This window comes from Aptenodytes patagonicus, chromosome 10 (assembly GCF_965638725.1).
Source record: "Aptenodytes patagonicus chromosome 10, bAptPat1.pri.cur, whole genome shotgun sequence".
Lineage (NCBI taxonomy): Eukaryota > Metazoa > Chordata > Aves > Sphenisciformes > Spheniscidae > Aptenodytes > Aptenodytes patagonicus.
The window spans coordinates 24,001,500-24,282,291 of NC_134958.1; the positions used below are offsets into that span (position 1 = coordinate 24,001,500).

The 280,792-nt window shown below is 51.1% G+C and overlaps 8 protein-coding genes across 17 annotated transcripts in view; 4 read left to right on the plus strand and 4 right to left on the minus strand.

The window, feature by feature from the left end:
- The first annotated feature begins 3,171 nt into the window (after window positions 1-3,171).
- SNX1 (sorting nexin 1) lies at window positions 3,172-19,818 on the plus strand. Its single transcript, XM_076348615.1, has 15 exons — window positions 3,172-3,324; window positions 7,905-8,007; window positions 8,931-9,064; window positions 10,377-10,443; window positions 11,648-11,691; window positions 12,717-12,858; window positions 13,399-13,477; window positions 14,222-14,297; window positions 15,341-15,454; window positions 15,600-15,693; window positions 16,308-16,513; window positions 17,972-18,115; window positions 18,494-18,574; window positions 19,040-19,111; window positions 19,412-19,818. The coding sequence occupies exons 1-15, from the start codon at window positions 3,172-3,174 to the stop codon at window positions 19,460-19,462; spliced, it is 1,560 nt and encodes a 519-aa protein (XP_076204730.1). The 3' UTR covers window positions 19,463-19,818.
- Window positions 19,819-20,479: 661 nt separating this feature from the next.
- Window positions 20,480-24,380, plus strand: SNX22 (sorting nexin 22). Of its 2 annotated transcripts, XM_076348622.1 has the most exons (6): window positions 20,480-20,606; window positions 22,991-23,074; window positions 23,232-23,336; window positions 23,428-23,522; window positions 23,736-23,809; window positions 23,945-24,380. In XM_076348622.1, the coding sequence occupies exons 1-6, from the start codon at window positions 20,538-20,540 to the stop codon at window positions 24,052-24,054; spliced, it is 537 nt and encodes a 178-aa protein (XP_076204737.1). In that variant the 5' UTR covers window positions 20,480-20,537; the 3' UTR covers window positions 24,055-24,380. The 2 variants fall into 2 exon arrangements, with proteins under 2 accessions (XP_076204737.1, XP_076204738.1); XM_076348623.1 differs by lacking the exon at window positions 22,991-23,074.
- Window positions 24,381-24,528: 148 nt separating this feature from the next.
- On the minus strand, window positions 24,529-26,823 carry PPIB (peptidylprolyl isomerase B). The gene is made up of 5 exons (XM_076348620.1): window positions 26,668-26,823; window positions 26,266-26,379; window positions 26,032-26,125; window positions 25,145-25,329; window positions 24,529-24,944 (listed from the first exon to the last, which is right to left on the minus strand). The coding sequence occupies exons 1-5, from the start codon at window positions 26,821-26,823 to the stop codon at window positions 24,822-24,824; spliced, it is 672 nt and encodes a 223-aa protein (XP_076204735.1). The 3' UTR covers window positions 24,529-24,821.
- A 5,152-nt stretch (window positions 26,824-31,975) lies between these two features.
- On the minus strand, window positions 31,976-144,711 carry CSNK1G1 (casein kinase 1 gamma 1). 4 transcript variants are annotated; one of them, XM_076348618.1, is made up of 16 exons: window positions 144,671-144,711; window positions 123,187-123,294; window positions 99,829-99,917; window positions 95,051-95,466; window positions 87,359-87,399; window positions 82,393-82,462; window positions 62,004-62,155; window positions 53,859-54,093; window positions 51,615-51,700; window positions 49,396-49,480; window positions 47,076-47,224; window positions 45,418-45,522; window positions 41,420-41,527; window positions 38,188-38,294; window positions 35,800-35,823; window positions 31,976-32,713 (listed from the first exon to the last, which is right to left on the minus strand). In XM_076348618.1, the coding sequence occupies exons 4-16, from the start codon at window positions 95,226-95,228 to the stop codon at window positions 32,659-32,661; spliced, it is 1,395 nt and encodes a 464-aa protein (XP_076204733.1). In that variant the 5' UTR covers window positions 95,229-95,466; window positions 99,829-99,917; window positions 123,187-123,294; window positions 144,671-144,711; the 3' UTR covers window positions 31,976-32,658. The 4 variants fall into 4 exon arrangements, with proteins under 4 accessions (XP_076204733.1, XP_076204732.1, XP_076204731.1 ...); XM_076348617.1 differs by lacking the exon at window positions 99,829-99,917 and adding an exon at window positions 112,118-112,245; XM_076348616.1 differs by lacking the exon at window positions 99,829-99,917.
- A 7,017-nt stretch (window positions 144,712-151,728) lies between these two features.
- Window positions 151,729-154,047, minus strand: PCLAF (PCNA clamp associated factor). The gene is made up of 4 exons (XM_076348750.1): window positions 154,003-154,047; window positions 153,848-153,925; window positions 153,609-153,765; window positions 151,729-151,846 (listed from the first exon to the last, which is right to left on the minus strand). Exons 1-4 carry the CDS (start codon window positions 154,043-154,045, stop codon window positions 151,789-151,791), a joined length of 336 nt encoding a protein of 111 aa, XP_076204865.1. The 5' UTR covers window positions 154,046-154,047; the 3' UTR covers window positions 151,729-151,788.
- Window positions 154,048-156,955: 2,908 nt separating this feature from the next.
- TRIP4 (thyroid hormone receptor interactor 4) lies at window positions 156,956-190,995 on the plus strand. The gene is made up of 13 exons (XM_076348624.1): window positions 156,956-157,067; window positions 157,778-157,944; window positions 158,163-158,299; window positions 161,737-161,970; window positions 162,919-162,997; window positions 164,822-164,951; window positions 165,267-165,482; window positions 166,029-166,155; window positions 166,899-167,086; window positions 168,197-168,321; window positions 169,138-169,229; window positions 185,740-185,842; window positions 190,759-190,995. The coding sequence occupies exons 1-13, from the start codon at window positions 156,982-156,984 to the stop codon at window positions 190,824-190,826; spliced, it is 1,752 nt and encodes a 583-aa protein (XP_076204739.1). The 5' UTR covers window positions 156,956-156,981; the 3' UTR covers window positions 190,827-190,995.
- A 4,141-nt stretch (window positions 190,996-195,136) lies between these two features.
- ZNF609 (zinc finger protein 609) lies at window positions 195,137-268,453 on the plus strand. Of its 6 annotated transcripts, XM_076348626.1 has the most exons (10): window positions 195,137-195,236; window positions 209,987-210,851; window positions 251,304-251,529; window positions 262,321-262,408; window positions 262,806-265,158; window positions 265,487-265,853; window positions 266,027-266,202; window positions 266,807-267,023; window positions 267,228-267,306; window positions 267,499-268,453. In XM_076348626.1, exons 2-9 carry the CDS (start codon window positions 210,105-210,107, stop codon window positions 267,299-267,301), a joined length of 4,248 nt encoding a protein of 1,415 aa, XP_076204741.1. In that variant the 5' UTR covers window positions 195,137-195,236; window positions 209,987-210,104; the 3' UTR covers window positions 267,302-267,306; window positions 267,499-268,453. The 6 variants fall into 6 exon arrangements, with proteins under 6 accessions (XP_076204741.1, XP_076204740.1, XP_076204742.1 ...); XM_076348625.1 differs by having other exon boundaries at window positions 267,228-268,453; XM_076348627.1 differs by having other exon boundaries at window positions 209,990-210,851; window positions 267,228-268,453.
- Window positions 268,454-271,199: 2,746 nt separating this feature from the next.
- OAZ2 (ornithine decarboxylase antizyme 2) overlaps window positions 271,200-280,792 on the minus strand; it is a 14,293-nt gene continuing 4,700 nt past the window's right edge. The window contains 3 exon segments of the mRNA XM_076348631.1: window positions 271,200-272,781; window positions 274,599-274,684; window positions 276,453-276,628. Coding sequence (XP_076204746.1) covers window positions 272,648-272,781; window positions 274,599-274,684; window positions 276,453-276,628 — 396 coding nt within the window. The 3' untranslated portion in view covers window positions 271,200-272,647.

The window sequence follows — 280,792 nt, forward strand, 5'->3', positions numbered from 1 at the left end:
CATCCTCCAGAGGTCAAACTAATGCACATGGAGAATTTGCAGAAAATAAGGATGTGACCGGTATGGCTGAGCGGCTGGGTGGGATTTATCTCCACAGCTTACCAAGACAGCTCGCATCTCAGCTTCTGAAACGCACTTCAGAGGAGCAACTGTGATGCCTGAATACAGCTGTGCAGAGACACATGCCGCAGATGTGATGCAGGACCTAGGGCGGGCTCCTGCCTTTTGTGCTAGAGGCGAGGTGTAGGCTGTCAATCATCTAAAAGGGTGCAAGGTCCAGCTGGAAGGAGCTCCAGATCATTCTGGCAGCTGCTTTTGTCATCCCGATGCCTCTCCTGCTCATCTTGGTTGTCCTACAGCCTCAGTCTTTCCTCTGCCCTCAAAATCAGGTTTGCCAAAAGCAGGTTCAAAGCCTTCTCCACTTGCTCCTCACACTTCATTGTTGGAAAGTTCTTGTTTGGGACAGCTATGTTCATCCCTACGCACCCCTAGCCATCCACGGCTATGTCACTTCAAAAGAGTGACACTGGCAGGTTGTCATTGGGGTGAAACCCGTAGTTTTAACCCACAGAGGCAATCTGGGACAGTACCTGCATGGTGACCCCTGTGTAAGCAAAAGGAGGGACCTTGCCACTACAAACCCTAGAGACAATTTCAGACAGAAGGGAACTAGCAGCTGCTCGCTGATTTGTAGGAAGAGAGGAGGACACCAGCGAGTTCTTCAAGATAAGGATAAGCCATGTTATGTTTTCGGTTTGCAACGGAGCAGAGCGCAGACCTAGCGAGAGCGCTCCTCACCTGAGAGCCAGCGGGGATGGAGGAGGAAAGTGCGACACGGTCGCAATCACGTACAAAACCAAATGTTCCAACGTAGAAGGGTTGGAGGTCTTTACCGGACTTTGCTGCTTCGCTGCAGGAAACAGCTGAGACAAAAGAAGGAAAATCCATCTCTTTTGGTTACTCTCCCACAACCGAGGGACCCACACCACGCAGCAGCCCCCTTGGTGCTTCCTGCCAGGAGAAAGAGACCCTCTTCCTGGGGCACCACCCAGTGAATTAATCCAGCTGAGGGGTGTCCAGCAGCTCAGGGACCCCGTCTGCATTGGGATCTTCTCCCTTAACCCTAAAGCTGATGAAAGTCCAGGGTGTCTCACCTGGCTCTGCTTTACCTACTGCCCTGCCCGGCTCCTCCTCGTACTGTCCCGAAAGAGCCACCAGCCGTGTGAGGTGGTGGTGACCCATCACCACGAGTGAGCAGCTGGACCATGGGGAGTCACTGTCTTAGGGATATGGGACTCATCCTGGGATGTCCTTAGGGTATGGGGCTCATCCTGGGATGTCTTGGCGGGGTATGGGACTCATACTGGGATGCAGGGAAGAGCGTTTTGGGCTTGCACAAGACTTATTACCGGCTGTTTAGGGGAGGAATCAAATGTGGGGAGAGGGAAGGTTCAAGGTGGTTTATAGCAGTGTTGTTGGGGTTCTCTTGGGCTCCTCCCAAAAACCCTTGAGCTGAACAGGCGGCCATCCCAGCCAGGGTGTGGAGGGGACGGCAGCTGTCCCTGGTCGAGGTGTTGAGGGGACTGCAGCCATCTTGGTCAGGGCACTGAGGGGGACCATGGCCACCTCGGTTTGGGTACTCAAGGGAGGGTGGCTGTCATGATAGGAGTGTTGAAGGGACCACAGGCATCTTGGCTGGGGCACGGAGGGTCTGTGGCCATCTTGGTTGGGACATCAAAGGCACCAGGGCGTATGGGTTAGGGCATCGAGGGGTCAATGGCCGTCTCAGCTGGGTCGCCTCAGTGGAGGTGTTATCATTTTACTCTAACTCCTGAAATGCAGAGAAAAGACTATGTTGAGGAAGGAGACATTGCTTTATTCGATAGTGCGCAGAATCGGACACTCGGGGGAAGTTCCCCAAATCGAGTGTAAGGTTAAGCAGAAAACTTAGCATATTTATAGACTCAAGTCTGCATAATTCATTAGTATGGCATATGCATCACATTGACCCTTCTTATCTACTACATTTACATATTGCTAACGTTTGCAAAACTATACTAAGCATGCGCGGGGGTCCTGAGTGGTCGTCGGTGGTTGGTTGGGTAGGTGCCCCCTACTCATTCCGAGGCGTAGTTAACTTCAGGACGCCACTACGGATGTTATTTTTCCAAAGGCTTTGTAAGCATTCTATACATCCTTAATTGCTCAAGTCCTTGTGGTTGTTATTCCAAGATAAGTTCCTGTTACAAAATTCCATCCTTGACCTCGTGAATGCTCCGCACGATAGCTAAAGCTACAACAACTAGAGCATATTTACATAAGGTTATGTTTAAACTACGCTGGTATCAGAGGGGACCATGGCCGTCTTGGTTGGGGCATTGATGGGACCGTGACCATCTTGATTGGGGTGCTGAGGGGACCACGGCCGTCTTGGTTGGGGCATCGAGGGGACCATGACCATCTCCGTTGGGTTGCTGAGGGGACGCGGCCATCTCAGCCGGGGCGCTGAGGGGACCGTGGCCATCTCAGCCGGGGCGCTGAGGGGATGCTGCTGTGCCGGCCGGGCGCTGAGGGGACCGTGGCCATCTCAGCCGGGGGCTGAGGGGATGCTGCTGTGCCGGCCGGGCGCTGAGGGGTCGCGGCCATCTCAGCCGGGGCGCTGAGGGGACGCGGCCGTGCCAGCCGGGGGGCTGAGGGGACCGTGGCCATCTCAGCCGGGGCGCTGAGGGGCCGCGGCCGTGCCGGCCGGGCGCTGAGGGGACGCAGGGTGCCAGCGCGGGGACCGCCCGCCCTTACCGCCCTCCCCACGCAGAGGCCCCGTCCCGCCCCCCTCAGTCGCCTCAGGCCTGGGCTCGCCCACTGCCCCCGAGGGGGGTGGGGGGGAAACGCTCCTCCTCCGCCGGCGCAATGGTACATCCCGGCAGGCCTCGTCCCCCTCCCCCCGCCCCCCGCCCGGCTCGTGGACGTTTCCATGGGGACGCAGAGACGCCTGCCAGCGGAGGAAAACGGTGGCGCTCATTGGCTCCCCCTGGCGGGGGAGGGTGGGGCGGGCGGAGGCACCGCCCAATCCGGAGGCCGCCCGCCCCTCCGGCCCCGCCCCGGCGGGTTAAGGCGGCGGCGGCGGTTTCCGGCGGGGCTGTCGCAGGCGGAAGCGGCGGCGGCAGCGCGGACATGGCGTCGGGCGGCGCCTGCGGCTCCCGCTCCCCCTCCCCCTCCCCCGCCGAGCGCCTCCCCCCGCCTTTCCCCGAGCCCTACGGCGGCGACAGCGACGCGCCGGGGGCGGCCGACAGCGACACGGAGGGCGAGGACATCTTCACCGGCACCGTGAGTGCGGGCCGCGGTGGCGGGGGGCGGGTTGCCCCGGGGGTAGGCCCGGCCCGGGGCGGCTGTGAGGGAAGAGCTGCGGGGCTGGGCCCGGCGGTGCCTGCAGGCGGACCCTTCTCTGAGGGGCGGCCCGGTGCCTGCAGGCAGCGGCGTGGCATCCTCCGGGTTTGGTTAAAAAAGGGGGAAACCCCCAAACCCCTCTAAAATAAAAGGGGAGGGGGGGGTGATGTCCCAGGGTGCTTGTCCCTGCAGGGAGCCCGGTGTCTCCTCCCTCCCCGAGAGCACCTCGAGTGCCTTGGGTGGCTGTGGAGGGGCGAGGTGGGTGCCTGGGGGTCAGGGAGCGGGCCCCGGGGGAGCAGGCAGCTCCCTTGGCCGCAGGACTGCGAAACGGCTCGTGCCGGGCCCGTCTCTGTTTCACCAGGGTTATAACCTGCCAATTCTTGCAGAACCTGAGCATCTCGAAGGAGCCCATCAGTGTGAAGAAGTCCCTGCGTGGCTCGGGCATGGCGCTGGGGGCAGCTGCCTGCTGCTCGATACCCCCCCAGAATCAGGGTCAGAGTAACTCACGAGTGGGCCGCCTTGCCGGTTTGAAACCTGCTGGTGGCCGTCGCCCAGTGTCTCCGCTGCACGGCTTGTGAGGCTTCGCGGGGGAAAGCCTCATCTTCCTTCCCCCACCATCAGCTGTCATCTCTTCGACATCCAGAGGGTGCTGGTGTGGCTGGTGTGGTGTTTGCTGCCTTCAGTTTGGTACTGGGGGGTGAACCCCTCCATGCAGTGGGGGTGAGGTGACAGGAGGCATCTGATGTCCCCCACTCACAGTGAGGAGGGTCACCAACACCTTGGTGACTTTCTTTGCCTCGTACCAGCACAATTGGCTGCAGGAGGGTCTAGGAAGGTTTGGTGGTACTTGTTCAGCAAACCAGGTCACTGTGGTGCTGCACGAATTCCCTGCTGAAGGTGTGAATGGTGAAGGGTTTCAGCGCCTTTTCTTTTTTCTAATAGTCTCCTGTGCATGAATCCCTGGTTGTTGAAGGCTGTTGGCGTTAACTCACGCCAGCTTTGGCCAGCTGCGCTGGTGTCTGCTCCAGACAGTGACCAGCAGACAACAGGGGAGTTAAAACACTGGCTGGTGCTTTCCCAGGGTGGATCCCTTCCCAGCCAGCTGCTGGCCTCAGGTTCTTGGGTTCGGTGTCTACACCGAGCAAGGACCTCTGCTAGAGGGGCTGTAGAAGCTAGCTCCTCCAGCAGGCTGGTTACTTGAACGCTGCAGGTACCAGGGTTGATTTCCTAAGCTCTGCGAGCTGAGGCTGGTCACGTTGTCCCCTGCGAGGGCCGATACCGTGGCCTCTGCCTGCCTCAACCAGGCTTTTTCCAGCCTGCCTGCTCCTGCTGGCAGGGCAGGATGAGTTGGTGTCTCTGGCAGAAAGCTCTCCAGGAACCTTCTCCTGTCAGCAGTTTCCCAGCCCTGATGTTTTCCCTGGGCCGGGCACAGCGAGGCCTCGAGCAGGAGGCCGCGGCTGTGAACGCAGGACCTGCCTGCTGCTGGGGACGGAGCTGGCCTGGCCAAGCTTCTCCTGCTACTGGCACAAAGCTGGAGCTGTCTCTGCCCCACTTCTGATGAAGCTCCTGACCTGGTGCTGCCCTGGTGTCCCTGAGCCATGCTCGCTCAGCAGGAGGCTGTCTTCTGCTGGTGGCTTAGCAGCAGGGAACAAGGCAGAGTTGGGGAGATGTGGGTAGATTCTGCCCTGCTTGAGCTTGTGAGGCTGAAACTCTCACGTTGGTCTGGGCAAACAGAGCAGCAGAGTCGTATATTTTGAAAATAACACGAGGAAAGTGCAACCCTGGCCTTGCAAGAAGATGCTGATACCTCTGGCTGGCACCAGGGCACAGTGATGGTCTTGAACTTCTCAGGACCTTTCTTTGTTGAAGAACTGGAAGATGTAGTAGGTGGCTTGTTGCTTTGTGGTAGAAGCAGCCTACCAAAATGGACAAGTGCCAACTGCCGTGGGCTTTCATGCAAATAAAGCATCCCTTTGCTGAAACTGGAGTCTGTTAAGCTAAAGCAGCTTATCAGGTGCTTAGTGTTGTTGTTGAAGCAACTGTCATAACTAATACTTGGCTCTTCTGTGCGACCCGGTGGCTTTGATCTGTCTGGCTGCCCTTGAGCATTAGCAAAACACTTTCTGTGAAGCAGGGGAGTTGGGCTGGTGAGGCAGATCCACCCGGCTGCCGGCGTTCAGGTGGCTTGACAGCACTTAGCCATAACACAGTAGCCAGCAAAGAAGTGTTTGGGTCAGCCACAAATATAACCGGAGCTGGACCTCATCTGTCTGTTGACAAAGGTTGGATCACTGTGTGATCGCAGTCCTCTCTAGGGATGCCCTCAAGTGCCGGCTCTTCTGACCCAAGGTCCGCTTCCCTGTGGTAGGCATCGGGCTTGCACTGGGGGACCTAGAGAGCTTCTGCCTGCACGCCTGGTGTTTGGGGTGTGCTAAATCAGGCCTCTGAGATGGCGGGTGTTGTGTCATGGGCTGATCTAAAAGAGTTCCGTGGCTCTTCTGTAGTAGCAGATGGAGAAGTAGGAACAGGGTGTGGTACTTTCATAGTCTTAGAAACTAAATTTAAGGCAAACTGAGAACCCAGTCACAGTAGAAAAGTAGATCATCTTCCAGCTCTTAAATGCAGAAAAGGACTCATTAGGGAAACTTCAGAGCCCGCCTTACCTTGTCCATGTAGAGTGGGGTTTTTCTTTACCAGCTTGAAGAGCTCCTGCAGAAGCAGAGGATCAGAATGAGACGTGCTACAAATGTCCCTGACTTAGGTCACTGTGGTGTTAGCAGCCCTCTTGTTGGCTTGGCTGCTGGCTGGAGGAGGTCACTGTGGTGGTAGCACTCTTGTTGGCTTGGCCACCAGCCGGAGGTCTGTCTGGAGGACCCTGTGGGGGTCTGGGTGTGATGTTTGGCGTGGGTCTCTCTGCTCCCCACTCTCCATCACTAGCAAATGTAGCTCCTGCCTATAACTGTTCTGATCCAGGCTGGGAGCAGTCCCAGCTTTCTCCTCCAGGAAAACGACCTAAAATGCAGGAGGACTCGCCATCAAACGACGCTGATGTTCTGTGTACCCAAAGGCTTGGGCCCACCTCAAACAGGGGCTGTGTTAGCACCACTTTACTCCTTCAGGAGCGGTGGGAACCGATGATGTTTCTTTGCTGAAGAAAGCGCCAAGGAGCCTGTCCGTTCGGAGGCGCTGCTAATAGTGCTGCATTTACTGGCTGTCAAAGACCTGTTCTGTTCTCTGCTAAGACATTAAAGAAAAGCGCTTGCTGTCCGATTCTTGCTTAGAATAACTTGTACTTGCTTGTCTGCCTGCAAAATGAGGGATGATTTGTGAGGCCGGTGTCCGTAGCGCTTGCCTGCAGCAGGAATGCAGAAATAGCTCTGCCTTCTGGTGTCCCCAGACCCTTGTCTCCAAGCCTGCTCCCAGTAGCTGGGACGGTCCCCCCCCGGCGAAGCTGTGTGCCCAAGGGGCTGTTTGCTGTGGCAGGATCAGCTGTGTTGTAAGTCCTGGGGCTGGCTTGTCCCGGCCAAGCCGTACGTGGGGAGCACGAACTTTGGGTCGCAAAGCCTGGTGTGCAGGACTTTGCCAGCATCACTTTACAAAACACCGAGAGCCGTGCCCGGCTTTAGTCCAGCCGTGGCAGCCTTGTCTCTGCTGCGAGGGGTGTTGTAGGAGGGGACAATGTGGATCCACGAAGCTGGCTTCCAGCAGTGCCGGGGCAGCGAAGTTCGTGAGCTCCTCTGGCACCCCTTGGAAGTAGAAGTGAGCTGCTGCATTAAAGCATGACCCAGCTGCCTTCACGTGGGCCCTAACCAGCCCTCTGGGGAAGGGCAGCTTGGCTCGTGGTGGTGGTTTAACTGCTAGCACAAGTTAAGCTGCTGACAAAGTTCCCATGATCCCTGGTGTCTTGCCTTTGGGCAAGCAAATCGCCACGAGTCTCTGCCACCAGCGGTGCATCTTGGCTTTCCCAAGGGATCTCCTGTCGACAGTGTGCTTGGCTCGCTACGGTTAAGCGCAGGAGGCTCCCTAGTGCGGCCCACCTGTCTTGATGTGGCGTTAGTGCTGGTGTGCAAGTCACTACCTGGAAATGGTGCATCTGGGTGTGTTTTGGGTGTTGTGAACAGAAGCACTTGCATGTACTCAACTGCCTAGTGCTCCCAACACCTTATAGCTGAAGGACTGGGGCTGTGATGCTTGGCCTGTGGGCTGGCACAACCCAGTGACCTGCTAGCTGCTCCCGTTCTGCTAAAAATCAGGGTGAAAACTGGCTCTGAAGTTTTGTGTGATGCTGTGTGTCCTTAATGGCTCAGATGCCTCGGTATAGCCTTGCTGGCAGAGATCGTAACGCTCAAGGGTGGGTGGAAGGGAAGCAGTCTGTGATGTCCTCTGGCCACTGTGCTCACACAAGATTCATGGTAGTTACCCTGTGTGGCAGCGGCTAGGAAGGTGACCTGTTTGGTCCTCCAGCCTCCATTCCTCAGTGTAAATAACCTCTTGTTTATGTGCTTTTAATTCTCTTTCAGAACAAGCCCACGGCACCAAAAAGGGAATCTCTTCTCCCTGTGAGCAGCACCTCCAAAGAGAATGGGGTTCGCGTAGAGCAAGATGATCAGGACTTATTTGCAGGTGAGTCTGTATCTACTGAGTGTTTGCTGGGGCTTTCCGAACTCTTAAGCCTGGAGTGATCCGCTTTTAAGCGTGACATGCAGGTCATGGATATTTCTGGACTATCACAGGTCCTTATCTCAAACTCGTGTTCCAGTCTGCTCTGGAAGCCCTAAGGTCTGGCGGTGTTTTTGGGAAGGTTGGAGTAGCCTCCTCCAGGTCTCTAGCATAATCATGTGGCAGGATTAAGTGTTTGGAAGCTGAAGATGATTAAAATGGGGTTTGCTTTGGTTTTGTTGCCTTAAACTGGAAGGTGGTGAGTGTCCTCCCAGAATTAAAAGGCTTTTGTTCTTTACGTTCTCCTCCCTCCGTGCAGGTGGAGGAAGCATCTCTAGTCGAGACCTGGCTGTTCCCAAGGAACAGGAAACATAATACCCCTCAGCAGGGGGAAAATGAGGAGGGTCGGACCTTCCCCAGCCCTGGCATGGTGGGACACCTCTGGCAGAGGCATCTGAGAGTCAGTTCTGGAGACGTCTGCTGACAGATGAAAGTTTTGACTTCCTCTGTGTGGAGAAGTGTACTGGGAAGGAGCCTGCCTGGGTAGGCTGGCCTACATGCTGTGTAAAAGTCCAGCTTGGCTTTAGCTGTTCTAGTGTGCAGCTCGTCTAGCACACAGCAAGGAGGTGAAGTCTGGCTCCTAGAATAAGAAGTTCATTGGATTAACTTAATGTTCTCCAGCAGGATTGATCAAATGCTCTTAACAGCAGTGAAGATGCATTAAGTCGTGCTTTTCCCAATGCTTGCAGGTGTCCTCCCTATGGACTTTTTTGCTAATTAAGACTATCGTTACTCCCTAGATCTCATGAACCTCTCTGACAATACTGAAATTACCTTTCCAGAAACCCAAAGTAGAGAGGCTGACCCTTGCAAACTTCTCTTGACAGATGCCACTGTAGAGTTGTCTCTAGACAACACGCAAAACAACCAGAAGAAGGAACTGGCCAAAGCATCCAATCCTGCCCCCTCATTAGAAGTAGCTGCAAGCTCTTCTAGAAACCCTTCAAAGAGCTATGAGGAGGTGAGAATTGCTCTGAGCTTTCCAACTTGCCCTGCTGGTTTCAGACTGTAATTGGCAGGAACCTGTCTGTTTACTTAGTTGTAAACATGCATCTTAAATGGTGCAATTAATGTAATTGCCCTATTGGATTCCCTGGCTTGTATCTTGGGCCGTCAGTCTGGGACTGATACTGCCGAAGTGGGGTCCAGGTCAGCCTGACAGCATTCTTGCCTGTGTGGTGGTGCAGACTGCTTCCAAAGCTGAAATAGCAAGCGGCTCATCTGGTCCTGAGGGTCTGAGCTCTGGCTCGGAGCTCTAGCATGCTGTATTGCCGCAGATGGGGCAAGTGGTGTAGCTGCTCTTGTCCATGTTGTTAAAAGAAACAGTCTCTTGGGTGACATGAGAGCACAGGGTCCTTAAGTGGAACTCGTAGTCTGGTTGCCAAGCCCAGTTAATCAGGTGGTACTTGGCCTAAATCTGTGTTTTCTCCTGTAGAGAGACTGAAACTATTTTGGAGACAAGGAAAGTGCTCCTTTTCTGCCTCAAGCACCCCTGAGCTCATGAGGACGGACTCTGCAGTGCCGTCAGGAGTGGTGTCTCAGGTTGGCTTCAGACTGGCTTAAGTGAAGGAGCAATGCAGAACTAGGCCAGGATGCTGAGCTGGTCAGCAAACCAGTAAGCTGTCACCTTCAGGTTCATAGACCAAAGGTTGTTTGAGGCCAGTCTCAGCTCTGCTTTGCCCAGCCCTTTAGTACCATTCCACTAACGAGGCACTGCCAATGCTCTCTAAGCAAGCCTGAAGCCTCTGTGGTCTGTCAGAGGCAGTACTGCTGGTATAGCCATCCGCTGGCCTTTAGCAAAGCAGGGTTTGATGGAAAGACCTGTTCAAACTCGGTCTGTCGGTTGCTATCCTGGCTCTCCGTCCCCGTGTGCCTACACAGTACAGCTTGCCTTCAGCATAGGTTCGGTATCTTGCACTGTTTCAGATGAGAACCAAAATCATGATGTAAAAGAGCCCAAAGGGACCTATCCTGTGCAGAGCTGAGGCTGGACTCTGCAGTTTCACCTTGGGGCTGAGCAGATTGTACATCGGTCTGTGCAGATAGCAGTGTCGTAAAGACAAATCCAGTTTTGGGATCCTTGGAACATGTAGCCTGGACACAAGTGAGAAACTCGAGGGCTTTATAGAATGGCCTTGGCCAGACTGAAGTGCCAAAGATGCCTTGGCAGTGTGACAAGCTCACCGTAATGTATGGGACTTCATGGTTTGGGGTGGTTTGAAGCCTGGCTTTCTAGTTTTAACTTGCTGTCCTTGTGTGCTTACACCAAACAGCTGGAAGAAGAGGAACAGGAGGACAAATTTGAGCTGACTGTAGGAGTGAGCGACCCAGAGAAAGTTGGTGAGTTAATACCCTGTCCTGCTGCATGGTGAAGCACAGTTAGGCAAGCTAGGCTTGGCAGTAGGACGGAATGCAGCTATCACCTCCACATGCCACAGCTCCAGCTTTCGAGCTGTCTCTGCAAGCGCAAACTTGATCCTGGAGTAACTTCTCCAAGACTTCTTGCAACATCTAGGAGAAAAGAGACTACACAAAGCAAAATGCCTAGGTCGCAAACGAGCAAGGCAGAAGCAGGTTCTGGAAAGCCAGGGACCTCAAAGGCCAGGAGCGGGTTTTCTGGGAGGGTGGAACGTGATGCTTGCAGTAGCAGAGCTTGGTGTCTGGAACTGTGGTGACCAACTTGACTTGACCTCCAGGCAGCACTGTCTTGTGTGCAGGTGGCAGGGGGAGGCAAAACTGCCTTAACCTAAAACTAAGTGTATTATTCCATTCCTTTCCTAGCAGCTGTGCTTGCCAGGGAAGCAGCTCTGGCTTCAAACTGAGAAGCAAGAGGGTTTCTCTGTTGAAAGTGGGGGTCAGAGGAACTTGGCCAGCTATGTGGCAGTCCCTGGGATGCAAAGAACCCCATGTAACATCTCATCCCAGTTGGCAGAGCAGCCTCACATGTGGCAGCTTGTTCTCACTCCGTGGCTCATGATTTCTGGAGCTGGGAGGTGCACTGACTTGTAAATCAGAGGTATACTAGGGGTGGCATCAGACTTCTGAAGGGCATCTGCAGTTAAACTACCAGGTAAACCCTCCCTTTGCCAAACAAGGGGATTTCTGTTTTAGCTGGAGAAAACTGCCTGTGATGTTTCAGAATCCAGCCACATGCAGCCAGGGGCTGTCTGACTTGCATCCTCTGAATAGACTGCTTCATGTGCTGTACAGCCGCCGAATTGTTGCGTGCTGAGCAGATGCGTGGACTCAGCCCAAATGCTGTCAGGGTAACAAGCGCCTGATTGTTGGTTTTGGCTGCCTTAGGAAGTAAAATGAGGGCTAAGCAGTCAGGTCGGGGAAATGCCTGGTGGGCAGGGGTCCAGGGTCCCGCAGTGAGATGCTGCCTGTGGTTCTGTGCAAAGATTTGGGGCTCTGTCAGATCAAAGATCGGAATTGCTGAAGCAGGCAAAGGCCGGAAGATTGCAGGAGCCTTGTGCTTTGCGTTCAGATGATAGCGGAAAGTGCTGATCTTGTGATACTAATGCCTTGTTTTTGTTTTCCGTAGGGGACGGCATGAATGCGTATGTAGCCTACAAAGTGTCAACACAGGTATGTCTAACTCATTGCTCCTGAGATGGGGTGTCATTGTTTTTTCCATGCTTGAAGACAGTTGGACTGGCCTTTCTTAGCCAAGCCAGTGGTGACCGAAATAGACAGGAGGTCTGAATGCCTTGTTACATGGATTCAGGAGTTATAATCCACTCCTACAGATCAAAGGATGAGCCTAGCTGAGAAATAGGTTTTGAACCTGTTTGAAAGGAGGCTGTCTCTCTTTTTTTTTTTTTTTTTTTCAGCCAGTTACCTCTGTGCAGTCCTGGCTGATACTGGTGCTCAGTGTTGGAGTGAGCAGCAGGAATGACATCTGTTAGGGAGAGCCCCAGACACTGGGGCTGTTGCTAATGGTTCTGTGCCGATGGTCACATCAGATTAAGCTGACCTGAAATCAGCTCTCGCTGAAGAGCTGCTGCTGTAGCTAGTTTCATGTCAGGACCTGCTCTCCTGGGCTAGTCACAAGAAATCGAGTCTTCTGCAGCAGCTGCTGCCCTGCTTGGAGCTTTGGGGTGCTGCTCTGAGCTCTGCAAAAAGCTGTTCCTAGCTGTCTGTGCAGCGGCTGCTGGACTACAGGCATCCTGTGGTCTGAAGCTGATGGTGTGTGAAGGGGACTTGTTAGCCTCCACTCCTGCTCTGTAGACACAGTCAAAAGCCACTGATGGCCCCTGTAGTCTTAAGGTGATAAAGTCTGACCTGAGAGTGGTCCCTGTTCCTGTGGGGAGCAGGGATGATGGGATTAGGCAATGGGCAGGGCTTACCAAGCAGCCTGCGGCTGCAGTAACAACTGCTCTGTTATTTAGTGGCATTAATACTACTGCTCGGTCCAAGGAGAACTGTTAGGAGGTAAGTTGCTGAAAACCTGGGCTGAAGCTTGCTCTGTTCATTCCTCATATCTTGCAGAGCTCAAGCTGTCCTACTTCATCCCCAGAAGTGACAGCAGATAGAGCTAGCAAGGCTGTGCGTGCAGGGGCAAGCTTCCCTGGGTGAGTCTGATCCGAGTCTCGTCTCTTCCCTTCCCCCAGACGAGCATGCCAATGTTCAGGAGCAAGCAGTTTTCAGTGAAAAGGAGGTTCAGTGACTTTCTGGGTCTCTATGAGAAGTTGTTGGAGAAGCATGCCCAAAATGGGTTCATCGTTCCTCCACCGCCCGAGAAGAGTCTCATAGGTGAGTGGTGGAGGTGCAGAGCGCTAGAGCTGGTCCTTCTGATGGCGAGCTTTGTGCCCGAAGGACAGGCCTGCCTGCTGCCTCAAAGCCGAGAGAGAAGCTGCAGAGCAGCCATGCGAAGCAGGTGTGGAAAGTAATCTGGGTTCTGTGGCACAGACAAAATTCTGCTGGTTCCATACTTGGAGCTCTGGGCTTAAAGCCTTGTTTGAGTTTGTAGATGCCTCTGTATCTGCTTGACGTAGAGTAAAACCTTATCCTCTCTGCTGTCACTGAATTGCTGTTCAGTTTGAGTCCAGACCTGTAACCCTTCCAGTCTTGCCTGGCATTGCTTTGCCTCTTTTCTGGATGTTGACTTCTGCTAGACGTTAGGTATAAGCAGATTTTAAATTTCCAAGTAGCTCTTGCTGATGCAAGGTCTAATTTCTGTTGTAAAATGCCTTTCCTCTACCGTCACCCTGATAGTCTGTACTTTGTAACAAACCACGCTACCTTGTGTGTTGTTTGAAGCAGCTCATTAATTGCGTCTTCCTTCTGTGCTAGGAATGACCAAAGTGAAAGTTGGGAAGGAAGACTCCTCCTCTGCAGAGTTCCTAGAAAAAAGACGGGCTGCTCTAGAGAGGTACAGACCCCAACAGCTATCCCCTCGTGCCTGAACCAAGCAAGGGACCTCTGAAAGGTCAGACTGGCTGCATTCTCCTCCCTACATGAGAAAAGCCGTCTGCTTCTGGGTTTGCAGCGAACCTGGAGACTGCCGAAGAGCTGCAACTGTAGAGAGTTGCTTTGACTCTGTAAAACAATCTCCTGCTTCAAAAGCCCCTGCTGGTGTTTTGTCTGAATCTGGCCAAACTCCCCTGATGTGGCAGGGAGAGAACTGAGCTGTCTCAGGAGCCCAAAAGTATGGATTTTAAGTAATGGTACAAACAGTGCAGATCAGGTGAGAAACAACTCTGACTTGCGCCCTAACTACACAGCCACAGTTGGCCTTTGCTCTGCCACCTGTGTTGACCGTTGTAGTTAGCACCGGGATGCTGATCCCCCCCACCTCCAGCTTCAGCCTCTGAAAGATACCTTGAACAATGACACTTTTAACAGATGAGGCTGGATCTTGATCGCTTGGCGTATCAGGTAACTTTCTTGCTATAGCAGGTATTAATCCAAGGTCTGGACTTGCAGTCTGGTCTCACTAGAGTCCACAGGGAGGTAGAACTCTGGGTGGGTGGGTGAGAACAGCTTGTTAGGCATGACTTCCAGCTACTGAACTGCCATTTTGGAGTAAATAACAAGTGTGTTGCAGCTCACTGTGATGGCTCAGAGCCAGGTTTGCTACAGTTTGAAGTAACTCTTGGTGCATTCCTCTCCGCAGGTACCTACGGAGAGTGGTCAGCCATCCAACAATGCTGCAGGACCCAGATGTCAGAGAGTTCTTGGAAAAGGAGGAGGTCAGTAGTGTGGAATAACGTAGCTACAAGTACCTTGGAAGTACAGAAGGAAACGGTACACAAGCAGTTAACGAGGCATGATGCTTCAAAGCTCAGCGAGAAGCAGCAGAACCCTGTAAGAGCTCTTAACCAGTGATGACAAGAACAGGACTCTCTTCTGTGTGTCAGGGCTTGTCTAAGCACTGTACACTCATAACAAGCTCTGGCCTAGCTTGCTTACATCATGGTGGAGCACACATTGAGAGCACGGGTAATCTTTGTCTGAAATCCATGACAGGAGTGTAGCCCACTGTTTGGAGGTGAGGGGGGTCTCGTGCTGGCTTGGCCTGATGCTCAAAGGGAGAGCAGATGTTAAGGGAGAGTTGGCTGATGTGGTCCCTGCTTCTCCAAGGAGAGCATGACCATGCCCAGCTGCACACCTGACGTGGAGAAGTCAGAGTCTTAAAGAGGCTGAGCCCTGGGGAAACCCTAGCCTGAGTGATTCCAGCACTAATGCTGTGCTGGAGGGCTCTGATGTAGGAGCAGACATCATGGCAACACCTCACTTTGCTGATGAGCAGATACAGCTCTGTCTGGAAAATAGTTGTGGCTGGTGTAGAATATTTCCCAGCATCAAAGCACTGCTCTGCTCTAGTGTCCCCCAGCAGTGCAAACTGCTGCTGGCTTTTGGAGAGACGCTCCAAAGCACTTCTACGTGCCTGCGTGACCTGTGGCAGCTTGGGCAGCCCTCAGTTCAGGCATTCAAGCGGCATGGCTGGTTCTTGCAGATCTTTGTTACCTTGGCCAAGCAGAACGGGCGGACCCCAGATCCAGTGTAAGGTTTAGGAACTCCTCACTTGTTTGAAAACCACTCCGGTCCCGTTATTTGAAATACTGTACAGGCTATGGCACTGCTTGGTCGGTGTCTGGCTAAGCCTTTGCAGTAGCTGTGAGCAGAAAACCTGCTGTCAAGGGACCCACATGGGAGAACGATGCCACTGTGCTGGCTGCTCTTCAAGCTGCTTTTATCTCCTGGGAAAGCGAACTTTTCTATTTCTTTATAGCTACCAAGAGCAGTAGGCACCCAGACCCTGAGTGGAGCAGGAATACTGAAGATGTTCAACAAAGCTACGGATGCTGTCAGTAAAATGACCATCAAGATGAATGAATCGGACATAGTAAGTATTTGGACACCTCTGGGCTGTCCTCGTCCTCGCTCCAGAGCTGTGTGCTCTCCCCAGCTCAAGCTTTGGGTGCGAGATGCAAGGAAGGCCCCGCAGCGATGCCGTCTGTGAGAATCAGCTCTGGGTTTACCCATTTCAGTGGTTTGAGGAGAAGCTGCAGGAGGTGGAGTGCGAGGACCAGCGGCTACGGAAGCTGCATGCTGTTGTCGAAACGCTAGTGAACCACAGGAAAGGTAACAAGCTTGGTACTGCTTGCTCTGTAGCTTGACCTGTAACAGTTGAGCCTTGCGCGGTGCCTGACTGGAGGTCACCAGCATGCAGGTGTCCTAGGAGGCACTTCTCAGAAGATATGTCAGTGCTTCCTTACTATAAAGGACTCTCAGTCTCTTCGTCATGGGAGACAGAAGTAAAATGGTAATCCCACCTCTTCTGTCCAGCCCTACAAGCTTAGGATGACGGTGTTGAAGTGAACCAGTGTCCTGCAGGATGAAGGCTGCCGTAGCAAACCTGAGCAGAGCTGATCTTATTGCTAATTCCGGGCTGTCCTCTGGCAGGGAGCAAGGATGTTTTTTCTTCCTCTGCATGTTTTGGCTGACTTCTGCAAAGCTGTGCCTGTCCTCCCACTCTGCTGCTTCCCTTCTCCTCCCTGGCTGGAGTTGCCTAGCCCTCCTCCCGCCGTGCTGCAGAAGCTGCCAGCTCTGACCGAGACTGTGCTGGCTCTTCCAGCTGACGTCTCCTGGGGCTACAGAAAAGCAGCTCCTTGGGCTGAGCTCTAGGCTGGGGCTTTACTTGCAGAGCACCCGGTGTAGCGAGGCCCGTTGGTTGACTCTCTTGTTCCGTTCACTAGAGCTAGCGTTGAATACAGCCCAGTTTGCAAAGAGTCTGGCCATGCTGGGGAGCTCGGAGGACAACACGGCCCTGTCCCGGGCGCTGTCCCAGCTGGCTGAGGTGGAAGAGAAGATTGAACAGCTGCACCAGGAACAGGCTAACAATGACTTCTTCCTCCTGGCCGAGCTCCTGGGAGACTACATCCGCCTTCTCTCAGTTGTAAGGGTAAGCACTCCTTTGGGGCAAGCGCTAGGCTATGCCGCTGGTCCTAGCACCAATCTTAGGCTTAGGTGTGCCAGGAGGCAGCTGGTCTTCTAAATTCAAGCACGGGGCATGGTGTGCCTCTGACCTCTCCAGGCAGAGGGCGAACTTGCTGCTTGTCCAGTTGTGTGCGTGTCGAAGCGGTTAGATCAGAAAAGTAGGGTAAGCGAGGTCTGGCTGTGCTGCTGTTCTCTGGAGGGGGATGTGGAGCAAGTTCATGGCTTGTAGGTGGCCTCAGCCCTTCCAGAGGTGGAGGCTGTGTCTGCCGCGGAGTTTGTGAGCAGATAACCCGTGATCTGGGTGTTGCAAATAGATCTGCCAAGTGCCTACTGGGGAAGAGCTTGAGTCTTCAAGTCCATGCAGCCTGCCTGGTGCACTGGCCTTGCTGGAGGCTGAAAGAAACCAGTCCCAAGTGAGCTGCAAGTCTGGCAGGCTGACTCGTTCCTGCCCCAAATTTGTCCTGTCTCTGAGCAGTTGTTTCCGGGGAGGCTACAGAGGCCAGAATACAGCCTATAGTGAGTAGGCACAAGCGTCCTTCGTCTGTCTGTACTGGGAGGTGTGGTGGGTGCTCCAGAGCAGGACCAAGGTCTTTGGTCGTGCTGGAGGTAATAAGACTTATCTGGGATGCTCTGGTGAGGAGCCCTAGTGTTGCCTCAGACTTTACCTGTCTCTTGGCTGCTCTGTCCTTCTGACCAGGCTATCAGACGCTGCTTTCTGCTTTTCTAGCTCTTCCCCACAATCTGGCTGGATGCGTTCAGAAGTCTAATGGGTCTTCCTCGCTTGGGCTGGTGATTTGCAGGCCTGCTAAAATCATCTGGCCGCCTGGCAGATGTCTGCAAGCTGCTGCTGGAGCGTGCTGTGCGGTCAGCAGGAGCTGTGAGCACTTAGCTCTGCAGGAGCTCATGGTGGAGATCCAGAGTGGGACAGGCAAGGGTAGCTCCTCATACTGGCCACTCTTGATGGCAGGACTGAAACGGGCAGGCAGCAGAGCTTGGGGACAGGCTAGATGTCATGCTTGGGATGCTGCCAGTTCAGTAGGTGGCCTCAGGCCTGTCCAGACTTGTGCTGAACCGCGTGCGTAGCTGGGGCTCTTCCGATGACTCTCCTGCCAAACCTTAGAGCAGGTGGACAAATCCTGTGCTGCCAGCCCTGTACAGAGGAAGGTGTCAAAGCTGCTCCTGAAGCATGGGGTGGTTGATGTTGCACCTGGGCTCCTTCGCTAGCAGAGCAAGTCCATGTTCTGGCTCAGCTTTGGTTACACTGAGATGGGTTCAGGACCTGACTGATGAAGCAGCTCTGCTGTTAGCTGATGTCCCCCTTGCCAAAGGTGTCGGTTGTCACTGTCAGCAGAGCTCCTCGCAGCTGCCTGTTGCTACTGGTGTGGTGGCAGAGCAGAGCTCAGTCTCTGCTCCTTCCTTTCAGGGAGCCTTTGACCAGCGCATGAAGACCTGGCAGCGGTGGCAGGATGCCCAGACCATGCTGCAGAAGAAGAGGGAGATGGAGGCCAGGCTGCTCTGGGCCAACAAACCCGACAAGCTGCAGCAGGCCAAAGAGGAGATCTCGGAGGTAGGGGGTGAGGAGTTGCCGGGGTCTCTGCTCAGCTCCTTCCCTCTGTGCTCTGCCGCTGAGCAGTGAGAAGGGGACCCCTTGAGCTGAAGGGACAGGTATCTATTGCCAAGCTTGCATCAAGCCTTGAGCAAGCCCCGCAGGAAGCACAGAAGCTGCAGGAGGGGCTGCTCGCGGTCCCACCTCCGTGGCTTCCTTGGTGAGCTTGCAGCAAGCAGGGGATGCAGCTTGCCGTGGTGGTGAGGACCAGAAATGCCGGGCTTTGCTCTGGTAGCACCTCTCGTGCAAACAGTCGTGGCTACAAAACCGCTTGCGGAAGGGAGCGAGAGCTTCTTCACCTCCCCTCCCCTGGAAACAGCGCGCTTCCTCTCTCTGCAGTGGGAGTCTCGTGTGACACAATACGAAAGGGACTTTGAACGGATTTCTGCTGTCATCCGCAAGGAAGTGATACGGTTTGAGGTATGTTTGGCCCAGCCCTTGGCGTGCAACCTTCCAGCTGGTTGGCCTTGATGTGCCTTGGCTGGGAACACCAGCCTGGGCTAGCCAAGGATCACCTTGGTTCCTGACCCTGCTCCCAGTACAGCGGTTGGCAATATTTGTAAATCCGGACACGTGCGAGCTGGGGTATCCCTGCCCTGGTCAGAGCTGATGTCTTTTGGCTAAGAGGGGGCTTCTACGCAGAGAAGCCTATCCATTAAAATGAGGGTGGGTGGGCAAAGATCCTCTGAGCCGTCAGGCTGTGGCCAGAGGTGAGCTTCATCCTCGGCATCTCATGCTGGTTGCTTCATGTGAGCAGCTGAGATCATCCAACGGAGCCCCAGGAGGAACAGGAAAATCCTGGTGGTTTGTCCTCCCCTGCAAAAGCCCGGAGGGTTTTGGTGGTTCGTTCAGCCTTGTGCTCACTCCTGCACCCATCTCTTGCAGAAAGAGAAATCCAAGGACTTCAGAAACCATGTCACTAAATACCTTGAGACGTTATTAAACTCTCAGCAGCAGGTGAGTAGCCACAGCCCCTGCCATGGTTTTACCTCTCGAAGCTCAGCAGTGCGAGTTCGCACCCCGCTCAAGTGTGAACCCCCACCGTGGGTGCATCCTGCTCCCCACGTGTGGGGGCTGGAACAGGACAAAATATAAGCATTGCATTCCCCTTGATGCCTTTTTTTTTTGGGGGGGGGGGGGCGTACCCTGTGGAGGGGCTTCTGCCCCCTCAGGATGCTTCTCAACTCGCTCTGGGCTTGGACCGCGCTGGCAAAGCACCCGCGGGCTCCTAACCCTCTCCCTTTCTCCTCTCTGCAGCTGGTGAAGTACTGGGAAGCGTTCCTACCCGAAGCCAAGGCCATTTCTTAATGGGACCGAGCAAACGAGCCTGTCTGAACTTTGCCTTTTTTTTTTTATATACACTGTACCTCTTCCTCTTTTACATGTGAACGAACCCTAGTCAAACACTCTGAGCTGGTAGAGGTTTAACCCCCAGACAAGCAGCTTGCAAGCCAGTAACTCTTCTAACTGTATATTTTTCATTTAGTGACATATATTTTCTTACTGAAGAGAAACTAGTTTCCTGCTTTAAGACCAGACCTGCAGCAGGGGGTTAACGATATATGTAAAATGTATATTTTTCAGGCTGGGTTTTAGGGCTCTAATGACTATCTTACTCCTGCAGTGCCATTAAAATTCTGTAATAAAACTTGTATCAGGGCAAACAGGCTCTGTCTGTTCGTGGGCTGGGCTGGGGAGGGGTAACGGCTGCATCCTGTGGATGCTGAGGGAGGTGACGAGCCTCCTGCTGCCTTGTCACTGGGCCGCGGGTGACCTTGGGCACTGCCCCAGCCACCTGTCCTTGCTCCTGATTAAGCTTTGGCTTTCTGCCTTTCTCTGAGCATGAGCCTGGGGCCGCTGTTTTTAGGATCTGAGCTCAGCGGGGCTGTGTAATGGCCCTGCTCTGGGTGGTTTGGGGGGGGACCTGCCCCCCAAGAAGACAGCGTGGAGCCTTTCTCTTTCCTTTCTCCCACGGCCAAGGGGCAGCTCTCGCTCCTTCAAGCCCTCCCAGGCCCCCAGCGGTGGATTTCATCAAAACTGATACCCCTTCTTCTGCCTCAAAAAAAGGAAAAGGCAGCTTGTGCTGACTTCCCACTTTCCTTTCCCCTTGTCCCTGTCGAGCGGGATCCCTGTGGTACCCCCAGGCTCAAAAACACCCCCAAGCGTGCTGCAGTCGGAGCTTGGGGCTGCAGGTCCCTTCCTTGGGGTGCTCTTGGGCTGGCTTTGGGGTCCCCTGTGTCGCCCCCGTGGGTGCCCAGGGGCCGTGGCTGACCCAGGTCCCGGAGCCCTTCCCCGGAGCCTGCGGGAGGTTACGGCGGCGCAAAGCCCCGCGGCCGCCCCCGCTCCCCCCCCCGGCGGCCCCGGGCAGCGGCGGCAGCGGGCGATGATCGCCGTCTCCATCCCCGCGGCGGAGCCCCAGGCGGCGGCGCGCAGCCCCGACAAGGCGCACACGGTGAGGGGCGCCCTCGGGCTACGGAGGGGGGTCTCTGGAGCGGGCGGGGTCCCTCTTGCCGCGGGGGCGGGGGCGGGGGGGGAGGTTTGGCTGTCCCCAGGGGGTCCCCACCTGCCCGGGGAGGATGGATGGGGGTTGTCTCCCTCTGCCCCGGCGGTTGGAATGTCCCCAGGGGGTCCCCACATGCCCCGGGAGCGGAGGTCCCTGCCTGTCCCCAGGGGTCCCTGCCGGGGGGACGGGACAGACCCTCTACCTTTGAAAGGGGGAGGGTGTTTCCTGCTCCGGGGGACCCCTCTGGCACCCGTGGGTAGGGGGTCCCTGTCTGCCCTGTCGTGTCCCTACCTGCCCTGGGGATTGGAGGTCCCCAAGTTCCGCCGGGGGAACCCCACCTGTCCGGGGGGGAGGGGGGGGGGGGGGGGGGTGTCTCCCTCTGGCCCGGGTGTTGGAGGTCCCCAAGTGACCCCGGGGGGTCCTCACCTGCCCCAGTGCTTGGAGGGCTCTGTCTGCCCTGAGTTCCTGCCAGAGGCACCCTCTGCCCTTGAAAGAGGGGGTGTCCCCGTCCCGGGGGTCCCCTCTGGCTCCGGGGGTGGAGGGTCCTGTCTGTCCCCTGGCTCCTGCCTGCCCCAGGGTGCCCCCAGCTCCTCTGGGGGATGAAGGTCCCTGCCTGCCCCGGGGAAGGGGTGGTGGGGTGGTCCCACTTTTCCCAAGGTATTGGAGGTCCCTGCCTGTCCGGAGATGCCCCGACCTCCCCCAGTGGCTGGGGGGCTCTGCCTGCCCCCCCGTCCCAGGGCTCCTGCCTGCTCCCAGGGGTCCCATCTGCCCCAGGGGCTGGAGGTCCCACAGTGCCCCCCAGGAGGTCCCTACATGCTCTGGGAGTGAAGGTCCCTGACTGACCCCCAGGGGATCCCTGCCGGGGGGGGGGGGGCACTCTCTACCCTTGAAGGGGGGTGTGGGGGGGGTGTGGGGGTGTGGGGGTGGGGGGTGTCCCCGGCCTGGGGGATCCCCATTAGCCCTGGGAGTTGGGAGGAGCACCATCAGACCCTGGGGTCCCATCTCCCCCCCCCCTCCCAGCACCCCCCATCTGCCCCAGGGGTGCGTGTCTCCACCTGCACCAGGGGCTGGAAGTTCCTCTCTGCCCAGGGGTGGATGTCCCTGAGTGTCCCCAGTGGGTCCCCACTGTTCGGGGGGGGGGGGACACGGGACGACGACGACACCCTCTACCCATGAAAGGGTGAGGGGGGGGTCCCTAGCCTGGGGGGTCCCCTCTGGGCCCAGGGGGGTAGAGGTCCCTGACTGCCCTGGGCCCCTGCTGGGTGGCCACTCAGTGCCCTTGAAGGGGGGGGATCCCCACATGCCCCAGAGGTTGGAGGTCCCTGACTGTCCCCAGGGGGTCCCACATTCCGGGGGTGGGGGGGGGGGAGGGGGGGGGTTGGCTGCCTCTGCTCCGGGGGGACTGGAGGTCCCCAAGTGCCCTCCAAGGGGTGGAGGTCCCTGCCTCTTGGGGGGGGGGTGGGGGTGTCCATGACTACCCCCCTGCCCCCTCCCTCCCCCCCCCCCCAGGGTGTCCCCACCTGCCCGAGGGGATGGGGGGGTGTCTCCACCTGCACCAGGGTTTGGAGATCTCCAAGTGTCCCCGGGGGGGTCCCCACATGCCCGGGAGTGGAGGTCCCTGCCTGTCCCCCCCCCCCCGGGGATCTCTGCCAGGGGGAACCCTCTACCCTTGAAAGGAGCAGGAGGGGGTGTCCCTGGCCGGGGGGGGGGGGGGGGGGGGGGGGGGGCGGGGACGGGGACGGGATGCGGACAGGGGAGACGGGGACGGGGACGGGACGGGACAGGACGGGACGGGACAGGACGGGGGTCCCCTCTGTCTCCAGAGGGTCAGGGGATCCTTGTCAGCCTCAGCGAGCCCCACCTGCTCCAGAGGTTGGAGGGCTCTGCCTGCCCTCCACAACCTCGGGGTCCCATCTGTCCCAGGGGTCCTGCTGGCTCCCAGGGGTCCCACCTGCCTTGGGGTGGGGGAGATGGGACCCTCTGCCCTGGGGAGTGGAGGTCCCTAACTGTCCCCATGGATCCCTGCTGGGGGGGACGGGGGGGGTGGGGGGGGGGTGGGGGGACGGGGACGGGGACGGGGGGAACACGGGGGACGGGGGACGGGGACGGACGGGACGGACGGGACGGACGGGACGGGGGAATGGGACAGGACAGATGATGACACACAGATGGAAAGACACCCTCTGCCCTCGAAGGGGATGGGGGGGTGGGGTGGGGGTGGGGGTGGGGGGGGGGGGGGGGGGGGGGGGGGGCGAGTTGGAGGGCCCTGCCTGTCCTGGGAGGATGAGGATAAGGATGAGGATGGAGGCCATGGTGGCTGGCCTGCGGTGCAGGTGTTCAGGGTGGAGGTGCTGTGCAATGGCCGGCGGCACACAGTGGCAAAGCGCTACAGCGAGTTCCAGGCGCTGCACAAGCGGGTAAGACCCTCCCCCAGCACTGCCGGTGGGGGGACATGGGTGGGACCACGGTGGCCTCACACCTGCCTGGGGACAGACCAGCTCCCCGGAGCAGTGAGGACCAGCCTCCTCCTCCATGGTCCATGCTACCATGATATCCCCCCATGCTCTACCCTAGATCAAGAAGACCTGCAAGGTCCCCGACTTCCCCCCCCGCCATGTCCCCAACTGGATGCCCAAAGTGCTGGAGCAGCGCCGGCAGGGCCTGGAGCTTTACATCCAGGTAAGGTGCTGGCTGGCGGTGGCTTTTGGGTGTGGGTTGTTGTGTGGTGGGGGTTTTTTTTGGGGTGCTGACCCCCCTGAGTGCACGACAGGGTGTCCTGTACCACAACGAGGAGTTGCCCCAGGACGTGCTGGACTTCCTGAAGGTGCGGCGCTGCCAGCAGGACCCCAAGGCCAGCAGACCCCCGTGAGTAGATGAGCAGTGGACAGTGCTGTCGGGCTCTGCCAGCACCCAGTTTATCCCACACGGTGCTGGGATCGTCCCCCTCACCCGTGTTAAGCACCCCAAGACACGGGGTTGGGGATGATGGGGACAGGCAGGGGGCTGGCACGCAGCCGGGTCACCTGGGGTGAAAGCCGAACTCTTCACCGGGTGCCGATGTCCCCTCTCCCATGGCAGCACCGGCCACCTGCCCTCCCAGCGGCCCGTCGTCGGCTTCTGCACTGACCCCTACGTACAGCCACTGGGCACCGGTAAGAAGCAAGACCGCGGGTGCGGGTCCCCAAAGCCTCCAAGGGAAAAGGCTCTTTTGGGCCCTGAAAATGTATTTTTCCTTTAATGGGGCCTGGGAGAAACCAAGCTGCTCCAGCTCCCCCCTTTCCTCGCAGACCTGTTCCCCAACACCGTCCTCAGCGGGGTGCTGCAGGGCCTCTACATCCCCCCGAGCTGCACCCCTAGCCAGGCAGTGCCCCAAGCCCCCGGCCTGCCGGGCTCCTGAGCACCCACCCAGCACCCAGGGCCGCAGTGGCGAGCGGCCGGGCAGCGGTAAGGATCCCTGTGGTAAAAATAACTCCTCCCCACTGGGATGGGGCAGGAAAACTGGGTGGGAGAAGCCAAGGGGTACGGTGGGAGCTACAGCTGCTCTGCGGGCCAGCGCTGCTCACCCACCACCATCCAAAGTGCCTTCACTGGGAGAGCAGGAGCTCCGCCTTCTGCCCTGACCTTTTGGGGTTGCCAAGGAGCCTTTGGACCCTGAACCGTGCCAGAAAACCCCTCAGCATCCGGGCTTTGGTGCAATAAATCACTTGGGCTTGATTGGCAAAAGATTGCTGTGCTCCGAAATTCTGCAAAGCAAATCCAGGGCCAAGTGCAGCGCCGCTCCCGGCTCGATGAAACGTGAAAGAAGGGGGTTGGAGGGTTGAGGGATGCGTAAGCGATCCACAGCCCTCTGAGAGCAGGAGAGAGGCGACTCTTTAAAAAACACATTGGTCACATTTATTGGTGCATGTGCTTCTTACAAAAGTGATGGGAAGAGGAGCCAGCGCCCCGTCCTGCCTGCTGGCCATCTGGAAGGCGGCAGGGTGAAGGGAGAGGCCGGGCAGCAGGGGCACGGGGCACAGCGGCTCTGCTGCTGCTCACCCGCCCCGGGACCACAGGGAAACACATGGAAGGGGAGCAGGGCAGCCCCAGGCCCGCAGCCCTTCGTGGCCAGGTCCCTTGCAGAGCGCAGGGCCCCGCGCCGTGTCGCGGAGCCGGGAGGGCGGATTACTCTTTGGCGATGGCGAATGGCTTCTCCACCTCGATGGTGCCGCAGTCGGCGATGGCGACATCCTTCAGGGGCTTGTCCCGGCTGTCTGTCTTGGTGTTCTCCACCTTCCTCACCACATCCTGGGGAAAGCAGAGGCGTGAGAGGGGGGCAATGCTGGGCACGGGCAGAGCCAGCTCAGCGCAATCCCCGTCCCAGAAGGCACCTCCCAGCCCATTCTCCACAGTGCTCTGCCCCCAGACAGCTTGTCTAGACAGCATCTGCCCGGTCCCGCTCTCCCCCTGGGAATCGATCACCCCCTTAGCACCCATCACCCCCTTACCATGCCCTCCAGCACTTTGCCGAACACCACGTGTTTGCCGTCCAGCCACGGTGTCTTCACTGTGGTGATGAAGAACTGGGAACCGTTGGTGTCCTTGCCGGCGTTGGCCATGCTCACCCAGCCAGGGCCGTAGTGCTTCAGCTTGAAGTTCTCGTCAGGGAAGCGGTCCCCATAGATACTTTTTCCTAAGGTGGGGAAAAAAAAAGGCCACGTTGCTCTCATGGGAATACGTCAGGGTAGGGGTGATGATGGCGGCTTTCTCCACAGGCTGGGTGGGGTGAACGAGCACATCTAGAGGAGGAACTAATTACCAACACCGCAGGGCTGCAGGGAACCGTGAGCTACCTGCTACCGGAGGGAGCCAAAAGCACCCCACAAGCTGGGCAGGAGGGATCACGCCCCAAGGGACCGGAGCAGGAGGCTGTGCGAGAGCAGACCTGATACGAGCTTACAAGCCCAAATGCTGATATCATCAACTTTACTAATGTTTGCCAAGTGCTGGTGGAAGGTTTGAACTCTGCTGCTACCAGACTAAATGTGTTCCAGCAGCCAGGACGCCTGGCAGAGGCACCAGCTGCTGCAGAGGAAAGTTTTCTTAGTGAGGAGCTCCAGGTCCTGCCGGGGCAGAGGGCACGGTTACACGGGTAACACTCAGGTACCAGCCAGCCAAGCCTCACTGCGCCCATCCCGCCCCAGCACCAAGCTCTGCTTCGAGGCCAGGTCTCTGTGAGTTGTGTGCCCACTCATGCCCACTCGTTCCCGCTGTGGCACCGCGCTCCAGCTCCACACTGCTCCGCAGGGGTAGCCAGGTGGTGGGTTAGGAGCGCAGCCACTGTCTTGCTTCAAGACACTGCGCCTGGATCCTTGGCTGGTGTGGGCCAAATTACCTCCAGTGCCATCTCCACGGGTGAAGTCTCCGCCCTGGATCATGAAGTCCTTGATCACACGGTGGAACTTGCTGCCCTTGAAGCCGAATCCTTTCTGGGAGTGGGGAGGGAGAAAACGGAGTGAGGCAAAGGGACGGACTAGAGCCCCCTCTGTCCAGCTCTGCCCCTGGGCGCCAAGCAGGAGCCTCCCAGGGGGCCGGGTGAGGCCCAGCCAGGCAGCCGCTGGCCCCTCACCTCTCCGGTGGCCAACGCCACAAAGTTCTCCACCGTCTTGGGCACCGTCTTGCCAAAGAGCCCGATGACGATGCGGCCCACATCCTCCTCGCCGATCCGCAGGTCGAAGAACACCTTGGGGGGGGTGGGGTGGTGGTGTAGGTTAGGGGGGCATCAGCGGAGCCAGCCTCACCTTGCTGGCCCAACCGGGGCCGACCCACCCCCCAAGCCTGACTCACCAAGTCCAGCCAGGCCTAACCTCGCTGGGTCAGGGCCCCCCCCACCTCCCCAGCGCCCCCCCCCCCAACCCCAGCCGGGCCCCCCTCACCCCAGGCGCCCCCCACCCCGGGCCTCCTTCACCCCAGGCCTCCCCCGCCCCAGCCGGGCCCGCCCGGGCCTCCCCCGCCGGGCCCCCCCCCCGACCTTGGCGGTGACCTTGGGTCCCTTCTTGCGCTCGTCGGCCCGCGAGGCGGCGGGCAGCAGGAGCAGGAGGGCGGCGCCCAGCGCCGCCGCCGCCACCAGCACCTTCATCCTCCGCCGCTCGCAGCCCGGCCACAGCGCCCGCCGCGCCGCCTGCATCCGGCCCCGCCCGCCGCGCCCCCCCCCCCGCCCCCGCCGCGCAGTGGTACGCGCCGCGCCGCGCCGCGCTCCCCGCCCGCCCGCTCCAGCCGCCCGGGCGCGACCAACGGCCGCGGGGAAGGGGGGGGGGAGGGGGGGAGGCGCCTTCCGGCCGGGCGGGGGCGGCGCCGGCGCGAGCCGCCGGGCGGCTGCCACGTTGCCCCTCGCTCGGCAGCCGCGGCGCGGCCAATCAGGAGCGGGGCGGCGCGCTGATTGGCCGCCGCGGAAGAAGGAGGCGGGGCGGGGGCGGGCGGCTGAGGGGCGGGGCCCCGGGTGTCGCGCCGGCCCATGGGCGCGGCCCGCGTCCTGTGAGGGGCGGGCACGCGCGCCGGCCGTTGGGGCGCTGAGGGGGCGCGCGCCGGCGGCGGGAAGGAGCGGGGAGGCAGCGGGGGCAGCCGAGGTTGGCGTCCTCGGCAGTCAAACGAGCAACCGGCGGCAACCGCCTCCCCCCAGGCAGAGGGGGGGGGACGTTAAACGGACAAAGTAAATGACAACTCGGCGCCCCCAGGGCCCTTCGCCGCTCCGGGCCCGGCAGCGGGAGGACGCGGCCTTGCTCCAAAAGGAGCAAGCGGCTCCTTGCTCCGAAGATGGAGCCTTGTCCTGAGGCACCCCTCGCGAGGGTACAGCGGGGAGAGGGGCTGCTGCGACTTGCCCCCCTCCCCTCTTTCCCGGGCAAGACTGAAGAGCGGGCGGGGCTGCGCGATAAAGCTAAAGAAAGGAGCGAGAGGAGAACAGTCTTCATCAGAGAGGCCCGGATTTCTCTTAAATACCAGATGTGGCCAGGCTGAGAGCGCACGGAAGTGTTTGTGGTATCGCAGGCGCCGATGTCTAGCTTAGCACAGTCCTTCACAAATACTGGAGTTAGTTGAATACGTGGGAATTAACGTTTTTTTTTTTAACGTCTACTCAAATAGATCTTGGTCAGTGTTAATCACCTAGCATACAAACCTTTAAAGGAACTGCCTGGTAGAGATGCACGTTTCCAAGGGCCAGGGAAAGAAAGCTTGAGGTTTGCCTTCCTTCTCGGAGCACAAGTGTCCCAAGACTAATTTCTGGGAATGAGAAATGAAAGTTCATGCTAAAAATACTACGTTTAAGGCTGGGAAACGAAAGGAGAAAAAGCATCCCAACAAAGATCCCAGCGTGAAGCAGTTTCTAAGAGTGGAGTCGCACTGCAGGTGCACTCCCTGCCTAGATACAGTGAAAGCTGCTATGTTTGGCTAATAGGTGGCATCTCCTGTAATGCTTTTCTCTGTACTGAGAATAAATAAGCAGCAGCTATTTGCACGCTGGAAAACCTCGCGATCCTGGCGGTTGATTCCACAGAAGCGGCACAGTGCTTCTCCTTTCTACGCAAGATCCCTGTAAGTGGACAGAGGTGCAGAGGAAGGTGGCACTCGAGGCAGCAACGGTTGGGCCTGTCATTGCCACCTTCCTCTGCAGGCACGGCTGCCAGCACGGCGTGTGCCGAGGAATTCGGCTGGTGGTTACTTTGGCTGGAGCCGAAGCCCCTCAGTGTGCCTTGGCCAGCAGACAGGCGTACGCAGTGCCCTTCCACTTGGGGAAGGCACGCTTGACACCTACAGCAGCAGCTGTAGATGCTATTCCAGAGACACGGGGACCACATGACAGCATGTTTTGGGGTGGTTCACATCTTTGTGTTCCAAGTAATCGATGGTTTAGCCATTCTGCTATCCAGGGTGCTTGAAGCAGTAACGTGCAGGCACAGGGAGAAGAGAAATCGGTGCCACCATGCCTTGGCCAAATTCTGTGGGGCTGAACCTTCCATGGCTGTAAAGCACAAAGCATTGAGAAGGTCCCGTAAGATCCCACACCGTGCATCGTCCCTGCAAAGGAGGGCTCAGAGCCTTCTCACAGGAGAGGAGGGCTACCAAGAGGGAAGTGATCGTGCCCCTGTACTCGGCACTGGTGAGGCCGCACCTTGAATACTGTGTTCAGTTTTGGGCCCTTCACTACAAGAAGGACGTCGAGGTGCTGGAGCGTGTCCAGAGAAGGGCAACGAGGCTGGTGAGGGGTCTGGAGAACAAGTCTTATGAGGAGCGGCTGAGGGAACTGGGGTTGTTTAGCCTGGAGAAAAGGAGGCTGAGGGGAGACCTCATCGCTCTCTACAACTACCTGAAAGGAGGCTGTAGCGAGGTGGGGGTCGGTCTCTTCTCCCAAGTAACAAGTGATAGGATGAGAGGAAACGGCCTCAGGTTGCGCCAGGGGAGGTTTAGATTGGACGTGAGGAAAAATTTCTTTACTGAAAGAGTGGTGAAACATTGGAACAGGCTGCCCAGGGAAGTGGTGGAGTCCCCATCCCTGGGGGTATTTAAAAGACGTGTAGATGAGGCGCTTAGGGACATGGTTTAGTGGGCATGGTGGTGTTGGGTTGACGGTTGGACTCGATGATCTTAGAGGTCTTTTCCAACCTTAATGATTCTATGATTCTAAGAGTGCCCAACAGAAGTAAAGGAAAAGAAAATGCAAGTGATGCTGTCAGGAAGAGGTAATAAATACGTCTATTCATGGAGAACAATGCAGCAGCAGTGCAATGTTTTATTGAAAAAAAAATAATAATCATCTCACTTGATACCTCAGAAGACTGCATCGCAACATTGGTGGGCCACACCGTGGGAGAGCTACATCGGGGAGGCCAGCACAGCGCCGGGTGCCCCCCGCCGCGCGGGCCTGAGAGCCCTCCCCTCGTGCCCCTGGGGTCTCCCAGCTGCTAACGACTTCTGGCGAGGAGAGGAGAGTTTGCCCAGGTAGGCTTAATGCCCTGCTTCCTACCACAGCATGGTTGGCTCAGTCTGGCTTGTGTCTCCTAGTCACCTCTGAGCTCCCTGGGGACAGCGGTTTCCTCAAGCACAGGACTTGCTGTTAACCTGCTTTATTTTCCTTTTTTTTTTTTTTTTTTTTAAAAAAGCCACCCCACATCTTCGCCCTTTTGAAGAGTCCAATGTACGATTATAGTGCAAGAGGGCTTGGTACAAGTGAGCATTACCAGCATGCCGTGGGGGGACAGTCCTCCCCTACAAACACATCATCGTAGGATTAAAAGAACATCGTATCTCCAGAGAGAAGCGGTAGTGGGTCACCGTGAAATAGCTTTCAAACCAACCCACTTAAAAACAAGGTCAGGAAAGTTTCTAAACAATCAAATACATTCACTTTAAAAAAAAACAAAACAAAACAAAAACATTTAAGAACAAAAACTGTTGAGATGGCCCCTTTTCCCCCCCGCCCTCCCTCACCCTGCAAACACTTACATATGCTGCAACTACAAGCTGCTCCTTGACCGGAGGCAGCAAGGAATGACCAAACACGGCAGGAGATGCAGAAGGAATCGAGTTCTGGTGACAGGCACTTAGTGGGGCTTGGGAGGGCAGCAACAGAAGTGTCTCAGGGCCTGGCTCCATCTGCAGCAGGCAGGACTGCTCCCCGGGGAGCACCTGTGCCCCTTTCTCCCCCTCCCAAGACGCCAAACCATGGTTTCCTACAGCAGAGAGGGGGACGCCTGTGCCAGAGACACCGGGCTTCTGGGAGCCACTGGCAGCAGAGGAGTTCGGAAAGAGAAGGGTGGAACGTGGCCACGGTCCCCATCCTCCCTCTGGCAGGAGGGGACGAGAGGGCGAAGCTCCCCGGCACGCGCCTGTGGGAGGCAAGCAGTCCCCTTCCTGCCCTGGCCCACGGTATGGCTCGAGGAAAGCGCTTTGCAGAACAAGAAGGGGGGCGCATGTGTCTCCTGGTGGGCACGCGAGCCAAGAGCTCCGTGCCTCCGAGACACGCTCGTTGGGATAAGGCATGGAGAGGACGCAGCGGAGAATGGCGAAGAAACACTCTACAGGGATCCCAGCAAGGAAGCGAGGCTTTTCCGCCCTGGCACCACACCAGCGTCCGCCTGCTTTAGGGATGCACAAAGAGCAAGCCCAGAAGCTCCCCGCCCAGGATGATCTCCTGCCCTCTAAGCCCGCTTCTGCCCAGCCAGGGGAACTGAACCTCCTGGGAGTGCCGCTCCACGAACTCCAAGCTACGCAGATCATCATTAAAAAAAAAAAAAAGGTAATGAGATCTAGTCTCTCCCTTTCCTCCCTTCATGCTTTCTGGGATTTTTGGGGTGAGCCAGGCCCGAGTTTATGACAAGCGAAGTCCCTCAAGTGAACAGTCCCAGCCTGGTCAGGTGTCACACGTGGAAAGACAAAGTACAAGGAACCTATTCACAACCTCCCCAAAAGCTGCTGAGTTCTCCCACAGCCCTGCCACGTCTACGGTAACACCCGGCCAGCCTCGGCCTCCCCCAGGTTTGAAAACACTGCAGCAGGATGCAAGATTTTTTTTTTTTTTTTTTAACACGTGTGCAAAGCGCCCCAAGCCCTTTGCTAGCTATTGGTTTGGCTCAAAAGTGGTGCATGAGAACCGTGGCTTCTCCTGTGGGGTAGGATGGCGTCCCACATGCCCCAGACCCACGCTCGCAGAGAGGACGTGAAGGCTATTCCAGTCAAACCTATCTGACCACCTGGAGATGAAATCAGTGTTAAGGCAGTGAAGTATTCTCTCCCCTGCCGGGGAAGCTTTGCTCCTGCTAACGTATTCTTGCAGAAGGTACGTGTTCACAACCACCCTACCGGAGGGATTTGAGAAGGCTGCCCGGTTGCCCACACCGAGAAATGCCTACGCTTTGGGAAACGGCTGCCTCCCAGTTACCTTAATCCAGATCTACCTCTTAAGCCAGCGCCAACTCCTCCAGCCCAGCAAAGCTGACGCCACTCCCTCCTGTCAATGCCGGGCTACAGCCTTACGTCTCCCGGCCGGTTGGGTCGGGCACGGTGTAGGAAACCATGGTAGGGACATTCACCGGCAGCTAGAAAGGGTGATTGAAAATTCAAGTATGCTTTCCTCAGCGCATGGCCCAAGGCGGGCGTCGGGAACCCCAGACTGGCACGAGGGTTGTGCGGATGTCGTCGACATCCCCACTTGAGGGCGTTCTTTGCACCCCACCGTCTTCCCAGCTGAATGTCTGTCTGCGCTGGCACCGTGTGGCCACGCAGAGATCCACAGATACAATGTGCATCTGTAAATGCTAAAAATAATAAAAAGTGCAACGACGTCAGCTTCTTTAAAACAATCCACATTGCTCTGTTACCATCAGAGGAGGGAGGTGTCAAGGGAGCCGGAAAAAAAACCTAACTGGAACAGTAGATTGCAAATTTCTCACAGCTTGCACATTACAGTGTAACTGTTCCCAAGGAGCCGAAAAGGGAACCTGTCTCTTACTGCTGCAGCAGTCAGGCCCTTCTCCCACGCAGCTCTCCTGCCCGCACCGCATCCTCCTGCCCTCTCGACAGCCAATCGAGCCTACGGTATTTCTTCGCTTAATTAAGGAGGGAGGAGGATGGAGGAGCAGAGAGTGCAGGGGAGGGAGGGGAGGAAAGTGAGCAGGAACTAAGCACAGTCCTCAGGTTTGCGTGAACGATGCCTTCGCCGTAAACAACGGGAAGGAGGGTCAGCCAGCCAGCCCCCCTCCCAGGGCGACCAAGACCTGAGCCAGCCACAGTCCTGGTCCCAAAAGGAGCTTCAGGCTTGGAGTGAACGAGGGAGACCATTCAGCAGATCCACCCCAGAGTGGTTTGTTTTGGAACGTTTTCTTCTCTTTTTGGTTTAAAATGTCACTTTTTTTTTTTTTTCCTCTCTTCCTCCTATGCCTCCTCCTCCCCCCTAAAGAGAAGCCCCTTCCAGTGAGACAGGGCAGGAGCTGCAGGCGCGGTGGTTCCTGCAAGGCCCAGGAGGCACCGGTCACTTGTGACGCTGAGCCGTCTTCTTCCGTTTCCTCTTAAAGAAGCAGCAGCACCTGGGGCACAAAGGACAAGGCAAGTTAGCCCCGCGCCCGGCACCCCAGGAAGGTCCCCTGCCACCCCGGGCTTCCCTCCACTCAGCCGCATGCAACAGCACCTCCGTGCACCCGGCCCAAGGCCCAGACAGACCTGCCGTCCTGTGGGACGGTTGGCAAGGTCGGCAGATGCTGGTGGATGGTTGACACCGCCACCTGGACTGGTGGACCAGCAAAGGCAAGTAGCCACGTGCTGGGAGGTCCTGCCACCCAAAGGCTGCGCGCGACAGTGGGGCACAGCGCCTGAGTGCCAGGAGCCGGGCTGTCTCCCTCCCGAAGCTCGACTGGGGCAGGAACATAAGGAGCCATCTGGGAAAGCAGTAAACAAGGATCCAGATGCTCCACTCCCTCCGTCCGAACCCCGGAGGAAGCTGACTGGGACGGCGAGCCCTGCCTGGCTGCTCTTCCCAGCTACGATACACACGTTTTTCACCACTGTTCACTAAAAAGACAAGTTCCAAAGAGATCTCGGCTCAGGGACCAGGTTTCTTTACTGAACCTTTCACGATAACCAGAGCTTCCACCTTGGATAAATCATTCAGTGCCGATATGCAGAACCCCTGCTTCTTCCCCCATCCGATGCAAGGGAGGTGCACAGCGCCCGGGGATTAGGGGAAGCAAGAAGGATGGATAGTGGAGGCTGAGGTGGGGAGAAAAACGCCCATCGCAGCTGAACCGTGAAGAGTGGTGGTTTCACTTGTGGGATACACTGAAAGCAGTCGCCCAGGTTTTCTAGTCCTGCTGGCTTCCTACAGAATTACTTGGCGTTTAAGGCATATCTACCTTTCTGTCCTCAGCCCACTGTCGGGAATCCTCTGCACAGAAGAAAGGTGTTTGTTCTATGCAAGTTCTGCTCCTGAGCTACGTGTCTTTCTCCTTCTGCCTTTACAGCCATCTCCAGAGAAGCCCGGGTGATGCTTGAAAGACTACTTTTTCAGGCTGGTGGAAGGGATGCCTGGCTAAGCAGCAAGAGCGGATGTGAGTATGCAAAGACCATTTTTTCCTACAAGCATCTTTTACCAACAGCCAGACAAAAAGCATTCAAAAACACTGTAACAACTTCTCCAAATTATTTTCCATTGGGTCCTTCGTGGCTCTGAAACGTCAGCACTACGATTCTATCCTCTCAGAGCTGGAAGAACAGATTCGTTCTCACTCGCACCCCAGAAGGTGCTTGCCCCTGGATGCATGAGCCTTACTACGAGGTGCAAAAGCGATGGGTGACCACCCCCCCCAACCCCCCCCACCCCGTGAGCCAAGCCTGCCAGCACAGATCGTCTGCTGGGGAGACCGAAATCCCCTACAACACGGAGAGCTCAAACAGCCACAGCAAGAGGAGGGCCACCTCCCACCCCATGTTCCTTTGGCCTGCATGGACTAATGGCCAGGGGAAGTTTAACGTCCACGATTTGTCTTTAGGTTCCTAAACAGGCTCAGTTTGGAGGTGAGCCGAGAGAAAACACAAAGCACTTGTCCTTGCAGGAACACGGGCTTAGAGCGACCTGTGACGACTCCATCACTACCCACCTAGCCTGACGTTTGCGGCGTACAGTCTGAAGCACCACCCAACCCAGGCTCCTGCACATGGCTGGCACTCTCACCCCCCCACCCCAGGACTGGTCTTGCATTTTATTGTCCCGGGCCATCTGCCACCCTCTCCTGCTTTAACCTGTCGCAGTATTTCTCTCCCACAGCAGCCACCTTCCTTCATGACTTGGGCAATGGTGAGTAAGGGGGGGATGTCATGGGGAGAGAGGATGGAAAATGCACGAGTTATGATTTCGCATGCAGTGGGTAAGGGAAGAAGAGGGCTGAGCAGCACTCGTTTCCTTGGGCACCGAACGAAGGGAGCTGACTGATTTCTGGCTGTTTTTCCTTGTGACTGTCTTTTTAGGCTGTTACTCAGAGGTCCAGGGAAGGGTTCAGGAAAGGAAGTCCTGGCAGATCAGACAGGCAGAGGCAAAACACCAAAATAAAAGAATAAGGCAGGCTGACAATTACAGAACATGATCTCTCTGCATGCAGACAATGCCCAAGAGAACAGCCCCAGACTACGACATACAGAGAAGCCAGAGATGCCAGAGGTATTGGAGGCAATGCCTATGGAGAGCAGGGCAGAGGCGGTCAAGTCTCCCATCCAACAAGGACATTCCTCACCGCACACGGGCTTTGTCACCTTGGTCCGTAGTGATTCCCACCCATCAGTCCTCCCTGGGACCTACAAACTCCTCTGAGTCTCCACTTGGTCCTCTGCTTACTGGGTACATGGATTCCCCAAGGGGGGGGGGAGGGAGGGAACACCTCCATGGGACACCTTGAGACTGGGACACTACAGCTGCGGCTTCAAAACCCTGATAAAACTGTACATATGCCTGAGCTGGGCTTGGACCAATGCTAATCCCAACCCCTCCACCCCTTCTTTCCTGGAGAAGCCAGCTCACCTGCACCCTCAGCTGGCAGCTTGCAGGGCTTTTGGAAAGGAGCCATCTCCCACCCACCCTCTCCAAGCAGGGGCTCTAGCTGGGGCTCTGTCACTAATGAGGACTCCATGGCCACGTCTTTCCATCTTCTCTAACGATACAGGCCCTGGCCCGTGCTTCTTCAGAGGAAACTCTCCGAGGAAGCGATCAGCCCCCTTCCCTCGATACCCAGTGCAGGGTTTTCCCTTCGTAACCGTCTGCGTGAGGAATTCCTGCAAGGCGCTCGGCAAGCCTGGTCCCGACTCTGCCCAACTCCATTAGACATCATCTGCTCACAGACGTAACAGTTTGGGGGAGATGGTAAGCCGAATAGAAAAAAATTAAAATCCATCTTTTGCATCCATGAGTTCAGAGATCAGCCGAATTGCTCAGCCTAATGCGGCCGCTCAGACATAGCCCACACCCTCCCCAATATTGCATGTGGTCCTCAGCATGTTCCTCAAATCAAAACAGCTCTGGGTTGGCTTTGACTTTGTGCCTTTTTAGGGTTTGGTCGGTTTGATTTTGCCAACCCCAGTCTAGTCTGGTCCGCTCCCCCTTGCATGTGGACTGGAGAGAGGGACTCACCACAAGTTGAGCATTTTCAGGCAGCTACAGAGAGTGTAGAGAAAAAACACAGAAAGGAAGAAAGAGCAATTAGTTCACAGAGGTGGGATGAAAGCATGTCACTGCAGCCATGCAAACATGCAGTGCAGACTGGCAGACACACACCATGCCTGCCCGCCGCCCGCCCCCAGCCCTCATACCACCTCTGCCCTTGCCATGGCGCCGCTGAGAACTGCCACGTTTTCCAGGGTCTTGAGGCCTCTGACAAACACCCCCTACTTTCCATGAAGGCACTTGGCCCCATGAGGTTCTTATCTGGGGCTGGGATCAGAAAGGGGCTCAGGGCCACCAGGAGAGGAATCTTCTCTCGTCCCCTGCAGATCCAGTGGCAGAAGGGCAGATCATGGATCTACACCTAGGACCAGCCCTTCAGTGAAACCCTCGGCCGGGATCAGGAGCTTATCTCCAGCGTACCCCAAAGCAGAAGCATTCGCACAGCTCCTCTGCCTGCCGGGAGTGCCAGGGAAAGACCTTTCTGCTATTGCATCTCATCTCAAAACACAGAGCTCCAGCTCCTCGTAGCTCTTTCTGGCCCACTTTACTGCAGAGCAGAATCCAAAAGTCCTTTGCCCTCCACATATATCTGAGGGGATTTATGATCACAGATGCAAGGGAAGATGAAGCCAGCCCTCCCTGTGGCAAGAGGAACGAAGCAGACTACACTTGGGAATTACAAGATACCCCAAACTTGCCAGTGCAAAGCAGCCCGTGCTCTGCTTCCCAGCACCTCCAAAACCTATTTGGGACCACACAAACAAGGGCTGGAGGGAGACAGAACAGTTCCACGCATCGCGAGACACGGCTTGGGCAGCACGGCCCTTGCACGCTCCTTTTCACCTGTCTTGACATCTCCCCCGTACACGGGTGTGGGGTCCAGACCCTGGCCTCGCTGAACAAGGAGCTGCAGAAACAGGCTGAAGGTGGTCCCATCTTAAAAGCTGGCTCTTCCTTGCATTGGGTTGTTGCATCGAGAACTGTTAAGGGTGGCAATTTGCCCCATCCTCCCTAGGGGCAACCCCAAGCCACATGCCCGGGGGGGACCCACTTCAGTCTGACCAAGACAGAGCCTGTGACGCCAAACTGGTGGTCTCTGCAGGCCACACTACCCACATCTAAGAGGAGTATTGCCCAATCCGCAAGTTGCGCCTCACAATCTCCCCCACCCTGCCGTACTTGATGAGGAGCCTGCACCAAAACCAAAGCTCACTCCTTTGGCTGGGAGGAGAAAGTGTATCTGTTGCTCGGGCATGTTGCTGCCAGGATCACACCCAGGCCAGCTACCAGCGAGCAAGATCACGCACAAGTGCTTCCCGAGGGACAGAGGAATAGACAGCAGAAGACCTTCAGGACAACCAGCACTGGCTTCAGACTGACGCATATCTAGGGACCTTTTCCATCGACACACCCCTCCTCACGCCTGCCAGTTTTCCTCTTCACCCTCCCACAAGCCATTCCTAACAGAAGTTCCCACAAAGGCTGAGACAAACAACGTGGGTCAAGCGACACCAGTGTCATCCGGTCAAATTGTAACCAGGCAGTTGGGCAACGTCACAGCACCGACCAGTTCAAAGGCAGCCCCGCGTCCTATTTACCCCTCGCACGGGGAGTGTCAGGATTACACTGTGACCTGCTAGGGTCCTGGTCTAGTTCAGAGGCAGTGAGAAGGTCCCATATTGAGGATCATGCAAAAGGTGACATGATGGTGCCAGATGCAGCACGTGTGCAGAGGAGGCCAAAATGGTCAAAGCAGCAACTTTGTACATCGGTTCGCTCTTGACCATAAGCTACAGAGGAGAGGTCAGCTCAGAGGGAGCACGCTCTTCCCCACAAGCAGGAGGGCTGCTTCTGGTTTCTCTCCCTCAGCTTCTGTTGGGCTGGACCAAGAGAATTCACATCCCTGCAAGAGTTACTTTAGGACCATTCTGGATCCTGGCATCCACTTCTTGCAGTCAGAAATAAAGTGTTAACTTTCAGACCAACAATCTCTTCACTGAGCTGTGCTCAAGCTACTCCTACACTCTCAGCACGAGAGTACAGCACGTTCTCCTTTTGGAACAGGGGATGCTCACCGGGATTCCTGAAATCAATTCACGTTATTTTGGTATTTGTGCTACTGTCTATCTTGCAATACATGCTCTGAGTAAGAGTTACATTCTCCAGCTATGACAAGTGTTAAAAAGAAGCAGCAGCAGCACTGAAGGCACCATGCACAAAAGCAGCAATATGCAAGGAAAAGGGCATGGGACACGAGCATCGAGTACTTCACCACGGGTAAATATCCCCACTCGTTTCCCAGGAGGAGGATTAATGACCACACCAGTGGAAAGCCTGTTTGTAAAGGAAACGTACTTAGCTTCCTCCACCACCTCCACCTCCGCCTGCGCTGTTATTGGCGCGTTGGAGTGTGCCCCCGTTGGGTCGTCCACATTCAGCTCTCCGTTGGTCGAGCTAACCACCTGAAACACAAATGAACACCCCGTTAACGAAGGCCCCTTGCATGTGATGCGTCTTCACCCACCGGGACAAGGGATGCTGTGGGAACGGGAAATCTGCAGAATAACTTCCGTTTGTTCCTGTCTCTTTGCACCCTCTTAGCAGGCTGTCAGATTCCTTGGATGCCTTTGAATCATGTACCTGGTTTGGAGAGACCAGCTGGTTCATCCCAAGCAGAACAGCAGACAGGGGACTGTGTCTGTGTTCACTAATTCACACTCCTGTGCCCAACACAGGTCTTGTGTCTTTGGGAAGCTACGCCACTTTGGGAGGCGTAGCCACTAGTGTGAAGACTAATTGACAGCCCTATATACACACACAAACTGTATTATGTTGATTGTTTTCTCCTGACACTTTTACAGGCGAGCGACTCAGTCCTGTTGCCTGCCAGCACCATGGGAAGAAGTCGCTCCAGAGCCACCAGAGTCTCACTCCTTACACAGCCAGTTTCTGGAATTACGTCCTCACCCAAAAGCTATTGATACGGTCTCTCGTCTCTTTTTGCTTCACAGCTGACGTTATGGCTTACTTCAGCATTTCCATTACAGGGATGACCATCCAGATCCCCAGCAGCTCTGCATTTGCCCAGAGAGCACATAATTTGCTGGATAATTCATCATTGCTCTATTGCCACAACCGCCAAAGAAGCCTGTATGGGACTGAAGTTTGGCCGGCCATTCCGCGCTCCATCTGGAAGTTAGGACAGGCTCCTGCGCGTTGCTGTGAACACCTGGAGCTGCTCCTGGGTCCAGAGCTGTAACAATGTGTGGTTCCCCTCCCGCTCCACCTCTTCACCTTTCTACAAGGTAAAAGGAGGTATCTCCCATGGGGGGGGGGTGTCAAGGTACCCAGTATTCCTGGTGGCTCTGGATGACCTAACCACCAGAGGTTAAGGGAAGGAAGCCATTGAAGCAGATGTCCCCTCACTATTAAGTGCATCTATCCATGTTCATTTCGAATACTTAAGTTCTACCAGCAACTGCTGTTTCTGCAGATCAAGTCCCGTGGCCAATCTCTGCCAAGACAGGTCAGGACTCAGCTCACGTGGTTTTCAGAGCTCTCCTCGAGTGACAACCCCTTGGGTTCTCTTCACACCCCCCTTCCCAGACTCATCACACTGTAGGCCCACCCAGGTTCTCCAGACCCTCACACTTCCCACACAACTTTGCAAAACGCTAACACTTAATCGTGCTATTCCCAGTGATCTTCCTACACTTTCTCCAGCTACTTGTTAAATTTAATTTTACAAAAGGCTTTGATTTTCCTCTTTTTTTACATGCCACCACTTCATTTTGATGTGGCAAATTCGACCGTTGCCTTAAAGGAAACGGCCACTTGAAGCTACTGACCTCCCAAGGGTTCAGCATGAGCTGGGGCATCTACTGAGAAACAACTTAAGCATCTTCAGCCCAGCAGCCATGCGCAGCAGCAGATTTCCTGTTCTTGGCTGCAGGTAAGCAGAATTTTAATGCTTATGGTGACACATACAGGCTGGTAAACTGCTCAGGTAGGCAACCCTCCCAGTCGAATTCAGACTAGGACTGCCTTATTGCTGTAGCTACTCTCGCAGAGCACTGTTCGTGGGGAGACACAGCTCATGCTGCCTTTGCGCAAGGAAACTATTCCTCTTACATAAAAAAATATGAATAAAAACACCTACTCTGTACTTACTGAGTGCTGAATTCATAGAATCGCAGAACGGTTTGGGTCGGAAAGGACCTTTACAGAGCATCTAGTCCAACACCCCTGCCATGGGCAGGGACATCTTCCACTAGATCAGGGAAAGCCCCGTCCAACCTGACCTTGAACACTTCTCCAATTTACTGTCTGCTCACGTCTGAGATCAAAGCTATACATACGTTAGTTCCTCCTTATCTTTCAGTTTCTCTGCTGCTCAGTAAAATATCTTTAAATGAAAAAAGGAACGTGGCTAATCAAGCAAAAAAAATCATTGAATCCAACCAAGTATCAGGAATAAGTAAAAATTTCAACTTAATCTGCATTTCACTTAGGGGCACCCTGCACTCCCCGTCTCCTCAGCTCAGCTCTGTCCCACTCCAGGCACTAATTCCCATTTCACCAGAGCCAATTTTCAAAGTGTTGTGTCTGGCACTAGAACCAGCTGTCGCAGGCAAACCTCTGCCAAAGAGTTCACCTCGCCAGCAATATCAGACAGTTCTTCTTTGCTTGAATGACTCTTGCATCTTCTCTCTAGCACATCCAGCCATCTTACTCTGGCAGCAGTGCAAGAAACTCCCTTATCGAGCCTGAGTGACAAGCAGAGGCAGGTAAGGTTTCATAAACAGAAGCGGTCTTTTCAGGAATTTAGAAACTTAGCTGCAGTGCCACCTTTAATGCTGTCTGGCACCGTCACGTGTCCTCTGCTCATCCACCCTCCACAGTGCAATCACCCAGAGATCCAACTTGCAGCCACCATGCTCTTACACTTGTGCTGGTCTGCCACTGGATCCAAAACTAAAATGCAAATGCACTGGGGAGCAAGAGAACAGGGTCACCACTCCCTGCAACTGCAGCGACAGTTGAGCCTGTCTCCCCTCCATCCAGAGGGAGAAGTGGCTGTACAGTCTACTCGCACCAGCCATCCCCTGTGCATTTCTCCAGTCTGACACCCCTAGATTTCCATTAAGCAGGAGGAATTCGACCAGAACCTCACCTATTAAGCCTGAACTGGAACAGCTCAACTATTTTCGTAACATTAATGGGGTTTATATGCAACAACCCTATTTCAGCTGCTTCTTACTACCTAAAAGCATCCCCAAGATGGGGATAGAGGGGTGCTTTATAGACCAGACCTGCTAATATACACTCCTTTCCGTGTTCAATTTGACAAATCTGAGTTCAAAATAGCTCTCCCAGGAAAAGGTTCGTTGGAGCGGTAACAGCAACGATGTTGGCCATCACAGCTTGGGTTCCACAAAACCATGGTTTGAGCGTTACATACAGGACAGGACCAAATCGGCCTGTGAAATTGCTCTCTGACCACAGTGTTACCGCAATTTGAGGAGAATTCAGAGGATTTCACACAAATTCTTGCATCAAGGCCGTACACATCAGGAGGAAGAGGTACCTGTACTGATCCTCCGTGCCGATCTGCAGCCAAATGAGATGTCAAGTACGAGGTATTCGTCTGCCGGCTTGGCTGGATCTCCCACTCCCCTCGGCGATCTGATGATGCCTGCTCACAAGTTCAGAAGCACAAGAGAAACAGAAGAGAGGGCAAAAGGTGAATGAGGGGAAAAAATAAAAGGGTGTTTGTTAGTGAGTTAGTTTCTTTGCAAAAAGCAAGGCATTTAAACTTTTAGCTGGGCTAAAATTTCTCTTTACCAAGTGCACCTCATATTTTACTTCAGCGGCGTCTGCAGTAATCCACTGCAGGAGGATTTCTTCTCCTCTAGCTGCTAAACAAAGAGAAAGCTCAGATCTATTCAGGAAGTTATTTCTTTACACGGCTTCATTTCCATGGGTTTCAGCATAGAAATAAACACACTGACAGTATATTTAACTACGTCTGTCAGGTCACACACACCAGAGCACTTGGCATGGCAGCAAGATTGGATACACAAGCTCGACCTCCCTAAAATACATCTTTTTTTAACTCAAATTTGCAACATAAAACAAAGCCACATTTATTTCACCAAAAGCCAGTTCCACACACTGATTCACCTGTACAGTGCAGAAGGAAACATCCACCACACCTGCTTGACTGGAGAGAGGGTTGGTGGTTTTTTGGTTTTCTGCAGAAAAGTAGATAAGAAACTTTCGCTAACAGTTTCTTCTTCATCCCCAACAGATGCAAACTTTAGGCAATTAAATTAGAATTTTATTTGCTTTATTAGAAGAACCACTTTGCACTTGCATGTGAAGCTCCTCACAGGTCACCCAGCTTTGATGACAACACATCCAGCATTCACCTAAGACCGAGGAGGATCTCGGTGCACCTAAACCCAACCGACCAGCTGGAGGAATGCTTCACCAGGAAGTGTAGGACGAACAGGTAGACCTGAGTTGGCCTCAGGCCAACAGCAGAGGACGTAGTCAAGCCTGAAGTGACTGATGGGACACATTTAAAAGGTGTCTCCCTGGACGCCGTATAAAAAATTTAAGCAAATGTTTCAAAGCTGAAGCACAAATTTGAAAGAAGAGAGGGCAGAGCAGTAGAGTCCCCCCAGCGCACACGCAGCTGGCAGGTGGGATGCTGAACAGAGACCCCATGGACCTGGCTAGGAAACAAGAGGTTCAAGCGAATAAACACCAGGTTGTCAGCAGTGAAGCTGAAGGAGCTAACCAAAGAGAGGTGCGAAGGCCCTGCCTTTCCCCAGCACTACTTTGCGTTACTCCCTGCAGCCACGGATGATGAGCCCAAGCCCTGGTCTGAACAAGAGAGAAGCCACAGGGCTCAGTGCCACTGTAAAAAAAAGAAAAGAAAAAAAGAAAAAAGAAAAAAAAAGACCGCAAGCAGCTCCACACAGGAGAAAGACTCCAGAAACCTTTGAATAAACTTCAACACTAACTAGTAAATTGCCACTCAACTAGAACAGGAGCACATGCAAAGGGAAGCAGAATAAAAAAAGAAGTCTCCTGGCATTTTATAAAATATTCGCTATCGTTCCCTTTGCACGTGACCTCTGACTCCCTCCCGGAGCAATCCACAGTGCTGCTCCTCCTTCCAAGCAGGCACCAAATCCAGTTCATAGGTACTATTTCCCTAGAGGTGGCCTTGTCCAGGCTTATCCTATTAAATCTTCTTATTACATGTTCTTCCCGTCAGCCTGAGATGCTGCTTACGCTTTTTGTACTTCGTGACATTCAAAGGAGAAGCACTTCCCTTGGAATATTTTTTTAATGGCTGCAAGTCACAAGATTATGAACAACTGGAGAATTTAAATGCAGGTTTTAAAAGCCAGCAGAAGACAGATCTTGAGTGCTGCTTCTTCCAAAGCACTACGCCATCAGGTCGCTTGGCTAGCCCAGGTGATGAAGTAGTACCATGCTACGTCAACGTTAGGAGAAGCACCCTTCTGCCTAGGAGCCTGGAAGCAGCTTCTAGGAAAGGCTTTAGCAGCCGCAAGAGCCAGATTTTTATCTTTTAGCTCTACAGCCAAGTACGTGATAAACTGGTTCTGAAGTAGGCTTGAGCTGAGCCAAGCCACCCAAAATGCAACCCAAGCAGTGACACCGAGGAAGTGATGCCCGTGAAATTTGAGAGCATCACATTCCCATTAACACTCATCACCTTCCTACCAGCTACCAAACTGCAAGACAAGACTGGCGCCTAAAGACAGAGGGGGCAGGGCTCACCCATGTTTGAGAGATAGTAAGTATCTGCACTTCCTAGAGGAAAAGGCTACAAAAAGGAGATCACTCTCTCATCAGCATTTTTACTGGGAAACCAAGTATTATAAAAGAGAATCTGCAGTTATTATACCTGTGAACAAAAATAAGGCAGTTAGATTGGAGATCAAGGCAGTCACTTGACCCAAACCCATGCCTCCAATTCACTGCTGTAGATGTTTATTTTTTCTACTTTTTCCTTTAGAGAAATCATTTGCTCAACACTTAAAAGGAACATCCCTTGGAAGAGAGTTGTTTGTGTTTTGGCAAGAAGAAACTGATTTTCCCTGCATATCGGGAATATTAAATAATTCAGCATCCTAAGTAATGGTTAGGTTAAAAAAAATGACAAAAGCTGCCATGCAATACAGCATCAAGACTATTTGATAGGCTCAGAAGAACAAGGACTGAAGGCTGCCTGCATAATATTTTGGGAATAGGACAGATTTCTTTGGGCTACGTACTATAATTTGTGAACTAACATGCTTGAAAATGAAGCCAGGCGTCATTGTCTGTTAAAGGAAACAAGATGCCTCGTACGTACATAGTGTTGTCAAAGCAGACAACTAGAGGCTGCCGCCCAAAAAAGGGGGGTTAATGCATTAATCAGGCAATATATTAAAGCAGATTATTTTACTAGTACTCACAAACCAGTCCACACTAATCAACATGCATAAATAACAGTACTGCACACGTGCTTCAAACAATCCAGCTTCCTACAAGCAACACTTCTAATGAGGGGTATTCATCCTGATTGTAGCTGATGGCTTGAGATGTATTCTAGTCTACATTAGCAGCTCTACCATTCAGAGCCCAGCTGCATGGAACAAGGAAAGCTGAGCCCAGGCAGGTTATTACATCTCACACTTGATTCTGCACCCACAAACCCCAGCTCACGCGAGCTGAGTGGGAGCAGAGCCGGCAGACAAGGAGCTAGAACGGCACACAGCGGTTAGAGGAGCAGAGCAAGCCCAGAACCACTCACTGGGAAGCAAGAGCACCAACAGCTCTAGCTAGGAGCCGGCAGTTGGAGATCTACTGAACTTCTGATCAGTTCTGTTAATACAGAAAATCCAAACTCTCAACAAAATACTACAACTAGAAAGGAAAAAAATGGGGAAATTCAAATTCAAAAACTGGCAGTTCATCCGGACCATGATGCCCAGCCTCCCCAAGGGACCCTACCCTGGCAGTCCTTTATGCTCTGCAACACTCATGCCGTGAACTGGACACCCTGAGAAGGTTCTTTTGCATGTACATGGGACACACACATCCTTATCGCAGCCGCATGGTCCATGGGAAGAGGGCACCTGGGAGTAGGCTGCCATCACCACAACTGTTGGTCTACTCCATGGTCCACATGCTCTGAGTAAAAGGACCCAAAAGAACGTTGTTGGCCAGGTAGGTCAGGTAGTCTGACCAGGCTGGATAGTTGACTTAAACAGCTTACCCACAAACTACAGAAAAATGACCCATTCCAAATTATACTCCACTTGGTTCATGATCCCGAGGAATTCCACTGGCCGATACAGTATTTCAGCAACCTGTTGCTTTGACAAAATTCTGCTCAAATTGCAATCTCTAAATTAAGCAGGAATTGTGCTTGCCATGACCAAGGCAAGAATCAGCCCCAGCCACCTCTAATGGCATATGGCTTCTGCTTCTCTGGTCCAAGAGGAATTTGGAGAGGTGCCAAACAACGCGGCACTGCCAAAGCAGTTGTGAGCAACGCACCTGATTGCGAAGGGCCTGCTGCGATGGTCGATCCCTATGGACGTGGCTGTCTCTTGTTACTGCGGACGTCCCAGAGTCTACGTGAACGGATCCCACTGGGGTAGGCTGGAAAACAAGGTGTTCATTAGGATGAAGCCAATGCTGAAGATGCTGCGCTCTCTCTCAACACATGCATGCACAAACCTAACTTGTCAGGCTGGCTCCCATCGGGTAGAAGCAGGAAAACATCAAAACACTGCCCAAAGGTACTGACAATAACCAAGGAAAATTACAGCCAGGGCTATAAAATCCCCATGATTTGATGGACATGTGATTTGATGCTGGACACCAGCACCAAACGTCTTGTATAAAAATTAATTAAAAAGATATAGTTAGGTATCTGTATCGGTGTCAGATCACACCTAATGTGTCTCACATAGGATTATTACAACTGAAAATATACAGACTTGTTTTCCTCATCTCATCATCTTGCCACTTTCAAAAATCAGGCTTGCATAGAAACAGGACGTGTTAAAATTAAAGCTTCATCTGCTCTATTCTCACCAAAGTCATAATCCCTGCTCACAACATCAAAATCTCCATAGCAACCACTGCAGTTGTCAGCAATAGCATGCTTGTCTTACAAGGTGCTTTTTATCAATTGCCTTTGTAATTAAACAAAAATGAGAAAAAAATCATGATTCACAAAGGAAATGATTTCTTATGAAGATGAACTGTTTTGGGCACAGTAAACATTGGTAATGCTAAATATAGTTGGGACGGTAAATCACCGGCAATGGTACCAAGTTTAGCACTGAAGGCATTCGATCTGGCACCAGTGACAATTAATTTACAGACGCCTTTGCCATTGCTGGTGTGTGGTGACTGGCCATTAGCAAGAAGGCTATCAGCAGACCGACACAAAACACAACCGACAGGCAGCCAGCGGAAGAGCTTTAGACTTTTCTATCAGATTTCCCCATGACACATCTTTCAGCCAAGGTCTTCTTGAGTACAAATGGCTTTTGACAACAAAAGCGACGCAACAAGATCACGATTATGGTCCATCTCATGTCCTGGAACTGCTAAATAGAGCTTGGTTACTCCCACATTTCCTTGCCATGTGCTATAAAGAGCTGGTTCAGCCTCTGGAGCAGGGTAAGCCCCAAGATCTTTTGAGCTCAGAACTGGTTTGCTGTTACTATTCACTGAGCATCCGTCAGAGCCCTGCCTAGATCACCCGTATCTCTTGATGAGAACTCGACCATTATAGAGGTCTTCCACCATTCAGTGCTGAGGCAGCAAGTATGCTCTCCTGCTTTAAGATGGATGTCTTTAGATATTGATCTCAAATCCTGTGCTAGACTAGAGGAAATTAAGTCTAGTCATGTTTATTGCCACAAATGGGAAAATCAGGTTTGAATGCCCCACCAGGGCAAGCCCAAAGAGGTGGGAAGGGGCCTTCTGCCCCTTAGGGAAACTTCAAGGCACTGCTAGAACCCCCTGAACACAACGTCAGGACATCTCACTACGTTGAGCCCATGTTAGCTAGAGAACAGAAGTGAAAGATTTGATCCTAAGCTCACTGGCATTAATTGGGGTTATCGGGAACAAAGAGCCAGGTGGTGGGGAAGCAGCACCTGGGAGGCAAGGCACTGCATTTTGCAGGGACAACTTACAATTGGCCTGCCGACCCAGTCATAGGCGTAGTCAAAGGTGTAGCCTTTCTTTTCAAACAGCTCTGTGAAGATGGTTCGTAAATAATCGTAGTCTGGTCTCTCAAAGAAGTCTAATCGCCGAACATAACGGAGGTATGTGGCCATCTCCTCTGTTGGAAAAGGGGAAAAAAGCAGCAGCATCAGTTCTGCTCACATATGAGCTCCATCACTTACAAGCCTCTCAGAGCCACCACACGCACTGGAAATACGCTTTTCAATTAACTCCAACGAGGCTTTCCCATGGCACTAGGCTCAAAGTTGGTGCTTAAAGTTGGGCTGAGGGCCAGATCACCAGTGACACGAGTTGTCCAAGCTCCGCTAAGTTCAGCTGAGCCATGCGGATTGACAGAAGCTGAGGATATCCAACAAGTCTTCACCCTCAGTGACCTACTCAACAGTCTTTTATTGCTAGATGAATCTCACTCAGCTTTCCAGAGCCCTCCTGCCCTGCCCAAAGTCTAATAATAGTCGGCTTTTATTCTGAATCTTCTGAATGAGTTGTTATAAACCAAGGTCTGCGTTTTAGCATTGAGCATCACGCTGTGAGAGAATTGTCTGGGCTGCCGGTGTTACCTCTGGCTTTTCCTATAAAAGTAGTGGTTTTTAGTAATAGCCCACAATGCAAATCAATCCAAACACTTCTCAAGCAAAGATGGAAGTCCCACCTCTGCTCCAGAGAGCTCCTGCTCCACCTCAAATCTGAGTTCCACAGCTAGTTTTATTCTATATGTTTGTATAAAACCAAACACTAAAACACACTGTACAATAAATGCCAACTCACTGAACCTGCCAACAGGATGCTCACATGTATGCCTGCTCACACAGACGTTTAAAATAGCCACAACGATTTCATCTGGGGAAGGAAAGCAGGAGATGTTGGTGGGCACCCCGTGGCACCCCTGAGTTCCAGCAACAACTAGGGTCTGGCTGCCCAACGTCATTGCATCAGTCATAGCCTTGAATATTCAAAACAAGACTTTGAAGGGGAGGCTCCAACGTTAATTTACCTGGCGCACACAGAACACTGGTGTTAAGCTAATTAATTGCTTTCCTGCATCTGGGTTGTACTTTGCATGCACAGAGAACTGAGCCCTGGTAACCCATGACCTGCCCCTTCCCAGCTCTCCCTTGGCTCACGCCTAAGCCAAGGTAGGACGTTTGAGCAGAGCTCAGTACGAGGCACAAGTCTGTGCACTGCAGTACAACTGATACACCAGCATGGTTTTTGCCTTTAGCTAACAAAAATAAGAACAGCATTGCTTATTGATACTTAACTCTGTGGCTTGCAGCTGGCATGTCACATGGAGGTAAAAGAGGAAAAAAAGGAGAAGAAAGGTAATCCCCTCTTCCTTCTAGTATCTCTGAAAGGTGGAGGACCAACAGGTTTCAGGTGAGCAAGAAATAGAAATAAATTCTCTCATCTCCCTTCAACCCAGACCTGCAGATGTGACTGAGCTCTGAGGAAGGAGCATTGGGGAAGAAGATGAGAACAGCCAACCTGAAGCTGTTTTGCTTGGAACTGGGTGGATTTTGGATGCAAATACGTCTGGGGAATTAGCATGACTCGAGTGAACAACGATCCCCTTCCAGGCTTGCTGCTCCTCATACTGGGAAAGAGCCATGTGACACAACGGCTCCGACAGGAATGGGGCTGATCGTGGGAACCTGGGTACTCTCCCTGGTGTCAGGATCTCAAAAAACACCAAAAAAAAAAACCCCACTCTGTGAAGGCCACAGGGTACCTGGGGGGGATTTTAACATTGTACTCTGCTTTCCAAGCTCCAAGGTGGACTTTTAACTGGAGAAAAAGCGTTGGGCTTGGCTAGAAGCACATCTTTAGTAATACTCTCCTTAAAACCACTGTCAGAAGGTGGAATTCAAGGACAGACACATCATCCCATCTTCTAAGCTGGCCACCTACAATTTTAACACCTGCAAAACCTTCCAATTGGAAAAGAATTAACACAGTAGATCCAACATGGTCACTTGAGAAAGGGAAAATAACGTGGCCCTCTTTTGGAAGGAAGCCAAGAAGCAAAGCAGGAACACGTGGCACTTGAGCATTGTCCAGCCCCCTTGATGAGAAGAGTTATGCTCATTTTAAGTCACAGCCACAAGCCCTCAGGCCCCGCTAATTTATAGCGGCAGCTCCAGTTGTCTGCCAGCTTGAGAAACAACATAATGGATACACATCATCCAAATACTTTCTGCCAGAGGAGCTCATATTTAACAAGGTATGTCCACCTCCAACTGCACTCAAATGGTCCCATCAGGGCTTTACCTGGAAAGTTCTCACAGAGAACTTCAACCGGAGTGTTTCTCTTTGTGTCCCCAATCTTCTGATACCTCTCTTTTAAGGTGTCAGCCTGTAGCGCACAAAGACAAAACAGTTGTGGAGAAAGAGTTCAACCATGTGATAAACGACATGCTGTATGGGAAGAAAAACAAGGTATTTAATACCAATTCTGGGTGGTAGCAGATGTTACTTGTAACTGAACTGCATCCTAGACTACACTAGTAGGAATACTGTCTTACCCTGTTGTAATTCTCACTATACATTTTACGTGCTATCGGCAAAGAATATCCAGGGACACGTTCAAAACATCTTCAGTACTTGTAAGGAAGGACACTTGTTAGTGCCTTAGGCTAATTTCCTGCCAGCCCAGTCCTGAGGACTGCATAGGGAAGCTTTCATGGGACAAGAAAATAAAGCTGCATGTACTATGATTGCACATAAGTCCTAGGCTTAGAGCCATTGGCAACCTCAACACCTTCATAAACAACTGCAGAAGCAGATAAATTGCAATGGCAATTTGGGCACATCAGGTTTTTACTGTGTATAACAGAATGCCACCACACAGATAACTAGTTTACATCAGTCACACTTCTCCCAAATCCCATGCTACTCCCACACTACCTCTCCTTTCACCCCCAAAGTGTCTATCACTTAGACAGCACTGATTAAACAGCTGGTCATCAAGAAAATGAAACAATTTTGAGTGAGATTTCCCACCTAAATCCCTCTTGAAGCAGAGAACTCTGCTCCAGTTGTCACCCTAAGAACACATTTTATTGCTTCCATTTCAAAATATGCCAGTTAGACCTGCCAGCAGCATAATTAGCACCGTAAGCTGTTCTCTCAAGACTTTAGCTCTGACAATAGAGACCAAAAGCGTAAGCTGAGGAAACCTAGTAGAGTGAAGATGCCATATTCTAGATGAAGCTGAAGAGTCTGTGTTTGTTCTGGAGCTGAAAAAATATAGGATTTCAAGAAGCAGTCAACTAATTCTTATCAAGTTCAGCACTGAACTGAGAAAATTTTGTAGAGTCTTGTCTAAACCTGGAATTATTTTTGAACAATTTACAGGATTAATTTAATGCAGATGAGTACAACTAAGCCAGAAACAAAATATGTAATGGAATAACACACACTTACAGAGGTGTGAACTTAAACTTGGAGAGATTCTGATTTCTTTCAGAATCACTTTCATGCTTGAAAAACCCTTTCTTTGCTTTTATGAGTTGTCAGTGTTTCTGGCACATGTCTGATAAGGCTAAGCTGAGACTAACTCTGGATAGATGGTGACAAAGCAGCTTAACAAGGTCTATCATGCAAGCCACCGCCACTGACCATAGCAGTACTCTGCTGAGCAGCTTGCGAACCCAAAAGCTTGTCTCCTTTTTCCAACAGTACTAACAGGTGTAACAGGAGTTATTGTCTTCATTAATAAACCTTCTCCTAACCTGATCAAATTCGATCGCTTCACTCACTGCAATTCCAAAGTTGAACACAGTAGCTTAATCAGGAAAGTGATGGAGAAGTGAAGATGCAACTACCAACAGCTTCAGAGCCAGCAAATAACTTACTACTAGTTAATTCAGCTGATGGATGTTAGCTGCAGTTGCTGTAACTCAATTGCTTGCAGCCCTCCACATTGTACATGACATTTCATAAACTTCTAAGCACTGAGTGTCCAGTGTCCCTGGAGGGAAGCCAAGCTCAGTACTTCTGCCAGAAAACCAGTTTTTCAAGCTGAAGTCCATCTGCATGTCTAAAACCATCAAACTGCTCCCGTTATAAACACGTTTCACAGATGCAGCTGGGGGACTGTGTGCCGTAACTGGAATTTCATAAACAACCACTCTGTTCCAGTCGCACTCCAGCTCGGGGCAGCTTCATGTTACAGCAAAGCTGCTCCGACAGCTCAACGGCCTTCTCATTGCCGTCCCTGTCCCAGCCGCTCATCTGCCTCTGCTGAATCTTCCCTCCACAGTTGTACCAATTCAGCTAAGCTAATGGTAACTTGAAGTGGCAGGTAATGTATTTCTATCTTAAAATCTTCCCTGTAGGTAAAGCTAACGCCTTGTCGTTAGACTTCAAGGACACAAAGGACTGGACAGCATTTCTGGCTGGATTTTGCAAATGCTTCCCCATCAGATTCTCATTTGGGCAGAGACCAGACAAAGTTTCAAAGGGCAAAACCTGTAACTCAAACCTACCTTCAATCCTTGCCAGGGCAGACTGCCTCGGAGGAAATACATAAACATATGGCCGAGGGCTTCCAAGTCGTCTCGACGACTTTGCTCTAGAACAGAAGAGACGACAAATTATTGCTGCAGCTGTGGAAATGGATCTGAGATCTGATCAGCAGCCACATGTATTTCTGAGATAAAGTTATCCCAGGGAAGTTCACTTGCTGTCTGAAGCTCAGACCTTGTGCAAAAATACCTAGAACCTGTTACAAAAAAACATAAAATACGTAAAGAAAAGATCAGCTAGAAGGCATGAGATAACACAGGAGCTGTAAGACATACTGCGCAGCCTTAGGTAGAATGGATAAGAGGTGGAGATATAAATCGCAGAGAAATAAAGCAATTCCCCAGTTCTTCTCTGGACTGCCAGTGCCGATGGTGCAACTGCGACGTGGTGCTGGATTATGTTATTTCCTCTGAACAACAGGGAACAGGCAGGGGATGCTTGCATCCATGTTGCACTACTGTTGTTGAACTACCATGTTGCGCAGTGCCAACCCTTTCCCAGTTGTTTCTGCAGCTCATCACATCAGAACAGATCAAAAATAGCTCCTTCTAGCACTGCTTTTCCTTGTGAAACACTTGCTGCTGTTGCCATGCAGATGTTACGATTATATATGAGGGGAGAAAAAAGGGGGCCTCAAGCCAAAGGAAAAAGCATCTTTAAAATAATCTACCATAATGTATCAAAAAACCCAAGGGAGGATACAAGACAGAACAACAAATCTGGAGTGCAACAGCATGGAACTGCCACTGTGCTGGGCTGCATCATGCAGACTTGGGTTCATTGAGCTCGCAGACCAATTTGATGCAGCCTCCTCTCCTCCAAATCTCTACTGGCAGGCAGATAACGTGCTCTGAAGCCGCAATCCGGAGCAGATCTAGTCAGGCAGCCCACACGCCACGACAAACTGCGCGTGAGCTGTCCCTGATGCCGCATGATCTGCAAGAGGAGAAAAAGGCAGCGCTTTGCCCAGCATGACTCTTCTTCAAAAGCAGCAGCAAATTTAACCCTCAAAAGATGCTGGGGGTGAGAACACTCAGCAGAAGGGAATCGAGATGACAGTTCCTGCAGGTTACCCTGATACAGCTGTAAAAAGGAAAAAAAAGAGGATGTCCTGGGTAATTTAGTGCAATGATGCAGATGAACTTCTCGGGAAGATGGTTGAGTGCACTCGTCTTTCAAAAAAATTGCTATCAGACTCATTTATTTTGTTCAGTCGGGAAACGTGAAGGGACTGGCTCCACCTGGGCTGGCCTCACCAGCAAAGCGTCAGCCCCACAGAAACCCTCTGGGCAGAGACAACCCCCTGCATGGCCGGCAGCCAACCTTCCCCTCCTCCGCCCAGAAGCACCTCTTCCCCAGCACGAGCTGTGGCGTCAGCTGCAAAACCTGCAGGGAAAAGGGTCCTAAAGGCGGCACATGGTGTACTTCAAACGCAAGCAGATCTTCTTTCCACATCCACCTGCAGAGCACATCCCCCGGGCACCAGCAGTTCCCTAGTGTGTTCCCACTGCGGCTTCTCATTCCTCCATCCCTTCCTGACTCTTCACCAGGTTTTCCAAAATTAGAAGTTGGGCTCATCTCTCCTTACTCTCCAAAGACAGCGAGCTCTCCAGGAGACACGAAAGCCAGCAACGCCTTGATCTCATAGGTGGGAGGCTACTCAAAGAATATTCCATTATCTTACTGCTCTTAAGAGTTTAAGTGAATATAAACATTTAATAAGTTTTTTTGCCTTTCAGCCACAGAAATGTAATCTTCTGGTATGAAAGAAAGCAGCGAGGAGAGGAGATGAAAGCCAGGTTTAAAATTAGTGAAATCATTAATTTTCTCCAACCAATTATTAGGTCAGGGAACATCCAACTCTAACACCTGAAACCGGAAGGTAGCGGTACAGAGCTGTACTATAAAAATCTATTTGGTCATCATTTAGTGTGGCAATTACTACCCACCTACTTGCTTTTTATCAGTGCAGGGTTGCTACCAGTTATTTAGTTCCTAATAAAAACTGTAATTACGAGGCTTTCAACATTTCAGCTGTCTTGATTCCTCAAAAGGGGAAAAAAAAAATAGCCTCACAACTGTAAATAGCATCACGGCATCGAGTGGTTTACAAATAGCTCGAAGGGCACGAGAGAGCTGTAAGCCAAGCTACCGTCGGAGGTCTACAGGACTCGGCATGGCAAGCTCCCACCAACCACACAGACCTTTGCCAAGATGAGTGTTGATGGACATGTATCTCGCCGTTCCAGTTAAGCTCTTGTGTTCCCTGTAAGGTATGTGTTTTTTGGTTTCCGGGTCAATGTACTCCTTCGCCAATCCAAAGTCTATGATGTGAATGACATGCTCTTTCTTATTGCCTTGCCGGCCAATAAGGAAGTTTTCTGGCTTGACATCTCGGTAGATGAGGTTCTTCGAATGCACGTACTCCATTCGAGATATCTGCAAAACAACGAGCCAAAAATTATTTCTGAGCAGACCAGCTACCGCGCTCTCCCGGCTAACAAGGCAGCAAGGTTTTTTTAGCCCATCACCGAGGCTCTGCTCGGTGCTATCTCAGATTTCAGTTACTCTATGAGAAACGCAACAACAGATGGAGTGAACTGAGGCAGAAATTACGATCGGAGCTGGGTCGCGTCCTCCAATGCAGAGTTGGAAGAGGAATTTGTCATCCCCTCCTTTCTCTGGCTACCGTACTGTGCTCCCTGACTTTATCCCAACAGAAACCGCAACGTCTGTTTCTGAAATGCTACCAACGGGACACAGCTCTTGGAAGGATGCCACGGGGAATTGCAGCAGCCTTTTTGTATTGATTTTAAACATACTAAACTGGTTACCAGGAGCTCTTCCCTTGCCCACAGCCTTCCCTTGTTGCTCTGTGTCTTACCACCTTCCTCCCTCGACCCATATGTTGTCTTAGACATGCCAGATTCTTCATGGAGGGGGATTTTTGGGCAGGCCTTACGATCCTCAACGCTGACTAAAAATAATAATTAATCTCATCAGTTGTCAACTAGAAATAGCTGGAATATTTTTCAGCTTTTGACTAACTTTGTTCTGGCAGTATGACTGAGAAGGGAAGGTAAAAGGGCAGGAACCCCACTTCCAAGGTGATGGAGGGCCATTTCCCCTCTAACAACACACCTTATTCAGATGCTCATCATTAATATACCTTTTGAAACTAAATATATTGCAGATGAAGTTCGAATAGGTCAGCAAGCAGTTCTCCTTTGTGTTCCTAACTTAATAGATGATTCCAATTGGAAATAATTCACAATTTCATTTAATTTATTACCTTTTAATTTCTTTTTTAGGTTTTAAATGAAAACATGTGAATTCCCACTTATGGCTGTCCTGGTCCATGGCTGCCCTGCACACATGGTGGCTTTGTTAAGCAAGATGCTTCTTTGGAAAGGCCATCTACCCCTCTGCATGCAGGCCTGCGACACTACAAAACTGTTGCAAAGCTCTCGCACATTCCAAATTTTGCACTAACGAGTGTCAGTCCACAGAGGTCACTGCCGCACTGTTGCAGTGGACCTCACAGCATGATGCTATCATATTTGGTGAACGTTTAAGGTGAGAGCCACCAGCCGGTCACCCCTCAGGGAGCTCCCTGTGGGGAGTCACTGGCTCCCGAGCAGTTCTGCACTGGTCGATACTGGCAGGACAGCTCCGCACCTCCTGCACGGGGCAGGCTGGAGCGTACGCCGCTCTGGATCACTAAGCCAGCTGATCCCCCAGCTAAGCAGCTGCCCAGGCAGCAGTAACCCCATGTCGGTCCTTCCAACCAACCCACCTGCCTCAACCACAAGGGCCACTGGGCTGATAGACCCCGACTGCTTTTTGGTTTCTTGCTCTGAATCCAGACACATCCTCAGCTGGCAAACCCAGATCTCTCTTTTTCTTTACAGATCTTGGATCCACACCTGGCTGAAAGCTCCACGCGCATGTGATCACTCCATCCTGCTCCCAGCGGTTTATTAGATACCTTATTTTTAAGGAAAACCTGCTGCATTTCCACCACTCGGAAGGAAGTAACAGGCAGGAGGGGGCAGTGCTCCTTATAAAATAAAAAACGCTGCACAGGGAGGGCAGGAGACAGGAAAAAATTGACTGCAGGTGAATCAGTCTTAAAAAATAGGACTTGCTCAAAGGCTGTTCAAAGAAGGTAACAGCACGTGTTGCTGTTCCTCTCCCCTCTAAGTAGTGATTTATTTCAATGCGCTGAGAAAATGGGTTTCACGGCTAACAGCCATTATTTCTAATCAATTATAAGATGATGCAGAACAGAGCAGCTGCTCTGCACTTCAGCCATTCTTCACGCTTTGAATCACCTACAGGACACAGCAGCAGGTTGGAGGACAAAAAGGTATGTCGGGAAGCAATTCAAATTAAGATGCAACCCTTAAAACTGGAACAAAGCATTTCCTCGCCTCTCCATACATAACAAGCTTTCCAACAGAGCCTGACTGGCTCATCTGATTTGTCTCTGCTACCAGAGAAGCTCAGTCGATGAAATGGCCAACAGCAATTACACAACCCCAAAAAAGCATAGTTTTTTTTGTTCCTTAAAACCTCACAGCAAGTCGCATTGGCCAGGACAACAGCCTGGACAGTTGAGATGTCAGATGCACTGATACACTCCAGCAGCACGTGAAGGTACTTATTTACCTGCTTGTTTTGCTTCCACCAGTCACACACAGATGCTGTTGGGTCTTTCATATTCCTTTTTCTTTACTTCCACCTGCCTGGTTGCTTCATGATGTGCTGCCAGAGAGCTGCGCGCAGCCAACGACGGCTGAAAGACGCTCTCCAAGTCAGTCAGATGTTTCCTGGAGTAGCCTCCATGCTTTATTCACCCTGACAAGACACTCACCCTGCTTGTGGCTGCTAGTGATGGGGAGCCGGTGACTATCTGCGCTGCATTGCCCTTCCAGGCTTGCTGCCCGAGAAGAAATGAGCAGCGCTGGTGCAGCGCGACCTCGACCTGACTCAGACCCATTGCAGAGCTGAAGAAGAGGAGGAGTGAGTTCCCACTCCAGACATGCGCTGGATGCAGAGACACGGTGCTCACTCCTTTTGTGTTTGAACTACAGGCTCTAATGTCTGTGCATTAATTCTTCTACAGACAGAGAAACCACTGCAAGGAGCTGGGACTAACTGTTGGAATTGCTTTTACACTGGAAAAACAGTGACTGCGAAGCAGTGTTAACATCTGCTCTGTTATTTTAACAGTAATAAGAACAGACTATGGTATTTTATCATAGGGCACAGGAACACTAGGGGTGGATGGGAGACTCTGCTCGCAAAGTAAAGCAGGATTTCCATGGCCACGGCTGGCCGAGTCCATCTTCAGAGCCACAAATCTCCATATCAGATGTCGGAGAAACCCCTGGGAAGGAGAGCATCCCCTGGGAAGGAGAGCATCCCCTGGGAAGGAGAGCATCCCCTGGCACACAGCAGGGCCCCTGCGCTGCGGCTGAGAAATGAGAGGATATTTGTGATATTTAATCAGGTGCCAAAGAAACCCATGCTTTTATTTTCCTTTCTCCTGTCAAGGAAGCAAGCGTAACAAACCCTCTTTCCCCAAAAAGGTCTCTCTTGAAGATCTCGCTGGCAATCCCATCTCTAGGCTCTCCTGATAAATCTGAGCCCTTCTTCCACACATCATCTGCTTGAATATAGATCAGATCAACAGAGATTAAAAATTCCTCCTGTTTAAAGAGACACCTTTTGGTGTCTCTTATGCAAGATGATTTTGATGGTCACGAGTAAAAAACTTCACCATGGCTTGGTCCAGATCGCAGCCAGAAGTATTTGCACAGGGCCTGGCGCAACAGACCTTGTCTCTGACAGCAAAAACTTAAAGCAAGGGTGAAAACAACCTTTACTCCTGACAAAACTGAGTTGTCAATGAGCATCGCACATGTTGGACCTGACCAAGAGTGAAAAATTGAAGCCAGAATACAAAACATTCTCCCCCAGCCCAAACACCGAGTCAGCTCTGCAAAGCCCTAACATGACTTCTGATATTTATGGCTTTAGGGACTCATGTTAGTGAACATGTTTTTAATTGCCAAGCTTTGCTTTGTTCAGGAACGTCAACCACTCGATCTGTTCAGCTGCACACAGAGGATGGAGGAAGCGGTTCCAGTTTGATGCTCCTAACAGAGCAACATGAAGCATCAGAGATGCACAAGTTACAGGAGTAACAGAGCTGGAAAGCTTCTGCCGGGGAAGGAAAAGCAGAGGACTCCTTCAACGCAGGTTTTCACTGAGAGGTATGAAACAGTGCACTAGAGTAAAAGCGCTTCTGATTCAACTCAGGCTGTGTTTGATAAGCTGCTGCCACAGCTCTGAACACAACGCACGCTTACCAGAAGAACATGCAAGCCTAGTGACAAACCTCATCTGAAAAGACTCCAAAATGGGTTCTCCTTCTGCCTTGAAGACTCATTATCGTTCAGTCTCTATCTCGCTCAGCCAGAAGAGTCTTCTTGATGTAAAACCACATTTAGATTCTCCCATAATGACAAGCGACACTCCTTAAAATGATGATATATTTGTTTCTCCTAGAGGGCTTTTCTTTCTTCTAACATCTGTGGAGTTAAAGGATCCACCCCAGTCCTGAGATGCTGCTACCTGTCAAGCTAAGTAAGACCAGCCAAGCACGTACGTGTATTAAAAAACATCTTTCAGGGATGCCTCCCGTTAAAAATTGACCACCAGACACAAAAAAAGGAGATCAAGTGCCACCACACCGCATTCCAAGTTCCTGCCTAGTTTTAGCATGCAGCACGCATGTACATGTGTCAGAGATGTGCTGCAGCAGCAGTCAGGCTTAAGGAGGGAGAGGGGGGAGAAAGCAGCTAAATGGGACATTGAAAGCAGCAGCTGGCTGCTGTCAGGCTGAGCCTGTGGCAGGCAACGGCAGGGGACCAGGCAAACAGCAGAGAAGGGACTGGATGCTCCTAAAGACATGGGGATCATTACAGGCAAGTGAGGGGAGAAAGATATAGGGGACAAAGGGGTGGACACTTAACATCCCACTAGCTCAGGGCACCCCAGCTGCCAGCGTTGCTGCTCCAACAATTGCAAAGGCATCCATGGCAGATGTTTCCTCCCTCCCCCTCCGGAGAGGATCAAGCCCAAGGCAGGAGAGGCAACGCAAAGGTGACTCCCAGCATCGGGATCCTCTCTTGGGAGCTCCGTGAGCTCCGTGCTGCAGAGGGGCCTCCCAGACAAGTAGTGCTGCTTTACCTTTGGGTGGTCTTCCTGGGCTTAAAAAAAAAATATAATTTGATGACGTTTTGGTGAGAACCGAACCAGAGTAGCAGTTTTCTGCAACATGCTGAGTTGTCCCCCACTCCTTACATCAGGGCAGGGTGCTCCCCTCTGCTGTCTGGGTGGTACCGGGCCATTCACATTTTTGGAAGTCTCCCTGGATATTAGGCATTGTTAACAGGTGTGTCAAGCATCAGAGGAGAGAAACACTGCTCACGCAACGCACTGGAGTGCAGTGAAGTCTTATGTCTCCTCACACCTGCGGTTAGAAGTACAGCAGCTTAAGCAGGCTTGGCTGGTCAAAAGCAAGAGCAAAACATAATTTATGGAGGCGAACCCACTAAATTCCGCAGCCCAGAAGGCCAATCGTATCCTGGGCTGCATCAAAAGCAGCGTGGCCAGCAGGTCGGGGGAGGTGATTCTGCCCCTCTACTCTGCTCTGGTGAGACCCCACCTGGAGCACTGCGTCCAGCTCTGGAGCCCTCAGTGTAAGAAAGACGCAGACCTGTGGGAGCGGGTCCAGAGGAGGGCCACGAAAATGATCAGGGGGATGGAACACCTCTCCTATGAAGAGAGGCTGAGAGAGTTGGGGTTGTTCAGCCTGGAGAAGAGAAGGCTTCGGGGAGACCTTCTTGCAGCCTATCAGTACCTAACAGGGGGCTTATAAAAAAGATGGGGGCAAACTTTTTAGCAGGGCCTGTTGCGACAGGACAAGGGGGAATGGCTTTAAACTAAAGGGGGGTAGCTTTAGACTAGATCTAAGGAAGAAATGTTTTACGCTGAGGGTGGTGAAGCACTGGCACAGGTTGCCCAGAGAAGTGGTGGATGCCCCATCCCCGGAAACATTCCAGGTCAGGTTGGACGGGGCTCTGAGCAACCTGCTCTAGTTGAAGATGTCCCTGCCCACGGCAGGGGGGTTGGACTAGATGACCTCTAGAGGTCCCTTTCAACCCAAACTATTCTATTCTATGATTTTATGAAATTTGACAGTCCAACTTTCCTTCTTTGATGTGTCTCTCTCACACTGGAGCGTGACACAGTGACTGCAATGATTTAGTGTAGGAACTAAGATAAATCCAAGACAATTTCCCCCAAAGCCTTGTGGCTGGAGCGAAGGGTTTTCATTCCAGTTGAGCAGTAAGTGCCAGCCCCTTCAGAAAACACATCTCCGAGGGCCAGGTGAGCCCTTCTGCCAGGAAACCTCCCAGGGAAGGAGACGGGGCACATCTGAAGATGCTAAATCTGTCTCCTTAAATGCATACGCTCCAGGCTGGTAACTCATGTAATCTTCCTGAGAAGATTGGAAAGGTCCTAAAACATCTCCCCATGGAAAAAGGAGCAGCACTGCCTGCTCCTTTTGGAGAACATCAACTCCTCCATTTGCGACTGCTTTTGGTGTCCCCCTGCATCACCCTAAGCATCTGTTTTTCAAACTGGTACCAGTGTCTAGATGAGTCGGCAGGCTGGTTGAGGTCACAGTATCAGCAGATGATGCCAGTGAAGACCGTCCAAGTACAGAGCTAATCTGCAACCCTAGGGCTTGGCAAAAGGCAGACGGACGCTGCTGTGACAATCTTGATTTCCCCAGCAGTCACATGGGAATAAATTTACATCTTTACATTTTACATCTTTACAACCAAAAGGTCATACAAGCTATATCCAAGGCTTTGCCATCTGTTGCCGATTGATTTAATCAAAAACAATACCATAACTTGGCTTTCCACTGATGAGGGAACACTCAAAGCCAACAGAACTAGACGGCTCAGCCATAGGACGACAACTTCATGAACCCAATACCAGGCAGGCACTGTTCAAACTTCTGCATCTGTGACCTCAATTTTCCATTTGAGATTCTGCTGTGGCAAACTTCAGTTTATTTAGAAAGGATTGTGCTCCTCCCTCCCTTACCATCTTCTCTTTCCTTCAACACTTCTATCCACAGGTCTGTTAACGTGAATATTCAGTCCCACCTCTGCTGTGCCACTTGGGTATCTGCAGACCACAGGTTGAAAACCAGAAAGCCAAATTAAAATGATAACTGATTGGCCCTACTGAATTGTGGAAGTTCACTCACCACATTTAGTATGTTCAGTTTTCACGTTGTCCACTTTTAACACAAACACAAATCCAAGCTACCACTTTCAGTTTGGTTTCCTTTCCTTTTCAGGCAAATTAGGGGCTCTCTGATGCTGCCCATAGATCTACTATTTTCCAACTGTTAGTCATTCAAACCCATTAGCCAATTTTGACCAAATTTGACCGAGGCAGAGACCTCAAATGCTGGTATTTTGGCTAAGGAGAACTCAGCTCCCATCCCTCTGAGAGGTTTCAGTCTATGAGCACCCTGGTAGCACCAAACCAGTAAAACTGGTAGGAGTGTGGGAGGGTGCTGTGTTCCCTGTGTCCCGGGGAGCGGGTAAGAAATGAGATGTTCTGGGGGATGTCCAAACAGAGGGAGGGAGCTGGGGTAGATACTGGGGCAGGGGCGTGTAGGGGACACAGGACGCAAGTCCATAGGAATCCAGCTTCACTGGTTCTGCTACGCAAGGAGCAAGTTTGCTCATAAGCATAATTTGACCTTCCCTTCATAAGCAAGAATTTTTCTCAAACCTGAGAAGAAAGATGGAGAGAGACTTTTTACCAAGGCCTGTAGGGACAGGACAAGGGGCAGTGTTTTTACACTGAAAGAGGGTAGGTTTAGCTTGGACATAAGGAAGAAATTCTTCACGAAAAGGACGGTGAGACACTGGAAGAGGTTGCCCAGAGAAGTTGTGGATGCCCCATGACTGAAGTGTTCAGGGTCAGCTTGGACGGGGCTTTGAGCAACCTGATGTAGTGGAAGATGTCCCAGCCCACGGCAGGGGGGCTGGACTAGATCTTTGAAGGTCCCTTCCAACCCAAACTGTTCTGTGATTCTACGATGGAAGGATATTCTCCCTCCAACCAACAGACACCCCTGAACCTCGCACTGTACCAACCCCATCCTTCAGCTAACCCAGGACTGACATAAACACGAGTCGGCATCGTGGAGGCTGCCGGGCAGAGCCCTGCCTGCTGTTACTCACCAGCTGGATGGCTATCATTAATACCGTCTTCAAAGTGAACGTCCTATCACAGAGGTCAAATAAATCTTCCAAGCTAGGACCAAGCAGCTCTAGTACCATGGCGTTGTACTTTCCACATGGTCCGAAGTAATACACCTGGGGAAGCCCTTCAGCTGGAAGAATATGAAAAGAATTGAAATCAGTCAACGGGACAACATTAATACCCTTCCTCCTGCATGTAAATCTTTCACTGGGCAGAACCTTTATTTTTACCTCTCGAGTGTCCTTTCTGTTTGATCTTGCCCAGCAAGCAAATAAGTTTCAGCGTGCACTGTGAATGAACCGAAGGCCAAATCAGCACAGGCTTTGCTCAGCTACCCCCTTGAATAGACAAATGGATTGCAAAACAATAACACGACCACATGAAAGCGTCTAGCTTTGGCAGCTTCAACGCTTGGACCTATGGAACAAGACACGGAGTTCCCTACGCTGCACTAAACACCAGGCAGATTACAACCCCAAACGTGGGCTGGCACTCGTCTGAGCAGTTGGGAGGATGAGAGCCCTTGCAGAAAATGAGGCACGTCCAAAAAAAGGTCTGCTTTTTCAACCAAGATAATACATAGCCATCGTTTTTCAGCACAACCTTACACAAAGTTTACTCTTATTATACTCGTGAGAAAGGGAAAAAAAAAGTTTTCCTTTAAAAAAGAGCAAAGATTTAAATTCTGACCCATCACCATGTAAAAATAAGCAATCATAGTCATTAAGCATATGTGCAAACCATTTTGCTGTTAAGTCGCACACAAAAGTCTCAACACCCAACTGGTAGGAGCCAGAGCCTACCCTTCCCACCTAACAGCTCAGCAACAGATTTCTCAGCAAGAGTACGCAATATTTATACTCAGCTGACAGTGGCTTTTTGCGTGGATTAGCTTTCTGAAATGCACCAGAGAAGGGGAAAAAAAACAGCCTTGGTGCCTGAACACTCGCTGTGCCACACAGCGCTCCTTGAATTACGTTTTAGTCAAAAAGAAAAATCAGACCAGCCCATACAGGGAGGAATTCAGTGCAGGGCTAACTGCAAATTTTTCTAATCAGCATCTAGCACAGGCGCTCGGCGTCCCGGCATCAGCATCAAGCTGTGTAGCACTTTTTTAAAAAAACAGATTTCCAGTCTACATCTCATAAGCAGTTCCAAAACATAATGGAAGGGTTTTTGTTTTGAAATACGGGGGTTTCTCCTATGTCAAAACAACATCTTTGCTGGAATAGATGAAGGTATGATGTCCTGCTATGCAGTGTAAAGGCTCAGTACAGGGAGCACTACTATATATGCAGTCTGTTTTCACACAGTCACACAGAGGTCCGTAAATTGTATAGCATGGGACCTCAAGGGACGGCGATTATAAGTTTTACGGCATGTTTTAAGTAAATATGTATGCACACCTATATTTACATAAGAGATTTAATATTAAAGGTAGCAAAAAAACCTCACTAATTGTCAAGACACCAGAATTAAATTGCGTGTGTAACTGCACGGTTTTGTACCTGCTCCGTGGCGTGCTCAGGCAGCCCAGCCCAGCACAGGTCAAGGCAGTAAAACAGGGAAACGCTAAGGCTGGAGCGTGTCAGCAACATAATAAATTTACGTCCTACTACAGATTTAGGAAAGCCTCGTTAATCTGCCCAGCGGCACTCATCAACTTGCCAACAACACAATAAATGCGGCGCTGAGATTACTAAAGCTTAAATATTACAGAACTTATGCTCCCATGTATTACTCAAAAAGAACAAAATGCAGCTTGACAAAGATTACCGTAGGATGGTTTTAATCTCGTTAACTCACACGCTTGGAGAATCATATTAGGTATCAGTCATCAGGATGCATTAATGAGGTATTACAGAGTATTGCAGAAATTCCCAGTCTAACCGGAGTTTTACATCCTTTGTAAAACATTTACCCAACCTGGTCTTGGGAGGCTACTGCTCCTAACAGAGCTTCACGTATTAACAGCAATAAAGTCCTCTAAGAAAACAGGATGGTTTGATGCAGAAGCAATTCAGGAAGCCAAACAATGATCGGATGTGATCCAGGCAAATCCAAAACATTTTCAAATATCCCCAAATCAACATAAATGATAATTTAATGCCATCAGCTTAGTGCTGAAGGCTTGAATAATTGCAATAGCTCTTGAAGTAACTCATGGTGAGCCGCTGAGTTTTTAGTAAAATCTGATGAGGACTTACCTACATAATAACCTCTAATACCAAGATCATCATCTCTACTTTTTAGAGAATAATAGAAGAATAATAGAGAATAATAGAAGAGAATAACAGAATATTCTATGAAAAGTTTAAAACTGAGACCATTATAAATTCAAGATATATATACAGTGAGTACTTCTACCACAATTTCTACATCAGGATAACAGTCTTGAAAAGTGCAAATCAGGAAGGAAACCACTCGGATTAGGAGTGTGCTAATTAAGGTATACGGGAGAATAAAACTGCAGAAAGGCTTTTAAGGAAGGCGAAGAATCCCGTTCCCAGAGCAAGGGGAAAGGAGTACATTTACAGCCTTACTTGGTAAAGAGAGAGCACTGCAATTAAAATTAAATTCCTACTGGGCGTAAGAACCAGGAAGATAAATTGCAGCAAGACACAAAAGATGGGGATTTCATGTAGGGAAGGAAGCAACGCAACTATTTAGTGCTCTCTGGGGTCCCAACTCCTTCAGTTAGCTTTACCCACTCAAAGCCTTACGAGCCAAGAGCTTGGAGTACCCTTCTCAGCTTTAAACCTCAGGAAGGCTCTGCTCTTGCTGGGAGCTCCTACAAGGTGAAGCCGTAGCGAAGAACATTAAAAAAAGCATCCTAAGTGCCAGTCTACAGAAGACATTATTAGTTTCAGGCGTATTTTTAGGGTTCGATTTTTCTCTGAGGGTTTTCAGCAGCAACGCTGCCAGCTCTGCAGTCAAGAACTTACCTACTGGCTTTGCTAGAATAAAAATGCTGTAACATATATCTAATTTTCAGACCCAGGCTGCATCGCTCACGTATCCTGGACCCAAAGGAGCATCGCTGACAAGCCCTGCGGGACCTCCCAATCCAAGCCAGGGCTCCTCAGCTCCACACTAGTTACTGAAATAAAGTTACAAGGGACACAAGGTAAGGCACCCTCAGCTCACTCAAACACAAGTCAACATTTAGCATCTTTTTAGGAAGGGGCAAAGCTCGAAAGAGAAGTTGTAAGCTTGATGTAAATATTAAAGGGTGCCTGTTGCTTGCAGGATCCAAGCAGGCAGACGAGGCTAGATGATTTCAGGGTGGTTCTCTGCAAACTTGAGATACAGGCATCTCTGGACCCACTCTTCTTATGAACAGTAAAAAGGGGCAGCCTAAGAAAATCTGCATAAAATTTTATTTAATCACAGCCCATCTGCATAATTCATGATGTAGCTTGGCTCTATTTCAGCAACAAGCAACGTGTCCTGGTGCCACCGAGTCCATTGCCATGGTGAACCACAGGAACTCCACAAATATCACCAGCAGATCTGTAAATACTTCAGAAGGACGTTGCCAACGTAAGAGATTGATTGAGGAGAAAGTACCTTTTGTCTGGGCTGTTGAACTTGAGGTTTTTAATGGCAAGCAATTGTGTCGGCAGAGGACTGAAAAGGTCAAACAAAGCCACGGTGCTGTGAAGCAGTCTGTCCTAGATGAGCAGTTCTGGATTCAAAGAGTGCAGGATGAAAAGCCACAGGCAGAGCAGAGGACTCATCTTGAGGATTCAAAGGTCCAACTCATGTTTGAAATACAAACCGTTAATGCAATTAATGTACGAAATCACATCTAAACAAGGAATTGCTCCATGGCATTAAACAAGAACAACACATTAAGGGAAGAAAATCCAGGCACGACACGTGCAGGTTCTCCTTTGGAGAAAAAGCAGCCTATTATAGTGGAGGCTGCTGCAAGCAGAAATCAGCTGAATTTGCTTAACAGCTTCGGTCTTGCTGCTGAGTGATTTGGCTTGACTACATCAAAAAGGTCCCGCTCCACCCTTGCTCTCGTGGAAAGTTTATCACCCCAATAAACACAGACTGATCACTGCACTGGAATCCACAGGCAAATTCTGCTATTTCAGCAGTGTGATGTCTTGGAAAAAATTCAAGCTGAGCACAGCGAAAACCTAGCATAGCATTTCGGAGATTAAAGCATCGTGGCTGGAACGAGAGCAAATGCAGACATCAAAGCCGAAAACTCAGCTTTGCTTCCACCACACTCCCGAGCAGCCACACGACTCTGGCCTCAGGTTTCCTGAGATGCTAAAACTCTCACTGCTCCTGCGGGCTGCCACCAAAAGGGACTGTCCCATCCTCACTCCACCCTCACCCGTCTCACCACCTCCCTGTGCCCACCTGGCTGAGCAGTAAGTCGGATCAACCCCAAAAAAACTTGGTGTTTGCTTGAGCTTGAACGCAAGAATGGGAACAGTAACAAAGAGCAGGATCGCTGCTCTTGGAGGGAGCTTCATTTGATCTGGATTAACACCAGGGAACTACACTTTTCAGCAAATTTCCATTGCAAGATCAAGCATCCTGGCTGATTCAAATAGTGCTGTCTTGCTGCCACATGCTTTACAGCATGACTAACGGCCCTAATAACTCGTCAGACACCCAGCATACTCCAACAAGCCACGTTAGTCCAGGCATCAGATGTACAAATCATACAGACAGTCCAAAGCCATTTCCAGGACTGGTTATGAAATGGCGACTGGCAGAGAGATGCCAATCAAAGGTTATGCCCAAGGGAAATCTGATTTTGCAGCATCTGCCCCACGTGGAAGGCACGGAAAGCAGAAACCATCTGCTGTGGCGGAGAATACGTACTGATGCTCTGCATACGAGCATCATGAGAGGCTATGAATAAACCTCGTGCAACGGCGAGCAGCCCAAAATACACCTGAGAAGTGACGAGGTAGCAAGTGCAGGAAGCTACACGTGGAACCTACATCAGTGGAGGCACAAAAGCCAAGTCCCCATACATCAAATCGTCAGGAGACAACTGCAACTTGTGAAAAGTGAACAATACTGGTAGCTTCTGAATCACCAATTTTTTTTTTTTTTTCTCCCATGGGAAATTGGTTTCCACTGCCCTTAGATGCGGTGTGGCCAAATAAAGAGAAGCTGACGTCTTCCATTTCAAGAAGAATTACAGAAGAATTTCATAACCTCTCTTCATGCAGGCTTCAAAGCTGAGCTCTGTTGCAGAGGGGAGACACTCCTGAGGAACCTCAAATTAGATACCCAAAGGCTGAGGGAGGGGGGAGCAATCCAATGTCAAACAAACGGCTGATGCTCGATGCAAAAACACACTCTACATGAGCAGCAAGAGCTATTCTTCATAGAAATGGATGCAGAGACACGACAGCAGCATTAGTGCACAAAAAGTTCTGCGCGATTTTAAAGCAGCACCGATGAATGGGACGTAGATTGTCACAAAATTCTCATTCAGAGCAGAAAGTTTATTTTTACAAATCACAGAACACAAAATTACACGATAAACAGCATAAATAGCAACTGTGCAAGAGCTGAACATCTATAGCTAAAATTAAACATGTTCCAAACAAATTAAACAAATTGCTTTAGAGTAGTCAACCCATTTAAGCTGATTACACTAATGAGGATCTACCCTTCTCTTAATTTTCAAATCAGAATAAAATCCTGGCTGAAACAGAAGCTTTGCTATCAGCGTCGACTGGGCCAAGATCTCATCTTTTAACCTCTTAAAACACGCCCTTAACGCACCTCTTAAAACATTTAAACACGGTGGGTTTAAATCTACCCGAATACGTTGGTTAACGGGTTACGTCTATGAGCTGGAATTACAAACTCTCGTTCTGACCTTCAGGTTTCTGAATAATCTGCCTCAAAAATAGAAAGAGGGGCGAAAAGTTAAGATAGGCTTGTTACTTGGAATAAAGTTAGCCTAAAGGTCTCTCAAATATTTGACTGTATACGTTTCAGAGATGTCTTATTTCAAAGCAGGACCGCAAAAGCTTTTCAGTACAGCCCTTCACCTTCAATCGTAACTGGAGGAGTTCGGGGAAGGACAGAGATTTTGGGTGACTGAGAATATTTTTATGTGTTTGTTATAAGGGAACACCCAGCAGTTGAGATGCAAAGGAAAACGAGCAGAAAATGCAATTTCTGGCTCTGGCACCAACTCACTTGCAGCTGTGTTGCAGGTAGAAAAGGGGGTGATGGCACAGGGTCTGCCACAATCTTGCCAATCGCTCCAAGACTTTACAAACCTTGAACTGGCATCAGATTAGGGAAACAACCTAAAAACAGTAAGCTGATCCAACACACACACAAAAACATCAACGTACAGAAGTGGGGCTAGAGCACAGCTGTGACTCAGCGGTGACTGCAGTCAGAGGACGGGGTAGGGACTGTGGCAGCTCCCTTCCCACCGCCCTGATGCAGATCACAGAGATGACCAACCTGCTTGGGAATCACGAGTGTTTTCAGCCCACCTTGTGACTGTGAAGCTCCCGGATAATTTCCTTGCTCTCCTGAGCTTTGATATCCTGGTTTCAGAGCCCATGATTTACCTTTAGTTCTCTCCCACTCATCTGAACAGGGTGAAGAGCAACTGGACCTGTCCAGAGCATCTGGCAGCATCCCACCGTCTCCTGCCTGCTTCCCCACGATGCTGCCTGGGAAGCAGCTGGGTCGCCGTTGGCTTTGGCTCCTCTGGGAGAAGGGGCACTCAGCAAAGCATCGCTTAGTAAGAACCAGTCCCAGCTGCTCCTCTCCCTTGCTCAAAGCCCAGCAAGGAAAGCAGCGGAGAGGGCTGCCGCAGTAGCCACCTCCTCAAACCTCGACTGGCTGTTGTGCTGGCTTTCTCTGCTCCCAGCCCCATTTATTCTAGATATCTCCTCTGTAACTGCTCACCCTATTCCAGATGGCATCTCAGCAGCCCTTTTACAGCGTCATTACGAGCTCCTCTTATTCACGCTCCCCCCGAACATCCTCCTGCTCTGTTTGCTCCAACTTCTGCCAGACACTTGGCTCTCCGCTGCCAGCTTTTCACAACATCTTTTTCCTGCTTCGCTTGGGCAATGAATCATCTCCCTTCTAGCAAATGCTAAATGCTCCAGCGTCACTGCCCAGCAGGAGTAGCTGTGGCAGGACTTTCCGCTTAAGCCCGTCAGCGGGCGAGAAGGGTGCAGAGCTGCTGCCGAGAGGGAGGAGAGGCAGAGCAAGGCGCTTCCCCTGCGCTTGGACGTGGAAGAAGCACAGCTCAAACATTCTCTGAACCCAAGAGGTACTTGGAAATAAAGCAAGGGAGAACGTCACAAGTTGGATCAATATCTTCTCCCCTGATGACCGCAGAGCAAGCCAAGCTTTTAATGGGAAGAGATGACACTCGGCACACAACAGTACAACAGCTGTGTACAAGCCATGAGTAGAGAGAGCTACTCTCATCTCCAACGAGTCTGCAAGTAAAGCGTGGCTTCCACGCAGACTCCAAGACTCCAGCTTCACTCCAGAAACCCAGCATATTTTGTGCATCTTCTCAGGACATGCAGGATGTATTGAATCCCTGCTGTGTTTTGAGTAGCTTGTTAGTATTTGAATCTACAAAAAAAACGTACAGGGAAAAGGAACAGAAGAAAAACAGACATGGGAAGGACAGAAGGAAGAACATATTTGTTCTTGCTGCTGGTAAAAATCCAAACGATTTGATTTTTACTTCAGTTGCAGAAAAACAATTTTCACAATCGTTGTGTTATTAAAATGGGGTGGCATTTCATTTTCCTTGAGTTGTACAAGCTGGTTTCCTGATATCATGCCTTGACTCTATTAAACAACTCTTCACATACACAAAGAAAGAAGCAGTTTCAGAGAAGGTACCAAGAGGACGTTCACATTTGTATTCATAAAAATAAAAAAAAAGATTGGGAGGAGAATCAGCCCTAGCTGGAAAGGCTAAGCTGCAGGAAGACTTTCAAAATCTGGGAAATTTACCCAGAAACACCCATTCACAGGCCATTTTTTAGCTGTAGCAAGTAAACTACAGTCAAGTGAAATTGTTTCAATTCCTGACAAAGACAAAAGAATAAAGCACAACACAATAAATTGCTTTTCTGGCAAGTTTCGGGAGACTGAATTCACATTTCTAGGGCTCAAGGGAAATGACTGCACTCAAATCTCCACATTACTGTTGGATTTTATATCAATATACCCTTTGCAACAATCTCTCATTCCAGTGACGATGGCAGCTAGCACATACGACAACACCTTAAGAGAAGGATCAAAACAGTATGTAATTTTAGAAGAGTTATTTTAAACCACACCAGAAAGTTCTAGCTTAAGTTCTAGCTTATTTATCTACCCTTTTCCCACACACCTGCGACACAAGGACAAGGGTGGAAGAAAACATCAAAAGGTTTCGTTTCACATAATTATTCCTGCTTTGCTTTCTGGGTTTCTTTGTGCACTCAGCAGAGCCCATGTTTTTGCTGAAAGGCGTGAGAAGCTGCGGTGCTGCAGTTTTTTTAACTTCTTGATGGTTAAGTGAGGGTTTACAGCAGCCTCCTGAAGGCAATGGGATTTGCCCAAAAAGCTCTCGTGTAATTAAAATACAGCCACATTGTCAACCAGCTCCCCAGGCTGCTTTTCTACCTCCAAGCTCGGCTTCACGGTTTGAAGGTGTACGTCACTCCGCACATCGGCTCCACGCTGTTCAGCCAGCCAGGCGCTATCGGCAGCCTTCGCAGCTGGGATCACGGCTCCTGCGTGATGGATCTAGCAAGAAAGATGTGGCCTCCTGCTCCTGCTGCGCTGCAGGTCACCGCACCGGGTGAGTTTTGCTGGTCAGTGCAAAGCCAGATCACACCCGCGATGGCCGACGCGGTTCTGCTGGTAAATACCAAAGAGAGATTGTTTCCTGTTTGGTTTTCCTTGGCTGTGCAGTTCTTGCATTGGGTCAGCTCTGCCTGCTGAAAGGGAATTAAGTAGCAGGTTTTGGCTTCTGCGTTTTAACCAGGCAACAGAGAAGTTGAGATGACTAAGGGTATGCTCTGTGACTGCATTTTTTTCCTTTGAGAACAAGTTATGCATGTTAATTACATTACAGGTATAATCTACAGGAAGCTTAACAAAAATCAACAACAGAACAACTCGGTTGCAAGAGAGCGCTCAGCAGCACACAAATTTAACTCCAGAAGCACTGCCAAGGAAGAGGCTACTTCTTGGCAGACGAAAAATGCTAAGAAAGCAGCAATAATAAAAGACTTCTGCTGAATGGCCCCTCTGCTGTCCAGAGAAACATTTTGATTTGATCACACCAGGTCCCGGGTGGCCCCTGCCCTTCATCAGCTCATCTCCATTGGAGACTGTCGGCTGGAGGCAGAGCTCTTACCGGCTCCCTACTTCCTCCCCATCCACATGCCAAAAATCTATAGCGCGAGTTAAGTGATACTTTAAGCTTACGGTGTGCCGGCCAGCTGCAAAATAGGGTGAAACTGCCGTAATGATAATGCGGAGGGAATTTGACAGCTTGAATTACAGCTCAGCTGCAACCCACGTCTCTATGCAGTGACCAGGAGTCGTTCTAGCCAGGACGGCACAGTGACAGAAGGCAAAACTGGCACGTACAGGAGGTATTTGTCATTGATCCAACGGCATCTGGGTCTTGGATGACAGATCAGACTGGTCCAATTTAGCCGGATAAAGCAGACAACGGTATCAGACACAAGGGTAGCAGCCCCTGCTTTGGGTGCTCAGGAGTGAGATGATGCTTGGGCAGCTGAAGCTGGCCAGCTTCTGCACACCAGACCATGGCGGGACAATCTGGGCGTCATTTCTGGCAGCACAACCCTACGTGCCATCCCCCAGCTGCTCTGAGACCTGCTTGCAAAGCCGTGGGTGCAGCTCGGCCCCACAAACACTCATGCTGGTCCTGCTGGGAGGGTGGCTTGATAGCAGGAATGCTTTGTGCTGTCACCAAAGCTGCTTTAGCATCAGTGCAGGACCCAACGGGAGGACTGATTAAAAAGCCACGAGATGGACATTTGCTCCTGTAATAGCATCAAACTAGTAAGTGATGGATGCTGAGAGTCAAACACATGTAAGCTCTCCACAACAAGTCAAGAGATCGGCAGAAAAGCGTTACCCACACGGTCCTTCCAGCCCGAAGGAAAACCTCCCATCCCCTATTACAGGAGAACCTCCTGCAAAACAGAAGTTCAGAGACGCTAAATAAGATACTACCTTCAGATATCATCTCTTTGTTTCACCTTAAGATAGCTGAGTACAAGCAGGTAGGAACAGAGTTCAGAAGGAAAAAACTGTGCCACTTTCAGACAGAAAAATTGTTACAAAACTGCAAGTCTCCACCCAGGGCAGAGCTTGCGGAAAATTTCTTCTGGCATAGCTGGAGCCATTACAGATTCAGGGGCAGAGTCTATGGCTTATCTTTTAGAGATGGAAGGAGGTTTTTGAATAGCAGGCAGGGCACAGCTCAGAAATACAAATTCCAAACCCATTTAATAGCCGGTCTGGGAGGCGGGCAGCCCTACGTACCAACTTCACTTCTGTCAAACCTCCCTGGCACAGCTCAAACAGTTCTCTCTTTCAGGTGTAGAGCGCCTTAAAACCTTCAGCATGCGTAGGATGCTTCTGGTGCTTAGGAAGCACAAACACGTGAAAGGAATCCCACTAAATCAGGCACTCATCTGCCAAAAGGGAATCAGCTTTGTTTGAATTGAGGCAGTACTCAACACCAGACACATCAGCTATCCATAAAATGAATCGACTTTTATACCTCTAGACCTCAATTAGTTTCTACGTGCAGCATCCCGACAGCCTGAAAAATTTTCATAGAAGGGCTAGGAAAGGGGGACAAGCAGAACAGCAAGGCTAACCTGTTGCTGCATATTTATTAATTATTGTGGCCCTAATCATCAAACTGGATCTTCCATTCAACGTATACATCCCAAATCTGAATTCCAAAGGTTATCTTCAAACATTCAGTATTTTCATTTCCTCACACAAACGGCTCAGGCACTCCAAGTCCCAGGTGCAACCTGGGCTGCTAGCAAGCACGAGATATTTCAGCTCGGGGTTTGCTAGAAGGCACCAGAAGCAGCACAGAGACCATCATGATTAAATGGCCCGTCCCTCTCCTCAAGCCCAGCTGGATCCTTACAGCAGTTGGGCCAGTGGCACGTCACACAACCCACTGGTAGCAGACATTGCCGTCTATCAGAAGAACCCAGCGAGGCATCTGGGATGACGCAGATGAGTCTGACTGCTACAGATTTACGACCACTGTTGCGGGGCATGTCAGGCTTCAAGGAAAAGTGTCTCCAGGAAAGGCATTTTTCAGCTTCCCAGCATCCTGCCGTTCCCCTCCACACGCTGCCCAGCGTCACTGGATTTTGATTTGTGATTACTGCAGTGAATACCGGAAGAGTAAGAGATGCATGAGGACTTTTCGAAATATAAAAAGGAAACTGCCCTAATCTCATATTCAAATATTAATGGCCTTGCTTTAAAAGCATCTGATAGCTTCCAATTGACAAAGCCTAAATTTAGTCCAAGGAAGTCAAAACTTCTGATGCTAAAAGAGATGCTGAAATGTGCACATTTGGGAAGCCCTTCCTAACAAAGGAACGGCCACATTAAAAAAACGCAAGTATTTTTAGACAGTAAAATATTAATCCCCAGAGATCAACAGAAAGCCAGCTCTGAAAGCAGACAGGCTTTAACTGGGCATGTTACAGTATTCCACAACATTTTATTTTGCAGTTCAAAAGCTCTGAAGTCAGAGATCCCTCAAGTTCAAAAGTTCATTGGACTACCCTGACTTTATAATGAAGCTGCTGATCACCATTCTTTAAGGGTGCTGCTAAGTGTGAGGGACTTCCACGAGTTGCACTTTTTGTTTAAAAAGGCCATTTTCAGAGGAATGAGACCAGGCCTCCTTGCTGAGGCATCTCAAACCTACCTCCAATGGCGTGTTTCTTTGCAAGATTTGAGAATGAAGGTAGAAGAGTTTTTCCTCGCTGTTAGAAAATTAACCCTACAGCTTAAAACGAGCGCTAGGGTCTATCGCAGGGATCTGAAGTAGGGAAATAATTACACGAGATGCGACCCAAAGGCACAAGTTGCTTTCCGTGAAAATGGATGTCAGTTTTGTATCATCTTGCACAGATTAATAAGTCACTTATTAAATACTTACAGTACCTGAACACTTACATTCTAAAATATTTCCAATTATTTCAAAGGAGGTGGCTGCAGTGCTCATCCAGAATATTGTAGCATGACAGCTATGAACAAACCTTTCCATACAATGAAGCACAACACAAACGTGCTTCAGGCGATGGCCACGTGTCGCTCCATGCCAGCACAAATCCACTTCGGGGTGCAGTGGGGCGATCCCCACCCAGCACCTCATGCTCCAAACCAGCACCTTGCTGTGGGGTGATTTTCTGCTGGCTCAACTCCCAGCCACGGCAGTGTTTCCATCAAGGTGGCAAATACGAATGGGATTTCTGAAGATTAAAGAGACCACAGCAACGGCTAATGCGTATGTTCGCACTCCTTTAATTAAACAGGGGTGTAGACATCTTGCATTAACCCTCATTTATGTGGCCTCAAGTTACTCCAGCTCCCTTGGGGAAAAGCGTTGCGCACAGGGAGTTCCCTGTGAAACAGCTGGTACTTGCAGCGTGCTCTACCACGGTGACTTGTTTACATCCATCCGTATAGCAAGTCTTACCGAAATGACCCCTACCTAATTGCTACGTGAATGACAGCATTGTGCAACCAGCACGGAAAGAATTTCTTTATAAAGGACACTGGTACGTACAAAGCGTGCAGCAGGTCATGAGTCAGACAAGAGCAACACCGAATGAGAAAAACGTGCTCAACGTAGGCAATCCCAAAAAGCTAACGTAATACGCAGAATGGAGTAGCAGACAGCTCAGTTACACTGAAAAATATATATGCAAATATTGACTAGACTAAGTAAAAGGCTCGGTTATTTATACCACCTTCATTTTCTTTGGTCCTACTTCCTGACAAGTAAACAGACTGCTTCGCTCCAGCGAGTTATGCAACAGAAAGAGGTCCAGAAGTAAACACACAGACTCCATACTTCATTGGAGGTTAACTTGTTTACAGAGCAAGAATTAAAACAAAACCACAGAATCCGCTGATATTCTATATGTAACGACACACCGCTCCCTGACTCAGTATATTCTGCTCGTACGCTGTGACTCATCTATTGCATGGGCTGGAGAGAGCAGAGATCTTCTCGGTTTCCCGGGATTCTCCAGCGTATCAGACTCCTCTCCTGCTTTCCACCACGACACCGTAGAGGCTCATTACGTTTGACATCCACTTGCCAATGTCACCTACCCGTCCTGGGGCTGAGCGCTGGCTACAGAGCTACTGCATGAAACTCAACGCATCTTGACACCAGAGGGCTATGAATCACATGTGCCAAGGTGGGACTGCGAAGGAGTGGGGGAAGGTGTGACTCATCTGCCAGCTGATATAAAAATAAACTACTACTGAATCAAAAATGCGTGACTTCTTCACACTATGTGCACAGGCAGAAGCTGTCACTATGCGGGAACTCGATCATCAGCTCAGCGCAGCCATAAGAAACCTCAAAATAAGCAGTACTCCATTTTACCTTACAGGGTAAGCTTACAGGGAAGGCATTACACATGGCGTTAACAACCACAGGGGAGAGATGCCAGAGATGCTTTGAAATGTAGCAACCAAAAAAAAAAATCATTCCTGTACATCTACTGGTCACTGCTGGAAAGTCAATACTTCCCAGGACCACGGTGAATTATTTATTTGCGTGGAAGCACAAGATTAAAGAGCAGTTTCCTGATTGCGTGGAGATATTTTTCAGCCGTAGTCACGTCCTGAGAGAGGGGAACTGGGCTCAGAGTGATACAGTAACGGTCATGCAGCAGTGGGCTCCCTGTCCTTGAGCAAAGGCTTAAGAGTTCAGGGGACAAACATACTTTGGGGAAAAAAAATAGTTAAAGCTTTGCAAGTATACATCAACACAGCAGACATGTTGGCCTCAGCTTCTCAGCAAAGCAAGGCTTATAGAATGAGAAAGTCTTTTTTTTCCCCTCCAACCAGCATAGCTGGAGAGGAAAAAAAAGCTTTCAGACAAAGCTCGTCTTAAAGTCTCAGCATTTGGCTTCCGCTTCCGTTGGGAGGCTCTACAGACACGTATACATGAGCTCCACTGGATATGACAGCAGCTGGATGAGGAGAGGCATCAGCTTTACGGCTGCACAGGCAGGTGCCTGCAGCACATTAAGTGACGTGGAGCGGCTCCGTGGGCTCCGCTGCTGCGCCCAGGAGACAGGGCAGCCCAGCGCCCCGGCGTGCAGCCAGCTTTGTCACGCTTCTCTTCCCTGGAACACAACAGCTTTCTAGAAGGGTTCACGAACAGCGTCTTCAGCTTCCTTTCGGCAAAGGGATGTTAAACGCTTAGCAGACAAGAGATGTGCTTATGGCACTGCGTAAGGATACAGAGGTTCTTACAGCAGGAAACATAGTGGTGTCGTAAGTTTAAAAGGCTTCACAAATTTAAAAGCCATTTTAAGTGTTTTCTACTAGAGCTGAGAGCAGTAGGATCCACCTTTCACACTGCAGGCTCGAGCAGCACCGCACACAACCCCCATTGCCAGCCCAGATCCTGATCAGAGCAGTTAGTCAACAGGAGAGGCCAGTACCTCCACGTGCAACTCAAACTAGCTGGTTGGAAATACCAGCGTATGCAAAAGGATGTGTAGGAGCTGCGGCAGACTGCAGCCAAAAATCCAAATGATGGGATGGGCAGAGATAAAAGCATGGCCACGTACTCCTGTGTGTCCACATTACGCACGGGAAAGAGCGGCTCAAGCCAAAGGCTGCTGAAGAGTGAGAAACAGAGACTGGGAAATACAGGCACTGCTTGCTGATAAAAGATGAGTTTCCAATAAAAACTTTGGAAGAGATGTTTCCCCTGTGAAGTCTGTAGGAGAGTTTAACTTGAAGGAAAGGTGAGAGTCTGGAATCAGCCTTAGAACAAGACGACCATTCCTGCTGAAGGTCCTCAAACCAGGTCAATAAGCAAAAAGAGCCCACAAGACAAAGGCAATGTAATCACTAAGACCTTAGCGTGCCACCAGCAGGACCCAGATGCTGAAGGTGGCCCAACACACCTGGCAGGACTCCTGCAAGCTGTGTGAACTGCTTTATTCACCCCAAACCAAGGAGGAGGGTCCTGGGCTGCTGCTGGGTGAGCAGGGGGCAGTTCGAGCAAAGCAAAAGCTTTGCCCTTTGGTACACTGCCCAGGAAACGCAACCATCTCAGGAGCTAGGAGCTGGGTCTGTCTGACCATGGTCAAAGTAAGTCAGTTTTGCTCTGCCAACACCAGCTTCCCCACCTCAATACCTATGGGGAACCAGACACTCAAACATCAGCCAGCGGTGGGGATGGAGCTCCTCCACTCATCATCCTGCAAGCTGTAGGGACTGATTATTCAAGATTTTTTATGAATGATAAGAAGCCAAGCCTTTACTCCACAAACTTCAAGTACAGGGGACAAATGACATGCTCAAGTGATGGATCCAACACTTGGAAACATGCTGGAGACTTGAACTGCTTCTGGCAGCCCTAGGAGATTATAAAAGCATCCAGTCAAGTCGGAGGGGGAGCTCCTCTCGTCCCCAAGGTACGGAAGCAGAAGATTTAAGTAGCTGTACGAAGCCTCAGAGCAAGGGGAAGCCCAGCAGCCGAGGAACCAGTCTTGAGGAGGAGGGGAACATCTGGAACGGCCAGTCCTCAAAGAGGGTCATAGAGCAAGAGCCTAATTTTGGGGAATAGCCATCACACTTGGACTTCTTGTGGATGGCTGTGGTATTCATGTTCATACACAGGTAGGTACTATCCAGCAAGAAAAAAAGTCAGGACCGACTGTGCTGCCACCAGTAAAGCGAGATCCTGGGGACAGCCCAGGCCAGGATGAATCTTCTATGTCAGGATGTTCGTGCATGCTCACATGGATTTTACGACAAAGAGCAACCATGAAACAGTTCAGTATGACACCGGCATCTTACAGGATTGATGACGGACTAACACAACTAGTTTGCAGAGAGATTGTTAAAACTACTCCAATTATCTTGGTCAGCAAACAGATCGTGTCCCAGACTACCTAAACCTAAAGGAATTCTCGTCCTTTCCTGAGACACCCTACGGACTGACCATCAGGTCTTTGACTCCGTGCCTGCGGTTTGCTTTTATTTGTTTCACTGCCTACATTAAGGTAAATCAGTCATACACTATTTTAGGTTATTAAATATTTAATTCCACAGTGAGAGAGAAGAAACCAGCAGATGGTCACTGTGCAGCAGGCCCTTGCCTCTCCTTTTGGGGGGGGTGGGTAGAAAAGTTCAAGGAAGAATCATGAAAACCCATTTCTATAAGCAAACATCCCTCCATTTAGAGGGGCAAGGTAGGAAATTATAGGGGACCTATTAGTTTCTCTTACTAGAGGGAGGCACTGAAACATCAGAGATGCACCTGCAGAGGCGCATCAGACACATCTGTTAGTTGGCTACTTCTGACCCAGGACTATCTGTTAGCTACTTCTGAACCCGTTTGATACATCCACCGGTATTGAGCTATTCTGAGAAGCACCAAAAAGAGCTACATTCATCTAGTTTAGATCCCTTTATCAAACTTTTCACTGCTCCAGTGTATCTCAATCTAGTGTGAAATATGTCTTAAGATGTATGAGGCACAAAAAATCCAGTCTTCTCCTCAGCTAATCCAAGCTGACTAGTGATCTTCATCGGAGTCATGCGGCAGACGAAGAAGCTGGTGCTGATGGGAGGCAACAGATGCAACTTCGGCGCCTTGTCAGAAAGTCTTTAAACATGGATGCTGATGGAGCATGTGGCACAGGAAGCCACAGAGTAGCTGCAAAAGGAAGAGGCAGCTATCACACAACTGTGCTGCTTCCTCCGTTGACGCGGAAACATCTCAAACGGAAGCTCATCCCAGGAATTAACTTCTGGCAGAGCCACGGATTATTGCGTTGTTACTCTAACTACACCAAGGAAAATGCAAAACTAGACTGAATAGCTTAAAAAAAAAGACTAATTTCACTAGTTTTTGATGATGGCAACAAGTAAAGCAGGTAACAGATACCGACACACATCCTTCAGGCACTGAACTGTAGAATTGTTCTAAAATTTTGGGGCAAAAGCCCCCAAAAAGTATTCTGTGCAATACACTGCAGGAACAGACTCCAAAGTCAGCATTACAGAGCTAGTTGCAAATTTCTCTCCAAAAGTAGCACTTGTCCTTCCAGTGTGATCGAGCACTTCATGCCTCCTTAACGACACTGACTGGGCTTCTGCAGGGGGTTTGATGCACAAAACCTTTAAGCTCCTGAGTTTGGAGGTTGCGTTTCTTGATCTGGTACGTTGCAAGCAAGTCACGACCAAGCTTTCTGCAGTCTTTAGCATCCAAGACCATTCTCTTGGAAGGCCGACTGCCAGAAAACACTTCCCTCCAGGCTTGGCTATGCTAGCGTGCTAGTCCCAACTTCACGTGGACACATCCAGTCACATACCAGAGATGTAATATCTTTTTCGACACACACAAAGACATCCTACAAGAAGGCTCCTACTTGATCCATGGCAAGCTGGTCCCTTCCAATCTAAGTTTTCCTATGATTGGTATCCAAGAGTAATATACTTTAAAATTCTTCTCATTAGGAAAAAGACCGTTTTTCTCCAAATGCTGCAGGTGATGACAATTTTGACTTCTCAGAGACGCTGCTCACTGAGACCATCTGGTTGTACATGCAGTTGAACGCAGCAGTTGCACTAACAAGAGGACCACGCTGCTACTGCGGCGTTACAGCAATGCCTTTACTAGTCTTAGTTTTTAGGCTGACGGTGGGAGGTTTGCAGTCAGCCACGTTGCTTGGCAAGATTAATTGGCTAACTTATTGAACAGTATGTCACACGCAACACTACTGTTGTTCTCATCTGAGTCATACACACCATGGGTTTGGACACTTCTAGTCTTAATTTGGCAAGTCTACAATGATTTCAAATAACCAGTCCTGCTTACTGGAAGTTCAAGACTCCGAGCGGTTGAAGTTTTTAAGCAAGGACCATTAAGGGGAGCCTGTCATTAACAACATTACTGAGAACAGACCCATCTATTTCCCCAAAGTCGGCGCATATTTAGCACCAATCTGTTTTTACAGACAGACGGTCTTCCCCTAATTCTCAGCGTGGCGCGCAGACACCGAGTTAAGGCTCCCTGGTCCTGGCAGCCCAACTCCACCAAAATTTATTTTGTTCAGCTTCCAAGTTTCATGGAGAGACCAGAGATGTGGCTCACATCCTCCACCCGAGCTCCTGGCCTGTTTCCAGTCGTTTTAACATAACTGTAGCACAAGAGCTTCTAACGGCATTCAGCAGATTATCAGAGCTGGGGTTGCGATGCCCGTGGGACCACATCGAGATAGAAATAAGTGTCATGTTGTTCGTGAGGCTTCTCAACAGTCTCTTGCCAAATGCTGGCAAAAAGGCTTGAGATGACAGTCAGCCCGCCCAGAATGAAGGGAAGAGAGATCTTGAAGGCAAGATCTCCATGTCTGATGGCAGCATGCTCAGAAATACTTCCGTTAGCGTGCACAGCATCAGATAGGGCAGAAATGCCCTGCATGGGTGAGTAAGTGTTGTAGGATGAAAAGTTTAGATTCATTAGGAACAGGAGAAAACTCGTTAAAAATACTGAATCTAACCAAAATAAAGCCAAGCCCCCAACATTTGATCAGTTTTAAAATTCCTCAATAACATCTTTAAAGAGTGGTAGAAAGCCAACAGGTGTAGAAAAAGCAGATCGGGATTCATTCATCATGTGTCATGAGGCACATGCGCCGGGGTATCACAGAGATGGCAAGCATCGACAGAACTCAAGTAGGGAGCAAAGAGCAGAATTAAGTGTCTCACTTATTCTGTGAACCTACATTTATTTACTACACAGGCTTCAGCAGAAATGCCCGAAGTCTCAAAAGCACAGGTAACTGGAATTAAGTGACATTAACCTGTCTGGAGCTTTGTGCACAGTACCAGATGCTACCACCAAAATACATAGAAAAGAGCACCTTACTTCAGTAGACAAGTCCTGTTTAAAAAAAAAATAACAATATTTTAGTGTTTCAAATAGTGACAACTTACTTGGTTCCCACATCCCAGATTTTGCATCCTGTAAGGAGCAAAGAAGCCACAAAATGTAGAGTGCAATAGCACCCAATCTCCAGAGGATGTGCTACACAAAATTAAGGAAGCTGATTAGAAAAATTAATTGGAACAAGCAGAAAGGAAAAATGCATGATGACTGCTCAGGCACTGCATATTATGAGCTCAGAGCAGATATATCTTTCATTCTGTTCAACTTAGTATTTTGGTAATGTGAGATCACATCCTCTGCAAGTGGAACCTAGGTCCATCCAGGGAAAACAGGAAAAATAAAATCAGAGAAAGTGTAAAAAAAATTACAGTAATGTAGGAAACTTGCTAAACCCCAAGGTCAATATATGATCAAGGCACAGAAGGAGCAGAGAAGGTCTTTGCTTCAGAGAGACGTCCTCGTGCAGTGGGTAGTCAAGGCTGTGGAAATCCTTGGCATGGGAAACAGCACATGCTAAAAGTCTATAAGGGTTCAAAAGCAACCATAAATTCAGGGAAGAAAAATACAAACACGATTAGACACAAGCTCAAGCCCTGTATTAGGGAAATCAGAGAGCTTGCCAGAAAAAATAAAAAAAAAAAAATAAAAAACCCCTTTGGCTTATCCTGTGATACTCTTCTCGTATTTGCTGTAGACTACTGTCACACAGAGGATACTGAGCTCGTGGGCTTTTGGACACTCTTATGATTTAGCAAGTATCAATGAAAACAGTATTTCAGGTTTTTATTAGAAAAGCTCTATGCTTCTTACACAATTTCCTAGATTTTAAGACTTTTTGTCACCTTTTTGAAATCCATCATTCTATACATAAATAGCTTTCTCTCCACCAAAGGTTCCTATGTTTTACAAACACACTTACATGGGTATTTCCCGTATCAGTCAATCCTCACTAACTTGAGTTTCTAGGTCCGCATAATTACCCAGTATCATTATGATGTTATTCTGACCAAATCTCTTCCAAAACTTGTGTGAGGCTAAAAGAATTTGCCCAGATCAGTAAGTTCAAGTCAGAGTTAAACAACAAATATGATGGCGATGTTTGATTTAATAAAGAAATCACAAACTTTCTATAAGCTTAAGGTAGATTTACTTACCCGCACTTCCAAGTTGTTTATAAAACCTGTATTCTAAATGAAGCTGTGGTGCGCGTGATTTTATTGGTTCCTAAAACAGAAAAAAAAAAATTCGGTTAAAATCAGTTTGACTGAAAAAAGTTCTATCCTATATTTGAAGATTTGCGACTGTACATAATGCTTCAAGTTTCAAGCGAAAACACCCTAGACTGAAAGTCTAACAACAGACTTCAACATTAGACGTCATTTAAATAAGTAGAGAACAAAAAGCAATAAGACTTGCAATACACACGCTGGAGGAGAAATAACTTCCTCATTTAAATACAAAGCTCATTCATGGCAGTGAAATTCAAGAATCGTTCAACAAAGCTCCTGGCCCTTGAAGAATGACCCTGGACATTGGCAGGAGGAAAGTCAAAGCTGCAGAAGATCAAGTCCCAAGTTCAGTCTGTGGACTGTGGTTGCCCACAGTATTTTTGTTGGTCACTAGCCTATATTTTTGAAAAATGTTGAGTCATATATCTGTGTTTTAAGTCAGACCACAGTTGTATAAACCTACAATCTTGCTTGCAGCAAGCGCTACAATGCAGCCAGATATCTGGTAAAAACACAGGAAGAAGTCTCCCCCTTCAGTAGCAGGTGTCAGTGAAACATCTCAAAGCACTCAAGAATATTCTATTTTTATACACAGAATAAAAAAAAGGGTAAGTCTGCAATGCACCCAAAACATTACATTTCTCAACCGTTACTCATCTGCACTTTACGCACAAACCTTAATGCCTACAATCCATAAAGGCATTAACATGCAAGATTACAAAGCTTCTAAAAGTATAAAGTTAACATGGAGAGGATTAAGAGACTTGAGTAATTACATTTTCAATAAAACTGTGCGCCTTGGATAGGCAGTAATGTGGATTCACCTACTGCCCAGACATCTTTGACATGGAAGTTAATACTGGCCTCAATTTTTGTTTGGATGTTGCTTATTTCCTTGCTTTTGAGAAAAGAGATGCTCCATGCTCAAAACTACGTAAAATTCGTAGCACGGCACCAAAATTAGTCTGAATTTCAAAAACCTGCTAAATAGCCCTCTATTTGATGAACTCATCATCTAGAAGTTTGCCTATAAAGGAGCCCCCTAAGACCAACACAAAAAAAGTCCTTTTGTGTTTCACATCAGCTCCTATGAGTCAGAGCAAGAGCATCTTAGACATAGACACGAGTCTGAGCCAACATCTTCGACACGGTGGAATAACTCTTCTGTTTGCATGGGAGGACATGAAGGCTTTAGCTGATCTACTCTGCCTTGTTTCACCCGTGGTCGGTACCTTAAGACTAATGTCCACATTTGGTGTTAACTCCATGTCAAAGACTTCTTTTTAAGTCAGAAGAACAATTTTTGTACAGGAATTCCGGCAATTTGACTTCCAGCCAAGCTGTTCATCACCAGCTCAAGTCATCCCCTCCATGTGCCAGCAAGGGGAAAAAATGCTCCTGGTTGCTTCTCAACTTTCTGACGTTTAAAAGCTTCAGAAGTCAAATATGACCAACTACGTAGAAAAGAATGGTGAAAAATATTCTGAAGGCAAAACTGAACCTGTACCGGAGGCAAATATAAAGCAACGCAAAAAGAAGTTCGTTATATAAGTCGCATTTAAATTAAGATAATTGTTGATGGTGGCTTGAGGGAGAGTCTATAGACCCCTGCACAGCAAAGGGATTTAGGGCAACAGGAACTCAGCCTGTTCAGTGAATAGATTATTTATCCAAATAAACTATTTGGATAAAGGTAGAAGGATTAACATATCAGGACGTGAGGCTGCTCGTGACAAAATCAGGGAAAGTAAGCCCAAGCCACTTCTGCATCAGGAGCTGCTGGAGCCTGAGCTCTGGACACTTGCCAGAGTCGTGGCAGCTTCTGAGAAGATCATACCAGAACAGATGGTTGTCCTGTAGGCCAAGGGCTTAAGGATGCTGGCAGATGTTGCGTTTGTAGCAAAAATAACTGAATTGCTACTGCCTAACGTACAAAATCCACAGCTCGAACCAACAGGATCATGATCGCTGCAAGAGGGTACAGCTTTGTACCTGCGCTCAGACTACATCTGTATGTTAACGGGCTGGTTTCATGCAGGGAAGAAATTCCTGCTATGTGCAATTCAGCATTAAAAACCCTCAGAAGATGAAACCAGTAAATACAGCTAAGGCATTTCAGAAGACAAACTCCTCCGTGAACTAGATGCCCTTAACGAAGTAACGTTCAGCTGAAGAGCAGGACGAGGAGCTATATGGTGACACCACACAAGTCAGAACACAGGCACTATTCTCCACCACCAGCAATTTTCCAAGATGCAGCACAATCCTCACCCGCTAAGAGAAACCATGAGACATGAGCACTGAATTTCACAGCACTTTCTGATAAGCTCTTTGGCATCCATCACACAAGTCTCTAATTTTCCAGCTTTAACATCATGACAGGCACGAATAGCTGAGACAGCAGGGTTGCAGTTGCAGAAGATCATAGAATCATAGAATCATTGAGGTTGGAAAAGACCTCTAAGATCATCGAGTCCAACCGTCAACCCAACACCACCATGCCCACTAAACCATGTCCCTAAGCGCCTCATCTACACGTCTTTTAAATACCTCCAGGGATGGGGACTCCACCACTTCCCTGGGCAGCCTGTTCCAAAGATGATCTCACACAGCTAGAAGGACTTGGAGCAGAGTTTTGATTTGGTCCAACAATGCAGATAAAAGAAGATGTCGCCTTCAAGTACATTGAAAGCAGCTACTTTACCACCAGTCTGCAAATTATTTGAAGGATAAAGAAAATTACAGTTAAGTACACATGTAAGAACAGCATATTTGCTGCTGAGGGGGCTGAGTAATTCTTACTCCTGGGGAATACGGTCTAAGATTAGGAGACCAAAAACCGCCCATCTCTTCTACTGTTCTCTCTTTAACCTTCTCAAAAACGGAGCAGGTATGCGAATGCCTGGATGGCCACCGGATGGCAATTCCAGTCCTTCAAACGTAAAGGACCAGAGATTTTTAAGCACGAATCACAACAGGGCAAATAAAACTGGAGTGTGCTGCAGAGTAACTGCTTTAACACTCAGATATTTGGGGGGGCAGGAAGAAAGAATGCCACCGGAAAAAATCGTTAAGATTAAGGTAGCAATAAAGGTAATGCCATTCAGCTCTGCCATGTGGCTATTGAAAGGTTTCAGGTTACTAGGGGGTGTCACTGCAGGCACTCTTTTGAGAGAAACAAGCATCCTTTGGACTAATACAGCTGTGTTTTTCCTGTATTATTACTTCCTTATGCCTTCCAACGCTATAACTTTGTGGGATTATCTTTGAAAGCAAATCAGAAGCGTTATTGATTCAATAAAACACCTCGTCTGCACACAGCGCATTTTCTATTGTCAGATCTGCCTAAAAAGCGAGCTACTCAACGAGCACCGGTCCTCCTTCCTGATGAGAATCCATATCAAGGACATCCTAAGCTTCACTGCAGGTGTTTATTTATTTATTTTAGGGACTATCTTCTGACATTTGCCAACAGGCTTGAAAACAAGTCCCTCCTGCAAAGCCCTAATTATTTTTCATCTACTATGCATCACATAAGGAGAATGCTAGAGATATAAAATCTGTGGCACTTGAACGTGATCAGAATTAATGCACCAAGTCCATCTTGATCTTCTGTAGTCTGAATGACTCCTGTCATTTTGCCAGACAACATCGGTTGGGCAAACAGGCGTGTTTGCTGCTAATATCAAATTAGCGTTACAACTTTAACTTCAGATTCTAGGGTACGGATCTGTGATTAAAGAGCATACAGATGAGAAAAGAGCACATCAGCTGAAGACATCAAATTTGAAAACCCCAAGAGACTAATGAAAGTCTTAGTTAACAGATAAGAAAAGGTGTAAACACAAACTACTGGGCTATGATTTTATAAATCCGGCAGAGCTACGAGTTAGAGAGTTTCCCCATCTCCTAGACTCCTACTTCAAACCACCGTTGACCACAGTGCCTTCGTGCCCTGAAGCAGTCTTCAGAAGACGAGTTTTTACCTGGACCACTCGCTGGTCCAGGTATAAGAAACATGGAAGCTGTCATTGCGTGCACCTGGGGAGGGCTACATTGACTGCAGGGCAGAAAATAACCTGATAACTCGTACTGAGGCTTGTAATACTGGATGAGAAGAGAGCTGTGACGAAAACTGCTTGCACAAGTTCTAAAGTTCGCTACTGTTGGGGCTTGGGTTTTTTAACGCAACTCCTGCGGTGCTTTGGTGAGCCAATCTGATTCATTTTTACCATCCTATGACGTAAAAGGAGAAAATCATTCTGAAGATGCTGTGGCTATATATCCTCAGCCACCCAAATCAGCTAGAGGAGAGACTGACCTTTGCTGAATTGGATCTCGTTTTGCCTGTTGCATCTGCAGTCTCTCAGCATCGTACCAGACTGAGTTGTGCTATTCTCCCCCAAGGGAATTTTAACCATTGAAACACCCCCTTTCCTGCCTCTTAACTCCAAAAACGTGGAGCAGCAGGCTGCACAGTGCCACACTCCTAACCAAACGCTCTGACAACAGCCCATCTAGAGAGAGGTAAGGGTCTGGAGAATCAACGGAGTCCTGAACGGAAAGACTCAGCCCAGAGAGCAGGAAGAGGTGGCAAACCCGCAATTGGTGCCGTCCACTGGGACATGGCAGCCAGCTTGGAAAGAGGAACAAGGCGCTTGCTCACTGGTGTAAGACAGCTGCAGATCATTTAAGTACCAAAAGTGTTCAGCAGGTGGAGGGAGGGATTCTTTCCTCATTTTTAGTGTTCTCAAGGAATTATCTTAGTTTAAATAAGTTATTCTAGCTGAGGGTGAGAGCAGCATTAAGCCCAAAGTGAGAAAGCTGCTTTTTGTCTGAATTTTTAACATTAAGTACAAGTCATTTAAGAACACCTGAAGCTTCTACTTACCAGTTTGATCGCTACATATTCATTGGTGTAGAGATTTTTACCTGCGAAGGAAAAAGAAAAAAATCTTTTAGTTCCACACTCAACACTTGCAGCTAGAGACACAACGCAGAAGAGTGTCACTGATGGCACAGAGCTGTCTTTTCTCAATTCCCCACTGAAGTTCATGCCTTTAACAAAGTGTAAGCCTCAAAATATTAAGTTGCAGCAGTTCACCAGGGCAGGCAAACACTATCTTCCACTCAGCGTAAGGTAATTGTGTTTTATGGTAGCACTTATGTTCGATGCAAGTGTTTGAGGAGGTATCCCAGACACATTAGGTTTTATTATCCACATCAGGCCAAAAAAGTCTGGGGAACAAAAAATGAAGAGTCAGAGCATCATTTCTTTCAGAAATGCCTTGAATCTGCTGGACACTGAACAATTTTATTCTATGATCTATAGAGAGTTTCACTAGCTTAATTGTGCTATACATCAAAGTGACTACTGCAAGGAAGCATATGGAAATAACCTTTGTACCGATGCGCAGCTTTTATTTCTTCCTCTACGAACAGGCAGGCAGCGTGTATAAAATGCCTTCTGTATGCCAGCGGCACAAAGGCAATCCTCGTAATCTAATAATGCCAATAACTCTCAGTGACAATATGGTACCAATGATGTTAAAAAATACACTAAAAGAACAAAACCCATTCTCAGGACCCCAAAACACAGAGCGGGGTCTAGTCTGATAGTAGGTCTGGCAAGCACAAAGGGCAAGAGCCTAGGACGAGTATAACCAGGCAAGCACGCAGCCAGCTGCCAGTATATTGTGGCTCCACGACTCTGAGCCAGAGTTGGTACCCGTGTGTGCTACAGCTGGAGATGAATTTTTCCTCCAGGAACCTGTCTGGTGTTTGAACCAAGCCCTTGGCCTCTTTAGCGATCTGTGGCAGAGATGCACAGCTACATGTGTCAAGGAGCATCTCTCTGTGTGTTCTGAAGCTGCCAGTTATCGTATCATTCAACGTCCTCCGGTTCCTCTGCTAGGTAATTTGAGCAATCACCCCCCCTTCACCTTCTCCATGTTGCTCGTGATTGACAGCAAACTCTCCTGGAAGAGATATCACTGGGGCAGGACGCTCAGGCAGTCCTTGTACCTGATCTGTCCCATCATCCTGACATCTCTGCTACCCTTCTGACCTCCTCTAGTCCCACCGTATCCTTTGAGGAGGGCAGCCTCCACCACACAAAGCTCCCCATGGTTTTATACAGGGAAGTGTTGACCTCCTTTGCTCATCATTCCTAGCACCGCTACAGCACAAATCATGCTTTCATTGAGTGACGGCATAGCTCCAAAATTCAATAGCAATCTATACTGGAAGTTATCAGTGCTCGTTTGTAGCATCAACTTCGCCCAGCTCTGTTACACATTTACTTTCCAATTCCTGTAACAGATATTGATGCTTAGAACAGACCAGCTATTGAGAAAGTCCAGGACGGGGAGTGACATACTTCAGAGCCGGCAGGAGTTTGGGCAGCTCTAGCATGACACCATTAAAAAACATGCCATGTCATCCCTTGCATACGGATACTCTTTGCATGCAGCAACAGCATTGGAAGACTCAATAAAATTAAAGACATTATGAACATGAGAGAAGACAAGCAGTCATCTTTGAATCCTGAAATATTTATCAGGGGAAATTCCCCATTTATTTATTTTACAACAGCTTCATATTTTCTGCGTTCAACTTCTTTTGATACCATCCCCGCTAAACTGTCGGTGTAGTTCTGGCCTCCGAATTTCAGATGGGGCACTCCCAGTCCAGGTCCCGCACCAAGCAGATTGCTTTAACATTCATCGGGCAGCCAAAAAAATTTATGGAAAGCTTCAACCTGTTACAGTAACCGGCAATGCTGTTTAACACAGGGCAGGCATTTAAATGTGAGGTTAAACATCCTTAGAGGAAGTGTTTCATGCAAGCAGAGGTGTAAGCTGAGCTCCAGCATTAACCCTTGCAACACAGGGTTGTTTGAATCTATTTCTTTAGATCTTTTAATAAAAGCTATTATGTCCAGGCTGGAAATGAAGGGTAGAAGGTAGGTTTTGCAGTTGCATCAGAAACACTCAGACATTGGAAAGTGGCTTCAAAGCACTGAAAGAGCTGGAAGGCCAAATCAGCAGGAAAGCAGGTGGCAGGATAAACTGCTCCACCCTTTGAGACAGGTAAGGGCTCCAGCCTGATGCTGGGGGGGAAGAACATGCAAGGACATTAAGAGAAGGCAGCCTAAATACACCTAAATTATCTGCTCCGTATTAGCTACCAGCAAATGAGTCGTATCAGCAGCTCCAGCTGTAGCTCGCCGCTGACATTTCCTCCTCCCCTCCTCTTGACAGGGATTGAACTCCCATCAAGATGCTCAGTTTGAGGACACTGAGACAGACTAAGGGAAGCTCCAGCCCAAATACCTGAGAGAGTTAGATGCTTTAAACAGCAAAAAAGCCAAGGAGGGAGGCATGGGTACACCATCCCCTACAGATGCCACGACCTCCGTCACAATCTTGGAGACGCACCATTTCAAGGTGGTTTTGGCACTCAACATGCAGGGGTATAAGTCCACCCAGGGAGTGATGACCCACAGACCTTCTACCAACACTTGTGCTCTCCCACCGACATACGATAACGATATTGGGGAAACAGTGCTCTTCCAAGCTCGTTTCAAGGCAGAGAAGGACACTGCCAACACCCTCCATATATGTGGAGCCATAATCCAGCCTGTTATGGTCTGGTTCATAAGGCTGAGGACTAGATTGGTGATAATTTTGGTAATGAAATTCCTCAGTTAAAAAACTGGGATTAGCAGAACGCTAGTCTGAGATGTCAGGCCAGCAGCCAAAGGTAAATGAAGTAAGTAATCCTCCAGTTCATCCCCTTCAGAGCACGCACTACAGGGAGACTCTGAACATAAAGGGGTGCCAACGGGTCCAGCTCCTGAATTCCAAACCCTTCCTAAAGCTGCAGCATGAGATGCTTGCTTTGCCAGCTACGACGGCAAAGCAAATCCCTAAAATCTCTCCATTGGCTTGCTCCAGACTGAGATTTACCCCTTGGTTTTGCTATCACACTGTCCAAGGTGTAATGGTTTCTTCTTCCTCCTTCTACAAGGCAGCATGGTATTAAAATGGAAGAGTAAAGGCAGTACTGCTCACAGGAGAAAGTGAATCTGCACAGTACAATAAGCCATGAATAGAAGCTGCATCTTATCTTAGCAAGACAAAAGATCTGTAATACAGCTGAGATGATACAACTGTGCTAACAAAAGCCTTTCGAGTTCAGGCAAAGCTTTTGATGGAGCAGCGATTAAGTTCATGCCTCAGTTTTGGATAGTTCCACTGACAATTATGAACTACATATTCTAAATGAGAAGTGATGCATTAAGTCACCAGCATTCACATGGGAAACATAACAGAGTGGATTTCTCAAGCCCTGGCAGTAAGACGTGTCGAATATACAGACAGATTGTAGACTGGTTGAAGATCCCGAAGTGATCAATCTCTCGTGTGCACCATTCCCACAGGTCAAAGTTAAGAGCCACAAGTGCAAAACTCTCACGAATGACAAATCAAAAATGCTTTGACCCTTCCCTTCTAGCTTGTCGCTGTATGGACAATACGTTCTGATTACAGACCAAGGGCTGGGTAACGGAGCAAACATCCAACCGGTCATCCTAAAGACCAAGCAGAGCTCACCCCAGGCAGCAGAGCATCTGCAGAGAGCAGATCCCATGGGCAGCTGAAGCATGAGTTCACATTGATTTTTGTAGTGGCAGATTTGCTGTGCCTTTTAGAACACATGCCGCCGAATAACAGCTTCTAGTATGGATCCTATACCAGATCTACTCCTACCCATTCCCTCCACACCTAGCATTATTCTAGCCCTATATTCACATGATGATTTTATTATTTGGGAAAAAGACAAAACCAACCCCGATATCAGATGGTATTATAATTTTTTTTTTTTTTAACTGTTTTATTTGTTTTAAAGCAGAGCTCCTGGCTTCAAACTGCAGCCTAGGAGTCAGCTGGGCAGTTCTTGCTTTTGGGGGGGACACCTCCCCAGATCTGATCGATCTGCTCTGACTTGGCAACGTACAAACAAGCAGCTTTATTCTAGTTTGGGGCTTGCTGCTCACTGCCGAGATGCGCTGAATCTTCCCGAGACCTCTGCGTGAATCATGCTGACATCTGGCTTCTGGACACTACACAATTTCTTCGGGTAGCACACGAAAACACAGACTTCTCCAAAAATCCCTTTGGTACAGTAGCCTATCAAGGGAGGATACAAGCAACATACAGGATCTAGCCCTCCTAACATTTTTTTTCCCCTCCAAACAGAGAGAGAAGCTGCATTAATCATCATTTTTAAATGATAATTGAAAGCACTGTTTTGAACATACCAGATAACATTTGCATTAGAGCAAAAAGATTTGGGCTTCACTCTACAGCTCTGCATTAAAATAAGCCCCTGGTCTATCCAGAACTTAATGCTTATTTTAGAAAACCTTCCAACCTACCGAAACTGGAATAATTATACATTAGTACCTATTTAATTGCTTTACTAAATAAGGGTGCCAAACACTGGGAAAAATGAGACACGTGAAGAGGCTTATTTATCCCTAACATGGCTCATGGTTCAGGATTTCAGGTAAATACAAGAAATACCCACTGGGTAAGTCCATGAGTCAATATAAGGAGGCAGTTCATAGGCTCAGGTGGTGGGATCTTTTCTACGGTGAAGTTTACAGCCGTGGCTTATCACGGCACTAGATTTTAACAGGTTAAATCTCATTTTTCCTGAGCAGTGAGCACCACGATTTTACAGCCCAGTGAGTCTGTTCTCAGGCTGTTTTACATAATGTCAGTTCTCCTATCAGCTTGGGGTGGAGATGCAGGATCTCATAACAGCAGAAGTCGCGCTATAAAACTTCAGGCGTGCTCCAGCTCCCAAGGCAGCACGAGAATTAACTTGGCAGACAACCAGGAGTTGCATGACAGGGCTTGGCGTTGCACAAAAGGCAACGAATCCCCATAAGCGCGCAGAGTTCGGCCCAGGGACGGCAAGCAAGATACCCTGCTCTTTGCTGGCACTGTACCCCTGCTAGTAGGTTGAGCCGCTTCGGAAACCAAAGCTCTTAGACACCACCTAATCTGCAGCCTGTCTGAAGAAAGAGCATCCAAGTCAACCCCATTTCATCTTATTACTCTGGGCCAGACACTGAGTTTTGCGTTCATCTTCCATTTCAGCTCATCTGTGGGCTGGAATCCAACTGTGCTGCTCCCACATGCTTCAAAAAAAATAATATCCCCGGGGCTATCTGTATTTGCAGCAAGAAACATCAACCCTAAGCAGTGAGCTCGATATTCGCAGAAAATAGCTTCCGTACGTACATGCCATCTCCTCCCTGAACAATCAGTCCTCTGTCCGGTGCTGGAGCGTGATACAAGAGCAGCTTAGAATGAAAACACAAGACCTGAAAAAGAAATTCTTTGGGGAATTGGAAAAATATATTTTCCCCTTGTTTATCAGTGTGTGACTTTGTTCTCCCCGTGTTACTAAAAGCAGTCACTGGTGCTTAACTTCTCCAAAACCACGTAAAAAAAGCCAAAAAGCAGAGGGCATGCCATTCATCTTTGCAGGACAAAACTTATCAGGGACTTGTTTGCTCGTATTTCAGATGTGCTGCTTCTCCTTCCCCCCAGCACAATTCGGTGATAATTAGCATCACATCTGTGCAATAGAAATATATGATATTTGAGCAAACAGGAGTTCTTAAAGCTATAGTGACTGGCAAAAAGCAATAGCAGTTTAAAAAAAAAGTAATACAGCTTCTGTAAGGACCTTACACCTAATTGCTGTTATCAGTTCGTATGGCCTGTTGCCCAAATACAGCATGCTACTTAGTTAACCAGTATTAGCAAAACATTTACCAGTTGCTTTTTCCATAGCAAAGTAAACCAACTTTTTCATAAGTGAAGTCTCTTGTGTAGCATCCGTGCTTTGAAACAATACGTTAGTCAGAAATCCAATACTGTTAAAATTGAGAAATGTGAAAAAGAAGAACCATGGAAACAGGATCAGCATTTGGGCACCAGCCGAATAAACGCCAAGAGCCATCCACCTGGAGGGATCCACTACAGCTGCTGAATCTCAAAGCAGAGCTTGGATTACAAAGCAATTCAACATCTCCATGGGGATCCTGCTATTGTGACATTTGCTGTTGGGGGGGAGCTTTGAAAATGCAGTACAGCTATTCATGTTATGGTACTGTAAGGATCCAAACTTATCTTCAGCTGCCAGTTATGCTCATGTTCATGAAGGTGGGAGTTTTTGTCCCTGCCCTTAGCTTCTCTCCACCTTTGGAGCATTATCTCTGTTCCTGCAAATCAATAAACCTTCTCTGATGTAATGCTGAAACCAAAACTACCTGTTTACTGAGACAGATCATAAGCAAGCTGGTTAATCTTCACACTGTGGAGAAGTGGCACATCACATAGATGCAATAACCAAACCTTAGAATGAAAGATTACACAGATTAATCTAAGATACACAGATTCTGAGCAGGAATCTACAAAGATATTATCAGTAGTTATGTGTTATAACCCTTTGGTTACCTGAAGTGATTTCCTGATTGATTTATCTATCATCCCTTGTGCCTGATGCACAAATTATTTTAATTCCAACCCTAAGTACATACCGAATTTGGGGCAAATCCTGCCCAACCTGTCTTGAGCACCCTCAGGTTCACTACCACAGCAATCCAATTCATCCAGCAGAAGAGGAGAAACGCAACCGTTTTAAGTAAGTCGGGATCAAGACCGTCACGAGATGCTGCTTCTGATCTACAGCAACTACCCCAAAACCACGTACTGGAAGCTCAGAGGCATGTAATTAAGAACACTGGCTGCTTCCCCCACCTCATTTAAAAAACAACTATCTTTTGTTTAGGATGACTTAAGAGCCCGATGCACTGCGCTGCAGTGCATCGGGCTCTTAAGTCATCCTAAACAAACGAAGCATTAGCGTAGCCATCTGTTTGGGCGACCAGCTGCAAGACATGTGGTTAGAAGACCAACAGACCACGAAAAATCACGGGCTGCTGGGCCGGTTCAGCGGCTGAGAGGCAGCAGCCAGATGGCCAGTCAGCACACCCCACTCTTCGCCAGCCAGTGAGTCAAACACATGGGACAGATCAGGGAGCAGGTGACGGGGCTGAAACTAGGGCACCGAGGTTAGTGAGGGATGTGGAATAGAGAAGATGTGGCCGAGTGCCGGGAAAAGAGTCTCACCCATTACTTTAATAGGGCGCTCTAGCTCATGAACAAGAAATTGAGAGCAAGATTTAGCAATCCAGGCAGTTAAGAAGATTTTTTTTCACCTTAGGCAAGACATTCAGTGCCAAGAACAGTCTTCATTGTTGAGATTGTTCAAAATTTGCACCTTTGGCCTCTCCAGTGTACTCGCTTTGACTTTATGCAAATAAAAAAAATGCTAACAGTTACATCTTCCGAGTCAGAAGCTTCAGGTAAGGCAGCTCGACACTTGGGAAACAAGACAAGCACAGGCATTTCTCAAGCCAGGGTAAGTTTTTATGTATTTATATTCCAGTGGTGAAATGCTAATCTGGATAATGCAGTCCACTAAAACGGTTACTTCTTACCTAGTCTGAGTTCTCCAAAGTTCCCACACCCAATCTTCTTGCCCACTCTGAAGTTGGGTCCCACCATAAGAACGCCAGAAGACGCCGATGAGCTTGGTCGAGAACCATGCCCGCTCCTTCCTGGCATTCCTTTCGTCGTCCGCTGCCTTTCATCCTTTTCCCTATTAGGATGGTCCATGATCTTAGGGAAATATCTCTGCCAGCAAGCTGGCAGAAAGGAATTGGAGTACGCACTCTTCTCCTTAGAATAGAAATATATATCCAAAAGTATCTGAGTCAGGGTCGAAGAGAGTCATGGAAACACATGGAGTTCTTTTGGCACCGTATCCAGTTTCCTAATGCATCTTGATAATGTACCAAGGGGTTGATTATGTTCTTGAGAACTCAGTAAAGGCAGGTTGCTTTTGGTTTCTTACCTGGGGAAAAGAAAAAGGATACATGAAATAAAAATGATTATTTTAAACTACCAAGCAAGAAACGTACAGCAGGACCAATGTCCAGAACTTTCCCGGCCTCGAGGAAATTAACAGCTATACGGCAATGTTACCATTTTCTTAACAGTTTTCTGATAAAAAGCCCCGACGTCACACAGAGATGTAAGTGCTGCCCATCCACTGCTTGCTACTGGAGTTACCAGGACTCAGGCTGCACATACTAACAAAAGCAACTTCAATTACACCAGCGCATCAGGTGGAAACTGCAAGAAGATCACGTCCCATCTTTAAAGCAACTGTGAAGTGTAAAGTTTGTTTCCTTCTCACGTCATACATTTATAAAGTATTACACAAAAGCCAGACAAAAAATAAAAAGTGGCAAAGGAAAGGTGCCAAGAGAAGAAAACATTGAAGCACTTGGGAAGTCAAGTTCTCCTTCATTTTACATCTAAAGTTGACCTCAGATATATTTGCTAATTGAAACTGTTGTCTTACAGAGGTGACCAAAATTAGTAGCCAAAGCAAGATTTATTATTTTTAAAAAATACAGAAGTTTCCTGAAATCTGTATCAACATACAGTTCACGTTACTAACATGATTTAGTTGCCAAAAAAAAAAAAGAGGTTTTGGAAAAAACAGACGTTTTAATGGAATTGGGTGGGGGACTCAAGGGCCAAGATCTTCTCCGGCAGCTTGCATTCATGACTGGCAAACAAAATCCTGACAGTTCTCCCAGAGAAACTGAAGTACGCCTTCCTCCCGCGTGTCCAAACTTGTCACCACCATAACCCCAAGGGCAGGCAACTCTGGACTACTCCAGACAGTGCACTGGTGCATCTCAGGAGCATCAGTCTGCTAACTCTGTCAAAAGAGGACAAGAAATAGATGCTTCTCAACCCATGCAGGCCAAGCGGTTCCTCTGTGCCCCTGGACAAGCCTAAGAGAGAGGCAGGAGCTGTACAGACCCAGGGGGTCCTGCTCCACAAGTGCAGTCCAGGGAGCGCAGGGAAGATTGACATCTCACCATGAGACCTTTCCTAGGACGTGAACTCACACTGGATCGTTAGTGCAGCCAAATGATTCAGCTCAGCCCCACTGTGGTCAGAAGAAATTTCTACCACTCGGACATGAAACTCTGAAGCCTCTGTAACAACAGACCATTGCGGCCTGATGGGACAGTCCAGAGGTACCGGTGGTGGTGGTGGTGGGTGAACTTCCCCTCATTTCCCAAGCAGTCAGCAGGATGAAGGGAAAGGTTGCAGCATGCTTTGTCTGTACAGATGCTGCATCAGGAGCCAGTATTAAGCAGCAGATGTGGACACTCTGGAGATGTTTGTGGTGCAGTTCTTCAGCAAGAACTGGAATAAACATACCTGGAGCTATCCCCCACACCCCAGGACCTATACGTACTGGATTGTACTCCTTTAGGACACTGTTGCATTCACGATTTTCCAGACGTGAATGGAAGAGTGCCTGAATAATTTTAGAAACAAGGTTTGTGTCCTGCTTCAGCTGTAGGCATCCACGCAGAGGTTTCGATGTTTGCACGGAAGTTAGCAAATACCTCTAAAGTCAGCAGAGAAGTGCTAAATGAAACCACCTAAACAAGAGTCAATGTGGAATGACATCAGCAATCAAACACTATCAGATACGCCCAGAAACACAACCATATTTACGAGGGTTCAAGAGTTACTGAGACAATTGGCTCAGTCCTCCTGTAGCAATACATTTGTAGAGGATTTAGCAAGGGTTTCTTCTGTTTGTTTCATGAGATGAAGCTAACCTACCTACTTCCAGTTATCCAAAAATAAAAGACAAGAATTATTACCCATCCACAAACCAGTGGCAGGGAACAAAAGCATCAGCCCTTTTGAAATACGAGTATGTTTTCCCTAGCCTTCAACTGTGGTATACCGTTATTTCTGGAAACTTTTGTTTTGATCTAAGGCATCTGTAACACAAGGCAGAAGTCATTCACATTAGATCCAGAAAATGCAGGTAGCTACCAGTTGGAAATTCCAGTTTCTGAATATTGAACTAGTCTTTAGCACAACTCTGAACTTTTCTATCCATTTCCATTTGCAGTTCTGTGTGTTTGCACAAAAGAGGGCACAGTTCTTCCCAGCTTGAGCTTCCTCCCTAGATTTTTTTTTTTAAATACTTCTGCAGAAAATGCACAGATTAAATACAGAGAACGCACAACTTTCACACCACTTTGGAATTGCTTTCCGCTGCTTTTGTTCATATATTATTGCAGGCTTCTATATCAGACAGGGAGTTTGCAGGACTCTAAACAGACTCCCATCTTCATAGGAAGGATGCTGTGTCCCTCCACAGTGTATCAGGAAGACCTTGAGGAACTAATAATAGCGTAAAGAAACATCCATACACACAAAAGGATGCTTCATGCAACATAACAATCCCACAAAACCACCCATCTTTAACAGTTTATACTAATGCTTAGAACCTAGCTCAGGTTGCACAGATTACAACCCACAGGATATTTCATCCAGCCCGTGACTCAGCAGCCCTCTTTTCTAAAGTGAAAAGCAGATGAATTCTCGTTGTCGCTGTGCACAAAGGTGGATCTCTGCAGAAAACATCATACAGCATGTTTGCAGCAAATCCAGGAGGTCTGAAAATCATCAGGTCATCCAAGAACCACTGTATCGCATCCATCCTACCAGTTTGGCCATTCCGACCCAGAAGCTGCAGCGTCAAGCTCCCAACATGGTACTAACTCATGTGTGAAACACCATTCATGATTAAGCACCGCTGGCCCAGCTAGAGACAGAAGAGTTGGAGATGTTCACATACAAGAAATTCAGTATTTAGTACTACCAAGCTTTACTTGTACCTCAAATTAATTCAAGGTTTAATACTTAAAACTGAATATGGGTAAGCAGGAAGTATCCGTTACAGGCAAACAGGATGAACTGGTTTTTCATCAGACATCCCAACATACTTTCAGCTGCAGCGTTCATTTTGAGGGGGTGAGTTCGCACTGCTTCTCAGAGCGGTTTGCGTAGATGCAAGCACGGTTGTATTTGCTTTGTGAAACCAGCTTGCAGAAGCAATGACGATGTTCTATCAGATATCAGAAAAGCACTTGGACCCCACCCCAACCTGTCCTGGGAGGAGAGACTTGCTTCAAAACAAACAACATAAAAAACCCAAAAGGACAGTCATTGAAACTAAGGAATTTTATTGCTGAACAGAAATCAAATGTGAATATGATGGAGTGCTTCTAGGGCTGGATCACTAAGAAAGATGAGCAGAACAGCGAAGTTTATGAGTAAAAAAAGTAGCGCTTTGGAAAACACGCTTGATCCCACCAAAGCTAGAGAGGAAGATTTGTTTTCCCTGGAGACCAAAGCCATTCTTTTCATCAAGGTTGGATAATCCACGGGGAACAACCACAGACCTCACAAAAGGGTAACAGAAAGAGGTCTCTAGCAAGAGCACAAACCCTGCCCAGTTTACGCTTGCAAAAAACAATGCACAGCATTGTGTGAGACATGAAGGGCAGCACAGCTCCGTAGACTGAGGAGATGCTACTATGAAGGACTACATGAAGGGGGGCTAAAAACCCTGAAAGAAAGAGGCAAAATCTGCACGACGGGGACTGATTACAGCACAGGAAGGAGGAATGATACAATTTTTATGAAGTTGCAAACAGATTTGTTTTTTTTTTCTTGCTCATTCAGCTAACAGTTACATGGCCAGTAGAGAGCGTAAGAAAAGTCAATATAAGCTAAAACCACCGGAAAGTGTTTCTAAACAACCCTGATGAACATGAGGTGGACTGGGAAGAGACAAGCTGTTTAAGAACGCACTACAATGTTTTCCTGCGTGATGCCAGAAGCCGTTTAACCTTCCTTCTGCCATGAAGTACTACCAGCTTTCAACCTGCAGAGCAGATGGATCCAGATAGTGAGGCTGTTCTGCAGCAGAACCTGACGCCTAGGTGCAGATCTTTTCAAAGTTGTTTGGCTACCTGCTGGTGTAAGACAGCATGGTTATAGAAAAGCGTTTTACCAGCTATGATGAAATGGGGCCGAAAGCCACCAAAAGGTAAAGGCGCACAATTTAACATGTTTCCAACGGTTGATATGAGTTGGCCTTGACCTTCAAAGACTGCAGGGCAGGCGGTGCTCTGTCAGTGCTCGATGACACAAGGACATCATTCCTCTAAGGGCTGCTCAAGCCTCTTGCAAGCACAAGCCCTCCTGAGCCTCGATACAGCTTCCCCCTCCTCCAGACTAAAGTCTGAACTCAGCTCAAGCCCCGTGTGCCAAGTTTCAGATCCGACATCAGAAATATACTGCTTGGTTTGACACTTACACCATCTTGCTCAGTGCATCTCGGATGGGACAAGCAACTCCATTCTTCTCAGGCAGACTAAGTACAGAGCTCCACCACACATTTTCTGGCTAGGGAAATAAGATGTTAACAGTTATAAGCTACTACGCACGCCTCCACCCTTCCCCCGTTCCCCATCTGTATAAGGTCTCCCCAGGGAGGAGGATGGAAAGGTCACGCCTGACAGTCTGCAAACACTAAACATCCTCTCTCAGCTGAAAGCCTCCTGCAAACAGGAATTCAGATCAGCAGTGAATGAGTGAACCAAGCGTTTGATAACCTCTTTATTATGGCCAACCCTACGAGCAGATCCCAGCTGTTGGTACACCGAATCGCACAAAGATCTTTCACTATTGTTACCGCATACTAAAAAAAAAATGTAGTAAATATGGCATCAAATATGGCTTTTGAGGACTAACAAAGCGCTTGGCTTTGGAAGAGGAGTGGCAGAAGAATGAAGAGTAGACTGTAATTTGAAGTCAGTCGCATTAATATTTAAAGACTACTCAGAACGCCAGGACTATTTCCTGCCACGATTCAAAGTTTTTCATAACGATTTTCCTTCCTACCTTTCCACCCACTCAGCAAGATTGCTCTTGAAAGTTACTTGCATTTAAACAAAGCTGCATGAAGATATTTCCCTAATGGTGACTCAGTCCAATTCCAGTATTCATTTCACTACAATATAGTTGGAGACACAGGAACAGTTATTTAATAAAAGATACAGGCTTGAAAGAAAATTAAAGCACAGTTAGCTAAATAAAAAAAACCAACCTTGTATCCTACACACTTCAGAACACTTAGGACCCGAGATCTAAATCACGACCTCACCTCCATCAATAAAACCGCAGCGCTAGAGCTACAAACCAGCTTCTAGGCAGTGTCGAAGGCAGCTGCCGTTCACGTTGTGATTCGTAGCACAGTCCAGCATGAAGGAAGGTTTATCGCTTACCGAGCACTCATTACAGCACAGAGACATTGCTCACAGACATCCAGTTTTCTCAATTAAGTCCTTAGGTTTGAAAGCAGCAGAAGTAAAGGACAACACAAACAGAGAGACCGGTGTGAAGAAGCCAGAGCAATCCTTATTCCTTCAAAGGAAAAGCTCGCTTCCCTTGCACTGAAAATTTCTTTGACCTACTTGAGATACGCTGGAGACCCTTCCAAGATAAGAACAAAAGCTGTCAAAGTCTTGTTTTGTGGCACAATTTCAGAAAATGTCCAAACTGAAATTGCAAATGAACCCCCCTTTCTTCAAATCAAATCAAGCAGACCTGATCCAGGTCTGTGTGCGTTTCTGATTCACGAAGGAGTCAAAACGTGCTAGAAATCCAACTGCAAATGCTTGGCGGACGGATCACCACCCTAACAAGCAGAAGTAGTTCAGCCCTACAATTCCTTCTTCCTTCTTTTAAGAAGAGACCTTCAAGAAAGCCCCATTTTCTTTTAAGATGGGTGATCTCATCCCGCTCTCTACAGAGACAGGAACTCAATTTCTCAAAGCAACTCCGAGATCGTTGCTTTAGGACAAGGCACATGCCTTCTCACTGTATTTTCCAACATCCACCCCAGGTGCCTGTGTAATACTTTTGCTAAGTCTCTTGATCCGGGGAGTGCTTTCCAGACAAGATCTGCTACTTTCCACATGACTTCAAAGGCTATAAAATCCTCCAGGGCTCCCACTGACATGTTATAAGCACATGGATATGAGATCACCAGCTTCCATCCTTATTCTGTGTAAAAAGTAGAGCCTTCAGCAGCAGAAAACTTCGCTTGCTTTGCCACAGATTGGGACAAACTGTTCACCCTCTGGAAACGGTGTAACAGCCAGGATGCAGGTAAAGAAGAGTATTTTGAAACCAGGACACATGATGTGTTCACTCACATTCTCAGCATCTGCCAACTCATTTTATTAGCTGACACCCTTAAGTTTAGAGGAACAAGCTGGCTTTGTGTCCTCTGCTTCACTGCATACATTAACAGCTTCCTAGGTGTCAATGCTCTTCCTATATTACAATGCGATTAGTAAACCTTTCGCTTACAGCTCTGCTCTCTTCTACATGGACACACATCTCCATTGGCTTCAGGTCCCTTCATGCCTTCTCATCCCACCACATCATCTCTTCCCTTCCATGACATTCCACTTCTTGTCCTGCTTCTGCCCAATGCTACTTTCCAACTGGCCCCAACAAAAATTTCTTTTTCCAAAGCCACCCCCTTACTCACTTCTGGTAAAGCTGCTGTTCAACTAACAAGAAAATAAAAGACTTAACGAGAACTGCCCTGTTCCTAAGGACAAAAAAAATCAACAGATAAGCAAATATCCTATCTTGGTCTAACCTGGAAGAGGATCCTGCTCTGGTGCTTGGCTATCTACACAAGCTAGTAGGAAGGGAGGGTGCAGAGGCTGAATGCTCTTCTCTACTCAGCCATGAGAAATATACTTTTTTTTTTTGCCTTTTTCTCTCCCACTCAAGAGCTTTCTAGTTACCTAGAGGTTACCTATCTTCTACTAAGAGATACTCCCCCAATAAGCTTCCTATTATGGGAGTGTATTTCAACTACCTGCCTGTATCCCAGTAGCACCTCCAGATCAGCATTTATCTGTGCTTTCCCAAACAGCACTAGACTGACCTGGTTTCAGTGTCCTCAATGTTGTGCAAAACAACAGAAAAACTGAAAAAGTAGGTCAAAATTCTCTGTTGCAGTTTAAAGCTGGTAACAGCATCGACAAAGCTGCTGCAGACTACGGCAAAGCAGGTGCACGTCAGGTCAGATGTCCCACACTTGGGAGGTTCTTTCCAACCTTGAAGACTACAGATGCCTTTTAAACATTATGAGTTGTTTCTGTTGAATCATTTGACCCAACAATTTAATCTTCAGCTTGTGCATTTAGTTTTGTTCAGCGCTTCACAGGCAGAAAAAAAATGCCTTACAAGATGAGGCATACAAACAGTATTTAAGTCTAAATTGGTGGGAAGGGAGAAGGATGGACGACTGGGAATCACTACACTCATTGGTTACTCATGAATGCACAGGACTGTCAAGTTGACATCCTACAATTACACAGTTTTTACAGAAACAGATGAACCCAAACGAACTCATACCATTTTCCACCCTAGGAAAGTGAACTTCCATGAAGTCTTTTCCTTGAAGACCTTGTGAACCTGTTAACACACATTATAATCCTCAACTAAATGTGTTAAGTTACTTTTCCAAATAAGTCTCGGTTGATTGTTTCACCAAGACCGATCCAAACACCCATTCTGTAAGTTTGTTCCTGAACTTTGTTCTCGATACCCTCTACACAAGCGTGGCATGAAAGCCAGGAATGTTAGGGAGGGAAAAAGTAATCTAGTTAGTAATTTAGTTCTTCCACACGAAGATAGTCAAAACAAAAAATAGACCATTTTTCAGGGAAATGGTTTGTGCAACGCAAGCTAGATTAATTCACTTCCCCAACCATGTTCAAGCCAAACATAGGCCAGCAGCCATGTACACATATTCCTGTACGCTTAACAAAGGACTACAGACCATAATCTGCCAGAAAAAGAGGGTTAGTGCTCTTCATAAAGAGTTGCATTATGTTGGAACAGCTAAATGAACAGTTGAATGCTTAAATAAAATTAAAAAATCCCCTAATGAAACCTGAACTCTGCATATTTTTTTTTTTTTTTAGGCTGGGAAGAGAAAAGATTGAAGAGCAACTGCCAGATCAGCTCCCCTCTATCTTCTGAGGCTTGCTGCAGAAGTCAGACACACGTCCCTCTGCATAAAAGCCTGACGGAATGCCAAAGCCCCATTTGTCAGCAGCAAGCACCTCCAAACGACGCAGGTGTTCAGTCCACACACAGCTGTCTGCACACCACCAGCCCCAACACTGCATCCTCAGCAGCCCCAGGAGTCCTGCAGCCCCTGCTGAGCCGCTGCTCCGGGAGGAACCGTCACATCAACAAAGGTTTTTTAAGATCTACCTCTTGATATTACAGTAACCAACCCCAGCTTTAAAAATCCAGCATTTGAAAGGCTTCTCAGACTGGCAAAAAGCACGACATTTAGGATACCATCTCTGCTTGAAAAAATAGGCTGCATAAGGCAACGTAAGATCAGGTTCCAGCAGAAATAGATATTTAAATAGGTATTTATGAGGATGCTACAGGGGAAATGAGAAAAAACCTGGTAGTAGCAAAGGGTCTGCAACAGACCTGGGGCAGGATGAGAACCCTGCAGATGTTCTCTTCTCTGATACCCAGGCATCACATATACCTGTATTTTTTTCATCTTAATATACCACGTTGGTTAACAGCAAAAAGAGAGCCTCAGATATACCTATACTACCCCCTTCTTTTCAGGCAGTGAAATTGTAGAAGAAAGGGGCAAAGCCTACCAGAGAAGAGATGACTTCTAGACAGCCACATGCATCTTCAAGGAATAACTCACATCAGGCAGATTCATGTGCTTCCATGGTGGTTGACGGGTGTAGTTTGCAGTTACTAGCATCAACGACGAGCAAAGTCCTTGACAAGACCACCACTGTGGCTTGGGCTCTGGAGCAGGCTTGGATCACTGGAAGCAATATTGCTTTTGCAGGTTTATAGCATAATTTAACACAGATGCACCTCAACAGTCTACAACTGTTTTATCTGCGCACCGCCTAGCAAGGAAAAGAAGCCTGGAGGATGAACTGCAGACAGGCTCAGAGAGTTTGAGAAGACTGGTAAATTTGGCGGTTAAACACAAAAAACCCCTTTGCGCTATCCAAACCATGAAGTGCTTTTTTCTGCTTTCAGAAAGGAACGCAAGTATCAAGTTCAGAGCCAACACAGCTTCCACGGTGTGTTCGTGTGGGGTGGGGAAAAAGCCTCTTAGTAGAAGAAAAGTCCTTGTGAACTTGAACAGACAGGGTCAAAGAAAACTGAAGACCCCTTGATAGCAAGGGGTAGGTAGAAGCTGCGTTAGTGAAACCCAGCTCGAGCTGACAGGCAGCCCTGACTAATTCAAAGAGGTGCTGAGAAGCATTTGGCCACGTGTCAAGAGGAACGCAAGCACTCATCAGGTTCCTGTTTCCCCTGTGGAAGAACACATTCGTGCTGAGTGCCACCCAGTATCAATGAAAACAGTGTAATTACAAAACAGTAATGAAGTGGGATTCAGCTGTAGGCTCTCTGTACCCCAACTTGAGAGGAAAGCTCCGGGTCCCCAAACTCGGCTTCTGACTGCCTGATGGGAACAGGTTGCCTCTCCTCTGTCCCACCAATACCCAGAATGCCTCAAAAAGCTGAGGACAAACAAGCAGAACAGTTTCTTGGTTGCCTCACATCAGAAGGACACCAAACTTCTGCCAAGGCTCATATCTCCTAAAAAGAGCTTCAGACATGGCTAGTCAGACTCAGGATCTCAGTCCCTGCAACCAAGTTAAGTAGAGACCTGGGATGATGCTTGCTAGTAGTCTGAAGCAGCAGTACACCCTCTGCTTAATATTATCTACATGCTGATTAATACGATGTCCAAAACATAGCTGCAAAGATCAAAAGACTGCATGTGCTGTGTCTTGTCAGTGTAAAACATCACAGTGATGCTGCTGAGCATTGGCACCTGATGGCTCAGGAGACAGAGAAAAGCTAGTCTGGCCTCTCGCAGCACTGAGACCTAAATCAGGGTGTAAGGGCTCTCGGTCCAAGTGTCCACTACATGAAGCAACAAAGCCTTAGAGAAAATACCACTTCCACCCAAACAGAATGAAGTTATGAAGGTGCATCAGAAATAGGTGCCTTCAGAAAGGGAGTTTTAGGCAAGTACTTAATTCAGTGCAAGGATTTAGGCTCTGAGCTGCAAGGATTTAGGCTCTGAGCTGCAAGGATTTAGGCTCTGAGCGCCAACACACAACATAAATCAGGCAAGATTCATCCCAGCTTAGGTGTGTCCTCCAGGGATGAATACCAGCAATCAGCCAAAGCAAATTTGGCTGTAAGAGAGACTACATGCTTTCGTGTCCTACTGTGGGGCAATATTCAGCACCACAGAAACCGAAGAAGTTGTTCTTCAACACGGCACAGCCTCATATGAAGAGAGGACGAAAAGAGAAACAGATGAGGGAACATGACCAAAACCAACAGTTCAGGTGGATAAAAGTCACAAGCATACTCTGTGCAGCCTGTGTAGCTAACCTTTAAGACCTGGACTGGCAGGCAAAGCGCATACGCCCCATAGAAAATCCCTGCCAAGTTTGCATGACTCCAACCCAAGCCATTGCCCAACAGACTTGACTTGGCCCCTGGCTCCAGGTTGCTCATCACCAGAAACTCCTCATAAGAGCTCGTTAAAAAATTGGAAACCCGGTGATGTAAGAGATGGTGAGCTGGAATATCAGCATCTCTTAAAAAAAAAAATAAATAGCAATGGTGATGCCAAAAGGAGGGACAAGTAGTGTATTAAGAGGAAACACAGGAAAACTTGATACTTAATGATTTAACGTGTGTGTCTTTTTGTTTTAATGCCTGAACTTCACCTTCTCCTTACTTGAAGATACTGCCTTTTCCGGCAGTCACAGGACAGAGGATCAGACCATGCTGTCACTTCATATAATTAGACATTTGGCAGGAATTCAACTGACATTACCTACATATTTTGCTTGCAACTAAACTATGTCTCAAAGAGGAAGCTATGTACCCAAGACCTATATACAGAGAGAAATCTCCTGCAGCCTTTAATGTGCTGTTTATGTGGAGGCAAATTGCTGTCAAACAAGGGTGACAAACCTTGCAACCACGTGCAGAGGTTAAAGAGCACAAGGTAGCTGAAAAGGTAAGAACCAAGACTCCTGGATAATAAATCCTGCTCGTTTGGGCTTAATAAATACGTTGCTTCAGCCTAAGCAAACAAATCTCAAAGCTGCTACCAAGAAAGGGCAGCAGCTGCCAGCACCCCGATTCCCCACCATCACTTCGGTCTCTCCCACCCCACTATTTTTTGTGGGGTAAGGTTTTTACTGGCATAGCTCACTTCCGTTAAAAACTGACAGAGCTTAAATATTTAAGGCTCACTTTTTTTACACTCAAAGCCTGAAACCTGCTGCAGTGATTTGTCTTCCCTTCCCATTATGGGATTACACAAACTCCGTGAAGCCAGCACTGCAGCTGTGCTACAGACCCAAAACAAGCTGTCAAAAAACCCCTACCTATCCTACAGGGTAGCATCCTTACAGCATATAAAGAACAACTTTTTCCTTTCTCTCCGAGATTTAAGATTCCTCCTTTTTCAGAGCTCCCAACTGTGTATCCTTATGAAGCAGTTCAGCTGTCAGAAGAGATTGATCCGAATAGCCTACGCGATTGAAAGATGCCAAGAATTACATGCAGACCAAGCAAAACACCCGCTGGAAAAGTACAGCCCCCTTGCAGGAGGGCCAAAAGATGCTTAGGAGCTCTGTGATAGTTCCGTGAAATAATCCTGTCTCTTGCCTTTTTTAATTTTTATTTATTTTATTCTTATTTATTTCTAAACAAAGCAAAGGTCACTCCTTTTGCTGGCAGCTATGAGCTGCCTCCTCCCCGGTGCAAGGTACAGGCTTGGTTACTGGTTTCGTTCTGTGCCCGCAAGTGGCAAGATAGGCTACACCCACACAAATATCGTAAGCTCCATAAAAACCCTGCGCTTCCTCGGCAGAGCAATTAGGCATAATAATCCCAAGATACGCAGTTAGACAGTTGCATTTGTTCACAGAAAGTAAATGTTTGTGCCCAGTTATTTCCTCGATATGGCAAGGAAGTAGCCCATATCACCAGCCCGCAGTGGAAAGCCAAGCAGAAGCCACCGATACTCCAGAGAGCAAGCTACACAGCTTTAAAAAATTGTAATACTTGAAGGTTTCTGTCGTTGGTTGGTTTTGTGGGGTTTTTTTCTTCCTCAAATCTGAAGGTAGCAAGTTGACAGTGGCTTAAAAGTCTTCACGTGCTGGATGGGTGTTTTAGCTTCTTCCAGATTTATTAGCAAGCACCGTCCCACACCCGTCATTTTTCTACCCATGCTTCACAAGATGCAGTTCCTTTGTACAAATCACCCACACTGCTTGCCGAGATGAGATCCATGTGCTACGTCAGCTAGAGCAGCATCAGGAGAGGCAGCCTCTCCACGTTGGCATCCCACGTAAAACCATCCAGCACACCGGGACACATCTGGGTGGCACGAGCAGCATAAGAGACGGAAACAAATACTCTCCGGCTTCTCATGGGGACAGTCTTGAGATAAGCTCTGGAGGTTTCTTTTGACTGTATCCTTCCAGCTGACAGCGTTTGCCTTCACACACCATCAAGCTCATCAAATTTCCCCCCTTAAGTACACAGTAATCAGACAAATTTAAATTTGCAAAGGATCAGCCTGGTTAGGAGATATCACCATCCCTACCTCATTCACACTCTTATCCTGATGTGGCCAGACATCACCCCACCTTTGCGCCAGGTGATGGAGAACCTGCCCAAGATGCGAGAAGCTGTTAATGCCAGCACAGATATCTGGCAATCCACAAGGAAAAACAGATAGTCCTCCACCTCCACAAAAAGGCAGTCTGAACGCAGGCAGTGACAGTGTCCCCCCCACCAAGAGCCCAGACCCAGTCCCATGCAGCAGGGCCGCTTGATGACCCTGCGCACATGAAGCAACCCCATTTTTCAGCTGTAAACAATAGTTCCAAAGCAACATCCAGCTTCCGCAGTGTGTTTATTTTCATTATCAAAGCCAGATGTATTCGGCAACACCACTGTGCTAAGGTCATGGCGGTGGATTTAATTCGTGCCAACCTCTGCTGCTGCTACCGATAACCCTCTATCTGCATCTCAGCACCGTCCCACCACCTGATGCTTGTTTTTCGGATCAAGAAACAGTACTCAGGTAGTAAGTGAACACCCCGGCTACCTTTTTTCCAGGTCATCTTGCCTTTTTGGTTACTTCCATTCAGATTTGAACTCCCCAGTGCCAGAAGAGGATCACCACTGAAGTTATTCAACACCCAAAACGAGGATACTGGATGCCCACCTACAGCACGTTTCGGTTTGGCTGCGAGCAGCAGAACAAGCAGCGCTGAGACAAGTGTTCAAGCTCACATTGCATTTGATGGAGCAATGTCAGCTTAAGGAAACTGCATGCAAGTTAGCAGGGGAAACAAGCTGAAGAGGAGATGTTGCAGTTTCAGAGAGGTAATTTTACATGACAGCTTTTCCCACTTCTCTCCTTTCCCTCGTGTTAAGGACTTTGCACAGTTCACGGCCTGGCTCCTCTGTTTGCTGTAAACTTGAGACGTGCTTATGTAAAGCAAATATTGTGCCAAACCAAACAAATCTTCCACCCACTTGCGGTCCGGCAATCTATTAGGAGGGAAAGGCAAGGCACATACCATTAAAACTATAAATACCACCTAGCATGAACAAGAGTCAAGTCTTGCGGTTAACAAAAAGAAATATTTTGCTCCATTCCTCAAGGAATTAGACTTACATGTTGGCCTTAGCTATGTTGGTATCCCTGTTTTGCAAGCTTCTAACCTATTCATGTGTTTCAATCCCATTTGACAAAGAATTCAAAGACCTCAAATTTCTCCAGCTATTATGATAAAGCCAGAGGAGAGCGATCCACATGTGTTCCCTCACCAAGGAAAATAATGAAGCACAAGCTCAGTTATGCAGCGTAACACAAAGGAACGCACATGAGAGAGGAGTTGCTCATCCCTGTCCACAAGAAAAGCTTCACAACTTGGGTCTTATTAGATACTGAATTATCCAAACACTGAAACCACATTTCCGAAGCTGTTCTCAAAGTCACTTATTCCCTCCGTTACAGGATCAGCATTCAAGAGACACTGGGGCAAAGCATGGGTATTTATGTCTGAGCTAAGACATCCTTATGGGTGCAACCTTCCTCCCAAAGCGTACAGTACCAGTTACCTTTGCTGTTGTTCTTCATATATAAAGTAAACACACCGGTAACCATATAACCTTGCTTGCTATTCAACAAGTAAGAGCGAGCATTTGGCAGATATTTCAAACTGAAGCTGGCTAGCAAGTCAGCTTCATATAAATGAAGGTTTAAGAACACACGGAAACAGAAGAAGCTATAGTAAGTGCAGCTCCGTGCTACTGTATTTCCCATCCTATAATGACATAAGAATTAGTGACACTGCAGAGAGAAGCCTAAGGATTTCTCAAGAACCAAAACCAGTCCCTGTGATAAGATTAAGGCAACTCAGATGAGTTTGGTGCAAAGAGATTAGAAGACACCTTATGGCTTCCCCTGGATTAGCAACGGGGAGAAACTGAAGCCAACGCCCAGCAAAGAAATAAACAGTAAGCAAGGAGCGACTATCAGAGGAAGTCCTTGGTTCCAGAAGTTGGAGGAGAAAGCTATTTGTTCTACCCTTTCACACTCATCTAGACTTACGAGTTAAGTTTATCTTTTTAACTGAAGTAGAGATGCAACGCAGGTACTCGCATAGATTTGTAGCCAAGGAAAGCACATCCTGATGATAACATTCCTTTGCCCTGCAACACATGGCCTTGGACTAGTTACGGCTGGCAGATTTCTTCACTTTGAGCTTTAGCATTTATTTCACAAGCACCAATCTTGTTGAGCAGAGAGACGACACCTTATTCCACCCTATTAGCTTTAATATCGTGATCTAAAACAAGAAGTGGGGGTTTTTTTGTTCCGTGCAGAGACTTACCTCCTAACCATGGGAGAAGGCAAAGTATTTACACTACCAAGTGTCTTTGTGTCCTCTGAAAGGCACCAACCTCCCATCCAAATCCATCCCCACCACCAGATCTTCAGTTAAGAAACAGCTGAGCCTCTAAGAATTCATTGCTGAAACCCTGCCTCCTGCAACTACAGATCACCTTTAGGCACTATCTTTAAACCATATTTTCAAGATTAATTACTTCATTACAGTGCCTGTTCCCCTTTCACACAAACAATGTAACCTTGAGAAAGCTGAAAAACAAGCCCAATTCTTTAGCCTATAAGGCAGTTCTTCCACGAGGAAAGACAGCACCTCTTGATAGCATCTATATACAACGCCCAGTATTTGCCTGTACATCAGGCACTTTTCAAGAGTCATCTTTTGTGGTTTGAAACCTGATAATGGCTCCATAGTCAGCTACAAAACATCCCTTTGAATCGCCGCATGCGAAAGAAAATTCATGCCATTTACAGCTTAGTCCTCTCAGTCAGATTGTAAAAACCGGCAGGTGGCACAAGGACATTTGAGGTTTTTCAGAAGAAATTCATGCCATGAAAGTGCAGGTGCAATCAGAGCATGAGCAAACACACCAAGACACACAGAGGGTGCATTTGGCACAATACCCCATCTTAGGTGGCCGGTAGCAACATCCAGCCAAGACCACAGAAGCACAGGAAATACACAGCAATGCTCTGTATCGGAGCTAAAGACTTGAAGACCATTTCACGACCTGCAGTGATACTACTGCAGTGATGTTGGACTGATTTTCCCCACTTGAATGACTCGTCCTGCTTCTTTCTGAATCTATGTAGCCTTCTGGTACCCACAGCTCACAGAACAGTGCTCTACGGCTTGCATCAAGTGAGGTATCTACTATTCTTTTTGAACCTGCGGCCTCCAGAGCTCATTTGAGGTGAATCAGTGTCCTTGTTCACAGGACCAGCACTATGTCCCCAAAGAGAGCATCCCCCCAAAAAATTGAAACTCGATACATTTTAGCGTGGCCAACTTAGACATCTACATCAGAAAGGTCTTTTCTTTTTCTAAGTGACATTTGCATTGATATGCAAGAACAAGAACTGCACCAATCACAAAAACAGCACCAATTTGATTCTCATTCAGTTGGAGAAGAAAGTTTAGGAGAGAAGAACACGGAGGACAATCTGACATCTGCTGCCTTTTAAAGGGAATGCCAAAAAATGGACTTCCCAGCATCTGAAGACTCAACATGAAAATGGAGAATAAACTCTCAACCGTGGTGGTCTGGCCATCATCCCTCTACAGGACGTATCTCAGGACAAGGTGAAGCCGCACGTGGAAAAGGGAACAGCCTACCTAAACATAGTCAAACCCTTGTTTGTGATGGATCATTGCTTGACCACTTCTACAAGTACCAGTCAGATGTCCAACAGCTGCCACAACCTCCCCAGGGGACCTCGCGTCATTGCCTGCACTCCAAGTGATTTACTACAACATTGCAAGCCTCTGCTGCTACTCGAGGAAGAGAAGATGACAGTGACCATGTATTTGCCTTTAGAAATCACTTACCATTACCTGTCAGCTGGCTAGGAAGCAAGTAGGACAGCCCCTATCTGAAGCTTATCTGCTCTTCTTCCACTGGGCACACATGCAAATGCAGCAGAGTACAGCCTGGGACCTCTCAGACCAAAGGATTTCTGAAAGGAAACAGAAGATGCCCATTCCAGGAGCAGTTTATCTGAGCACAGCTGAGTTGCAGCAGCCAACAAACCAGTGCTCATTAGTGGGGCTGTTCACCACCGGTTCAACTGCATAGGAGTTGGCTTAATTACCACTCAGACTCTTTTGGTTTCCCCTGAAATGCTACCAAATATAAGTGACAATGCCCGCATCTCCTCTGACCTCTCTTACACACTCGCATGCTGAGGAAGTGAAAGGATTAAGATTTTACAGCCTTTTACAGGAATTATTTCCTGGATTACTGTGGTAAGTGCATGTTAGCAGTGGGGTTTTGTTTGTTTTAAGGAAAGGTCAAGTTATACTGTACAACAATTTTTGCAATTCATGTATACATATAAGAAAGCAGCTTATACCTGATCTATGTGCTGATCAGATGCATATCGTATCAATTAATAAGCTTTAGTTTTCCTGGTGGTGGTTTTTTCCCCAGGAAAGCAATCAGTGAGACTAAGCATCCACGCACCGCTCAAAAACAGCTTTCACAGATCTATTTACGACAGTACAACCACAGAGTTTGGGTGCGAGTCAAAGCTCCATATGTACTCTGCTTCTGGTTTTGATCTTATAGTAGCTTAGATACATGGTGACATGTTTAATATTCAAGCAACTGCAAGTGCTGAAGCACAGAAAGAGGGTTCGAGGTGATGAGAAAAACCTCCAAAACCTTAGAAGTGAAACAATTAGGCATTTACCTCCAGATTTCTCAAGACCTGAGGGAAGTAAACAGCAGGCAAACCTTTCTCAGAGAGCCATCGGTCTATCCCAGTAACATTTTCTATCCACTTTTCCTAGTGGCCCACCTTCAGGTGAAGCCCAAAATGGCTCCACAAGTCCTCTACAGCACCCCACGAGTCTGAAACACTGCTTCCACATCACAGAGCGGTTCAGACTCCTCCACCCCACCCCCAGGGATGTAACAAACCATGATTAGTCTAGACTACAGCAGCCTTAGTAGTGTAACGGCCAGGCTGAGACAGGCTAAAAACCTGAAATTAAGCAAAGACGAGGCAACTCCAGCCCAAAGGAGCCTCCCAGAGTCGGCAGCTGTAGGTCAGGGTCACAGCTCTTCAACTACAAGGCAACACCCTGCCCATAAGGTACAAGACAGCTTCACAGACGGTACCAGCAGCACACCGGCATGCTACAACCTGGGGAGCACAGGACAGGCAAGCAATGGGAAGCACTGAGTCCAAGTACTCCCAAGCCTAGTGCTCAGTTAGAGGGAGAGATTTACACCCAGTATCCCCAGGCAGATCAGAGCAGTGCCCGAAGGTACCACCACCTCCCCTACTCCCACGCACCTCACCCTGACCTTGCCTGGTCCCAGCTTCCTACTCTGCCCATGTCCTAGGTACAAGGAACGACAGAGTGGGAGTCAAGGCCAGGCTTTAGGTGTCTCCTAGGGGCTGAAGGAGACAGAGATGAGCTGGTTAGAAGAGCTGAGTAGCCCCTAGGTTACCAGAACAGCCATGCCTGGTACATACACAGCAGATGGCTTATCCCATTGAACATCTAGCTACCCTAAAAGGCATCTTCCTGCTCCTCCATCCGTCAGATGCTCTCAAGTCTCTCCAGCTCTGGCACTCGTTTGACCTCTCAGCAAGCCAACTCCAGAACTGCACAGCTTTCCATCAGGTTCCCGAGCCGAATCCCTACTGAGTGGTTAAAAAAAGCCTCAGAGACAGCCCGAGGAAAGGTACTGGAAGATGGCATCATCCTTTTCAGCAGCAGCAGGTTGTCACACACTGTTGCTCCATTAAATGGACAGCTAAGGAACTTGCAGACAATGGGACGTTTATGATTCCTCTAACGTCTCAAAATAAATGCATGTTCTCGAGGAGTTCTGCTTCCTCTGTTGTTTAGTAATTTTCAGTAGCTCTTTTCATGTCCTGTATAATAGCAGAATGCCAAGAACATAAAGGCTTTCATTTGTGTTAACTGCAATAGCAACAGCTTTCACTGAAACTGCAGCCACATCTTCCACCCTCAAACATTTTTGAAACACTGGGACATAGCACAGCCTCCCTCCCCCATCCCACCAGGAGAAAACAGAATAGGAAACAGTGAATTTCAAAACTGGCAGATATTTAGGAAGCAAAATATTTGGTAGCATTTTGAAAAGAAGTTATCTAGCATGTACTTAAAAGAGAAATAAATGCAACTTGTGCAAGGTGTTTACAGCTGCTGACTGCAGTAAAACCCAGCTAGTGGCTAGTGAGCACGTGGCCCATGAGCTCATTTCAGCCTTACTGTAAGTATCCCCATGCACTAGTTTTTGAAAGTTACTGAAAAGATGAACCTGATGCTAGCAGCACAAGGGAAAGGACTTTGAGGTACTACTTTGAGTATCAGTCTCACATCTTACTGGAAGAAAAGGACATTCAAGCTACGGAGGATCTTCCTTAGATCTAGTCTAAAGCTACCCCCCTTTAGTTTAAAGCCATTCCCCCTCGTCCTGTCGCAACAGGCCCTGCTAAAAAGTTTGCCCCCATCTTTTTTATAAGCCCCCTGTTAGGTACTGATAGGCTGCAAGAAGGTCTCCCCGAAGCCTTCTCTTCTCCAGGCTGAACAACCCCAACTCTCTCAGCCTTTCTTCATAGCAGAGGTGTTCCATCCCCCTGATCATTTTCATGGCCCTCTTCTGGACATGCTCCAACAGGTCCGTGTCTTTCTTATGCTGAGGACTCCAGAGCTGGACGCAGTGCTCCAGGTGGGGTCTCACCAGAGCAGAGGGGCAGAATCCCCTCCCTCGGCCTGCTGGCCACGCTGCTTTGGATGCAGCCCAGGATATGATTGGCCTTCGGGGCTGTGAGTGCACATTGCCGGCTCCTGTCCAGCTTTTTATCCCCCAGTACCCCCAAGTCCTTCTCGGCAGGGCTGCTCTCCACCCCTTCATCCCCCAGCCTGTATTGATACCGGGGGTTGCCCTGACCCAGGTGCAGGACCTTGCACTTGGCCTTGTTGAACCTCACGAGGTTCACACAGGCCCACTTCTCGAGCTTGTCCAGGTCCCTCTGGATGGCATCCCGTCCCTCTGGCATGTCGACCACACCACTCAGCTGGGTGTCACCTGCAAACTTGCTGAGGGTGCACTCGATCCCACTGTCTATGTCACTGATGAAGATATTAAACAGGACTGGTCCCAATACAGACCCCTGCGGGACGCCACTCGTCACCAACCTCCATCTGGACATTGAGCCATTGACCACTACCCTCTGGATGCGACCATCTAACCAATTCCTCACCCACCGGACAGTCCACCCATCAAATCCATACCTCTCCAGTTTAGAGAGAAGGATGTTGGGGGGGACCATGTCAAAGGCCTTACAGAGGTCCCGACAGACAAGATCTGTAGCCCTTCCCGTGTCCACTGATGTAGTCACTCCACCATAGAAGGCCACTAGGTCGGGCAGGCAGGACTTGCCCTTGGTGAAGCCATGCTGGCTGTCTCGAATCACCTCCCTGTCCTCCATGTGCCTTAGCATAGCTCCCAGGAGGATCTGCTCCATGATCTTGCCAGGCACAGAGGTGAGACTGACTGGCCTGTAGTTCCCTGGGTCTTCCTTTTTTCCCTTTTTAAAAATGGGGGTTATGTTTCCCCTTCTCCAGTCAGTGGGAACTTCTCCGGACTGCCGCGACTTCTCAAATACGATGGATAGTGGCTTAGCAGCTTCATCCGCCAGTTCCTTCAGGACCCACAGATGGATCTCATCGGGTCCCACGGGCTTGTGCACCTTCAGGTGCCTTAGATGGTCTTGAACCTCATGTTCTCCCACACCGGGCAGCTCTTCATTCTCCCAGTCCCCGCCTTTGCCTTCTGCGGCTTGGGCGGTGAGGCTCGAGCACTTGCCGGTGAAGACCGGGGCAAAAAAGTCATTGAGTACCTCCGCCTTCTCCATGTCCCGGGTAACCAGGTCTCCCATTTCATTCCGGAGAGGGCCCACATCTTCCCTCCTCTTCCTTTTATCCCCAGTGTACCTACAGAATCTTTTCTTGTTGCCCTTGACATCCCTGGCCAGATTTAATTCTATCAGGGCTTTAGCTTTCCTAACCTGATCCCTGGCTGCTCGGGCAATTCCTCTGTATTCCTCCCAGGCTCCCTGTCCTTGCTGCCACCCTCTGTAGGCTTCCTTTTTGTGTTGGGGTTTGTCCGGGAGCTCCTTGTTCATCCATGCAGGCCTCCTGGCGTTTTTGCCCGACTTCCTCTTTGTTGGGATGCATCACTCCTGAGCTTGGAGGAGGTGATCCTTGAATATTACCCAGCTTTCGTGGGCCCCTCTTCCCTCCAGGGCTTTGTCCCATGGCACTCTGCCAAGCAGATCCCTGAAGAGGCCGAAGTCTGCTCTCCTGAAGTCCAGGGTAGTGAGCTTGCTGTGCGCCCTCCTCGGTGCCCTAAGGATCTTGAACTCCACCATTTTGTGGTCACTGCAGCCCAGGCTGCCCTTGAGCTTCACATTCCCCACCAGCCCCTCCTTGCTGGTGAGAACAAGGCCCAGCATAGCACCTCTCCTCGTTGGCTCCTCTACCACTTGGAGAAGGAAGTTATCATCGATGCGTTCCAGGAACCTCCCGGATTGCTTATGCCCTGCCGTGCTGTCCCTCCAACAGATGTCGGGGTGGTTGAAGTCCCCCATGAGGACCAGGGCTTGGGAGCGTGAGACTGCTCCTATCTGTCTATAGAGGGCCTCATCTGCTTGGTCTTCCTGGTCAGGTGGCCTGTAGCAGGCCCCCACCGTAATGTCACCTGTCCCTGCCTTCCCTTTCATTCTGACCTATAAGCTCTCGGTCGGCTCCTCATCCATCCCCAGGCAGAGCTCCGTGCACTCCAGCTGGTCATTGACATAGAGGGTGACACCCGCTCCTCGTCTCCCCTGCCTGTCCTTCCTAAAGAGCCTGTATCCCTCCATCCCAACACTCCAGTCACAGGAGCCATCCCACCACATCTCCGTGATGCCAATGAGGTCATAGCCCTGCAGGCGTGCGCACGTCTCTAACTCCTCTTGTTTATTCCCCATGCTACATGTGTTTGTATAGAGGCATTGAAGTTGGGCCCCCGATGAAGCTGTCTTACTGGCTGGAGTTCCTTTATGCTGCTCTTCAAGCGCTCTCCTGCTGACCTGTGTTCCTTCTCCAGGCTCTGGGCATCTAGTGCTGGCCCTGGCATCAAACTGGTAGGAGTGGGATGGATTGAGGTTCCCCTCCCCCAGCATCTCTAGTTTAAAGCCCTCTTCACCAGCTTGGCAAGCCTATGACCGAAGATGCTCTTCCCCTTCTCTGGCAGATGGGCCCCATCAGCCCCCAGTAGACCAGGTTTCTCAAAGCGAGTCCCACGGTGTAAGTAGCCGAACCCCTGGCTGCGGCACCAGTCCCGTAACCATTTGTTGACTCGCCAGATTGGACTGGCCCTTTCAAACCCCTTCCCTTTGACCAGCAGGATTGATGAAAAAACTAGCTGCGCTCCCGAGTCCCTTACCGCCGCTCCCAGGGCTCTGTAGTCCTTCCTGATAATCCTCAGACTGCTCCTGGCTTTGTCACTGGTACCCACGTGAAACAGCAGCAGCAGCTAATAGTCAGTGGACTGTACGAGGCTTGGTAGCCTCTCGGTGACATCCCTGATGCGAGCCCCCGGTATGCAGCCCACCTCTCTAGAGAGTGCGTCCGGTCGGCAAACGGGCACCTCCGTACCGCTCAGAAGAGAGTCGCCTGCTACTGTCACCCGTCGCCTTTTCCTAGTGGCGCTGGTTGTTGTACGGGGGGCAGATCGGGCTGCATTACTCAGCTCCAGCGCTTCTCCTGGTGTGACAGGACTTTCCTCTTCAGCCTGCAGAGCGGTGAAGCGGTTCTGCAAGGGCACCTCAGGCTTCGGGGGGAGTCTCTTCCTCCTGCTGGTCCTTGCCTTTGCAACCATCCATTCTTCTGCATTATTGGCCCCCCCACTCCCTTCTGTGTGTGTCGGTGGGGGCGGTTTTGGCTGTTTGGCCGCAGGCTGTGGGTCCGCTGCAGACTGTCCTACCCCAGGAGAGAGGTCCAGGCACTCCCTGCAGCCTGAGGTCTGCACTGCAGCCTCTCCCTTCAGCAGCTCCGTCTGCATGGAGGCATCGGCCACCGCTGGGGTAGATGGTGCAGACCCCCCAGGTGGAGCCACGGCCTTCACCCTCAGACGAGTGCCCACCATTCTACCTTGAGGGTCGGGCAGGATGAGTGCCCTTGGCCTGCGCCCAGTTGCTGGGTTATGTGTACACCGAGTCCCCCACTCGGCCCACGGAATGCCTCTCCAAAGAGGCGCCCTCCCTGCACACCCTCCCTCAAACTGCCACGCAAACTGCCACGCCACGCCCTAGCTGACGCACCACACCATGTTTGCCCATCCTGGTGGCCAGCGCTCCCTGGGGCTGCCTTTAGTGGCAGTGGGGGGTGGCAGCCATTGCTCCTGGCCCCTCCCATGCCTCGTCAGCTGCCCTCCTGAGAGCTGCTGGCTCCCAGCAGGTCTCTGCACTCCCCTGTGGGTTCCCCAGCTCAGGAAACCCCCCTGTACGCCACGATCTGCCACTGGACACGCCTGCACCGGAGCTGATCGCCTCTGTGAGTCTTCATGTCCAAACTGCACAACAAGGGGAAGCACAACGGGATCTGGAGCAAAATACCCTTGTGGGGAAGGGAAGGGAAGTGGCACAGCTCTGCTTTGATTCATCTAGTCTCTGCGGACCCAGAGGAGAAAACAGACCCAGGAATCCAGGTACCAGATCGTTTACCCCCAGCAGAAGAGTCCCTGTGCAGTCTTCTCCCATGCAGAGCATTCTTGGAAGGACAGTGCTACTTGGAGCCCTAGAACGGGGATGTTTCAGAGACAAGAGCTGCTTGGACCTCCTAGCAGTCACCATCAGGACTACTCACCCCACATCCCCCAGTAGAACATGGAGGCACTCTTTTCACCCAGCTGTAAAGACAAGACAGGAGTTGGTTTCCCATGGAAATATGAAACAGAGTCAGTCTAGCAAAGCACAAGGGTTGATCACAGAAGACCTACAGGTAGGTAAGAAGCCTAGCTGACAACCAGAATCCATAGCAGGATCAGCATGGTGGCATGTCCGCCAGATAAGACTTAGCCCATACAGTGCTAATTGCCCAAGTAATGCTAATTCTTGTAAAACAGCTTGATCCCATCCCCCCTCCCAACAGTACATTTATGGAAACATTAAAAACCATGGAAAAGGCCTCATAGCGTACCACAAAAAATAAGGATCCATCATTGCTCGAATGAAACCGCAAGGCTTGCACTGGGTTTTTTCGCAAGGAAATGGAAATCATGCTGACATACAATTGTTCCACCCCCGTGTTCGCCTTCACACATTTCTTACAGGTCAATTTTAAAGAATTAAGTCTTGTTCAGCTAAACATCTGGTGGCTGTTGCTAGAGGAAACAGACTATCTGCAACATTTGAGCAAAAATAATGAGTTACATAAAAGCCAGACTGCATAAGCAAGAACAAGCGTTTTGCCAGTCTATGAACCTCAAACATTACATGAAACCCTGTGTTTAATTTTTGGGTTAGAATACAATGAAGTGAACCCGTAAGCACTACAAAAGCCACAAAGATTCGAGTTTTCTCTAAGTTTATGAGAATACAATCATGCTGTATTGTAATTAACCTTCTAGCTAGCAGCTGTCCTAAAGATTTTCCATAAACAGCAGAGACAGATGAATTATAGCTTAAAAAAGGACCAGTTCAGCTCTAGGCATTTTCAGACTTAGATCGAGTCAGCACAAGTTGAAGAGTTATAGAAGATGGTTTTGGTCATTAACTATTTGAGTTAGGGGCTCCCCCATGCCTAGTGGAAGAATATTTTTCTTTAACACTGCAGAGCACCTTTTCGGTCACTGTCCCTTTTTCCTCAGGGCTTATCAGTGTTTGGAGACCAACACCCAACAGTTGAAGCTATGCTGCACTAAACAGGGGGCATGATTTTGTGGAAAAAGTTGAGAAGCCACTCTAATGCCATCACCATTCAAGTCCCTAAGATCAACTAGAAGCCTTGTAAGATTACAGATTTTTGATATGGGCTTTACAGATCACGAAGTCCCACAACAGGAGAGGCAGCATTCCTGAGACCATCTCAAGCAGCGCAGCTCTAATATACTGGAATTGCACTTCACATTATGTACCTTTCTACAAATAGATATTGCTGTTCTTTGAGGAGAGATTCAGCACTTAAATAATCCAGAAGCCTGATGGATGACTAATACAACTAGAAAGCTTCGCGTACAGAAGGATATTTTAGCTACCACACATCATCAGGACTGCTCTCAATACGCAGCCAAAGAACAGCGGAGGCACCCACAGCTTTCACTGCTGTCTCCCGCTTTTTGACATAGGCTCCAAGACTGATTCCAACTAGCTTCCTCCAGCACTGCCTGGAGAGGTCCACTCTGCAGTCAACCCCAATCGCTTAGACAGCACAGTGTTCTCCCGTGCAAGCCACCATTGGTCTAGGTCTATCCCATACCACTATGTACTGTGTCTACGACTATGCAGAAAGCCACTCCAACACACCACTTACTGAGCACAGCAGAGATGTACCACGTGAGCAACTGTTTAGGCTGGGAATTTAACCATTTACCAGCAGCCGCTGCTGCCCTTGTTCGTTTATGCCATCCAGGAAAAAAAATTTGCTCCTAAAGCCAGATTCCTCAAGCTGGACATGGTTCACCAAGCACACTGGAGGCCAACACAGCAGAGTTGAGAGCTAACTCCTCACTTGCATGGACAACACCTGTTTCCAGAGCACAACACTGGAGTGGAAGCACCTGGCACAGGTTTCACCAATGCTGGGAAGAACTCAGGCCAGCGCACCTCTGCTTGGGGACCCTGAGGCAGGGAACACGCAGATGAAGACACAAATGCTCCTTGAACAAGTAATGACATGAGTCGGGGTGCTAGCTTATAGAGGAGTATGGGCAAGTAGAAGTCATGAAATGAGAAAATCAGAGCTTCTTTAAATATTAAATTTAAATATACAGAAAAATAAAAGCAAGCAGAAACAGAATACAAGTGTAGACAGCTTGGGAGCAAGATCCATGGCTGAGACAGCAGCACTTTTCAGTGTCTCGGAATTGATAAAGAATTTCAGTAATGCATGATCAACTTCTACTATATTAAAAAAAAAAAAGACAAGATGGGTCTCCTCATTGTATCATTTAGCATTCATGCTGCCTAGCAGTCTGTGCTAAGAATCCACATCCTCAGGTGTAAGTGGCTGAACAGAACACAAGGGGGGGGAACAAATTAGACATTGTGAGTCGGGTAGAAGCTTCGCCCAAGTGAAAAAGCATGCTACAATCCCAAACCCCATCAAAATAGGTTGATCTGATAAAAAAAAAGTTCCCAAGATCCCAGACATCTTACAGGCAGGAAGAAAAAAAACAAGCCAGTGACTTCAGTCACAAGAGAAACCCTCCACAACATCACATCAAAGCTTTAGACTTCAGGGCTTATCTTTAAGACAAAACAATATAAAATGAAGCATAGTCAGATGACTATAGTCTCCGTTGGATTCATACAAAGATATTAAAAGCACTGTACTGTACCAGTCTGAATTGCTCAAACTAAAGACTTTTCAAACAATTAATGGCACTCCTACTACTGGCACCAAAAAAGATAAATCGGTTTTAGGGGATGAAACTGCAGAACAATTTGAGATACCATATCAAGCAACATTGAAAACAGATTTCTCCTCCAGGCTGGAAGCTGCTGAAAGGATGAAACCATTGTCCATCCATCTGCCCCCCCCTCAGCTGGAATTACCAAAAAGCAAGAGCTCATTAAGCTTTCTACATACACAATGCAAAATGGAAATTAGTTTAGAAAGAATATTTTTTCACATCATTTTGTCCAAAAGTAGAAACAGTATTCCCAAAGGATGATATGCAATTATGGCCCTAAACAAAATGCTCCAACTACTTAACCAGTATCACTTAGTCTGCACTAGCTTATGTTTGAACAGAAATATAGTTTGTCACTATACATATGTTTTTTCAGAAGTCTAGAAAGGGAAATCTAGTGCCAGTTTCACTCCTGCAGTACTCATTACGTACACCCAAAAAAACCTCCTGCCAAACAGAGACTTGCACTGCTCTCAAGGTCATCACTTTATCAAATCAAAACACTTGCTTTTTTGTTTACTTTCATCACTATTGCCTGTTTCATGAAATCAAGGTGTCTATCCACACTGAAGTCAGTCAAACACTCTCACCTACAAATGTTATTCCCTTTGATTTCTCCCTTCTGGAGAGGAAAATTTTCCCAACACCTTGGGTTTTGAGTTTTCTGCTCATTTCATAGGTCAGTTGTAATAGAATAGGCAACCTAGCCCATATTTTACTTGTCACACTGGAACAAACGCTTATATACAGAGCACATCAATTCTCCTCCCGGTAACAAAGTTAAAGCACTTTTAGAGAAGCTTCAGTTCACCACGGAAGACTTTGGACTCTCCCTGACTTTAATCTTACCCAATTTCCTTGTTGGAGATATTCATCACTGACAAGCAGCATTGCAGCTACCTACTTCTCAGCTCAACACGTTTCTAAAAATAAAGCCAGGGAGAGTAGATCAGGGATGCAAGTTCCCAGAGAAGTTACTTCAGGTGAAAAATGCTGACAAAATTGAGAGGAAAAAAAATATCAAAATGGAAATAAGGATTAGGAATTGAACAACTTGCATTTGGGTCTCTAAGCATCCTTCCACAGGCTTGACAGATATTTCAAGTACCCTGGTTATAAAGTTACTGGATTTTATAGTGTCTTCCCTTCTATATGGTTGTTTGGGAGTTTTTTTAGGAAGGAATATTTGAGCTGCATGTTGAGACGCTCCAGAATATCAAAGGCACATGATACTCACCACACGTTTTGTAATTCACTTCTTATGTTTGTTATCTGAAATCACAGGGTAGCAAGTGCTGGGGCACAGGAGCAGCAGAGCAGCCAGCCAGTCATATCTGTAGTGAATCTGGAAAAGAAAGGGCATTTTTAGAAAGTCTTAATGCAAGAATTCATACAAGCAACTTCCAATCTTGCTTTATTCTGCTAAAAAAAAAAAAGCAGCATTGCTTGCAGTTTTCAGTTTAATATAGTGGCTTCCAAGTATACTGTGGATGAAAGAGCCAAACACCACTTCTTACAGGAAAGTCTAGTATTTCTCCTTACCCCATGTCAGGGCAAACTAATAGCTTTCCATGCAATAACATGAATTTTAGTTCAGAAGATGACAGCGTTTTCTTAAAATATAGATGTTTCTGGCTCTTCAGTAATTTTGATTTTTGTTTTTGGTAAACTGTGTTTCCCCACCTTGGGAAACAGGTTCCCAAACCTGAACTCCCGTGACACAGCATCCCTAGGCTGGCTCCATCTCCTGCGATGCTCCAGGCACTTTGGTCAGAAGGAAGCACAAGGGGATTTTTTGTTTGTGCCTTTTCCCCTTAAATAACACCTTCCAGAGCACGCAGCCCACAGGGCAGAACAGGACCCAAACACCAGTTTCCGAGGGGGAGTGTGCTGTAACAGGGATGTGAAGGTTGAACCAAAATGAAACTATTTCAGAAAACTCTGCCCAGGGTGACCAGAGAGATGCTGTTCTGCATTCAAAACTTGGGCATTTAACTTCCTTTGGAAGAAAACGCATGGATTGTTCTAACAAAAATTAAAATTTTAAAAAGCAACTTTAAGTTCTGAGAAGCTTTGACCATCATCTAGAAGACCGGTTCTTCTGACACGCTGAAATACCACGTTAGACTCCCTTACACGGGCTATATGCAACTAGGCTCCCCAGTGCCTAACGGGCACTCAAAGCCTATGCCTAAGCTAGCACTTTTATCCTTATTTTCTTAACTATTACAGCAAGGGTAGAAGTTTAAGGGTCCATACCAACCTCTCAAACTGCTTGTTCTGTAAGCTCACAGGGGAAAAAAACCAGTCACTCTATCCTGACCACAGCAGAAGGAAACCCTGTACCAGAGAGCATTTTTGCTTTCTCCAACATCAAGTGAAAGACAGACTGAAGTCGCCATCACCGCTGCTTTGACTGAAGCACGCAGGAATTTGGTCCACCTCTGCCCTGTACTTTCATAAGCTTGTTGTCAGTCCAGTCCAAATCACATACGTGCTCTTCCAATGTCATTCATGATTTCCGTCCCCAAGAAGCTAGAAGTATTGCTCAATGGCATTGTACAAGACTTCAAAAGTCCCCATGAGCTCACAACAGCTGTTATTAATTAATCCTCATCTACAATTATCCAGCACCAGCTCCTGAATGAAACCAACCGCCGGGGTGAGGAACACATACCACCGCTCCACAGCTTCAATGTACAAGCGGTGAGTGACACCCATTCCTCTAAAATGAAAAGGCATTAGGTAGTTGAATATATCCCCCAATATTAAGTTTATTGCAAAGCATTTAAGGCAAGCTTTTGTTCTACTTGACATTAAAGCTGTTCCAAGTTATTTGACCAGGTCAAAGGCTGCAGCAAGAAAGAACCAGCCAAACTTGTACCAAATTAAGCCCTACAAGAAAGGGAAAACACAAGCACCTATATTCACAGGAAAAGAGAGACCGCATCTTTATTTAGTTACACGATTGCAATCCTGACACCACTCTTGGGCAAAGAATAGGAGTATCCCATTAACATGACACTCCACATATTTAAATGCTGAACACCCTTTAACCCGGTGAAGTTTGCTCTTTTGCCACCTTGAACACATCCCAGTTAAATTTAGAAGGAAAAACAGAAGCCGTGCATAAAAATTCCAAATAGGGTTCATTGGCCAGAAACTGCCTCAGTTTCTTTACATAAATACCAACCTCTACTAAGAAGCAGCATCTCCAAACAAGGAAGCTAAACAGAAGACTATTCATAACCCGCTCCATGGTACAATGAATTTACTTTAGGAATAAAAGTAAATAAATCATCTCATGTTATCCTAAGGTTCGGGTTTGAACCAGGGGTTAGACATTCTTCACGTTCTGCTCAAAGAACAAGACAACAGGCGCGTTACGGAGGAGTCAAAGTGTAACGTGAGAAAATCCCCCGTGCCGGTCAGCCTCTGCCACTTCCTGCTGGGAAGGCCAGGTGACAAAAACCCGTCCCCACCTCATACAAGACATTTACTAACAGAGCTTTCGACCTGCAGCACAGCAAACACGACTCCTCCCATGTTCACATGGATGGGGCTCCAGCACCTTGAGAGCACCTGAGGTTCAAAAGGCAGAGCTCATTTTCCATCCTTTCCCCGGCCATACACCGATGGTGCTGGGCTCACCCAGAAATCTTGCCCATTAGCAAGATAGCTCAAGCAAAGCACAGAGGAGCCCAGAGCAACGAGAGGATTCAGCTCACGACTGCAGCACACATTAAACCTGGATGAGAAGCCAGGAACCTCATTTAGCTGCAAGCATGGCTTGATACAGAAAGCCACCTCTCGCAGCAACAAAAAGCAACGGTTAACAAGCGAGAATATGTGGACAATGTGGTTGGAGCACTAGTTTATCACGGTAACGAGCTCCAGTCTTTCTTTTTCCAGAAAGCCTCGCTGCCCAAAGCAGAACCCAGGGGACCATGTCCCTTTTCGAAGGGGAGACTAAGGCGACCAAAAGAGCTGCTATGGAAAGAAGAGTGACAATGAGAAACGCAGTCTGAAACCATGAACAGCAAGAGGGACCCCTTCTAGCTTTTGACAGATAATTAAGCCTTTTTTGTGTTTAATTAGCACCTCCAGACACCGAACCCATTTCCTGTGACATCTCCTTGATGGCACTAGCTAGGCCTTAGGCTTGAAGACACACATCTCAGCTTGAACTCAATAGACCTTGGCTTCGTACGACCCCGCAGACGTAATGCAGAATCCTTCAATGAGGATGCTCTGCTTCCCGCCAGGCAACTCGCTTCAGGAAGAAGAGTTATTTATTTTACAGAGTGCCAAAACCAGGATACAAAGCATTCGGGGGTGTGGAGCTGGGCGTGGATGGGTCCCACACACCTGTATTCTGGACATGCTCCTCTGCATCGCTTGATATAACCACGGCAAAGCCACCTCTTCTCAGCACACCGCCAACAAGCAGCATTTCTGTTCAGCCCTCAAAGGCCATGATATTCAGGTAAACACCACCACATTGGCTAGAGAAGCCCCACAGACCCCCAAAACCTCTTTCAGCTGTCAGTGAGAGAACGAGGTTACACTAGAAGCTTTAAGCCTCACTAGATGTTTTTCCCCATTACTTTTCAAAGCAAGGAGCAGATGAGAAGCTTGTTTCAGTTTCAGAGTAAAAACTCACATCCCTGCAGGCAGCTCGTGAAGAGGTATTTGCTACCTTAGAGTACACAACCAGGTCTTTCATCTCCTCCAGGGGCCGGGAAGAATCTGTGCCAGCCTGAACCAAGACACACGATTTCCAAGGCACAGCGCTTGAAAGTTCGGGGTATAGCACAGACACTTTTCGGCTCCCGGAGGAGGGCATCACTTCTGCCGCAGTGAGGAAGATGACTCTACAAACCCATTCCTTATTAGTTCTCTTGGGAAGCTGGTACACAGACAGTTTTTGGATCTTTTGTACTTGAGCTCATTATTATGTTATTACCAGTTAGCAGCACAAAACTCTGGGTAATACTTGAAAAAGCTTGTCGTCTTTAGCTTTGAGGCATTTATAGTGTTACCAAATTAAAGCATGGGAACAATCTTAAAATTCCAACCTAATGGACACTGCCCTACTCCAAAGTCTTCACGCCGTCCAGCATAGCAGAAAAGGTAAGACTGCTCCCAACAGCATTAGAGGGTGGAACAAAACCTCAAGAGCAAACACAATGCTCCAGCACTCGCGTCGAGCTCAATGAGAACTTTGCTTAGCAGTGCACAGAATGTGTAGTTCTCCAGAAATAAGTGCCTTATTTGAAAAGCAACCTGGATCAACGTACGTTCAGGTGAGCAGATTTTCAACCAAAAGAGTTCCACGCCCATATGGAAAAAATAAGGTCTCTGTAGACCATTTCTGGTGTGCAGGAAAGCTGTTTCAGGAGACCTCCACACTGCCACAGTTTCTGTTCCAAGTCAAATACATAAGCATTCATTGTCTAGAAAAAGGCTTGCCTTCCCTCTTAGGGGGCATTTTTCTGAATGATAAAAAAACATGCAAACTATCTCAGGGTAAGCACCATGTTCTTCAGTTTCATTTTACAGCTCAGTATTTTGTTCTCCTCTCATACAGACCTTTAGCCAGAGCTATTAAAAGAAAACCTGGAACACTTAAAACAGTGAAAACAAACCCCAAAATATTAAGACAGTTTCAAAATTTCAAGAGATACTAACAGTTTTAGAGACTCCACAAGTCATACCTTCAGTGGCTGGGGGCAAACTAGCAAGAGCACCTTTGTGTATTAAAGCCTCACCTCAAACAAGCAAACTCCCAAAGAAAAGTCTGCCTAATGGTTAAAACCATTAAATAGATGAGTTCGTAGCATGAAACATCCCTCTCCTATTCTGCCAATGCATAAAGAACAGCTCTTCAGGGGTAATAAAGATACGAGTATGACAATTCAGGAAGTCCAGCAAATTTAAGCTGCATGTTGTATGAAAGTAAGAGGAAGGAGTGAGTCCCCGTTTTTAAGCTCAATCAGACAAGAGCAGCTAGAACATATCACCTGCACCTCCATCCCTATACTGTTCTGGTTGCTGAACAGTTACAGAAATTATGAACGGATACAGCTCAGAGGACAGCAGCAAAACACCTAAAGCCATGTCCTCCGAGAGCCAAAGAGGTGAACCAAAGAATAAGGCCCATCTAGCTTAACCGCCAGCTTGAAACAGCAGCCATAAGCAGATGTCTGGGAAAGGGAAAGGAGAGGGTAAGCATACATAACTTCTCCATGCACTCTTCCACCTCCAGTGGTTTCTGTGTCCGGGCCTTCCCAAGTCAGTTTGGGCTTCTGGGTGTTCAGGAACATTCGGCGCAGCATGTCCAGTTCCCCTCTGAACTCGCCCAAACTTTTTGTAGCCACAATAGCCCTTGGCTAGTTCAACAAGTCTGCTATTCACTGCCTGAAAAACAACGTCCTCCTGCTTCTTCTGAACCCGCCTCCTGTTAGCTCCATCTGATCCTCCCTGAATCTCACAGCAGAAGTGGACCGTCCTCCCACATCCACCACTGATGATTTTGTTGATCTGACCTAACGCACTGCCAACCCTTTAACATTAGCTAGATATAAATAACAACTTCTCGTCATAAGGGAAAGAGTAAGAGACCAACTTTGATTGCATAGACTAAATAAGCAGCCTTATGTGCCAACTAGCTGTGAATAAATAAGCAGTTTTATTTGCCAGTTATCAGTAGATATTAAAACCTAGCCTAGTGGACAGCAGAGCAGCAGTGAAGCAGAAAGGACCCAAACTACACATTAGGCTGTCTGCTCTCAAAACATGGAAAGTAGCGGTGTCAAATGGGGAGAAGTCACACCTTGTTGGGTAGATTTTGCTGCCTTTTCACCAAAAACAAATACATTCAACACATGGAAAAGACCTGGACAGAAAGCTGAATGCCTTAACAACTTACTTGAAGCAAAGCTCCTGCTTGGGCTCAGTGATTTGCAAATTCCTCCCTGAATACACCCCAAAGCCGACATCTACATTCATTCTACTCAAGTGAAGAGAGTCAGCTTTTATTCTGACACTCTACTTGGGCACTGCTCAGAACAGTATTTATTGTCTGACACCTAGGTAAAAAAAAAAAACCAACACTGCTGCTTGCAAAAACCATTTGACATCTCTCTCTCTCAATTCCCTTAACTCATGAGTAGCCCAATTCCCTTAACTCATGAGTAGCCCAATTCCCTTAACTCATGAGTAGCCCAATTCCCTTAACTCATGAGTAGCCCAATTCCCTTAACTCATGAGTAGCCCACACATTTCAAACGTAGCAAGAGAATGCTGCAAGCAGATCTAGATCTCAATTTTGCCTTTACAAAAGGAAAACAGCAAACAAAATTTTCTGAGTTACCTAGCGGCATGCCTAACTGCGATCTCTGCGTGTGTGAAGGTTCGATATTCCCAGCAAGCTGCTGAAACCCACATGTACTTCTAATGCATAACAGGAAGCCTACATTTTGTTAACAGCAAAATATTGAAGACTTCAAAACTGATGCCAACAGTCTTTGTGATGAAAGGGAACAGAATGGTGCCCTCAAATAAGACAAGGAGACTACAAAATTTAGAGAAAACATGCAGGCAAGTTCAGATAGAGTCTACTCGCATCACATGAATATCATGAAATGAAATTCTTTAAATCTTTTGACTCATCCGGAATAGTCCTGCTTACTCTAAATTAAATTTCATTATATAAAGTTTTCACTGCCTATACTTACTTGAGATATTCCCAATATGGAGCTAGACTACATGTTTCCAGCAGCAAGCAATCATTCAATATTACGTGGTTCAACAACATCTCAGCCTGAGTGCACAGAGACATTACAGCCCCACCGAGGACGTTCACGAAGATAACTATATTTTATCCTTTCGATACTAGCCTCCACTCCTGAAACCCTGACCTGTTTGAAACAGCCTCCAAAGCCTGAAACTCAAACTGGGAAAGCCCACTCAAGGAGTATTTTACTTTTCACTTCCAGATGATTTAACCTTTTTCCCCCCCAACAGCTGCAGATACTGTGCAAGAAACAGTAGCCTAGAAGAAAGATAGTGTGTGGCTCCAGGAAAAACCACCACACATCTTACCCTGAAACATCTGCTTTTTACTCTTTTTTTACTGCAGAGCAAAGAAAGAGAGCTTTCCCTTTGGCTTCCCCTGAAACGAGAGCAGAGGGGAAACGGAAGCCAACGAAACAGCGCCGAGTAACGGTCTGGGTGCCTTGAGTTCAGAGAGGGCTGAAACAAAGCATCCACCTTGATTAAACATTGAGTTATGATAAATATTTAAAAAGTGGGATTTTGAACTCTCACTATCTTATTGAAAGAGGCTTTAAAGAACACTCTGATCGCAATCTGTCTTAAGTGCCTCTCCACAGCACTCACTCACCTTGCATCTTCCTCCAAAACACACAGTACCTGGATCACACGCTGAGTGTTACTATTATCACAGTGCACTTTGCTCATATTTTGGATTTTTCTTTTTTCTTCTTTTCCAAGGATCCCTTTATGGGTTACGAGAGTCACACAGTTGATATTCTTCTAGCGTCTGCACAAGGAACATTTCCACTCCCAATCTCGCTGGGAGGAGAGGTAAACCCTTCCTAAGTCAAGTCTAAAAGAAGTCGTCCCAAATGGCATTTGTCTTACTAGACACGGTGAAGTTCACATTCCCAGGTTTCAATCCCAGCCTGGATCATGTAATAACACTTAAAAAAAAATCCCATCTAGTCCAAGGAGTTTTCTTGCAACATCCCTTTGATTAGCATCTGAAGATGAGTTTCTTCAGTTCTTCATACACTTCTGAAGAAAAGGGTAACCAAGCTCTGTTACAGAGCACTCACCTCTCCCAGCCTTCGCAGCAAAGATGATTTGCTCGACATTCCCCCACTTACTACATTGGTTTAATAAATCATTAACAGACTCTTAATTTAATGCTCTTTAGAATAGCCTGCTCAGCTGATACTCCTCCTCAAGCCTAAGCACAAGCCAGTAAACCAAATGCAGATATTTGAGATCCTTTTTCCCTACCTGACAGATTCAGAAAGCTTGCCATGTACTCAGGTGACACCACTGGCCCTCTAAAGAAAAGAGGTGACACTTTCCAAGAAAAGCCCACTCATCTCCATTCATCAAGGCCTCTGCTGCTCCTCAAGAGTTTTTGTAGACTTTAGCTTCTTTGCAGCTTCTGGTTATCCCTCGTGGTTCTCCTCCTCCATGTGTGAACCCCATTTAGGGGAGACCAACAACCCACAGGGGCCCCAAAAGTTGGAAAGATGCTTGCCGTCTGGAACTTGCACCAGGAAGAAAGAGATCTTTGAAGGAAGACCCAAGCATGTTCTCCATAAGATGGGGCAACCGAAGAGCTGCAGCAACCCCCAGCAGGAATTCCTGCCAGTTTCTCCCCTGCCTGTGCTTATCAGACCCATTTGTGAACAAATCTAACTCATTATAGCAACAGGAGAAAACCAACCCAACAATACCCAGAGAGCTTTGTGCCAGGTTAGAGAGTTAGGGCAGCTCAGGAACAGGTTTGACGAGCACCAGCAGCGGTACATGGGAAAGGCAGGACCAAAACCTCCCCTTTTGGGCACAGCAGTTACCACCACAGCCTTGCAAGCTTTTAACGCTCCACAACAAGACGTTTCAATACCAAACAAGGTATTGAAACACCAAGTTTCATGTTTAGGTACAAAACTACATCAACAGCTCCTCAAACGTGCTAAAAAGACTACTGGTTTAACAGTCCAATTTCTGATTAAAACTAGATTTTTAGCAGGCACGGAGAAAGCCAAGAAACTAAAAAAGCAATCCACAGTTGGTCAGCCACGACATGAACATGAGAAAAACAGCATCGGGGAAGCGTTGCGATCATCACTATATATACTTCATGTAATTATTATGACACAGAGCAGGACATGAATATGTGCATGCTTCACTCATCATTGCCCCTGCCCTGTTCTGGGCTACCAGCCGATCACCGCCTGCAAGGAAGGCCTGGCTGCCTGCTGGTCACAATCCCACACTAGGAAAGCTGAAGAGAAGCATTATGAACACCTCCTCCCACTTTCTGCATAAAAAGGTGGAATTTCAAGAATCTTTTCCCTTTTAAAGGGACAGAGAACTTCATCTTCAATTATTTTCATCCTTAATTTTTTTTTTGCCTGGTTTCAGTTTCTACTTATCCCACCTTGAAACGCTTTTACACATAAGCTGCAGTATGTTGTACAGCAAATCTCCTTTGAATATGTACAGCACGGGAGACCTGCAGGTATGTACAGTATGCTGAGAAACACTGGGATTTTCCTTCCAGTAAGTATCCGTAAGCCATCTTCCAGAGCTCTTCAGAAATATTGCCTCCCCTCCCTGCCCCAATATTCTGGAAAGACAGCAGGTCCATAAAATTGGAATAATTGAAATGAGAAATGCCCTCCTGCTATTCTGTCTCCATCCACGATGATTGCAGATGCTACAGGGCGTAGTATGCTTCTGCAGTCTGCTCCAGCATCCACAACTGCTGGATTACAGATGTTCGTATGGACATGCCTGCCCAGTCCTACCAGCATTCATTTTATGGACCTGCTGACCATGGGTTTGTCTGATCACTTTTTGAATGCGTCTAAGACATCAGCTTCCACAAGCTCCTACAACAACAAGATCCAGAAGTTGGTTGCCTGATTTTTAAAGAAATGTTTCCAATCCTAAGAGTCTCAGACATTTTAGACTCCCCAGGATAGGCAGCTGCTCCTCTGCCTTCAACTCAACTGCCCTTCTCTGTACTTTTTCCAGCTCCACTGAAGACACAATGACCAGAAACACACAATGCAATAGATGTAGTCACACACTCACCTACTGAAATTCACTCAGATTCACTCAGCATATTACTCAATGACCCTAGACCTTAATCAGTAATATTTCAGCCCTCCAAAAAATAAAACAACACGTACTACCTGTAGCAAGCAAGAGACCAGCGTGCCAACAATAACCTAGTCAAAGCCAGGGAGATAAATCCTGACAGTCCCAACTGGCAAGCCGTGCCCATGCCAAACAATAAGGGTTTTGCCCACTCACCTGCAAGAGAGTTTCTTTCACAAGCCAAAAAAAACCACACCACTCACTGCACTCCTAAATATAAGCAAGCGCAGCAGACACTTGAAAATCCTGTTCGACTTCCCAGCAGCAACTTTTCCCATTCAGCTGGCAGCGTGCTACCAACTTCAGAGAAGTTTGGCATTTTTCGAAGATGGCAGAAGAGCTCCAGAAGCCTGATTACATACTGAAGGCATCTTCTTCATTACACTCGTAGGATGAATTATGTATTTAATTAGAAGCAGCCTTAACAAAAAGCTGCTGAAGTTGAACACAGAGGATAAGTCTCACTTCACACAAGGAGGCAAACCCACGCAATAAAGCAGATGCCAGAACCGTCCACTTCTGTGCACTGTCTCACATACTCTAAAAACTTCTCCCAGAAGCTGGAGTAAAGCGCTATTTTGTACAGATAAACTTAACCTTACCTCGAAGGCAAACATTTACCATTCACACAGTTAAGAAATTGCATCTGTGTGAAGCCACTTGGATTCAACTTCCACTTTCAATCCCTAATCTTCAGTGTAGCTGTCAATTAGAAGTGTTCATTACCAAGTAACCTGCTCTACGCTCCAAGTGGCATCTGTCTTCTTTGAAGCCTTAATACCCACCGGTGAGGATCGCTTTGTACCAGTAGATCACTTGTAGACCCTTTGAACTGCATCCAAGTACAGAGTTAATTGCTGCCAACAGCAGCACTGGAGGCGTCAGCCGATGATCCAACATAAAAAGCTTTTCAGCGTCACTGAGCCCCAAGGCTCCGTCCACCACAGAAAAATCAGTCTTTACATTTTGATATAGATACAAGTAGAAAAAGTCCTTGTAACACAAGGTCATAACTAGCTTGCTAGAAGACTAAATTTAGCCACCTGTGCCTCAGGCAAGTCTATTAGTTAGGGGAAGCTCGGATACTGGTGTTGAGCACTGGTCCAAGGGTAAATCCCTTGGAAGACTTGACTCCATTTAATTGCAAACGATCCCAAAGCTATTAATGGGCAGCCCGATCTCAATTCAAAGAGGAGACGTATTTGAATACCACACAAAACTAGCATCAGGACACTGCGATACTGTTTTAAGGTTAGTTTGCTCGAGTGGTGTAAACTATTACTACGTTCAATGTTAGAGTCGGTAAGAGAGGAGCTCAAGAAGATTTAACAGATGGGATTTCAGCACAAGTGTATTTTAGAACACCTCCTTAGCAAGTATATTTCCTACTCTAACACGCCTCGCACTACAGTTATAACATGCTATAGAAGAGCGGATTAACGAGAACACAGGGATTATTCCAAGCTTTTGTAAATGTTAGCAGAGACTGATCGAACAGTTTGTGAAGGCAAGCCCCGGTTTACCAAAAGGTGTCACAGCGAACAGCTTTGTCAAACATTTAATAATTTTCCAAGCCAAAAAGATGGTGATGACTCAAATTCTTCAGCTGCGTTGGGTCTTAGGATCAGTATCAGCTGTGAGCCCACAGAAGGACCACAGCGCTCAACTGAGGTTCGACATCCAGGATCACTGCAAGCATTCAACAGAATCTACCCGTAGGGAAAAAAAAAAAAGAGTTAAAGAACTTGGTTTCAAGACACCGCTGGGGAATATCTACACTATCTGCCTCAGCCCTGCAGGCCTTCAGAGACCCTGAAGAACCTATTTTGGTGCAAGAAATCCAAATAGGAGTATTAGCTCAATCACACAAACAAAACCAGGATTATTGAGATGACTGCACCAAGTCCAAATGAGCACAAGGTTTCTTACGGTAGATATTGAATATATATGGTCCAACTAGACACCTGTAAGTCACACTCCATCCCCTCGAGTCTCTGCAAACAGATGGTATCACAGAAGGCTGCCTGAACATCCGACATTCACCCAACACATAGCTGCTCTTACATCCGAACCTGTCCCCTGAAGCATCCCCAGCCAGGAGGATGCCAAGAGCCTCAAGTCCCGCAGCCTATACGCTGCAAGACAAAACCCTGAGCTATCGCCACAGCAGCCGACAAGTTACCCCCAAAACCCTGTCTTTGATCACGTTGCCTCCTTAATGTCGAAGCACTCAGTTTTCTGTGGAGACCAGAAAGAACAGAACAAGTGGTTCCAAAACACCACGCTCCCAATCATAGATCTTGACAAGTGAAGGCACTCTGGCACGCGCAATAACTACTAACATTTAGAAATGATAAAAAACACTGAGTACCAGTGCTGTATCCAGTAAATCTAGACAAAAACAAAGGAGGCTGCATATTGGTTTGGAGCCTAATACCAGTTTTGGATCTTAACCACTGAATAACATAAATTTCAGCAGAGAGATTCTTCCCGCAGAAGCGGAGCACAGCCTAACTATGATTTACCATCACTGGTGTTGCATCTATCACCAGTAAAACTGAAGCCTTAGTGCTGCCAACACTGCACAGAGCTTTTTCAGAATTAGAAACCTGTCAAAACCTTTCCAAACAGAGGACAGCTGGGAAGCAGTATCAGATGCCGAAGTGGCTGCAGGCCTGATCTCAGCTGCAGGATGATCATCCAGAGAACCCGAGGACCTCCAAACCATCTAACCTGGAACTGATGCTAAGCCAGCTGAGGTAGTCCATGGCTAGCAAAATGAGGCTGCAACCACAGAGCAAACATTTTTCAGGGTGGGGAAGAACCTCACTACCTGGTGGATGCACACATAGCACTTATTTTGGAAACGTTTATTTCCATCTAAGAAGTTTCTTAATGCATGCGTTGCCACAACCCCTCCCTCCCGGTGCAAACCAGTGTGGTGTTACCTGCTACTGCAGCCCTGCCAAAAAACGACAGCAAGAATGAGTCTTCATGAGCCTCCTAAAGGTGAGACCTTTGAAGTCTAACTTGGACTTGAAAAGAGACAACTACAAAGTATGTGGTCTCTGCTTCATTAAAATAAGATGTTACAGGTCCTTAAGTTTCATTTGTTCATTGAAACTTGTTCTTTTAAGATCTAGGAAGTAAAAACAAGCTGTAGAAACTAGCTTGCACGTTACAAAGGAAGACAGTTACAAGGTACCTAAGGACAGCCAGACTAGACAAAAACAGGGTTGCTACAGGACTTACAAGTAAGCAACTTGTACCAAACTTCATAAGAGCTGAATTGTTTCATTACACTTGCCAGAATTGGCTCTGTCAATGGAACAATATTGTAAGCCGTATTTTAGAGGACTTCCTCTTATTTGTTTTCAATAGATCTAAATAAGCAGAAGTCAGATCTACAAGGAATTTTGAGTCATGAGGAATGAAAGCTTGAAGACCCAGTAAGTCTGAGATGCTTGACATTGCTACACTTCAGAAACCCACCTAAAGCATTTTATCCAAGAGTAGTAATAACTCAATTCATATGACCCCCCTTGCTATGAGGAAGACTAGACAGATGCAGACAGATTTCCTTCAAGTCAGTTTTTCCTGTAGCATGCTCTCCATTAATGTGAAGGAGGAAAAATGACTGCATCTGGATCTACCCTCTGATTTATAACTCTAGAGTGAACATGCAGCAGCTAGCAAAGGAACACCAGGTTTGGTTTGTTATTTCTACAAACAAGATATTACCCTCATTACAGGTGCAACAAAGATAAGTATTTAAGAAAAAACACATGCGGATTTCAACCTCCTAAGCACACAAGATTTTCTGCTACATTAGATGAGTTAAATTATGAACTGAGCTCCACAGCAAATCGCTAAGATGAAAGTGGTCATATTTTGCAACATAAAAAAAAAATAGCTTCAAGAAACACATACTTCAGACTGGTTGGCTTCACCGAGTTCAAGTAGGTTTCTCCTACAACTCAATTAACCTAACTTCAGCACTGAAGTACAGCGATTCCTTGTGAGTTGGAAAAAAGGAGTAGCCCTATAGAAAGCAGGTATTCCAGAGTTTTCTTAGCATCATCACAAACTGCATGAACTCACCAAGCTTTATCAATAGACATTAAAACACGTATATAGGACAGCAACTACTCAGGATATTTAATAAATGATGTGGCCTCCTCTAATGTACCATGCACAATATGGCCAGCTCATCTTAGGAGACTACAGAAACGCAACAGCTTCAGTAAAAACAACAGCAGATTCAGGACTGCAAAGAAACCTTCGCTTCTTCATAAACAGACACAATTTTCCCAGCCTAAAGGAATGTCATAATATAATTGCAAGAAGAAGAAGAAGGCAGAAAAAAAAAAAGGAGCAGGATAGCAGAGGCAGACAGGAAAACAGTTTTCCCATCTCACCACTGAATATCCCCAATTCCCACATTAAATGCTAGGAGTAGCAAATCCAAGCTACTCAATTGTCTTCCACGAAGCAGAAACTGTCAGGCTAATCTTCAGGGTAGAATTGCTGTCAACTCTTCAGGCTATTAAGTTATTATTCGGAAGAGATTTGCTCACAGACGAGCAAACCAAAACAGAAGATTCAGACAGGTAAGAGACACCTATCCATTTCGGAGGATGAGCTGCTCTAAACAGATCTTATGGGAAGGAATAACGTATGAGAAGCCAGGAGAAAATGGTGGTAATCTCACACTGATCGCGTTTCATTGTTGGTTTTGCCAACTTCTAGAAATAAGTGGTCTATTAAAAGGTAGGTGGTGTCCGATGAACCAGAAATCAAACAGGTATTTTAGCAAGGAGTTAAAATACCTCCTCCCTCTATAAAAAAAAAAAGAAAGGTCTAGGGGGATTTAATATGGAATATAGCGATGAAGCAGGCACAACAAGTCTGAGATTTTACGTCTCCATAGAATCACAGAATGTTTTGGGTTGGAAGGGACCTCTAAAGGTCATCTAGTCCAACCCCCCTGCCGTGGGCAGGGACATCTTCAACTAGATCAGGTTGCTCAGAGCCCCGTCCAGCCTGACTTTGAACACTTCCAGGGAGGGGGCATCCACAACTTCTCTGGATGACCTGTTCCAGTGTCTCACCACTCTCATCATAAAAAGTTTCTTATATCCAATCTAAGTCTACCCTCTTTCAGTTTAAAGCCATTGCCCCTTGCCCTGTCACTACAGGCCCTGGTAAAAAGTCTCTCTTCTCCATCTTTCTTATAAGCTCCCTTTATATATTGAAAGGTCGCAAGAAGGTCTCCCTGAAGCCTTCTCCTCTCCAGGCTGTACAACCCCAACTCTCTCAGCCTTTCTCCGTAGCAGAGGTGTTCCAGCCCTATCAGCATTTCCACGGCCTCCTCTGGACCCGCTCTAACAGGTCCATGTCTTCCTTGCACTGGGGACCCCAGAGCTGGACGCAGTGCTTCAGGTGTGGTCTCACAAGAGCAGAGTGGGAGAGTCACCTCCTTCAAGGCGATTCCTTTACATCCTGCAGACCGTGCTTTCCAGGCTGGCATTTCTGCCACTGTAGACTGAAGCCTTCAGTTGTCTCGGCTCTCTGCAGGTCAAGGTGACCGCTGCCTCGGCTCTCTGCAGGTCAAGGTGACCGCTGCCTCGGCTCTCTGCAGGTCAAGGTGACCGCTGCCTCGGCTCTCTGCAGGTCAAGGTGACCGCTGCCTCGGCTCTCTGCAGGTCAAGGTGACCGCTGCCTCGGCTCTCTGCAGGTCAAGGTGACCGCTGCCTCGGCTCTCTGCAGGTCAAGGTGACCGCTGCCATAATTTCATCAAAACCAGAAACTTTGCAGGACTCCAAAGGGTGTATCTTCAGTGACTACCTGTTTGTGCAGGAACACACTACTAAATAATGTCGGGAAGGAGCTGCTGCCTGTGGGCCACAAAGGTACAGCTAGCATACGATGGAGGGAAGTTTCTGGAGGCAAAATTCAGGCTGAGAATAGGAAGGCAGTGACCAAGACACGTATGACAGCACCTCAAAGAATTGCTCCCACACTCAGACTTGGATTCATTAGGAATCGAGAAGGTTTTTGGACAACTGGAAGCCTGTACAAGAATGAGGACCGAATTAACCAAAATAGCACCTGGACACTGGCACTTGCAATCAAGATCGAAGGCTCCTCTGACACTTCAGAGGAAGAGCCGAGAAAGGCAGCAGATACAGAGGAGCATGTATCTGAGGATGATGCAGCTTTTGGGGGAAAGAAGCTGATTCATGAGAACTTTATCTCCTTAAAAACCCCTACAGATGGAACAAGAGTTAGCCATGTAAAAATCAGAAACCAGAAAAAAAAATCAATAGAGTACAAGTAAAATAAGATGGAAAGACAAAACCAAGGCACAAGTGTGTTTCTACACAAATGCTGGAAGTCTAGAAGTAAGATGGAGAAACTGAAAAGCCTGTTTTTAAAGTGATAATATGGATGTAGCGGGTTCATTCAAAACACAGTGGTGGGCAGACAAGTCAACGGGACATTCAAAGCATACGAGGACTAAGCAAGCTTTTAGAGGATCTAAGCTTTCTTTAGCATACACCACCATTCAAGCAACTTAAGTTTACTGTGTCAGCAAGAAATACCCTGTAAATCAGAATTCCAACCTTAAACCAGAAAAATACAGTCTCAGCCACCCAAGCAGCGATAGCAGCTGTCATGCTATCACCAGGGGGTTGTACAAGCAGGAAATGTGGCATTAAGGAGAGACTTCAAATGTCTCCACGTAAACTGTGCAAGTGTCAGGTCAATATATAACACCAAGACTAAGTTCTTAAATAGCATAAAGCGACTCCTCCCCGGCAGCGGATGAGAGAAGTGGCAATTCCTGCCTTCACCTTGAACGGCAGCTGGAGTATCGGTGTGAGCCCCTGCTGTGTGATCTGACCGTAGGAGTAATAGAAGCCAATCCAGCCAGCACAGTAAGGCTAAAAGTCCAACAAGGAAACTAAATACAAATTAGCAAGGTTTTACTATATAAAAAAGGAAAAAGGTCCCATGATTTATTACTGGGTTAAATAATCATTAGACAATGTCTCCCAAAAGTTAAAATTGTGTTTTACACTCAGCGTGCTGAGCTTGGCCATCTCCACTCTCCCTGCTTGACCCCAGCAAAGCAAGCCAAGCAAATAAGGCTTCAGGTGGCAAAGGACCACTCAGAAGACAAAGCAACAGCAACAACCTCACTTTACATACAAAGTCACCCAGGAGGAGGACGGGGAAGTTCCCCGCCTAGTTTCTTGGTTAAAGCCGCACCAGAGTACCTGAAAGACGCTTGCACCAGCTTTCACAGAAGCGATTCAGAGGCATCGGAGCAACCACAAACCAGGCAGCCACACTGGGCAAATCAGAGTTGTCCTAAAGAATGGACTAAATGGACAGGGCTAATTATATTTTATAAAATGAAGTCATGTCTCAGGAATCAGTTGGAGGTTGTTGTCTGTCTTTTTTTCTTCTGCAGGAGGCAGAGCACATGAACAAGGAAAAGGCAGATGATATACTTCATTAAAAAACCAAGCATACTACATGACAAGATCCTTCAAAGCTCTTTGGAGAACAAAATTCTATAGGATAAAAGAATAAATCCTTCACATATGTAAATAACTGGTTAAAAAAAGATAAGGAAGGGGGAAGAAAGGCATCACTGGTCAGTTTTGTAGCAGAGGGGACTCACCAAAGGATTCTGCTCTGCTCAAATGTGTTGAGCTGTGCAAGAGAAGGCAGTACTAAGACGACAACATTTGCTAGTCTGAATAATTCAACATGATCAGTAAATAAGAGCAATGACTCTAAGGAATTGCAGTAAAATCTTGTGATACGAGTGGGTGATACAATTCAAAGCGCAGCACATCAGGAACAACCACCCTAACTTCAACTTAAAAAAAAAAAGATGACAGACTGAACTGAAGCCAACACTGGGGAACAGGACACCAGGGCTATAGCAGAGTAATCCACAAAAACCGTAGCTCTGTAGTTGTTTTGATCACTAACAAGTGAGCAGAACGCCTGTAATTACAAAGACAACAATGCAGAACTAAATACAAATCCACGGAGTACGGTGTTTTCTACAGAGGCACCTGCACCATAAATATCACCCGCTGATCCGGTCAGCACCTCTGCCAACCTCCGCCATTTGCTTGTGCCACCCCGCCTGCCATCCCTATGTCAAGGAGGCTGGAGCAGAGCTGGCAATGACACGAAGAGCAAGGAGAAGAGACGTGGAAAGTCTAAACAGATGAGGACAATTCAGCCCAGCCAAGAGACCGCCACGAATGGAAAAAGTAGTTTCCTAAAATCGTGAATGTCATGGAGAAAGTGAAGAAGTAATTTGTTCTGAATTTATTTCTTGCTAGTTTTTTTGGACACCCCCAGTTCTTGTTTTCTGTCTCTCCCTCATGTGTAGATCACGTAAGAAGTAACCTACACACTTAGCATCCAGCTTTGTGTCTCTCTGTGCAAGGCAGTGAATACCAAGATGGTTCAAAGTGAGAGGACAAATCCGTGGAAGAGAAGTGTGAAGGTTACTAAACTCAAACACCTGGCTCAGGGAGGTCAAACTGCTGGAGAGAGAAAAATAAAGCAATATTTCCCCAGATTAGATCTGCTGTATTTATGTACTCCCCTCCCCAGGCATCTGCTACTGGTTACTAGTGAGCAGGATACTAGGCCAGATGGATTCCTAGTCTCATCTGGTAGCACTTTTTAAGGCATTATACAGGATTTCATCTGTTAACCTGAAAATACGCAGCAGCCGATTGCTTTAGAAGAGCTGGAAATTAGTTTAAAAGCCACAAAAAAGGGGGCAATCTCAGTGTAAGGAAGGCAGCAAGTGGCTGTGGACTAGGTTGCACTTACGATCTCACCCAGCTCATAACTCCCCTCGCAATGGAGCTCTGTGAACCTGCCTGCTTGATCACTCCCACCAGAATATTTTCCATCAGTGACTTCAGCATAGAAGTCAAATTGTTGTCAATACAGAGAACTGGAACAGCGTAAAAACTCCTGTGGAAGAGTTAGAGGTCTTTTCCAACCTCAATGATTCTATGATTCTAAGATAGATGGACTGGAATGAGGCAAGGTCATACACTTCAGACTCTGCAAGAAATGGTACTATGAACTGGAAAGCTCTTTAATCCAAGGAAAAAGAGACACACACAGGGTATTAGCTTGTCACTGTGACCTGCGAGCCACCAGCCTGATTCAGATGTGAAGGATACCGGCACAAAGAAGTTACCTGTGCCACCGCACAGCATCCCAGAGAGACCCCCCCCTGCCATTCTGTGCCCTGCCCCGGTCAGGGGCCTTCAGGGATTAGCTTCAAGCAAACACGCGCCCAGAGGAGCTCGACAGAGAACCTGGAAGAGAGCAACTGCAAGGTTGGCGTGCGCGGTTTGAAAATAAGAAGCCAAGAGTTGAGTGCTTTCTGAAAGCACCAAAGGAGAGAAGAGATGTTTTTATAAGAGGCAACACTGGCACAAACACAGATAGGTACGTACCGGCCACAAATAAATTTGTGAGAATCTGGCGCAAGTTTCCAACCATCGTCGCCAGAGGATAACAGCAGAACTTTCCACACGAAAAACACAGCAAGAAGCCCAGATTGGCCTAAACCGGCACGGACTTTAGGCCAGCAGTCGAAAATAACGCTGCTATAGATTTGCAGAGTAAAGCAGAGAGCTGTGCCCCATCTTCCTTGCAGCCCAACAGCTCTTAAAAAAGGCACCATCTGAACACTTTGCTGAGTCCAGAAAAAGCAATTTCAGGGCAGGCAACGTTTGAAGAAACACTTGTATCTAAACAAAGCGTAGGTACTTATGCAAGGCGTAAGTGTAAAGCCCTGATTTTATCAAGCGGATAGTCTAAAATTTCATTGGAGTCGGCATTATTTTTGCTAAAAGGTTGCAATATCAGCTGTACCGGGGTACCACTACACTGGCAGCCCGAACTTCAATACAGAGAACAGAGATTTGCCTGGCCAGTTCTCACCACGACCCTCCACGCTTTCCAAGTACGTCAGATTTTTTTAAAATAAGAATTTCCCCCCCCCTACACACCATGATATTTAAATTCCTTTCTTATCTGGTCACACCTTGCTGGCGGTCACCTTCCCCATGCAAGAACTCTTGCTGGTATTTATCATTGGCAGCATCTCCACCTCATCCCTGACTCAAAGAGCTCTAGTGTCAGCCCGGCTTTACATGGAGAAGACCACTCTGTGCATCTCTCTACAACAGCAACGTAATAAAACCCGAATTCTCCTATCAGTAACATTTCACCGCATCAGCGACACTCCCAGAACTTCAACAACTGGCAGGCAGCAAGGAATCCTCCACGGCTTTTGCAGCCTGAAGAAAGCAATCTCTCCAAATTCATAACTGAAAGGCGCTCTTTGTATTTTTTGGAATGCGTCTGTGGGAAAGCTCTGCTAATATTTGATAAGAGCTTCTCAACGGGAACAAAGCTCACGCTTCTCAGTTCACCCATCGTCCTCCCCCAGCAGGTTGGCAGAGACCGAGTTACCAACACAGCATTGAACCGGGGATGTAGAGAAGATGGCTTATTTAGGTAAATCACAGCCAGTAGCTGGGAGAAGGAAAAGGCAAGTCCTGAAGAACTTGGGGAGTGGCAGCATAAGCTGGTTACACATATGCATTAGGTCACTGATAAAAAAAAAAAAAAATCAAGTCTGAGATCACACCCATGACAGTGTGACTTCAACCAGGGCACTGTGAGCCCGATAACGAGACAGGAGGAAGGTGGGGAACTTCACACGAAGTCAGGACACAGAAGGCAGCAGGTATTAACGCCTGACCGCGAGCCTGGACTCGGTGCACGACACTTCCTACGAACTGAAAAGTCAAGTCACTGTTGAGAAAGGGCGAAGAGGACGGTCACCAGCAATGAAACCGATCGGGAAGGGAAGACGACAATCCCATGAGCAATTTGGACAAGACAAGGAATGCCAACCCTTAGAAGTTTCACGCCGTGCCAGACAGCGCATATATACAGCTTTCCCAGATGCGGGGGGAATACGCAACTTCTTCACGCAAAGAAGTAGTTGTAAATACGCTTACGGTTCCACACGGTGCTTTGTTTCCCTTGGACCTGGGAAGACGATCAGGTTTAGAACAAGAGCTCCCGAGCCACCTGCAGCCGCTCCCCCGGCGGGGGCCCTGCCCCAGGCCCCCAGCCGCGGACGGAACCGCAGCCCACGAGAGACCTTTGCCACCCCTTCCGAACCCCACCTTCCCCGTCAGTGAGCTGACGACGGACAACACGCACACGAGAAAGCCGCCCGCGATGGAGGCGGCGCGGGGTCACCGCAACCCCTCACCGGGCCGGTTCCCCTCGCCCACGCCCCGGGGCGAGGCGGGACCCCCCCCTCCCCGAGGCGCCCGCCGGAGCTCAGCTCGGCCCGCAGCCGCACTCCCTCGGGGGGTCTCTCGGGCCATTTTAAGGAAGCCCCCGCGGCTTCCTTGCCCTCCCCCGCCGCCGGGGACGGCCGGTCCGTCCCCCGGCCCCGCGCGGCTCCTCCGCCCGGCAGGAGCCGTTCACGCCGGGAGAACCGCGGCCGCTCCCCCTCGCCCGCCGGGGAGGGCTGAAGCGGCGAGCCCCGCGGAGCCTCCTCCGCCACCGCGGGAGGCGCGGCCCCGGGAAGGCGGTCGGGTCGGGTCGGGCCGGGCCGCGCCGCGGAGCGAAGCGAAGCGACCGCCCCCGCCGCCGCCCAGGCCCCGCAGCGACGGCGGCCCCGCCGCCCCCCGCGCCCGTACCTGGCTCCGGCGGCGCTGGGCTCCCCCGGCGGGCGGGCGGGCGAGCTGGGCTGGGCCGGGCTGGGCTGGGCTGGGCCGGGCCGAGCCGAGCCCCGCCGCTGCTCTCCCCGCGCCCCGCCGCGGCTCCTCCCTCCGCCGCGCTCGACGGGGAGGGCCCCGACCCGGAAGCGCTCACCCCCTTGCCCCGCCCCGCGGCGAGCGCCGCCCTATGGCAGCAGCGCGCCCGCGCCGCCCGCCACCGCTTCCGGGGCGCCGCCGCGGCGGGCTCGCCCTAGCAACGGCGTTCCGTTGCTAGGCGGAAGTAGCGCCCGGCGCGGCGGCGGGCAGGCCTCGGCGGGTCGGCGGCGGGGGGGGGGGGGGCTGCGACCGCCGGCCCCGCCGCAGGAGCGGGCCCCGCCGGGGCTGAGGCGGGAGGCGAGCGAGCGGGGCCGTGCCTGGGGCTCAGCAGCCCGCCTCGCCGCAGCCCCGGTTCCTCCCGCTGCTCCCCGCCCTGCAAAAAGCCGCCGCGTCTGTGGGAGGGGAACAGCCGGCTACAGAAAGGGAAAAACAGCCACCGAAAGCTAGGTGATAAAATAGAGGTCTTAAACTTGGCGATGAATTCATCCTTGCCTCGAACCTCCTCGTCCTGCAGCACCTCCAAGAGCCGTTGGTAACAAGGGCCGCAAAGCGCTTTCGGAGGGGGAAAAGGCGGCTCCCGAAACGCCTCACCTCCCGCCAAAACCTCGGAACGTCCCAGCTTTTGGTGGCCGCCGAGGACACGCGACGGGACAGGAGCAGAAACCCGCCGGGGGCCGTCACCCGAACGCTCCCGGGCCGCTTCTGGCGAAGAAGAACTTGATGTTTTCCAGATGAATGTTTTCAGTTGCAGTAAGCCTTGAAAACGGTTAAAAAACACCGCAAGGAAAACCTTCGTCCCCGGCCTGCGGCTCGCCGGCCCCCGAGCCCGTGGGCAATCTCGTTAACCAGCCACGCGTGTCACAGCTCGTCAGCGCGTGGCCCCTGCCAAGAATGAGCCACCAGTTAATTTTGAAAAATCATCTGGCAAATTTGTTTACGTCCAGAATTCAGGCATTAAAATTACGTATTTTCCCCACTACCTCATATTCCCGAGGCCTGGCTTGTAAATTTTCCCCTGGTGCCATAATTAGGCAGAAAATAAAGCCCAGGTTTAGTAAAAGTTGCTAATATTTCACTTTAGCTTTTTTGCTTACTCTTTCTTTTAATACATACATGCAGTCTGCCGACTCAGTTACAATATTATACCTTTTAAGTCGGCGTTATTAATATCAAAAATAAAATGTCTTAATCCATCCACCCACCTAAACAGCCTGTCCTGGCATCATCATGTCTAACACTGTCCCGAGCCTCTGCTCTGGGATGAGCTTATTTTGCGCTTTTTGTCTCTTTGTGATATTACTAATGAAAAAGAATAATATTAGCATCACCCCATCTTTGATAAAAGGAAGAGGCACCAGGAACGAAGCACTTTTGAAACGTTAAGATTCAGCGCTCCCATTTTTTACGTGCCATAAGGAGAAAATGGTATTAATTCACCGAAGCAGCTTATGTTAGTTTGGAGCAGGACACGCGTCCCCGGAGGGCTCAGGGGCAGCCGCATCCTGCTTGCGTTTTTAAATACGCTTCATCGTTCAGATAGAAATTGTACCATCATCTGAATTTTCCCCATTTCTGCTCTGAACCATCCAGGAGCTCCCAAGGAGTATCTTAATTCTGAAAAGTTGTTCATCATCAAACAATTGCAGCCCGAGTAATTCTTTTGGTAAGTTATATTAAACATGCGGATTCTCGTTAGCCCTGCGATAATCCCCTGGGAGTTTATCATAAGAACAACCCGCGTGTTGAAAGACATACGTGGGTGAAGGGAGCTCGCAGCTGACCCAGAACCGTTTCGGGTGGGTTGGAACCACCCCACCGGAGGTTTTACTGGCCGACACTCGGCTCTTCGTCCTCGACCAAGGCAGGTGAGAAGCTGGACTGATTCCCGAGCGCCTTATTATTAACAGAAAGCAAACGTCCTGCTTTTATTCTTGAAACTGCGGCAGCGTCTCCGGTTGGGATGGACCGGTTCGTTGCCGTGGGGCGGCCGGCTGGAGCTGGTGGGCAGGACAATACCCCTTTGTCTGGGGCAGCGGGAAGGACAATGAAGCCCCTGTTCAGGATCAGGCACAGGGAGGCACCACCCCGACACAAGCGCTGGAGCAGCGTGGGCAGGGGGGACCTCGCGGGACACAAGCGCAAAGAGACCTCGTACCCTTTTGGGTGATGCTGGCCGTGAGCGTGCAAAGAGGAAAAAAAACAAAGTCAAAGAAAAAACAAAGACCAAAAGAGCGTTTTTTGGCAGGAGCGTGAGAGCAGAGGAGCAACCACATAGAGCGAGAAGTTACCAGGGTCTCGTCCTCCTCCCTCCTGATGGAAACGGCCCCTGTAATCATACAATCCAGAGCAGGAATATACGTGAACAGGCTTGGCATTCACCGAAATTAGCAGCGCTCCCGTGCAAGAGGGTGTCCTGTGTAATTCCCTTAGCGTAAGCAAGCAGCATCTGAACTCAAAACCGCGGCGTCTGCAGCAGGGAGGCTTTATTTCAACGAGTGGGAAGTAAAAAAGCCAGTGGTATTAAGTGGACATCGTACATGCCACAGTGCAACATAGTCTGGTAACGGGGTTTTTTTAGGAAAAGCCTTGAAAGTCAGAAATAGAGATGAAAACCCCCCATCTGGGGGACGAGATCCCCGAGGTTTCGCGTTGGATTTCCCACGGCGGGGTGAGAACGCGGCAGCCTGACAGCTGACGGCCCTTTCCCCCCTCCCCTCTGTCTGCGTCCCCGCGGCAGGGACATCTGCTCTCCCCGCCGAACAGCTGCCCCCCTGCGCGGCCCCGGCTGCAGGAGAGCCGGGGGAGATGCTTCCCAGCCCAGCCTAGCTAGATCCAACAGAAACGTTCGGTCTGTTCTGTTTCGGTCACGAGGGCAGAAGGACTCTGCCGGGAAAAGCTTGAAAACGCTCTGGAGCAGCAGGGCTTTGTGATTGTTCCATGTTACTTGAAGAGGGAAGAGCAAATAACCGCCCACGGCTTAGGCTGTGGGGATGGAGAAAGATGGGGTCCGTCCCGCCACTCTCTTGCCCAGAGAAAGATAATTTTGCCCCCTAAGATTTAAAATTCAACATATTAGACCCTTAGGATTTCTTATCTTCTAAACATTACTACCTCCTCTCCTAAACACTCCGCTTGTGCTCATTTTGCAGTTGTTTTTGGAGCTTCCAAGAGCACCTACTGAAAGACGCATCCAGTTGTTCCAGCAGTGAACCCCCTGTGCTCTCACCCCGTCTCCACGTCCCCCTTGCCTGCTCTCCCCCCAAGGCACCCCTCGCCCCTTTCCCCCCCCCAACGTCGCTGCCCATCCGTCCGGCAGCGGCTCACTCCAAGCACCAGCGTGGATGGAGAAGGGGCATTTTGGGCGTCCCATGGGGAAACAGCCCTTTTCCCAAGGGAGAAACCTTGCTTCTGCTGGCCTGGGTTGGCCTGATGGACCAAGAGCCATCAAGGAGCCGGGACCAGCAATGAACTGCTTGCAATGTAGGTCCATCCAACATCCCCCAGGAAAGGTCCGGGTGCCCCCAGCCTGGGTCAAAAGGAGCTCCTGGACCTTTCGGGCCTGGGTGGGCGTCCCAGCTGAGGCCGTTCAGGGCAGTTCAGTGCTCCTCAGTGCTCTCAGGGCTGCGATGTTCTTGAGGTTCAGAAAAATAATTCGGACTATCTGCAGAAAACTCCACGTGTAGGAGACAGGGTAAAACCATCTGCTGGGGGGAGCGGGTTCCCCCCGCTGCCCGTCCCTGCCCCAGCGACCCTGTACCCAAACTCCAGCGCTGGGTTTGAGCAAGCCACGGTGATTTCGCCGGTGAAACGGCAGGGGATTTTGCTGATGCCATTTTCCTGGGGAGACCGTTACTTAGCGAGATAACGCTGACTCTCAGGAAATAACGAGCGATTTCAGTCTCTCATCCGTACGCTTACATATTCCCCACGTTACCTAAGTAAATATATTGGAAGAAGGCAAAGTGAGTGTTGCCCTGGTCACTAGCACAGTCCAGGGTTTGGTAGCGGGAGACGCTGCTGACATCTATTGTCAGCTCTGGGTATTTATTTTTTTTTAAGTGGATGCTTATAAGTGTGTTAATAAGTTGAGATTAATAAATTGGTCAGTGCAGGGTCACAGCGGTGGGTCTTACTTTTGCTGGCAGGTCTCAGCTTGCTCCCGTTCTCTATTTTATGAATTAAATTGAAAATCCTAATTACAGAGGGCATTCACGAGCACTGGGCTTTAGCTGGTTTTGTATTCCCCTCTTTTTTTACCCCATTAAAAAATCAGGGAGTTGCGGTGTTCATATGCATTTAACCAAAAGAGCATCATTATCAAACAACTCTTTAAACTTACAAGAAATGAGCTCAAAAGTGGAAACTACTTTGTAGTAATAATAACCCACTGGATTTCCAGCTGATTGTTCCCCTTATACCTCTTGCCCTAAGACTTTAGAAATCCCATTGCACGGGGAAAACCTCTGTCGCGTGGTGTACCCTTACACTGAGTACAGCGATACAGCCAATTTATCCTTGTCTTAAATTTATTTTCAACACCGTACGTGACCCTGCTTTACCACGTTAACCTTTGCTATTAATTGTGTTGCTGGATTAAAGCATTTGTAGCGATAGATATAAATGGTTCAGCAATATATTTGGGGTGGCACGGCGCAGGTATAGCTTCCCCAAGCGATCGAACACCTACAGACCTACAAAATGCAGTGCTGTTTTAAGGAGAATTGTTTTTATTAGAGCAACGATAGCTGGGGGGAAAAAAAAAGCCAGGCAAGCTTTTGGATGTGGAAACCTTCTACAAGTCTTAGGGTCTTATCTATAAATTTTATTTCTCGTTGTCTGGAGCTCTTTTGCTTTAGCACTCTCTCCCTCCTAGATTTTTTCTTTTTTCCCCCTCATTTTCAGAAGAGCTGGGCGCTGTTCCAGTTTCCCCTACGAAGCCGAAGTCAAAGGTTACCAGCAGGGGCACAGCTGGAGCTAAATTGGCTGCCCTCAGCCACAGCGCAGCACCCCCCGCTCACACGCCGAAGGTTACTCTCCTGTATTGCCACCGGGGTGGGGATGCACCCAGGCAAACAGCTTTTCCTGCATTTTGCCCAGAAACTGCTGTTCCATGAAAAAAAATTGGGCCTTATCTTTAAGATTGCAGTCCTTAATGTAAACATTAGGGTTTTCTTTTACCTGTGCGGAGTGAGCATATTTATTTATTAGAAGCAAAAGCGGTTTTAGCTGTTCCTTAACACCAAGTGTCGCTCTTCTGTGAAATTTTACAGCGTGGTAGATGGGTACCACACAGGCAACTCTCTGGTCCTGAGCTCCTTTTGTGCACATCGCATCCTTCCACAGCCTCTTATGTGCCTGCTCCATCAGATTGTAAGTTTTTAATGGCTTGTACGTCAGAGCGATCCAGAGCCTGTTTGTTAAGGTCTTCACCAGCGTTGTTCCTTGACCATCGGCCTGGGAGAGCAGCCTTGATTTGATTTTGTCGAGTAGCCCTTAGACCTTCTCCCTTCCACAGCTTGCAGCTCCGTCGCCCTCACGGGGCTGCTAAGCACGACTAGTCTCGGTAAGTGTGAGCATCTGAACTCCACCAGCCCCTTTCCTCGCGCAAACGAGCCCTTCGCTGCCCCAGGACTGCAGCGACACTCAGGCTAACGAAGGGGTAGGAGAGTATTTCCCCACACTGAGAATTTGTCCTTTGCAAGAAGGTAACTTTGTTAGTGATCTCAGCCTGAGGTGATGAAGATCCTCCTGGCCTCTCTGCACCAAAAAGACAATACCCGCTACCGAGCGCCGGCTGACCCATTTCCCGTGTGACACAGGTACCGAAGGGTTTGCAACGGGGGACGCAGAGATGATCTTACGCAGCTACTTACAGAACAGCCTGCTCAGCCTGTGATCTTACTAGCACTGCGCTTCAGTTCACTGAAAAATAATTAGGAAGTACGTTTTTTCGTTATTTTGTGTGATGTCAGGGCAAAGAAGTCTGTAGTTTTTACAGCACGTTATCACAAGCTTATTGCCCGTAATTTACATCATCTTTGGGTTTTTTTTAATTTCTATCAAAGAGAAATCTTCACTCGCTACTTCTCATTCAAACAGCTTTAGCAGCTTTTCTGTAACAACCCTCCTTTTTATTCGTAGACTTTTTAGGAAGAGGCTTCTAGGCAGCGTTAACCACCGTCCCCAGGATAAATATATCAGGCTGATCTACTAGAGCTGCCGCTAAATTCTCCTCACGCGCACTCACCTTTTCACCAGCTCAACTATACCCTGACCATTTAGCGGTGCTTCTAAGGAAGAGCGGAAGCAGAAGCCCTGAGAGTAAGACCCATCGCTTCTTTTCCACAAGGCCCCACTCACTCTTTCACATAAAGTACCCCAAAAATTGTGTGGCAGCCTCGGGCCCTTCACGGGAACGAGTTTTATTTATTTTTAGCGGTTTATTGCTCCCCGGGCTTTCAGGGGTTTGGTTCATTAGAACAACCCAGTTTGTTTTAATTAATAATTGTAGCAAGTGACACCTCCCCTTCCACCTCACTGGTGTCTTTTTAAATCTGGCTTTCCCATCTTTGGTCAAAGAGGTCGTCATTAACAGTTTTTACTTCAATAAAGACACGACACGGATGTATTTTCAGAACGCTTCAGTGTATTAGAAAACTGAGGATCTGCTTTCTAAGAACAGAACAAGCACGATCGTGCAAGTCTCGGGCAAGCGCAAGGCAATCAAAAGATAAAAGCTGCACCATATGCAGGAGTCGCTGAGGAACTCAAGGAAACCAAGGTAAAAATTAAAACAGTGGCTTATACTGAATGCTAAGCTTCAAAAAGTATATATTAATTTCACCACAATGTTCTTGCAGTCTCTCAAACTTATACTTTTAGCTCTGTTCTGAGCTGAACATAAGCTGTAACAAACTGTAAAAAAACCTATACAAATATACAAAAAAACAGCTCGAGTATAGGAGACGCGGTTTATCATTAAAGTCGGGGTCTGATCACGTCTACTCTTCTTCAGAGGACTCGCTATCTTCTGCGGGATCTGGTGGCAGGGGGTGAGCTCTGTAAGAAGCGTTATCAATTCAAGAGAGTTAGCAGAACTCGATCAACTCTTGTTTGAAAGGCTAACAAAGCCCTTTTCCTAGAGGCTGGGTGACCTAAATGACTTTAGCCCCAGACTGCACCTTGAGACAGCAGGACTGACACAAGCTACTTCATCCTAAGTGCTAGGAGCCCAGATTGAGCAGCACACACCTACCTTTCAAATGGGAAAGCCTACGTCAGTGCAGAAAACATCATACACTGATACATCCTCAGTCATCCTCTGCGTGTCCTTCTCGACCCAGAGGGCCACATGCAGGTTCCACATCATTTCTAGGAAGCTGAACATTTAACTCCCATTTCACGCCTGCGTTTCAACCCGACTAACGTACCCGTGTGACTGAAAAAAAAACGTTGCACAGTTAAGCGAGTACAGCTCTTGCTTCTTCCAGAACATACTGGGAAACGGTAAGTTGTTTTAGATGGTGACGCTGTGTGTTCTCTGCAGGGTTATCACCACCTGGTCCTTACTCAGCCAAACAAATTTCAAATGGAAGAGATGAAAGTTTTGCAGCACTACAGCGCACATCTTCTGTTTCTCCAAGAGGTAGGATGCGCTTAACAGACTGTCTTTGTTTGCTTGTCCTTCAAGACAATTCAGGGCTTGTTCTTATGGGGGCCCTCCAGACAGTTTAGGATTATCTATATTTGATGAAAAAAAGAAACTTGGCAATTGAGAATAGAGTGTCTGTAAGACCATGTTTCACACTGCTACCTTTTTAGTCAGTAGTACAGCCTACAAGTTCATCTTTGAAGCGACAGCTTGGTAGAGCAATTCCATTTCTGACGTACAGAAGTCGCTAGCAGTCTCCTAAGCTTTTCCGAAACAGAGCTGACAGCTACGGGGAGTCACATCGCTCTCGTCTGTGTGCAAACGAAGCATGTCTGAGCACAGAGAATTTGCCTGAACTACCAATTACTGTGCCCATTTTTAGAAAATACCCACGAGGTCAGTGGAGACGGATGCTGCGTTTTACTGGACTTTGCTGAGAAACGTTATTTCAATGAGGATACGAAGGTTAACAGACATACCGTCAACTTTTCAGCAGTTGCTTGCTCTTTCAAGAATAAATTGTAGTTTCAAAGCAGTCATGGAGGAAAACTAGCCACAATTTGTTTCATCCAAGGATGCACTGACAGCCCTCAGTACACCCCTTGCAGGCAGCCAGGCACGCCGCTCTCGGTGTTATTTGATTGTGCCAGGGATTTTGCTGTTTAATGTCACTCCACAGAGCACACTCTGACAACGCCGGTGCACACTTTCAGAGCACACGCCACAGAGCACCAGATGCAGCGACGACAGCTGCGTGCGTCGCTGCTGCTCTGCAGGCGGTTTTAGCTCTGTTGTTCTTCAGACAGCTTTTTAAAAATATTTTTAAAGGAAGTGAACATTAAGTTCAAGCAGCACATCCTGAGAGCTGGGCTGCAGCCGACCACCGAAACTCCTGAAGCGTACAAAAACCGTTCATTATTGCATTTTGCCTCTCTGGTACACCGAGCGCCCCTTCCCTGCCCGCTAGCCCCAAGGCACAACGCTTCTGCACCTCCTTCTGCCCCGCCTCGTTGCAATTTCGGTTTGTAGGGACTTGCACTGCTGCTTCCAAGGCTGAGGGGGATACCCGCGATTAAACCCTCTCCTGAGAAAGCCCCAGAGGTTCACGGGGTGAGCTGAGGGCGGACCGATGGGGACTGCCGCCCCCAGCCCCCGGGAACCGACACCTACGTTTTGGCGGCCGGCCCCAGGCCGCTACTCCCCGCCGCCTCTCCGCCGGGCGCCCGGTTCTCCTTCTGCGACAGCTGCAGGAACTCGCCGATGCCCTTCTGCCAGGCGGGGGCGGGCCTCACGCACACCGGGTTCCCCCCCACCCGGCGGCCCTCGCCTGCGGGGAGGGCGGCTGTCAGCCCCGCCGCAGGCGGGACGGGGAGGGAGGGAGGGGAGCCCCGGCCGCGCCCCGCTCTCACCTCTCTTGGCGGCCGGCGACGGTCCCGCGTTGCGGCTGCTGGAGCCCAGCACCTTCCGGGGAGCCCGGGCGGCCAGCACTGCGGGGAGAGCGGAGCGGTGAGCGGCGGCTCCGCGGTGCGCCCCCCCCGGCCCCCCCCCCCGCCCCGGCCCGCACCTTTGCGGTAGGCCCCGCCGCAGCCCGCCTTCGTCCGCACCATCCTGCCCCCAGCCGCCGCCGCCGCCCGGCCCGCGCGGGAGATGCCGCCGCCCGCGGGGAAACGCTATTGGCCAGCGCCCGCCAATGGGGGCGCGCCGGGTCTTGCGGGGCCGCTCCCCTCCGTGAGGCGCGGCGCGCGGATCCTCTCAGTCCGCTCCCCTCATCGGGAGTCCCCTCAGCCCGCTCCCCTCAGTGCTGCTCCCCTCATCGGGAGTCCCCTCAGCCCGCTCCCCTCATCGGGAGTCCTCTCAGCCCGCTCCCCTCAGTGCTGCTCCCCTCATCGGGAGTCCTCTCAGCCCACTCCCCTCACCGGGAGTCCCCTCAGCGCGGCTCCCTTCAGCGCCGCTCCCCTCGGCCCGCTCCCCTCATCGGGAGTCCTCTCAGCCCGGTCCCCTCAGCGCCGCTCCGCTCAGGGTTGCTCCCCTCAGCCCCACCTGCTCCTCGGGAGTCCTCTCAGCGCCGCTCCCTTCAGCCCGCTCCCCTCAGCCGCCATCGAGCGTCAACAGCCGCGGCTGCCGCCCGGGGCAGGGAATATCTGTCCCGGACGCACAGGGCCGCCGAAGGCTGCACGGCCGCGGCCCCCGCTCCAGCTCGCCTCCCCAAGCCGGTCAGCCCTTCAGCCCCGGCGCTGCCGCTCGGGAAGGAGGTGGCACACGGGCGTCCCGGTCCTCCCCTCTGTGGCAGCGGGGCTCTCGCTGCCCGCTGCTCCCTCCCCGCCGCCCTCCGCGCTGCGGGGGCTGGCACCCACGTCCCACAGCCCAGCACTGACACTCATCGATACCGCAGCAGTCCGGGGAGGGGGGGGGGGAGAGGAGGAAGAGTGATATTGCTCCCTGTCGTGACAAATTGTGATGGCTGGGCTTGGCTGCGGGCAAGGCTGCCGACACCACCGAGCCTTTCCGAGGGAGGGAAGTCTGTTCCCTTCCCAGGCACTTGCAGAGATGAAGCCTTGGCTCCCAACAGTTTGCTGTCTGCCTACAGCATTTTAAAAAACATATCAGCGAGCCACAGTGGCTGGGAGCACGGAAACCCCCACAGCGTGTCACATTTTGCTCCAAGACTGCCATTAGATGTTTTTTTTCAGCACCAGTGTGAGTTGAGTGTAAGTTCACAGGGAACAGGGTGGGAGAACTGCTCTGGCCAAAAAATGATGTTTCTTCGTGGTCTTTTCCAGCAAGATCTGTTCCTGGCTCAAACGTACTGCAGGACTGAGCAAGCTTCTGGTGGTGGCACATCAATGGATGGGCAGTGCTGGAGGGTAATCCACGTCCCCGGTGAGCAAGGTCCAGGTTCCCGGGGAGCAAGGCAGCAAGCCAGGAGGGACACCGAGGCAGCTCGGGAGCCCAACCAGGCATGGAGCCCGGACACTGGTAGTGCTGGGATGGGACCATTTGTTATCTCGTGCCTCCAGGCTATGCCTGGAGCTCCCTCTGACGTGCAAGTGAAGTCTTGCCATATGAAGATTTAGCTAAGCAGCGCGTAGGGAGGAAGGCCAGGCACTCCCAATTTCAGCAAAAGATCGTGTTATGACAAAGGAAATCACGGTCTCCCCGATGTGAGGCTCCTTTGCGACAGCTGCACCTTGCGAACATGATGTGAGCTGCGTGGGCAGCTGAGGGTCTCGCTGTGCTCTAGTCTGGCAGCTGCTGGGGCTGGAGGCTTTTGCCTTTGTGGAAGCGATGAACCTCACTCTCCGATACTCAGCTGGAGTTGTTTTTTTAAGAAATCACACTGTCCTCGTCCAGTGTGTCCAATGTCTCAGGGATGTTGGTCCCAAATACATTCCCTGCCTTTCCAACAGTTATTGCTCCCTTTATCTTTTAATGTTCATCCTAATGGGTGTTTGCTTAACCAGGCTTTTAGTGCTGGCTTTTTTTTATCAAATGGTGGCGTAATTCTCCATTTCCTTCTATTTTGTGGTGCTGGCACATGTGAAACGTGCGCTAAGAATAATACGTTATTACGTTTGGGATGTGGTTTTGTTTGGTTTTTAAAGAGTGGACTATGACACCCTAAGCCTAACTAAATATTCCCTCCTCTCCCTGCAAGCCCACGTAGAGTGGTGAGCTGCATTTCTTCTTTCATGCAAACTTACACCGCTTCTGCCCTTTGACTTCAGAGGAGTTTTCCGAGCGAGAGAAGAACTGGCTCCACAGATGTTTCCTAACTGTGAGCAAAGGGAAGGGACCGGGTTTCAGAGCTGGGTGTCCCTTTGGCAGCGCTCTGTGATCATCCGTCTGGCACAAGTACGTGGGCTGGCGGGGAAGAGATTCAGGGACACGGTGAATCTGCCTGCGGGTGAGAAAAGCTTCTTATTAAATAGTCTGCTCGTGTTTGTGCAGAGTTCAGAGTGCACCTAGAGATGAGGATGCAGGCAGCGCTTCAGGGAAACAAACCTCCGCCCTGCCTGCAGAGGGAAAGGCGCTGGGATCTCCCACACACCGAGATCACCCTTCCTCGCTGTGCCGGGCTGGGTGCAGGCCGAGGGGGGAGAGTTAGTCCTGGTCCTAGCTGAACCCTCGCCCCTTCCCGTCAGGCTGGGCGGGAGCAGGCAGCTCAGATACGGGGGGGGAGGCAGCAGGCAGCTCGGGGCGCCTTCCCCGTACCCCACGCTCCCCGCCGCGCCCTCCCAGAGCCCTCCATGCTGCCCGGCTCAGCCCCCTCCCTCCCAGCCGGGCCTGGGGAGGATGCTCAGCGAGGGCAGGGGCTGCTGCCGGTCCCCCAGACTCAGCTCATCTTCCTGCCCCATTTCCTCAGCAGCGGGGGGGGGGTGGGGGTGGGACAAGGGCCGCTTTCGCTCGCCTTCAGCCCCGGGGGACTCCCCACGGGGAGAACGGGGGCCGGGGCCCGGAACGGTGGCGCCGCGGCCGCGTTCCCGGGGGGGGGGGGGAGGGTGTTGGGGCGGTGCGGTGCCGTTTCCCTTCCCCCGCGCGGAAGATGGCGGCGCCCAGCCCGCTCCTGGCTTGGTGCGTCCAGCACCTGCGCGGAGACTTCGGGCTAGACGTGGGCGAGGAGGTCGTGAGGTGAGCGGGGCCGGGGGCGCCGTGGCGGGCCCCGCTCCGGGCCGTACCCTCCGCCGGGGCCTAGCCGGTCCCTCCTCCCCGGCCCGCTGTGACAGGCCGCGGTGGCCCCTTGCGTCGCCTCCCGGTCCCTCCCGACCCCATGGGCCAACACAGAGGGAAAATGGTGTTTTCAGAGCCGCTGTCGGGGGACCCGGGGATCTGCGTCCTGGGTTGTCCCTCGGGTGGGTGCCCCGTGAGGGGACCGGGGGGTGGGAGGTGGCGGGGAGGGGTGTGGGGTCGTTGTGGGTAGGTGAGGAAGGGCACGCTGCCGTCTCCTTGTGTTTAAGCAGGAGCTTGTTGGTTTATGGTTAGATTTTTTACGTGACTCGGTGGGAACCGGAGTCTCAGGGTGAATTTTTTAGTGTTTGGCAGGAAGGTCGGGGGGGATGTCACTCTGTGCTGGAAGAGGGGGAGAAAGATAATTTACCTTACATTTTTTTTTCAGTGGAACAGCCACAAGGGATTTCCCAAAGTGTCTGTCTCAAAATTTCACAAGGCTTTCCCAAAGGGCCTGTCTCAAAGTTTGACTCATAAACCCATTTCTTACCATGGTCTCTACAGAAACCTGATCCAAAGAGGAGAGACAAATTGCATACCTGTGCGATTAGACCGTTGGTTTCCTCAGAACAAAAGCCCCCTTACCCATTTTTCTCCATCCCGTCCTCTTGCAGGTATATCTTGTCAATAACAAACGAGGACGAGATCCGTGAGTACGTCGTTGACCTCATTCAGGGGACCGACGGGAAGAAGAGTTGGTTTGTAGAAGAACTGCTGGCCAGGTGGCGGAAATCCTCCCAGCTGCCGTCCGAACCTTTGCCAGCATATCGGAAAAAGGATGGTGAGTGGTACGAGGAGGAAGGAACTGAAGTCTCAAATAAGGTTGTCTCAGTTATTCTGTTTATAAACAATTACATGCCACAAATGCACGTGACTGGTCCTATTTCTGTTCTTCGTGACAGTGTAAAGCCCATTTTCATTCACCAAGTGAGAGTTCAGGGACATCTTTCTCTTGCTGGTAGTTACCCAGCCTTTCTTTGTGCTTACGCACGCTTCCAGAGACTTCGGAAGTGCCTCGGGCTGCAGACCAAGCGAAAAAGGGTAAACGCAAAGGGAGGAACAAGCAGGAGACGCCTTTGTACGCTGAGCCAAGTGCACATGTGGAGGAAGTAAAAACCCCCCTCGACCTGGCCAAGGTGAGTGTGTCTGGTACGCGAGGACAGGCTGTGTGTCACTGGGTGCTGAGGACACACTTTGAACCTGGGTCGTGGGGAAAGGTAATATCAAACACTCCAACAAAAGATGTGATTGGAAAATGGAAATAAGCTTTCAGAAATACGAATCCTTCATTATCAAAGTTATGACGCAGGGGATTAGGTACCTGATTAAGTGTGTTTGTGTTTCCCAGCTACATCACTGGGTCTAATAAATGCTTGCCTCCCCCTGCAAACCTTGTCTTGTCTTATACGCAGCACAGCTTCTGTGAGATATACGTTTGTGTGTCTTTGTTCACTCACAGACAGCATGCAGCGTGGCAGCCGCAGGCTATAACCTGGGCAAATGCTTTGGCAGCCGTTGGGATAAGCAGGGGTCCCACTCGCTACAACTGTCAGCGAGTTGTACGGTCGCCCAGTTGCAATGAGAGGGGCGGCTGTTCCCGTGCATCGACTGTTCAAAGCTGACTGCGGATTTGGACAGGGGGTGCTCGTACCCTGCGTGTGTGTCCAGGAGTCTCACTGCTGTGGGGCAAATAATATGAGGATGGGGAGAAAAATTGTGTATGTTTGTGTCTATAACTAAGAGTAAAATAATCACCAGGTAGCGACTATGTCAAAATGGATTTTACTCCCCCCAAAGAGTATGAGAGAGTGGACAGTGGAAGTAGGTGCTGTAATTAGTAATGAAAGGTATTTCATTAAAGCAGAGGTGTGAAGGTTGAGAAATTAAGGAAGCCGCCAAGTGGGTAGAACATTCCTTCTTGCTGTATTTAAAACTTCCCAGTCACGCTGAATAAAGCTTTAATTGGCAACTGAAATATTTCAGGCTGCTTCAGAGAGGAAGCCTTGGGCGCTAGATAGAGGAATCCGAGAGCTGTAGCTAGTTCCTTTCCACTGAGCAGCAGCTCTGGTTTGGCCCTTTCCCTCTCGGGTTCAGCTCCACTCCTGCACCTCTAGTGTTGAGACTGAGATGTTCAATTTTGTGGAGACATATTTTTTGCAGTATTCATAAACAGTCTGAGCTGCAATGAAAGAAACTGCAAAATAAGAGCATAGAAACGCTAAAAACCAGGAAATCCTGCTATTTTCAAGCAGCACAAGGCCACGCAGCAGGCAGTAGTTGCCTTTCTCTGTGATAGTTAACTAACTTTTTGCAGCAGACTTGCTTTCCATTCAGCAGAACCATTTCCCACAGTCAGCACATCAAATATGGCGATCTTTGCTGTTAAATGTCATTGTAATTGCCTAGGCTTAGTTTCTGGATTTTATTTCTGGTGTAGTGGGTTTTGACTCAGAGCTGCTTGTTGGGAACCCAAGCTCCTTCCTTAGGTACGGATCCAGCTGTACAGCTGCGGTCCCAGGTTGCATCAAATACAGCAGATGCTCTGTTGCTGTCTGAAGTGTGAGTGTGCTCCGCAGCAATAAGCGTGTGGATGTGCAGTGCGCTTGACTTGCATCGTTAGACTTGCAGTGGAGTCCTTCATGCTATAAATCAAGCGCGTTGCACTTCTCAAAATTAAATTCCATGATTTATCTGGGTGCGACCCTGACTAAGCAACACCGAAATCCTGAAAGTCAGGGTCGCACCTGGATAAATGGTGGAACTTAAAGTTACGTTTTTCAGTTGAGGTTTTTGTAGCAGGGAAGCTGCAAATACTTAAAAAATTTGTAAAAGTGTTTGTTTGAAAGATAAAAAACCCACGTTTTTTGAACTGGGGGTTAAAAATGGACAGTGGTGTTCCATTTCCTTGTAGTTCTCTTCTAAACTAATTAAAAAGAAAACTGAGAAAGCTCTGTCAAAGTTTGCTTTATCTGTTTTTTTTTTTTTCCCTAACAGTAGTGTTTGGATCTGGCAGTGTCAGTAAAGCCAGTTGGGCGGAACTGGGGGGACTGGAAATGCTGCGCCCACTTGTCACTAAAGCAGTAGCCTGCTGCTATTGAGAGCAGAGCTGGTAAAAAGAGTCAAGAGAAGAGGTGTCCTAATGCCACAGCATGGCACCGTCACTGAGAAAAGCAGCGTGGGAGGATGTAGGACGTAGAAGCGGCGCTAGCTGAGGTGTGGGTCAGGGAGCAGGAGCGATCCTCTAGCATGCAGCAGGCAGAGAAAGCGAGTTGTATTCTGTAGTGAAGGAAAACAGGCTTTCTGGGAAAGGGTTTCCGAGAAATCCTCTTTTCTATTGTTGAGAGAGACTGCGGAGAGGAGAGGCAAAGAAAAGCTGCGCTTGAGCTGCAAGACGATTTTCAAGTGTGTCACAGATACGACAACTAAAGGCCAGAGTGTGCATTTATTTTGGAGTGCTGCTTGCTGAACTAGATAAGGGTAATAAGTCCTAGTCTTTCTTAGTCACGGCTAGCATGCAATTCACATTTGAAACCAGTCTCATCTAGTGTTATGAGATAGGTTTGTGCCTGGAGTGTGTTGTGCTTACTTTTCAAAGCATCTGTTTTTGAGTATTGCCAGAGAAATGGTAGCAATTGGCTTTGTTCTGTTCCCCTGGAATGATTTCTGTGCTTGTAATTAATTCCTGCAATTAACTTCTCAACAGTTCACTTCTCGGCCGGTACCTGCTGGAGGTGTCGGGTGGGAGGAGGAACCCTTTGTTTCTTTGATCAAGGTGTAAGGTCTGAGGGAGAAAGCAGAGAATTCCGCTATTAGGTTATTAATCCAGCCATCATCTAAAATATCTTGCTTTGTTTCTGATGAGGGTTTCTCTACTTCGGCCTGACCCAAAGCTTAGTCCCTGACCCAAAGCCTGACCCAATGCAGTCCCTGATTGAAACTCAGAGAGGTGAATCACAGAATCACTGATGCCAAGTCATGAAATGAGGGGAAGAATTTACATTACAGCTAAATACTTGAACATGCAGCGCATGGAAAACCTCTGCTCAGGTGGCTGTGCCGGGTGGAAAACGTAAAAAATGCTGGGTGGTGAACTGGCTGCGAATGAAGAGGTCCTGCTGCCACCTGCAACCTGCTCTGTTTCTGGGGATAGGCACACACAGGACTTCCTAGTTACAAACAGGGCATTGCCATAATCTAAATAGCCCTTGAAAATAAATCTGGGGTAGCTTAGCTGCTGTTTGAAGCTGTTAAACGCCCGTGAGTTGATATTGCAGGTCCGGAGGACTGACAGCACGCCTGCCATCTCGACCCAAGCAGTTTTAGCTTTCAGAGGCAGCAAACATCAAGTGGATGAGCAACATCCTTATGTCTTTGCTTTGTTTAGATTCCTTGGTCCTTTTCTGGCAGGCCTAAGCTTGTCTTTCTGTTGAATCTGGGGTCTGGTCCAAGTTTCATTCCGGTTAGGCAGAATAACACTTGTCTGAGTCTCCCCAGCCTATTCAAGGGTCAGTGCTTTCTCTTTGCTGCTGGTGTTGCACTGTGAATACAGTTTGTTTATTTTTTCGCTTCGCAGGCACAAGAGAACAGCAGTGGAGTCAGCAGCAGTAGCAATTCCTCTAAGAAGAAGCCCAAATATGTCAGCCTGTACACCAAGGAGGGGCAAGACAAGCTGGCCGTCCTGATCCCTGGGCGTCACACCTGCGAGTGCCTGGGCCAGAAGCACAAGCTCATCAACAACTGCTTGGTTTGCGGGCGCATTGTCTGCGAGCAGGAGGGCTCTGGACCCTGCTTGTTCTGTGGTGCTCTGGTTAGTAACGGGGTGGTTTTTATTTGCTGTGCTTGAACGTGGTGTAGTTTTCTCAGGGCTTTGAAATGGCCTGGGGCTGAATTAGCCTCTCAGATCAAAGTTCCCCTAGCAAAGTTCTCCAAGCTCTAAAGCTGGGCAGGAAAGAACCTGTACTATCTCCTTCTAGGGGAAGGAGAACTGCTGTGGCTTTAAGTCACTTCGTGTTTCTTTTATGATGTGCCGCATCAGAGAGTGGAGAGGTTTCCCTCATAATTTACATCACTTTAGAGGTTGCCTGATTTATGACAGTCTCCTGTGGCTGTCCTGTGCGTCACGCTAGTGTCCAAAATGTGTGCAAGGCTTCAGCCCCATCCTGGGCACAGCCCTGGTAGCCTTGTAAGGGGCAGGAGACATGGCCAGGGCCAGTGTGCTGACTTTTCTTCAACACTTGTGCAGTGTGCATCATTTGGGATACCTGTTACACCCTGTGTTTGGTTGAAAGGGCACCTTTTGGAGAAAGGGGGCGAGTTAATGACTGCAGATTAAGTAAAGTTAACTTCAGGAGAGAGGAAAATATTGGTTGGATGAAGAAAATGTTTTAAATCAGATGGGTTGCTATCTTTAAAGACCTGTTTAACTCCAAGTGGCCAACCAGGAGAGAGGACCTCTGTGTTAAGCATTGTTCATCTGCTCGGGGAGGTTCTGAGTGCATTTCTCATCCTTTGAGATCACCTAGCAGTGTGCCCGCCCACAGAACCGAGAAAGACCAAGCTGTACATTTCTCATGGATTGCTTTTAGTGAAGAACGAACTTTCAGGATTCTCCCCATGTAAATAACATCAAAGGGAAGGAGGTGTGGACTATCTTGGCCATTTTAAACAGCTTACCCTGAGCTGTTGTCCATGGCTCTGAAGCTGGAGGCATGTGATGTCCTTCCTAAGTCTTAATTTTCTTTTTTTTTTTCTTCAGGTGTGCACTAAAGAAGAGCAGGACATTCTTCAACGGGACTCAAACAAGAGCCAGAAGTTGCTGAAGAAGCTCATGGCAGGTCAGTAGCAATTACATACCTGTAATATAATGAATCCAATCAGTTATGCAACAGCAGGAGCCCTCCTCTGCCTCACTGTGCTACGGTTGCCTTGATGTGTAGGAATGAGAGTGTGTGTGTCCTGGTGTGTAAATTGTCTAGATCCATTCATCTGAATTATAAAGAATTGTTGGCACAGTCTAAAGGTAATTCTTTCTTGGGAGCTGGCACTTGAATTTTTCTCTGGGATGTAAATTGCCAGGACAGTTTGTGAACTCTGTTTGCTTCAGACTTTACTGAGCCACTTGCCCCCGTTGCTGCACGGTGTTTGTGGTGGGCATTAAAAGATGGCTGGAAAGCCGGCTCCTTGTATCCTCGCAGCAAGTACTCGGCAGCATTTGTGGACTTCAACAGAGGTGATAACTGCGAGTGTCAAATGGCAGCGTATAATGTCCTTACTCAGAAGCCCCAAGGCTGCTCGTTAGGCATTCCTGAATCAATCACATGAACTGGATCGTTGGAGCAGTCCTTGAAAATTAGGATAAGTCTCATGTGGAATGTGTGCTGTGGAAGATGAAGTGCTGCTGTCTGATTTGCTGGATCTGGAGAGGTGGTGGTTAATATTTTCTAATGAGTCTTCTTGTCTAACACTTATCTTGGGAGCTAAAAATAGGAACAGAGCCAAGGAAAGCAAGAGGAAATAATACCCAGTCTCCCAGTGAAGACCTGTGCATTATGGGGATGTTTGAGTGTAGCTGAAATATAGCCAAGGTCACAGTGTTCTTGGTTGAAAAATACACTTTGCTGAGGAACTGGGGAAATATTTACTCTGGGTCTCGGTGTCAACTTCTCTTTAGAGCTGCTGAGATGGCAGGAGGTTCTGTAAGTCCTTGAGAATAACACCTGATCACAGAGTTGGTCTGTTGATAATCTTCCCGTAGAGATCCTGATGTATTTCAGGATCCCCTTTTCTTACCCATTTTATCGGTTTTCCCTTCTGCCCCTGCCAGGTCTTGCTTTGTGCGTTATCTGTGTAGGTGAAAGCTGAAACATGGATAGCTATTTGTCTCGGGAGTGAAAAAATGTGGATCAGTGACGACAGGGAAATACAGGCTTTTTAGTTTCCCTGAAATAAAGGCGTTAGCCTGCATGATGTCTTCTGTGAAATACATTGGTTTGGCCCATTGTGGGTTTGATGCAAACCTTTTTTTCCCCCACCTTTTGTTTGTTTGTTTGGGTTTTGGGCCCTTGCCAGAAATGGTAAGAAAGAAGAGATCGTTGCTGGGAATAGATTTCTCCATCTCTAACAATAGCTGGTCTGAAAAACCTGCTGAGGTATGTTGAGGGAGGATTTCATTTGCGAGAGGCTCATACAGCAGCAGACAGAAGGCTTGCTCTGTGCGTAACTGGCAATTGTCAGTGATCTGTTGTGACCGAGAGTCTCTTTGTGGAGGTGAAAACACTTAGGAGAGAATTTGGCTTTTAGGAGGGGACTCAAGGCCTGCTGTTGGTGATGGGCGGAATTTGGACTGCCCAAATTGTTAGGGGAGGGTGAAGGAGAATCAAAGACCAAGACCTTGTCTCTAAACACTACCTAGACGTTGTCACTGCGGTATTTAAATGCTTCCTCCTATTTGGAGGAAGGAGTCTGTGAAAGGGGTTGGGGGGAAAATCGGGCCTTGAAGCGGGTTTGGAAAGGTGCTGATCTTCGTGCAACGTTCTTCTTTTAGCTCCTTGAATGGCATTTGTTGTAGGGGGCATTTCTGCAGCCAGCCCCACCAAGGCTGGGCTTTAGACAACCAGCCCGTCCCTGACTATTGAGCTGTGCTTTATTTTCTATCTCAGGTGCTGAAAGTTCAGGGAATTTGGATGCCATAAGCAAGGACTTACTGCCTCGACAAGAAGCTAGACTCAAAGCAGGCGTGGAGATGGCTGTGAAACACAAAGACAAGTTGTTGGAATTTGACAGGACGAGGTAAGATACTAGCTGTGAGACTATTGTGAAATAACATAAATTGTCTGGCAGGCTGAGCTGCCTTTAACAGAAAAGTTAGCAAGTTCCTTCTAAAACCTGGGCTGTAGCTACAGACACCTTAACGTTGGTGTTTGGTGGAACAAGAGTGAACCCCTCGAATGGGTCCTGTTTGAATGTCCTCGCTTTGTGTCCCTGACAGTCTCTCTCTCTGGAGAGGACAGAAGGGACTCGGTAGGAAGGCAGGTTTGGGGCAGGCAGTGCTGTGTCACTGTCCTGCTGTCCTTATCTTCTACCATTACGGTTGTTTCTCACCAGCGTGCGTCGAACCCAGGTCATCGACGATGAATCAGATTACTTTGCCACGGACTCCAACCAGTGGCTTTCCAAGCAGGAAAGGGAGGCCCTCCAGAAGAGAGAGCAGGAACTGCGGGAGCTGCGTCACGCCTCTCGGCTTGCCAAAAAAATCACCATCGACTTCGCTGGCAGGCAGATTCTGGAGGAAGACAATAGCATGGCTGAATACCACAGCAAGTGAGTGAGAACTGGCAGCGCGAAGGCATGCCCGAGAGCAGGGAGGTGAAAATCGTTACGGATGGTGGTCTGGCTGAATCTAGAAGAGCGAGTGTGAGGAAGGCTGAGCAAGCCGTTCCCTTGGAGGGCACTTCCGACACTAGGATGCAGTTTTGCGTTCTTTTCTTCCTTGAGGGTCTTTTTGGCTTGCAACATATCATCTCTTTCAGCGCAGCTCTGCTGAGACCCCCCTCCAAAGCCCAACTGTGCGAGGCTTACACGGGGTTTCAGTAGCTGGCACATCTGTTAAAAATAAAGCTGCCCTGGAAAGAGATGTTGCAGAAGGCCTATCTCAACAGAACCAATTCATCTCAAAGTCAAACCAGGCTGAGTTTCTGCGGTAGATAGGAGTGACTGTTCAAATTAGAAATCAGACCTAGCAAGGAAATCGTTTAGCTAGGGGAGGTGGTAAAAAAATGCTTTGGGTCAGGAATGTTTGTGTGGGGAGAAGGGAGACGTTGCCAGGGGGAAGCAGGGAATTTTCATGCCTCTTGTTTGTGCTTGCAGACTGGATGAAACCATCGAAGCCATTAATTGTGGCACGCTGAGCAAGCCAGCTGGGAGCCCAGAAGCAAAGACGACTCTGAGTTCTGGTGTTTTAGTGAATCCTCGTCTTCTTCAGCCTGCTCCTTTGGTCAGCATGGGTTGAATGACTTATACCAGAGTAATAACTAACTTTGGGAGAGCTGAGCTTAAGAATTGTGAATTCTAGCATGTTTGTGGTACCTCTTTCCTCCCCTGTGTCTGGGAGATCCTCATTAGCCATCTGAGTTGGGGACAGAAAAGGTTTACTAATGCCCTGCTCTGTTCCCTGCTCTTGGGAGGTTTGGTTTATCTGAGTTTTCTGAGTTTTAGTTTCCTACCTCCTCTTCAGGAACTTGAAAGAATTTCTGAGAGTCAGCCTAAGGTTGTGTCCTTTTTCAGCTCCGTTTATGAAGCCTTTTCTGCCAGATTTCCAGTTTCCAAAGGGCATGATCTCTACCCTAATTCCACTTTAATCGGGGTGTTCCTGGTGTATGCTAAGCATTTGGAGGTTCAACGATTCCCAGTTTTGAGTGTTGATGGCTGTGAATATGCTTTGAAAATTGTATCTTCCTGTGAATGCTTTGAAACACCAGCAGGTAGATTTATTCTTTAAATCCGTAGCTGTGATGCTTAGAAAGGAAAAGCCACACAGAGCGGAGCATGACCTTGCTTTTCCTCCTGCCAAACTATCGCATGGAAGCGCAGCGAGCTTGCAAGGAAGGAGGAGTGATCCCAATAAAAGTAATACCTTTGTCCTTAAATGAAGGAAAACTCAGATAGGATTTGCACTTGATGTACGTTTTTCCTAGAGAGGTGCTAACCTTTTTCTTGTTTCTTTTGAACACACTGAAGTGGGTGGACCAAACTGGTTTGCTCCCACACCGGAAAGCCATCCATTCCATGGATGCTGGAAATGAGTCTGGCTCGGAGCGGAACAGGTTGCGGATTCAGGATCGAGAGTTGCAGGAGATCTCGGATGATGGTTGGTGCCTCAGCATGCACCAGCCTTGGGCTTCCTTACTCGTAAGAGGAATCAAAAGGTAAAGGGGTGGCCTGAACTGTGTTGTATCCTGACCAGCTCTTCCTTCGTAGGTGAGCTGGGAAGTTGTGTTCCTCAGAGGACCTCTGTGGACTTGCTTGCTTTGTACAGTGCCTGATACCTACCGACAGCTCCAGGTTTGGAAGCCGTGCTTCCTCGTCCGCTGTACTGATGGTTTGAGAAGCCTGATGAATTGGTTTTTCATGGGAGTAGCTAACCTGGAAGGTACAAGTTTCTTCACAGTGTGTAAGTTTAGAGAGAGGCTGAGATTTCTGCACTATAGTTGGGGCGTACCTTTCTGGAATTTGGAAGGTAAATAAGCTGAAAATATGAAATATGTTCTTCTGGTCTTTTTGTCCATCGTAGAGAAGCCAAAAGGGGCACAAGGCTTTGTCTGAAAAAAAACCCAACCACACGCACACACCCCTTGCCACCACCTTCTCCCTCTGGGCTAGGAATCAGTTTACAAAGAGAAGCACCTTCAGCACAGCATCCCTGACTTGTTAATTCACCTTTCCTACCACTAATACAGAACAAAGAATCTTCCTTAGCCTTCTTTTTCCTTCACAGAATTTTTCATTTTAGAGAGCAAAGCTTTTTGACTTCCCAAGGTAAAGATGCTGTAAATCTTAATGTGCCCGGCTTCTGCATCCAGGTGATCTGGGGATGCTGTCAGCCGCTCCGATACAGCTGCAGCATTGATGCCTAGTGCCCATGCTGGGATCCCCGAGAGCTGCAGCTAACAACTTCATACAGATGCATGGTCTGTTATTACTCCCTAGATTGCATGCTTACTGTGTGTAACTTCTTGAGCTTGTAAGGGAATGGTATGAGCAGATCGTCCTACGCACGTCCGACATACTGCTGTACTTGCAGGGGATTGATGTCCTTTTTTGCTGTTGCTCTAAAGCAGTGAGGACGTGCTCTGCTTGTGGCATAATTTCTTGCCCATCTCAGCTTTTCTCTGTAGTGCTGACATGTTGTTTGAGTTTAAATAGTCAGGGCAAAGCTTAACAGCAGGAATTGTGTAGCGAAACATTCAACTGAAAAATCTGTCCGTGTGGGTGATTTCTGCTGAAATTTAAGTCCTAAATTCTCCTTTGTTCTCTAGGGTGGAGGGCAGGACCTGGTACACATCTCATAGAGGGCGGTTATGGATTGCAGCTACTGCTAAAAGACCTTCCCCTCAGGAAATCTCTGAACTGGAGACCACCTACAGAATGCTGCTCCGGAAAGGTGAACTTCTCTCCTTGGATCTTTGTATTATTTGGTACATTGAGCCACGTAATGAGCAGTGTCAGAAAGCCCTCTCTGCTGAGCAGTTATTACTGCTTCACTTTTTAACCTTCTCTTCTTGAAATTCTCTTCATCCTTTCTGCATTTCGTCGGCCGAATGGGTATGGTGGCAGACTTTAACTCCATCCTTTAGCTGGTCAAGTACTCCAAGCACAAACACCGGCGAATTGCACCTGACTTCTGTGATAGCTTTTGATAGCAAAGGGCTTCATTTTATTCTTGGCTCAAGCAACAAGCTATCGAGTGTGTGCTTGCGTGCGTGAAGTGGCTTGTGCTTCAGTCAGTTTACAGTGATGTTAAAGGCTTTTCATGTATTGTGACCTTGCAGAAATCAGGATTGAAAAGCTGCAGGTTCTCAGGAAGATGTTATTCTCTCACGTGGGTAGGAGGATGCTGGTGGCTGCGCTGCACGCCTCTTTGCGTGGTGTTTCTGCACGTCATCCAGCTTAAATGTCACACAGCAGGATTGCCTGCTCCCTCATCAGAGCCAGGAGCTCTTCCTGCACTGTATGTTCCTCTGTCTGAAGCTAAGCAGGGAAAGGTGTATATATAATTAAATCTCCCAGCCTTAGTCCTGTCATGGTGAAGATCCTGAGCTGGAAAAAGAACGACGGGGTGTTAAAATTGCTGTATGTTTTCTTGTTCCTCAAAAAGTAGAAGTGCACAGAGGAGAGGGAAGGGCACCTGGGGGTTAGGAGACCCCAGCTATGTGTGTGGGGATGTGGGCCCCTTTAAGAGATATTTCTTTTGATGCAGATGTGGAATTTCCAAGCGATTATCCCTCAGGGTGCCTCCTAGGCTGTGTGGACATGACTGACTGTTTATCACAAGAGCAATTTAATGAGCAGGTGAGTACAGCAAATAAACCTTTACGAGCTTGCGATAGCCAGCAAACTTTTAAAGTAGTGTAACTCACCTCCATGACGTGCTCTAGTGAAGACGTTGAATGGAGATTTTAGACTGCGATGGGCGAAGACGTGACTGCCACGCAGTCTTGTTTGGCTAGAAAGAGAATGTACTGAGAAAATGCATTTCAGCAATGGTGGAAGGGAGCGGTGGACTAATACAGACTAAATCCATCGTCAGCCTCTCTGGCAGTGAGGTAGTTTGGTTGAAACTAGTTTCTCACATACTCTGAAACTCCTTTTCGATAAGGACTCACGCCTGTTTAATTAAACCAACACTAGCTTGAGAGACCATACTGCACGGGCTCGTGAGAGCTGTTGCTTCCCTTGCTGCAATGGACAGATGTGCACCAGGATGCTGTGGCTGTGCTGGACTGTGGAAGACTGGAATCTGCAATGCATTAATGTTGTATTTCTGGTTTTCATCCTCGTTTGGCAAACTTGGGAGCTTACATCTTACCTCGATGTGACTTCTAAAGTGCTGATTATTTCTCTTGAATCTTCATGGTGTCCTAATAGGAAGAATTGCTCCAAGTTTTGCCCAGCCAGGCAGCAATTTTTTGCTACCTCTGGGTATAACTACGCTGATCTTCCCATCTCAGGGAGGACTCTGGATTAGGAGGGGTCAATTACCTATTTGGCTGCTTTTGGAGTGCAGCAAACAACTCCGTGAGCACAGCCAGCGGAGACTTTGCAATTATTGGAGTGATTTGTGTGGCAGAGGATGTGAAGGGCCTGGAAACTCAAGACAGCCTGGAAGCGTGGAAAACTCTGCAGCAATGGTGGTGATGTGCCATGGGACCTTGTCCCTGGCCCTGTGGTACCAGCGCGATCAACTACTCTGGTATAAGAAAGGGTAGCTTGACCCAAGCAGAGGCATCTAGGTCTGTAGCTGCTGGAACTGCCTGGTGCTTATTCCTGGAGCTGGAGGTCACCGTGGCCTCACTGGTGAGAGTTGTGCTCTGGTTGGGGCACCGAGTCACCAGGAGAAGGAGCTGTGGGAGGAGGTGAGCGCCCTCCCACCAGGGAGGGTGGACAGGAGAGCTGCAGGGTCTTCATGGCGACCGTGCAGGGAGGACATCCAGAGCCCCTAGATACAGGGAAGAAGGGACAGCTGGAGATTACAGTGGATTAAGACTCCCAAGAGAGGTTTGAGTGGCCTTTTGCTGAATGAGGCAGGTCATTTGGTGACCAGGGATGCAGATAAGGTTGAGGTACGGAGGCCGCCTTCACCTCAGGCTTCCCCAACAAGATCTCCCAGAGATCTCGTGCCTAGAGGCAGGGTTCAAGGAGGAGAGGGACTACCTGTAGCGAAGGGAGATTGAATCAGGAGTCTTTTGAGAAATCTCAACCCGTACAAGTCCATGGGTGCTGATGGTGTGCATCCAAATGTGCTGAGAGTGTTGGCAGGTGTCTTTGTGAGGCCACTCTTACCTTGGAACGGTTATGGAGATCAGGAGAGGACCCTGATAACTGTAGAAAGATGACTACTACATCCATCTTTAAAAAGGGAAGGAAGGATGATCCTGGACACTTCAGGCCAGTCAGCTTCCCTTTGGTCTCTGGGAAATCCATAGAGCAATTCCTTTTGGAAGCCAGTTTTGGGCACATGGAGGAGAAGTACATTGGGAATAGCCCATGTGGGTTTACCTAGGGGTAAAATCATGCTTGCTTAACCTGATTGCCTTCTATGATCCAATAGTTAGAGTGGTGAATATCTTTTACTTTGTATTTAGCAAGGCTTTTAGCCTGGTCTCCTACAGCATGCACATATCCAAGATGCATCATTATAGTGTGGGTGGGTGGACTTCTAGGGCTGACAACTGGCTGGGTCATCGGCCTTCAAAGCGCAGTGGTGGTTGCCTCGTAATCTCTTTGGAGGCTGGTCACAGGTGGTGCTCCTCAGGGCTTTTTCCTCAAACTTCTCCTGTTTAATACATTTAGCAGTGACCTGGAGGGGGAGATGGAGTGCCCCATAATGAGTGTTTGAATGCTGCTCTTGGGGAGAGCAGTAGGCATGCTCAGCAGCAGGGCTGCCATTCAGAGGAACCTCGACAGGCTGGAGGAAGGTGCTGGCACAGTATTCCTGAAGGCCCAGTGCCAAACCCTGCACCTGGAGTGGACTAACCCCCTGCATCGGTGCTGGGGAGCGGCTCTGCTGAAGAGGCACTGGGGATTTTGGCAGCCAGCGAGCTGAACAGGAGCCCTGGCAGCATGATGGCCCAGTGTGGCCAGTAGAAGTGATTATTCCTCTTTGCTCAGCATTGGTTAAACCACATCTGGAATACTGTGGTCACAAAAAAGATATTGATGAACTGGAGTGAGTCCAGTGGAGGCCACCAAGATGGCTGGGGGCTGGAGCACGTGCCCTGTGAAGAGAGGCAGGGGAAGAAGAGAGACCTTCCACTTCCTGCAAGGAGATTATAGAGCGACAGAGCCAGGCTCTTTGCTGATGTACACGGCAGGAGGATGAGAGACAAGGGTCATAAATTGAAAGGGGAGGGTTCAATGTGACTTAAGCAAAAAAAATCCCCATGAGGACAGCCAAGCACTGGAGCAGGCGTTGCCCAGAGGGGTTGTGCAGTCACCACCCGCGAAGATTTTCAGGACCCGACAGGACAAAGCTGTGAGCAACCTCGCCTGAATTCGGTGTCGACCTTGCTTTGATTGGGAAGTTGGACTAGAGACCTCCTGAGGTCTGACTCTGTGATGCTGTGACTGACTTCATGCCCAAAATCTGGAGCAGCGGCTCTCCTTGGGGTGTGTTTTATTAACTTACAAAGCCTGCGCTTAGTACCAAGCAAAGCACGGCTGTTCTCGATACCGTTTCATGTCTCGTCACTCCACTGGCCCTTGTAGAAGTCAGGTTTGGTCTGATGGGAATCACCAGACCATGTAGGGCTTGATAGTGAACCAAGACCGTCTTGTGAGACGGAATACATGGATTCCTTGGGACGGAGGAGGAGGACACACCAGGCTGATGAGCACCTTCTTGCCATGAAGAATTGGAGAGGCATCAGCAGCTGGGGGCTGTTTCTCATGAAGTGCTCTTCTGGCTTTCCCAAACCCTGTGAGGTTTTTTTAGCAGAGAGATGCTTGGAAACTAGAGATGAAGTGAGTATTTCTGATGAGGTTGTGTCTCCTCTTAGTCGCAGGTGGAATGGGGAGAGGTTGGAATACAAGCAGCAGAGGGAGCTTCGGGACTGGAATATGACGAAATCTGCAGGAGTGTTTGGTCTTATATGGGAGCAAGCCTTGGGAGAGAGAAGAGGAAAGGACACTGGGGCCAGTGTAGTGGGTTTTTTTTCCCTGTAGCATCCACTGATTTACAGTTTGGTTTTAAATGGAGAATCTCATCCTTCTTCTTGGTGGAAAAATATGTCTTGGTCTCTCACAAGTACTTTTCTCTCCCTAACAATTCCCCCTCTTCCTTTGTGGATATGTTCTTCAGGCATTGGTAAAATGGCTGTGACAGCTTCTTACAATCTGGAAATTGAGCTGTAGGTAACTAGCTTTTAATCTTCCCACAGAGGAGCCTCACAATTAGCTGTGTTCTCTATAAATTCCTCCCAGTTTGCTGGCACCGCTTGGCCACAGAGACACTGGAGGAAGAGTAGTGTATTCCAGTAGCACTGTTATCAGACCTATAGGTGAGAGATTTATGTCTCTTCTCAATGCCGTAATGCCGTGGCACTTCCTGGTTTATATCTCACTGGCTTTTTGCTGCTCCCATATGGCAAACTATTTATAATTCCCAATTTGTTGCCTTTTTACAGTGGTTTTGTCCACTTTTTTCCCAGGCTCACTTAATGCAGTGTTCATTTCCCTCACTTGTAAGATTGAATTCAGAGATCTGAGCATCCTTCTGCAGCTGATTTATGAGGAAATGTATGTTTTTGTGGACTATCATGAGCAGCAAGTGCATCTGAAGGAAGCTGAGATTAATTTAATTGCAAATGCTAGCAAGATGAAAAAGCGTGCAGCTCCAGCTCAGAAATCCAAGTTGGATCTCTCTGGGAGTCGGAAATTCCTGTTGCTCACGCTGATGATTCAGCCCAGGTTCATCAGCAACCAGCACCAAAGCCACTTGTCAGCAGTGCAATCCAGTCATTTCTTGGTGTACAAAGACTCCTCCTTGCTTCAGGGGGAGAGGGAGAGGAAGATGATGTGTTTTTGCCACTTACGGCACGCAAAAAACATTGAATATTTTCTAAAGATCTGCAGTATATTAGCAAGTAAGGTAGTCTGATCCAGGAGCAGAGACCTCTCGGAGATTAAGCCACCGCTCTTTGCAGGCACTGTGCTTTGACTCACACCTCTCCTCTTCACCAACTTATATTTGAAGCTCCTGCATTTTCCGGAAGAAATCATTTCACAAGTGCAGGGCAAACCACATTTGCAGATTATACCCGCCACCCGAAGATTAAGTAGTTCCCTGTCTTACTCATTGTCTTTTGATGGTGGCCCTGCCTTTTTCAGCAGCCGTGGAAGTTTGTTTTGACTCTTGTGACCATTCGTTCCCATAGGCAAGGGAGACTCTTCCTGGCCTGTCCCTCCTGCGACTTTTCTATTATTTCTCAGTCCTTTTGATACTGTCACCCACTCCCTATTTAGTACCATCTGCAGATTTAGTTTCCTTGCTGTTTGCATCACCTCTCAGGTTGCTAATGAAGATGTTAGTGGCACCCTGCTGGTATTTTTCTATCATTATCCTCATTTAATATATTTTTTTTTTACACTTGTTCTCAAAAAACAAAATCAAGCAATGATGCCCTGTTTCGCTGGATGCTGCACCAGCAGACTCAGACCCAGTCCCTGCCCCAAGAGCTTGCATTATTATTAGGGACCGGTTATTTATCTGCATTATTACCGGACATGTAAGTCTGGCCTTGCATAACCCCTTCAGCTCTGCCCTACGTACAGTATTTGAAGACTGATTGACGTTGTTGAAGTGGTTTGCAGATCTGCAGGGCCACGTGAGAAGTGATGACAGAACAGGATCTTGCATCCAGTAGCTGGCAGGGAGCAGAGGAAGAGCAGATAAAAGATGTCCTTGTGATTAAAATCAGCATCACGTCAGATGACATTGCTCTAATCCCAGTTGTGCTACTAATTGCATGAACTAGTTAAATCCATTCCTCTGGGTCTCTTTCCCACGTGGAAAATAAAGCAGTGCTTCCCCGTCAGAGGTTATATATGCCTAATTTTACTGCTCAGAGCCGTGATCTTTGGATCGAAGCTGCTCCAGGAGCAGAAGTTTTTATCAAGTAGGAAAGTCCACCCCAGGTACCAAGTGTCACCTGCTTTGTTCGCAGGGGACTGGAGCAAAAGCTGCTTTCTGAATTCAGCCCTGCTGCTGAGGGCGGGTGGTTGCCTGGTGCCAGGAGATCCCTCTGCGTGGCTCTTAAATCTCAGTATTTCCAGCTGAGCTTTGCACATCTTACACCTCCTCGGAGCGCGTTCTGGGCTCGTTTCCTTCTTTTTGTGGCAGCCACCCAAAAAGCCTTGGTTGAGAGCAGAATGATCCCTTTGTTATGCTTTTCGGCGCTAAAGGTGACCTGGAAACTTTTTTTCCCCCCCATAGAGATCTGAGCGTTGACGACGGCTTTTCCTTGCTCCGGGGCTGATGTCACCGACACCTTGAGCAGAGCAAGGAGCTGCCTTTCTTTTCCTGCATGAGGTGTCGGTGACTTCAGCAGCGCTCGCTGGGGAAACATGGGAAGCTGCAGGCAGGGCTTGGCAAGAGTCTACAGCAGGCAGGGAACTATTTACATTTATGCCGTTTTAATGTGCTCTGAAGTCCATGTTCATTTTGCTAATGACTTTGATCCGAGAGACTATTACTTTAACTGGAAAAAGAACATTTCCGCTGCTGCTATTTTAGTAGTTGATAGGTGTGTTTGGACTTATTTTGAATACAGGCGTGCACACATGCTGATATCTAGATGTAGCTATTATCTCGGGTTGAAATATTGGGTAATTATGTTTGACGGGAGTAAAGTGTTTATTTTTCACTAGGTGAATTTTTCATTAGGTGATGAACTAGTGTTTATTTTTCATTAGGTGATCACTTAGTGTCCTAAATCTGCACAAGGGAACACATCTAAGCTATTTTTGTGCCACGAGATTGAAACTATCATTTAAATAGGCTCCATCTTTCCCTCTCAGGAAATTTGCGTTTAATCTCTTGCCCTCCTCTTCCCTCCCTGGTGAAAATAACAGCAAAAAAAATGAGACTTGGGCGCCAGGCATACAGGACTTGCTTTCAGTTCTCAAACAGGAGTGAAGAAGGAGGGTAGAAATTTTCTATATTTAGACTCCAGAAGGTGCCTGTTTAGATTATCTCCAAATAAAGGAGCAATAGCCCGCTGGTAATATTTTCATAAGAAAGAAGTTAATGAGAGGGAGAAACACAAACATATACGTTGACGTATACTTTGAAGAAGAGTATAAATACGTAGAGACTTTTTACGAGGACCTTCTCCCCAAAGTAAAGGTTTCCTAGCGCAGGCTCCGAGTGAGACAAATGCTCGTTTGTGCGATGCTGTGGCTGTCCTGGCACCTTCGCTCACCCCCCACCAACGGGATATTTGCCTTCTCGTTCCTGAGCCTTAGTTATTGCACCTCTACCAATGAATGATTTTTAGCAGGGTTTTGAAGGCTAGATCAGGTATGCTTCCTTCTGCAGCAATCTAGGTGGCTGTTAATGATTGCAGCCGACGAAAGGCCTTTGAACTTTACAGGTCCCTGAATTCTCCTAAGCTGAATTTGTCTTTCACGTGTAGCCTGATGCCAGATCAAGAGGTATTAGGCATTGGTCTGGCTTGCAGAGACCTATGGGTGGTGCGTCTCTTTATTTGGTTTCTCACCGCATAAAGCCCCCCCGGTTCGTGGTTCTAGGAGCAGAGCAGAGCAGGCATGCAGCTGGTTTGGATTATAGACGGTAAGAGATGGGGGAGTTTTTCCTTATGTGAAGTGCTTTGGTTTTCATCAGAGACTCTTCTAAGGCTCCAGCTGCCTTGCATAAGCCAGTAGGTTTACTGAGGCCACTGCTCAGTCTGTTAAGATGAAGGAGAGATTGTCACTTGATGATGATTAATTTAGGAATGCATTAACATGCCAAAGGAATCGAATGATAGAGGCTAGCTTGCCCTCTCCTCTGGTTTCCTAGACCCTAGGGAAAAAATGAAGCCAAGGCTGAAGCATATGACTTAATTAATGATGACTGTGGACTTAGCCTCTGCTACCATTTCAGCAAACTAGTCAGTGATCTGGGATTTTTTTTTTTCTCCGTTCAGATGTGGTCACTGATACTTGCCGCCTTCTTGGTGTTTGGTTTTTATTTAATCCTGAAACCAAAGGTTAGATAAAATTGACCTCGAGCCTGGCTGCTGCTCAGGTGCCCCACACCCTCGCCATCCGATTGTAGCTCCGCCAGGTCGAGCCGTGACCACCCTTTAGGTGGTGACCCCAAATGACAGGGGAGCTGGCAGCTACAGAGTATAACCACCGTGGTAAATGTACGAGTGCCCAAGGACTACACTTGCTTAGGCTTTCTTTGGCGTGTCATCAATTTCATAACCCCGAACAGACCGGTCGCTCGGATGCGTATCCTGGTTCTGCTGCACGTTGGGCCATGAGAAATCCCATCACGTTGGTGGGATTGAATCAATAGCTGGAAGCAGCCGCCGGCGTCACGCCTCCTCGGGGAGTAGCAGCAAGGGTCAGTGCAGGGAGTGGCAGCTGCCGAAGTAAACCAGGGCAGTGACGTGGATGCCTTATCTGCACAGGGCTGTGTTCACCAAAGTTAGTTTTTTTCCAAAGTTCAGCTCATCTCCGTCACCTGCTGCGCTCGGCTGCACTGTTTTTACCCCTTTGCTTTGCAGCTCTGATTTATGAAAGGACTTTATGAAGCTGCTTGAAAACGTCTGGCTGTATCTAGCAGGGTGCAGGCGTTCTGAGCTGCTTGAGCAGAAGCAGGTGCCCTGTTTTCCCCTTGTCTCCTCCTCCCCATCGCCTCTTTCCTCCTCCTTGCCAGCTTTCGTCCGACAGCGTGGGCGGTGGGGCTGCATTGCAGCTGAGGTTAGCCCTGCCTCCGCCGTCCCTTGGCACAGGAGGATGAAAACGACGCTTTCAGCTGAGCCTACTACACTACCGAATATTTTTCCAAGTCCACCCGGTTTCCCCCGACAGTCGTCAGGCACTCTATAAACATCGCAAGCCCTTCTCGCGCTGCTTGTAGGGTTTACCATGGGCGGGTGTTTTCTCAGGCTGGGATTTGAGCCGCAGAAGGGTGTTGGTGGCTGTAGGTCCTGTGACGCCGGTTCAGGCAGAGCAGGGGGGGTGCAGCATGCCCGGTGTTTGCTGGCACCGCTGAGTCCTCCAGGTCTCCCTGCTGACTGGAGCCCTGGCAGACTGCTCAGCGTTTTAAGAAATCTGACTGCACCAGCACGAGTTTGAATATTAAATCTACATTTCAAAGTCCTGTTATTACATTTTAATTGCTTCCCCTGCCCTTTGAATCAAAGTACAGCTTGTGGTGTAGGAACACGACGAGAGCCAGGCTCGAGGCTGGGAGGCGGAGAACACCCACCGGATGGATCCGACCGGCCGGGGAAAGGATCCTGCGGCGATCCCAGCCTGCTGCGTCTGGATCCGGTTGCATACCAGCTAAGCCTGTGAGGGGCAGAGCAGGCAAGGACTGACAGGCATCGTTGTGGGAAGAAGGGGAAAGGAAGGCAGGCTAGCAAAATTCCTTGCGCATCCTTGCGAAAGGAGCCTATGCCAGCACATGATCTGCCAGCAGCAGATGTAAGCTCTCAGAAACAGCAGGGAGGATGTTGACTGCAACAATGCATCAAGGCTGCGGTTTGTAACCTCAATAGTAAGGCAGTTAACTTTTTTTTTTTTAACAAAGACATTTTGATTGCCAAATCCATAACCATTAGCAGCTGTGGTTTCGAGCTGTTCCTTCCTCACACGTTGCAGTCTAGACCTGACAGGCTTTCAAACAAAAGTTTGGCTGCCGACTTTTGTTTGTGTTTCTTTGCGATACTGCTTTTTTTTCTTTTTTGCCCGTTCTGTTGATTCGGATTGAACGTAGGCATGTATCCTTTTTCTAACCCAGCCTCCCCGGAGTGGCTCCTCTGCATCCATGTGGTCTTCTGTGGCCAAGAGCAGCATGTAGAGTTCCTCGGGTGCGAGTTCACAAGGCTGCAGTACTGGACATTTCTGCCTCAGGCTAGAAAATTTGGTGTTTCTAGAAAGTTGGATCTGCTTTGGGGTTTCTGTTTAGGAAAATGTTATGTTTCTCATGGGCCAAAAGCCTGGTTGGCCTGTGCTAAGGCAGAGGGAACAGGTCCTTAAAAGATGATGCCTGAAAACATGCTCAAAGCTGAAAGTGTGATGCAAGACCATGTCATGAGGGAGATCAAACCTCAAAGTGAAGCGCTTGGTGCTCTGCAAGCTCGTTCCAAGACTGGAGGTCTGAGTCAGGAGAAGGTGACACAGAGCAGCGGCAAACCTGGATCTCCTGGCTCAGGCAATGGCTCCTGTTGCCAGCCGTGTGTCACCTTTTGGGCAAATGTGCCCTGGAGCACTTCAGGGTGAAGGCTTGGTTGGGAGATTGGCTAGATAATCCCCAAAAGCGAATGTCCGTGTAAAGAGGTGGTGGAGACTACACCGCTGTTAGAACAACAGATGGGGAAACGATGCTTCAACACCACTCTCCTTGGAAAAGCGGCAGGGACGGATGTCGCTTGGGCACGGCAGTTCTTGAAGGCTGGTCCTGCAGACTGCGAGAAGGGTGGGATTTTTTTTTTCCTCTTGATATTAAATAACTCCTACCTACAGATGGACCGCAGAGCCGATAACTGAGCTTCAAGTGCTGGATCAGTTTTGGCTGCAGCTGTACCAGGGCAGCTCCACGGGGTACCTGCGGGCAGGAACCGGGGTTATTGCTGGTGGTGCCCGAACTGGAATCGGGGAGTTTGCAGCACCCACAACCAGATAAGCATCATCTCTCTCATTTTTGAGGGCTCCATTTCTCCTGCATCCATATGTCCATATTGCAGGTGCTGCGAATGCCCCTCTTTGGCTGCGGCACTCCCGTCACTTGCCAGAAATTTCCAACTTTCTTTTCCCCTTTGCAAACCACTGAAGAAACATTTTCTAGCTGGATGGTGAGCAATTTCCCTCCGGAGAGGAGGAGAAAATGGCTGTTTAGTAGTTAATTACCTGTTACGTTAGTCTGACAGCTATGAAGCTTATGAGGCGTGAAAGAAGAGCGGATCTGCCTTTCCCACAAATCACCAAGAAAACGGGGTGAAGGAAGTTGTGCCCGGCTCCGGGGGGATGCCTCGCATCCCGCTCCTCTCCCTTGCACGTGGCCAAGGGGCTTCTCATAACGCCCGTGGAAGAGCCCAGTGCGTGTTTTTGCCTGCTGGGGAAAGCTGATTTATTGCCACTGCTGGTTACAGCAGCCCTGCTCTTTCGGAGGGGACGCCGTCTCCGCCAAGATTATTTTTTTTTTTTTTTCCCCTTTGAATGCATTTTATGGTGAGCTCTCTTGCCAACACATGGGCTCTGCTTGCTTTTATTCTTTCCAGACAGCATTGCTTTCCAGCGCTGCCTCTTTTATTTCGAAGCTCTTAGAGAGCAGTGGGGAAACGAAGGCTGGAGCTGGTGTCTTGGCCCAGCGCTGCCTGGCAGAGCAAGCTGTATTTCCCCTGTTGTTCACCAAGGAGGCACGCCAGGAAAATGATTCAACCCTTTCCGTTATTAACCTTGCAGAACATCTCAACCACCTCCTCGGTGTTCAGTGCCAGTGCCCCAAGGCCACCCCCTGGCAGCTGTAAGATGGAGCGGATGGCAGCGACCTGCCGAAGGACTACAGGTTCCAGCGTGCAATTCTCCGCCATGCTCCGGCTAACCAGGATGTGCGCTGGGGCTGGGCGGTTGCACGCTTGATGGGCAAGAAGAGTGGAGGAGAGCTCAGGCTGCATTGCAGGGCTCTGTAGGCCAGCCTGCGTAAAATGCCGGGGCTATTCCCACCTGGTGTTAGCATTCGGACTCTTGTGCTGCGTTTGCTTGTCTCCTTTTGTGTCCGGAGACCTTAATGAGAGCGAAAGATGCTCTTGAAATGTTGCTAACGAAGCTGCCGGGGAGTGTTTTGGCTTTGTGCTGTGCAGAGCCGCTGCTCCGTTGCATGCGGTGCCTTTGTTCCTTCCTCGGATGCACCGGAGCAGAGCTCATCTCGTTAGTGATGGTTTGGCTCCCCCCCGGCACGTTTTCCTTCGTCTCTTTCGATTTCCCTGCCTTTGGTTTACGGCATGGGTTCAAGCGAACGCAGTTTGTCAGGGAGGGGTGAAGAAATTGAGGGGCTCGGGACAGCCCTTCTCCATGTTTGGTTTTTTTTTTCCCCACTGCTGAGATGGAATCAGGACGAGCTAAGGGTCCCGAACCCCGCATTGTTACCAGCGTTGCTGGGCAAGCCTGCACGGCCCCCACATTCCGCTGCAGGCTTTACCCAAATCGGGGAAAAAAATACTTACTTTAACAGATTGGTATGGGGGGAAAAAAAATTAGCAGGATTTTTTTTTTTTTCTCAAATGTCAGAGAAGGTGGGTTCGTGTCTCTGCTGGCTCCGAGCTGGCTTGTCCCCTCCTTTGCTCTTTTGCTGTGGGCTGTGGAGTGAGGAGGCTGGGCAGCCCTGCTGCTATTTCTGGTGGTGACGAGCTGGTGATGGGAGACGAGGGATGGTGAAAACAAAGTGTAGGGAACATTCATGAGCAATTATCCGCGCTTGCAGCTTGATTGGGGTGGCTGTTGGGGACATCTGATAGCCACTTAATGTATGTTCAAAGCGCCGGCTCCAGCGAGAGGGCAAATCTGGTGGCTGGTTTTTGGAGGAGCCCAGCGCTCAGCTCCCTTTTCCAGCTTGTACTCAGACGATACATTTAACCTCGAGCTCTTTCTGCATGTGTTAAGCTGCCTTGAGATCTGCTTTTTTTTTTTTCTCCCCCCACTAATCTCTTCACAGCTAGGATCTTACAAACCTGTTAGCAGCAAATTGAAGCCCAACCGGTGTGGTTGCAGTGATGGGATGAGCAAGGTTGCATGGACGCTGGGTGTATGGAGAGCGTATGTGGGGTTTTCAACTGTGCGAAGCAGTGGGCTGGAGCAGCAGTTGGTAAGCTGTGCCGGCTGTTCGCAGCCCACGGAGCCCACCGTCCTCCCAACTGCCTCGTCGCAAGCCCGCTACAAGGTGGCAGAAGGTCTGGAAGGAGGCTGAATCTTTTTTTTTTTTTTTTTTACACCATAGTTATATTGCATAACCCCTCTCTTTCGAGCTTTCCAGCTCATCTGCAGGATTGGAGGAGGGCAGGTTTTCTCCTTCTCGAGGGACAATGTGGCCTCTGGACTTTATTTGTTTTAGAGGGCCTTTTTAGCCACCTTCTGCTAAATGCTGAGTTGGTTCCCAGTAGAGGCAATGTCAAAGCCTGGAGTACTGGCACCTGTCTTATTTACACCCTCAAGATTATAACAATGAGTGCCGTTGAAATTAGGAAGGAACACCCCCATCAGACTCCTCGCTGGGTTGGATTCTTGGTCTCCTGTAGAGAGGGAGTGTGGTTTCCCTCTAAATTGACCTTTTATTTAAAAAATTGCTGTTGCAGATCCTCTTTACTGGGGATATGCTCTGTCTTCTCTCTCTGGCACACTAGATGTGGCTTCTGGGCTTTTACTACAAGTCTCAGGTTTGCCGAATCGCTGATGGGCAGTGGCTGCTGTCTGTGGGGTGTAGTAGCTGGGAGTAAATTTTTTCTCTGTCTCCTAAACTTACTGTGTTGCAGACTGTAGAGTGACTCGACTGACCTCTTACAGCAGAAACATTGAGAAATGAGTTTTTTACTCGTTAGATATTTGGGCAGCTTTGGAAAATGTAATGGAGGCAGTTGTGTTTGGTATCTTGGTGGCAGCGTCTCCACTGAGAGCGTCAGTCAGCTGAGTAGTTGCCAATAGGAGAGGCATCTTTGGTGCGGGGCAGGTGGGTACCGATGTCCTAGTGCTGAGCTAAGCTGCAGAAAGAGCCGTAGAGGCAGAGGAGTGCCGCGGTTCAGCCACGCTGTCTGTCTTGATCCTGTTGATGACGAGACAAGATAATGTAGATACAGTCCGTAGGTGTCTACAGGCGATGTTGCTCATGGTGATCATGCGCGACGTCGAGAGCGAGCACTGTTTAGGGGACTGAATAGCAACAGGGAGAAATTTTGGGTAGGAAATAGTAACAGCTCCAGTGACTTCTAGGAATGAGGTCCATGGAGGTGGTTTCTAAACATGTTAAATAATGGCAGCTTGTTACAGGTGCACTGGGGAGAGGCTGTGCTCTTGGTCCTGGTGATGTGTCATGTGGCAAAAGAGTATCTCACTGTTTCTCCGTTCAGGTTGCAGGCAGTGGTTTCAGGAGGTACAGTGGGCATATCTAACCTCTCGCTGCTCTCTGAGAGGAGTCTCGGTTCCTACTAGCCCCCAGCCATGTGCTCCTGCCATTCACTTGCTTCACCGGACCCTTCTTTGAGCAGTTCAGCCCATTAACATGGCAGAAAACTGACTTTGCCCAAAACCTCCCTAAATTTCTGCAGGGGGAACAAGTTGAATTGACTTGTGGAAGGGACCTGGGGAAGAGGAGAGCCTGGCCATTAGGTTGGCTCAGCATCTTGTGAGGGCTCAGCCCCATCTTTTCCACCTGGGAGCATCTTGTCTCTAGGCAGCGGAAAGGGTTACGGCTTTTTCTCAGCTCCAGCAGGCAGGAATATTCTGCTTTTGTTGTTCACCGGGATGGGATAAGAGGTTTCCGGGGTAGGTACAATAGGAAGCCTTAAATGTAGCGGCTCGACGAGGGCTCCTTCCCTGCCTCCTGGCAGTGAGATGCCAGAGGAAGGACCGAGGCTTTTAAAATGCAGGACACGGACGGATTTGGCACACGTACAGAAATGTACCCTGGGAGTGAAGATGAAAGGTTGCGGCGTGGAACGCCTAAACCCAAGTTGCAGCTATGGCATCTGCCTCGGCCTTGGGATCGGATTGAGCTGGAAGCTTTTGAAGCTGAAGGTTTGATCCTGGTTTTGGATGAAAGCTGTCAGTGGAGAAACCAACCTGGCTGTTGCTTTTGCTGCCGACGCCTGGGTACGCGTTACGGGGACAGTCCCTGTGTGAGGGCCTGTAAGGTGTGTGAAGGGGGACACGGTGATGTCCAGGTCCACCTAGGAGATGGTGGCTGAGGAGATTTGGGAAGCAGCTGTACTCCAGGCAGCAAGACCTCTACGGCATACTGGTCCCGGACACACAACCTGGCTGAAGAAGCCACTGACTGAACCATGTGTAGTAGAGTGGGGGTGGAGCACCTCTGTGACCAGGTCTGGACGGTGGCTTATGCCCCACCGCTCTATGGTGTGACCTTCGGAGGCCATGCTAGTGTGGGAGCTGCTGGGTAAGTCAGGTCCTCTGGCTGTGGAGGGGCCACCAGTCACCCGCATGATGCTGAGAGCAATAAAGCAGCGCCAGCATTTTGCACTCACCAGGCGTTGGCCAGGGATATTCGCATTGGCTCTTTCTAACCTTCCAAGATCCTCCTTCCCTGCAGATGGGAAATGAAAATCCTTGGCGTTGGCATGGAGTGGTGGAAGCAAGTCAAGTAACATGGCTCAGCCAGGAAAAAAAAAAAGAGGAAGAAACCTCTCCAACCTCAGATCGGTACAGCAGGGCATCCGCGTGCGACGCAGATCAGTGCGGCTCTTTCTCCTCCAGCGTGGGTGTTGTACAGAGCAGCTAAGTGCACGTACATATCTCTCTCTTGCTCGGTGAACAGCTCTTACACGCTGTTGTAAAATAAGAGGGGCTGGAAACGCTTTCCTCGGTTGATCCAATCCCAGTGTTGGGCTTCTGTAAATCTCCCCTAACCGCTGGCAACGCTGCCAAACCCTGCTACAGCGCAGGGAGAGCGGGTTGCTCCCTGCTCACCTCTCCGTGCCCAGCTGTTCCAGGGCAAATCCAAACTCATCTTGGCAGGTCGGTGAGAGCTTTTCAAACACTCAGCCTAGGAGTCATTTGTTAGTAACAAATGGGGGATTTGCCAGGACATGCTGCTCCATCTGGTCTGGCATCCTGTCCCCTACAGCAGCCTTGACGGATCTGCCTGAGGAAGGCAGGGGAGCAAAAATTAAAAAGAAGGCAGTTTTCCCATGGAAGAAAAACCGCTTCCGCACTCTGTTTGAACTGGGTTTCCTGGGCTGGAGCACCTTCGTGGCATGCCCTCACATCTGTGCCTGTCAGCACAAGGTCAGCAGCTAATGGAGAATCTGATGTGATGGTTGGTATATACATTTTTTGTTACTGTTTTGCATTTCACTTCTGAATACCAGTGAGGCTGAGCTGCATCCAGACAGGACTTCAGTGCACTTCTTGTGCTGAGTGGGGTTTTTTTCCCTCCTTTTTCCCCCATGGTTAATGAGAGAAACAATCTGTTTATACTCTTCCTATGAAATTCCCCCATGTCTTTGTCGCAGTGAAATCTTTCTGTAGACTCCTTTCGCAGAGCCAGCCCTGCATGGAGACGGCCGGCTTCTCCGAGCCATCGACCTGGCACGTTGCAAGCGGTTTTTCTACTGCGCTCACCCTTTAGATGCAGACTAATCTCAAGGGCTGTGTCCCCCACAGGCAGGATGGTGCACACTCTGCAAAATCTCAAAGCCCTTGTGTTTGGACTGAGCTTTGTGGGGAAGAGATGGGGATGTATCCATAGTTGGGACAGCTGCTTCAGTAAAAGACGTGGCCACCCTTCTGGTGGTCATCATCTTGTTGGGTTGGCCAAGCTGTTTCGGTTGAGGTTCTGGTGTGCCATCCACAATCGGCTGGGGTTTGGTGGGGGTGCCTGCATCCCCGTCAACTGAATCCGGGAATGCTTTGGGTCGAAAATCGGTCCCATGCTTGTCCTGGCTCAAAGCAGGCAGTGAGCAGGCAAGCTTGGGAGGGCAGGGTCCCCGACCGCCTCTCTGTCGACACTCCATGCTTTAGATCAGCTTAAGCCAAGTGTGAAACCACACCTTTTAGGCGGCGAAACGCAGGACGGTGCTAAAGGGGGCTGAAAAGGGTTAGGGAGCACACAGGGAAGCAGCTCAGTGAGCAGATCCGAAAAGTGAGCAAGCTCTGGCAGAGGTACGATGAGAAGAGGCTTAGCGAGGGGCTCACTGATTAAGACCCAAACCTGCAATTGGTTTTGGTTTGGGTTTTTTTTTTTCATTAAAAGTTCTTGAACTGGTTTAGTCTGAGCAGCTACAGCCTAGATATAACCCATCTCTTAAATAACGATTTCTCTGCTCCTGACCGCCGAGCTCTTTTCACACCCGCGGCAGTTGGTCTGACTCTGCTTTCTGTGTGTGTCTGTGTTTCGCAGTATCCGGATCTGAGCCAGGAGTCCGGGTCTCCATTTGTCTTTATCTGCACTAATCCCCAGGAGATGGTTGTGAAGTTTCCCATCAAAGGAAAACCCAAAATCTGTAAGTAGTAAAGTTTCCACAGATGCCCCCCTTGGCCTTTTGTGCCTGCTCTCATCGCCACCTCTGCTTGCCTTTGCCATATGAGTTCGCAACCTTTGCCCTGTGCTCTTTGATCTGTAGGTGTTTGTTTAATGACTCGAATACATCTGTAATATTTTTTTTGTCTTCGGTTCCCCTTTCCCCAGATGTTGCTTCCTCTCAAGTACATGCCTCTTCCTGCCTCTGCAAACACTCAGGAGTCAAAGAGCGCTCGTGTCTGCAGCTGATCTGCTTCTGGCATCAGCCTGGGTCAGGATACGAGCCGGTGCGGTGATGCTCAGGCAGATCCGTGCTAGCTTCTTGCCTGCAGTTCAAAATTGCCCTCTTGCCCGTGAGGATGGTGAGGGCTTGAAGCAGCAAGAGCTGCAGGGCCAGATGGATGTTCTCCATCCGCAGGCCGGCAGGATGGGATGTCCTGGCAGAGCTTGCAGGGAAGCGCCGCAGCATCTGTCCGCGCTCTACTTGCCAGCGTTGTTAGTCCCTTTTATGAGCCACCAGCCCCTCCGCAGGCTGCCAGTTATTCCTGCCTGCTGCCGTAAAAAGGATGGAGGAGGGATGCAGCAGCTGGGGAGCCTGCAGTCAGCTCCGTCCTTATTAGCAGCCTCCCCACCACACAGCCTGGGGAAGGCACCGTACACGCTTTCAGGGGATGTGAAAAATTAATTTGACGGGCTAAAAGCAGCATAAGCAGAAATAGTCTTGGCTGTTTGTTTAGCAGAGCTGCCGACTGGGTTTTCTTTCTCGTTTGCAGTGTGGTTCTCCAGGAGTAGTTATCTAGCGGCGCGGGAGCGGCAGGATTTCTCAGGACTGGTTAATAAGGGCTTTTGAAGCCCTTTTGAAGGGTTATTTTTGTTGTTTTTGAGGTTGTTTTCCCCTCTCCACTCAGAGAAGCACTGTTCTCCCACGGCTTTGGTCTCTTCCTGGGCGCTGGGGGTATTCCTGCCCTGCTGGGGTATTGAGCAGGGCAAAACAATTTGGTTTCTTCCCTGACTTTTGTGGCAATATCTGGGAGGTGCGTTCAGCCGGTGGCGACAAATGATGCTTGGTGAGCTGCAGCACTCGGATCTTGCTAGCGGCACTGTCCTCCCCCAGGGACGGGTCTTTCCCAGCGCGCCGGTGAGCAGGCAGGGCTGCGGCGAGTTATTTAGGATGCAAACGTTTCTGCTGCGGTAGAACAGCCTCGTCGTTGTTGCGTGCTGGAGCAGCTGCTGCATCTCCCCCCCCCCCCCCTTTTAACCTCTCCTTGCTCTCATACAGGCTCTCTCATGCCCCTTCACTGCCACATCTGCCTCCATCCGGCTGTGGTTAGGAGGAGAGCTGCTGGTAGTGGCTGAAGGGGAAGCTGCTGCGTGGTGTGAGCGCAGGGCAGCCGGCTTCTGCGTGTCTGCCTTGCCGGGTGCAGGCGCTGCCGGTCCCCTCCCCATCTGTCACATCGTCTCCTTTGTGTTGTGACACTTTCCTGCTTGGAGAAGGATCAGTCTAACAGCCTGGAAGGAAGCCGGCTGTGCTGGCGGCTGCCTGCGCTGCCCGCTTCTGCTGCTGGCCCTGCCTTTCCTGCCCTCCATCCCGACAGGAGCTGTCACGAGAGCAGCAGTGGGGGAGTCTGTGGAGTTGCATGTTCCCCTCCCAGAGGGGACACTGTCCGTCTGGGTGATATTTGTGACAGCCTAAGGAAGGAGCAAGGAAGGCTTTGACCTTTCATCGGGGTAAGGTGCTGTTTTAACAGGAGCTGGCATCACGTCCGAGGCAGTCAAAAGCTTAATTCTCCAAGCTGGAAGCAGATCAGGGGGAAGGTGCCGGCTCACGTCCCCACCTGAGCTCGCTGGCTGCCCCGGTCTCCTTGAAGCCTGGCTCAAGCCATGACAAAATGCCAGTTTGTCTTGTTGGGAAGCCAAGCCGGAGCGGTTTTCCTTGCCAGATAACAGCATGGACCTCGCCACAATGACATCTGAATGCTTCTCCATTGCAAATTAGTCGTTTCTAAAAAAACCTAACATAGCTTGATTTTTGCTGCCAGGGTTATTGTTTGTGTGGAAGTGATGGGCACTGTGTTTGCATCATGTTTGGGAGCACGGCTGTCCCCAAACACATCCCCACTTAGTTTCAGCGCATGAGGACAAAGCTCGGTGGCGGTTCTCGTGGAAGTTTTCCTTGAATCCAGGCAAAGCTTCCCTGAAGCCTCCCTCAAGCATCGCTCAGAAACCCCCCTTCAACAGCCGATGGCTGGAAGAGCGCGGAGGAGCGGGCAAAGGGACACGTCGCAGTGCGAGACAAGAGTCCTTAAATCATTGAGCGGAAAGAGAAGGGGACCCTGGGGCCATTGCCTTATTTTTAGGCTTTTCCTAAAGGTTACCCACGTGATGTTTTATCTTTGCCAGCTGATAGAGCCGAGGAGGCTTGCGTTTGCTTTTGGGGTCCGGGAGGAGCAGGCAGGTGCATTAAATATGAAGCTTACAGCCCCGGAGGTGACACAGCGTTGGTGGTGGGGGAGAGGAGCATTGAGCGAGTGTGAACTCGCCACCTTTCTCCTGCTAAAAACCCCATGGCTTGGCAACACAGTGGTCTGACACGCCGCTTCCAGTCTGGCCGTGCTGGCTCAGCCTTGTTGGGTGCCCATCGCTCTTTCCAGCCATTGCAAGGAGGGGGTTTCTTCCCCATCCTTAGGCAGGTGGGGAAAGTCTTCTCCCACATAGGGTGGCAGAGAGGATGGTGGATCTCCCAGACCTTGTAGGAGAGCATCTTCCAAACTGCAGCTCAGGGTGAGAACACTGTCTGAAAACAGAGGCTTCAAGTAATGCCCTGTTTTGCCCTTTCGCTTGGCCTCAGATTTAATTTTCTCATTTGTGATGGTGGAAGAGTTTTGCAGATGCACTTTTGCATCCCATGGGCTGCAGGTTGGCAACGGCTGCACTGAGACTTCGGCAGCATCTGGTTCCTGCTTCCAATTTCGACCTGACTGTAGCCGCGTTTCAGTTTGTGGATCTATAGCACGGTGACTTGCAAACCCTCACTCACATGTTTTTTGCATGTGTTATGGGTTTGGTGCATTGAACTTCCCTCTCAAGCTCAGACAGGAGCAAGGCTGGCCCAAAACTCAAGCTGAAGGAGGAGGACTGGTTTCAGGGAGGCTGGGTTGTCCTGGTGGGACATCCTGAGCGAAGCACTTTTGTAACCTGCCTCTCCTGGGAAAAGCATTGTCGGACTCTTCATTGAGCTGAAATTGAGAAGTTTTCTCGGTTTGAAGAGAAGGTGATAGCCTCTGGCTGGTTTGGAGCCATTTTCTCTGGACAAGCACTTGTTTCTCATGGCACATGGGCATTTACTGGTAGTTTTGGGAGCAGTGGCCAAAGCGGGACTGGTTTGGAGCCTGGTGGATCTGGTCCCCACCAGGGATGAGATCTGCTGTGTGCTGTAGCTGGCCTGGAGCAATGCAGCTCTCCTGGGGACCGCATGGGCTGTGTTTCACCCACAGGGTGACACCGGGCTTGATTCCCTGGAGGGGTGATGCTGTGGGACCCGGATGAGGTGCCTGCCAGCTCCGGCTCCATCCACCTCGCTGGGATTTCACTGGGACGGGCTCTGTCTGTCCACCTCCTTGGGATCAAGCTCTGATCCCTTTGCTTCCCCTCCTGATGGTGTGACCACGGTGGATGCCCATGTTCCTCCTGAGGGATGCAGGGGATGCTCCCTAGGGACTGAGGCCGCCCTCCCCAGCTCACTGCAGGCTCTGCAGTTTTTCCTGCTGGCTTCTGCAATGTGGTGGAGCCCCATCCCTGCTCCCAGCTACAGACAGAGATGGGATGAGGCTGGCATTTGGAGGATGGGAAGACGCAGGGGTGCAGGAGCAGGGAGGCGAGTTCCTGGGGAGACATGACATTAGAGGAGGCGACCGGCGCTGGCTGATGGCAAAGCCTCTTTGGGAGGCTGGCTCTTTGCCGTGCTGCCTTGCTTAAGGTCACCTTCCCTTTCTTCCTCTCTCTTTCGGAGGAGGGAGATTTGCCTGGGAGAGCAGGAACATCCTTGCTTTTTTATGGGCAGGGAGAGGGGGGACGGGGACGCTCCTCCGAGGCAGCACATTGCCTTCCTTACTTGCCGTGCCTGGTTTTTGGCTTCTTCTGAAGGAGTTGCCCAAATCCCATGTGTTGGTGTCCTGCTCCTCTCCCAGGTGGGAAAGCAGAGCTGGCAGCGAAGCCACCAAGGGCTGTGAAGGTTGGTGGGATGAGGGGAGGCTGCTTTTGCTCTGGGTCCCACCAGAGGAGCCAGCCGCAGGCGCCTGGGCTCCCCAAGGTGCTCCCCAGTGGCAAAGGCAGCACATCCCTCCCGGATGGTGGCCTTGGAGGCCACCAACCTGGTGCTCGGCAGCACAGAGCAGTCGGTCCCCATCACCTTCTGTGCCCCACTGCATTGTCATCCCCAAGCTGGGGGTTTATTGTCCCCAAGCCCGGCTTTCCACCATGCCGCGGAGAAACATGTCCCCGACACAGTGCTTGATGGTCCCCCATCTCCTTTGAACGTGTTGACACACATCCTGCGGGCGAGCAAAGGGATCGATTTTTTCCCCCTCTGGTAGCAGCAGGCGAGTGCTGGATGTTAATTTACTCTCCTCCTCGCTGAATTTCCCCTGCTCTGGCGTCTCTTTGCCGCGTCGGACATGCTTGCCCCCGGCTCCCTGGTGTCGTGCCTGCAGAGGGAAGCCACGGCGGCTGGAAACGCCTGGCTCCTCAAGCACGATAATTGAATGTGACAGGAACACACTAACTAGGAGACCTCGCTGCCTCCAGCTGATTTGCATTGCAAATAGCATTTAAAAATAAAGAGTGATGAGGGTTTGTTGTGTGTTTTTTGTTTTTTGGTTTTTTTTAATCCCCTCTTTACAGGGAAGCTGGATGCAAAGATCCATCAGGGAGCAAAGAAGGGGTTAATGAAGCAGAAAGCGATGGGGTGAGCCGCAGGGGAGCAGCGCCGTGTTCCCACGCAGCACCTGACTGCCACCGAAGGGTGCCTGGATGGTCCTCGACTCTGGAAAGCGGGTGCAAGATGGATCTGAGAACGCTTTTAGGTATTGCTGTATCTGTTGTATTCCAAAAGCATTAAAAGAGATGTGTTTTCACTGAGCTCTCGCCCAACAGCCCTGTGCTTCCCGGGAAGTCACACACTGCGGACAAGGGTGGGTGGGAAATGGAGCTTGACGGGATGGGATTGAACCAAGTGCTGGCATCTCCTGTGAGCGCCGGATCCCAGGACAGTGGCCAGCCCAGCTCCATCCGTCTTGGCAGGCAGGAGGTAGCTCCATCCTGGCTTTGGCAGCATCTCCCTCCCCAAAATGTGCCTCGAGGTCTTTTGGCTGAATGGGGTCAGACACATCGCGGTGCCGGCCTCGCAGGAGAAGGGCGAGAAACAGCAGACGGGGGCATGGCTCCCAACAGCTGTTGGGAGCTCCGGCTGTTGGCTCAAAAGAGCCCAAACCCTTTTGAGCGCGTGGCCGGGGGTGCAGGGGACTCGGGGTGAGAGATGGGCTCTGTTCCTGCTCAGAGGCTTTCCGCTCGCAGGAGCGTGCCCTTGCAGCTCTTGGCATTGCCGGGAAGAGCCCAGCCTTACATCTCTCTCTCCTGATTTGTATCAAAGCAACAGCCACCCTGCAAAAGCTGACCCCCCCTCCAGCAGCTGTGTGCATGAGGTAAAAACCCGCTCTGCCTTATGAATAAGATTAATTTCTCCTTTTTCTTTAATCCTTCATATTCAGCATCTCGCCGCATTGCCGTGTCTGTGCTCATTACGCATTTGTGTTCACTGGGCTGTGAGCCTTTCGTGCCATGTTGCTCCAGGCTCTGCCTCGCCATGGTCTAAGTGCTCCTCGTTCCCTGGAGCCCACCCTGCTCCGGAGGGGACCGAGCAACCCCCGAGCCCTGCCAGCATCCCTCCTCCTCCCTGGGGACGCGGCAGGGAGCAGAGCAGGGCTGTGGGCTCAGCTGCTTGGCGCGATCACTGGTTGCAGGTTGTCCCAGCCCTCCGCCTTGGTTCCTGTCACTACCCCATCAGGGAGGAGGAGGAGGAGGGTGTGAAGCCTTCGTGCCAGCTGCCTGCCTGCCCTGAAACTTGTTGGCTGGACACTGCAGTGCTGGTGTTTGCCCTGGGAGTTGTCTTCTGGCTCCTCTTTCATGGGATCTCCGGGATGCTGGAGATGGTGGATCTGGAATCAACGCCCACCCGCGTCATTCCTCGTTTGGAAAACCCTTGCAGGTGTTTCAGCTCTGAGTTGCCTGGGAGCAACTCATGGGAGTTGCCAGTATGGTATGGGAGCTGCTGTTCGGCGCGGCAGAGGGAGATGGGCTTCCCCTGCTTCCTTCCTCCTCTGGCCGCGTCTCCCCATCCACCAGCCAGTCCCTGTCCCTCGTGTCCCACCAGTGTGGTCCCAATCAGCTGTGCTGGGACTCCCGGTGACTTCCCTGCAGATGTTTCTCTTCTTGTGTCGTGGAGGTCCTTCTCCCTTGGGTGGATGTGCCTCGAGAGCGAGGGGAAATGTCTGTGGTGCCTGTAGGAGCGGAGCTGGAGAGGGACAGGGGGTTCTGGTGCCATGGGGAGAAGGAGACAGGAGAGGACTTGGCCTTGGTGGCCAAGGGGAGAGGCAGGACATTGAGGTTGCTTTGCCCGAGCTGCCTGCAGCTCCCTGGAGCATCTCTCCTAGAGGTGGAAGGGGTCGACCCTCGAGTGGCCAGCCTGAAGGCGGCGCTTGTGGGACGAAGGTGGGACTCTGCTCTTCCAGGCGGAAGACGGGCGCATGGAGAAGGAGCATCCAGTTACGTGGCAGACAACGTCTTTCACAAAATGTCACTGATGTCTCTGCTGCCCTGCCCTGCGCCTCACCAGCATGGCCTGGGACGAGCGGGATGCTCGGGTCACCGAGCACCCGGGGTGGAGAAGCACCCAGGGAGGATGTGCTCAGCACCCAGGGGTTGCATCCAGGCTGGGCTCCATGTGCCACAGCCCAGGGGTTTCCAGCTCCTGCTCCTTATCCCGGGAGCGCAGCGCCATTGGACAAGGCCGTGACAGAGTGGGATCTTCTACCATCCCCGTGGGACAAGGGGACCGCGGGGGTCATGTCCTGCCCATCACACCTAATGCCCATCAAAATCCCCGTCTCGGGGCACTGCTTCCCGGGACGGGTCGCCCACCCCGTACCTAAGCCAGGCTTTTAATATGAGCCCGCAATTTGGCTTCGTATTAAACCGGATCCATCTCCTGCGTCCACCTCCATGAGAGCAGCAGCTGCTCTTCGTCACCTCCCTGTCCTTTATATCACTTACAGCTCACATGTCACCTGAAGGATTTCACGTTCTCCAGCATTTGTCAGTAAAACAATTATTGAGTCCTGCGGGGCTGGCGGCTCCAGCAGCCCCGGGCGGGCTGGATCACGGGCACCGCTCACGGTTGCGGCAAAACGCGCCATCGGAGGGATGCCGAGATCGGTTCCAATGAAGCCACGTTGCCCGGCAGTGTTTTTATTTTCCTCCTGTATTAATTACATCATTTATGGTTTTGCCGGGGAACGAGCGGGCTGATGCACCGACCCATCCCTGGTTTGTTCTGCATTCCCGGCAGAAGCTGGTTTTCCCACCCTCGGGAGCATCATTCCTGGTCCAAGATGCACTGAAAATCAGCGCTGAATGCCCAGAATACCTTTTACCTAATCTTTTAAAAAATTTCACTAAAAAGCGACCTGAATTTGTTAATATCGGTCATCTTGGGGCCCACCAACATTGGGTTTGTGCCGTGCAAGGACAGTTTCTCCTCTTCATCGTGGTAAGGAAGAATTTCTCCTCTTCCTCGCTTTCGGGCTAAATGAATGCTCTTCCCATCCCTCTTTTCCTACTGCTTTAGACCTCTTCTGGCTCCCCTCCCACCTGCCCCAGCCCCAAAACCCAGAGAAATAGGGTGATGGCACCCAAACCCCAGCCCTTCATGGCGTCCCACCTCCTTCGCCAGGGGTTTGGGTTTCGCGTTGTCCTCGTTTGGGGCCGAAAAGCATCGGAAGCAATCGGCATCTCCTTCGGTGTCCTCCTGAAACCATGCTGGAGGAGAAGACCTGCCATCCCCAGGGATGGTGGCACCTCTCCAGGCTGGGATGCCCCATGCCGGAGCCCGGGTGGGTGGGTGGAGGTGGTGGTCCCCGCTCTATCACCTTTGCTGCAGGACCATGTCCTGGTTCTGAGCCCGGTGCTGCCAGGTTGCCGGCTTGGATCATGTGCGCCCCATCTTCCATCGGCACAGCTTGCCGCACCGGTTTGCCTTGCTCAGGGCCAGCCGCTCTGGCGCTGGGCTGGTTTTGGGGCGTCCTGGAGGCAGGGCTGGGACACCTCCCTGCTGAGATGAGCCGAAATTTCCTCACCGGCCGGCGTGGGGATGGCTTTGGGGTCGGGAATGGAGGGTGTGGGGGACATGCCACCTCCTGGGGACGAGGAGGGCTGGCGATCCGGGTGCTTTTGGGAAGGAAGGAAGATGCTCCCTCCATCCAGCGCTGGAAGCCTGTTCGGGGAGGAAAAATGACTGCGTGGGGCATGATGTCATGGGTTTTTGGGGTGGATGCGGGTACCCCAGGGTGCATCCTGGGTGGTGACCCCCTCCTGCCTGCTCCCGGCAGGTCTTTCTGAGTGGTACCCTGCCCGAAAACCAGCCTGAGCGGTTTTGTGCCGGCTCAGTGAGCCGAACCGGTGGCCGGTGCTGATGCTGGCATCCCCGAAAGCACAGCCGTGGGGGGACCGTGCCGGGCAGGGGGTCTCACGCGACACCTCACAACATGTAAAACACGCCCAAAAATTTGCCCCCCCCCCCCCCCCCCCCCCGAGGTGACACCGCGGCGGCTCCGGCGGCGCAGGGGTGAAAAGGCTCCGCTCCGGGCTTTGCCCGCCGCTCCTGCGCCCCGGCTCCCGATCGCGATCCGGTCTCCGCGTTTTCCGGCCGCGGCTGCCGGGCCCTGGCGCCCCCTTTGTGCTGGCCGCGCCGCGCCGGCTTTTCCTCCCCGCCGGGGACGGCGCTCTCCGCCCTCCCGCTCCCTCCTCCACCGTCCGGGTTTTGCGTCGCGCCCGCGCCACCCCGCTCCGGCTGCCGGTCGGGTTCCGGCTCCGGGCTGTCGCGTCCCCGCCGAGCCGAGCCGAGCCGAGCGGAGCCGAGCGCCCTCCCCGCCCCGCCCCGCCCCGCCAGGCGGACACCGGCGCGGCCTGCGCGGCGCGGCGCGGCCCACAGGCGCGGGCGGCATGGCGGCCCCGGCGGCCGGCCCCTAGCTGCCGGCGGAGCGGAGGAGCGGCCAGGCGGCCCCATGGAGGAGACTTAGGGCCGCCCGGGACGGGAGCGGAGCCGGGTGAGTGCGGGCCCGGCGCGGCCCCGCGGCGCCGTGTGTGTGTGTTGGGGGGGGGGGAAGCGTCGGTTAGGGATCCCCCGCGGCCGTTGGGCCCGGCCCGGCTCCCCCCCCAGTGACCGTTGGGCCCGGGTCGTCGCCCCCCCCCCCCCCCCCCCCGCGACCGTTGTGGCCCGGGTTCCCCCCCCCCCCACCCCCGGTGGCCGTTGGGGCCTTCCCCCGCGACCGTTGGTGCCGGGACACCCCCCCCTCCTCCGGCCCTTGAGCCCCCCCCGCCGGTGTTAAGCCCCCTCCCGTGGCTGAGCGCCGTCCCCGTCCGGGGACGTCCCTCCGTGACCGTTGGGACGGGGGTGTGTGCCCCCCCCGCCCCCCCCGTGGCCGTTCGGGACCGCCCTCCCCCGGGTGCGGGGGCCTGTGGGGGTCGGGTGCCCCCCCCCAGGGGTGCGGGGTCACCCCCCTGCGACCGCGGGGGTCACCTTCTCCGCGGCTGTGGCGCCGTGGGGGGCCCGGGGGCACCCCCGGGGCGGTTGGGCCAGGGGGTGCCCCCCCAGCCGTGCCCCCCCCCGCCGGGCTGTGCGATGGAGGGGCTCACCGTGTGCGTGGGGTGCGGATCCCCCCAGCTGCGGGGGGGGGGGTTAGGGGCTGGTCTCCCGCGTGTCCCGCCGCCACGGTGCGTGGGAGGGGGCGTCACGGAGCCCCACGGCTGCGGGGGGGGGGGTGTCCCCCGTGTGTGGGGTCACCACCGGGGCAGGTTTTGGGGTGAGGGTCGGGACTGGGGGGGGACACCGCGATGCGTCCGGGCCGAGGGTCTGGGGTGGCGGCACGACGTGGGGATGCGGTTCCTGAGGGGGCAGCTGTGTCCCCGGGGGGGGGGTGTGTGTGTGTCTCCCCCTCTTGACCCCCCATCTCTGTGCAGAGAGTGTGGGGGGGACGCGGGGACCGGAGGGGCCCCGGGAGGGCTGGTTCCCCCGGGACGCTGCCCTCCAGCCCTTTTCGGGGTGCTGCGGGGGCGAGGGGGGGGACACACACACGCGGCCCCTCGTGGGGGATTCTCGTCCCAAATCACGGACGATTAAATTTTCCCAAAGGCATTTAGTGAGCGCGAGTTGCCTGTGTGTGTTTGGGGGGCGGGGGGGGGGCAAGCAGTGAAGGCACAGCTCCTCCGGCGAGGCGCTGGGCCGGGCTCCAGCCCCCCTCAGCCGCACTCTGGAGAGGGCCCGTGGGCCCCCTGCGTGACGGTGACCCGGTGCCGCAGGACGAGCGGCCGTCCCTCGAGAGCCCCCGTGCTGCCGTTTCGGAGCCCAGCTCGTGAGGGCCGATCCCCGGGGGGTGACACGGCCAGTGACAACGTGGCCGTGCCGGCGGCGAGGCGTCCCGTAAAGGCTGCGGGTTTCTGCGGGCGGAACGGAGGGGCGAGGACGAGGATGGCCGCTCCTGCCGTGAAGCTCTCCCACCCGTTGTGTACACGGGGAAGGTCACAGGTTCAGGTCTGGTCTGCGAGACTTGGCTCCACTCCATCTCCCAGCAGCCCTCTTTTTTTTTTTTTCCTTTTCTTCCCCCTTTCTTCCCATTTTTCCCCCCTTCTGGGAAGGCCCTTTCCCTTGGAGGAGGTGTTAGACACACGCGTTTTTCGTGGCACGCACCGAGGAGCTCACGGGCCCTTTTTTCCCCTCTCCAGAAGAATAAGGATGCCGGCATCGGGGCTGGCTTTCGGGCTCCGGCGTGCGCAGGGACCGGCGCGGGTGCTCCCAGCCTTCCTCGCCTGGACATCCTCAGGAAAACCTATTTCCACGCTTTGTGCGATGACTCCGGCATCGGATTATGCTGCACATTTCTAGCTCTTTGTTGGCAGTTACGCGGCCGCGCACGCACGGCACTCGAAAAATCCAGTCACCTTATTTTATTGATTAGCTCTTGACCAGAAATAATTTATAATTTATTATTCTGAAGCTGTTTCAGTCTGGAAACAAAAATCCTTGCCCTTTTATACCCTCGTTCATCCAGCAAGGTTTTCTCCTCTCCCTGTGGGGAGAGGAGAGCTCGCTGAGGAAGAGGGACGTGCGCAGCACCGGGAGCGCGGCCGTCTCGGTGGTGCAAAAGGACAAGGATTTAATGTTTCACCTAAACTGGCCTCGTGTTCAGGACAAGGGCTGCGAGCCAGTTAGAGCCACCAGAGGAAATTAATTATCAAGCAAGTTGTAATGATCTGTAATTGAGTATGGCCAGGACACGGGGTGGGTTTTTTTTTTTCCTTCCTCTTTCCAAGCTGGGCGCTTGGACTTGGTTTCCAGTGGAGGGTCTGTGTGTTTTGTGAGTCGCCATTAGGCTGCTCGTTAGCCAGAGGGGCTGGTGCGTGCGCACAGGCGCACGTAGGTGTCTCTTAATACACGTGTTACCCTATCGCGGCGTCCTCTGCGCGTGCTGAAAACGGTGTTATTTTTTGGGGGGGGGGAGAAGCTGCCGCGAATAAGGGACGTCTGTCCGTCTGTAGCCCCGTGCCGCGGGCTGGGTGGCAACCGCGGATAATCTCTCTCCCTCTCTGCAGTTGCAAGGTTGCAAAGTCCCCTTGCGCTCGCTGCACCCGACTTGTCGGACGTCGGCGGGCACGGCATCTGCTTCTGCTGCCTCTAAAGCTTTTCCCTTTAAATCATTAGGCTAGCTGAAAACGTGCCTTTTTCAGGAAGAAAGGGCTCGCAAAGTCTAAAGGCGGTTGAGGGTGTCTCACACTTTGTTTGAGCTACCTAACAGCTTGTGTATCTTTATTATGTATGAACAAGAGGAAGGGCCAGAGTTCGCTCCGTCTGGTTTATTCTCTTTGAGAACTGGGACGCGTTGAATCGAAATTTGCCTCCAGATTATATTTACAGTATCTTTTTAATTTTAGTTGCATAAATTAAAGAAAACCAGAAGCTGCCTCGTCTTTCTAGCGCTTCCATGCGGGCGTCCCTACCGAAACAGAGTCGATGTCCGTGAGTTGTGTCCACGCCGTGACAGAGGTTGGAGACCCGTGGCTGGGATCACACTCCTGGGGCTCAGCTGCGACAGAAAGGCAGCTGGGGACCAGAGTCGCATGTCGTGCCCGACACTGGGATTTACTCAGTATTTCCTGGGTGTACGCTGCCTGAAGAGGGATCTTTCTCTGCTTGCTCGTGGAGGGAAGGGGAAGAGCTGGGCTGTATCGTGGTGCTCTCGACCTTGGACGCGCTGGGAGCGGGGATGCACTTCGCTGTCGTCCCGCTGCGCCCCGCGTGGCAGGGTTCCGATTTGGATTAGGGCCTCTAGGCGCTGATGCAATACTAGTCCCAGATGTAATGCAATAAGCCTCTTTGTCCCCTTTATCCGGAGTATTATGTAAATAAGATGGTATTTATGGTCCCAGGTATGTTGTTTCGGGGATGTGTGACAGCGTGCGTGCACAGCTATGCCCTTTGAGTGTTGACACTGCTGCTTCTGGCCGGCTTCCCCGGCTGGAGGCAGGGACCTGCCGGGGGCAGGCAGAGAGCGGGCAGATGCTTGCGGGGAGCACGTCACGTGCCGGCTTCATACTGAAAGGAGGTGAGGCTGCAGGTGACCTTGCCGGGGCTGGTGACAGTTTAACTGTGCTTGGTTGCTTGTACACAGTGAACGCAGCGAGCGGATCGGCTTTGGGTAGTCTGCAGGAGATGGGGTGGTTTCCCACAAAGTTCAAGGTGAGGTCCGTGTTTATCTTTGCAGGCTTGCTGCGGAATGTGGACTAATGTTTCCCCAACCTCTGGGTTGTGAGAGTCGCGGGTCCGTTCCCAAACCAGCCCTGTATTTCTTCACAGCTGATGAACCACCATCATCATGTGGAGAGATTTTTTGAGAAGCACCAAAGTCCCCGAAGTACCTGGAGATGGCCTGGGCCGTCTGCAGTTCTCCTGTGATGCCTCTTCTGATGCTTTGTGGGCACGGGTCAAGTGCCTGTGGGCTCTCCGTGTGTGAGGAGAGCTGGTCCCTTCCCCCTGGAGCTTGCCCGCTTATTCGGGAAAGTCATAATTTGGATGCTTGTGCTGTGGTGGTAGTGGCCGGAGGGAGGATGATGCCGTTGCGTGGGGGTGCCTGACTCCAGCAGGGTTTTGGGGATGTAGGGGTATGTTGAGGAGCTCATCTGGGTGTGAAGGGTCTGTCTTTTGTAAGATCAAGGGTAGGTAGATGAGCTGGCTCAGAGCATGCAGCTGCCCTGGGAGCTCATCGGTGGCCGCGTGTAGCTACTGAACTGGAGCTTTGGCCACCCCGGCAGCAGCTGGTCTGCTCCACGTCCCCGTGCCGGGTTGGCTCAGATGAGGAGGGGGTGCTGCTTGGTTTCGGGGAAGGGAAGAAAAAAAGATCCCACCAGGACGTGGCTTCTTTTGCCATGCAATTGCATCGAAAATGCTCTTTTCTGCTAACGAGGATCAGTGCCTTGTGATGCGATGTGGCTTCAGAGGAAAGAGTAAGGTTTTGCTCCGATGGTCCTATGGTAAAGAAAATAGGGGATGGCTGCCTGTCTGGGAAACTTGCTTTGTGGCTCTAGTTGCCACAGAGATTTCTTTTTTTGAATTTATATAATTTCTTTAAACACCTATTTCACTTTGGCTTTTGGTGAAAAATCAGTTTTCGAGGTGAAGCCAAGAGGTTGTTTTGCTTTTGCAGCTCAGTGTCCTTCACGTGCACAAAAATTACTGATGTATCTGCTGAAGTGTTGACTCAGATGTTGTATGAGGGGGGGTGTGTGTGTGTGTAGAGAGGGTATAAAAGGATGCGAGTGCATTTTTGTACATGGATAAGGATAATTTCAGGAGAATCTTGATATTTTGTGTTTAAACATTAAGTGCTCAACATCCACGATTCATTTCCTTGTTTATGGAGTAAGAAGAGAAACGAAAAGGCAAGATAATGTTGTCCCTTTATGCCGCTCCTTCCCTGAGCGCATTGTGGACGCAGAAAGGTTTTGCGGCATCAGATTTTCCCTCCGAGCCATTCCTGGGCCCGCTCAGCCGCTCTTCTGAGGGCTGGAAGGATGATATCTTTGTACAGTGCTACATCACGTGTGACATCTCGTCTCTGCGTGACAAAACAAGGCAGTTTGAGAATGATTTTTAATACATTTGCTGAGCCCGTTCGTGGTTTTGATTAAATAGAGCGTTTCTGGCTTAAGCGAGTCCAAAGATTTGGCTCAGAGTTATCCCGGTGCTTCTCCAAGGGGAGGAAGGGTGGCTCCGGAGGAGTCTGCTTTGCAGCTTTTAAAGGAGTGAAAATGAGGTGTGTAATGACTTAGCTAACGTTAACCGCCATGAATTCAATTGAAGAGGTAGGGTCTTGCTGATCTCCAGGAGAATTACTAGCTGATGCCATGGTGAAGCTTCTTGTCCTGAAGATCTCCTGCTTATTTTTCGGGGGTTTCACATCTAATCTGTACCTTCCCTCTGTACCTATCGCCACAAGTAATTAAAAATGAACTACGACTACCAAATAAGCCAAGTACACTTTGATGCATGGTTCTTGCTGGTTTTTGTTGTAGTCCTTTACATGCTGGCTAATTCACAAAATTCGGCAATTTGCAATGGGTCATTAGCGTGAATTAGCAACTTTCTGATGTATATCATAGCTTTGCAAATGTGCTTTATTAATCTGTGAAATACACCTATTTATTAACCCTCCCGGGGGGAAAAAAAAAAAGGGGGGGATTTTTTGGCGTGGTACTCGCTGTGCTTGCGTTTGTCCCTGTCTGCGTACACCTTCCCTCCTCCTTTACTTTGCAGTCTGGTTGGTTTTTCCCAAAGTGTTCCCAGGCTGACGGCTTGACAGCAAGAGAGATTACAGCCGCACGTACGGTCCTCTGCTGCAAATGAAGCCTTAGCTCATGTAGCCAAGGTGCCCTAATTGGTTATTGAATGAAGGGAATTAAAGGCATTAATAGGTGAAGTGGTTGGGAGCGGTGGAGAGATGTTCGTCCTCTTCTGAAGCCTGGGAAGCGGCCAAGGCTGCCTGTGTGCTCTTCTCCTAAAAGAAAAAATAAAGGCCAGGAGCTCTCCCTTCTCTGGGAGCAACCTGGGGGCGAGCGAGGGAGCGTCTGTCCGTCCTCTCCAAATTGCGCTGCTGCGTGCCCCTCTCCTGTCGAGGTAGGGCTGTGGCTGGGAGCCGCCGCTCAACTGAGCATCACTCAGCAGGGACCGCTCTGTCGGTCTTCCTTTGGATGGAGAAGTCAGAAATGAGACGTTGACTCCGGCACGGAGCCCTCCCTGTGTCTGCCAATGCAGCCGGTGGTTTCCTGTTGCCGCTGTACCTCCGTGGAGGGTGATCCTTGTTGGACACGCGTGTGACTGCAACCGTGGGAGCCCCAGCTTGGGACTGGGACCACCATGGGGTTGGGGGACAGCAGGGATACCAGGGCAGCCGGGAGCGAGGCGACGAGCCTCGCCGCCTCCAAAGCCCATAAGGGAAGGGTACAAATGGCCGGTTCAGAGGCGCCCGCTCTGCTCCCACCAACGCCCAGCAGCTCGGGCTGCTGCCAAAACTGTGGGTGCCTTTCTGCAACCCTGCTGATGGCATTGGGCGAGCAGGGGGAGAAGAGCAAGCTCCTTTTTTTCTGGCACTTACTCCAGCAGTTATTTATGCCTGTTGGTTGTCTTTGGTCTTCGCCAGCTCTTCTTTCTTCCCATCTCCGTGACTGATGCTTCGGGGATCTTTCCTGGTCACACCCATCTCGCTGCTTCCTCTCGCTGCCGACTTTCTCAGGCTGTTGGCAGTCTTCCAGCCTGCGTGGAGCTTTATCTGAAATTTGTAAGCCTTTTTGGTTAATTTTACGTGCTCTCTACCCACTTCTAGGTTGCGCATGAGGACAGGCCACCGATTCAGATACCTTTAAGCCTCTCGTAAATCAGTTCGCTTCTGCGTTGGGGTTAGCAAGGGCATAACCAGACTGGTTTTAAATCCGTACGGCTGCTCCACTTTCCAGGTGGAAACCAGCTCTCTGCTCGAGGGACAATCAACCCCCGGGTTTGTCCCTATGGGAAGCATCGCAATGCAGAGCTCGGTGCCAAACCAATTTGCTCAGATGTCCCGTTTTGAGTGTTTAATGTTATTTTTGGCAACAGCCAGCAGCGGCATGGCTGGCTGGGTTCAACAAGAATGGGCTTTGCGGTGGTAGCAGAGCACCGGGGCTGTGTCTGGTGCTGCCGGCAGCACCTCCGATGAGCCATAGCATGCCAACTTGTCTAGCTTAGACTCATCTGAAGCGCTTCTGAGTTAATCCTGGCTGGTTATTGCTCACAGGGCTGCTTCTTGCTTTTGCCACCGTGTAGCTGCCAGCGGTCCGTGTGTCAGCCTTCAACAGCCAAACCCTGCGGTGATGCCTCTCCGTTCCCGCGGCACTGCCCGTGCCTGCCAGGCACCCACTGGGTGCCGCCTGCCGATGACGCCGTGACACCTGCAATCACACAGGGTGGCACGTGGGGTGACCGGGGATGCTGGTTTTGGGTGAAGATGGGGCTGCAATTCTAGTTATTGTTAAACCATCGTGTGCAGGTCTGGGCACAGCAATTATACGGCGGTGTCTTCCAGCATGCAGGCACAATGGTGAGGGGTAAATCCCTGTTCAGCGTCCCTAATTCAGGGTAGATCTGAGAGCTGAGCTTGCAGGAGGGAAGCTGGCTCTGTTGTTTTACCCACCGAATGATTTTGCTCCCGTGCATCTGGGTTTTTCCATTCCTCTTTCCCAGTACAGCTGAATGTTAAGAGTGCTGGGCACCAGTTTATGTTTATGGATGTGGATCTGAGTGCTGGTGTTGCTGAGAAAGCTCTTGGCCGTTTTCAGCTGTCAGAGATTTTGAAGTCTGCAAGGTTATGCTTGCTGGAAGAAGTCTAGCCCGGCATTTTTGGACAAGCAGGCTGTGGCCGGCCAGCCAGCGTCCAGAGGAAGAGCCAAGCCTGAGCCTTGCTGCTACCTGCTCATCTCCGCACCAGAGGCAGAGGCTTGGGAAGGAGATGTGCCTCGCACAGGACGGTGCCGTGAGAGTCGTAACGAAGCGCTGGCATGGCTCTCGTCTGCCCTAGCTGTGCTTGATGCTCCTCTAGTCCGTGCTGCTGCTTTATCCCACCACTATGACCCTTCCTGCAAACCTGGCTCCTGCCCGGCAGGAGGTCCGTCAGCCCTCCATGGGAGGGCTGTGCATGCGGGCAAGTCGCTGGACTTAAAGGGCGGCTACAAAGAGGACGGAGGCTCTCTCTTCACAAGGAGCCGCATGGAGAAGTCAAGGGGCAACGTATGTAAGTTGCACCGGGAGAGGTTTCATCTCAACACAAGAAAGCAATTTTTTACGGTGAGAACAGTCATTCACTGGAACAACCTCCTCAGGGACATGGTACAGTCCACATCGCTGGAGGTTTTCAAGATGCGAATGGACAGAGTGGTAGATAATTGTCATCTGGGCTCTCTTTCCCCTGAAAGGTTGGACCAGGTGACCTTTTGAGGTCCCTTCCAACCTGGGCTGCTCTACAGTTCTATGACTTGAGTCGTGTTGACACATATATTCTGGCTTCTGTGTGACGATTGTGCTTGCTCAGCTTCCCACTGGGGAAGTGACTCCAGCAGCGCGATTCAGCGGAGAGCAAGCGGGAGTACAGAGAAGGTGATGTTTACCTGCTGTCCTTCACGGGAACGAAATGAAGTGACGTTTGGTGCCTTCGTGTGGGTCTGTAGGTATTGATGTGCCTTCGGCTTGAGCTGAGGACCTTGAGTGGTGTTTCTCTCACCGTTAGTTTTCTTGAAATATGAAGCTCTGCACTTCCCTGTGTGTTGGCAGAGGAAATCTGAGTCGCGTTTTATTCGGTACAGAGGTAGGTAGCTTGAAAAAAATGCCAGGGTTGAGAGACATCAAAATAAAATAGTTGTAAATCTGAAAACTGTGGGCTCTTGAGGCACGAACAAACGAAAAATTGGGACTTTGGTGATGACATTTCCAAGAGTGATGGGAGGATTAAAGAGGAACTTGTTCCAGTTTTCCCCATTTTGCGATACAAAGGAAGGCCTGAAACGCTTCCTCCTTTTCGTTTTCCCCCTTTTTGTGTACCTCACATATTGGTGACGTTGCCGCCAGTTGTGTTTGGCTTGTTGGGAGTTGAGGGAAGCGAGGGGGTCGGCCGAGGGCGGCTTTGCTATCAAGCCGTGTTCAAGAACATTGGGTTTTTCAGCCCTAGATCGAGTTTCTCCTCAATGCCTGTTTGGCGTCGAGGTTAAAGAAGTGTCAATAAGAAGCAAATGCTGAGTTTTAGCTAATCTGGTGAAGTGTTTTCTTCTAACACAGCCAGGCTGAGATCTGGCACTGCATGTCCTTATCTTGTATCTACAGTTCTGCTGGACTTCTTTGTGTGCCGTGGTCTTGCTGAATGTTGCTGTAAAGGTTGTGTTTTAAGGTCATGAGCGGATGGGGGTGGACGTGAAGTTGAATTTTGATCCGAGCTGCATCTTTTGACTGATAATGAATGTGAAGTTGACGCTTGAGTGTGTATTTGGTAGCAGGTGGGTGTTGTGACTGATAAATGTCCTGAGCTTTGCTCCAGGTAGAGTGATTGCCTGGCCACCCCTACGCCGAAGAGGTCTTCGCTAACCTCTCCCATCTTCCTCCATCTCCAGCCTCTTCCGGTGACCTCGTCCGTCCTGCTTTTGTAATGCCTGGACTCAAATATTTCAGGCTTTTCTCAAGAATGCCGACAAATGACTCATGACTTGAGCACTGCCCTGTGTCAGGTTCATCTCCAGTGTCAAGGCTCAGCCTACGGAAACTTGGAGTCCCGGCATAAGTTTCTTGACGTCTCTCCGGGTGCTCCGGTTGCAGTGCATGCTGGAAGATGTAGTCTTGGTGGGGTGTACCTCCATATTAAAAAAAGAAGGGTGGCTCCATTTTATTCAAATTGGGTTCAGCCTTCTCCCTCCTGGCAGCTCGCCGGCGCCGTCCCGCTCGGCCCTGAGAGCCACTGAAGTTCTCCCGGCCCCTTGTGCGAGCGAGGAGGCGGGAGCGCAGGTCCTCCATTCAAAATCTTGTTTAATTCCACATTGAACAGCTTGTTTTGAAGCCCTGCGCTTCGGCGTGTTTTGCAACAGCTCGGACTCCTGCCGGGCGAAGGCGATTGAGGGATCCTGCCCCCGTTGGGTGGCAGTTCTGGAGGGTGTCATGGTAAATCTCCTTTGTCTGCTACGGCTTGACTGATGTATGGGGGAGAGCAAACCCTCCTCCCCTGCGTGATTTCTTGAGCTGAAAGCAGCAAGTGAGTGAGGAAGCTCCTTTGTGCAGATTTCTCCGTCTCCTCTTGTGCGTGCCAGCTGGCTCGCGTTCAACATTTCTCTTTTTTTCCTCTTTTTTTTTTTTTTTTTTCTTTCCCTCCCCCATCTCTAGAGAGAGGGGGCGGGGAGAGAGGGGAACATCTTAAAAAGAAATCTGCAGAAAAGACATGGGAGTTACTTAACAAAAATCCAACCCAAACAAGCCCAGCTGGGGGATTACAAATGTGGTGGTAGGAGCTGAGCGGGGAGCGAGCGCAGCAGCTTGGGAAAGGCAGGCGTGTTTCCCCCCCCCCCCCCCCCCGCCCCAAGTTTCTTTAGTCGTAAAAGGAAACAAAAAGGGATCTTGTGCGGAGGCAGCGTATGGGGAGAGCTGCCGGCTGGCTGCCAGCGGCGGGAGGAAGGGCCTCGGCACCACGGCCCCTCGTGCCACTGCCTTGGCGGAGTGGGCCTGGGGGCTCGTGGGGAGCCCTTCGGGGTCTTGGCAAGCGGTGGGGGCCAGCATCTCTTCCGTGGATGCTCTCACCCGGCTGCCCGCGCTGCCTTTGCCTCCCCCTGGGAGGGAGCAGAGGGGTCTGTTTGCTCTACAGGGTCACTCCCGGCCAGGGCAAGCATCTCGCTTAAACCCCCCGCTCCCTGCCTTGTGCCCCACCGGAGGAAACGCCGCGTCCTGGAGATTTCCCGCCCGCCCCCCCCCCCCCCCCCCCCCCCCCCGCCCCTGCCGTCGTCTTTGCCGCTCCTTCTTGCGGGCATTCCTGAAAGTTAATCAGGGTGAAAATTGCAGTCGGTCATGTCTGGAAGCCACCAGAGGCTGATCCTGGAGCGCTGCAGGCTGGAGCACATGGGTATGAGACAGTCTCCCTACGTGTGGGCTGGTTGTTGCCAGGAGAAGAGCTTTCTCCTGCATCTCGCCGCCCTTGGGCGTTCAATCCTTCCCCACTTTGGTTTCTTGGCCTCCAGTAACCGGTAGAGAAAGCTGGAGTGGTGTGGGCTCGGCAGGTTTGCTGCCGAGCATCCTGCGCGTTTTTTAGCACAAAGAGCCGGGGGCTCGTGCAGTTTCCTCTCTCCCTTTTTGAAGGCAAGCTATGCTGTTTGAATAGCTTTCTCTAGGTGTGTTTGCAGCTCCGAAAGTGAACTTTCAGGTTTGTCTCTTGGTTGGCTCCATCCCAGCCCGTAGATGCGGATTGTAGAGGTCTCGGCACCTAATGGAGCTGAATTATTCATGTCTGGTGCCGTGTGTGCGCAGCATTCCCAAGCAGAAAGCTGTCTCCTTGTAGGATCTGTGCTCCAGGACTGCTCTTAAAACGCTTTGTTGGCAGGTCTCCAGGCCAACAAGTGAGCACATGCTTTTCATGTTGCGCGGGGATCAGTCCCGCGATGGCAGGAGGTAAGGGGAAGGACACGTTTATAGCTGAATCAATCTCCATGGTCTATTTTCCGAGATGCTGTGATTTGTGGCGGCGTTACTCCCCCCAGCAGGAGAGCGGGGAGGATCTGGATAGCACCCAGTGCTCCTCCAGCTTGGGCAAACCAGGCGGTGGGAAAAGGACCCCTTCTCTGGACCGTGGGCTGCGGTAGCCGGGGGTTCCCATCCAACCAAAATAGCGACGGCGTGGCAGGTCGGGGATCCCTGGGGGTGTCGCTCGGGAGAGGGGACCTGAAACGCTCCTCTGGCTGCAGAGGTTGAGCCTGCGAGGGTGGCTCTTTGGAGAAGAGAAATGGGGAATCGGGATGGGAATTTCGGGGAGGGGGTGTTTGATCTGTGGGAAAGGCTCTAGAGCCACGTGCAATGGATGACGTTCAGGAGATCCACCCCAGATCGCATTCCGGGGTCCTAGCCTTCAGCCCCAGGCCGGAAAGGGCCGATCCCTGCCCCGGTCCCTCTTCCCGCAGTGACACATCTCGAGCTCCCTGCTCTGCTCTCGGCATGACGTGCCTTTCCTCCGCTGTTGCAAATCCAGCCTGTTCCCGTCCGTCCTGTTTGCGGTTCCCTTCCCTCTGCATTAGCAGAGCTCGGGCTCCCTCGACGCCTCCTCCATAGGGTGAATGTTTTTTTTTCTCCTCTTGTTTTCTAACCCTTTGATTGTTCCTGGCTCTCTAATCGCTGGGGACCCAGTGGACTTCTGGGCTCCTTCTTCCTTTTGTTGTGGTAGGAATCGGCAAATGCTGCTGCTGTTTGCATAGTTTCAGACCAAAGTCCTGCTCATCTGCTCTCCTTATTTCATATATATAAACAATATTTATGTATATGTGTGCACGTATGTATATATGCACACTTAAAACAGCAAGGCGAGCTCCTCGGTGCGAGCTGGGAACCGGCCAAGCCGGTGTCGTGGAGGCGTTGCGTGGAGCGGGTGATGCTGTGCCTGTCACAATACAAGCCTGCGGATTGTCCGTCACCTTCCTGCGACTGTGAGGCCAGATCCTGGTCCATCTGTCCCTCTGATCTGAGCTGGCCGTGGCCCTTTGTATGCTCCAACCTTGGGTGGGCAGCTCTTGGAGTTGGAGGCTGAGCCTCGTCCTCTCCCGGTAGCTCATGTGTGTTGGTCCTGTGCAGCAGTGCCGTGTCCCCGAGCCCTGTCCGGCGGGCTTGTAGCTGGATGCTGTGCCTCAGCTTTGGGCCGGGAAGGGGCTGTTCCCAGCTAAAAATCTGGTTCATCCACCTTGCTACCGGCTTTGCCCATCCGGACAAAGGAATCACTGCGAATCCGCGGCACAAAGGGAGCTGGCTGCGGCAACGCACACCGGCCAGGGAGGTCTGCGCTGTGCAGAGATGAGATGGTTGCTGCTGATCGCCGGCCCCGTCGGTGGTTTGGAGAGGGGCTCTGGAAAGGCAGGTTGGTGGGGTCGGGCTGGACGCCCCGGCTCGGGGCTGGGGAGTGGGTGCTGGGGCAGGAGGAGGAGGAAGAGGAGGAGGCAAGAGAAACACGCGGTGCGGCTTTGGGAAGCCGTTAGCGACTCCGGTGCACAAAGTGATCTCCTGATTCGGCACTTTCTCTGCCGCTGAAATGAGAGGTCAGTGCTTTTCATTTCCAGCTTGCATGCTAGCCCCTGGCTCCTGGGGTTAAAAATCTCCGTAATGACCTGTCAGAGAGCGGATTATTAGCTGTACAGAGCAGAGGATGCTGTGGGGAGCAGATGGAAAATGGTCTGGCTGCGGCAGCCTGTCTGATGAAAGAATCCCTGGCATTTTTACAGTGTTTGCATCTCTGGAAACACACCATGAAGCTGCTTTCCAGGCTCCTGCCTGCTGGGGTTTGAAGAAATTTGTGTGTGTGTGTGGTTGTTTGGTTTTTGTTTTGTTTTTTTTTTTTTCTCCCCCCCTTCTCATTTCTCTTTAAGTTACCTGTTTTTGAAGTGTTGCTCATAAATAGTACCAGGAGCCGGCAGGCCCAGAGCTCGGCGGGGAAGGGGAGGACAGTGCTGCTGGAGAGGAGCTTCATTCAAATGGGTGGCCAAGGATTTCTTAAGAGATCTGGACAGCGGGCGGCTGGGGCCTAGTAGCTGGCCGGGTGGCTGCTGGGAAGAAGCTGTTTCATGTGTTAATGATGTCTCATCAGTGTAATTGCCACGAGCTAATCTCAGCGAGCAACTCCGGCGCTTTTTCGGGTTGCGCGTGGGTGTCTCTTTTTGTTTTCCTCCCCACGTCGCTGCCTCTGGGGACAGGACAGCGTACAATGCATCTGAGAGCAGGGAGGGCGAGGGGCTGGGAAGCCGGGAGGAGAAATTTTGGGCTAGCTGGGGTGGGTCACGGCACGGGCAGTTACGGCCGGTCCCTCTCTTCCCAGTTAAGACCAGGTACCCGTGCAACTGTGCCTCGGTTTCCCATCCTTCGGAGCCTGCTACGTGGCTCGTCATGCCGGAGGTGATGGCGGTTTAATGTCCTAAAGCCGGGTGCTGTGTTGTGCTGCCTGGAGGTGCAGGATGGAAATCCGGCACTTCCCGCTGACATTTGGCCTTCGGCGACCACTCTGACATGTCCCAAATGTCACAGGCGCTCTGAAGCTTGGGATTTATTTCCCACCGAGGCACTTGGCTTCCCTGACGAGTGGCTCTCGTCCCTCGCAGCAAGGCTGGCGCAGAGAGGAGCCCTCCCCCCGGGTGGCATCGTCAGGAGAGGAATCAATCCTCCCTCCCAGGGGCAGCGCTCAATAATTCAGAGGGAAATGGCGAGCGGGGAAACGTGAGAGTAATGTCTTGTTGGAGCCGAGAGCCGTGACCTGCCAGGGCCGGTATTGATCGAGGGACTGGTGCCAGATGGCTGCTGCTGCGGGGACAGCCGAGGAGCAGCCCCCAGCCCGGGAAGGGTGGAGGAGGATGCTGCCTCGCGTTGTGCAATGGGGGATTTGGGAGGCTGAGGGCTTTCACCCTGCCCAGGACTTCTCCTGCCTGCATGTGTGGCTGCCGATGAAGGCAGATCTCTCTGCCTGGGGCTCTTCGTGTGTAACCCTGTTCTCTTTGCTCTCCCTTCCAGCAGCGATGCTGTCACCTGGGCAGACTCCGACTGCTGGAAGCCCCCCGAGGACGTAGGTGACCCCCAGGGCGTGGAGGCAGGGAAGAGCCTTGAACCGTGAGGGGCCGTTAACTCTAAGATGTCCTTGAGCAGCGGAGCTTCCGGAGGGAAAGGAATCGATGCGAACCCGGTTGAGACGTACGACAGCGGGGATGAGTGGGACATTGGCGTAGGGAATCTCATCATTGACCTGGACGCTGATTTGGAGAAGGATCAGCAGAAATTGGAAATGTCGGGCTCCAAAGAGGTGGGGCTCCCGGCACCCAACGCGGTGGCAACCCTACCGGATAACATCAAGTTTGTGAGCCCAGTGCCGGGCCCGCAGGGCAAGGAGGGCAAATCCAAGTCAAAAAGGAGCAAGAGTGGCAAGGACAGTGGCAAGCCAACCCCGGGGACCTCCTTGTTCACTCCCAGCGAGGGAGCTGGTGGCAAGAAGGAGGCTCAAGGACGCTCTGGGGACGGCGCGAACTCGGGCGGCTTGGTGCCCGCCGTCACCCCGAAGGGCTCGGAGAAATCGGCCAAGGCATCTCGCAGCATGGCCGGCTCCAAGAAGGAGAAGGAGGGCGGCTCATCCAAAAGCAAGAAGGAAAGGAGTGAGGGTGCAGGGGCAGCAGTGGAGAAGGAGCCCAGCGTGCTGCAGCCCCTGGCCCTGGCAGTGAGGGTGGGACAGTATGATGGGGGCCAGGGGACAGAGCCTGCTGCTGCCGAGCAGCTTGGAAGTATAGCTATTGACACGGGAGCTGCGCTCAATCCCTTGGGAGTTAAGTCGGAGCTGGAGGATGGGGAAAGTGAGTGCCGGCAGCTGAAAAAGGTGAAGTCGGAGAAGGTAAGAAAGGTGTCGGGGTGTGGGTGGAGGTGGCGTTGTGCCGGGACGTGCCGCTATGGGTGACGAGGGAGCGGGAGCTTACAGCGGGACTGTGTGTCTTGTACCATTGGGGGCCAGCACTGATGTATGGCTGGTGCCTCCTGGTTCTGGCATAAAGACGGTTTGGCCGCGTGATGTGCCAGGGTCTGGACGCGTCGATGGGAGGGCACCGGTCGAGTCGTGCCTGGCTTCTGGGAACCGTGCACCAGCAAATCGCCTGCAGTCACTACGCGTCAGAGTACCATCCTGCCGTACGCTCGGGGATTTGGTTTCTTTGGTGCTGCGGCTGTGCCAAGCGGGTCCAAGCCTCTTCTGCTCCTGTCGCTCTGTGGGAGGAGCCTGGGCTGGTGGTGAAAGTGATGTCCCAGTCCTGTGCCCGCTCCAGCTCCCGACAGGACACGGCAGTGTCTGTTGGCCGCCATGCTCTGCTTCCCGGTGGCTTCACCTTGCGTGTCAAAGCTTCCTGCAGCTCCCAAAGGAATTAATTTCTCTCTGGTTGCATCATTTGCAGAGAAGGAGACCTTAACATGTTAGTAAATGTGGGATCTGCGTGGGTGTGCAGGCAAGCACTAGGTGCAGGGTTGACAGGAGCTACCACCTCATTTCTTGGTCTGCTGTTGGTATGGGGGCTTTGTCCCACTTGTGGTGACGATCAGCCTCGGGCTTACAGGTTGCTGTGGGTGATTTTTTACGTGTGGCTCCTCCGCTAACATGCAGCAGCGATGCTGAGCTGGCGAAGCTGCTCTTCCAGGTCACTGGGGGTGCGAAAAGTCCCGCCAGCAGCACGCGGCCGACGGGGTGAATGGCTGTCTGTCTGTCTGAGCGGCATTTGGCTCTGGGTGGCTGCACAGCCGTTTCTGGGTATGGCCGCTGGAGCGGCAGCTCGGTTAGCTTGTTTCTTGGTAATCGCAGCGGCTGATGTGATTTCTGTGAGTGGGTGGGGGAAGACTTTGAGTGCGTGGAGTTCTTAGCGCTTGGAGCAGAAGCTCCCCTGCACTAGCTGCACGCGTGGCGTCACCGGTCCATGCCCGTGAAGCCACGTGCTTGCCGTGCACAGGGTGAGCATCACGAGCGTGTGCGTTCGGGGTGGCTCAGCCCTATTGCCGTCAACATGTGTTGGGGTGTTGGGAGAGTGGCTGGGGGGGTGGTATCGGGGTGTGAGTCACCATGTTTGCAGCCAGCGGCTCCCCGGAAGGATTTCTGCTTTGGCATAGGGATGACGGTGCTGCGCACCGGGACGGGATGGGTGGGGAGCGCTCAGTGGATTTGGGAGAGTTGCTGAGACCAGTGAGATGTTGGGGAGATTTTTTTTTTTTTTTTCCCATCCGCAAAAAGGTAGAGCATATACGGAGAGAAGGGGGGTGGGGATGGTTGGCCATGGGATGGCTCTGGGAGAAGAGCTGCTAAGTAGGTCGGTGCTTCCTCTGCTCAAGAGGAAGACTCCTGGGGCACGTGACTGAAGCCTGTAAAATTAAGGAGTGGTGTGGAGACGACGTGTTGTTTCCTTGTCCTTTCTGGCAGCAGAACCAGAGTGAATGAAACCAGGAAGAGGAGCAGATGCTCTTTTGCATGATGGACTTGAATGCTGCTGCAAAAAGCTGTGGCTGCTGAAAGTTCAGCGATGCTCTGGGGCACCTGGGTGGGTTTGTGGAGGAGGAACCCATCAGGGGGTGTACAGGGCAATGTCTTTTGGCTTGGGAAAAGCCCGAGGAGGGCTGGAGCTTGCGAAGTGGTTTGGGAAATACCTCAACATGCTTGGCTGTTATGTTCCTTCATAGCCATCTGCTGCTGGCCACTGTCAAAGCCAGCATGGGAGCTGGCTGGACCTTTGGTCATACCCTGCATGGCTTTTTCTATGTTTTTACTATTAAAGATTTATTTCTTTCACTGATGCAGCTGCAGAAACCCTCTGCAGGTAGAAATGCCAAAGCAAGGTGGGGATTGTGAAGACAGGGACCAAACATCATGGACCTTGACAGGCTGGAGGAGTGGGCCCATGTGAACCTCATGAAGTTCAACAAGGCAAGTGCAAGGTCCTGCACCTGGGTCAGGGCAATCCCCACTATCAGTGCAGACTGGGGGGTGAATGGATTGAGAGCAGCCCTGCGGAGGGGGACTTGGGGGTACCGGTGGGTGACAAATCGGATATGAGCTGGCAATGTGGACTTGCAGCCCAGAAAGCCAGTCACATCCTGGGCTGCATCACAAGCAGCGTGGCCAGCAGGTTGAGGGGGGTGATTCTTCCCCTCCACTCCACTCTGGTGAGACCCCACCTGGGTTATAGGGGGCTTATGAGAATGATGGAGAGGCTTTTTACCAGGGCCTACAGTGACAGGACAAGGGGTAGCGGTTTTAAACTGAAAGAGGGTAGGTTTAGATTGGACGTAAGGAAGACATTTTTTACGATGAGGGTGGTGAGACACTGGAACAGGTCGTTCAGAGACGTTGTGGATGCCCCATGATTGGAAGTGTTCAAGGTCAGGTTGGACAGGGCTTTGAGCAACCTGATCTAGTTGAAGATGTCCCTGCCCACGGCAGGGGGGTTGGACTAGGTGATCTCCGAAGGTCCCTTCCAACCCAAAGCATTCTGTCATCTCCGTACAGATACCCTGTGAGGACGGTTCTGCCGTTTCACTCGTCTGGATTCAGGTACAACCACATTGATGAAGGCTCAGCCTGGAGGGTTGAACCCTGTTTTGAGAAGTGATTTAAGGTCTGGATCTGCAGGAAAACGTGTCGCGTTTGCACTCAGGAGGAAACATTGACTGTGTTTCGTCAGCCTCCTGGGGGCAGCTAGATGGCTTCCTTTGGGTTGGGAAAGCCGTGGGTGAGGAGAAGAAAGGTGTCTGCATGGCGAGCGGTAGGAAAGTCGTTTTATTTCTTGAGGAAGAGCCTGAGGATGGGCTGATGGCTGGGGCAGGGTGGAGGACGGAGGGGATGAGACGGAGGTGAGCAGTGGTGTTGGGCTCTTCCTGTCTCCTGAAAGCTGCAGAGGTGCCCCAAAAATGGCATGTGGAGTCCGAAGGACAAGCAAAGAGTGGAGGTACGTGCTGGCTGTGGGAGGGCAGCTTGTCTGGGGAGTGCGTGGCGGGGCCGAAAGCAATGGGTTCCTGCAGGCCTAGGGACAAACCCTGCCTGGGAAGAGAGAAACTTGCTCAGACCGAAACAGGAACGGCCACAATGTGACTCAGCCCAACCTTTGGTCTCTGGCAGCTTGTCCTCTGCTTAACCCTGTGCTGCTCCCGCTTCCGTTTCGGGCAGAGAGGCTGGTCTTCATCTGGGGATGAAGAAAGAGAGACCGTCTCTCCCTCCACTGGCTTCAGCCCCGGGGTAGATGACCTCCCCGTACGTACGTGCACGCTGAGCAGTCAGCCTCCAGCTAGGAGGTTTTGTTGTATCTCCCTGGCTGGATTAAAGAGCACTTTAGTAGCGAGTATTTTTCCTTGATGAGGTGCTTCGGTGCCACAGTCAGCTCGCTGTTTGCCCCTCCTTCTGCTTTTGTGCTCTTTAAATATCTCACTGTAGGGTTTTGCAGCCCTCCAGTCCTTGCTGGGTGTAGGAAAGAGCTTTGCTTTGGGTTTTTTCAGGCACCCTTTCATGTCAGCAGGTGCTCGAGCTGGCGCGGTGTCCATGGGCGAGATCACCCTTGCTCCCATGTCTGACATAGCAGTGACGGAGCCTGTGGACATGGCCCATGGGCTTGATGGAACATGTTTTGCCAGTGTGACCCCATGGCTCCTCTGGTCGCTGCTTCCCGGCGTGAAGCCTCGGGAACTGAATGTCCCAAACGCCCTTTTTCTAGGTGCATATCTTGGCTGTATCCAGCCTCCTGTTGCGGCATGCCCTGGCTTGTTGCGTACCCTCCTTGAACCTGATGCCATCGGTGTGTCGGGACACAAGCAATAACTTCGCCAAGGATGGGGCTGATCATGATGAAACCCCTTGGCCATAACCCTGCTGAGACCTTCTAGGGTCTCTGGGGTGGGCTGAGCACCTAGTGCAGGTTTGCCTCAGGCTGTGGTTCGGTGCCTGGGCAGCTCCTTGCACCATCCCGGGCTGCTGGAGCCCCAAAAGATATTTGGGAGGGCAGGAGTGGGAGCTTAATACTTCTTGCAGCAGCAAGAGAAATGAGCCTGCGCTGATGTACCCGTGTCTGGAGCACGTGGACCAGCAACCGGGTCTGTCCCTGACTCTGCGGATGGCAAGCCGTGGGACGTTGGGGATGGCTGGAGCTGAGCTGGGGTTTGGTTTGGGGGGGCACCGGTGTTTGGGAGGGAGCGGCTGCTCTCAGCGAGCAGCTGTGCTCAGCAAAATGGCCGTGCACGGAGCAGCAGCACTGGCCGGGCTTGGGAAGCCTGTTTTCACCGCCTGCCCCGCCGGCCGCTTTCATGTGGCTGAGCTGGCCCCAGGGTCCGTTCACTGGGGTGGCGGGCGCTTGCTTGCTGGCTCTCCACCCTGGCTCGCTGCCTGCGCCATTGCCCCTGGCACCCCGCTCCTCGGCGCGCTGGGGCGGGCCGGCCCGGCCAGGGGATGTTAAGCATTAAACAAAAGAGCCTCCCAGCTCTTGGCTGCCGCTCCGGCTTTGTTTTGATTGAGAGGTTGTTCAGCAGGAGGAGGGTGGGTTTTTTTTTCTTTTTCTTTTTTTTTTTTTTTTTCTCCTTTCTTTCTCCTGACGAGTGTCCAGATGCGACGCTGCTGCAAACAAGGGAAAGGCAAACAGAAGCCGCTGGAGACTCGGCTCTTCTGAAAAGCCTCTCTGGGTCATGTGCGCTGCGGTTTCGGGCAGTGAGGAGGGTGGATTCGGTCAAGTCCCTCTGCAGGAGAGGGGGTAGAAGCCACCGGTGCGTTTTTTGCCCTGAATTTTCCCCCCCAAACACAGCGTGGTTATACCCTGCGCATGCTCCACGCAGAGATCCCCTGGTATGGGTGGCCCGATGGTGAGGGGATGTTGTAAGGTGGGGGACACCACAGTGGACGGGCCCCAAAGCTGGTGTGAAAATACATTGCTGGTTCTGTGGGAGGACAGCGTGGCATTGGAGGTGGTGCTCGAGCAGTGGCTGGGAGGTCAGACGGCGGTGGAGGAAGTGGGGTGGCTACGTCACGCTGGTGGCAGCTGCAAAAAAAGAAATACTCCCCAAAAATATGTCCCTGGGCTCTCCCTGCTGCTGCTGTCTTGTCCGGCAGTTTGCAATGTGGCTTTGGGGTCATCTGCGCAGACCTTCTTCCCCTAAACCCAGGGAGGCAGACCGGCATGGTGTCTTCAGCACTGTTCCTACAGTCGTGACTGTCCCAGCCTGACGGGGACATTAATTCCTTAACTGGAATTAAAACATGGTTGCCTTTTTTTTTTTTTTAAGCCATTTTTGGTGGGAGGGGTGAGGTTTGGTGGTGGATGGAGGGGCGAGGATTGGGGTGAAGAGGTGCTCAGATGACTCCAGCTTGAAGAGGTGAGATCTGCCCAAAAGGCAGTAGCTCTGCTAGGTCCAAGCCCAACAGGAGGTGGCCATAGACTCTCTTAGGGACACTTCTGTATGTTGGATATTGCATTTGCGTCCAGTTTTGTACCTCAAAGAGAGAGAGATGCTCTGTGTAGAGCCCGGAGACTCCGGGAGGGCTTGGCCCCAGCCTGATCGTGGAGGCAGCTCCTTGCACGTGGCTGTGGAGATGTGGCCGCTGATCCTGTGCTGCTGCTTTGTGTCGTCCTGCTGATGGGTATAAACATCTCCAGCTCTGCCGTGGCCTCTGCTGTCGCAGTATCTCAGCCATCGCCAGCTTCTTGCTGTCCCTTAGTTCTTGTCGTCTTCTTCACTAGCTGATGGTGCACCAGTAAAAGCAGCCCGTCGGATTCACGTTGTTCAGAGCTTCCACCTCTGCTCTCTGTGCATCCTTTTAGGATTCGATCTCACCCTCCACCGGTGGCTCTTTGTGTCCTGGTCCCATACAAAATGGTTCAAACGTGGTTTGACCACCGAGCTCGCTGAGGAATAGTGTGGGTGCGGGGAGTCGCCATGCTGAGGACTCGAGCCCTCTGCGTGTGGAGTGCCTTCTGTGCTCGCAAAAAAACCCAACACACCAAAACAGCTTTTCCCACCCTAAATGTCAGGACATTTGATGTGAGGCTTTGGCAAAACCCGAGCTGCTCTGACCCAGGATCCCCATCGAGGTGAGGATGAAGAGCACTCCTCTGCATTTGAGATGGTGCTTTGGGAAGGCGAGTCGCTTGATGTGGGACAAAGCCAGGACGGGGCGTTGTGGGCTGGTCCCAGCCTCGTGCTTTGAAGACATGCTTGTGATTTCGACCCAGATGTGTTGGGTAGCACCTGGCGTGGGTTTGCTTGTCTTGGGGCCGGAGTTTGGGAGGAAAACCTCCTATGGAGGCATTTTGGTGAAACCACCCTTTACTTTACAGCCCCCTCCAAAGCTCGCTCCATCCATCCCTTCAGAACTGGAGTTAATCCTGTAATTACTTTTCCCCTGGGATTTTTAGGGCATGCGGGAAGCTGAATGTTTGGGGTAGGGACCCGCTCATACTGAAAACCCCAGGCAGAAGCCGTTTTCCTGCCATCCCAGCACTACTTCTCACCCCTCGCTCCGCAGGGCTCGGCTCTTTCCGGGGAACAGCCCCTGGAGCAGCACGGGAAGCTCAAGGAAGTGTGTGGGGGGGTGCAGGCAGCTGCCGGCTCTCGTGGGCTCCTCTTGCCGTGGTTTCTTTTCTCCAGCCACGCTGGAATCGGCCACCTCCAGAGCTGCTGACAGGGCTGTGTTGGGAGGCTTTGGGAATTACACCGCTCATTTCCTTATCGTCCCTGGACCCGCTGCCCAGAGCCTTCTGCTGCAGGAACAAGGCGGCACACAGCCAACATGTGTCAAGAGCTACAAAGGAGGAAATTGGCCTCGTTCACTTAAAACCATGGGGTTAGTCTTTGAGTTTTGGCTCCTGCTGAGAGGTTATTTATATGTGGGCTTTTTTTTTTTTTTTAATAACCACTAGATGTAGCAGGCTGGGAGTTTCAGCTGATCCCACCTCTGAAGGTTTTATATAGGAAAAATTGCATCTCTCCCCATTTGCTTTCCTGGCTGGCAGCATTAGGAAGGACTAGTTAAGGGGTGACTTAGTTTTGATGCCCAACCCGTTGGCGTTGCCATATCCCGTTTAATAGGTCATCGTGCCAAAACGCAGCCCCGTCTCCGCTGGAGTGGGAAGCAGGACCTGCGCCTCCACGTCAAGGACACGGCGGTAGGAAATGGAGCCGCGCTGGGAAAGCAGAGAAAACATCTCCCCATTCCCGAAGCGTGAGCGCAGAATGACAACGTGCTAACGAGGAGGCTGACAGAGGGGGTACGACTCCTTCTCCACGGGGTCCGTGCACTGCTTCCTTGGTGCGAGCGAGCTGCAAATCTGCTTCCCCCCCCCCCCGATGCTTTGATTAGAGATTTTGATGAAAAGGCTGGCGGGTGATTGATCCTGCTGACTCATGGACCCGATTTCTCCTCTGATGGAGACGGTAACTGCTTGAGATGGGTCAGATTTTGAGGCTAACTGGCTCGGGTAGACTCTCTCGTGTTTGTTGCTTTGCTTCCAGGCTGGTGGTGGCTGCTTATTAGCCTAATGACCCCAGTTACCCAGCACCATTTATCTGCCTGAGTGAGATTTCTTTAAAGGAAGATTCGTGTGTCTCGAGTGCTGCGCGACCCCGAAGGCTTCAAAACCTGGCGAGCTGCTCCTGCGGCCCTGCCGGGGAGCTGATGCAGGGGGAGTGTGCCAGGAATAACCCGCTAATGAGCAAAGCTGCTCCACCACCCGGCAGCTGGGGAGGCCGCTGGAAAGGGCTGCGGAGCAAAGCGCTGCCTGCTTTTCCCTTCCTCTGCTGTTTGAGGCTGGCTTGTTGGGGATTCGCCGACTTTTCCCGGTTTCCTGCAAGCACGACGTCTTCTGTGCCACTGCTTTCCTGACGCTTGCCGTGCAAACACAGCGCTGTGTTGCTCTGCCGCTGCTCTTGAGGATGCTTCAGGCTGGAGCTGTGAAGTCCATCTTCCCTGTGAGTCCTTGTGTGCAGGCGACCTTGAAGATGTGCTGGGTGAGAGGGCACCCAAATGTTCAGAGCTGATGGCAGGCAGCACCCCCGTGCAGGATAAAAGGCAGCTTTTATCATTGCAAAAGGTGATTGCAGTGGTCTTTTTGGGGTGACTTCTTGTGACGTTCCCACCTCGTGGTGATCAACGCCTGGAGCTGGAGTCCTCATTGGGCTGCAAGAGGAAAGCCACCCCAGGTCCCGTAGGTGTTGAGCCAGCGGCTGGAGTTGGAGAGCTGGGGAGACACAGTCCAGGGCCGGAAAGAAGTCGCCGGGCTCCGAAACGGTTTAAAGCTACCAGCAGCCTGCCTGATCATATATTGTATTTGGTGACAACATCTGCTCGAGATATTCCTGTCCCTGTTACTCATTCCTGCCCACGGAGCAGCTCAGGGAACTGATCTGATGTAAATAAACGTGCTGGGGGTTTTCTAGGGTGAGCTCAGGTTGTGGGCTGGCACAGGTGGGTGCGCCGTGCCGCCGGGGTGGACGGGATCGCGGGCAGCGGTGATGCTGCCTGGGGCTGGAGACGGGGGCTTTGCTGGGGCGATGCTGTGGTGTCTGGGGTCGGGGGCTCTGCCTGGCCACTGGCCTCTCACAGGGCTCGTAGTGACTTTGGCCAGCACCGCTCAACCCAGGAGGGCATACGGTGCCTGTGCTGTCCATCTCTCCTCCTCCCATGCCCCCGTCCTTGCCCCCGGCTGGCTGAACGGTTCCGGCTCCATCCCAGCGCGCTGCGGACAGGATAAATCCCTTTGCAGGAAGACGTTGACCACAAAGCTTTTATACGGTGTGGTAATGGCACGTGCTCATACTTGCTGATGTTTCCCCTGTGCTTGACACTGAAATTGGTTTAAAACTCAGTAAGTGTCTAGATTTATTTTAAAATATTGCCTGGCCCTCATTCACTTGGGGTCTCTTGAAGTGTGCCACGATGAATAATGCGGAGAGCAAGCCTGCTTTGCAGGCTTAAGCTTTATTTCTGTTCACGACATGGAGGTCGCTACGTTTTACATCCCGTCAGGAGGGTGGGTTGTGATACAACTCAAAAGCAGTTTTTGTCCGGCGCCAAGGGAGCAAGAGGAGCTGTTGGGGCTTTTGGCTGCCCTTCCTTGATGCAAACACTGGAGTCTCTGTGCCTCAGTTTCCCCCATCCTCTGCATGGATCGGATGCTCCCCTGTTAGGCACAAGCATGAACTTTATCGGGGAGAGCACCCAAGGTGCTCCGGGTGGAGAAGGCATCATTACAGCTACAAATCCTGTGGTTGTGATGTTGGTTTTTTTTTTCTCAAGCCAGAAAGTAATTTCATTCCGGCGAGCTCGCTCCCCCAATTAGCTATGTAAATGCAATGTTGTGATTTTTTTCCCCAGGTGCTATGCAAACGAACGCTGTTCCCAGACATCTCCCGCTCGCCGCCCATCCCTCCCTCCGGTTGTTGGGATGCAGGTACGCTGCCTCCTGCGCTGGGAATGGCCCCGCTCATCTGTTTAACAGATGGATGTGGCTTGTTCCGGAGTGAACCGCGTGCCGTATGGCTGGCAGTTGCCATCCTCGGGCTCAGCCCTCAAAAGAGGACCCCGGAGCCGGGGCTTGGTCCTGGGTTCAAGCCAGTTGCCGGCCAGGCTGGAGGAGGGAGAACTGTGTCTGCCTGGCGGCTCGTGCATGGATGGCGGCGAGTGGAGGCATGGGGTGTGTTGTCTGAAAGGGGCTTCTTCCCTGGGGAGGGCATCCCAAAAATAATCGGTACTGCGAAAGCTGGTGTCGATGCCGGGATGCTGCATCGCTGGCGTGGTGTGGCGAAGGGGCTGCAATGTCCTCGTGGTCCCACGCCGAGCATGGTGCATGCTGAGAGCTGCAGCTAAAGTGACTATACCAGCTCCAAGCAAGTATTTCCAGCCGGTGCTGCCCTGCCGGCTTGGGATCCCGACCCACCCTCCCCAGCGAGACGCACAATCCCAGGTCTCTGCTCCGGTCCCTTTGCCAGTGCTTCTGTGTCCCCTTCACGGCGTAGACGAGAGAGGCCCTTTGCAAGGAGAAGGGCGTAAAGCCATGGGAGAGAGGAGGGACATCAGTGCCGGACCTGAGCTCCAGCAGTTGAGCGGGGAAGGGAGACTTGGAAGAAGAGGAAGGAGCCGGGGCCGGGCTGTGCGTGCTCAGGGGCCGGGGGAGATCGCTTTGGAAGGCTGAAAAGGATCCTGTAAGGGGAGGATGGCTGGGCGCCAGCCAGCTCTTTGAGGTGGTAACTAAGTCATCAAGAAGAGCTGGTGTGTGCTGGCGAAGCCTCTCCCGTCCGGACGTTGGGGAGACGAGCAGATCTATAGGATGCCTTGTAAGTAGAGCGGCGTTTTAGGGTTTCGAGTGCTGTTTGCTGTTCTGTGGCTTGGAGGGGAGGAAGGCAATCGTGTATATATATCACAGAGCCGAGCAGTTTGCTAACAGGAAGGTTTCTTTTTTTGCTTAGCATTAACATTTCAAGGTACAGGAACTCTTTAGGTATTTAGTGTTTTATGGTCTTCCAGACTGGCTATTAATACTCTGATTTGTGTACGGGGTGAAGGGAGCTGGAGGGGCTGAGCGTTGAATGTCCCTTTGAAGGAAACCAGCCTTTTGGTAGAAACTCTACGGCCACGAGCAGAGCATTTCTTAGCTGCCCTGACCTCGGGGAAGAGTTAAAGCCCCTTGCTAGCAGGGAGGGTGGGTGGTTCAGCTCTCGTGCTCTGCAGGGAATGGATCTTGCATCAGAAAAGCAAAGGCTGCATGTGAAACCACCCTCCAGCATAAGGGTGACCGAACGTGCCATGGCTTTGCCGGATAGCTGCCTGGTTCTTTTGTGGAGGAGCCATATCCCCGCAAAAGGCCCTGCTTTTGAGGGGCTCATAGCCTGTGCTCCTCTCTGCTCCATCCTACAGACAAGAAAACAGGAGCTGTTGATGTTCCCTGCGATGGATAACTCAATGGTAGCTAATGGTAGCTTGAGCCAGCTTGTGTGCTGTCCGCGTGGTCTCTGTAAGTGGGTTCAGTGTTTACCTGTTCCCCCATGGGCGTGAGGAGGTGCATGGCATTAAAAAGATGGAAATTTTGGGATTTCCAGGCTGTGTACTCAACAGTAGTGCCTTGGCTCCTGGCAGGAGCACCTCCCTCTGTGGGGCCCTTCAAAGGTGGAAGACGCAGTGGAGAGGGCAGCAGCAGATCTGGTTCTGGTTTTTCTTGTTGTGTGAATGGAGGCTGTTTTGGGGTTCCCGTTGCACTGCTGCCATGCCCGACGCTCCCAGTGTGCTTGAGCCCTGGGATCAAATGCATCTGCCTTCCTGCAGGAAAGGGGCTCTCCTCAGCCGCTCTTGGCCGGGAGAAGAGGACAGGTGAGATGCACCACATCTTTGTGGTGTCCTGACGGTCTCCAGCCTTTGGCCGCAGGAACGAGAGCGACCAGACTTGCAGGTGCCTGTTGTTTCTGGGCAAGAAACCAATGGCTTCATCCTCCAGGCCACAGAAGCAGCCAGATTTTCTGGGCAAGGAGGGGGGTCCAATTTGGTGCAGATCCCAAGCTGGTAGCACAAGGAGCCCGTGATGAGAGGTTGGCTCCTCTTTTGAAGTCATTGTCATGAAGCGGAGCATGTGGAGTTGGGGTGGGGGACCGGGGTTTTGTTAAATCTGGGCATGGAGACCTGTGTTATGGTGCCGTGCTTTGCTCCTTACCCACTGCTCTGCCATTGTGCATTGCCCAAAAGCCCTTGGGAACCATCCTCACCGCTCAACCCGTTTCAAACGCGGCTCTAAAGCAGTGTCCAGCGAGAGGTGCCTCAGCAGCCCACGTCAACCGAGTGATTCCAGCCTCCCGCCAGCAAGTGGGGCCATTAAAACCCAGTCTCCTCTGGGAGCTGATGGTCTGATACGGGAGATGGGAAGAGAACTGCTTTCAGTTTCCCATTGATCCTAACGAGCCAGCGTGGGAGACTCGGATGGCCTGGCTGTGTCAGTTGCTATTAGCGCCAGCACTCAGTACTGCTCTCAGGTCCGCCTTACTTCTCAGTTCTAGGAAATCAAATGAATAAAGAGAAAACCACTTAGGAGGATTTTAATCAGAACTTGGCAGAAGAACTTAAGGAAACCCAAGAAATCTTCTGACAACCGCGCTTCATGCTGAGATTGCCGATGAATGGAAAGGGCAGAGATGGGGCCGTGGCTCGGGTGGGTTGGGTTTCTTCTGGCCGGTTTAATGGGATCACGTTAAGTGTTCCTGCCTGCCCTGGGCTGGGTGAGAGGAGGGAGAAAATAAGCCTTTTTCAACGTGCTGGAGACTTGTTGTCAGCTGGAAATGAGGCAGAGTCCTCTGGGAGCCGTTGATGAAAGTCATCCCAGACCTGCTGGAGATGGCCAGCGTGGCTTGAGAGGAGAAGATTGCTTAATTTATAGTAATAGTGGCCTTGCAGATTGGGGCAGTAGTGTGATATGGTTGGATTTCTTTAAGAAGTTGACCTTGACAGGCTTGAGGAGTGGGCCCATGTGAATGTCATGAAGTTCAACAAGGCCAAGTGCAAGGTCCTGCACCTGGATCGGGGCAATCCCCACTATCAGTGCAGACTAGGGGGGCGAATGGATTGAGAGCAACTCTGCAAAGAAGGACTTGAGGATACTGGTGGGTGACACATTGGATATGAGCTGGCAATGTGGATTTGCAGCCCAGAAAACCAGTCATCTCCTGGGCTGCATCCAAAGAAGCGTATCTGGCAGGTGGAGGGAGGTGATGCTCCCCCTCTACTCCGCTCTCATGAGACCTCACCTGAAGCACTGCATCCAGCTCTGAGGTCCCCAGTGCAAGAAGGACACGGACCTGTCAGAGCAGGTCCAGACAAGGGCCATGAAAATGGTCAGAGGACTGGAACACCTCTGCTGTGGAAGAAGGCTGAGAGAGTTGTGCTTGTTCAGTTGGGGAGGCTCTGGGGATACCTTACTGTGGCTTTTCAATATATAAAGGGGGCTTATAAGAAAGATGGAGAGAGACTTTTTAACACGATCTGTAGTGACAAAAGAAGGGGTAACAGTTTTAAACTGAAAGAAGGTAGATTTAGATTGGAAAAAAGGAAGAAATGTTTTTATGAGGAGGGTGGTGAGACACTGGAAGAGGTTGCCCAGAGAAGTTGTGGATGCCCCATCATTGGAAGTGTTCACAGTCAGGTTGGACGGGGCTTTGAGCAACCTGGTCTAGTGAAAGATGTCTCTGCGCATCGCAGGGGGTTGGACTAGATCTTTGAAGGTCCCTCCCAACTCAAACCAACTTAGCACCATAGAATCACAGAAGGTTGATGGCAATGGTAAATGTTGTTGGGTGTGGGAAATGCTGCTGTGAGGTTCAAAGCCCTCGTGGGTGACCTCCGGGTTCAAACTGAGGCATGCGTGAGGAGTGTCTCCTTGCTTGGACAAACCTGTTGCTATGACGGGAGATTAATCTCAGCTCTCCAGACCCTTGCTTAGAGCTGATGGCGAGTTTCCCATAACATCTTCCCAGCTCGAGTTTCTCATTTTGGGGTTTGGCTCAGTTGTAACTCCTTCTGTAAATTGTTATTTTGGAAAATTTGATTAAAAATCCATTGAGCGGTACGAGTCGCTTGACCATTTAGGGGAAGGAGAGCTGCAGGAGTGGTTCTTGCGTGCGTGTCCTGCAGATGGGTAACCCAAACCAGCTTTTATTTTCTGATTCCAGGTGAGGTGAGCATTTAGTTTTGGTTTATGAGTGTGGGTCTGGCGCTGCTGAGCAGAAACCCCCCCAAAGTTGTGTTTATTTGTAAAGGGCTCTTCAAGACTGCATTGTACTGTTGCTTTTTGTTTTATTGATATTCCAACATCTGGACTGTTTTTCTAAATGTGCTTTCATCCAAGAAGAGGTTAAGGGAGTGAGAACTGTTCTGATAAAGCTGCCAAAAATAATCTTTGCTTGAGACTAAGTAGCGCTCTCGGGACTTTCTCTTGTAAAACAATTTGTGGGTGAGCACAATGAACAACCCTAGGAAGCCCCCAAGTGCTCCAGCTGGTCGTTCCTGCTGGGGGCTATAGGACTATAAATTCTCCGCGAGAGTGTTTGAGTTTGTCACGTGCTGCATGAGATGACCTAATAGTGGTCAGGAAGTTGCAGGAAATTGTGGTTGAGGTGACCGAATCCTTGAGAGGAGGGATCTGCATGCACGTGGTCGGGTTGATGGGAACAGTCTGGAACCTGCTGATGCACGCATCCATCTTCCTCGCCCCCCGCAATGAATTGCTTTTGCTCCTTCGGGATGCTGTCTGAGCCTGCAAAAAGCCGACGTACTGAGCCTGATAGCTGGCATAACTTTAGGTGTTAAGGTGACAACGTGATGTGGATGATCTTTAGGGTATTGTATGAAGAGCCATCTGAAAAGTAGGTTGGTGCAGCATCGGAGTTGAGTGTTTGGCTCTCAGCACCTGGGAAGTGCAGAGCTAAGCTGAGTGCAGCAGCCTTAACTCTGCCCCCTTCGTCATGCTCCTTCTGGCAGTGTTTTCGCTAAAAATCACACGTCCGTATGCTGTGACTTTGTTTGACAACTTGTGCAGTGAAAAGGAGCTACACTTCTTCCTTGATGAGACATGTAGGTATACGCGGCATGTGTTCTTCAGAGTTGTGTGGCCATGAAGCAAAGTATGTTTTTGATGCCATCTGCTTTGTAGGGGACAGAGTTAGGTCCGCTGGAGGAAGCTTAACGTGCTCCCCTGGCTTGCATGGGATCCAACCCTGGCTTTGTGCTGTACCGTGCCTCTCCTGAAGGACCCGGGATTGGTTGTATTGGGTCAGCTCGGTTAATTCACAATTAACTGCATACAGAACAACTCTTAAGGCGCCATTAAGAAAAGCATGCTTTTAGGACTTTCTTCTGAACCTCTTGGCTGGTTGCTTGCGTATCCCGTCAAGCCTTAGGGTTCATGTTTTGTAGGTGGGACTTTCCTGGTGAGAACATTGGTGGCTGTCATGTCCCGTTGAGTAATATGCAAAGCCAGGATTTGAGTGTGCCACCGCTCGAGTTCATTTAAAACAACCAGCGGCTTTGGAGGGAGCAGGAGCGAAGGGTGAGTGCAACCAGGGGATGACACCACCGCCGGTGAGCAGAGGATTGAAGTCATGACTGATAGCCTTGACTCCATAAACAGTTTTGATACTAACTTGGAGAAGGACGTATTGGTGGGACAGCATGTTCCTTCTCAGGGGCTTCTCTTGGCTCTAGAAACATGAACTCTGGAAAGCACCATCAGGCTTGGTGGCTCTGCCTGCAGAGCTCCTCAAAGCCCTGGGACGGCTGAACACATCCACGCTGGCCAGGAGCCATGCTGCAAGAGTGGGGCAGGACATGGAGCCCGGCTCCGGAGACTCGCTGGAGGACTCCAGCTGGCTTGTAACCCAGTGGGGCTGAAAGCAGCCGCTGTTCCATCTGGGCCAAGAATTTGTAAGGGCTTAATTGACCTGTCCTGGCGCTGGGCTGTAATGCCGTTCCAGTGTCAGATTTATTGCTATTGGCAGGCGCTCACCCGACAGCCCAGTGCAGCTTCTGCAGCTCGTGTGTTCCTGGTGGGGCAAACGTTGTTTGTTTTTTCTGGACTGAAATTAAAATCTCAGTGTAGGGTTGCTCATTAGGCTTTTTTGAAAGTCTAGTACTGCAGGTCTTGACGCTTCATCTTGTTTCTTACGGAGTGTGTATTTCTGAGTGAAGTGTGATCAATTTGGTGAAGATTTTGGTCCTTCCCCTTACTCAGACCTTCTCTGCGTGGGGGGAAGAGATCTTTTTATCTGTGTACATTTTTCATGAGCACATTAACAGTATGTGGCCTGGGCTTCACATGCCTTCCTGGGGCATTTGCAGCCTGGTGGTATTTTGCTGGGAAGAAGCCAGCCGCTGGGAGCAGAGCTACCTTGCAGAGGAGCTGCTTCTTTTGGGGGGACAGGGGGACTGCCTTGGGTTTGCAGCTTGGTCTGAAGGATGACCTGCTTGAATCACAGCAGGACATGGGGTGCTGGCACATGGATGTGAGTGTGAGCAACCCAGGGAAGTTGAGCTTGGCTCCGGAAGGTGGTTGTTTCAGAACGGTGGTGTCTTGCTCTGCAGGTCTTTCCCCCAGCATCTAAGTCTGTCGTCTTGTCTCTGACTGCTTCAGCGCCTCTGCCATTCCCACCCGTTGTCCTTGTAGGGGAAGCAAGGGAACCAGAGGTGCCAGGTTTGGTTCCACCTTTTGGTCTCAGCAGTATCTGACTTGCAAACCCCTTGGACGGGTGGTGCTCTACGAGAGCCTCCCATGCTTGAGATGAAGTTCAGCACGAAGATTTTGCCTGGAGGCGCTGGATTGGGATTCATTGGTAAAGGAGGCAGGCCAGCCATGTAAAACACTCCCTTTCACATGCCCCAGTGGTTCCTTACTGCCAGGGTGTCCTACCAAAGCCAACTTGCATGTGAAAGTGGCAGTGTCAGCATGTGGGCGTGTGCCGAAGCACACCTGCATCTCGGGATGTTGTTTTCTCCTAAGCTGAGTGTGAAGAATAGAGACCGCAGCTGTGCTGACCAGCTAAACTGTCCCAAAATGAAAAGCCTTCATTTTCTTAGCTCCTCCATAAATCTGTCCGAACATCAGAAGTGGACTGTTACACCTCCTCTGCCATGTTGTAGCCTGCTCTCCTTGTTGGCGTCCTCTGAGTGCCTACACACAGCTCACTCGTTGCTCGGGGGCTTGCCACTACTCTTTGTGCCTTTACACTTAAGAGTCAGGTTGTCCTGGATGATGAGTGGCTGAGATGTGAGGTCCTGCCGTCCTCCCTGCTGCCCAGGTGAAGACCACAGCCGTGGTCTTCCTACTTGATGGCTCCTGCCTGGAGAAGGAAGCAGGTTATGTGGGGACAGGAGGCAGCGTTGGGGTATTGCTCTGCTTTGGGATCTCCAGTCTTTCCTGTTGTCCTGAACCACTTTCAGCCCAGACAGGTTTCAGGAGACAGCTCTCTGGACACAGCAGATATTTGGTTATGATCTCTTGGAAGATGGGAAATCTCACAAAGTTCATGTTCAGCCTGAGCTTGGGCACAGGAACTTTCCTGCCTGCTTGCGTGATCATTGGAGCTTTGCTGCTACACTAGGAGGTGTCCTGCCTGTCTCGGCCACCTCTTCCCACACTGATGCTCAAGGGTTTGTGCAACCGTGTGGGGAACTGGGTCAGGGAAATGATCCAATTAAAAGCTATGCCGAGCGACGTCAAAAGCAGGTTTAACCAGGCGGTTTCCCAACGCTGCACAAATGCTTGTGTTGGTAAAAGAGGGCTTTGGGCCAGGGTAGGAATGAGCAGCTGTGGATAGAGCATGCTGGGATGGTTTCTTCTGCTGGTGGTGCCGGTCCATGAAGACTTGCTGAACGTGGCCTGTGTTGGTAGGCAACCGTAGGGACAACCAACCTGAGTCCTGCTGGGATTCTGGCTGGCGACGCTTTGTTTTCTTTCCGGAGAGCCCAGTCTCGCTCCCTTGTGGATGGGTTGATATTTCAAGGCTGCCGTCGCTCATGGAGAGCCTCCTCGCCACACTTTCAGTAGGCTCCTTCTCTCCCGAGGGTGCAGCGCAAAGGGCTGTGGGCACAAGAGGGGAATGCTGGAGCTGCACCGCACCCATGCCCATCCTCGCTGCCTGGGGTGAGGGGGGTTGCCTTCAGTAATCCTGACTAATCCTTTAATCTGTATCAACACTGATAGGTATTAAAGCAGCAGATAAGGTTCAGACCATGGCTTGGAGCTCAGCGATATCCCCACCCTCTTCCAGCTAAATCTGTGCTGATTGCGCTTTCTCTTAAGGGGACCGTGCTCGTTTGCTGAGCAGCTGGAGCGGGTTGAGTGGGTAGATTAGCTGCGCCCAGCTGGAGCATGCCCTAGTTGCCGGGCTCCAGCTTGCCAGACCAGTCCATCGATCTGTCTACGTATGATCCCGGCGACCAGCATCCCGTGCTTGCTGGAACGAACCCCTGCAGTTGTGTGTTCCTCTGCCGATCTGGAGCAGATCTGCCGCCTCCTGCTTTTTATCTGTTACATCCACCTGGATATAAGCCTGATTTGGCTCTAAACACTTCATGGAGCTCTTAGGCAACAAATGTGAAGCTTTCCTGGATCAGCCAGTGCTGCCGATCTGTGGTTCCTTGCTTCCTGCTGCTCTGTAGCAGGATTTCCCTCCTACAACACCTCCAGATTAGGACTCCCACCACCACGTCCTTCTGCTCCAGGCTTTCTGCACTCTCTTCTTTTTGGGCACCTTTACTCATGCCTGAGGGCTGTGATGTTCTCACTTGTACAGCATGTGGGCACCTTCGGTTACCCAAATGATCCAGTGCTCTCCTGTGAAGGTGGGACTCCAGAGCTGTCCACCGTATTTGGTGGACAGCAAGTGAAGGATGTTAATGCCTGGAAGAGCAGCTCCTGGTTGAGTTCCCTATGCAAAGCAAACTGTCCCTGTTGTTTTTGCCATTGTAGGCTCATTCCCCCTTTCCCTGTCCTCTTCCAGCTTCTCCCCATCCTCATGGGATTGCTCCGAGTTTGCCACTGGTTCCCTCATCAGCAAAGCCATGGTTAATCCTTCCCTTAAATCCTTTAAGCTGTCAGCAAACAACCCCCTTCTTAAACTTCTAGCACGCAAGCTTGGCTGGGACAGAGCCTGGCTCACAACCCCAAGGTTTTATTTTTGTTCCCAGATCATCAGCTCCTGGTCCCATTTTTGGCTGGCACTGGAGGCTTCCCCCACCATTGCTGTGGAGCAATGGGTGGCTCGCTTGTGCGTGGCCTGCAGTGATATATCCTAGGTGTAAAAATATTCAGGTTCTCAATTACCTAATGACAGGTTCCCAGTGTGTCATGTTGTTTGAAGTCGCGGGTGAAGATTTGTTGCTTAGATTCAACGTGGCTGAGGTCTCACCTCTCCGAGGAGCCTCCTGTCCTGTGGGGCAGCATGTGTTGGCCTTGCTTCTGGTCTACGTGGGCTGGACATGCAGCTGGTGGGGCCAAAATGGGCTAGAAAGCTAGAATAAAGCTTTTTCCATAGGCATGCTCACCTCTCTGTACCCGAACCCTCAAATCTTTGTGTAGCTGTTTCACTCTGAGCGATGATGATGGTGCACTGACAGTTTGGCTCTTCCAGGTTTGTTTATTCCTTCAAAACACAAGGTCGTGTTGTTGTTTTGGGTCATATTTTCATCAGTGACTAGGTTAGGTGCTTCAGTTGTTGCACGTCTTCTTTTGGAGGATCTCTGAATGTCCCCTCCTCGGAAAATCGGCATCCTCTAAGGCATTCGGCAGAACCCAAGGGAACAAAAAATCGGTGAGCGCTTCTCAAAGTCTTAACCTGCATGTCTTGAGTTTCTCTCCCATGTAATTTGGTTTCTCTCTTAAAACTCTGGATGAAATACGCTTTGGAAGTGATGGGATTTGCATTGCACTTGCTCTCCGGGGCTGTCAAACAAGCACCGCAAACCTATTCCCACTCTTGATCCCAGGGGGAGGAAAGGCTCCGAGACTCCCTGAGGAATATCGAATGGCATCTTGCCGCAGAGTGGCTGTGTCTGGGGATTACTTGGTAAAACAAGGAAGGAAAAAAAGGTTAATACGGCGTTGGCAGCCGGCAGCTCCAGAAGCTTGTGTCCTTCAAGCTGCAATGGCTCAGCTGGGCGACTCTCGGCTGACTCAGGTGCACGTGGTTCTCAGGTTATCCCTCCGGTCTGGCAGAGGAAACACTGTAATAAATCTGAATTTCTGAAAAATTGATTTCTTAAAATTGATTTCTTAAAAAAAAAAAAAAAAAATCAGTGTGCTTGTTAGCACAGACTAATTGTGAAAGCCACGTGGCTTGTGAGAGTGGACCTGTGAACACCCTCTTTTTGCACAGGCTGTTTTGCTGCTCGCTCCTTGCCTGGCAGCGCAGGAGAAGGGACTGCGTAGCTCTGTGTTCAGGCACCGTCGCACCAGCGGCGGGATTCATGGAGCAGCCAGCTCTGCCACCGAAGCCTGTAGCGCCACGAAAACCCTGGGGCTGAATTTGGGGTGAGTCGAGGTGGGAGAACACCCACGGGCAGGTGTCGGGCAGCTGCAGAGCTGCTCCCATGAGCAGCGCTCCTGCTTGCTGGTTGCCATCGCTCCTTCCAGGAGCAGGAGGGAGGATCAGCCTCCAGGCGTTACATGCTTTCATGCAGGCTGATGTGCTTGCTCACCTACCACCGGCAAGCACGGGCTTGAACAAAAGGCGGTTGCCTGAATCTGCCTGGCTCTTTTTTTTTTTTTTTTTTTTGCAAACAAGCTGGGTGATCTCGGCTTGGCTGTTGGCACCACGTCTTGCAGCATATGACAGATAATCGGCCTGGCTCCCCGCCCGCGGAGGAGGCGAGGCTTCTATCGATATGTTACCTGGAAAGGCACGTCGGCTTTATAAATCACTGCCTGCTGCTGCCGGTGCTTCGCGCCTCTCTCCTGCTTCTTGGCAAATTCAGTATCTGCCACGAAGCTACCCGATTGCTCCTCGCTGCTGGGTGAGCGTGCTACTTGTGATCGGAGTCTGCCCGAGGCAAGGAGGCAGGGCAGGCTTCCCTTCCAGTCCCCTCTCCTCTTTTAACGTGGTTTCTCAAGGGACGAGCAAAGAAAGTAAATCTAATAAACCGCAGGCTGGAGGCATGGCTCACCCCTCTGCCTGCGCTCCTTGTGACGTGGAGGACATCTTACGGACATCGGGACTGCCACCCAACCCCAACCGACAGCCTAAATCTTTAAAAGCCAAGGATCGGTGGATGAAGGATGGTTTTGCTGTAGCAAAGCTTGGATTTCGAGCAGTTGGCTGGTGCTCAGCCTTGGGGTGCACCAGGTTTCCAGCTCATATGGTTTGAACTACACCAGCTCCCCACTGGTGTGGGGATCGGTCACGAACTGACCCAGGAGCAACCGCGTGCTGGAAATGGGGTGTGTGCCTCTGAACGTTTTTCTAGAAACAGTGAAATCAATGCAGTGAAATGTTGTGGCGTCTCCTTTGGGGGTACTAAGCGGGCTGTTCCCGTGGGTGTCCTCGGAGAGAAGCCTCTGCTGCCAGCTGAGCCTTTCCTGCCAGCTCCCTGCTCGAGCCGGCGGCTTCCCGGCACAGAGCGTCTTGTGCCTTTCCTCCAACCGTACCTGAATTCAGAGCCCAGCTCATTGGATTTTTGAAGCCACCAGCAGGTTTGCTAACAAGCAGGAGGAGGGCTTGGGATCTGGCCAGGGACTCTGCTTGGCTCCATGCTTGATGGGTTACTGGAGTTCGGTTTTGGGATGTCTCAGGCTGTCCTGTCTATTGTAGGGAGCAAGGGGGGATGAATCCCCTGATCTCGGCACAGGCTTGTTAATGAGCAGAAAGCCGTTTTCCGTCGCTGGATGAACTGCATCAGGAATCGCTTGGCGGGGGCACGGTGAGGCCCTGAGCTTTGTGAGTGCTGGCAGTCCCCAGCACTCACTAAACAGAGCAAAAAATTGCCGTAGCACTTTATTCCAACAGCAGGAGCAGAGGCGAGCAGAGCTGCCAGCCTGCCTGCACTCGGCTGAGCATGGGGAGACTGCCGCTGCCTGACTTTGCCATCCTGGAGCAGGCAACATCACTGGGCTGGGCTGCCAGACATGATGAAGAGGAGGGTTAGGTGAGAAGGCTACAAACCGGTTGGTAGACAATTCCCATGGATGCTTTCCTCGTTTGTCTGCCTTCCTTTCAGGGCCGGCTTTTCAAGCTGGGGATCAGACCAGCAGCTCCTGCTTGATCTCCCCTTCCTTGAAGGTTTTTGCTCCAGCTGTTGGTGCTACTGTATTCAGGCTTTTCCTTAAGCATCTGCTTCTTGTGGCTAAATATGCAGCGAAGCTGGTCACGGATCCTGGCTCTTGGTTTGCTGCTTTTTGGCGATGATGCTTTTCTGGCATCCCAGCGTCTCCACTTTCCAGGCTGAGTTTGGGGAGCTGCAATCTCTGGGATCAAGCCATGGAGGCTTTGAAGGATGACGTCTCCCAGGGACGAGCTTTACTCTCCTGCTTGCTGCAGTCAGTGGGACGGTCAGGGTGTGATGATGGGGACTAGGCAGTGCTTTTGGGTGGGAACTGCGGTGCCTTTGCAGACCAGAGCGCCGGCATGGTGGTGGGAAGCTCCATCTCCCATCCCTGCTCGCCCTTGGTGGTGGTGTTTGCCTGACCTGGGTTTTTTGCGATGGCTTCTGGCTCCTGGGAAGCGTGCGGGAGGGTTTGTGCATGTGGGAGGGTCGGAGACCTCTGTATGGGGCTAAGAGATGACTTCAGGAAAAGGACTTTGGGGCTTAAAGCACAAAGAAAGCCACATTAGTGGTCTGGGTACAGCTCAAGAGATGCTCTGGGAGCGGGATGCAGTGGGTGAGGCCACCGCAGCTGCAGCTGTAAATAGTGCCCCTCTCCTTAGGGAAAGAGTAAATTGTTTCCCCTTGCTTGCTGCGTCCCTTTCTCTCTCGTGGTGCCCTGTTCTTCCTCCTCCCTGCCATTAATTGCTTAGCGATTGCTGATGCAATTAAAACAAGATGTGTCTGCAGTCTCTGCACTCGCCTCCCTCCTCCGGGGTCTTCCTCTGCCTGCGTGCGAGGAGGGTGGGAGCTGCTGGCTCAGGAAAGCAGCTCTGGTCCCCGTGTTGGCTGGCTCCTGCCTGCAGCGTTGGGCAGCAGCCGCACGGTCCTCCCAGAGCAGGGAAAGTGGCAGAGCCGGGGCTGGAGCAGGGGTGTCTCTCCTGGCCCGAGAAGGTGGCTGTTTGACTCTTGCTGCCTCTGAGGACGCAAACGAGCTGGAGCAGAGGCTGGCTGGCTTCTTGCAGCTGACGTCTAATGGAAAATGTGTATTTTCCTTTGCTTGGGGACCAGGGTTTGGTTTCTAAGTGCGATGTTGTATGCGTCAGCCTGATGAAGTGCTGGGCAAAGCCTCCAAGGTTGGAGAAGACCTATGTGGGGGAAGCAGAAGGTGGGGAGGCCACCGCTTTGGTTTTTTTGGGTGGTCTCCATGCTCCAGAGCATCCTCCCGCTCTCCAACTGCGATGCACGTTCTCCTGCGGCCTTGGTATGGTCATGAAATGCTGGAGCTGAAACCCTGAGCTGGGCTTGGCCCCTGGGAGGACTGTGGCACTGGTTGTCCCATCACGGCCGTATCCAGACTGGAAAGCACGTAGCATTGGATGGGCCAAGGCAGGACTCATGGAGGAGGGTGGGAGAGTGGTCAGGCAGAGTGAGTTTTAGTAGAAGGGTGGGATATGCAGCTGCTTGTGCTGTGATGGCTGGTAGAAACACTCCCAAGGCAGCAGAAGTAGGGGCATCTCCAAGTTTCCAGCTCCAGAGCGGCCTTTGGTTTAACGTGTGCATGAGGTTTGCATGGGTCAGCGCCTCGCCAGCAGAGCCAGGGCTGGCTGCACTCTTCCTCTTGCCTCTGGGGCGTCTCGCAGCTTCCAGGCTGAGGTTGTGATGACTGATGGGTAGGACATCTTGTGGGGCTGGGGATCATTTGTGCAGCAGCAAAAGCTGGATGACTGATGAGTCACGGTCTCTTGGCTTTCAAGGGAAGAAGAGTGATAGCCATGGACCATGGGAGATGCTCAGCTAAAGGAACAGGACCCCGTCTCAGTAATGTCTGAGGACAGCAGCTGCAGAGGCTGCTGGCATGGAGGCCGGAGAGGGCACAGAAGATGTTTGCTCCACTCTGGGTGGGACGGGAGGTTGCTAATATAATGGAGAAAGGCTTTTCTCCTCCACTAGTCTGCATGCCACATCTCTCCCTGCTTGCGTAGCTCTGCCGAAGGCAGTGTCCCCTGGCGTGACTCCAACTGGGTGCCCTCCTCTCTGTCTCTGAAACCTTGTGTGTCTTCTGGTCTCTTCACTTGGTCCTTCTGGAAATCTGTGCTGCTCCTCCAGCGCTGCCCTTTGGCTTTGGTGTGTTGCTTTGGCTTTTTACGTCCTTATTTGTGTTCCTTTGGTTACTATTACCTTATTCAGGGACGTTCTTCAGATCCCCTTCTCCATCGTGTCCGTGGTGGCGTTCCTCCACGCGAAGGGAATAATTTCTTGGCTTTTTACCAAGTTTCAGCTCTAATCCTGTTGAATACCTCCGAGCCCCTGGTCCTTTCCTAGTCCCCATCCAGCTTTGCTAAGGCTTTCATCCCTGCAGCCATCACCTTTCTTCTCCGAGGCAGTGCCGTTCAAACGCCAGTGTTTTGTCTTCAGTCTCCATGGCCAAGAAGCATCTTTTGGATCTGACATATCGGCTGTGCCCCTCTCCTTTCCTGGCAGTCTCTGCTGCCATGCGTGTTTGATCCCTTGAGCAGAGGCCTCCCTGGCTTCAGGTCTGGGGCGGCATGGCCTCTCCAAAATGCTGTGCTTTGCTTCCTAATTCTTTTTTTTTTTTTTTTTTTTTTTTTTTGGCCGCTGTACTTCTGCTTTCGTGGTGGGAGTGGGTTGGGTTGGCCAAGGACTGTGTCCTTGGGTTGTGCCACTGGGCTGCGTTGTGTTGGATGCCCTTGGGGAGCTCCTTGGTGCATGAGCTACGTGATACTGTTCAGGGGATGTGGCCACGGCATCTGCTGCGGAGAGGAGCTTGGCGATGTTCAGGCAGGCGCTGGGGTGTCACCTTCTGCCTCTTCTTGACAAAAGCCACCATCAGGTGCAGATGTTGGCAGAAACCCAAAGCGATGGGTGGTGAGGGCAAGGAGGGCTTTTGCTGCCCCACACCACTCTAAGCATGGGAGTTGCCCCAAACAGCCATCTGTCCATCCGCCTCTTGCCTTCGTGTGTTCTTTCTTGCCCGCTCCCAGGGTGTCCTACAGTTATGCAAAGCCGTGCCGCTCCCTGGCCAGTGCCCTTCTTCATAGCCCCGACCTGGGGTAGCCCTGCTGTCTGCAGACAAGCAGCCCATTAGCATGCTCTGGCGTCCTGGAGCTGCTAGTGGGCACATTGGGGACCTTCTCCCTCAGTCCAAATGATGTCTCATATGATTATTGTCAACAAAAAGCTGTTATTCCTTTCCATCAGGTACAAGGCAAGAGTAGATGAATGTGTACAGACACGCCATCTCTGTGTTTTCAAGAGAGATGGTGTGATTAAAGGTCAGATGGGTTTATTCCAGGCAGGAGTGCATTTCTGCTTCTTCAGGCTGAAGTAGAGGTATCTAAAGCTGTTGGCCTACCATTGCAGTAGTCCGGTAGCTTCCAGTGTAAGCTCTGGAAGACTATCCCATAGGTAATGGGGAATCCTCTCTTACGGGTTGCCGTTGGGTCACAACGCTGATCCAGGACAGGCATGTGACAGTGATGTTCTTGAGCGGGACTCTGGTATCCTGCCTTGTCCCACTTGCCTTGGTTTTGTATTTTTGGGTTTCCCCAAGAACCGGGACTTGAAAAAAAAAAACCCACAGCACCCCTAATTAGGAATCAAAGACCAAAAAACACTGGGATCGACTTCCCGAGGAGCCTGGGAATGTGGTGCTGTAGGGTAGCAGGGTCCCTGTATGATAAGGGCATCCTTTTTACGGAAGCAACCAGAAGGATGACTTGAACAGCATGTGATGCCAACCCATGGCCTCCAGGCCAGCTCTGAACCCTTGGCGGAGTCCAGCTCTGAACCCTCAGCATTTCTTGGGGCAAGAGGACTTTTTAATTGTCCCTCAAAGCCAACCGTTGGGTATGGAAAGCCCTGGGGGGCAGATGAGGGCTCCCTGATCCCTTCCCACCTCTCATCAAGGCAGGAGGGGAGGGTGGGGGAGGTGGAAATGTGCAGCCAGCAGGTAATTAACCCCAGCGCTTGCTCCTTGTTAACTTTTTTTGCCTTGGAAGAGCTCTCCGCAGCTGGGAACCTCCGCGTGCAGGCATTGGGGTGCTCAGCAGCTGTGGTGGGCTTCCCTCGCTGAACCCATCGCTGCTTTCCCAGGCCAACTGGGGTGCTCGGGGTGCAGCATCAGCACTCCCTGATCCTGCCAAGGGCTCCCTCTATTTATGCCCTCCTTGCTGGGCTTAAAAACCCTCCAGGCTCTGGCTTACGACTCTGTTGCATCTTTCCAAACAGGACTTGTGTTCTCCTCCACGGGTTGCCTGTTCTAGCTGAGAGCACCGTGATCCCTCTCGGCCCCAGGGGAACGGTTGATTTTTAATGATGGGTGTCCCGAGCTCGGAGCCACGGTGGCCAGCAAAGCCCGATATACGGCAGGGCGCCTCGAGCGTGGCATCCTTGGTGCTAAAATGCCCGCATTTATTATTATTCTTCTGCTCTTTTTCATGATGTTAGGATTGTTCTGCCTTAGCTGGCTGTTAATTTGAAGCATCAATTAAATTTCAATGGGGCGGGGAATAAAATCGGTGAAGATCTGGGCTTGCTTACGGTGGGTCTATCTCTAGCAGCATCTTTGCTTTATTTTAGGGGTGCTAGCTAAAAATCCAGCATGTTGGTTGAATGTAACCTTGGCTGGCTTTCAGCTCTGCTGCTGCCCTGACCCGTGTGCTCGCCAGCCCCAGCATCTCGTTTTTGCACATGTATGTGCAAAAGGTGCTGCTGGGTGGAAAGAGGCACAGCGGCTGCTGCTGTCGTACGGTGTTTTTTTGGTGGTGACTGTTTTCCTTCTCATTTCAAAACAAGCGTTGGGCTTTGTTTCATGGCAAAGGGGAGCGATTTCTCGTTAGCTGGAATTCGGTGACCCGTGGGTATCCCTGCACGCAGCCTGAGAAACGTGAGGTTAGAGGCTAAAAACCTTCCTGGAGCTTAATTGGGCTGGAAGAAAGCTTCAGCCATGGGTGGTGTCGGCATCCCCTTTGGTGTGGGGGCTTATTTGGATTTCAGATACAAGCTCTTCCCTTCGCTACGGTCCGGAGGAGCCGGTGAAGCAGCCACTTGAAGCTATTTTTCTATTTTTACATCGAGTGCTCTCAAGGAGGAGCGTGCCTGCGGGCGGCATGGTCCTGTGATGCGAATCGTGAAGCTCCTCTCCCTGAGATGTGCTGAAAGCCCCCAGCCTGGCTCCACCGCGCTCCGGCTGGTAGGTAGCCTGCAGGTGATGAGTTATGGTCTGGCTCAGCTCTAGCTCGTCTCCTCTTCTCCCTGGCTGCTCAGCTTCCCCGCGAGTGATTGATCCTCTGCAGTCGTGCTGCTCGACTGCCGGCGGCTGTTGGTTGTCAGCACAAAACCCACTGGGTGAGACCTTCAGGCATCGCAGCCCAGCTGTGTCCAGCATCTGGGGCACCGGCTCGTGGCAGTGCCGGCGGCATGGGATTTGCAGGGCACCGCGGTTGACGCAAGGGCATCTTTTTGGCAAGGGCAGCGCAGGAGATACTGGACCCAAGATGGGTGCCCGGAGCTTGACTCGTGCTGCACAGGGAGGTTGGTGGGAGTGGAGGTGCCTCGCTTGACACCATCATGCTCGGGGTGTTACAGATGGGCAGCGTTGGATGCTGCAGCTCCGAGTGAAGCTGTGGTTATCAAGTCGGTGGGTACAAACCAGACTTACACTGCAGGAGGGTTCATCGGCAAAGCCCGGCTCGGGGTGGGATGTTCCCCCTGGCATGGCAAAGCCCATACTCCTGGGGCAGAGCCTGGCTTGGTTCACCCACCTCCTGACAAATGCTTTTGATCAGACCAGGGGCACCGAGAGGTATTTGAGCTGAAGAAGGGAGAGCTGCTTTTCACCTCCGAAGCTGGAATTAAAATCCAGAGTGATGGTAGCTGATGGGAGTCCGTTGGTTCATGTGCAAAGCTTGTTCCTCCTCCTCTTGTGACTCATCAGTAGAGATTTCACAGTAATGCGAGCACGTGTTGTGCTGCTTTGGGGTCAGTGGGTGTGACTGGGCACCATTCTGCTTGGGGGTTAGAGAGACAGCGGCTTGATTTCAATAACTACAGAAACCTTGGGAACTGGCTTGAAAAACTTTCTATCGAAATTGCTGTGTCCTGCAGGCACTGATGCCTGTGTGTTCCCGGTGGAAGCTGATGGACACGGGTGCAAGCCATCGCTGGAGGGATTGGAGAGAGCACAGCATGTATCAGCCAGAATAGGAGTATTGGCTTGTGCTGCTTTAAAAATAGCATGTTTGAAAAAATTTGCTGGAAAGCTGAGATTTGGGGAGTGGAGAGAGATGCAGTATTTGTGGGACCCAGCACAAGAAGTGAAGACGTTTGTCATCCCCCATCTTAGTGTGAGGTTTCTGTCTTGTGTGCCGGGGAGACAGAGGCACTTACTCAACAAGCGACGCTGGGAGCTGCTCCTCCGGATGGGAGTCCCCAAAGGGCAGCGCCACGCTCATCCCTGCTCTGCGGCCACCTTGTATGGGACACGCGTGGTGACACCCTCCTCTTGCTTGCCCACATCCTCGCATATCATGTGATTGGGCTTATTTCTTGCTCGCTCCCCTCCTGTAATCTCCCCATCAGGCCATCGGACAGAGATGGCTTTGTGTCTGGAAACCACCAGGATCTCTCCTGGCAACTTGAGCAAAACCTACAAAGGAGATGAGAGCTAAGCAGGCAGCTTCCTAAACGTGCAGCCTGCAAGGGCTGGGACGTGAAAATCATACCAAAATAGGTCTTTAATATTAAATAGATGGAAGGAAGATGTCTCCTCTTGCCTGAGGGATAAATAGATCTGAAACTCCTCCTAGACTTTGCTGCTTATCGCATCTGAAATACGTGTGTCTCGCCCTGGAATTGAGCCTCTCCAGGAGCTGCAAATACCCGGCTACGATGCGTGCATAAACTGCTCCTGCTTTTGCGGTGTGTGCAGCGTGCCGGCAAGTCTCCAAATGCAGCGCCCAATGGATGGATTTGCTTCTTTTCCCCCAGATCCATAGCTGCGTGCACCCCATGGTCTGGACAGGGCAATGAGATGTGATGCTTCTCAGCGTGCCACCAAGGCAAGTGTCGAAGCTGGCTGCGGTCCCCTGGTGCCCTCAAAGCGATGGTCCCCTGGTGCTAGATCTCCAGGAGCTGTGCAGGTGGCTCAGAACGTGCATCCTGCCTCACAGAGACCTCGTGTCACCTCCTTCCCCACCACCCCTTCCCCAAGCAAATTTTCTAGGTACAAGCGCTGAGCACACAGCTTGGCTTCTCCTGCCTCGGAGACAAGAGTCCACGAGACCTTCAAGACCAAATGTTGTTTGTGGCCGCAGGCTATTGGGTTTCTTGCACAGGAGAAGTGCTTAGAAAATACTCCAGCTCACCGACTGCTGTTTGTAGGTAGACCAATGCGATGAGAGAAGGATTTTTTTCTTACCTGCTTGGCCATGAACCTCCTGGTCCAGCCATAGAGGTGGACTTCTGTGCTGAAGCTGCTCTCTCATCACAGCGATGCTTGTTATCATGGTTGCAATGTGGAAGAGCCTCAGGAGAAGATAACCCTTCCAAAATTTGGTCAGCCTGAGATTTGCTGGTGCCTCGTTTGAACTTGGGCAAATCCAAAACTGCTGCGTGTTGGCTCTCTGTGGAAGGACAAGGACCACTGCCGCGTATCGGGAGTGCTGTGAATGTGGCTGTTGGTGATTCAGAGCCCGACACGGGGGGGATCTGGAGTGACAGCAGCACTTGGGTGCTGAGGGGGTGCCATGGGGAGTGATGTGGGTGGCTTGTGGTACTGATGGAGGGACATGGAGAAGGAGGAGAGCAGGGGAAGGATGAAGGATTTTCCCACTTGGAAAATACTGGTATGCTTAGGAAAAATTTCACTGCTGGGAAGCTGTGGCCAACATCTTGCTTAAATGTCCCCATCCTTGATTCATCCCATTCCTCCTTGCTGTCACCCTCTGCATCACCCTGGGTAATTCCTCTCTCCTTTTGGTGTTTTCATCCCCTGTGCGTTTGTAGATTGTGACTGTGTCCCCACATAGCTGTCACTGAACAAAGTTATCCGTATTTAGCTCTTTTAATCTCCTCTTCCAAACCAATCCCTTCAGCCTCCTTGTTATTTTTGTTCCTCTTCTCTGAACTTCCTCCAATTTGTCGATATCCTTTTTGGTCATGAGATGTTCAGAGCTGAGCGCAATCGCTGTTCTCCTGAGAAGAGCCATCAGGGCAAAACTATTAAATTCCCCCTTCTCCGATACTGTGTCCAAGCTGAATCGGGGTTGAGAGAGGCGAGGACGGTTTGCTGTAGACGCGGCTGAGGAAAGTACTGTTTGCTGCTCCTGGCTCTGCCTCCAGGTCTCCTTTGCAAGCTGGTTAGTACCTGGTTTCCCGGTGGCTATGGAAGATAGGACAAGTGTAACTGTGCTAGCTTGGTGACACCACTTTGTGCCTCTGTGCCACCTCTGTGCTTAGGGGAACCTCTAGGTCATGTTGCATGGACCAACACCAAGAGGATAGATTTAGGTTGAGCATAAGGAGGAAATGTTTTATGATGAGAGTGGTGAAACACTGGAATGGATTGCCCAGAGAAGTTGTGGATGCCCCATGGTTGGAAGTGTTCAAGGTGAGGTTGGATGGAGCTTTGAGCAACCTGATCTAGTGGAAGATGTCCCTGCCCACAGCATTCAATGATGCTAAGATGGCATCTTGGAGATGATCCCCTTCTAGATCATCAGAAGGACCACCTTGTGGTAATGCTTGACTGACTTACGAATGTCTGTAATTCTGTATCCCTACCGCTTCTCTTGCATGGTGACTCCAGGTGTGACTGACACTTGCTTTTGGACCCATTTGCATCCCTTGGATGCTGGGAGATGCAAGCCAATGCTGTAGTTCTGGCTGTTGTGAAAGGTACAGCTACCCCCATGCCACATTTACAGCTTGGTTGATGAAAACTCCTGCAAGTTAAGCCCATCTTTCACCCCACACTCTGTCTGTTCTTTCTAGGCTCTTCTCTGAAAACACAGGGGCCTTTTTTCACATCATCTCTTGTGCTTTATCAGATGTAAAAGTTGGTTTCTTAGCAGTGTGATAAAACCGCATCTGTGCACGAGGTTGTGTTGTCCATCATGGGTTCTTTGGCTTGGCAGCAACGGCAGAATGGTTGCGGTGGCTTGTGGGCTGGGCTTTGTCCCTTCTCGCCTGGGAACGGGCGCTAGCAATGCAGTTGCTCTGGATACTGGGATTGATGGGAAGAAAGGTGGTCTTTCCTTTCCACCACTAGACCGTGCACCCAGCAAGCAGAGAAACCCATCCAAGATGAGGCAGGTCAGAGCCCAGCTCATTTTTGCTGCAAGTCTTGGATCCATGTCCTCCCCTCTAAATTTACTAGAGTTCAATTTTATACCGAAATTGATAGTAAATCCTGAGCTGTCTCTCCTCTGGTTGACTTGTATATACTGCGGCTTTCCAAAGAGAAGAACTTTGCACAAGACATTGTGCCTGGATGGGCATCACTAATTAATTAAATGATTTTTTTATTAATGCTCCAAGTTTGCACACTGGTGTGTGTGCTTGCATGGCCGTGCCCTGATGCGAATTGCTGGGGGCCCAGCAGCCACAGCGCCCGAGTGTTGGAGGTTTAGACTTGCAAGACTGAGGTGGAGAAAAATTGGGAGGAAAAAATGAAGAAAAGGGTGACCCAGGCAGGTGGAGCTGTGCCATTTCCTAGCCGACAGCTGAGCTGCTGTGCCAGCTTTTCACGCTCAGCCCTGACCTACCAAGTATCTGCCTTGGCTTGTGGTTCTTGGTTGCTAATCCTGGTCAAGGTTTATTGGTAACTCTTGGGTTCTCATCATCTCCAGAGGTCCTGTTTTCACTCTTTTTTTTATAGTGCACAGTAAATCGGGAGTACCATGTTTTTCTGGCCTTTTCGAAGGTGGTGGAGGAGTCGGGTATCCTCTGAGAAGGACCTGGCCCAGGGTGTTTGCATGGGGACCTCTAACTGTGGTGGGAACCTGCTGTCTAGGGCTGGTGCTGGTGTGTACCTGGCATGGCAATGCTTGCAGTAGGAACTTCAGTTCAAGCATAATATCCTTCTCCTTAAAAACAGAGATCAACTGTTTTCTTTACAGCCTCCTGGCAGTTACAGGATTACCCACGCTTACTGGCTGACCTGTTGATCTGCCTAAATGGAGATGCCAAGTTCTGTAATATGTTCTTTGTCCCTAGAGCTGCTTGGGTGATGGGTTGTTGCTGGATGAACCTGTGGCTGTGGTGCTCAGGATCCTGGCCAGGGTGCTCTGTAGCACAAGACAGACCCCATAAGTCTTGTTGCCCGCCGGGGAGTTGGCAGGGTTAAAGCATCTTGCCATAAATATGCTGCTTTTTCATGTGCTTTCCCTTGCCTGCTTCGCGGATTTGGGTTTTAGAGTTGTCTCTAGCTTGGCTGTTTGCAGCCTCTGTATCCTTTGGCCGGGTTTTGTGTAGCCAGGGGTTATCAGCGGGCTTTTAGTGGTGGCTGGAGCTGCATCACACCGCAGCAAGTGGTTTGTGAAAGGCCTCCTGGATTTATATCCTGCTTCCAGGAGACTGACACACCGAGGCGCTCGTGAAACCTTTTCTGTTGCTCCTTTGCCTGCTCTGATGTGCTGGTCAAAGAGTGCTGGCATTAACGGTGGCCATTTGAGCGCTGCTTGGGTTTGGGCGTGAATTTCACGTGGTACAAGGAAGAAAATGTGTCTGCCTCGCTGTCATCGGGGCTTTGGTCCTCTTGCTTCTAGTCTTCCTACGTAAGCATCTTTTAGTGGGAACAGACCAGAAAATGAATGTGGGGGTAGTTGGTTGAGAGCGGCTGGGGAACGGCAGCTGGAGGAGCCTGGTGTAGATGGACATCATGAGCTGGGCGGGTTTCAGGGACTCAGAGAGCTGTATTCTGCAAGAAGGTTGAGTGCAGGGCTGGGACCTTGCTGGGGGGCCAGTTCCTGTGGAACAGATGATGGCCTCCAGCCCAGAAAGCAAAAAGAAGATGACATATACGTTTCTGAAGGGAGGCAGTGAAGAGCTGGGCTGCACCGGTGGTTGAGAAGGTCCCAGGAAAGGGGCCTGCTGTGTCCCCCATGGAGGGGAAGGATCCTTTTTCTGCTTGGGTAGAGTTGCCTGGTTGTTTTGTTGGGTTTGGGAGAAAGAAAATAAATAAAAGCAAGACTTTACCCCATGGTGGTTCTTCCACTTAGCATCCTGGCTTGAAGGACACATGGCTGGTGTTGGCGGTGCAGGGGATGCTGGAGGCAGAGCAGCAATGTAAGGAGCCAACTACGCATCAGCGATGTTGGCCATGTTGACAGGAAGGTGGGCATGGGATGGGGGGGTCTTAATGTGAGACCTGGCTTCCCAGTGGGAAGCCACTTGCCGTCGTCAGAGCCTTCCTGTTTAGACAGCACTGCCAGAGGTGAGGATGACTGATGACCAGGAGCAGCCTCTGCACAGCAGCAGCAGTGCTGAAGAGGGGGCCAAAGGCTGGGTTGGTCAGTATGAAGGATGCTTGCAGCCATCTGCAGTCGGGCTCCCTGTTTCCGACCATCCCTGCCCTCCCTTGACCCAGATGCATCTCTAGTGCTTTCCCACATGGGATCTTTCCCCTTTTCACCACCAACCAAGCCGCTTCACATTTTAATTCAATAAAGGAGGTGAGCCTGGTGCAGCCACTCTGTGGGATATCAGTTGTTGGTGGTAGGTGAACTGAGACCCCAACAGCACGTCCTCAGTCAACTGGTGGGACCGATGCACGGAGGTCCCAGCTTGGATTTCTTCTTTCCCATGTCTCTCGCTCACATCAACTGTCCCCTTTCATCGCTGCTCTTCGCGCTCTCTCTCCTACCGGAGACACCTTTTTTTTTTTTCCCCCCCTTCCTAGAGCAGATCTGATAGTCTTGTAAGTGGTTGGAGCAGGTGACTTGGTGCCAGCACGTCTGTCTTCGATACTATTCCTGGCTTTATTGAAGACGTGGTAATATGCAAGACTGTGCCTCTGTGGAGTCTGCCTCCTCTTGATCTCGACACGCTGCAAGCGCCGAGATAAGACTCGTGTTCAAGCAGGAATTTTATTCCCCTCTCCGCTGGAGAGCAGTGGTCCTGGGAGAGAAAGCGGCTCATTGGAGGTTGTGCTGGGTAATATTTGAATTTCTCCAGCAGCGTGCCTGGGGTTGATATGCATACAACTGTCTGGATCACCTGGGAGCAGCGTTTGGATCAGTCCCTCATTGAGGGTTTGATGGGAGGTTGTACCTGCAGTGTTAACAGATGGGCTGTCGCACCCCGATATACCCGTTACCGCAACTGGGTCTGTTTTCAGCGGTGCTGGTGGCGGGGCCGTGAACTTCGTGCAGAAGTCCTCATACAGACTTTGGTTTTTTGTGGTGTGCTCACATGCAGCCGGGACAGGCTTCCCCAGCCGGGTCCACCCCAAAATGCCCAGAAAAAGATGAGTCTGGGTTTGAAAAGCACCTGCCGACCCCAGCCGGTGTGCCGCGTTGTGCTGGCTGTTTGGCCACCATCTCCTCCTGCCGTTCTGCAGGGACTTGCCAGCCAGGGAAGGGGTTTGCATGGATGGAGGCAAAGCCCCTCCACGCAGGGGACAGCTGGACCTTGGAGCTGGGATGTGGTGCTTGGCATGGCTGGGAGGGGACATGCAGGCAGCCTTTTGTAGGCAGAGCCTTCCCGTCACACCGTGCTGTTAATGGCCTCGTGGCTGGGAGATGCCATGAATCTCAAGCAGGTGTCTGGGGGGGTGAGAGTAGACGGTGAGGAGCACTGGGGACAAGCCGCCAAGGAGCGTGGTGGGGAATTGGCCTCTTCTGGTTTGGTTTTGGGGGGACGGTGAGAGTTCTGGGTGGCAGAGCCAGTCCAGACCGTCTGGGTGTGCGCTCACCGTCTCCCTCCCAGTCTGCCGTGCAGCCTGGGGCTGGCTTTACCTGCTGGCTCCCAAGGGCAAGCTGCATCATCTGAGGAGGGAAATTGGGACCGCTGCTCTTTAGAAATCCTTAGTTCCCGTCCAAATTGCCTGGCTCTTCTGGTGGTGGCACTGGCCATGAGGTCCCACACTCGCTTGTCCTCTCTGCAGAGCGAATTCGGGGAGTGCGATGCTGAGCCTGCTCCACTCTGCGGCATGTGGAAGCATTAATCATTCCTCATTGCCCCCCTTCTTGCTAGAGGGGGCTGTCGGAAATGACGATCCTCCTTTTTTCTTGGACCAGCTGCCCTGATGTCCTGTGGGCTCGGATTTGCCGACTAAGAAACCCAATGTCCTCCGTGAGCGTGTTCCCGTAGAAATAACTGGCTTCGTTTATTTAAGCTGGTGTTTTTTCCAGGGAAGGGAAACTTTCTTCTAAAACAGATTTCTTTTTTTACATCTTGATGTCAGCAACCTCAGCCTCCAGCTAGCAAGAGGGAAGATCAATGGGCAACAGTGTTGGGATTGGTGCCCCAGACCACACTCCCGTCTCCATCCTTGGACCTGACGCTTATGCCACGATTATTTCCCTGCACGCGGGGTTTTGTTGGAAGCTCTTGTTGGCTACTTTCTTGCCCGGGGTCCAGGCAAATCCAGCCAGCAAACGGTCAGGGTTCATTGCCACCTGTGCTACTCGGGGAGGGGGTCTTCTGGAGCCTCCTCCACGCTGCCTGGGGTTGCGTGCCTCTAGTGTGTCGGGATGTTGTTGCTGGGGGACGTGACCGGGAGCTCTGGGCGAGTCTGTTGGAGTTTATTGAGCAATGCTTGCAAGTAGATTCAAGATTGAATCGTAGGCGTGGTGGGCACCAGTGCCAACAAAGGGATTTGTCTTCAGGCTCTGCATACCCAGCTTTGGGGTTCAGATTGGAGAAGTCTTCGGTTCCTCTTTGAAATCCTTGCTGAGGTCACCGATGGTGGGGGAGAGGCACCTTGGGTGCTGTGGTTTTGAGATGCCCACCAAAGATGCTCGTCAACTGGATGGGTCTGCTCTCTGGTTATCTCTCTTCAAGGAGTTGGAAGCTCACGTTCCCAGGTCCTACTCTGAAAAAGCAAAGCTGTTGGGGATGTGGTGACTGAGCAGGACAAGAGTGACAACATCAGACCTCCCAAACATTGGGCTGAGCCATGCAGTGATGTGGGAAGTGTTGGCTGCAGCCTCGAGCAATGCTCCTGCGATGGAGCAGTTTTGGTCCATGTTTTGTTTCCTGGCATATGGCAGCTAAGAGTTTGTGAGCAGTAATGAGGCTCCCCCTTGGCTTTTGTTGTCTGTCTGCGTTTGCAGGAGTTGAAGGACCCTTCTAGATGAGAAAAATGGGTCACCACGCTGCGTAGCTCGTTAACTTGGGGATACACTGGAAGCCTAGCACCGTCTCAGATGCATCAGTGGTCTCACGCTGACCACTGCAAGGTCCTCCCTGACAAACAGGGTGCAGCTCTGTGGGTGCCCTACACCACGTGGTTGTTGCACCCTCTCTGTCCTTGTAGATGTACCACAAATCTCTCTGCTGGTTGCTCTTCTCTGGGTTTTTGGTGTCCCTGTTGGCTTTTATTGCTGAAAAATGCACTTTTCTTGCCTGGTTGACTTTGATTATTGGGAGCAAACCAAAATACTCATAAATATGAGTGGGTGGTCTGGGTGGTTTAGGGGTTGGCATCAAAATTAGTATAGTGCTTTTATTTTTGTTGTGCCCTCTTCTTTTTCTCCCATTAGCTAATTGCTGCTGTGAAGTCCCCTTAACGGTGACTGATGTTAACGAAGCCATGCTGGCATAGCTCTAAGATGGCAGGAATTGCTTTGTGTGCATCTCCCCATGCCAGCACCCACCGCTGCGCTTCCCTGCACATGGGACCCCGTCCCACCTTCGAGCGAGGGCTATGACGAGGGGTAGGTTTTAATTACCCACCCGGAGCCCTTTCCCCAGGACTGGCATTGTGTGGCGCCGTCGGCATCACCCCAGACTCTCGGTGGATTTGCTTTTTCCCCATTGAGCAGCACTTGTGCTGGCCACCGCCTGGGCTTGGCTCCGTTCCACTTCTGTCCTCGGTGGTGGTGAAAGCATGTTCCTCGTGATGGGAAAGCCTCTGCGAGAAACACAAAGGGCTTTCATTAGGGGAGGCAGCAGCGGGCGGATGCGGGCGGCCGGTGCCAGTACGGGGAAGCTTCACCCCGTCTAACTCTTGTGGAGGGGCTGCTGGAAACACATAAGCTCCCTCCAGCAGTGAGCGCATAGCAGCTGTGTTTGCCCTTGCCAGCGTTTAATCTTAGAGCCTACCCAGAAAGGAAAAAGAAATAAATTTTCCTTCTGCAAAGGGGATTTAGGGCCCAGAAGTGTTAAGTGATTTGCCTGGGGTGTGGCAGGGAGCGTGCATCAGAGCTGGAAGCCAGGAGGGTGCAGGGCTTGCTTTGGGGAGCCGGAGATCTCCTCTAGCTCAATCCTTGCTAGCTGGAGGAGATGCAAAAGCCACTGCTCGAGGGTATGAGCGCTGCCCAGTGGCCCGGATGCCAGCATCTCCCTTGGCTTCTGGCCCGGCGGAGGGAGCTGTGGGCACCTGCCGACGGTGCGAGCGGCCAGCAGAGCCGTCCCGGCTCCCCCCAACCGTCCTGCAGCCACCAGGGTGAATCTCCTGACCTTGCTTGGTAAAGCCGGAGGATGAAAAGCCGTGGCACCAGGAGATAAGACACGCGAGGGGGGGCCTGAATTCAGGGATTGATCCATCTGCCTCTTCCTCCAGCATGGCTTTCGGCTTTTTTTGGATGTATCCCAGCGAGGCGGCTCCATTCCTGCCCTCACCCTTGGAGAGCCACCCTGGGCCTTTTTATTTTGCTCTTGAGCTTCGGGCGAGGGAGCAGGAGAGCCGCCTCATCTCCCCATGGTTGCTAAACAAGGCTCTATTTGTTCCAGTGCAGGGTGAAATATGAAATCCCATCAAGCCGCCTCTCTTATTAGAGAGATCTCAGCGAGCTGCTTATTATGCACCGTGGCGTAATGCAGATTACGAATGTGACCGGGCGATAATTAGCAGAGCTGGAACTGTAATTAAACGCTCCTGTGCTGCGCTGTGGTTTCTGTCGCAAAGTGGAAGGAAGCTGAACGGTTTCAAAACCCGCAGGTCCTCGGCATGCACATGCGGCTGCTGCTCCCAGGGCGATGGGGGTGAGCGCTCCCCATCACCGCCTGGGCTTTTGCTGCTGCCCACCAAAATCTAGCAGCCCTGCCTGGTTCCTCTCCAGCTGTTACGTTGCTGGGGACTTGCTTTTGGTTTGCAAAACATGGTGTTGAGGAGCTGTTTGCTTTCTTGAGCCCCTTCAAAGGAGCCCTGTGCTTCCTTTGAGCATCTTTCTGGATCTGCTGAGATGCGCAGGATGAGGTTGCTGTATTTTGGGGAGGTGATTTGCCTGTGGGGGCACAGGCCTCCTCTCCAGCAGGCTTGGGGGGGGGGCCGGGGGTATGCCAAAAAAACCCCTTCTCAAATCCGACGGGATGCAGCTGGGGCACCGCCTCAGAGGCGAGCGGCGATGGAGAGCTGGGGATGGGCTCCTGGGGGAGAGCTGGTCCTGCTGGTGGGAGGTTGGAGGCGGTGCATGGGGAAAAGAGCTGTGGAGCACGAGCTGTGCTGCCGGCAGAGAGGATCTTGTGGTCCAGCTACTGCTGGACCAGCCACCTCCAGGCCATCTTTAATGCTCAGTGGAGGGGATGCACTTTGAGCCGTCCGGAGAGAGGACAGACGCAGGAGGGCGAGGAGAGGGCTGCAGGCACGTGGGCAGAAGGTGCTCTGTGTTCTTCTGCTGGAAGAGCAAATACACTTGCCCTGGCAGAGCGAGAAGATCTCCGAGTTCTCTGCGGGGGTCACATTCATGTCCCCCACCAGCAGCCACCCCTGTGGGAGCAGGCAGAAGCCACTGGGCAGATGTGATCTGCTCCTCTCTGCTCCTCTGCCTAGAGATTTGCACCTTCTCTGGTTGCAGATGGTGTTTGTGTCGCTGAGGATGCCGCAAGACATTGCGGGGTCACGAGTTGACGGGGAGATGGGATGCTCCAGCCACTCGCTGCAGTTGTGGGCACCATACTGTGTGGGGCAGGCGAGGTTGGACATGCAAACTTCTGCTGGGGTTATTTGTGTTGCTTAAAGGATGGAGGCACATGAGCAAGAAAGCGAGCAGATAATTTTGATGGCTGGTCAAGACCAGGATGCCAGTTCAGGGTGGGAGTCAAACCGTTTGGTGACTGTCAGCAATATTGGCCAAGGAGAGCCAGCAGCGAGGTTGGAAGTGGTCGTGGGCTGGTGTCCGTGTCTACTCTTGGTGACCAGCAAGCTTGGCCTCTCCAGGGTTATAATCATCTCTCCTCAGCAGAGGCTTAGGAGGACATCTCTGAGTAGTGCTAGATGCTCTAGAGGGATCTTCCCCTGCTTGGCACCGAAACCCAGGTCAGGACTCGCTGATGATTTGATTTAGTTTCCTCAGTCTGCTTCTGTTTTGAGGTTGCTCAGTATCTTATCAAGATCATAAACCATAAAGAGAAGAGGTCTGAGCAGAGGATGAGCAGCTAGCCCCAAAACTGCTGCAAATCCTTGCGAGCCAAGGTGAGGGGATGACTGACTACGACTGGCTTGGCTGACGAACCCTGAAGGACAGGAAGGTCTCCACCCTACCCTTCCCTTGGCCAGCAGCAAAATCAGCCCGTCAGCTGTCCCTCTCCTAACACTGCTGTAATCTGCTAGCGTGGCAGAGTGTCCGAGGACCTTGGCTTGTCAGCGACAGGGTGACTTGGCCGTGGTTTTCGCTTGGTGTGTTGGCTTGTTGGCTTTCCAAGCCCGGCCCTGGCAATGAGACGTGGTTTCCATGCGTAAGGAGAGCGTGATGGCTGCCGCTCAGTTGGCTCGGCCATCGGCCGGATCAGGCTGTGAAGTGGATGCTTGCGCAGAGAAGAGGGTTGTGATCTGAACGCCTGCGTCTTCAGGTGGTCACAGGGTAGATTTGGGAGGAGGAGGATGTTGGTTTTCCTGGGCGCTGGAGGGAGACCGCTACTTGTTTGTCCTGTCCTGCCAGTTGAGCAGAAGCCTGTGATTTTTTTTTTTTTTTTTTTTTTTCCTTCTAATGAGCCATCAGGTCCAAAGTCGTTGACTGCATTAACATCTGAGCAATAGCCAAAAGGCATCCTGGCCAGGGATGATTACACTGGCAAAAGCCGCCGGAGAAGGAACTTGGCACAAACTCTTTGAAGCAGGAGAGCAGATAGCTCCTGCGGAGGGACTTTTGGGTGTGATCTATATGACTACAAAGTGCTGGCTCTTCAGGGTTACGTGGGTATGGGCACTCCAGAGTGGGAGAGACCTGTGAGATCCTTGTTCTCTGACAGGGTGTGGGACTTGAACTGCCTGCTGGCACAGGCATTGAGAAGGTGGCAGCCTTGAGGTTCTTCAGAATGTAGATGCCTGTTGATACTTGCTCTCCTTCCTGTATTCCTGGCGGTGACCGGCATGTTTCTCCTTCCCCACAGATGGAGTCTCCGGTCTCTACACCTGCGGTGTTGCCCTTGCACCTCCTCGTCCCTGTCGTCAACAACGACATCTCGTCCCCTTGCGAGCAGATCATGGTACGCACCCGCTCGGTGGGAGTGAACACCTGTGATGTGGCCCTGGCCACCGAGCCCGAGTGCCTGGGCCCCTGCGAGCCTGGGACCAGCGTGAACCTGGAGGGCATTGTCTGGCAAGAGACGGAGGACGGTAAGTGTCACCGGAGAGCTTTTTGCTCTCCTCCAATGTCATTTTGGAGTTAGGGCAATCCCTTCCTTCCTGCATCCCTGCTGTGTTGCTTGTTGGCACATCCTGGGCTTTCCCCCCACCATCTGGGTGGTCAGGACTCAGAGGAGCCCTTAATCTGTCCGGCAAAGGGAGTAATGGGCCAAAACTTGTCAGCCCAATGCGTTGCGCTATCCCCTTGTCCAGGCAGTGGATGAAAATCTAAGCTGCCATTTCTCTGCCTTTCTGCAAGAGCTAACTTGTTCTGGAGGTGCCAGAGGAAAGGCCGTGCCAGCCTGCACGGGAACTCGACGGAGTTGACTTCGTTTCTGCTTGGCAACCCGCGGGTCTGTCACAAAAACGCTCAAACCCTGGGAGGCGGCAGAAATCTCCTGCTGGATTAAAAAACCCCAGCGGTGCTTTCAAAATCAACTCGGCAGGAGATCAGGCTCTCATCTCTCTTGCCAAGCCAATCGAACCTTTTTTTTTCTGCTGGAGCTCGTCTCATCTGCGCACAGCTTGGTTTGCTTTCCCAGGTCCTTTGATGGGTTTTCGTTGCTGTTGGGGCTCTGCCAAGTAACGCAGGGATGAATAGGTGGCTCAGTGGACCATGGCGAGCGCTGGAACCTGGCCTTCCCTCCAGCCTTGTTGGGATGCTGGAGGTTTCTGCTTGGGGAGGCTCAGGGTGAGCTCCTCATACTTGCGTCTGGCTTCGGCTGGGGTCTGGAAGCAGAAACAGAGCCCAGAAGCACAAGGATGAGAGAATAGTGCTGGTGGATGCCAGCTTGGTGATTCACCTCGGCTGGGTAACCAAGAGCTCCTCTTGGACGTCTGTGCCCCTCTTCCATCCCCGCTGCGTGTGGGGAATGAAGCCTTAATCCCCTGGCCGCTCCTCACTGTGACTGTATTTGTTATCTCCGATGGAAGCTGAACTGAAACCCACATTCCCGTGAGCTGCTGCCAGGGGGGGTCCCTCTGTGCTTTGGGAAGATGGGGATGGGCCCAATTTGCCTTTCCTCTCTCCCTACTAGGAAACTGGTTTTGAAACTGCGGTTGACACAGGACCGAGTGCTGTGTTGGCCCCTGATGTGGAGCTGGTGACTGCCGAAATTGTTCCTGTTGGGAAAAGCATCTTGACCTGAGCTATTTGGGAAGAGAGGAGTGCATGGACCATGCTGGGGGAGACTGCTAGCTTGGGATGGGGGCCTCCACACTCCTCTACCCTCTGTGCTTCACCATCCATTCAGTATGGACAAACTCATGCAGATTGAGGCAGCCGGGAGCTGTAAGTGTGTTTTTTCTGCTGCTCCGAGGCAGAAAGACGCCACACGTTGTAAAATCAGACCCAAGGATCCTCTTCTTTGAGCTAGGCTTGCTGGTGGGGACAAGGAAACACAAAGCAGGGAGTGTTCAGGAGCCCTGCTCTGCGCACCCCAAGGCTGGGGGATCTGCCGGGGGGATCTGCTCAGAGGAAACCTGCGGAAGGTCTTCTGCTGAGCTGCTGGTGCACTGGCACTGCTTGTTCAGTGTCTGCAAAGAGCCTGATTGCTTTACAAGATGCAGTACCTTCAGCTAGGGAAACTGAGGCACAGCTGGGCTGAGTGTTGGGACACGAGGCAGTGCAGAGGAACATCAGCACCCCCCACTTTTGGGGCTGCACGCTAAGCCCCCTCCCACCTCCCCATCTCCACCAGTGTGCCATTCTGGTGTGATTTCCCCTCAACCCAAAAGCCCCAGAGCTGTAAGAGTTCGCTGAAAATCCTGGGACTGCTGGAGACCCCCACGGGCAGCAGCGAAGCCGATGGGAGCTTGGACCTTGTAGGATTTTTTTTTTTTTTTTTTTTGTGGGGGTGGAAATCGGGAGAAGAGGCTCGTGGTGGGCAGAGGAGCCCAAGTGGCCATGCCAGGAGGGACATCCCCGAGGCAGAGAGCGCAAAAACATCCTCTCCCCCCAAATCCTGGTTGAGAGGCAGTGACGTGGGAGCGGTTTCCGGTTCTCCTCCCTTTTCTCCTGCTCCTCACCCCACCGTGAAGCTCTGCAGCCCATCTGCCTGTCTGTCCGCATTACCCCTCGCTTCCGCAGCCACCGTTTCGGAGCATGCCTCGGAGGCACCCTGCGATTTCCCACAGCCTGGCTATTTTTAGTCTGCAGTAATTCGATGAACTCGCGCAAAGGTCCTTCTCCGCCAGCTGCTGCTTAGTTGCCACCATCGGGAGTGATGACTTCTACGGCCAGCTCTGCAGAAGACAAATCCCACCGTTGCCTTTGGTCGCTTCTGGTCTGCTGCGCACGTTGGCTCCTGTTGTAGCGGCATCTCTCATCCTCGAGTGAAAAGTCAGGGTGAAACCATCCCTATTTCCTGCCTGGCATCTCCCTCCTGCCTTCCCATTGTTGATGGAGGGGTCAAGGGCGATGCTGGAGGAGATGCTGGACCTGGCTGTCCAAAGCTGGAGCTTGTGAAACGTATTGGGATGCAGCGAGCATCATCCCTCACCTGAAGGATACAGGGGAGAAAGCTACACCAAGGGCATGTCTACAAATCCAAATGAGGTGCTTTCAAAACGATTGAGCATGCCTGTGTGGCCGGAGAACATCCCCAAGATCTCCAGAGGGATCCCAGCACCTTCACCAAGAGGGATCCACCTCTCTCCCTGTTCCTTGTGATGCTGCAGCCTCGCTGGACGGCTCAGAAAGACCCCAGGGCAGCAGGAGCAGCAGGATGGATCCTTATCCTCATGGGGCTGACGGATCCCGATGCGTGGATCCTGCCTGCTCCCACCAGGTTAATGAGAGCAGAGCTTAACTGCAAGAGATTTGGCGAAGCAGTTGGTTCGGAAAGCTCTTTCTCGCAGTGCTTGGCTTGCATCAAGCATCCTCTCCGGTGGTGGACAGGCGCTTCCTAGCTCGACTACAGCAGCCGCTTTCTCCCCAGGGGTGACATCCCTGAATCCCCTGGAGTGATTGGCACTGGGAGGTGCAGAATTATGGTTGCTCCCACTTATGTCCCGGCTTCCCGAGCAGAATGCTGTGGGCACTTCTGGGTCTCGGTGAGCCCCCCCGCCACTGGGCAGCATCGCGAGCGGTTGCCACCGAGCCTCTCGGGAGACAGGCACCTCTTCTCGGTGGCACGATGCCTCCTTGAAAGTTGGATTTGTGTCCCTTAGACCACCATGGTAATTGCTCTGACATGGACCTTTTTGCAAGCTGCTCTTCTCCCAGCTGCACGTTAACGGTGTCTGCCCCTGAAATGAGGGGATCTGCATTGCTCTGTGCACGCCGGCAAAAGCATATTTGGGCTCGGGCGGTTGCAAAACTTCCTTTCCCATGAGGCTGGGTAGAGGAAGGCAACGTGGTTCTTCGAACAGAACTCCCTTTATGTAGAAAATGGTTTTTGGGTTGGCTGTGGGGCTGCGAAATCGGGGAGAAGGGCTCCTAAAGCCAAAGCCCGGCAACACTGGAGCAACCTCAGAAGGACAAGCTGGAGCTGACTCCATCCGAGATGGGAGCGTGAAGCCCCACGACGTCCCTCCTGCCTCGAACACCAGCTTCGTCCTCTCCCCCCTCTAGAAAACCTGCTGTGAGACCGTGATCGCTGCCAAAGGCATCCCGGTGGGCTCCCACCACCAAACATCTGGCGCCGGGCTCGTGGTCAGTCTGTTCCACCACTGCTCCAGGTTGGAGTCAGGCTGAGGTCCGGTCTTGCCAGCGGCAGGCACCAGTTGTATGTGCCCTCCCGTAGCCACGCTGGCGACACCGTCCCTTTGCCGAGCCCATCTTGTGCAGGGAATGTGTTTTATTGAAACGCCTTTGGTGGGAGCAGCTGTCTTGGCAGTTCCCCTAATTCTGTTAGGTGTGATTTCAATCTGCAGGAACTATTAACTGATCTAATTATACTGGAAAGCATCACTCCGTTTGCTGCCTCGTTAGCTGCCGGGTCTCCTCCACCCCCCTCCACAGAGCTGGTGTCACCTGGCTCGGAGCACATCACCTCCTTGCCTCTGCTCGCGGCGAGCGGACTGCGTCTTGGCACCATGCTGGTGCCGTTTGCAACCAAAACGAGCCGGCGTCTGACATGCAAACCCTCCGAGCAACGAGGATTGCGGCGTGGCAGCACCGCAGCAAGCTCTCTCCGCATCCCTTTCTCCGCTCCGTGCTGGAATGGTGGCGGCAGGTCACCCACGGCTGAGCTTCGCGCGCTCCGGGTGTTTGGATTGCGCTTTTGCAAACATCTCATGAGGGTATGATGGAGCGTGCCCGTCCTTGGGGTCTGCAGATGCCAATGTGGATGTGTCCTTGCACGGAGCAGGAGAGAGATGCAATAGGTTGGGAGAGGATGGGGAAGGTTTGAAGGGTGAGGGCAAAGACTGGAAGATTTTACCATGACCGTGAGGAAGCCTGACCCCAAATTTGATGGCTTTGCACTTTGAACGTGCTGCTCACTGTTAGCCGCAGCCTTCAATTGCGACTCCGGTTGCTCTTTGCCTCTGGGGGTGTTTTAAAAGGGGGATGTGGCAAGATTGCATTGCTTATGGGTGGGCTTTGGGGCTTCAGAGGGGGCTACACCATCCCCTATGTACGTGCTCCGGTCTTCATAGCCGTGTGTACTCGAACCCGGGAACAGGAGGTGAGTTTTTAAGGCTGATGCAGCAAGGGCGAGGAGCGGGAATATGGATTTCTTGTTTGCTTTAATGGCATTTTCCAAAGTAACGAGCGGTTGTAAATCCCCTCCCAAGGTTGCTGAGCCAATGCGCAGGCTCAACGCGCTCCTCCGAAGCCCCCTAAAGCCGTGACAATGCGGCTGTGACCGCTCTTATCTTCAGATCAGCAATCTGGCAGCTCGCTCCGGGTGGGAGCATCATCCGGCGCCGCTCGGTGACGGGGCATCTCATCTCCGGCGCCACGAGGGTTGCTGGTGTTTCTGGCTGCTGCCTTGCACCCTCCTCCCATTTCATCGACGGATGGGGAGGCTGCAAACCCCCCGAGCGCGGTGGCTGCTTGTGTGTCGCTGTAGAGAAGCAGAGCTTTATTATGCATCATTCCCCGGTGCTCCCCCGGCGCCACCGCTTCGTGTCTAATAACTGCTGGCTTGACGGTGCGGGGAGCTGGAGGAGAGCTAATGCACAGCTTATCGCGCTCGAAGCATCTGTCAGCTTTGTACAGAGGCTGTTTTATCAACAGGTGAGCAATATTCTGCTCCAGACAGGACTACTGCTCGCGTCCATCTCCCTAAGGCACGTCTGTAGCTGCCCCAGGTAATACCAGCTGGGGCTCCTGCTTTAGCTGCCGAGCGCTGGATTAAAGGGCTTGTTTACAAGGAGGCTCTCGAGCTGCAAGCTGCTCTGCCCTGCTTTCCTGGGAGCTAAATTGGACTCCTCTGCCTCCCTTCTCTGGGAGCATGAGGATGGAGGTCTGGGCTGCTCGCAGGTGGCCCTGGGGTCTTGGTGCCGTGGCTGTGCTCTGCCTGCCCTGCCAAGTCTTGAGAGGCACCAAGGTCCCCAAAATCCTGGAGGCATCTTCTGGGTGGGCTTCAGGCCACGGAGAGGGAGCTGTGGCCCCCGATCCCATGCGGGTGCTGGCCAGCATGAGCCGCAGTGGGATGGGCCATCCTCTTGCAGGACAATGTCAGGACCTCGCTCATAGTCACATCATCACCGTTACCAAAGGTTGGACGCTTGTTGCGGGGTTTGGGCAGGAGCGTGGCAGTGGGTGTTGTGCGTGTTCAGCAGGTCCTGCTGAACTAAATGTCCATCCCATGGGATCAGCAACAAGTGGTGCGACTCCCCACAATCACTTTGGTCACCGGGACCCACAAACACACCCTCGCTGGCTCCTTGTCCCTTGGCATGACCCAAGCTGAAGGTTTTCCTGCTGCTTTTTCTGTGCTCCAAGGCCTCTCTCGTAGCCCTCCTGTCCCTTGGAAAGCAAGGTGTTAGACGGCCAGTGACCGTAATCCACCATCCGAGCATCCACCTCTACGTGGTTTAATGGAAAGATCCTATCTCCCTCTGACCCTGCCTGGGAGACTGTATTGGGTTTACGTGGCAAGGTTTTGGTAGGAGGGGGCTGCAGGGGTGGCTTCTGTGAGAAGACACCAGAAGCTGCCCCCATGTTGGACAGAGCCAGCTCCAGCCAGCTCCAAGATGGACCTGTCGCTGGCCAAAGCTGAGCCCATCAGCGACGGTGGTAGCGCCTCTGTGATAACATATTTAAGAAAGGGTAAAAAACGCTGTGCAACAGCAGCTGGGAGAGAGAAGATGTGAGAGAGACAGCCCTGCAGACACCAGGGTCGGTGAAGAAGGAGGGGGAGGAGGTGCTCCAGGCGCCGGAGCAGAGATTCCCCTGCAGCCCATGGTGAAGACCACGGTGAGGCAGGCTGTCCCCCTGCAGCCCACAGAGGTCCATGGTGGAGCAGACGTCCACCTGCAGCCCGTGGAGGACCCCGCACTGGAGGAGGTGGATGTCCCCAAAGGAGGCTGTGACTCCATGGAGAGTCCAAGCTGGAGGAGGCTCCTGGCAGGAGCTGCAGCCCATGGAGAGGAGCCCACACTGGAGCAGGTCTTCTGGCAGGACTTGTGACCCCGTGGGGGACCCACGCTGGAGCAGTCTGTTCCTGAAGGACTGCAGCCCGTGGAAAGGACCCCTGCTGGAGCAGGTCCTGAAGAACTGCAGCCCGTGGGAAGGACCCATGCTGGAGAAGCTGGTGGAGGACCGTCTCCCATGGGTGGGACCCCACGCTGGAGCAGGGGAAGAGAGTGAGGAGGAAGGAGCGGCAGAGACAACGTGTGATGAACTGAGCACAACCCCCATTCCCTATCCCCCTGTGCTCCTCGGTGGGAGGAGGTGGAGAAATCAGGAGTGAAGTTGAGCCTGGGAAGAACGGAGGGGTGGGGTGGGGTGAGGTGTTTTAAGATTTGGTTTTTATTTCTCATCCTACTCTGATTTGATTGGCAATAAATTAAATTAACTTCCCCAGTCGAGTTGGTTTTGCCCATGATGGTAGTTGCCGAGTGATGTCTCTCCTCGCTGGGTGAGGTGGCCCTTGTGCTGGCCGTCCCCTGCCCCATGGTGTCCTCTGCTCTCCTGGCAGCAGCAGCGGAGCTGTTGCATGACGGCCATGCAACAGCTTTGGGTGTTGTGTCCTAAACCCTGGGCACTACAGGTCAGGCCAGGCTCCCTGCACGTGAGCAGGGCTGATGGCAAAGCTGGAGCATCGTACAAGTGATGCAGCTGGAGGGGAAATGAATTGAAGAAGAGGCATCCTGAAGCCAGTGCATCCCAAAGGTGATGCAGCTGGAGGAGAAATTCATGGAAGAAGGACCTTGAATGTCTCCAGGTGCTGGAGGGCTTGGTGGTGTCCTGGAGCAGGATCAGTGCAGGATGGATCCCTGCTCCTGCTCACTGGTGCAGATGGGATGTGGGGCTTCACTGACCCTGGATCTGAGCTGGTTCACGGGCCTGCATGCAAACTGCCTCTCCTCGGGGTGGGAAATGCCACAGGCTGTCACCCCATTGCCTTGCAGAGGTCCCCTGCACCCCAAAATTAGCGGAAAGCTAGCAGAGTTCTCAGCGGGTGTACTCTCCAGTTGGAGGCGCAACATCTCCTTGCTCCCCACAAGGCTGGGGAAGCTCCTCCAAGCATCCTAGCAGTCCCCACGATGCTTGAGGACTTGGCCTTGCTGGAGACAGCTCAGTAGCATCATGGCTGGGTGGTGTTGAGCCATGTGATGAACCGGCTGTGTGTCGATCCGAGGGCATCCCTGCTCGCCACGGGTGCTGGCACCCTGGTTTCTCAGCAGGGTTTGGAGATGTTCTTGATTGGGCTTGGGGGCTTCGTCTTTGCAAAGGGGGAAAATGTGACTCAGGTCCCCCCAAGCACCTGGGGCACACATTTCCCCCCCGATGTGATGGCTCCTGGTGCAAGCAGACACCACCACATACATTTTAACATGGAAGAGCTGCGCCCCAGCAGGGATTATCCATCAGAAAGGCTTAGTCTGGTCTAATTTAGGGCTGCGTTGGGATGGAGGACTTCATGCAGCGTTGTCCTTGTCCATCCCACTTCCCCACCATCCGGGTGCACCCACCAAGCCCCAGCTCCACTGCTATAGAGCACCCATGCAAGGTCCATACAAGGACCACATGGTGCTTTTTTTGCATCCCCCAGCTCCCTTCATCTCTTAATCCTGTAAAAATGGATAATCTCATACGCCATCTTCCTAGACAGCAACGCGGCACTGTCAACCCACCGTTAATTTTTCCTGCTGGGGTACATCTCTGCGGTGATGCGAGCACTCGGTGACCGGGATGCTCGTTGGTTTGTACCCAGATTTGGGCGGTATTGATTGCTTAAGAGCATCCGAGGTGTCACCTTCCCATGAAACCAGGTGGGGCTGGAGCGGGATTCCTCCTCTGCAAGAACATCGCTGCCAGCTTTTTGTGCATGAGCATCTCCAGCCTCGGGGACGCGAGTGCATTGCCTCCTCGCTGCCCGCCCTTGCCCTGCCCGTGCTTGTCATCATCCTGCCGCGGGAGGGGGACGTGGCGGGTGAAAAAAGCTGCTTAGGATCTATCCCCGGGGTTTAAATTGTCCTGGGTTATTGTTGGAGGATTAGGAGGGGATTTGGTATGATTGGTTGCAGTGGGTTAAATATAGGCTGGTGTGTGCTGGAGGGTTGATGCTCCAACAGGGAGGGAAGGGAGAGACGGCTGAGTGCTGGCTCGCTTCGCCCCTTCGTCTTTCATCTCTCCCCTGTGATCGTGGTGGCGGGGCGAAAAATGCCAGCACGTCCTTTCTAATATTGCACGCTGGCCCCAGGATGCACAAGAGACTCTGGTGGCTTGTCGTGCAATTAACTTCCAGCAGCGCACGTGGTCTTCGCCAGCTTCAAGAGGGATTGAACCGGTGCTGGTTGTGCCGTGGGGAGGACAGAGGGAGCTGCTCCTCTGAGCCCTGTGGCCGGGAGGGATGAGCTGGTCCCCGGGACGGGGTCTGGTTTGGGGCTGCTGGTCCCTCAGCTGCCGCTTGGTCCTTCTGCAGCTCCTGGGAGCATCCCATGGCGGCTCCACGGAGGTGTCCTGGGGATGGTGGGTTTGGGCTGGGGCGTGGGACACAGCTGGCAGCTTCCCTGGGTTTTGAGGAAAGAGGGGACAGGTTCCTGCCTGCCAAAAAAAGCCACCTTAGGAAGCATGGGGGGTGAAGACCACACTCTGCACACCCACCTTGGGATGCTTGGGATCAGCATCCCCTTCTCCCCCTGCGTGGGGCTGTGGGCTCCCAGCAGTTGGTTTCGCTGCTCGTTTCTATCCCGCGTTGTCTCCGGCATCGCGTCCTGACCACATCCATGTTAAGGCAGGTCCCCAGCACCTTCCTCCAAAGGCAGGACCCAGCCTCTCCTGCTCACCAGGATGAGCCGGCTGTAGGTCTTGGCCATGTGCCGGCACCGTGTCTTCCCACGACCTTCTCCCACCAGAGCACCCAACATTTTCCAGGAGGAGAAGGGGAGAGAGAAGACCTGCATTTCATTTCTCTTTCCAAAGCAGACCCAGGTGTCGGACCTCGGCTCTGTATATTATTCCCCCCGAAGCCTGCAGCTGGCTGCTGGCACGGCACAACGGGGAATACGGGCTGAGATTTATAAACGTGCTTCAGGCACAGCTGCTCTGGGCTCCCTCGGCTCCATCCATCTCCCGGGGCTGCGTGGCTGTATATCTCGCTGCGCTCACCAACCCTTGCAAACGAGTTTCCTATCTCCTGAGTTTTACCTTGCTCAGATAAATGTGCTCGGCGCAACAGACTCTGCTCACGGTCAAATTAGTGCTGCGGTAATCAGAGCGGTCCATGGCGGGGAGGAAATATCCACAAAACTGAGTGATGCTGCGAAAGACCCTCCCCACCCCTCCAAGAAGAGACGCCGAGGGTCCATGTCCTCGGCGCGGGTGTAAGCCAGGCTGCTTTTCTCCTTGAATTGGTGTGAAAAAGCTGAAACCACCAGGTTTTCTGAATGCCCGATGCCTTTGCTCCATGATGAGAGGAGATGCAGCCCCGTGGATGGTTCTCCAGGCAGAGATACGGGACTGATGGGTGTCCCGGGGGGTGCGGGAGCAAAGCGAAGCCGGGGGATGAGGGTTGTTCCCCTAAGGTTGGGTTTTCCTGCCAGGGGTGGTTGCCTGCGTGGGGATGCTGGGCTCAGCTTGCCACCTAGTGGCAATAACGGCCTTTTCCGGAGGGCCGTGGGGTTCACAGCCGCGCACGGGGGGTCATAGCCCTGCTGGGGGGTCTGCAGCTCCGTGTTGGGGTCCACAGCCTTGCTGGGGGCTGTCCGTATCTCCTCCGGGGGGTTCCCAGCCCTTGCTCCCCAGAGATTGCCTTCCCTACCCTACCCGAGTGCACATGGAGCCAATGTGGATCTTCAGGCCCCCCCAAATCCTGCAGCCCTTTGTGGGTCGCTGGTTTTAGCATCCCCATGAAAGCAGGGAAGAGCGCTGAGCGGCTCAAGGAGGAGAGGTTGGGTGGAAGCCGACCAGAGCTGTGCTGAGAGAGGGGATGAGCCGGGGGTCTCCAGCTCCCATCTTGGTGCCCCTCCAGCCCAGAGCCCATGGTCTCACCTCTCCCAAGAGCCCAAGACCCCTTGTCCGCCTTCCTCCGGCCCTAGAGCTGAGCTCTTCCTCCTGCCTATCTCGAGGGGTAGATCCCCCTTTGCCCCAATGCCCAGGGAAGGGCGAGACACCGTGGGGTCACGCCTGGCCCTGTCTGACCCTCTCCCCTTGCCTTACAGGTATGCTGGTGGTCAACGTCACATGGAGGAACAAGACGTATGTGGGGACGCTGCTCGACTGCACGCAGCACGACTGGGCACCTCCCCGGTAAGCAGCTGGTGGGGTCCGGCAGCGCTGTCTCAGCCCCCTTTTCCCAGGCGCAGAGGACAAACCCAGCCATGTACGGCCCCCGTGGCACCCAGTACGCTCTGCCCTGTGCCCGTGGGGCTGCCCCTGGGGGTTAGTATCTCCTCCTTGCCCAGCTGAGCTGCTTCCATGCCTCTTTGCCGCTGTGGTCACAGGCTCCCTCATCCTGGAGACTGGAGATGGTCGAGCATTTGCCGATGGACCTCTCTTGCCGATTCCTCTTTACTGGAGCAGTGGGGGGGGACAAGCCTGTGGGATTGACAGCGAGGGGAGGAAGGGGGTCCCCGCTGCACAATGGGACGGTGTGTCCCGGCACGACTGTCTCTCCATTAAAACCTCCTTGTCCTCCTCCCTGCAGGTTTTGCGACTCTCCCACCAGTGACCTGGAGATGCGCAACGGCCGGGGCAGGGGCAAACGCATGCGCCCCAACAGCAACACGCCTGTCAACGAGACCGCCGCCGCCTCGGACAGCAAAGGGACCAGCAATAGCAGCAAGACCCGGGCGGGAGCCAACAGCAAAGGGCGCCGGGGAAGCCAGAACTCCTCGGACCACCGCACGCCGCCCGGCGGCACGGCAGAGGATGTGAAGGCCAGTCCCTCCTCCGTCACCAAGCGGAAAAGCAAACCCCTCTCCGACATGGAGCTGAACTCCAGCTCGGAGGACTCCAAGGGCAGCAAACGCATCCGCACGAACTCGATGGGCTCGGCAGCTGTGCCACCCGCTGCGGTCAAGGTGGAGCCAGCTGTCCTCGACCGAAACTGCCCTTCTCCCATCCTCATCGACTGTCCCCACCCAAACTGTAACAAGAAGTACAAGCACATCAATGGGCTGAAGTACCACCAGGCCCACGCGCACACGGACGACGACAGCAAGCTGGAGGCGGACGTGGACAGCGAGTATGGCGAGGAGCCCTCCCTGCACGCAGACATTGGGAGCTGCAACGGCGCTGCCGTCTCTCAGAAGGGCTCGCTCTCGCCGGCTCGCTCGGCCACCCCCAAGGTGCGCTTAATGGAGCCCCACAGTCCCTCCCCATCCAGCAAGTTCAGCGCCAAGGTCCCCTGCAAGAAGAAGCTGGGTGGGGAAGGAGACACCGACCCAGGTGCCCTGTCCAATGACGGCTCTGAGGATGGTCCCTCTGTGGCTGATGAGACAAGTAACGACGGCTTTGACGCTCTGGAGAAGCGATGTGTTGATAAGGACAAGTCAAAGAAGACATCTGGTGCTAAGCCGGAGAAGATCCCTTCCAAAAGCTTAAAGTCCGCCAGACCCATTGCACCAGCCATCCCCCCCCAGCCGATTTACACCTTCCAGACAGCCACCCTCACCACAGCCAGCCCCGGTTCCTCCACGGGCCTCGCCACCACCGTTGTCCAGACCATGCCCAACAGCCCTCAGCTCAAACCCATCCAGCCCAAGCCTACGGTGATGGGAGAGCCCTTCACCGTCAACCCTGCCCTCACCCCTTCCAAGGAGAAGAAGAAGAAGGACAAGAAGAAGAAGGAGCCCAAGGAGGTAGAAAACCCTCTGACTCCTGGCAAAGCCTGCAGAGCGGAGGAAGGCAAGAGCCCTTTCCGGGGGGAATCCAGCGACCTGGGGACGAAAGGCGAGGGGCTGCTGAACGGCTCGTCCGACCCCCACCAGAGCCGGCTTGCCAGCATCAAGGCCGAGGCGGATAAAATCTACAGCTTCACCGACAACGCTCCGAGCCCCTCCATCGGTGGTGCCAGCAGGCTGGAGAACACCAACCCAGCCCAACCCATGACCCCGCTGCATGTTGTCACCCAGAACGGGGCAGAGGCGAGCTCAGTGAAGACCAACAGCCCGGCCTACTCGGACATCTCCGATGCCGGGGAGGATGGGGAGGGCAAGCTGGAGAGCGTGAAGGCGAAGGATCCGGAGCAGCTGGTCAAGGAAGGAGCCAAAAAAGCTCTTTTCCCCCCGCAACCGCAGAGCAAAGAGTCTCCCTATTACCAAGGCTTTGAAACCTACTATTCCCCCGGCTACCCCCAGGCAAGCCCGGGGCCCTTGAACCCCAGCGGCCAGGCTGCGGCTGAGACGCAGGCCTTGAAGCTGAAGAAGGACGAGGAGCAGGAGAACCCAGAGGTGAAGGTGAAGAGTGAAGGCTGCGAAGAGAAGAAGGCAGAGCTCGGCAGCTCCAGCCAGCAGCCCTCGGTCATCCAGCAGCGTCCCAACATGTACATGCAGTCCCTCTACTACAACCAGTACGCCTACGTGCCCCCCTATGGCTACAACGAGCAGGGCTACCACGCTCACCTGCTGAGCACCAACCCTGCCTACCGCCAGCAGTACGAGGAGCAGCAGAAGCAGCGGCAGAGCCTGGAGCAGCAGCAGCAGCGAGGGCTGGAGAAGAAAGCGGAGCTGGGCTTGAAGGAGAGGGAGGCAGCGCTCAAAGAGGAGTGGAAGCAAAAGCCGCCCATGCCCCCGACGCTCACCAAGGCCCCGAGCCTCACGGACCTCGTCAAGTCGGGGCTGAGCAAGGCCAAGGAGCAGGGAGGTCCTGACATGGCCAAATCCGTCATCATCCCCAAGCTGGAGGACTCGTCCAAGCTGTCCGGCAGCCAGGTCACCGAGGGGCTCAAGGTGAAACTGAGCGAGGCCAGCCACCTCGGGAAGGAGACCGCCGAGACAAAGGCTGGCTCTGAGTGTGGCCGGCAAGCGGAGGTGGACCCTGTGCTCTGGTACAGACAGGTAATGCCGGCCTGCTGCTCGCTCGGCCCTGCCCGCCAGCCCAGCAGTGGGCTTTCTCCTGGAGGAAGCCCCTCACCACGGCTTCGCTGCAGGGGTTTGCTGCAGCTGTCACCTCAGAGAACATACTTTGTCCTCTGCTCGTGATGGGACTCCATGAGGTTCCCTTGGGGCCAGCAAAAGGATGGGGCTGGGAGGCCACAGATGGGCCAAGGAGAGCCCGGGGAAGGGGAATGGGGTTTTCTGGTCTCCAAATCCGGCCTGGTTTTGGAGACAGACAGGCAGGGCTTGGGGGGAAGCAGCTGCTCTGATGGTTGGCTGGTTCTTGCAGGAAGCCGAGCCCCGGATGTGGACCTACGTCTACCCGGCGAAGTACTCGGACATCAAGACAGAGGACGAGCGGTGGAAAGAGGAGAGGGACCGAAAGTTGAAGGAAGAAAGAAATCGAAGCAAAGAAGCCGCGTCCAAGGAGGACGGGAAGGAGAGCACCAGCTCTGAGTGCAAACTGACCCCCACCGAGGAGGCTCGCATGGTGGGGAAGGACCCCAGACCCAGCGTCCACGTCCCCGTGTCTTCACCCCTCACGCAGCATCAGTCCTACATCCCCTACATGCACGGCTACTCCTACAGCCAGTCGTACGACCCCAACCACCCCAGCTACCGGGCCATGCCCACCGTCATGATGCAGAATTACCCAGGTAGGGAGCCGGGGTCTTCTCGGGGACGTCCCTTCCCAGGCTGTCCCTGCTCCCGGAGCAGGGAATGGCTGTGGGACATCCTCTTACTCCTGGAGGCACACATGCAGAGCCACGTGCTCCTGCTGTGCTGCCTGAAGAGTCCTCATGCCCTGACTGCTTTTTCTCCTCCCCAGGATCATACCTACCCTCCAGCTATTCCTTCTCCCCGTACGGGAGCAAGGCGTCTGGCAGCGACGACAGCGACAAGTCCCGAGCCAGCCCCAGCGTGAGTTGTAAATCCAGCTCAGAGTCCAAGGCCCTGGACATCCTGCAGCAGCACGCCAGCCACTACAAGAGCAAATCGCCCACGGTGAGGGTCAGGAAGGCGCTGGTGTTGTCCAGCTCCATGCACGAGCTTCGGGATGGTCCCTGGATCCTATAACCAGCCCGGAGCAACTCTGCCTGCCGTGGGTTTTTGCCATTCCTGCTGCTGTAGGAGACCTGGGGCCGAGCAGTAATCCCACAACACAGTCCCTTTGGGATGGACAAGCCAAACCTGTGGGCAGGGCTGGCCCAGAGGAGCACCGGGGCTTCTCCAGGCCCTGCAGCGACCGGGTGACACTTGTCCTCAGTGCTGGAGCTGGTGGGTGGGATGCAGGGAGCTGTCTCCGTCCCACAACAGTGTAGGGTCACAAGCTCCTCCTGGGCTGAGCTGGGATGACACAGTGGCAGTGAACCCTGGTTTTGGGCAGGAAGGAGCTGCCTGAAATGGGACCTGCGTCTGCCCTGCTGCTTTTGGGCTGGTCACCAGCCATCCTGTCATCTCCCAGTGCCATGGGGAGCCTTTAGGCAAAGGCAGGGAGAACATCATCCCGATGGGGCAGCCCCGAGTGCCCAGCGTGGGTCCGATGCTGCCCTGCGCCCTGGGGTAGCGGGTGGCGTCCCTCAGTGTGCATCTGCTTTCTCCTCTCCAGATAAGTGAGAAGACGTCTCAGGAGCGGGACCGCAGCGGCTGCGGGGTGGTGGGAGGTGGCGGGAGCTGTAGCAGCGTCGGAGGAGCCAGCGGGGGAGAAAGGACCGCCGACCGGCCCCGCACCTCGCCATCTCAGCGCCTGCTCTCGACGCATCACCACCACCACCACCTCGGGTACTCGCTGCTGCCGGCGCAGTACAACCTGCCCTATGCAACAGGTGAGAGCCAAACCTCACCCCGGCACCCAGCCAGGGCCGCGGGCACGGCTCAGGGGAGCTGGGAGGGAGCTGTAGCCACCTTTGGGCAGCGTGAGCCTTTGCGCCGAGCTTTGCTTTGACCGAATCCGGCGCTTTCCAGCTCCCCTGGCACAGCTGGGTGCCCGTCCCGGGCCGCCGGCTCCTGACGCTGCTTCTCCTCCGCAGGTCTCTCCTCCACAGCCATCGTTGCCAGCCAGCAAGGCTCCGCTCCCTCTCTATACCCACCTCCCCGGAGGTGAGAACGGTAAGGCTCTCCTCCCATGGCACCGGCATGGCCAACCTGCTTCGCCCGCGGGCAACAGGACTGGGGCAGAGGTGGCCGGGACGGGTGCACGGGGGGTGCACTTGAGGGCAGAGGGTTTGGGGTTTGCCCGTCGCCCCAGGGCTCACGGGGCTGCCAGCGGCGGGCGCTGACTTGACCTTGGGGTCGTGGCAGGACGTGATGCGCCGGGACGCCTGGGCTGTACGAGACATGTGACTGGCTCACATGGGGAAGCGCTGGAGACTCCTTTAGACATCAGTTGAATGGTGTTAATTGTTCTGCTTTGACGTTCCTGCCATGATCTGAGGCAGACTCTGTCTTCTCCCCCCCCGTCGGACACACACTGACTCCCCCCCCTCTGCACCCTCCCCTTCGGTGAGTGGGCGAGCTGGTACCTGCGGAAATATTTATTCTACTGGGCACCGGCGCTCGGGATGGAGGTGACTCGCCTGCCTGGTGCATATGAAGAGGAAACGGAAGCACTGAGGTTTCTCGATGGATTTGGGACCCCGCTGTGTCTCTGCGAGCTGCTGCTTCACGATGGGGCTGAGCGCGATGGGACTGGGGGCAGGCAGGGGCGCTGCCTCCTGCCTGCTCCTCGCCGGGGCTCCAAGTGCGGGGCCGAGCCCGCCATGGAGTTGCAGTCTCAGGAAAGGAAGGGCTGGCTCACACGGGTGTCGGGGAGGCTGGTGCAAGCTGGCGGGATGGGGCTGGGGGGAGTCAGCCTGACTGGAGGCAGCCGTGGGGCACGGGGACGTGCTGCATGTGGGGCGCATCCTCTCCCAGCCCCTTGGCTGCTCCCGCACCCCATGGCACTCACTGCTCTGTGCCTGTGTGGGCAGGAGCCGCCAGCGCGTGGTCAATGGCCGGAGCGGTGGGTTGGGGGAGCCGGGGGCTGCTCCTGGCCCCAGTGAAGCAGCCTCTGCCCCCCGCCCCGGGTGGCTGGGGCTCGGCGGGGCTGGGGGCAGCCAGGCGCAGAGCTGGGGGCTGTGCCCACCACCCAGCCTGCTGCCAGGGTTCCTCCCCAGTGCCTTGCACAGTCCAGACCTGCCTGAAGCTCATGCCCGCAGCTTTCAAGTTGGTTTCTGAGCTGTGACTCTGCAAACCCCCAGCCTCTCCTCTGCCCCCCCCCCCCCCCCGCCCTGGCAAGTGCTCCCCAAACTTCAGGGCAGCGCATCCCACCTGGGGGTGGGGCGGGGGGGGCGAGGGCTGCGGCTCCCCTTCGCATCCACCTTCTGCTTTTAAATCGGCTTCCCCAGGCCGTGGGCAGAGCCCAGCGAGGAACAAGCACACTTGGGCTCTGCCAGAGGCACCTGGGGCCGTGCCCATTCCCCCTCCAGCCCCGTGCCGGGGCTCGGGGCACCAGGCCCTGGAGGAAGCCGGTCCCCGCTCCCGGCTGCTGCCCAGCGCCCATGGACAGGGGCTTTCTGGTCCTCTGCTCCCCCAGCCCCGCAGTGGCTCTCCCCGGGCCGATGCTCTACCTCGGCCCCGCAGCAGCCGGGCCGCCCCGGCTCTCTCCCCGCTGCTCCCCGCTGCCTGGCCAGGGGAGCACGGGGGGCCTTCGGTCTCGGTTGTATGTGTGTGTCCGTGTCGCACCCGGCCCCGAGGGGCCGCTGTACCGGGATGCTCTGCCCGCCGGGCTCTGTACATACTGTAAAAAGCAATTGTTTGAAAGCTGTTGTTTTGGGTTTTGTTTTCTTTCTCCATTTCCCCCCATCCCACTTTACCCAGTTGGAAAGGAGGCACTCACTGGTCTCAGCCCTGGTTGGGGTGCCAGCAGCACGGTGGCCCCAGCCTGCTCTTGTTGTTTGACTCATTTTTCTTTCACTCTTCATTGTCTTTGCAAGGAGATGGGGCCGCGTGGCCCGGCACGCTCCTCGGGGATGGGGCAGGCGATGCCGAGCAGCGGCTCGACCCACCCCGTGCCCGTTACGGAGCCGCCAGCAGCCGCTGGGCTGGGAACCAGAGGGGTCAGGGTGACTGGGGGGGGAGCCCCGCATCCCACCCGTGGGGGAGCGTCCCGCCAGCTGCTCCTACCTCCAGCCTCGGCCAGTCCGGCAGAGCTTGGCTCCCGGCATGGCCAGGGCCCGCCAGCAGCTCCAGGGGCGCAGAGGAGGGCATCTGGGCTGGGGCAGGGGGGTGACAGGGGGGTGCCGCAGGCTTTGCTGGCGGTCAGAGGGGGTTGGGGGGGGGGGCTGCTCACCACCTTCCTAGTTGGGACCCAGTTGAATCTCCCTTTAGGTGTTAAATGAAACAACGGTTTATGCAGAATAGGTTTGAGGTTTGACGTTTTTCAGGTTTTCCTGGTCAGTTCTTGCCCGTGGGGCTGGCCCCCCGGCCCCCCACGGTGGTGCTGCTCCCCTGCCCGTGGGGCCCCCTGCCCACCGGGTCGCCCTCCCCAGCCCCATCCCTTGCCCACCGGGCCCCGCGGGCGGCCGGCCAGGGCGTCAAACCGTTGGTGTTTATAGCTCGTTTCCATTGGCGTTGCTGTGTTGGGTTTCATTTCAGTCTTCCTGATTCTGCCCTTCTGTAAAGTGTACATTATTACCAAGTTCCTTGTTTTTTTATATATATATATATAAATATATATATATACAAACTGTACTCTTCTTGCCTTTGTACATTTGGGCAAGGAGAGAGAATAAATCTTTTTAAGAGACAATCACAAACCTGTGAGGGTGGCTTTTTCTTCCTGCTCCCCTGAATTCTGGTCCTTTGTCCCCAAAAGCTGTGGCCAGTGATTTTTAGGGGGTGAAGAGGGGGGGGTCCCCCATGTCTGGGGCATCCGAGAGGGCTGAAGCAGACGTGCTGCTCCTGGTGCCAAGCTGATCGGTCCGCAGCCACCGAGGCTGTGGGGGGGTGGCCCAGTGGGGCAGCAGGTCCTGCCCCCCCAGCACCCTCCTGCTTGCGCGCAGGCCCTGCGCACCTGGATCTGGCCCCTCCGCTCTGCCACCAGCCGACACAGCTCCACCTGGGGATGCTGCAGCCAAGCTCAGCCGTGACGGTTTGGGTCAGGCTTGAACCCCTGGGGCAGCTGCCCCACGGCCTGCCAGGGCCCTGGCCTGCACAGACGAGCCCATCTCCACCACCCCAGGGAGCCCCCTTTGGAGGAGGCAGCTGGGGGCGCGGTGTGCCACAGGGCAGAGCTTGGCTCCTCCAGCTTGGCAACGGTAGGCGCTTTGCTAGGCAGCACCGAGAAAAATCAGATTTTTCAAGAGGGTATTTCTGAAGCCACTCCTGAGACCTTTACATTTGACCACGCTTTCCTGCCCTGGCTCAAGCAAGTATTTGGTACTTGTCAGAGAGGCAGATGCACTGGCACAGCTTAATAACTGCAGCTTATTAACAAGCTCAGGAGACCATCCCCACTCCAGGCTCCCATGACCAGGACCTTACACTTTACCAGTAAATTTTACCAGTAAGGAAGGAGCAAAGTGGTTCCCACCCCGTCACATTAGGGATGTGCCGGTAGAGGAGCACAAGGGGGTGGCAGCAGGGTCCTGGCGCATGCAGAAACACCCCGGGAAGCACCCACCAGCCCAGGGAAGGAGTTGGGGCAGCTCTAGCTCTAGGAAGGCATAAAACTTGGCCTTTCAAAAGCCGGAACTAGAAATCAGTGTTGTTTCAGCTAGGGAACACGTGCAAGGTCTCCTCTGTCTCTGCACCGCACCTGGAGCAAGGCCAGGAGGGGCAATGCCTGTTGCAGAGCCGCAGCCAGGACAAGAGGGGCTTATGGCCCCACAACAAAAGCTAGGGCAGAGGTGTGCCCAGCCTCTAATTTTAAACCAGACATAGGATTTAATGCCCCATTGAAGAGGGAGTAGAGCCACCAGCCCTTTGATTTCATTGGAGGGGAAGGAGGGAAAAGAGACACAAACTTTAAGATGATTTATTCACACAAACTTGTATCCCAGCCCCACCTCTCTCCCCCAAACAGAAAACACTGACCATGACGTTTATGGAATGGCTCGGCTTCAGCTTTTAACAAAATCCTCCACAGAAGGGTGAGAGCACGACAAAGCACACAAGGACAAGTCCACACGCAAGCAGCCAGGCCAGGAAGAGAGCTCACGGCACGCCTCCAGGGCACAGTTTATAAATACACCCTTCTCGTGTGGCCTTCAAAGCAAGCCAGCCAGGTTACATCCACATGGCACGAAGACAAGAGCACAACCTCATTCTCCAACATCAGAAGGGGTAGGGATGAAACGCGAGCTACTGCCAGCACTGCGGTCCCATCCCTCCATCCCGGGAAAGCCCCCAGATGGGGAGAGCATCCCACCGCGACCGGCAGAGCCGCCATCCACGCCTGCCCCCACACGCAACCCCCTTTGGTTTGGATACAGCCGTTAGCTCGGTGTCTCAAGTCTTGAGATCATCTCTTTGGAAAGGTGAGGAGGAAGAACAGAGGTGACGGCCACGGGCCTGCTCCTTACCCGTCCTTGGGCGGAGGATAAAGGCGCGAGCTGTTTAGGCTCCTTGGACCATCACAACCATCACACCGCAGGCAGGTGAGGAAACGCTCCCCCAGAGCGGAGGTATTGCTCCGAACACTCGCTTGACCCTCTGAAACCATCGCAGCGCTACAGGAGGCCCACCAGAGGCTCTGTTCCTTTCAAATAAGCAGCCCCAGCTGTGTGAGGTTCATCTGAATGCCCCTTTTATTGAACGCTGTGATAGCGCAGTGGTAACATTGAACAGAGTTAAGACTGCTTAAAACAAAAGCTGGAAGAGCAAGAAGTTTTAAAAAAAAAAAAAAAAAAAAGGTTAGACCAGTTAAAACAGCATCGGTCGCCCCAAAGCAGAGACGCACGGGGGTTTTAATGTAGTGTTAAAGGTTAAACTCGAGCACATCTCCTCCATGTGCCTAACGCCCAAAACATGCCTTCTACTTAAGAGTCTGAGTGAAAAATAAAAAAGTAGTCTGTCAGATGAGCGCACATCGGGTGCCTGGGAAAGGGCCAACACGGGTTTAGAGAAGTCAAGGAGTTGATACTGCATCTACCGCTGTGCTCCCCCACGCACGGCCTGGGCACCAGGTGCCCCTAGGCTAACACACCACACAGCTGCACGTAAAGAGCTCCTATGCCAGTTCATAAACATCTTCCATTTACTATTTGGTGATTACATGTGTGTATATATAGTTCTCTAGGCAACACATTTCAATGAGATAGTCAACTCTGAGGATACACAGGCCAATCTAACAATGAGAAATGCAGTTTCAGTCCAACAGAAGCTTGTTTTCCCTTTCCTCAAGAAAGGAGATGTAACCCTCTCTCCCCTCAACAGCGTGACCTGAAAATGCTGGAGTCCCCCGCTGCAGCTATTCTTCATCAGAGGAAGAGTTCTGATCCAGGGGGTACACCATGAACATCACATCTGGCCGCGACGGGACAGAGGGGTGACCAGGCCTCACGATTTCAAAGCCCAAGAAGCTGAATGTCTTCAGGAGTGGAGCTACCAGAGAGAAGGAAAGCTGTTACCACCAGGAATAATCCTCCTTACGTGCATCACCCTAGAAGCCACGAATATCAAAGTACACTGAACACCCTCTGTGAGCGCATCCAGAGCACAGAAAGAAACCATTTTAACACGACAGCCCTCTCGAATAGGAGGTCTTGTCTCTTCCTGCATTCATCACAGCTGCTCGTAAGCGCAAAGGGGATTTTACTTGTGCAGCAGAGCCAGTTTATCCTGCGATGTCTGTTCCATCCCCTCTGAGAAACAGCGACGGTTGGTTCTCTACCTGCACCAGCCGCACAGCCCCGCTGTGCCAGGATGCACGTGGCCATCCCGCAGCACGTCAAAGTTTTTATTCTGTACTTACGTGGGTCCCAGCACCCTTTGAGCCCTGAAAGTGGGTCAGACAGCAGTAAACGGGAATCTACTTACTCAAGGTCTAGGCAGAAATTTGCTGCCTCTGTGAGGAGAGCTCAGTGGAAACTCAAGACAACTCAGCGCAGCTCAGTGCGGTCCCCCAGGAAAGCCACCCTCAGACCACGGGTTATGCACAGGACAAATTCAGAGCGGGGTCAGTCCCCACACACACCTTGTCTTGGTCGGGCAAGGTTATGTTACACAGTGACTGGATGCATGCCCGCTTGTTACTAAAGCGATCGCTTCCCTGTGCCCCATAAAAGTTACCCTGGCGCAGCATCTAATCTCTACGGCACCCTCTGATGATCAGCTTCCAGCCACTGAACGGTCACGCGGAAGAGCTCCTATATATTTTCAAGACAGCACTGAATTTCAACTGCATAGACAAGGACCCAGGATCTGGAGCGCTCCAGGACTCATACAAATAAGCCAGGTCCAAGAACAACACCTAGCCCATTTTTAAAAACAAAACCCAGTATCAGATGTCTCCTGTAACCAGCCACTGCGGAGGTCACCTATGCAGCCTGTGGTGGCGGCGACCTTATAGCAAGAACTTAATCTGAAAATTATTCTTGGCATCATAACATGGAATGACATCTTCCTGAGCTCAGCACAGCTTAGCTCTAATAACGCGCTTCATTTCAGACAAGACAGTGCGGCTTGTGAAGCAGCAGAGTAAAATTAGAATTAAGGTTTGAATTACTCCTGCCACGGCCATTGCTTGGTTTCTAGCCTGCGCCTAGTAAGATTTAAAGTGACACATCCGCAGCTTGGTACCTCACCGCAAATCTCCTCAAACTTCCGTGCCGTAATCACTCACCCAACGCGTCTATCTTTAGATCCTAATGCAGCCCCCTTAAGCCATAAGCATCTACAGCCAGGGTCAGGATTACCTGTAGGTCTAGGAAGGGCAAAACTGCCAGGAGATCTTTAAAAAGCAGATTAGCATCAGGGCAACAAGCTGTAAGTGTTCATTTCCCACGTAATAACCTCTCCCTGGTTTCTCCTTCCAAATCACACAAGCCTGGTGCCAAATGGAGACCTCCACTCCTTACCAAAGCAGAAATATTAACCAATTTCTGGACAAGAAAATACTCCAAGTAATTCAGCAGCAGCTTTCTGCATGACAGTATAGTAATAATTTAACAGGACAGCAAAGCATATCTGCTGGAGAAACCACAATACTCCCTCTCCCATAGTCTCAAGAAAGGGCTTACTTCCTCCACAAGAAACTATTTCTCATTTGCAAGAACGCCACGAGAATTATCCATATAACAATTACTGCCATAGGAAGCGTCCCGTGGAGCCTTGCTTTGGGATTACCAGAGTTCTGTACAGCTTCAGCAGCACCATTTTAGATCTAGGGAGCAAACCTGACAGCGGGGGCGAGTTCTCACCTCTGTCTTCTCTGCTTTTTCGGAAGCAAATAAAGACGTAGTTTACTTTCATTTTTTCTTCAGCAAACTCCAACAGTGCTGATAACCTGCCAAGGAGGAAGGAGACAAAAGAACATCAGCTATAGGAAGTCCTGTCCTGAGGAAGCCTCTGAGCATTATCAACTGTTTGGATGTTTTCAGGCAGAAAGATTACTTGTTTACAGACCCCTTCCAGTGAACAATGGGTGCCGAAACAATGGGCGCCGAAACAATGGGCTTCCTGCTTCGCTATCCAGCCCTGCAAAACTAAGAGCTATCACACCAAGTCACCCCACAAGTCACTGTCCTCGGCGCCAGCGTGCACAAGCACCCATCCCCACCGGCCAGTGATTTTGTACAGAAGCCTTCGTGCGCAGGAAGCTGAATACCGCAGCTGATCCCGAGCCAGGCTACATCCCCCTCCACTGGCAACACACACGAGGGGATCTGCAAGTTTTGCGCTTCATGGAAGGAAAAGAAAAAAAGCTCACGCCAGGCAGAAGAGAAGAGAAAGCCATCACTGAAGGAGCATGTGCGCAGGCAAAGCTGTTTCCTGAACACATCAGCTGGACGGCACAGCTGATGCACCCCGGAATCCACGCTTCCTGCCTTTCCAGCTAAATTATTTCTGCCACCTCTTGATGGAAGCAGCGCTGCATTAACCCCTCTCTGAGCCCTGGGGATCGGCTCGGCGGAGCCATCGCTGTCACTGCTGGCCTTGTAACCATTTACAAGGCAGGCTGCTAGAGCAGTGACAAACAGGGCTTCAATCGACATCTAATTAAACAGCAGTCAGCGAGACTGGAGTGCAGCGAGGGAGATTAAATTTGCAAGGGTTTTGTTAATATGGTAATGAACTATTTTAATTATAGCCTCTACTAGGCTGTTTTACCTAGCTAAAAATAATCTTACAAAATTGCACTTTAAGTCACGATGACACAGGCGGGTAAATACCCTCCCAGAAGAGCAGGAACTTGGACAGCTAAAGGATTTACAGGCCGACTGAAGAAATCACACAAACATTTATCTGGACTCGGAGTCAAATGAGACAAGCGTGAGACAGCAAGAATACTGGCACTTACTGAAGGTGCCCAATGAGGTTTTTTTTCCTTAATTAGCTTGTGTCATTTATGGATGAAGCCTGCTTGGAGATTTAGGAGGACTTCAGAGAGCTTTGCAGAGGAATCCAGTAAAGCCACATCTACGCTACAGTGCTCCCCACCAGCAGAGATCTCTGGCAAAGCACTTGGCAGGAAGTAGCTGCTCTGGAAGCTGCGTTTACACAAGCTTCCCAGAGCAGAGCTGTCTGGACAAAACACTACCGTATTCTGCCAACAGAGAAAAATCAGAGACTCTGGCAGAGCCCAACGCCTGCGTGGCAGCACTCCAAGAGCAGATCCACCTACTGATGAGAAGGAGCGCATCAATATAATGGAGGGGTTTTTTTTCCCCCTGAAAGAGAGGAAAATGCCTGCCAAAATAAGCTTGCCAAGTGGCCAGCAGAATAAAAATCGGAGAAAGGCTTGTAGATTTTCTGTACCAAAATATGCAAGGAATCACTCCGCTCATTTATTGCTTATTTTTCATTAGCATAGGGACTCAAAAAACAGTAACCCACCTGAAATGATCACTAAGGGGGAAGAAAATATATAAGGAGGACTAACAGGAGGACACTTCTCTGAAGACAAGGGAGTAAGGACGTACTTCAGATACACAAACCAGGAACAGAGCTGCTGTACATACAGCCCATTCTCCTCACACGCACAGCATCACCCATGTAAGCAAAGCCCTGCTCCCTGCAGGGCCACAGACACAACTCTGGGATCCTCAACTTACCCTTCTTTGCTTCCATCAGCTAATAATCCGTCAGGGATTTCCACAAAGAGGCTCTGATTAGAGAGCACTGCATCCCAGGAGGAGGTCTTCACCTCTGTGACCTTGTACTGGAAGTGGACAATCTGAGGCTTCCCTTCGTGCACTGGGACATCTTGGTTAACAGTGATCTTCTCGTCCTGTGCAGGGGAGGGAGGAGAGCTCATGAAATATGCTTTAGGGTTAAAGAAAACTATCCATGAGATTGTAGACCAAAAAAAAAAATGTAAGAGACCGTGCTTAAGTGAGCATGCAGAGGGGCTGTTTTCAGTGGGAGCGCCCTCCTGAAAGGAGACCAGCCCTTACAGACTGGTGTGTGTCCAGAGTTTCAGCCTATCACTAAAATTCACCACCGTGAGACTCACCATAGCTCGTGAAAGCATGCACAGTCAGCTGCAAGCTCATATCCGAGTCTCAGCACTCAAAACAAGCGTGTAAGTGGTTAATAGCTGTCGTTCTGAACTACCTGTATTTTCCAGAATATCTTGCTTTTATTCTAACCTAATACAAAAAATAAAGAACAAAAAAGTAAAGTCCTACATACTAAACAGCCAGGGGAGTATAACTAGAGAGATGCAAATGTAAAATAAGTGTTCTTAGTGAAACTAAAATACCATCATTATACTTTTCCTTTCCCCTTTCACAGGCTCAGGGACACACCACAACGAGTACTCAGACCTCTAGTCATGTTTTCCTATTCAAGGGAATGCAGTTCTGCATATTTACATTATATTAAATTTCTGGGTAGTGAGAGTCCATTCATTCACCGCAGGTCCCAGCCACATCTTTGAAGGGCGGTTCACGAACTACCCTTCAAAGAACACAACTTGAACCGACGAGCTGGAAGAGCATCTGCTGCCGCAGTCTGACCAATTTCGTTGTCTCCCCAATCCCCAACACAGTCTTTTTGTTTAAGGGATGACCGCAAATTGCTTTCCCAGATTTTACAACCAACTGGTATGGCAAATGGTTTGCCTCCTGCTTTAAGGGAAGAAAATACACAGCGCAGAGAGAATCCCCAAACAGTCAGAAGCTACACAGATTTGAAGATTGTGACGAGGTCTTTTCCAGAGACCACAGATGTACACGTCCCTCTCCAATACTACTCTAACTAGAATGCCAAGCATGCAGACCGCCTCAGATTCAGCTCAGCAGTTCCTAGAAAACAGTTTCGTGGTTAAAACTCCATTCCTCCTCCTGACAATTTTTGCAGGCAGTTGGCTCGCCCAATAATGATTTCCACATTTCACTGCAGAGCCCCAATGAAATGATGAAGAAATTCATTAGGTTCCCGAGTTAACGTTGTCAACTGCAGCGGAAGCTAAACTGCTCCCATCTGCTTGGTTACAGGCTCATGCATCCCGATTCTCTCACATTTACAAAGTCACCTGCACAGCTTTGAAGGGCAGAAGTAAACCAGATAATACAAGTCACGTCTGCTCTGTTCCCGAGTCACGGGAATGCCTGGGAAAGCCACGTGCCCCTCTCTCATCAACGGGTGGGGTGGGAGGTGGTTTACTCCATCGGGTCATTAGGTGACCAACCGTCCGGCCTCCAGGCATTTTATTTTATCAGGGTGATTAATTCAGCAGCTCATGATGAACTCTGATCCGCTGACAATCAGCTGGACTGACAATGAAACAAGTGACATCGCTGCAGAAAGACAGCATCTCACCAGACTAGGCTTAATAAATGCTCTGCAGTGACATATACTCATCTCTGACCATAACACACACAGGCAGCAAGTACAGCAAAGAAAACTTAATCCAGTTTGGATCTGCAGTGAAGAAGCATGTAAAAGACGGGCAGTACAAACACATGGGCAGCCAACGGTGCCCAAGTAAGAGGGGGAAGAATCCCCAGTGTTGTGGCTTTTCAAGCAGATGTTTTCGTGTAGGTGTTTCAAGCTATTATGGTAGAAGCATCGCTGAAAGACCAGCGATTCAGCAAAAACATCTCTGAGACCCTGTGTCCTGAGGCTCCTGAAGCCTGTGCCCCAGTGCTTTAATTCCTGTTAACACGTGTATTAAAATAGATCCCTCTTGGTTTGACTGTTGTGACAAGGAAGAAGCCATCGAGTATGTTAATGCTGGCGACAAAGTAACACCGCATACAAATCAGGAACTGCCTGGCTTTGGTAACCGGAGCAGAGGAAGCTGCCGTTTGTTTAAAGCCCACAAAGCTTAGCTGAAAAACAAGTTTACACTTCATCAGAATAAATATCCTGTAGGAAATAAGTTTATTCATCGAGTTTGAAAGAAGTTTTCGTGGCTGCGCCTGCTGTCAGGTTTTGCAGGTTTTAAGCCAAGTTAAAACAAGGGGATTACATGCACATCCTTCACCAGTGACTTTATAGGAGCCTTTTACAGTTGTTGTTACTGTGCAGAAAGCATCTCTCAGAAAAGATCCTTCTCTCAAGAAAAGCTCACAGATGCTTCTTTTCTTATACTTCGTGAAAACAAAAACAGGGTGAGGAAGTTGAGAAAAGCAGGCTGGGATTGACACATTGGAGGGGGAGGCACACGCGTGCATTTGTGCAGGAAGACTGGCAGGAGCCTGCGATAGGAGAGGAGAAGCTTTCCGAGCCTTCTGGCTCAGGCCTTCTGTCACCAGAAGTTATGCCCCGCGCTCCAAACCTAGTGAGGTTTCTCTACTTAAAAGCCCCCTAATGCGACAGCCCATGAACCAAAGGCAGCATAACCGCAGGGATTAAAAGAACCAGTTCCCCCGGTTCAGTGGGAATTACGTTCACACAGCCTGTCTTGGGCAGCTGATATTTTATTTCTAGGCATCAAAATAGAGACAGCGAGATGCTGGGGAGAGAAGCTGTTCCCGTGACGCAGAAGCCCAGAATTCTTTGGAAGCTGCTCAAAGCAAAATCCTGTTTATGCAACAAATGTTCGGTTTTAGTTCACTCCTGCAAAATACCCCCACCACGCTATTGCGGGGGGAAAAAAAAAAACCCAACAGAACAACAAACCACCAGGCTATCTTTTATACAAAGCTGCCTAAACCACCGGCTCTCCAGCCTTGGGCTCCATTTCAGTGAAGTAAAGCCACAAAGACCAGCTTCCACTTGGTTATAATTCATTGAGCACAAGATTTTCCAACCCAGCTACGCTCCTCAGATGTCCCAAGGACGGGGGGAGGCCCCTGCGCGTTGGCAGCGTAAGAAGAAAGGATGTTATGATCTACCATAGCCAAGCGACTCGAGAAACCCATGTAAGCAGCCTACTGTTGGCATGTGCTACACCTGCAGCCTCCTGCCAAGTTTGCTAGCCAGAGCACGTCCGTTCGCTCAAAGCCCGTCCTGGCTGCGCAGCACCGACGCCGACCGCTACTGCATTCCCAGCTCAAGTAAAGCTCCCTTGATGAAGGGCCGAGTATTAAGTCTCTTAACACAAAAAGCCCAGCAACTATAGGGAGCCCCAGCTGCTTAATTTATAGCGTGGCTGGAGACGAGCACTGCGCTGCATACTCCAAAGGAGGTAGGCTCGTTCAGAAAGGTCATCCCTTGAACTCTACAGCTGATACAGCTGGAAAAAGTACTTAAGCTTTTGGGTCCAGATGCCTTTCTAGGTCACGCTGAAGGTTGCTGGCTGAAAAGCTCAGCCTGATGTAACTACAGCACCGCTAGATTGAGCGGGCAACCGAGAGGGGCAGAGAGAGTCCCAGTAACCCCTGTCTGAGGTTGGACTTTAAACCACTGGGCAACACAGCCCACTCTGCTCTGGGATGAGCTATGTTACAGGAGAGGCTGATTTTCTGACAGATTCTGCCAGGTTTTGTCAGCAATAAACCCGGAAAGAATTATATCCGTTATTTCTGGGATGCAGCTATCTAGATGACATCCCCACAGGCAGCAACCCCTGCCTACACACCACTGCCAAAAGCTTCTGTGCTAATTCAAGGCCATACTGAAATCAAACACTTCAAAGCCTCCAAACTGTGATTCTTTCCACCAGCATCTCCTCCACATTGAGCCCATTTTCTGCCTTCGGACCTCGCCTGGTGTTACGCAAGGCTTGGCAAAGCTGGCCTGCAGGAGTTCAAGTTGCAGGGTCCCCTATTTCTCATCCCCTCCCACCCAGAGGGAATTCATTATTTGTCCTGAGTCCCTCCTGAAGCTATTTATGTATCTTCTTTATCTGACAGGAAGCCCGTTGTGCTCTGCTGCTTCTCTGGATTTCATACCCCTCTAACATCTGTGACAATTCAACTCAATAGCATTAAGCTGATGTTACATTATTATTAAGAGGCTACAGAGGTTGACATTTATTCACAAGGTAAGTGGGTGAGGCACA

What these genes read in the sequence shown, in the direction of transcription:
- SNX1 (XM_076348615.1), top strand. Translation starts at nt 3,172, where the DNA reads ATGGCGTCGGGCGGCGCCTGCGGCTCCCGCTCCCCCTCCCCCTCCCCC. An exon ending in CCTACAAAGTGTCAACACAG is followed by an intron (nt 11,692 to 12,716) that starts GTATGTCTAACT and finishes CCCTTCCCCCAG; the next exon opens with ACGAGCATGCCAATGTTCAG. An exon ending in AGTTCTTGGAAAAGGAGGAG is followed by an intron (nt 14,298 to 15,340) that starts GTCAGTAGTGTG and finishes ATTTCTTTATAG; the next exon opens with CTACCAAGAGCAGTAGGCAC.
- TRIP4 (XM_076348624.1), top strand. Translation starts at nt 156,982, where the DNA reads ATGGCGGCGCCCAGCCCGCTCCTGGCTTGGTGCGTCCAGCACCTGCGC. An exon ending in ATGGCTGAATACCACAGCAA is followed by an intron (nt 165,483 to 166,028) that starts GTGAGTGAGAAC and finishes TTGTGCTTGCAG; the next exon opens with ACTGGATGAAACCATCGAAG. An exon ending in AAGAGCAATTTAATGAGCAG is followed by an intron (nt 169,230 to 185,739) that starts GTGAGTACAGCA and finishes TGTGTTTCGCAG; the next exon opens with TATCCGGATCTGAGCCAGGA.
- PPIB (XM_076348620.1), bottom strand. Translation starts at nt 26,823, where the DNA reads ATGCAGGCGGCGCGGCGGGCGCTGTGGCCGGGCTGCGAGCGGCGGAGG. An exon ending in GACCCAAGGTCACCGCCAAG is followed by an intron (nt 26,380 to 26,667) that starts GTCGGGGGGGGG and finishes ACCCCCCCCAAG; the next exon opens with GTGTTCTTCGACCTGCGGAT. An exon ending in TGGCGTTGGCCACCGGAGAG is followed by an intron (nt 26,126 to 26,265) that starts GTGAGGGGCCAG and finishes CCCCACTCCCAG; the next exon opens with AAAGGATTCGGCTTCAAGGG.
- PCLAF (XM_076348750.1), bottom strand. Translation starts at nt 154,045, where the DNA reads ATGGTGCGGACGAAGGCGGGCTGCGGCGGGGCCTACCGCAAAG. An exon ending in CGGCGGGGCCTACCGCAAAG is followed by an intron (nt 153,926 to 154,002) that starts GTGCGGGCCGGG and finishes CTCTCCCCGCAG; the next exon opens with TGCTGGCCGCCCGGGCTCCC. An exon ending in CTGGGGCCGGCCGCCAAAAC is followed by an intron (nt 151,847 to 153,608) that starts GTAGGTGTCGGT and finishes CGCTTCTTACAG; the next exon opens with AGCTCACCCCCTGCCACCAG.
- ZNF609 (XM_076348625.1), top strand. Translation starts at nt 210,105, where the DNA reads ATGTCCTTGAGCAGCGGAGCTTCCGGAGGGAAAGGAATCGATGCGAAC. An exon ending in CACGACTGGGCACCTCCCCG is followed by an intron (nt 262,409 to 262,805) that starts GTAAGCAGCTGG and finishes TCCTCCCTGCAG; the next exon opens with GTTTTGCGACTCTCCCACCA. An exon ending in CAACCTGCCCTATGCAACAG is followed by an intron (nt 267,024 to 267,227) that starts GTGAGAGCCAAA and finishes TCTCCTCCGCAG; the next exon opens with GTCTCTCCTCCACAGCCATC.
- SNX22 (XM_076348622.1), top strand. Translation starts at nt 20,538, where the DNA reads ATGATCGCCGTCTCCATCCCCGCGGCGGAGCCCCAGGCGGCGGCGCGC. An exon ending in GCCCCGACAAGGCGCACACG is followed by an intron (nt 20,607 to 22,990) that starts GTGAGGGGCGCC and finishes CCTGCGGTGCAG; the next exon opens with GTGTTCAGGGTGGAGGTGCT. An exon ending in CCCAAGGCCAGCAGACCCCC is followed by an intron (nt 23,523 to 23,735) that starts GTGAGTAGATGA and finishes CTCCCATGGCAG; the next exon opens with CACCGGCCACCTGCCCTCCC.
- CSNK1G1 (XM_076348616.1), bottom strand. Translation starts at nt 95,228, where the DNA reads ATGGACCATCCTAATAGGGAAAAGGATGAAAGGCAGCGGACGACGAAA. An exon ending in ACTGGGTCGGCAGGCCAATT is followed by an intron (nt 45,523 to 47,075) that starts GTAAGTTGTCCC and finishes CTTGTTTTCCAG; the next exon opens with CCTACCCCAGTGGGATCCGT. An exon ending in CTGAAAATGCTCAACTTGTG is followed by an intron (nt 32,714 to 35,799) that starts GTGAGTCCCTCT and finishes TTTGTGCCCCAG; the next exon opens with GTGCTGCTGCTTCTTTAAGA.